The sequence below is a fragment of the Sabethes cyaneus genome, chromosome 2 (genome assembly GCF_943734655.1).
Source record: "Sabethes cyaneus chromosome 2, idSabCyanKW18_F2, whole genome shotgun sequence".
In the NCBI taxonomy this organism is placed as follows: Eukaryota; Metazoa; Arthropoda; class Insecta; order Diptera; family Culicidae; genus Sabethes; species Sabethes cyaneus.
The window spans coordinates 61957455-62189137 of NC_071354.1; the positions used below are offsets into that span (position 1 = coordinate 61957455).

General features: G+C 39.5%; 17 protein-coding genes and 1 long non-coding RNA gene across 23 annotated transcripts; 8 read left to right on the plus strand and 10 right to left on the minus strand.

The window, feature by feature from the left end:
- The first annotated feature begins 1224 nt into the window (after positions 1-1224).
- Positions 1225-16259, plus strand: LOC128736996 (7SK snRNA methylphosphate capping enzyme bin3). Its single transcript, XM_053831531.1, has 5 exons — positions 1225-1655; positions 12612-14792; positions 14864-15082; positions 15145-15291; positions 15350-16259. Exons 2-5 carry the CDS (start codon positions 12762-12764, stop codon positions 15974-15976), a joined length of 3024 nt encoding a protein of 1007 aa, XP_053687506.1. The 5' UTR covers positions 1225-1655; positions 12612-12761; the 3' UTR covers positions 15977-16259.
- Positions 16260-23361: 7102 nt separating this feature from the next.
- Positions 23362-45026, plus strand: LOC128737005 (sprouty-related, EVH1 domain-containing protein 1). 3 transcript variants are annotated; one of them, XM_053831542.1, is made up of 10 exons: positions 23362-23497; positions 37449-37626; positions 37687-37855; positions 38954-39024; positions 39087-39150; positions 39210-39355; positions 39541-39734; positions 39801-40001; positions 40067-40240; positions 42480-45026. In XM_053831542.1, the coding sequence occupies exons 1-9, from the start codon at positions 23478-23480 to the stop codon at positions 40191-40193; spliced, it is 1170 nt and encodes a 389-aa protein (XP_053687517.1). In that variant the 5' UTR covers positions 23362-23477; the 3' UTR covers positions 40194-40240; positions 42480-45026. The 3 variants fall into 3 exon arrangements, with proteins under 3 accessions (XP_053687517.1, XP_053687518.1, XP_053687519.1); XM_053831543.1 differs by having other exon boundaries at positions 39583-39734; XM_053831544.1 differs by having other exon boundaries at positions 39002-39024.
- A 9391-nt stretch (positions 45027-54417) lies between these two features.
- LOC128737012 (trafficking protein particle complex subunit 5) lies at positions 54418-55813 on the plus strand. The gene is made up of 4 exons (XM_053831555.1): positions 54418-54691; positions 54748-54874; positions 55037-55219; positions 55578-55813. Exons 1-4 carry the CDS (start codon positions 54522-54524, stop codon positions 55674-55676), a joined length of 579 nt encoding a protein of 192 aa, XP_053687530.1. The 5' UTR covers positions 54418-54521; the 3' UTR covers positions 55677-55813.
- Positions 55669-56262, minus strand: LOC128737013 (NADH dehydrogenase [ubiquinone] 1 beta subcomplex subunit 4). Its single transcript, XM_053831556.1, has 2 exons — positions 56069-56262; positions 55669-55974 (listed from the first exon to the last, which is right to left on the minus strand). Exons 1-2 carry the CDS (start codon positions 56180-56182, stop codon positions 55762-55764), a joined length of 327 nt encoding a protein of 108 aa, XP_053687531.1. The 5' UTR covers positions 56183-56262; the 3' UTR covers positions 55669-55761.
- A 5075-nt stretch (positions 56263-61337) lies between these two features.
- LOC128737007 (cathepsin L) lies at positions 61338-70368 on the plus strand. Of its 2 annotated transcripts, XM_053831549.1 has the most exons (7): positions 61338-61450; positions 61550-61670; positions 66391-66596; positions 66846-66967; positions 69370-69806; positions 69874-70082; positions 70154-70368. In XM_053831549.1, the coding sequence occupies exons 2-6, from the start codon at positions 61578-61580 to the stop codon at positions 70033-70035; spliced, it is 1020 nt and encodes a 339-aa protein (XP_053687524.1). In that variant the 5' UTR covers positions 61338-61450; positions 61550-61577; the 3' UTR covers positions 70036-70082; positions 70154-70368. The 2 variants fall into 2 exon arrangements, with proteins under 2 accessions (XP_053687524.1, XP_053687523.1); XM_053831548.1 differs by having other exon boundaries at positions 69874-70367.
- An 8775-nt stretch (positions 70369-79143) lies between these two features.
- On the minus strand, positions 79144-87773 carry LOC128736998 (inositol-3-phosphate synthase). Of its 2 annotated transcripts, XR_008412019.1 has the most exons (7): positions 87510-87773; positions 80911-81609; positions 80610-80852; positions 80440-80548; positions 80015-80373; positions 79701-79952; positions 79144-79632 (listed from the first exon to the last, which is right to left on the minus strand). XR_008412019.1 is itself a non-coding variant. In XM_053831533.1 (6 exons), the coding sequence occupies exons 1-6, from the start codon at positions 87624-87626 to the stop codon at positions 79806-79808; spliced, it is 1674 nt and encodes a 557-aa protein (XP_053687508.1). In that variant the 5' UTR covers positions 87627-87773; the 3' UTR covers positions 79144-79805. The 2 variants fall into 2 exon arrangements, 1 of the variants encoding a protein (XP_053687508.1); XM_053831533.1 differs by having other exon boundaries at positions 79144-79952.
- Positions 87774-88647: 874 nt separating this feature from the next.
- LOC128737002 (H/ACA ribonucleoprotein complex non-core subunit NAF1-like) lies at positions 88648-90498 on the minus strand. The gene is made up of 3 exons (XM_053831538.1): positions 90100-90498; positions 89687-90039; positions 88648-89627 (listed from the first exon to the last, which is right to left on the minus strand). The coding sequence occupies exons 1-3, from the start codon at positions 90385-90387 to the stop codon at positions 88859-88861; spliced, it is 1410 nt and encodes a 469-aa protein (XP_053687513.1). The 5' UTR covers positions 90388-90498; the 3' UTR covers positions 88648-88858.
- A 1107-nt stretch (positions 90499-91605) lies between these two features.
- Positions 91606-97585, plus strand: LOC128737008 (mitochondrial 2-oxoglutarate/malate carrier protein-like). The gene is made up of 5 exons (XM_053831550.1): positions 91606-91976; positions 94796-95032; positions 96151-96344; positions 96412-96622; positions 96690-97585. Exons 1-5 carry the CDS (start codon positions 91921-91923, stop codon positions 96919-96921), a joined length of 930 nt encoding a protein of 309 aa, XP_053687525.1. The 5' UTR covers positions 91606-91920; the 3' UTR covers positions 96922-97585.
- A 5985-nt stretch (positions 97586-103570) lies between these two features.
- LOC128737003 (inositol polyphosphate multikinase) lies at positions 103571-111696 on the minus strand. Of its 2 annotated transcripts, XM_053831539.1 has the most exons (5): positions 111198-111696; positions 105254-105454; positions 104746-105189; positions 104299-104690; positions 103571-104141 (listed from the first exon to the last, which is right to left on the minus strand). In XM_053831539.1, exons 2-5 carry the CDS (start codon positions 105450-105452, stop codon positions 103908-103910), a joined length of 1269 nt encoding a protein of 422 aa, XP_053687514.1. In that variant the 5' UTR covers positions 105453-105454; positions 111198-111696; the 3' UTR covers positions 103571-103907. The 2 variants fall into 2 exon arrangements, with proteins under 2 accessions (XP_053687514.1, XP_053687515.1); XM_053831540.1 differs by lacking the exon at positions 111198-111696 and having other exon boundaries at positions 105254-105943.
- On the minus strand, positions 106060-111687 carry LOC128737010 (hydroxyacyl-coenzyme A dehydrogenase, mitochondrial-like). The gene is made up of 4 exons (XM_053831552.1): positions 111582-111687; positions 107398-107526; positions 106879-107154; positions 106060-106821 (listed from the first exon to the last, which is right to left on the minus strand). The coding sequence occupies exons 2-4, from the start codon at positions 107461-107463 to the stop codon at positions 106285-106287; spliced, it is 879 nt and encodes a 292-aa protein (XP_053687527.1). The 5' UTR covers positions 107464-107526; positions 111582-111687; the 3' UTR covers positions 106060-106284.
- On the minus strand, positions 109576-110828 carry LOC128737009 (hydroxyacyl-coenzyme A dehydrogenase, mitochondrial-like). The gene is made up of 2 exons (XM_053831551.1): positions 110596-110828; positions 109576-110446 (listed from the first exon to the last, which is right to left on the minus strand). The coding sequence occupies exons 1-2, from the start codon at positions 110695-110697 to the stop codon at positions 109631-109633; spliced, it is 918 nt and encodes a 305-aa protein (XP_053687526.1). The 5' UTR covers positions 110698-110828; the 3' UTR covers positions 109576-109630.
- Positions 111697-116811: 5115 nt separating the features above from the next.
- LOC128737000 (ATP synthase subunit beta, mitochondrial) lies at positions 116812-118957 on the plus strand. Its single transcript, XM_053831535.1, has 3 exons — positions 116812-116899; positions 117017-117784; positions 117882-118957. Exons 2-3 carry the CDS (start codon positions 117065-117067, stop codon positions 118674-118676), a joined length of 1515 nt encoding a protein of 504 aa, XP_053687510.1. The 5' UTR covers positions 116812-116899; positions 117017-117064; the 3' UTR covers positions 118677-118957.
- Positions 118958-119627: 670 nt separating this feature from the next.
- LOC128737011 (PEST proteolytic signal-containing nuclear protein-like) lies at positions 119628-120854 on the minus strand. Its single transcript, XM_053831554.1, has 3 exons — positions 120716-120854; positions 120318-120521; positions 119628-120238 (listed from the first exon to the last, which is right to left on the minus strand). The coding sequence occupies exons 1-3, from the start codon at positions 120741-120743 to the stop codon at positions 119850-119852; spliced, it is 621 nt and encodes a 206-aa protein (XP_053687529.1). The 5' UTR covers positions 120744-120854; the 3' UTR covers positions 119628-119849.
- Positions 120855-122719: 1865 nt separating this feature from the next.
- Positions 122720-124909, plus strand: LOC128736997 (CDK5RAP1-like protein). The gene is made up of 4 exons (XM_053831532.1): positions 122720-122853; positions 122939-124162; positions 124223-124395; positions 124461-124909. Exons 2-4 carry the CDS (start codon positions 123001-123003, stop codon positions 124869-124871), a joined length of 1746 nt encoding a protein of 581 aa, XP_053687507.1. The 5' UTR covers positions 122720-122853; positions 122939-123000; the 3' UTR covers positions 124872-124909.
- A 4471-nt stretch (positions 124910-129380) lies between these two features.
- LOC128736995 (uncharacterized) lies at positions 129381-215277 on the minus strand. The gene is made up of 8 exons (XM_053831530.1): positions 214051-215277; positions 166267-166371; positions 144493-144600; positions 143842-144168; positions 143571-143771; positions 132463-133019; positions 131711-132403; positions 129381-131632 (listed from the first exon to the last, which is right to left on the minus strand). The coding sequence occupies exons 2-8, from the start codon at positions 166324-166326 to the stop codon at positions 129643-129645; spliced, it is 3936 nt and encodes a 1311-aa protein (XP_053687505.1). The 5' UTR covers positions 166327-166371; positions 214051-215277; the 3' UTR covers positions 129381-129642.
- On the minus strand, positions 137498-138905 carry LOC128737004 (uncharacterized). The gene is made up of 2 exons (XM_053831541.1): positions 138821-138905; positions 137498-138755 (listed from the first exon to the last, which is right to left on the minus strand). Exons 1-2 carry the CDS (start codon positions 138853-138855, stop codon positions 137543-137545), a joined length of 1248 nt encoding a protein of 415 aa, XP_053687516.1. The 5' UTR covers positions 138856-138905; the 3' UTR covers positions 137498-137542.
- LOC128737014 (uncharacterized) lies at positions 201637-202373 on the plus strand. Its single transcript, XR_008412020.1, has 3 exons — positions 201637-201748; positions 201804-201917; positions 202017-202373. It is a non-coding gene; the product is annotated as an uncharacterized LOC128737014 (long non-coding RNA).
- Positions 215278-220728: 5451 nt separating the features above from the next.
- On the minus strand, positions 220729-226735 carry LOC128733615 (uncharacterized). The gene is made up of 4 exons (XM_053827337.1): positions 226544-226735; positions 224228-226471; positions 221811-224169; positions 220729-221749 (listed from the first exon to the last, which is right to left on the minus strand). The coding sequence occupies exons 1-4, from the start codon at positions 226722-226724 to the stop codon at positions 220747-220749; spliced, it is 5787 nt and encodes a 1928-aa protein (XP_053683312.1). The 5' UTR covers positions 226725-226735; the 3' UTR covers positions 220729-220746.
- Between the last annotated feature and the right edge of the window lie 4948 nt (positions 226736-231683).

Sequence of the window (231683 nt, forward strand, 5' to 3'; positions counted from 1 at the left end):
AAACTCTAGCTTTAAATTCGTCAGTGGTTTAAACAAGACTGAACTAATTTCTATCATGAATCGATCCGAATCCAGTTAGTATCGGACACAAAGGTGCACTTACACTAATTTATTGAATGAATTTGGTGAAATATTCAAGAGATACTGCAAAGACATGAGAGAGGATAGTTGTTTGAAAATCGTTGGAACATACTTTCCATTAGAAATTGGTTTTGTGATTGAATTTCAAAGTTTTGAATTTTGATCAGCATAATGAATGTGATCTGATGTGACCATTGCTTTTTTACTTGGTCGTTCAATTGAGATTATTATCACTATTTGCAGTCAATCTAATCGTTCAATATTATGCTTCAAAATAAAAAACTATTACTGGATAAAAAATGCTATCAACTTCATCAATTAATCTGAAGCAAGTGATCAGTCGAGCTGCTGATGAAGCGTTTATAATTCACGTTAATAGTTACACTAAAAGTCTTCAATTTGAAGCGCAGATTAGAACCGCCTTGCATTAGACACATTCCAGCGTTACAGGACACCATCCCTATATTCAAATCAGTTGCTATTTCATGGAATCCCAGGGTTCAAGTGGAAGATAATATGTCCTCATTAATCAACTATTTTACAAGGTATTTGCCAAAAAATTGGTTAAACAGGTAGCAGTTCTTAATATTAATATTAGGTAACTTGGTTTTACCTAATTAAACGTTTATATTATTTCTGCAGAAATTCGGTTTATCAAACGAATTTGAATTACAGGCAAAGAGAAATCTTTCAGTCCTACGTCCTATCGAAATGTATCGGTAGATGTTTTACCACCTTTTAACCGTACTTTTCATCTACTGCAAGGCATCGCCTTCTTAAGACCTCCCTCTAGCAAATTCTTTGCATTCTATTCACAACCACAAAACTTACTTTCTACGACGTCGAGCTAATGACATTTACTAATTCCGTTATTGCTACTGTATGAACTTATCAGATCACGACCATATTTTGTTTTTACTTAGTCAAAATGAGCGTATTTCTGTATTTTTTTCACCATGTGACACAAAGGAAGCCATTTTTCTAAATTTTCAGCGATGCCCAGCGGTCGAGTAGCTGTCAAAATGGGCCGGTGTTGGTGCATTTCGCTTGAAAACTTCACATTTAGCTTCACAGTGTGGTAAAATTTGCTCTCGCTTGCGCCCGATCGCACAGTTCGTGCCAAGAGTCCGTGGTGTACTGTTGTCTGCGCTCGGCAGACTGGCAGATATTGTTGATTTTTTAGTGCTATTATAGTTAAATTTAGTGTTTTACATATAAAGGAGTATTTAAGAGGATTAAATTTTTGAATGAAAAAATAAGTGAATTCAGTTCAGTTTAGTTTAAAGCAGGTGACCATTGTTTCCAAGATTATCGGGAAGATACAGACTGTTGATGAGAAGACCAGCAGCAGGGGTGGAGGAATTGGATGTTTTTGCTTTTGTCCCTAAGAAAGGGAGAGCGGATATTCTATACATCCAATAATAGCAATAATAATTGTGAAGCGCTACGCTAGCGCAAGCACCATCGAGAGAAAGAGCAAACGGCACGCGAACCGAAGAGAGCGCTGCAGATCGCAATTCGCGACATACAGTTTTGTTTTGCTAATCAAACTACCAACGAAGGGAGAGAAACAGGTTTGTGTTGTTTTTGTTTGTTTATATTTTTGGGGATCAAAAGCGGTAGGGAGTCTCAAACTATGTATAGTAGGTATATAAAAAAGCATAAACGAAAGTGGCTAAATAATTTTAAAATTCAATGCAAATGTTGGTTTAATTTTCTATTAATATTCAGAGTAATTGATTGAGTCGAAACTAAACAAATTATTTTAACTAAAATAAAATCCTAACAAAATATTTTTCAAATATTTCTAACTTAATAAATTTAATAACTAAAAAAATTCTTTAATGCTTTTTGATATCCCTCTAAAAACTCGGTTTTTTGGCGTTAGTATATTTAAGAATTAACCTAGTTAAGAAACTAAAAAAATAAAACCAAATAAGTGGTAGCAGATATAAAAATCTAAAACTTTCGGAAAAAAATCTTTCAGATCAACTAAAAAACAACCGCGACATAGTGTAGCACACTCGGCCTCGGCCGTACACATCATGAATGACCGGTATAGTGCCACATGTCATCATGCACCTTGTCTTACGATCGCAGGAAGAATAGCTACACCTATCATAGAGCAGATGCGCAAAAACTCACGCAATCTCCATACTGCGGGTGGAAGCATAACTGACCCATGTTACTTACATTTTGTGTATTTTGATATTTTGTTGCCCTACGTTATAATTCGATGTGTATTTTTAAAATATGAATTGAAAACATTAGGTCGTATGAATAAAAGTGTTAGAGCAAATTCTCCCATAAGATTTACACGGAAAAAGCAAAGACAAACAAACGAAAAAAAAAAACAATTTGTCCCACTGAAGAAATGGACGCACATTTGTCTCACTGCATGTATCATTTCATATAAAATATTTTCAAGGTATACAAAATTGATGAAAGCTTTGGCGTAGGACTATGACGCAAGCGTCACGAAAAAATTTTGAACGCTGATAGCTCTGCCAATTATGAATGGATTTTCATGGTTTAGATATCGATCGACTCATAATAGATGTAGCGATTACGTGGTTTCTATTATAACTTTCTTTTTCAATTCGTGAACATTAATGAAAAGTTTCAGGGTCAAATATCCCCATACATTTTATTCGTGATCACCTTGCTTCACAGACAGGAACGACGGTCAAATCAACTACACAATCTGTTTACGGCGATTTCGATTTTACTTTATTTTTAGAAAAAAAAGCCAAAACCTTCGTCCCAACAAATCGAAAAATCCTTATAACGTTCCAACTTATAGGTACTAATTTGATATCTGTGCTTGGGAAGCACGGCAAAAAAATTATGAGTCCTCTGGTTCTAACAAAATTTCATAGAACGGCTATAACCCTAGACCAATTTAATGTCTGTGTTAGAGAAGTGCGCCAGAAAAAGTGCTGTCTCATCCCAACAAGATTTGTTAGGACTGCGGTAAACCTGGTCCATTATGACGCGTTGAAAGTGAACAGTTACAAAAAAGTTAGCTACCAACCAACGCTTTCTTTCACCCGATTGTATCCACATACTGCAAGAAATAATTCAAAACGGATTTTTTATATGAAAAGGGTTAACGGATTGATCATGCATGTGATGTGATGCAGCGATTTTCAAAGTGAGCATGAATTAGCGACTGTCTGATCAGACAATGGGTTTTGGGCGTTTAATTGGTCGCATTACAATTAGTTGCATGTAATTGTTGACATACTTGCGATTGTACTGCTGTCAAGTGTGAAATAACTGATAAACAGAGTATCAAAAAGAACAATTATGGAGAGGACGTTAGCTAATTGATATTTTAACTGTCATAATTTTAACTTTTTCGTATGTTAGTTGAAAGGCGATTATATTTCAAACCAACCTGGCACAATAACAAGGTGCTACATACAGTAGGATTTCGAATTTGACAACAAATCCGTATCGCCTATGTTGCCAAAATGGAGATCTTTTTTGATATGGAAAAATTTAATAAAAACGAGTCCGAAATTGACAAAATATAAATAAACAATGATTGTACTCCGATTGCAAGCATTTTATACTAAAAGACCGACAAGAGCGTCAGGACGACGCAAGCATGTTTTTGACACCCTGCGGTAAGGCGTGGTTCTACGTCAAATCAAATATTACCTTTTATGCACATACTGGCTTCATTTTGCGTCATTTTGAACATGTATGCGGAAACTGATTGATGCTTAAGCATATTTTTGGAAGCGAAATACTTTGTGTTGTCATAAACGAATGCTTTTGTTGTTGAAATCGAGATCTCACTGTAAAGAAATTCTGCAGAAAAGTGCTAGTGACAAAAAAATTGGCTCCGATTTTCTTTAAACTCGCTATACTTTATTCGGCATAGCTATGAATGATATGAAAAAATTTAATAAAAATGAGTCAGAAATTGACAAAATATAAATAAACAATAATTGTACTCCGATTGCAAGCATTTTATACTAAAAAAACCGACAAGAGCGTCAGGACGACACCCTGCGGTAAGGCGTAGTCCTACGTCAATTGAAATATTACCTTTTATGCACATAATGGCTTCATTTTGCGTCATTTTGAACATGTATGCGGAAACTGATTGATGCTTAAGCATATTTTTAGAAGCGAAATACTTTGTGTTGTCATAAACGAATGCTTTTGTTGTTGAAATCGAGATCTCACTGTACAGAAATTCTGCAGAAAAGTGCTAGTGACAAAAAAATTGTAGTCGATAATATTTCGAAATAAACAAGATCATTATGCGCAGAAGAATTAGACTGAATAACATGCCTACTACATCGTCCTTTACCGTAAGCTTTCTCCTTAATTTTTTTATTTTAATAATTACTGAATAAGTCGAAGTTGAAAACAGGATTTAGCACCATGCATTTCGGTGTGTTGAATCTATACCTATAAAGAAGGATTTCTGTCTGTCTGTCTGTCTGTCTGTCTGTCTGTCTGTCTGTCTGTCTGTCTGTCTGTTTTGTGTTCCTTATAGAATCAAAAACTACTGAACCAATCGGCGTGAAAATTTGCATGTAGAGGTTTTTAGGGCCAGGAAAGGTTTTAGTGATGGTTAGAGACCCCTCCCCCCACTAAGAGGGGGGGCTCCCATACAAATGAAACACAAATTTCTGCATAATTCGAGAACTAATTAAGCAAATAGAACCAAATTTGGCATGTGGGTGTTTTCGGTGACAAGAATTTATTCTAGGGTAATTTGAGACCCCTCCCCTCTTTATAAGGGGAATTATAACTCCTCTCCCCTTTAAGAGGGGGGGTTTCCATACCAATTTCCTCATAACTCGAGAACTAATCAAGCAAATGGAACCAAATTTGGCATGTGAAGGTTTTCGAGGGCAAGAAAATTTTCTATGTTGAATTAGGACCCCTTCTCACTTTAAGAGGGGGGGCTCCTGTACAAATGAAATACCAATTTCCTCATAACTCGAGAACTAATCAAGCAAATGGAACCAAATTTGGCATGTGTGTGTTTTTGAAGACAAAATTTTTTTCTATGATGAATTGGGACCCCTCCCCACTTTAAGAGGGGGGGGCTTCTATACAAACGAAATACAAATTTCCTTATAACTCGAGAGCTAATCCAGCAAATGGAACCAAGTTTGGCATGTAGGTGTTTTTGGAGGCAAGAATGTTTTCTATGATGAATAAGAACCTCTCCCCACTTTAGGAGGGGGGGCTCCTATACAAATGAAATACAAATTTCCTCATAACTCGAGAACTAATTAAGCAAATAGAACCAAATTTGGCATGTGGGTGTTTTCGGTGACAAGAATTTATTCTATGGTAAATTGAGACCCCTCCCTCTTTATAAGAGGAATTGTAACTCCTCGCTCCTTTAAGAGGGGGGGCTGCCATACAAATTTCCTCATAACTCGAGAACTAATCAAGCAAATGGAACCAACTTTGGCATGTGAAGGTTTTCGAGGGCAAGAAAATTTTCTACGGTGAATTAGGACCCCTCCCCACTCTAAGAGGGGGGGCTCCTGTACAAATGAAATACAAATTTCCTCCTAACTCGAGAACTAATCAAGCAAATAGAACAACATTTGGCATGTGGGTGTTTTTTTTGGTGACAAGAATTTATTCTATGGTGAATTGAGACCCCTCCCCTCTTTATAATAGGAATTATAACTCCTCTCCCCTTTAAGAGGGGGGACTTCCATACAAATTTCCTCATAACTCGAGAACTAATCAAGCAAATGCAACCAAATTTGGCATGTGAAGGTTTTCGAGAGCAAGAAAATTTTCTATGGTGAATTAGGACCCCTCCCCACTTTAAGAGGAGGGGCTCCTGTACAAATGAAATACAAATTTCCTCATAACTCGAGAACTAATCAAGCGAATTGAACCAAATTTGGCATGTGTGTGTTTTTGGAGACAATTTATTTTTCAATGATGAATTGGGACCCCTCCCCACTTTAGGAGGGGGGGTCCTGTACAAACGAGATACAAATTTCCTCATAACTCGAGAACTAATCCAGCAAATGGAACCAAATTTGGCATGTAGGTGTTTTTGGAGGCAAGAATTTTTTCTGTGATGAATTAGGACCTCTTCCCACATTAGGAGGGGGGGCTCCAATACAAATGAAATACAAATTTCCCCATAACTCGAGAACTAATCAAGCAAATGGAACCAACTTTGGCATGTGAAGGTTTTCGAGGGCAAGAAAATTTTCTACGGTGAATTAGGACCCCTCCCCACTCTAAGAGGGGGGGCTCCTGTACAAATGAAATACAAATTTCCTCCTAACTCGAGAACTAATCAAGCAAATAGAACAACATTTGGCATGTGGGTGTTTTTGGAGGCAACCATTTTTCCCATGATGAATTAGGACTTCTTACCTTTTTAGGAGGGGGGGGGGCTCCCATTCAAACGAAATACAAATTTGCTCATAACTTTAGAACTAATCAAGTAAATGGAACCAAATTTGGCATGTGGGTGTTTTTGGAGGCAACCATTTTTCCCATGTTGAATTAGGACTTCTTACCTTTTTAGGAGGGGGGGGGCTCCCATTCAAACGAAATACAAATTTGCTCATAACTTTAGAACTAATCAAGCAAATGGAACCAAATTTGGCATGTGAGAGTTTTAGATGGTAGAATTTTTTTTTCTGTGGTGTATTACGACCCCTTTCCCTTTTAAGAGGGTGGGCTCCCATACAAATGAAATACAAATTTCCTTATAATTTGAGTACTAATCAAGCAAATGGAACCAAATTTAGCATGTAGGAGATTTTTGAGTCTTGAATTTATTTTATGATAGTTAGAGACCTCTCACCCCTGTGGTAGGGGGATATGGACTCTCATACAAATAAAACAGAAATTTTTGCGAAACTCAAAAACTAATCCAACTCGAGAAATTCGAGACTCTTCCATAAAACATTAATCAATAACAAGACCACAAAAACTATCTATAGTAACACTAGATCATTCAGGACGAGCCGGTCGCGAGTGTTGCCGGTGACCCGCCGTCGGAAGCGCCGCCCACTGGGGGACTTGCAAAACTCGAGAAGTGATAAAGATCATCCGAGATTCATGATTTATGTACAACACAGGTTAATTTGTGGCAATACGAAGTTTGTCGGGTCAGCTAGTTTCACATAAAAGAAAAGTTCACGTGGACAAACATGGGAGGAGGTGGAGGTTGAGTCAATGTCAACGGTTGTCCATGGAGGGGCACGGGGAGGTTGAAAATTGGTATTTTTATGTCCACGTGGTATCTGGATGGCCCCAAAAGGGTTGACTACGCGACCTTCTGAAAACTAAAGCCAGATATCTTCACATTAAACTATAAATCATCTAGAGTGATAGTGTTATGCTGCAACATAAATTCTCCATGTTTCTGATCACGTGCCGAATCGCACTTTTGACCCACCCAGCGGGGTAAAAGTGCGAATACCGCGGGGCAAAAATGCGAACTTTGAATGCGTGAAATTAGCACAGCAGTAGCTAACAAAACCATATAATATCTTCAATCTGCGATGCGTTTTGGTAAGGAATATTCTTAATTTGCACCTTTCCTATTTTCCGCTGGCGTACTGCAGCCTCCATCAGGTCGAAACTTTCCATTTCTAGTATCTGTAATATAGTACTTAAAACTGTGTATAATGAAGTTTTTAGATTTTACAATTTACGAAGGGAACGGCAGAAGAAAATAATGAAACAAAGAGTCGATAGAATCTAACAGATTGAGACCAGGCGCAGGCGTGAAGATGAATGGGTCATCCTCCCACCAGAACATGTGACTCGCCGGTGGTAATGATCCTTTGAACCACACAGGTGCTGGACAAAAGAGAGTCCGCAACCCCTTTATTAAGCGTGCGACGTATTACAAGCTCTACCAACACTTGGACTTGGCAGGTTAAGTTATTTTTAGACACAAATTGTGCCTTTTCCTCCGTCTACTGTAGAAACCACCGGCCGAGAAGTTTAATCTAACTCTTTTTACTAACGGGACGACGACACTTTGCAGGCCCTCGCGACTTAAAAGGTACTGCGCATGACGCTGTACGTCTGTCAGCGTGGTAGCCGCGATTCATAACGCGAGTGTTCAGGGAAAGGCTCCGTTCCTATGGAATAGACCAACCTCGTTGTTCTTATATCTTGACCTCGAATGAGGTCAGGCATACAATTAACTTTTTATAACGGTAGATTTTACAATTCACGGAGGGAACGGTAGAAGAAAGTAATGAAACAAAGAGTCGATAGGATCTAACAGATCTTTTTTTTTGGTATTTGGAGTGGTTTCATTATGCTTTTGAATTTTAGGATATCCGAAATATGGATATAAGAAAAAAGCTTCCGGAAATCAGTTTACCAACACCGAAGGTTATCTGCTATCAACCTATTTGACCTAGCCGAAATCGCGCGCGAGCAGTTATTAGATACCGATAGACATTTTTTACTACACACGAAAGCCGTCCAGAGACAAACGGGTTTATTTTGGCAATTACATTAAAAACCACAGCCGCGCGAGATACCTTTTGGCATCCTTCGATCATAAAATATACTAAAAACCCTAACCTAATCAGTTTCACGATTGAAATTTTCAATGCGCGAGATACCACGTTTATAACGCTTCAATATAATTCACGGTTTATAAACACGTCAATATTAAGTGAGCCCAAGCTAATTCAAAATGACTGTTAGAAACAACCGCTGCCGGAAAAATGCAACGAGCGAGGCACAAAAGCAAACGATGCGAAGTTGCTATACGAAACGACACTCAGTATGTAAGCTCCAGTTATATGAGACTGACCTTGATATTCGAAAATTTTCTTGTAAAGCCAATAATTACGAAAATAAGATATTTTTTTAAATTTAATATAATGGTAATTATATGCTTTCAATTACCATTATAATAAATTTAAAAAAATATATATATCTTATTTTCGTAATTATTGGTTTTACAAGAAAATTTTCGAATATCAAGGTCAGTCTCATATAATAGGTGCTTACATACTGAGTGTCGTTTCGTATAGCAATTTCGCATCGTTTGCTTTTGTGCAGCCATAATTTGTACACATAATTACAGCGAAGAATATATCACTATGCACATGCGAGATTTATAATGGCTCAAAAACCATGTGAAAACTTCATTTTATTCTACCTGAAAATAAAAATCAGGCATAATGAAACATTGGCTCGTTTAGCTATTAGCAACTCCCTAAGTTGATAAGCATTTCCTTTTACCAACGCTAATATGCAGAGATATAGCGCGCTACACGCTTATTTGTTCGGAACTTTTGTCTTGCACATAAACAGGGCTGAAAGGATATTTATCTATGTGACGTGACGCAACAATTCTCAAAGCGAGGAAAAGCAGCGACTACGTAGAGAATTGCAAGCAACTAACTGATAAATACAAATCAGCAAATGAAACGTTTAAAACTATTCTCGGATAAGATCAGTTAGTTGCTTGCAATTCTCTTCTTCGTAGTTTCAATAGTCAAGCATTACATTTAGATTAATTTCTTTCAAGCCTTACGGCACAGTCGAGCCATTTTAACATAACAATTTTTTGATGTCATCAAAATACATATATATGTAAAATGTAAATAGTGGTTGATGTTGAAGTAAGATTTAAGACGCTATTAACATTCATTTAAAAATACAGTAATGTTCCGATTTTGTCTACCCCCATTTTATCAGCTTTTTATCCCGATTTTGTCAGCCTATAAATTTTGCTTTTGCTTAAGTTTTGTGCTTTTGACCATGATTTATAAAGCTTTTCAGCCAGCTTAATACTATTCTAATTCTGCGAGGAGAGTTTTTGAATAAAATGATATCTTCTTACGAGTAATTCGTGGTCAAAATTAGGGTATTTTTATAGTAAAAGTACTACAGTTCCTAAACAAGCAAAGATAGAGGTACACTATATTCAGCAATGTTGTGTATTTTTACTATTTGTATAACTTTGTAAAACAAGAAAAAGTCATACTAAAACAGCTAAAAATTGATTTTAACGATTTTTTATTTATGAGAAAAAGGAATTTTCTGTCGTTGCTGAAAAGATAGAAGAAACTGAAGAAAAATAAATTTTGTGTTGCTCTTTTAGGGCGATTAATCAAAATTTGAATTCCGCTGGACGATAGAACTTTTAATTTATAGAAACTCTTCCAAAGGTTCCATAAACCTAAAACAAAGTTTTCCTGCTCAATGCTAATGCGCTCCAAATTTCCCGATTTGGTCAGCCCAAAATTCAACATGGGGCAGACAAAATCGGAACACTATTGTAATTGAATTTTCTCAACCTGCAGTTAGTCTAAACAAATGCTGCATGTACATGAAGAATCGTATTATTATTACTACGTCTCATATGCGGTCGTGTCTTGTACACAACTCTTCTGATTTTTTAAGTTTTTAATTTGTCTATAGAACCATATTGCATCTTTACAGATCTTTGGCGTCTGCGTTTTTTAACTGCTAACTGATACTTATTCCATAATTATGCTAAAACAATATGCTGTAACATATTTTGGTGGCACTTTCGACGTTTTCCACATTCCTTAAAATTGTTTGCCAATCAATAACGTTTAATTTAGCTACTTGATAGTTGATAGTGGATCTGGGAAGAGTCAAATTAGTTTATTATTATTAAATCAACAAGCTCTAAATAGCCCCAATGATTATCGATGGTTACATAAAAATACAGTCAAGTGAGTCGGATACAAATACAAAAACAATTCAAACTTAAGTCTACATCACTCGCCTTTTACTGCTTTCGAATAAAAGCTTGCAAATATTCTGCAAAGTTTTCGACGCGACAGATAAAAATCAAATAACGATGACACTTGATTGAATACCTGCTGCAGGCCACCGATAGTGCCATTCATAGAGTAATTAGTGCGATGAACTGGTAGTCTCAGGCTCAGCATAGCACTATTACGCAGTGTCCGTGATTGCACATTTATGTTAATCTGCTCCATAAGCGCAGGGCTATCTGTTATACCCTGCAGGCAGTCCACAATAAACAAAGCTCTAGAGGCAGCTCTACGAACACAGAGGGGTTCTAAATCAATCAGTTGACTGCGGCTTTTATAACTAGGTAAACGGAACGGTTCTCCTCATGGCAACCTTCGCAAAGCGAATCGAAGAAATCGGCGCTGAACTGATTCAATTATCTCTGTACTGTTGTTGTAGTTAGGATTCAAAACGGGCGAATAGTATTCCAGGATGGACCGCACCAGCGAACAATACAGCGTCTTAAGGCAATATATATCAGAGAAATTTTTGCCATCCTGAAAATGAAGCCTAACGACCTAGAGGCTTTAGCGACAATATACGAGATATGCTCCTTGTAGGTTAACTGCGGATGCAAGATAATTTCCAGGTCTTTAATTAGCGAAACACGTCCGATTGGTCGTGCAAAGTGGCAAAGGTCTCAAACTGATTTTAGAGAAAGTGACTACCACCTTCGCCAGTCGAACGGATTTTGAAGATATTTTTAAGGTCATCCGCATAAGAGAGTCGATGGCATTCAATAGCCAAATTAACATCGTTGAAGCAAAGCAGAAAGATCAAAGGTCCTAGGTGGCTTCCTTGAGGAATACCTGAAGAGGCTAGATAGCTATCGGACCTAAAATCTCCAATGGCAACCACCAACTGTCGATTGGTCAGATATGAGCGAAACCAACGCAAAAGGTTATCGCTAACGCCCAGTCTATGCAATTTTGCAATTGCGATGTCATGGTTATCAAATGCATCTGACAAGTCTGTGTATAATGTGAGACACAGCAGATTAGTGGTGGTAGAACGCTGGGAAATCAAGTCATGTTGATCGGAACTTAGATATTGCTTGCAGTGGGGCAGTAGAGGTTCCATGATTACCAGCTCAAATAGCTTTGAAAGTGCACTGCGCGATGTGATTCCTCTATAGTTGTTCACATCTCGTTTGCCACCTTTTTATGCACAGGAAACACATGCGCTAATTTCCAACACGATGGGAATACGCCGCTAGAGATGGACATTCGGAATAGACAGAGCAATGGCGTCAACAAACAGGATATGTGTCTCTTCAGGAATGCAGAAGGTACCCCATCAGGTCCAGGGTTGAAGGACGACGAGCATGGAAGCGGCCTTTGAAATCTTCTCGACGTTGACATCAATGGGACCCAGTGTTTTCAAAAGTTCTGCCATTTCTTCTTATCCTCATTAATTCATTATGATGCAAGTGTTGTACGCATGGACTCTTTCATCATTATCACAAACACCTTCTCTCAGTCTTGGACAGACTTGGCTCTAACTGCCCTACCTCGTGCCGCCAACGGAAACTTAATATTTCAAAAATACATATCAAATTATAACGTTAGACTCCAAAGTATCAAAAATGGCAAAATGTAACATGGAGCAGTTATGCTTTCAACGGCAAATTCATCTCATAAATACTTTTTATAATTTTGAATTGCAAATTTTAGCAACTCAAAAGTTACAGGAATGCATTTTCTAATCCTTTGCAAATCTGATAATGTTTTGGTTTTTCATTTTAGGTAACCTCCTTTCGATACAAACAACAACGTTCTATGCAACAAATATACTCATCATTTGCAGTATAATCACCATCACCTACAATTATTACCCAGAACAAAAGAAGTAGTGAAAATTCAGCTAACGGCGTTAACTTATCATCGGCCTCATCTATGGAAGAACGTGGTATGGTTATGTCACAGGGTGCGGATGAAGGAGGAGGAGAAGGTGGTGGAGGAGGAAACGAAGCTGGATGTAGCGCGGAGCATCGTCCCTTCGCTTCTGTATGCGGCGAAACTGACGAGGCAGCAGCAAAATCGGAAGGAAACAGTAAAAATCCGCCAAAACAATTACGCGCACGGTCACACGGCAATAAGAAAAACCGGCTGCATTTTTCAAGGAACCAGAACAAGAATAAAAAGTGGAAGCTAAACAAGTTTAGAAGGAATCAAAAGGATTGTGGTAGCGGAAAAAAGAAGGATCAGCAGAAAGGACAAGATTGTCCTTTAAGTGGTGGGAAAGGGGAAGACAAGCAACTGCTATCTGGTGGGGCCAATTCAGACCAGAAACAGCAACAAGGTGGTGGGAAAAGCAAACACTCGAACAAAAATTCGAATAGTTTGATGCAAGTACGAACCAAATGCTTACAAGCGGTGTCGAAATTTTTCTTACCGGATAAACGTCCTCGCAAAGATTGCATTATTCCACCGACAAAGTTTCTCTTAGGAGGAAACATTTCAGATCCATTGAATTTGAATAGCTTGCAAAATGAATCGGAAAATGCTATTACCCCGAAATCATCCCCAATTCCCACTCCTCCTCATTACAAAAACAAAATCGAAGTCATCATACCACCTAATATCAATGATCCGTTACATTTGCTGGATCCGGTAGATTCAGTGGAATACGAAATGCAATTGTGTTCCCCTATGAAGAAAAAACAACGTGCTCGAAATAAGCGGAAGCGAAAGTCTAAATCCGATAAAAACAATCAAAGCTTGGAGACTAACAATAGCAACGTGAGTGGTCAGTTAAGTATAAATCTTTCGGACACAGAAGCAACTACAGCGGAGGAAGCCCAGTTGGAAGCCCCGGCTGCGTCTACTAGCAGAGAATTGGATCACGCATTGGAGGGTGGAAATACCGGAGATCGTGATCGAAGTCACAAACATTTGAAATTGGATTTGGAAGTTTGCAGAAAACGTCGTGTTAGCGAAAGCACTTGTGCTAGCAAAAGCAAATTACGCCGAATGGATTCGATGGATAAAATCGTTAGTCCCGTCGTTCCGCAACCCGGCGCTTGGAAACGTGGCCACTGGCCGACATTACCTGTAGGTGGACGAAATCGCACTAGAACGCAGTCATGCACTTCTAACTGTGATGAGCCACAACAAACTCCTAAACAAGGCATGACGGAAATTGAAAGTGGTTCCCAGAATAATGCACAGACCTCTGAGGCAACTGACACGAACAAAAGTAGTGAACAACCCAATACTTCTGCAATTGATGAAGCCGAGACTGCCAAGCCTCAGGAAGAAACGAAGTATCATTATGGTAATTATGATCGGTATTATGGATATCGTAACTTGAACGAATTTATAGATGTTCGACTTAAAGTTTTCTTGCGGAACCCATACTTGTTCCGTGATAAAGATGTGCTCGATATAGGCTGCAATGTGGGCCTAATGACAATTGCTGTAGCAAAAATGCTACATACAAAAAGCATTACAGGTATCGATATCGATAGCAAGTTAATAGCCAAAGCCAGGCGAAACTTGATAACACACGTTCGTATTCCTCCGGAAGAATCATCCAAGTCAGTACTGAAGGGTAGAAAAGATTCCAAATCTCTCCCTCGTATCAAAGAAATTAAGGCTTCTTCCATGGAATCACAGCCGAACACAAAACCAACGGAATCCACCGAAGTTGTTCCGGAGTGTTCCAAAAAGGCAAAACAAAAGGGTAAACATCATCATCGGCGAAAATTTTTCGGCAATAATCACGCACATGGAAAACATCATAACAACTATCATCATCACTACCACCACCGTAATCAACAGAACAGAAAGGATCCTCGAAAGGGGAAAGCAGAGTTTTTCCCGATTTCGTTTCCGTTGTCACTTAGCAATCTAGGGGCCAAGGAATGCCTATTAGATGTCGGGACCCCCGATCGACGTTTCCCGAACAACGTGATTTTTAAAACTGTAAGTAAAATTGTCATAAAATTGAGAATATGCCGTCATTTCATGTTTTTTTTTCTTCCACTTATTTTCAGATGAACTACGTTCTCAAAGATGAGTCTCTAATCAGTTACGATACACAGCAGTATGATTTAATATTATGCTTGTCTGTTACCAAGTGGATACATCTTAATTTCGGGGACAACGGATTAAAACTGGCATTCAAACGGATGTTTAATCATCTGCGTCCTGGTGGAAAGCTAATCCTGGAAGCCCAAAATTGGGCAAGTTATAAAAAGAAGAAAAAACTAACGGTAGAGTACATCGTTATTTTCGGCAATTTGATCATTTATCGAAGTTTATTTTTATTTTGCAGGAAACTATTTTCGAGAATTATAAAAATATTGAGTTTTTTCCCAATCGATTTCATGATTTTTTGTTGAGCCCAGAAGTAGGTTTCAGTCACAGTTACCCACTGGGCATTCCGCGCCATTTAAGCAAAGGATTTCGGCGCCCAATTCAAGTAAGTAACAGTATCAAACAAGTTACGTACAAGAGGATAATTACTATTTTTTCCACAGCTATACGTAAAGGGTGATTTCACACCAAGTCAGGCACAATGGAGCGATACATATCATCCGCAAACGCCGTATGTAAATAATCACAACATATATTCTGATATCGCTACACCGACGAGAAACAATTGCATTTGGGGTTCAACTACACCGTACCAACCTAGCTATAGTACCCGTTGCACTCCGGTCCATGGCTTCATGGCAACATCACCGTATTACAATCCACGTCAAACCGATAGCTATCAGCCCAGTTATGGCGCTAGTAGTCGTCGTGGCAGTTACTGCTTTGCGTCGCCACTTTACTCGACCACCTGGTCGCCACCATCGGATTTGTGCCACCGGCGGTCCGCTTCGAACACGCCTAATTCAGCTAGTATTAGAAGTGCTGAAAACGATGAAAACTTTTGCGCACAACAAAACCGACCTCACGTATATCCGCCTATGGAGGTATTTCCATTGGAAGCATCTGCTTACGCAAGATTGCAAGGTCAGGATTCAAGTAGTATTCGACAGACCGATTCGGATTCTGAACCTTCGTCTAATTCTGCATCGCAAACACCAACCAGGCCCCAGTTCGATTTGGACCAATCATCAAATTCTCCAAGCACTACGCAATCCCAACCGGACAAGTAAACAAACAAACAGTTTGACTTTTTGCACAATACATCGTATTTTATTCTGTGATTGAATTTCATGTTGACATTCAGCAAATTTCGAAATCAATTTAACCCAAGAATCGATGCGAAACTAGTCCGCTGACGTTATGAGTTAGAAAAATGCATTTTCTGGTGTTGAAGATGTGAAGTAGTGAAAAGGGTCCATGGTCCTTGACTTCTCTTTGTTACATTTTGTCTTGTATCTCAGATATCTACTTAGAATAGTACTGTATATAGCTTATAAGTGGATTACAAATCTTATTCATTAATATTTAGGAACTACACACTTATTTCAGATGACCTTGTACAACTCCACACATTTTATTTACACAGAAAAATTATCACTACTTACACAAACACATATAGCTAGGGGAATGGGAGAAGGATCCAGCCAGAACTCACATATTGGCTGCAACTGTGACACGCCAGAGTTAAAACGGCCGAAAAGACTTCACTGTCGTAAGAAATGCCACCATTGGGACCGTGTTAGCTTTGAGAGGCATGATACGAGAAGCTTTTTCAAAACGATCAACGGATCAGAAACCGGACCGTGCTAACTCCTGTTATGTGCAACGACAAGGAGGGGAACTTGATTACCGAAAGATGACTACGGGGGTGACTACGCGTTGGAAACAACATTTCGACGCATTGTTGAATGGTGAACAAGATGGAGCGGTCCACAGAAAAAGGATAATGATTGAAAATGATGGACAAGCTGTAGATTCACCAACTCTGGACGAGGTTAAAAAAGCAGCGAGGGAGCTGAACAACGGCAAAGCAGCTGGAAAGGACGGCATCCCCGCGGATTATTTGAAAGTCGGGAACAAATGGCTGCATTATGCAATCCATCAGTTTATACTAAAGGTATAGACGGAGGAGGAACTACCTACGAACTGGTTGGAAGGTCTCATATGTCCTATTTACAAAAAGGGCCATGCTGCAACTGCCAAGGTATTACTCTCCTCAATTCTGCATACAAAATTCTCTCCCGCATCTTGTTTCTCAGACTGAGGCCGTTGCAGGAAACCTTTATTAGCGGATACCAGTGCGGTTTTCTAAAGGTACTCTCCACGATGGATCAAATGTTCACCATGCGACAAATCCTCGATAAATTCCGGGAATTCAACTTGCAGAGATATAACTTTTTATAGACTTCAAGTCGACGAACAATTGAGTTAAACGAAATGTACTGTGGCGGTTTATGCTTGAACAAGGTTTTTCAACAAAACGGATTAGCCTGATACGTGTTACCCTTGAGGGTTCAAAATCAAGCGTCAGAGTGATGTTAGATGATTTGAAGCAGGAGACAGGCTATCGAATTGTTCAACATTGCATTCGAATGTGCTGTGCTATTCGATTTTTTACCTTGGTACGTTAGTAACATGTGACAAAAATGTGAGCCGTGAAGTAAAAAGGCAGAGAGCAGCTGTTCTAAATATCGGGATCAACTCAGATGGAAAATGAGTGGACTGTATTGTTTAAAAATTACAATAGTTTTCAATTTTAACATTTTATTTTCAAACTATCACTGAGTTACCCTGAATACTTAATTATACTGAATGCTTGCACGCGCAGGTGCCGTCTTAAATAGCAAGCAGAATGTTCAAGATGCTTAGATGGATTGTTCTGGAACATTCTTCTTCTGGGATTTACCGTTGACGCACCATACTTGACGCGGGTCCAAAGTTGACGCACTTTTCAGAAATTTTCTATAATAACTTATCTTGACTATTAATATTTCGCAAAAGTGTACCTTTGACACTTTGTTTACACTTATGAAACGCATTCATGCCATTAAAAGCTTTTGATTGGTCATTTATAATTGTAAATAAAAAATAAACAGAAAGGGTGTTTGTCAAATGCGCCATTTTTTCCTACCTTAGCACAAACGCTAAAGAAACACTCAACTATGTTTTATATTTTTTTACGCGTAAAAGTGCTTTTTTGTTCTTATATCTTCGAAAACTGTTAAAACTTAAGTATTATTAATATATTGTACACGTTATTCGAACTGTAAAAGCGTTTTAGCTTATTTCTGGACAAAAATGTTTTGCGTCAAATTAGGCTCTTTGTGTTCCTTATTATTTACAGAGTAAGATATAAAAAGTATGTCATCTATTCCGACACTAAATATCTCGTAAGTCACCAAGAAAGATATTGGTTCAACAGTTTACCGTCTCATTAGGTGTTACAGAGGCCACAGTTCGTCGGAAAAAGCTGCAGAAAACACTTTCCCAGGGCAAACATATGGTTTTAGCGTTGGAGAGGAGGTCCTATAAACTGTAAATGACTTGTTTTGCTTATGAGTAAAATCAAGTTCCCTAAACGGGAAGGGCAATCAAAAATATTGGTTTAGGTTAAATTAGGACACTTTTTTCGTTTGTCTGACCGATCCAATCCCGCAGTTACTGCAGTTTCCGGTGAGTGGCTAATTTAGTTTTTCCTACGACACCCTGAATCTTGATACTTTCCTAGCTGTCATTCAAAACAATGTACAACTGTTTTAGGAAAGTCATTTCCAGAATTTTCATTGTTAAACACAAATTATGTCAGATTTTTGAATAGCCTGGCTGTGTTTGCAATATAAACATATCGGCTGTGGGCTGTCCCAATTTTCCCAACGTTTTCGCAAAAACTGGGGTGAAATATATCCACACAAATAACGAAAACCTTGTGTAACTATTTAAAATAATGCGCAGTTATCTAAAATACAAAATACATCGTCGTTTTTGTTAAATTATACTAATTTTTCAAGTGCGTCAAATAAGGAACATTTCGCGTCAAATAAGGCACGTTGCAAAATTCATGCGTCAATTTAGGAACCCCGAGAGTCTCACAAAAACTTGACAAAATATAAAGAATTCAATGCATATTTACTGTTTGTTTATTTTTTACATATTCTTTGCTAGTCTAACTATTACTGTGCAAAACCTTGACTTTATTGGCCAAACCGTCATTTTGTAATTAATGTTTAAAATTGAAAATTTCTTAACCGCGTCAAATTTGGTGCTTCCACGGTATTCCGTTTCTGGAATATTCTGCTTCTGGAACATTCTGTTTCTGGAATAGGCGACAATTTTAAACGTACCGCTGAATTTATGCGTATACAGCAGCGGTCAATATGCAACTCAACTCCGTATTAAGCTCGTGCTCAATAAGATGCGGATTCTCCTATCGTCCACGAAGCGTGGACGTTGAACAAAGACCGACCAGTTTGGCGTTTTTGAGCGTAAGATCCTGCGATCAGTTCTTGGCGGCATATTAGAAGAAGGGGGTATGCCTCAGGTGTACGAATCACGAAATATATCAAGTATGCACAGATGCGGATATTGTGAGGTGACTAAAACACGGCTGGCTACAAAATGGACTGGCCACGTACCAAGGATACTGGATGAGAGACCAGTAAAACCAATATTTAGCTGAGAACCCGACAGAGGTTGACATCTTCGAGACAGACTCCGTACCCGTTGGATGAGCACTGTTGACGAGGATGCTAGAGATGCAGCCCAAGACCGAGAAACGTGGGGACGGCTCCTAAACTTGGCACTGACTCGGAAAGCAAACTTACAGAAACTGACAATATGGTTGAGTAAGCCCTAAGGGGTGACTTCCAAATCCATAGCATAGTCTAGGAGAACTGAGCGAGAACGAAGAACTATTAGCAGAATTGAACAATACGGTGATAAGGGATCATTCTTCGTGCGCCGAACAGCACCCTTCGGTTTTCCCAAAATGTATGTGTATATATGTATGTAGAGCAAAGCCACCATAAGTTCAAGGATTTACCTATGGATGCAAGAGGAATGACTGTAGAAACGAAATTGCTCACCGAGCAAGAAGGTCCAAAATAAATTGGGTGAACTCGTAAGCAGAGGCACTTACGCACATTCCACGGGTAGCCAAGAATCACTTCCAACATATATATCCGGTTACTTGATCAACGATTTCGCCGTACAAACTGAACTTGCGTTATGCTTTGTTTGTTCAAAAGGGGGAAAAGTGTGTTAAACTCCTCTCAGGTCTTTAGGGTGGGGGGCTATCCCAGGTGATTCAGGCATGTCACACACGTCCGTCCTCCAGCCCTCCATTCGTTTAACACCCTTGATCTCTTGAACCGTATATATAACAAATTAGATTGATATTTGGTTACTGTAGGGTTCGAGCAGAGAATAAATCACGGAATTTACTGTTTAATTGTAATCTTTTTATTACGCCAATATGATTCTAACTAGAGCACAGTTCTCGTTTAGCTATCCCCTTCCTGTTCACTCGGGTTGCCAGTGGTCTCTACTAGCACGGTTGTTACAAAGTTGTCGTGGTAACCGAAATATGACAAATTTCAGTCGTAATCCGGTTGCTTCAACTAAATGGGCCTAAAGTGTGCTACTTGGGGGTCATTTTTAGCTACAACAATTAGCTGAAACCAGGGGGTCCGATCCTACTATCCAACTTTTACTTTAATTTTAGTATGGAAGATAGACTTGAAACTTCGATGGTTCTTTTCGATTTCGCTTTAAACGCTGTTCGCCACAGCTTGGGAGTTCGCCGTCTGCAGTACTTTCCACATTTGAAGGCAGCTCAGCTTCTGGAGTTTGTTCATGTTCTTCTTCTGGCGAGGAATCTGGGTTTCGCACATTTTCATAAGCAGACGAATCATACAACTTTTTGAGATGAGCTATATTGCGATGACATTCTTTTCCACTTGCCTTTGACCGAAGCGTTATATCTGCACCAGAACGTCGTAAAACAACATGTTCCTCTGGGGAGAATTCTGTGCTTAATTTGTTGTCTTTCCGAAACCGTTTGATCAAAACTTGATCTCCAACTGTAATATCGCTTTGACGTGCCCGACGTTTTCGATCAGCATAAATCCTTCCCTTTTCTTTTTGTTGGCGGTCGCGATCACTCAATCTCCCGAGGTATTTGAGGTAGTTTGCTACGAGTTTTCCTGCCAAACATCAACTCAAAAGGAGAACGTCCAGTGGTCGGATGAGGTGTATAGTATATTAAAATATATTGGTCAAGTACTCTTCTCCAATCTTGTCCTAACTCCTGAGCAATTTTCAGTCTTTTTAAGATCGACCGATTTCCATTCTGTTGTGGCCAGTACGGCATTGTGTTTATCAATCGAATTCCCATGTCGCGACATGTCACAAAAAAATTTGAACTCCTCACAGGCTGGGTTCAGCTGGGGACCATTATCAGCGCGAACAATTATTGGTACACCGTACCGACTAAATATTCTTCATAGTTGCAATATAGTATCTTTTGCCGTAATCTGCGTCATTTTACAGATTTCAACGAAACGGGTATAATAGTCCACAACAACGAAAAGTGTTTTTCCGTCCGGTAGTGGACCCAGGAAGTCCACGGCAAGGTCTTCCCAAGGTCCATAAGGCATCGTTTTGAGAACCATCGGTACTGGTGGCTCTGGGGCAGCGACTAACGTGCACGAGCGACACTTTTTCACAAAATTCTCCACATCTGAATCAATTTTCGGCCACAATACAGCACACATCGAGATTTCAACATACGCATTCCCACATGTACCGCATGGGCAACCCGTAGTACTCGATCTCTTAAAATTATCGGAATCACAATTCTATCGGTTCTCCAAAGGACGTCCCCGCATTGACAAAGCTCATTAGCCACTACGCGGAAGAATAGCATAGCGGTAATTCCTCGACTACTCCATGCAAATATCACTTCTTACTCGTCGCCAATTTTGTAGGGTTCAAACAGAGAATAAATCACGGAATTTACTGTTTAATTGTAATCTTTTTATCACGCCAATATAATTCTAACTGTGTTCTACGCGTTCTCGTTTAGCTATCCGCTTCCCCTTCCTGTTCACTCGGGTTGCCAGTGGTCATTTTTAGCTACAACAATTAGCTGAAACCAGGGGGTCCGATCTTAGTTACGTAAAACAAACAACGATGCAAGTAAAATTATTATAATATGAATATATAAGCACAGACTAACAGAATACTATTGTACGCTAAATTCTATTGGTAAACTAATTCTATTGCAAGAGTCTAAAATCTAAAAAAATTAATTAAATTAAGGAAAACCTGGAAAAGCCTAATGGGATTATGCGAATAATGTGAATCCGGGATCCGAGAAAGGAGAGAGAGTGAAGTTATTTAACCAGAAGTTGTTTCGTCTGTGTGTGTGTTTGTCTCTGTATGTCTGTGTTTTGGCACATATTTAAAAAGCCAGGAGTAAACGTTTCCAGGGTGTTTGTTTAGTAAAGTGGAGTGTCGAAGCGACTGGCTTGCGTTCATCCGCCCGTGTCTTACTGCTGCTAACCAGTAACCGGAAGGGTTCGCGCCGCTGGTGGGTATCAGCCACCTTTTACTGCGGCGCTTTCGAACCCTTCGGTATTGCTACCGGTTGTCCTTTCTGCTACTAGTGGATCTCTGCTCCTGATGCTGCGGCAGTACCTTTCAGTCCGAAAGGCGTCCATCTGCCCAGCTATCGGTTTAGCCACCGATTCTCCTTCCAGCCACTGCTGCTCCATGGTCCAAGGTGGGATGATCCTCCAGGTGTTGCCTCTCCAAAGTTCGTCACAAGAATGACCATTCATATGGATGACGTCCGTTTATAGAGCATCGCTCGGCAGCTGACGCGCCGTTGCCATATTGGACTATAATACGTTGCATTGACAGTGTTGTCAGAGCAGACCGAAGTGAATCGCTTTATTATTATTTTTTGTTCATGATGTTTATTCAGCATTAATTGTTATTATTATTCTTATCTTCCACATGGAGGAGCACCTCTTATAAATCTCTAAGCTTTCCGTTACATCCATCTTCCACGCAGAGCAGTTGTTTACTAGTTTTGCGTTCTCAATATTCTTTTTATTAACTTCCAGGTTTCGTATTCTACTAAAACGCTCCAAAAACTTCAGTCCTAAAAAACTGCAAAACTTAACTTATTTCTAGAGTACACTCTTTTTCCTCAAAAACAGCAGCCCTATCAGTACATCTGAGATTTACAATTTGTAACATTCAGCCCCATTTGTGGTACGAAGCTTGTCGGGTCGCCAAATCTGGTATAATTTGGTGGTATAAGTTTGTGGTACGTAGTTTATTAATAGCAAACAAAAGCAGTTGCTATAAATTTAGCTATAAACGGATTTGACACATCTCTCTCTCTAATCGTGACAGAACCATAAAGCCACGCTTAGCAAGAGTGAGATGTAAATTTAGAATGAATATACCAAAAGGGAGAAAGCATTATTGAATGGAAACTGTGCAAGCGCGAGTAGTACGGAGCACCATCATGAGGTCCGCTCAAACGAGCAAAAGTCAGCATCACCATGTAGTAGCAGAAAGAGTACCATCAAGTAGAGACGGAAAAAACTTCAGCAGTAATCAAGTAACACGAAAATTTTTGATTTGGCCCATGTACAGATACAAAAATGGTGAAAACAGTATTACTACCACAAAATATTAGTATATTTGAGATATCAAATCATGACCGAGGCATATGAAGAGTAAGTGTTGTGTAGAAATAGCTTCGAAAAAGCGAAACGCTTGGTTGGAAAAGTGGCAAGGAAAATTTTTCCCTGATCCTCCTTGTGGGATTTCAGGAGTGTTGGTATGCTAGCGGGTGTATAACAGTAGCAGGTGTAAGGTGCATGGGGTAAGGGTAACAGCGGAGATAGCTAGCGAGAGCAGAGCACAGCACAACACAACGAGGATGAACAGTGAGATGAAGGAAGCTAGTGGAAGGAAATCAATTGTGTGCCTTTGAAAGAGGTTCCAAGGAAAGTGAAAATTACCAAATTCAAAGTGTTGCGTGCCATTGACGGCCTGTGTCTAGAGGCACGGTGAAAAGTGGTCAAGCTGGATGTTTCCAGCGTTTCCAGTGATCGTATCTGTGGTGGGCGGACCAGCGGATCATGTGGAAGCCGTCAAGAAGAGTTAGTGAATTAAATTTTTGATCGGGATGTGGTCTTTCTAGGGAAGATTGAATAGAGGTTTTTTTTTGTTATACACTCACGCGCTCTCATATAATCATTCTTGCTCATCTTTCGATATTCCGGAGGAGCTGGCTGAAATATTTGAATGAAGCCCTTGATGCAATTTTCTATATATTGTCCACATATTTCGGTAAAAAGAACAGGAACAAATAAGGGAAAACCCCGCATATTCCAGTTTCATGTAGGGTTTAGAAGTCAATCATTTCAATAAAAACCCTTATTATCTCTCTTGTTGATTTATGAAGCTGTGAGAAACATGAGTTTTAAGGCTGATTGAAAATGCAATGAAGTTGAAGCTTGAAAATCATTAATATCTTTTAATATCGCAATAAATGTCAGGTTTGATGGAAGATACCTACATTACATCAGTGATTGAAACATAACAGCTTTGAATCGCAGTATGTAGGTAGGTATCTATTAATACTGCGGTTAGTCAGGCAATACCTGTGACATTCAATCTAGAACGATGAATGGCACTATTTCTATTATTTCTGTTCATATAGCGGAGGAAATGTGAATGGCAACACACATCTATCTGAAATGCCAGTCAAATATTTAACGCTATAACACCACTGTATAGTATCTGCTCATCATCAGTGAGCAACTGAGTATAATCTCGCGTTTTGCTATAAGTTAGTAGTGACATTTGAGTTTTTTATGAATGAAAAAATAAGAACTATGGGCTTTCATTGAGAAAATTGGAGCTCATATCTTTAGTACGACTTTTTATAATTCTCTTTCTCGCTATTTCTATTTTTCTCATGAGTAAGGGTACAGTAGCTAGCTATGTCCTGCTCGCACCGCTTTATTCCCGTGTTCAATTTTTCCTGCTGTGGGACTCGTTTTATATTTATAATTTTACAGCTGACATAGCGCTATAAACATGGCTTTATTTTTAAATGCGATATTTTGATAATTTGCCACACGCTGTAAACCTCTATTCCATTTTCCTGACTATTTTGGTACCACCAGGTTTTACTTCGGTTAGTTTACATCATTCGTAATGCAGGAAATTATAACATAAATATGTCAACTGATTCTCATCAGATCCCCTGGTCGATTTCAAGAGAGCATCAAACCCACTGAGAGAACATACATTGGTTTCTGAACGGAAATATAGTGATTGTTATGGAAAATAATTTAAAACTTTCGAGAAGTAATCGGTAATCTGTAGGTTTTAACAGAACATTCTGCAATTAACCACACATTTTTATATAACGCGCTTTGTCATTAATAATCCGATGCTAAAAAGTATTAATGATCTGCAAGATTTTATGAATGAAAGAGAGCTCCGCCAATCAGTCTCCAGTGGTAGTTGAACCGCACAACGCAGTAGCAGTAGCAGAAACCGTGAATTACATTTTTCTTCATTCTCTCCCTGCGATTCACCGTTCACCATGAAACTCGCAAACTCACGTAACATTATATGATGTGTTTTAATGTAATATTTATGCCCCGATGGCTAATGACAGCTTTTTATGATTTTTGTTTAAAAAATCTAATAATTATTCTAGACCGTATTGAATAATTATTGTTTTGTTTTTACAGTATCATTTTTCAAAATGGTTTTCGTATTGAGAACACTTTTTTTAAATGACTAGCTCTATTTTTCTCATGTAGATTGCCTTCAAAAGGTCTTGTTGACACCCTCAAATTGCTCATCAGAATAATCTGATTGAAGTATTTGATAAATAAGCATTAACTGCATTACACACTGTGAGATCTGCTTACTGGAGTGGAATCACCCGACATAGGGAAAGAATGGATATCCCGAGATATCAGCAGCCGCAGATAGCACGACTTACCTTTACATCACTTTGCAATACAATGACGGGCGATAGTGACAGCTGCTTCGGTCGTTTGGCGCCAACGAGGGATAACCCTGCGATACGTCAATAAGCCTTTCCAGCACTGCTGTCAAATGCGAGGGGTATAACCCCTAGCATAAAATGCCAATGTGATATATATATTGGTGGACACCTCACATCCCCCTCCTTCTCTAATAAAACAGCAACTCCCCTTCACGCGTAATACGTGTTACTATCCTAATCTTCATTACTGTAACTAGCAAGAAAAAAAAAAAATCCGCCCAGGAGTATACATGAATACTATACGCGTATTCCGTGCGCACACATAACGGACGTGTGCTTGGCATACAATCATCATTTATTGGGCATATCTTGCAAAAAATCTTTGTGTGATGCAATGCATAGGACACATAGAAACAATATAAAAATTTTCCTCAGTGTATAGTTACATCATTAAAACTTTTTATAGTAATCACTGATTACAACGCCTCGCCGGAAGGAAGAACCCCTTGTAACAATGCGATCGTACTTGGTACTAGCAGCATGGATTTCAGATGTGCGGATTTGTTCGAGATTCGCCTATACTGCCCATGGATGCATATATGCTTAGATGCATTCGACGCATCTGCTGCAGAATGAGGAAAGTAAACAAACATAACAACACGAACATAGACCGCAAATTGCAAACCATGACAGCGACTGGATGAAGCTTAAGGTTACAGGCATTACAGGACGGTAATTAGATTTCATATAAAGTATGCTTTCCAAAATATTAAAATGGTGTTATTTTTACAGTTACTTTAGTTTATAAAATCGCGTTTTGCGAAGCATGCTGCAACAATCAGCACTGCGACGCCGTTTGTCCAAATCTAACAAGAGATGTGTGCCGCGTCCCAGGAGGTCAGCTTGTTGACCTGTACGTAAAGAAACAACATGAAAAAAACAGTCAATCTTCAAATCCCTTGAAGTGTCGCCCGTTTAAAATCGTTACCACTAGCTTTTGTGGAGTTTGTTGCCATCGCTGTCCGCGCGAAAAAGAGGCATCCGTGCATTCCTAATTGACGAACAAGTTTCGGCAAGTTTATGAAACACAGCAACCCAACAAAATTATTAATCAGGCTTCTGCTACCAAAAGCAAGTAAACTGTTGGATCGAAAAGCTTGTACAAAATTGAAGTGTCACCGTGTAAATATTAATTTATAGGAATTTTCAAACAGCTAAGAGCTGTTGCTGGAAAGCTCATTTGAATGGCTGCCAAAGCAATAAATGAAACATCAGTTGAAACTGAGCTTCCTAAATAAATATAGCGAGTTTATCAGTTACTTTAAATTTTTGCTTGTTTCCCACGCTATTTTCTTAAAAAGTAAAGCTCTGATCCTACATCTCTTAACAGAGTTTATAATATTTTGTAACTGCAGGCCGACAGGAAATGCTGGGCATGGAAAGGTTTTTTCCTTAGGTTGACGGACATCAATTAAATTTCGAAAAGCTTCGGTTTTTGAACAAGAAATCCGTTTTAATCTAATTCATTTCCTAAGAATGCAATTTTTTTTCAAAAAAGATACATATCCTACAGTACTGTGAGTAAGCAATATATTTTCCTCTAATTCGTCCACCTGTTTTGTTTCGTCTATATTAGGTAATTTATTTATTGCTAATGACTGTCCTGACAGGTTGGATGCATGATACCATTAGGTTGCTCGATTGCATCTAGGACGACGATACGAGCCTGACTGCTTCGTTCACCGATAGTAAACTCGTTTCGGTTGCCACATTTTACAAACTATGGCGAACTACTCACTTTAATAGATCAAGAGATCGATTGATGAAATCAGCGACTAAGGTCGCTCTTATCTTAGATGCTCTATGAATGCTCTCCTGCCCTTTGGAAGAACCTGACTTTGCCCAAGCAGCTGTATTATAATTAAGCACCTGTGATAGCCACCCATATAACCGCATAACCACACTTGCCTTCAGCCGAATATGGCAGCTCGACTGATACGTTCGCCGCCTGTATCCCATTCGGAAAATCGTTCAAGCTCCGCCGCACCAGCGTGCCTGCCTGCAAAAGCGAAATGATGCTTGATGGCGGCCCAGGTGATCTTGCAATGACAACCCAAACTTGTCACAACTTGGTAGTGATCATATAAACGATCCAGTTTTCTATTTCAGTAAACTCCGGTACTCAAAGACACCTCTCAACATTCTTCACGCCCTTTACCGCCCTCACAATCCTCAGATACGCCACCATTGTCGCGAAACAGTGTGCAAAATATCCTCGATCGCTATCCTAGTCTTTACCTAACCGGTCTCTTTAAATTAGGTGGCTGCCTGGACCTGAGCCTTTTTCAACCTCTAGGTGGCTATCGCGTATCGCCGCTCACGATACTAGGCTAGGCGGATGTCCCGTCTCGCCTTTTTCATAATTCAAACCGGACGGCCCGTCTCGCCTCCTTCACATTTCCAGGCAGATGTTCCGTCTCGCCTCTGTCATATTTCTAGACGGATGTCCCGTCTCGCCTTTTTCATAATTTTAGGCGGATGTTCCGTCTCGCCATTTTTTATTCTAGGCGGATGTCCCGTCTCGCCTCTTTCATAATTCTAGGCGGATGTCCCGTCTCGCCATTTTTCATTCTAGGCGGATATCCCGTCTCGCCTCTTTCATAATTCTAGGCGGATGTCCCGTCTCGCCATTTTTTATTCTAGGCGGATGTCCCGTCTCGCCTCTTTCATAATTCTAGGCGGATGTCCCGTCTCGCCTGTAATTCTAAGCCGGTTGTCCCAACACGCTTGTTTCCTGTACAGGAACAGTCTTACTAAATATATCGTTCTATATACCTACCACATTGTATTCAACACTTTTCCTCCCCCTATATCGAGTGATTCCACATATTCTATAAGTTATTTGATTATGCGAGCAGGTGGGTCCTGTCACGGTCGCCAAATGTGAGATCTGCTTACTGGAGTGGAATCACCCGACATAGGGAAAGAATGGATATCCCGAGATATCAGCAGCCGCAGATAGCACGACTTACCTTTACATCACTTTGCAATACAATGACGGGCGATAGTGACAGCTGCTTCGGTCGTTTGGCGCCAACGAGGGATAACCCTGCGATACGTCAATAAGCCTTTCCAGCACTGCTGTCAAATGCGAGGGGTATAACCCCTAGCATAAAATGCCAATGTGATATATATATTGGTGGACACCTCACACACACATTTATGTCGGATAATACAAATAATTCTCAAGATACAACTACTTTAAAAATTCAAACATATCTACTATTAACTGAACGAAACCATTAACTCCACAAAAAAGGAAAATTCTCTACAATCAAAAACAATAAAGCAAAAATTATATGAAAAACTCTAACCTATTTAATAGATAAGTTTACTCGTGCTTGTGTGTGTGTGGGCTTATATAATAGCCTCCCTTCAATGCTTAACTCTACTTTACCCACCTCCTTCCACATGATAGTGCTGGCCCCAATTATAAGCCATCCCTGGCGCAGCTTAAGGGGGCATAGTATTTTTTACACCATATTTTTTGCCTCATTTCAAATATTTTTTCTCGATAACGCGAAACACCAGTCGATCCGGGTTTTTTGCATTCTAAACATGGTACTTTAGACTAATATAAACTATTTTGATTCCTTATGAAAACCTGCTCCCCGCTCCCCTACGGCTCCTTGAAAATGACCATTCAAAAAAACATCAAATGTGGTACCATGGATTGGCGCTCAAGGGAATATCCGAAATTCCGAAAAATTCCAAAACGACATGAAACGATATTAAATTATCTCGTGTTTGACTCATCCTTTTTTGAAAACTCAAACGCATTACAAAATGGCGGACATTCAGACATAAAAATCAGTTTTTTAGTTCAAAAAAATTGACTTTAAACGTTTCTAAAAAATACAAAAATCGCGATATCCAAAAAAGGATGGGTCAAACATTAGATAATTTTATAAGCTTTTAAACAAAAAAAAAAGAATCAAGAGAATTGCTTGAGCCGTTCTTGCGATATCTATGGTACCGACTTTCAAAACCTGGTTTCGAGAAAAACGGCGTTGAAGTTTTTATTCGCGCTGTAATCGCTCCAGACATGCGCGGTAGAAATAGCTGTATAATTTGGTAAATTTTTGGAATTCATCGAAACGGCTTCAAACACATATGCTCAAAATTTTAATCTTTTAAAATAATCATTTCGTGCATTTAGTTATAAAAAAAGTCATTTTTACACTATCAATAGGCTTCTCTTCGGGAATAATATGTGGAATTCAGCATGAGGGAAAGGTGATGCGAGGGGCCTGAGAGGATAAACCGATGCCAGTCACTTTTAGTCTGACATCGAATGGCCTTGATTCTACTTAGATTCGAACCCACGACCATTCGCTCGTTCGTCAAAGCAGACTCGGTAAGCTTGAGGCTACAGAGCTTTCAAGTTGTTTGATTCCTCCTACAGGAAACAGCCGACTTTATGCTTTGTCTAATCTCAAATCTCACACTAACGCAGCCAATTGAAAGCATCCTGGAAAATGACGATTTCTTGAATCAATCATTTTTCTTGTCAACGGCCAGGCCAATTGCGCAGCATGTACCGCAGAAAGAATTCCAAGGAATCAAGTGGAGACAGAATTAATACCTAATTCCAATGGCAAAGCAAGCAAAACCATGGGTATAAATGTCCTGTTGAGAACTTGACCCTTCTTTATCGACAGACTTCGCAGCCGGCTATTAGAGTGAATAATAATTACGGGGCTAGTGCCATGATCCTAATAGCAACGCATAGTATAGACAACCGTACACACCATGGGTGGCTGACGCGGTATACCCGTAAGTAGACCATACACCTGGCCATGTCCTTAAGATTGTAGAAATGGGTACGTTGGTTGAACACCTACTTTAAGAGGATAAGCATAAGCATAAGCATAGGATACCGCCCGTGTGCTGCTACTCCGTTATTGACCAGGACCGATGAAAATTGCAAAATGATAGCTGGAAAGAGCATACTTGGGACAGCACGCTATTCCTCATTGTGCAACCTTATCAGGTCCCTGCATGCTGATCAATACCGACGCCGGCCACGTCCGAATGCGGGTCCTGGTGGGATGGGAAGGAATGTTAGTCCAATACTTGTTGCTACTAAAGACCAGGGAATCCTCTGCATCTGCACAAGTATTTCGGGAAAGGAATTGTTGTTAGTAGATGGGGGGAGTTATATGAGACTAACCTGACTATTCAAAAATTTTCTGGTAAAGCCAGTAATTACGAAAATTAAGATACCTTTAAAAAATACCTTTTGATAAATTTAGTATAATGCCATTGGTGCTCATATACAACCATAATTTGATAATTTATATCTAAAAATATTATGCACATGCGAGATTTAAAGTGACTCGAAAACCTCATGACAAATTTGAATTTTATACCTGAAAACAAAAATCAGGCATAATGAAACAAGCCAATATAGTTCCTAAGTTGATAAGCATTTCCTCCTATCAACGCTAATATGCAGAGATATAGCGCCCTACACGCTCGTTGAACACCTACTTTAAGAGGATGCACAAAAACTCCCGCAATCTTCATAGGTGTCATGTACCCAGTAATATAAGATATGGATATAATTTGAATATATAAGCGTAAAAATAAAATGAAATTGAGCATTAATGGGCAAAAGTAGAACAATCGCACCAGCAATCCGTCGAATGAAATATAATTGCGTCATTTGGATTACCATCAGTGCATCTAATATGCAATATTAATTTAATTTTTTCTTCTAATATCCATGTGCATTATTTAAACTTTTCACGGTCAAAGTATTCACTGTACAGCAAGAGGGGCTTGATGAGCTAAAACGAAACAAATCATTAGAATAACATATTATGGTTATCTGATAACAAGGCCGTGTGGCTCAGTCGTCCGCCCAAAATTGCCGTTTTGAAATTAGGAAGCTGGGAACCACATAGCATGGCACCTCCTAGCTTAGCTACTCAATAGAGCATTACCGGGTATGGCCGCGTGGAGGCACTAGGTAGGGGCTTGAGATGGCAAGAACTATGTTGGTCGCTTTCTTGTTTGCCTTCCCCATTTCATACTCCGGGGCTAGTACAACGTGCCTAATTCCAATAAACTCCTTGAAATCAAATCAAGGCGAAGGAAGAAAGTGTGGACCTGCCGTACCTACCAAGTGATTCCCATAGATCATGGTTTATTTACAGTCGTTAGTAGTATCTTTGCTTATAAAGTTCAAGTTATACTCCGGACCCTCGGGGATGAACTAACGCATTTAGACCAGAAGTCAGGCTGCAATAGGTCAAGGATATGGCGCCTTATTTCGCCCTGTGAAAATAGCTTAGTCTACCGAATTTAAATATTAGTTTAAATAATATAACACTTTAAAATAAACCACACGACCCCGCGCCTCCTAGCTTGGCTACTCAATTATACAAATTGAGATATTTCCAAGCATGACCACGTGAAGGCACTAGATAGGGGCCTGGCGACTTTATACTTTATGCTCTCGACGTCAAAAATTAGGATGCTTCATTTCCTTTAAATTTTGTTACATTTTTATGTAACTAATCTTAAAAGAATCGAATTAGATTGAGGTTTAATAAACCAATGTATTCGCAATATTTTGTACCGTTTTTGACGGAAATATTTTAAATCGTAGTGGTATTTTTTCGTCATAAAACTAGATAAAATAAAAATAGACACCTGACTGCGTAAAAGTTTCTTTCTCGCACAATAAGAATGACTCTTACACCATCCTTTAGAGTTTTGAAAAACCGATTATCTTTTATTCTGAAAATATGGCAAATATATCAGAATTTTTTAAGACGAGCTTTGGAGTGGCCGTTTGGATGCATTTTGGACCACATTAGACATTCTTTACTATCCGCTATTAGTGTTACCGAGGTTCCAAATCGGTTCTTATATTCCGTAGTGTCCACGTAAAACTTAAAGGTACAGGAGAATCTCTTTTTACATCCATTCTTTTTGCTTGATTTCTTTTCCCGTCTGAAATATGAATTAACGTCCTCTCTTTTTACGTCCAAAATTTGAATTACCGATTTTTCTTCTTCGTCCAAAATTTGAATTAACTTGTTTCTTGAGCTGTATAAGGATTTCCTATAGGCCTACAATTTTTAGTACTCTTCTAAACTTTTCTGGTAAAAATCGATAAATTAGTTTCAGTTGCCAAGCCATTTGAGAGTAGTGCCGTTTCGTGCATGTGTGTTTTACTTGCTCGAAAGCATTTTGCGAGATTATAAGAAAAACCCGAAAGAATCCACCTTGCGGCGTGACCTGGCCTTTCTACAACAACAATAATTAACTGTTTTTCTGCTTTTCTTTTCCGATTGCGAGTAACAGCAAGTCAAGAAAATGGTGAATGAAATTTTTCTCACTTTTCTTGTATTTCAAGCAAGTTGCCAAATTGCAAATATATAAACACATACCCCACCCACTTAGCTCCGGGGTACGATGGTGGCCTAACAAGCCAGTGGTCGTATGTTCGAATTTCGACTGATCGGTGCTGCTACAGAGTTGATAGGATCTTTGTATTAGCCCCGTAATTTTCCTGTACTTTAATGACCGGCTGCGAAGTTTGTCGATGACGAGGGGTCAATTTCTGAAGGACGTTTATACCCATGACTTTGCTCTTTGCTCATACACGCATACATACATACATACATACATCACATATACATAAATACATACATGCATACATACACACGTCAATCATACATACATTGAATACAGTTGATATATTTCGGTTTTACACGTTTTGAACTGTTTAATTTAAGGTACTTAATTGTTTAAGTTTAAATAACTTTCAAATAAATCGTCCGATTTTCAACTATTCGGTTTCGTTTGATAGATCTCAACAGAAATTTTAAAATAATAATGAATTATAAGATGTTTCTCATTGAATCAAGGATTGTATGTAACAAAAATATGTTTTAAAAACTTTTTATCACATTTCTTTATGTTACTTTTAAACCGTAAGCCCATTCATCATGAAGGTTTTGGCCATCTCTGAGAAAAGTGAGTGAGATTGAAAAGCGTTACATACACACACACACACACACACACACACACACACACACACACACACACACACACACACACACACACACACACACACACACACACACACACACACACACACACACACACACACACACACATACACACAGAGAGAGAGAGAGAGAGAGAGAAAATGTTCAGTTTTCGAAACTGAGTCGAATAGTATCTGACATTCGCCCCGCAGGGCCTTCTTTCCATTTCCGGTTTTCTGAGTGATCTCTATACCTTTATACTATATTTTATATAGTAGAAAAGGCAAAACCTACGTACGTAAAAGACATACAACAAAGACATCTTGAAACTAGTTACCAGAAGAAATAGTATCCCAAAAAGTTATCGAAACGTTTTGTATCCTCGATATACAAAGTTGAACACGTTATTTCTGGAGAAGCACGATCTTCCGTCAACCATGTTCCTTGGAAACGACACTGCTACTAATATGGTATGGTTTGCCAACGGTTCTCACGGAAATTCTCTAGTGTCTTTATTAGCGAAAGGTTGTCTGACACAGAAGTATCGACTGTAATAGACAGCGTTCCCAATCTCGGTGACTCTCTCAATAACCTGACTATTGACGATGCTATGATTAGGCTGGCCGCTCTGAAGTTATAAAGCTCTACCTCCGGTAGACCAGACGGCATACCTTCAATCTTTTTGAATAAGTGTATTGAAGCCCCAATCCGTCGTCCATTTAGCTTATCGATTAGCTGAGGTGTATTTCCTTCTGCCTAGAAATCCGCTTATATGTTTCCAGTTTATAAATGCGAAGTGATTACCTTGTCGAGAAAGTTGAATCCGATAATCTTCGAATCCCGACTATCAAGCATACCTTTACGACGTGTAGATTGCGTCAAAAATCTCGGGGTACTACTCAACTCCAAACTAACTTTCAAACAACACGTTTCTTTCGTTGTCCATAAGGCCTGCAAGAATATGGGATTAATGATATATACTGCTTAAAATCGCTCTACTGTGCGTTACTTCGTTCTAATCTCGAATACTGCACAATTTATTCCTACGTATATCACACAGAAGAACTAACTACAGCCTAACTTTTAGCACTATAATTGGCTTACAACGTAATTTTAAATGTTCCAATATTTGAAAACCTCCAGTCAATACTGGCCCCGTTTTAACAGGGAATTAATTGTGTTGCCTCAGCTTTTCAGAAAAAAATAACTTTAGGTCGCTGTACTTCTTCCAGCAAAGATTTTCAATATCTTAGCCATTTTGTAAAAGTTTGGAAGCCCGTATAATGCTTTTGCAAAGTTAAAGTTTCAGTCCAATATTTTAACGTAGAACAACGTTTTTGTTTTCTATTGGGGTGCACTTTAGAAGTACGAGAAATGAGCATATAACGAAAAGTGGTTATGTTTTGCACGCTTATAACTCAACCGTTTTCAATGGATTTTAGAGATATTTGCATCAATCGATCGGAAATTTTTCAAAATTGATAATTATAGTGATAGACTAATCTCAAGTTTTTAGTCTTAACCTTGAAATGCGGTCATGTCGGTTGTGGGTTCGAATCCGGTTATAATCTCAGATTACAGCTTGGTTCGACTCATGCACCTTCCAGCATTGGACAAAAGGTAGGAATCAAAATGACTACTTGTCAAGCATAGCTACCAATACCCCCCCCCTTCCTTTCCGCTCTTTCCCTCCTTCAGCAAAAAAATTTTCATTTCTTTCCCCTACCGTCCCTTCATCAATTGTAGAACCATCGTTTCAAAAAATATTAATTATAGTGAATATAAAAAAATTTGTCAAATCACTATTGAAAAAAGCATACAATTTACTACTAACGTTTGGAATCATAAAAAATCTTCTGTGCTTTTTTTTAAGTGTGTACCTCTTCTCTTCAACCGAATATATCGATATAAAAATATATTCTAAACTGAAGTGTTGTATAAAAATGTGGTAGGTGGTATATTCTGGCATGTGACACGAGGCACAAATTTTCAGTGTTGAAAGACTAGCCATAAAATTCTTTACAAGTTTTTGATTTAATTGTTGTAAAGTATACAAATAACTGAAAAGCAGAGTGCCAAGAAAACCTCCAATGTACTTAGAACGATAATATTAATTGCAAATCTTCCAACCTGCGTAATTTTAACTAGCATACATCAAAACGATAATGTCATAAGAAATGGCGTTTTTAACCATTTTCGAATAAATTAATAAAAGTGAATTGGTTTTGTGAATGACAACCCAGATCAAATGATTATTATTTACTGTTTAGCCAAAATTATTTCGTTTAATGACAAAGACTTGAACAACAAGTTTTGAACAAGTTTTTTAAGCCAATAAAGGTATATAGATTGTCAACTGGTGGGTAGTTTCTAGTCAGTTATCTAAAGTTACCTGGTGCTACAAGCCTCTCCAAAATCTACAAAATGTGGTATCGCCGCCAATCACCAAAGGATGTGTGATTGTAACTTGGTAGTTTAATTCTTTAGAACTATAGAAATAGAAATTAGAAGAAACTGATACACAAGATGCAGGCATTTGGAAAGTAGAATCTCGACCTCATCTAACAAAGTTATAAATATGCGTAACAAACTGTGGAATATTTGAAAAATGTCCAGCGTTATCGAATTGCATCTACGTTCGTAGTTCTACGTTAGCGCAGCGTTCATGCCCTTAGGCACAGGCCTTCATACCTTCTTTTTTATGGAAAGTTTAGGGAAATAGCTTTCATTCGGTATCAAAATTATTATCGGTATTGTTAAATTGGTATTCAAAAGTTATTAATTTAATTTAAAAAAGGTTTCAAGGTACAAAACAGATGATGAATAATGGTATTTCAGTATATATTTCTTCACAACTGTATTTCATTCGGCTACAACAATAGCAAAATAAAGAATTATTTATAGTGTTATCACTTTTTTGCAGTCAAATGCGTATATTCTTTAGAACAGAATGATTTAGTCTGTTTATTATTAACAAACATTAGTAATATTTATTTTATTCATTTAATCTCAAATCAGGCTTTAGTTTTCCAAAGGTCACATAAGCCATACAAAAGGATTGATTATGTGAATTGTTCAAAACTAAAAACAAAAATGTCCTTTTCGAATCCATCCAAGAATCACTAGAGATTTTTTTAAATTATTCATTTCATTTTTTTCAATTTGGGTTGAAACTTTTGTTCTGGGGAAATATTTATCTTGTGGACAGTGTACCTATCTCTTCAAAATAATTATTACGTGATGGTGCTATCAACAATCTTCGTACCTGCTGTCCATAAATTCAAATTTGAAAATTGAATTTCGCCATACAAAACCGTTATTTGAAGGCAAATATATTGTTAATATCAAATATCGATAAATCATCGTTTTCAGTTTCGTCTATTTCGTCGACCTTGGTTCAAATAGCCCAAATTATTTTTCCAGGATAGTATTCTTTTCATAATAGAAATATGAAGCGATCCACGTTTTTAGTCGAAAATCCTGATAAAAAGTAAGAAAATGCACATAATTCCAACCAAGTTAGGCTTAAAAGGCACTTTTTGTTTGTTTGAAAAAAAAATGCTAACTGAATTCTTTCTCTTGCAGTGATTTCTTAGTTAGAGTTCGTGCACAAGTAATGGCCAGAGATGAAAGTACTGAAGGTTGGTTACCACTGCAAGGCGGTGGCCTGGCGAATGTTTCCATACGCAAGCGCGCACGGCTGCCACCGGATGGTGGCGGTCATGAGTACATTATCTATGGACAAAGAATATCTGACCAAACAGTAAGAATGTTTAAGAGCATGACCACGAACCAAAATATCACATTTGTTTCGGTATTTCAGATTATCCTAAGTTGTGTTATTAACAGAGATTTGCAGTACTTTAAAGTTATGCCCACGTTTCACCATTGGCGCGCCGGTAAGCAGCGAAATGGTCTTACCTTTCAGACGGCGGCCGATGCGAGAGCTTTCGACAAAGGAATCATCCGTGCCTATGATGATCTTATTGATGGTAAGTAAATTCGGCTGTGTAAAAAATGTTTCTCTGAACCAAACCGGTTACTGAACGTAGAAAGAGTACCCAAGTTATGACTAGAAGTTCTGTTTTGCAACTAGATTTATCCTTAAATACCGCTGCTTGTCCTATTAGAAAAAGCGATTAGCTACTGTTAGTTTTCTCTTTCTTTTTCTCTTTCATTTTATACCGCTTCTGGTTGTCCGATTGAAATAAACATTAAATTTTTGAAAATCTAATGATCTGTCCCGATCGGTAAAAATGCCATACAAAACCAAAAAATCAAACCTGATATTTACTCGCTACAACCTCTGATATCAAATGGTAAGTTGGTTTTCTGTTTGAAATTATAGGTTTGGTTTCCTATTATTTGCATTGTTGTGTTGTGTTTTTCGTAGGTATTAGTTTACATAAAATACGGGAGTTGGGTATTTCGGCACCAACTTTTCCAAAGGGCCAATCTGCAAAATGTAAACAAACCAAGTGAAGGTTTCTTTTCCTATATGCTAGTCCAGCAAAAAATAAATCTCACTCGGTTTGTTTACATTTTGCAGATTGGCCCTTTTGAAAAGTTGAGACCGATTTTACTTATGAGGCAATGAAGAAGGTTTTTTGTACATTTTAAAGATTCTTTTATGTACATATTTCTGTATTTTAATATTTGTCTAATGGTAAATGCGAGAATGAAGCCATATACTTAACTGGGACACTTTACTTTTGTCAGAACAGAGTAATATTAGGAGACGTTTTCAATCTTCAATGAACATATTTTCCATTTTTCATTATATGAAATGTTCAGTTCAGTTTGGTATTATCCGAAGCAGAAAATTATAATAAAATGCTTATTCCTTACCTCCAGCATTAGGTTGAGATCTCTGGGTAAACTAATAGTGTCTTATATTTTACTCATTTTGGCCTGGGCTCAATTTCTTATATTGTATGGTATATCCGCCCTAATGCTGTAACTTTATTTTAGTTGCTGGGCTTTTTTCGTTCTCGCTATTTTCACATATATATATTTTAAATGGAAATAAAAAAGTACCTTCGAATGTACAAATTTACCTAATTAATTAGTTCGATACGATTTTTCGACAGGCATGGATGGTTACACAACCCACAACAAATACAACGATGCCGATAAAGTTGGCGAAGACGATGTGTTCATGGTAAGTTTTACATGAACATTATCGATAGACACTTCTTTTAAAATATTTACTTTCTCCGTTAGACGTTGGATCTACCTGTGGAACCCTCTGAATCGCGGTCGAATTCCGAAGGCAGCGGAAGCCATCGTAAGATTTCGTTTTCGTGACCTTTGACATCCCTAAAAAAGTATGCAAACTATTTTCAGAAAGCGTCGATAAACAATCACAGCAGCAGCAATCCAGTATTCAATACATATCGGGCGATAAACCATCACCTCTGATAAAGCCTGGAGATGATAAAGTTACTCCAATAGTACCTGGTGACAACTATTCGTATGTTCAGATAACCGATGTGAGTGATTGAAAATATCTTGTTCCACAAGTTACTGTTAATGTAATCGTATTGTTTTGTCCTTTCTTCTTCTCTTCGTTTGAATGACGCGCCATAACACTCGAATATCCTATTACCGTTTATGAATCAACTAACACAATCCGTACCCGTTACTAATCAACTTTGTGCTACTTGTTTGTAAGCAGTCGTGCGACATCAAGTTGAAATATAACTTTTATAACTTGAAGGTGCATGAATTCAGCTATCCGGTCGTCGAGGAACCAGTTGGATCGATCCTCAGCGGACGACGTGACTCAACAGCTAGTTTGAAAAAACGAAATGCCCTCGATGTACCAGCCATGAAAGAGGCTACGCTCATCAAAACCCGATTGCGCTGCAGGTAAGTCCATTGTTTCGTTCTGCGTAAGAAGAAAATAATTTATTAAATCGCCTTATTTCTAATCAGATATTGTCAGGAGTTTTACAACGATGAATGGAATCACAAAGGCTCGTGTGATTATGCTCCAGACTGTTTCAAGACCGCTATTGAAAACATGTCCGGTATGCTGTGTGCCCGGTGCATGCTGTATCACTGTATGAAGGATTCCGAGGGGGAAACGGCTTCCCATCCGTGTTCGTGTACGGCGGAATCTGGCTGCACCAAACGGTACCGAGCGAACTTGCTATTGTCTCTAATAGAGTTTCAAATCAATTTTTGCTTTCGTTTTTCAGTTGGATCGGGTTAGCTCTGCTGTCGTTACTAGTGCCCTGTCTGTGGTGTTATCCGCCTCTACGCGCCTGTCACTGGATCGGCGTTTCGTGTCGGTTGTGTGGCGGCAAGCATAAACCGCAAATTTGACATCCGATCAAGATCATCAACCTGACAAGTATTAATCGGCTTGACTGGTAAGTGAGTTTAACGTTTATTTAAACCTGGAGTTCTTTCATCAAATGCATGTTTTATCAAGTGGGGCGGTATTCATTAATTCATTGAGCATCAATCATATGTTAGGAAAACACATTCAGTGAATTGAAAAAAAACTTTAGTCTTCGCGTATTTTCATTTACTTATGCAGTGAAAGCGATTTCGATGCCATTTGGCTTCAAAATTACGGATGTTTGTTAATCTATAAAATCGAAATATTGTCGGTACATTTTTTATATTTTTCGTTGTCATTTTTTATTGTTCGCATAACCCGTTGAACAGTTTGTTGTTCACAACATTTTCAAGTAGGTTTACAATTCCCAACAGCCAATTTTGAGGGTATTTGTACCAACCTCAGCAAAATTTCAATTTTAATCACACGCCGAGTGGTCCCGAAACGTGGACAGTGAAACATCACATACTTTGCCGTTTCCTCGGTTACGTACATACGGAGCAAAAGGGCGACACTACCCGCCCACGCGTATGTAGATACTTCTTAAAGTATCCATGCCCTGATAAAAATTGAGTCAGGTAGAAGTTTACTTCACCGTGTCTTCTACCGATCCAGCACGAGATGTTCTGGATCAGCCTATAGCCTATAGCCACCTGCCGTGTTCCTCTGCCTATGGCAGTCTATGTCCTCACCTAGAAGTATGCGTATGGGAATCACGCTCCAATGGCCCCGATCGTATCCAGCGATATGGTACGATATTCGCACGCTACGCGTAGCGCCATCAGTCTGAATGCCTGGTTGCGCTTACTACCAAAAGACATGCCGGTGCACCATACCTTAGCACCAATACGGCAACGCTGACCATCAAGCGTCTCTTACTGCTGCTAGGTCTTCGAAACACTTTGCCACCAGCGTCGGCCCTTCTTCAGGCGTTGGCGTTTTGCACTTAGCAAGCGGTGTACGCGTCTGACTTGGCAGGGCCATAGCCTTAGCGGCCATGGTCTGAGCTTCGGCGATTTTGCATCGCTTCAGAAGCTCTTGCCTCTGCACCTCGGCAGCCATGACGGTAGAGCGGAGGCTTACCGCTAGCTGTTTAATGTCGAGGTGAACATTGGACCGCGAGTTGATAATCGAGTACAAGTCGTCCACCAAACTTTTGGCTTCCTCCAGCTTGCTACTGGCTGGAGGTAGCCCTACTCCCGCAACTAGAGGACTTTCCACATCCTTAGTCGACTTTTTTCTACTGCTGTCGGCCACCTTTTCGGTTGAGCTAGAGCAGCGGCAGCTACCTGCGGTCTAACTGGAGTGTTGGACTTTGGTGGAGTCGACTTCTTGGGCAGCGTTCCCGTTTTCGAGGGGCTTGCGCTTTCCTTCTCGGCCTGTGTCCCATATTTCGGTGGGCTTCCCTTCTTGGGTTGTGCCGCCGATTTCGGGGTACTACCTTTCAACCTCTACCTTTGGTAAAACATCATCTTTACCTCCAGTACCGCCCTCGGTCGTGTCCTCATTATGAATAAGATATTTACTCATAATGTCTGTTGGGTCCCACGTCTTGGTCGCTTCGTATTCCGTAGTCACCTTACGATCCCATGGATATCTGTGCAAGCAGGGAGGCCATGGCCAGGGTCACTCCTCCATATCCATCATGGGGAAAGGATGTCAGAGTCTGATCAGCGTTAGTTAGGAATGTATCATTTGAGCCTATACCAACGCACTTTGACGTGAGCAACGAGCTTTGAACGTACCTAGAGACCAGCCACGGTTTTAGTGGGACGGATTGCAGCTGTACCATTAACCTACTCGCCGTTTCGGAAAGGTATCACCCTCCCTTACCGAATCCAGTCATTTAAGCTTTTTTTTGCGAAACTCCAGTCCCGAAATATAGGTTGTTCTATGCGTACAGATTACCTTTTAGCTAGGCTTTAAGGTTCTTTACGCGTTTAACAATCAACTTATTTTCACAAAACATAAGAAAACCTGTTAATTCATAAATAGTTTACGAGGGTCTTCCACTCGACCAATTATCAATTAATCTTCGCAGGCATATTTTTCGGGTTTTAACATGTTGTCGATTAGCACAAACATAGTTTAAAGTAGATATTTAATCAAATCCCAAAGGCTCCACCAGTCAAGTAATTGAAATTGTTACTTGTTTGGAGTTCGGGTAATTGGTTTCGGTTTCCTTCACAAACATTAATTAATTAACAATGAAACATCAAAAAAAGAATTATTATAATAGCAACCTTTATTACTATATATTTTTTCAGATAATCGTTGAGCAAATCTCAATGCTCCTACTGAATAGCAACTAGCATGGACGAAAAAATATAGTGCTGATTGTGCATGAAATACAATAATAAGAGTTCATCATAAACCCACAAGTAACTCAAAAACCTACCAAAGTGATAAGGAAACAAAACAGAAGTAAAGTTGAACGTTTAAATTTAGCTGCAACCCAAAAATGAATAAGCGATGTTCTGTACAACTGAACGATAAAAAAATCAAGAAAAAAACATAATATTGCTATATGTAGGAGAAGTGAATACAGTAAAACATTCGTTGATGTCTAAAACTAGCTGATATTGATTACGTAGAACAAGAAGCTACATCAAAGTAACGGAATCAAAAGCCAAGTACGGGAAAACAACGGAAATTGGGGCGAAACAAACCGTGCAAATAAACAATTGTTAGTAACACAACAGAATAAAAAAAACCGAAATCGGTAAATCCATAGTCACAAGTAAGTAAATTAAAACATGGTATATAATAAAACAGGAAAATAGAAAAACCAACGTAAACAAAACATCAAAAGCAGAAATTTCGTAATTAACTGTCGAATGGACTCAATATTAATGGAAAAAATCATAAAATTTATGATTGAGAACAAAACACTAATATGATAGGTGTTCAATGAAATTGAATAAATACGTTATGTTTTGTTGACGCTACATATAAACGAAAATGTTATGAAGACACGCATTTGTTCTGTTTTTTTACTGGCCTTTGAGGCAGTACTACTTAGTTCAATTGCACAGATTTTTGACGATAATTGGAACCGTTACTCTATGAAATAAGATGAATGCTTTTTATTTTACTTATACGCGATGTAGTACAAGAAAATCATCAATCGTTCAACTCTATAGTACTGTTTTGTAATATTTCGAATGGAAATAAGCTGAATCATAAATTTAACTTTTATAAATATGTTAAATATTTGCTATTTTTCATCATCTTCATTAGGTGAGTGAAATAGGTAAAGGATAAAGAAAATGTATATGCAACAGAAAGGCATATAATAGATATGAATGATGTAGATTATAACGACATTGGGAGTAAATAAACCAGACCGATTAATTGTGACGAAACATACTGTAAGAATCAAAAACATATAAACGTAATCATTACATTAAACGAGTAAAGCCAAACTTGATCTTTCCTTTTCGTCTTTTGCTAAGGAAAGTGAGCTGTGCTCAAGCAAAACAAAAAAAAGCAAGATGATCCAAGCCAAATCAATTGCGATTGTGGAACCTTCGACAAGACTATGCTTTCCAAGGAACTGTTAATATTTGGTTTTGAAATATTTTCCTTACCGCTTTGCAGCTGGTAACAGTAGCTAAAACGGATTTGTGCCATATGAATTCATACTCTTGGCCAAAGGTTCGAACTTAACACTAGACGCAATAATGGTGCGGTATCATCTTGAACATCCAACAGAGAAATAAGTACCGTGCTTAAAAATTATCTCATTTGCCATTTGGTCAAAGCAACTTTGACCGGTTCATCGGATTCAAAGGGGCACGCAAACTCTAAAAGGTCGGCGTGGCTGTCGCTATGGGCTCTGCGATTACCAAGCTTGACCTTTTGAATATCAAACGCGATTGAAACCAGTGGTGGTTAAGGTTTAACCTATAGAACTATATATTCTGTATCAAGCGTCTATGTTTTAGCATAATGTATAGTCTAATTAAGACTTATTAATCATAATCTTGAATAAATAAAAGTATATACTAAATGTAATACAACACAAAACATACGAAAAAACATCTAAAGATGAAAATACACCTACTACCACCAGGGAATATTTATGTGTATATTTCAATGAACACACAACTTGACACAAATTAACATTCATCACACCGAAACTTTTTGATTTGATTACGTCGAAGTAGATCTCATTTGAAGCGATCCCATTATCTCAGTATACTGATCATAATGATAATAAAACTCATTTTACATACATAAAATCTCCAAAAGTAAAAAACAATATTAATATTTTTCCCACAAACAGTTTGGCATAAGTTCAATGTTACTAAGAAGTGAAGGTTGAATTTGTTTTTTTCCTGAGTTTCTCATCGGAACTTATGGAATAGAAAAAAACTGAACATGACAAGCCAATATAATCCCTTACCTGGCATATTAGAAATGCCAAAACATGAGGCAACTTTTCATGAAAGTATAAACTAATAAGAAGAAAAGAGTGAAATACTTTGATCAAGTAACCTAGGCAGCGTAAACCGTTTACGTTAGGATTTACTTCAGAGATTGTTTAAAAAGGTCACTCAAAACTTAAGGTTAAATAAACAGTGTCGGACGTATGCTGGTTTCGCTAATTTTGATTTCAAACAATTATTTTTACTGTGGAGCTATGTACTAAACAAAATAGTATGATTTCGAAGAATTAAAAAAAAATCTTGATAAACAGAGGTGAATGAGCAGTGGGTAAATTAATCATTTTTATATGTTTTAATATATACATATATACATATATATTTAAAAATATTAATAATTATAATGAAGATGAATATTAGTAAAATACAGAGTAAATTAAATGAGAGATCAAAGAAATGATATTTGTAAAAAGCAAATATTTATAATTCTAATACCTTAAAGAAAAGAGAGAAATTAATAATTATGTTCTGTTATAGAGTTCCTTCACGTAGAATTCAAAAGAAACCTCCTAAATGTTACCGAATGAAATTATACAAAACTTGAAAAAGCAAGGATGAAATTATGAACCTTCCAGGTTCCTTGGCTTCGAGGTACGACTGAGTCCGCTGTCCAGCCTACTGTGATTCAAAGTTTCACCAATGTCTGGGATCCACAGGGAGATCCGGGGAGAGCAGTTGGGTAGGAATCCGGTTATAATTGGCTCCCATTATAGTTTGGTTTACTACCATTGTGAACCATTTCTTCCTTACGCAAGACCCAATTACGTATAAGACCCAATTACTGCGAAACCCCGACATACCTGACCCTCAACTAGCGCTAAAAAAGTTTTAGTCGGCACAGCTTCCGCAACTACTTAAACAACGTTGAGCGTAGATTGAAACGCAACCCTAAGTCGTGTTGGAAATTTGTTAGTGATCAACTGAAAGACGACGGTCAGTAGCCATATTCCTTGAGGACGACAGTGCTACAAATTTGGATATGATTTGTCAACTGTTCTCGCGGAAATTCTCTAGTGTCATTCATTGTAGATGAAAGGCTGTCTGAAACAGAAGTATCTACTGCACAAGGCAGCGTTCACAATCTCGGTCATTCTCTCACTAACACGGCCGTTGACGATTCTCTGATCAAGTGGATTACTTTGAAGTTGAAAAACTCAACCTCCGGTGGACCGGATTGTATATATTCAAGAGTTGTATCGATGCCTTGGTTGTTTCAATCCGACGTCTATTTAACTCGCCCATTAGCTCAGGTACATTTCTCTCTGCTATTAAATCCATTTACGTGTTTCGAGTACATAAGAAGGGTAATAAAAGAACTACAGAGGGATACCTTCACCGCTATTCTATATTTCGAAAAGTTTTTTTGAACGAAATTTCCACCAGCAATAGTTAGCAGTTTGATACTAAACCCTCACAAACGCGAAGTGGATTACGTTCTCGAGAAAGCTGAACCTGATAATGTTCGAATACCGACTATCAAGTGTGCCTCTACGTCGTATAGACTGCGTCAAAGATCTTGGGAATTGCTCGACCCCAAAATGACACTTAAACAGGTTGTTTCGTTGTCGTTTCGTTTTGCGTATCGCCAAAAACTTCAACGATATTTATTGCTTGAAATCGCTCTTCTGTGCGTTGGTTCGGTCCAATCTTGAACACTGAGCATCTGTGGAGTCCGTATTGGTGTTATCTAAACGGGCCCTTCGAAGATTACCATGGAACGCCCCGCTCTGGTTACCAAGCTAGGAACAGCGCTGGGGATCAATGAGCCTGGACACCTTGCACACACGTCGGGACGCAATCAGAGCTGCCTTTTTATCAGATGTTTTGGCGTCCCGGATCCTAGAAAGCCTCGGCATCTTAGCTCGGCCTCGCTTAACACGAAACTACTGTATTTGATTCTGGATTCTGGATAACAATATTGATTACTCCGAGTTGCTCAGCCGAGTTCGTTTCAACGTGCCTCCCCAAGGTTTACCCGGCGGACTAATTTCCTGGGGCTTCCCGTGTACCGTACTACATATGGCCAAAACAACCCATTTGATGTATATTGGAGAAATTTTGAAGATGTATTTGAGTGCCATGACTTTAACATAAGTATAACAATTTTTAAACGTAGATTAAGTAATAGGAACAGTCTGTACGAGACTTCGAGACGAAAAAAAAATTAAATTAAATTAAATTACTCCTTACTGCTTGCATATACCGCACTGAAGAACTAATTATACCGCCTTCAGTACTGCAATTGGCTTACAACGCAACTTTAACCACTTCGTGCCATACTTCGACTTTGACGTCAACCGCAACGTGCTGAAAACGCGCTTTATAAAGCTAGTACCGTGGACCTCGTTCGTTTCACCGTTTTTAATCTGAACACTTTTTAATTTGAGCCTCGCTGGTTTGCACGATGTGCAAATTCAAAATGGTTCCAATGTTAGTCTCACCATGAATTTTGCCGTGTCTGTAATGTGCAATGTTAGTACTGGTAACTTGCTTACTGATAAAACGGCGATAGCAGCCAGGTGGAAGGCCACTTCTAGACACTGTTGAATGGAGAGGCAAACGCGGAAATTAGCAGGGACAGGATAAGAATTGTAAGCGATGACCAAGCTGTGGAGCCACCAACACAGGAGGAGGTTAAGAAGGTAGGAAGGACGGTTGAACTTCTAAAAGCGGCGAGTGAGTGCCTGTACGAAGCAATCCACCGGATCATTGTCAGGATCTAGGAGAAAGAACAAATACCAGAGGAGTGGTTTAATGGTCTCATTTGCCCAATTTTTAAAAAGGGGCATCAAATCCAGTGTAAAAACTCTCGAGGAATTACATTGCTCAATTCTGCCTATAAGGTGCTCTCCCGTATCCTGTTATGTGGACTGAGACCGTTAGTGGAGTCCTTCGTCGGCGAGAATCACGCTGGTTTTTATGAGGGTCGGTCCACGACGGATCAAATGTTTACCCTGCGTCAGTTGCTAGACAAGTTCCGGAAGTACAACTTGCAGATACATCCTCTGTTTGTAGAATTTAAGGCGGCGTACGATTCAGTCAAACGAAATGAGCTGTGGCAGATAATGCAAGAACATGGTTTTCCGATGAAACTATTTACGCTCATTCGAGCGACGCTGGGGCTTACCATTAACACCGTCAAACGAAGTACATGGTTGCTGACAGAGAGCGTGGTAGACCAAGTGGTGTTGGTGCCGAAGTGGAGTTTATTTATTTATTTATTTACATATATATATATCAACAGACACAGTTGCCCTAATGATAAAAGCGTCGTCTTAATATTAAAATAATTTTTGTGCGTTGCACGTTACGGGACAAATGATAGTCGAAAACGGCTGACACTTTGTTGAAAACTTTTTGCAAGCCTATAATCGCACTGTTGGCACCATAGTTAGTTCGTCGGAGCGGTAGACGTAGTGTTGGAACCATCCTTAAAGTTCTGGAGGGGGCGTTTATGTTTATCAACTGGAGGATGTCTGGGCAGTCGATATGGGCTGTTAAAACGTCTGCGACAGTCATTGCACGAGAGGTATCGCGGCGAAGCTCGAGTGTGTCGAGTCGAAGAAGTTGACAACGTTCCTCATAAGGAGTGACCTGCATAGGTTGCCTCCAAGGTAGAAGGCGTAGAGCATAGCGAACGAATCTACGTTGGATATTTTCGATCCGTAAAACAGCGTTGTTGTAGTGTGGATTCCACACCGACGAGCAGTATTCGAGAGGAGATCGCACTCATGAGCAATATAAGGCGGTAAGGCATTGTATGTTTCGGAATTCTCTTGTCATGCGAATAATTAGACCCAGCATTCTAGAGGCTCTAGACACAATGAATGTCATGTGCTGTTTATAGGTGAGACGGCAGTCCAGTATTACGCCAAGGTCCTTCACGTGATCGACTCGTGGGATCGGGGTTGAATCAAGGCTGTAATCAAAGTTCAGCGGCTGCAGTTTCCTGGTAAACGTCACTACTAAGCATTTTGATGGGTTGAGTAGCATGCGGTTTAGTTCACACCAATGCGCGAAAATGTCCAATTGTTTCTGGAGGAGATGAGCATCGCCGATGCAGTTGATTTTCGAGAATAACTTCGTCTGCAAACGCCAGTCGCGCGCGATCGAGCAAGGTATGTACATCATTAAAATAGAGCAAGAAGACCAGCGGACCCAGATGGCTGCCTTGTGCAATCCCAGGCGAGGTGGAAAATGGATCCGAGATCTCCTGGCCGATCCTCACACGGAGAGTTCGTCCTGTCAGATAGGATGTAAACCAGTTCAGCAAGCTCCCACAGAATCCGAGGCGGTCCAGCTTGGCGACGGCAATACGATGGTTGACTTTGTCGAAGGCAGCGGAGAGATCAGTATATATTGCGTCAGTTTGCGAACGTTCAGTGAATCTATCAGTCACGTAACTAGTGAAACAAAGCAAATTCGTAGCGCAGGATCGCTTTGGGAGGAAACCATGCTGCTCGTTGGCTAACGTTTGTTGGCAATGGGAGAAGATTGGCTCGATGATTACTAACTCGAACAGCTTCGATACAGCACATAAGGCTGATATTCCCCTGAAGTTGTCGATTTTCGATCTCCCTTTTTGAAAACTGGGAACATATAGGCTTGTTTCCATGCTTCAGGAAAACGTCCGCTGGCCAGAGATAGGCGAAACAGATGTGAGATTGGTGCAAGCAAACCGGTTATACAATGTTTTATAAGTGTTGCAGGGATTCCGTCGGAACCGGGAGAAATCGAATGCTTCATTTTGGCAGTTGCAGAGAGTACGACACGGTCGTCGAAATCAATAGATGAGATTGCGCGACCGGTAGGAATAACATTGTTAGCAGCAGTGTCGATTTGACTTGAAGTGTTTTGTTCCTAGACGTTCCGTGAGATAAGGATTTCTTTTAGCTGGCCACAACGAAACTCGCTTCCGTTGTTTTAGTAGTAGTAGTAGCAGCAGCTTTAGCTGTAGATTTATTTATAATTAGCATTAAGAAGTTTAGCATGTATAGATATAAGTTTAATCACTCACAAAAATCGGTTTGCACGTGTATCTTCGTCTTAGGAACAAATCTAACCTAAACTTTAGTTTTAAGTAGGTTATCTAATTATTTTAGCTGCGTGATTTTAATTAGGTATTTTTTAATAAAAGAGAGAAAATAAATTTACTTTTAATATAGGAAAATAATTCAATTTTTATAAATATTTAACATATTTTTAGCAGCTTTCTCACCTCACACAAAATATAACTGAACTGTTCAACGTTTGCTTTATGTATGAAGCAGGAAGTTGCTAATGCCAACCTCCAGTTGACAATCTCGATGACGGGTCGATGCCCACCGTTACAGTAGCGTGACCAGAAGTGCTGCCAGTATTAACATTCTCTCCCCCGTAAAACTGGCCACCAGGTCCCGTTTTACAGCCTTCGTCAACCTCTAAAACTGCCAACTTTGCTACTGGCCTTCGCATCAACCCCCTCGCAGTTTGTGCGATTGCTTGCCGTATTCTACAGTCTACCCCCTTGACCACTTTCATAATACAACCTCTTGTCCACTCGTTACTCTTGCCTTCTCCGACTACCAGCATTATTGCTGGCATATGTAGTCACTTTACTCACTGATTGCACCACACACGACATAAAGTTTCCGAACGTTTTCAAATTTACTTCAGGAAAGCGCTGAAGATTTGTGCCCCACTCTAATTGAAGATGTGGAGGAAGTTTCGCAACTAGTTCGACGAGGAGGGTGGGATTTGACAGGTGTGCAGTTTGACCGGCAACTTCTAAGTGGTCGCACAGACTCTGAATTGACAACCCAAAATCGATAATGGTTTGAAAATTTTCCAGCTTCGGTGCTGGCACTGACCTTACTTTCCCCAGGAGAGCAGAAATAAGTAGTTCAGGTCTCCCATATAACATATGGAGTGTCTCCATTATGTGAGGTACCGATTCAGGTAGAAGTAATCGGCTATGCACAGCCTCGTATGCAGCGCCTTTGAGGCATCGTTGCAGTCGGCACAAGTTTTCTGTGCTAGAGTACCCACAAGCTAGCGTAGAATTAATAAAGCTGCTGACAAATAGTGGCCAATCGGCGGGGTTGCCAGAGAAGGGGGGTAGATCACGCGGCATTACTTGCCTGGCGGCTAGTTGCGAGGGGGTGAGGACGAAAGTGGCTAAATTTGTGTTAAGCAATGGTGCTTGCGCAGGTGATAAGGCAATACTACCTAATTGTTTTATTAAATGTTGGTGGTTGGCATCGATATGGTTTAAAGGTGTATTTTCTTGTAGAGGATTTACTGGCTTACCTGGTGGCAAGCGGAATACTTCACCAGGGAGTGGCCCAGGCCACGAAGTCGATGTCGATGCAGGCGGTACGGGTACCGGTGCAGATGAACTTACATTCGTCGGTGTGGCTGTTGTCACTCGTTGAAACTGTGATCCCCAATTTACATCAGGAATCGGCACAGATGCCGTCGCAGGCATGGTCGCCGGTAGGACATTTTCAGCTGGTGGTAATGGCCCAACTGGTTGATCCGGAAGTTGCGCTGATGTAGATGGATGTGAAAACAAAGAAGTAAGATGCACCACTGGCGGCACGGTAAACGCTCTCCCAAGATTAGCGTCAGGTGCCGATGAATGGTACGTTGGCGGAGGTGCCAACGCTGGTATCGATGAACGTTCAATCGTGGATGGATGTGCGATCGTAGATACCGACTGTTTTCCAGAAAACCCTATAGGTTCGACGGTAACCACAGACGCTCGTGGCTGTGTATGTTGCGAGAATACACCATTTTGTTGCAGCAACGGTGGTGGCTGCTTCATCACATACGACGGTACTGGCACGGAAACAACTGGTGGTCCGGTTGGCGGTGCAGTGATTAATGCCTGCTCGGATGCTGGTACAGGAATCGTATCTGGTAAGGCCTTTGTCACTGTAGACTGAGATACCGGCGCTGTAAACGCTACTGACGCGGGTATCAAATCCACCAGTGCCACCGTTGGCTTTGGTCGCGCATTTGTAGGCAGTGAAACTGCTGCGGGATGTAGTAAGCACGTTGGCGTTGATTGTGCTAGTGGCATCGCACTGTTGGAAGCGACGTGCTGCGTTAAAACGTCACTTGGTTGAGAAACAGCATTAATAATTCCAGTAACTGGATCCGCACACGTCGTTGTACATGAGTATCGGTGTGTCGGCATGGCGGGATGTTTAAGCGGACTCTGCAGATTGTTACCATCTGGTAACAGCTTCGGTATTGGAATGTGGCTGGTGGTGGTAGTGGCTATCGGTTGCGTCTGGTCGATTCGTACTGGCGGCAAATTTGTCATGCCTTCGTCCTTTGATGTCGGTACGTGGATGATTCCGGTCTGCTCTGCACACGATTTTACCCAGTTCATAACCTTGGCGGTATTGGACCGCTTACTAACTCGACTGCTCTTGCTGTTTACACTCCTGTTATCACCTTCGAGCTGCGACTCAAGCAGCTTATATTTTTCCTCGACGAACGTACGGTGTATTGCTTGGAGCTCGTTCAGCTTCTCAAGCTGCAAATTCAACCTCGAGGATCTCGCCGATTTATCGGTAGTACGGGAGGCACGAGACGAGGAAACGACGCTAAGCACATCATCTGGCTGGCACTTTGGGCATGACCACGAGCGGTTCTCGATCGACTCGGAGACACCCACACACGAAAAGTGCCACCATGCTTGACAGTTATCGCACTGCACCATATTATCCGCTCCGTTTGGGCGCTCGCATTGTACGCAATCTGATCGATTCTCGTCGAGCGTTCCTGCGAGTGGTACTGTGCGATCTTCGGAATGCTCCGGGATGGACTGCATGTCGAAATTTAATCGTTCTGTGGACGATTTTTCTAAAGTTTGTTCCTAGACGTTCCGTGAGATAAGGATTTCTTTTAGCTGGCCACAACGAAACTCGCTTCCGTTGTTTTAGTAGTAGTAGTAGCAGCAGCTTTAGCTGTAGATTTATTTATAATTAGCATTAAGAAGTTTAGCATGTATAGATATAAGTTTAATCACTCACAAAAATCGGTTTGCACGTGTATCTTCGTCTTAGGAACAAATCTAACCTAAACTTTAGTTTTAAGTAGGTTATCTAATTATTTTAGCTGCGTGATTTTAATTAGGTATTTTTTAATAAAAGAGAGAAAATAAATTTACTTTTAATATAGGAAAATAATTCAATTTTTATAAATATTTAACATATTTTTAGCAGCTTTCTCACCTCACACAAAATATAACTGAACTGTTCAACGTTTGCTTTATGTATGAAACAGGAAGTTGCTAATGCCAACCTCCAGTTGACAATCTCGATGACGGGTCGATGCCCACCGTTACAGTAGCGTGACCAGAAGTGCTGCCAGTATTAACATGTTTCATTACAGAAGACGCTAGAGAATTTCGTTGCAAATAGTCTACAGATTGCGGGAGTATTACCTGCCTTCTCCCCGGCAAACTCCAGGGTAGTCGGTAGACTGGATTCTTTACGTTGCTGATTGAATGTGGCAGGCTGCGGTGCGCTGGGCACGTGGCCAGAATGCTCGACGAAATAGTAGCCAAGACTATTGTCAGCAGAGAACCAGGAAGAGGCCGTAGAATCCGAGGCAGACCCCGCACCTAATGGGAGTGCGCCGTCGAAGACGATGCACGTTCAGTTGGTGTTCGTGGGGATTGGAGAACGGCAGCCCAGGACCGACAGTACTGGCGTCATTCGACGCAGGATCGTTAACGGATTGTTGCCATTAAAGTAAAGTAAGTATTAGGGAAAGAAACCCTCGCTCGGTTTGTTTACATATTGTAGATACGCCCTTTTGAAAAGTTGGTGCCAAAATGTTCAAACTAAAGTTCACACGAGCTTATTGTTGATATGCTTACGTTTGTTACAAAAAATTAGAAGAAAAATCTTTATAAATCTTAGTTTTATGCATCTGGAATTTTAACAAATACAGTAAGCGTGTCGCGCACACCGCATTCCGGTCACTTTTCTAGTTCTTGCAAATTGTTAAATTCATTAACACACCGAAATATGAGTGCACGAAGTTATTAATTTGAAAATGTTTCAATTGTTAATTAAAATATGCGGTACGCAGAAATAGGTGCGCTTGCGGTACGTTCAGGTGTTTTAGATAAAATATTTTAAGTCTTCTTTCGTTAACCCGCAGTTAGGTGGCGCAATCGTACGTACTAAAAAAATGAGAATAGAGCAACGTGCATGAAGTAATTTGCGGTTTCGTCACCAACGAGAATGACATTTGCTGAGGATCGCTTATGAAGTAATTTGCGGTTTCGTCACTAACGAGAATGACATTTGCTGAGGATCGCTTATGTAGGAGTGAGAGGGGAGCAAAGAGTGGAGGAGAGGATCCGGGAGTTTGGAATTTGATGTTGTTGATATTACTCCTACTGCAAACAGCCTCAGCGAGGGCCTCAGCTAATGTCAAAAAATCTTTATATGTGTGCGTGGTGGAATACTTCATGTAGGAGTGAGAGGGGAGCAAAGAGTGGAGGAGGGGATCCGGGAGTTTGGAATTTGATGTTGTTGATATTACTCCTACTGCAAACAGCTTCAGCGAGGGCCTCAGCTAATGTCAAAAAATCTTTATATGTGTGCGTGGTGGAATACTTCATTGAAGAATCATTTTGCCACACGCACACGTGCACGCTCAATCGATTTGACAACGAATCGTTTCATTACAGTGCTGCTTTGTTGATCAAGTTTGTTTGTAGTTTGTCTATATCAAAACGGAACACATTACTGTTGATGCAATAATTTGCGTTGATTAATTTTATTATCAGAATTACGCATTTAATACGTAATAATATAGATAACGTAGAAACCCGGAAACAGGCTTGAACTGACGATGGAAAAAATCAACCTTAATCTTTCGAATCGTCCAAAACTCAGCATCCTGGATAAACCGTTAAGCCGTGGAAAAGGTGAAGTTTCACTCAGTTGTTACGCATTGCTTTTCTCGGAAGTGGTACAATATTCACAAAGTCGAGTAAACACGATACCTGATTTGCAAAACAAGTAGGACTTCAATATAGTTATTGTGTTACAGATGGCTAATACCCTTAACTTTCCAGGCTTCATGATTTGGGAAAAGATGTTGGATGCCGGATAATCGATCTATATTTCTTGAGGGAACGGAATTCCAAACGCGAAACAAAGCTTATCAATATGCTTTTATTTATCAAAACCACACTGTGGAAGGTAATTATTGGTTTAGAGTCTTGTTAATCGATGGAATCAAATTTTCTAAAATGATATATCTGTTTAGCCTAAAGTTTATGGTGTTGGCGAATGTTTGTAGCGTGTTTCCAACAAATTTTTATTGATTGTCTCAACATGTGGTTATACTTTTTCTTATTGCAGACCCTTTTTGGAAAAGAAGCGGATAAATTGGAGCATGCCACTGATGACGAATGTACATACTATATAATTGAGAAGGAACCTCTAGTTAACAAATTTATCAGTGTGCCGAAGGATAAAGGATCGCTTAACTGTGCTGTATTCGTTGCCGGAATCATTCAGGCTGTACTGTCGAACTGTGGATTTGTAAGTTTTTATGTTTGCTTATTTAGGTTACAGTGTTATCATCTACAAGACTTATGGCTTCTCTTTTTGTATTGATTAAGTTTATTTCTAGAGTTTTTTCCTTGGGTTCAATTTTTGACGCTCTTTCAAATATTTTTTTAAATATCAGGGTTCAGGGAGATGTTTGAATTTATTTCAAACATGGAAGTTTTTTAGCAGCTGACTCAAAAAAATTATAGAACATTTTGCAATGATTGCAGTCTAAAATTAAGGCCATCTGCAACAACGTTCATTGAATACGTGGACTAACATAAAGTTATCAATAGGTACATTATGTGCTTATTCCTAATATAGTTTTCTTTTTAATCCACAATTACAGACATGTCAAGTATCAGCCCACTGGCATAAAGGTACCACTTATATGGTAAAATTCGAGGATCACGTCATCAGTCGTGATAAACAATTAGAGGAAAAATAAAATACCTATTTATAACACCTCGTTTATTACAAATTGATTTTCTAAACACATTGTGATCTCAAACGTTGGACACTGTTTGCGAAATTTAAATAAACTTGAAATAGCGATCCTTGTATGCTACCTGGCCAGTACGGTACTTCTGTTCTCGACCATCACGCTCCTTTTTTAGCATCCAAGCATAGACTACGATCGGGATTACCACTGTAAACATGCCAGCGCGAAATGTACGGCCGGTGGGCTTAAAATGTTCGAATTGGTTCACTGTCATCGCTTGATAGCGTGCCAAACCAGTATCAAACTGAAAATAATGAAAACAAGGATTATTTGCTGCTTTAAAACAGTACTAAATGATGACATAACCATCGAAGACAGTCAATAGAACTTAAACTTACTACTCCTACTCCTTCCCCACGAGCATGAGGATTGGTCATTGTTCGCCAATACTCATTCCTTAACGCCGCCCGGCGAGCTGCCTTCTCCTGTTGGATTTGATCCGGAGAAGTCATATTCCGACCGTTCTTATTTTGCAGTTTTTTAATTCTAGCGAGTGCAAACGCGAAGTTTAGTATAGTGAATGAAAAACTTCATCAAAATCTGTCATTCTCATTTGTCAAATAATAAATTGGGCACACGCAAATGAAAAGTTTGCGATCAAGGACATCTGATTCGTGGTAGACTGCGAATGACAAGTCTGTGTTTGATAGAAACTTTTGTGCAACCGGTGGTGGTCTTTAGAACTAGCCTACACTCTTAAATGATTCTACCTGTAAATAGGTCGGATTTAGTTGAAGCTAGGTTGAAACTACTCAAAATGCCCTTAAAGTGTACAAACTCAAACTTTGGGTAAAAATTTCAACCAATTTTGGCTACTTGCTACCGATAATTGAATTATTCTCTATGACAAATAACGCAATTTTAAGTTCCTACTACCAATTTTTTGGTTGAAAAACTACTCAAAATCTGAGTTTGTACACTTTAAGGGCATTTTGAGTAGTTTCAACCTAACTTTAACTAAATCCGACCAATTTACAAGTAGAATCATTTAAGAGTGTACGGTGAGAGAGTCGATAGTTTGCTTGAATAATCGTGAAAAAAAGGATTTATTCAAGAAATGGAGAGAATTGGGTCCTAAAGCCCTATGTCGTTTTTAGCTTGAATCGATAAGGTTAGGGTTAGGAACACATATTTTGATATTCAATTTTACATTTTTAGGCTATTGCCGTTAAAAACCTTTTTTTTTTAATTTTGTGAAATTTTGAACAAAAAATAAACATTTGGGCAACCTTATATAGACAAACTATAGTTGTGCATGGTTGTGTCAAGCGGTGTCTAGACAACACGAATTATAAAAAGAAACCATAGTATGTCTTGAAATGTCACGAAAAACTTTTTGCTTACCTTCACGCTCATGTGATAGTGTGTCAAAAAATCAAAAGTTGCAAAGTCAGGAAATGGCTTGGCAATCGCGACCAGAGCTGCCGTAAATACAGATATTTGTGCATGCGTAAATTTGGGACCCTACCGTTTTCTCCGAAGTACCGTGGACCCCCGTTCGTTTGACCATTTTTAATCTGAACACTTTTTAATTTGAACCCCGTTGGTTTGCACGACGTACAAATTAAAAATGGTTCAAACGTCATTCTCAACATGACATCATTTGTTTATGCAGACAGTGCTGACAATGCACATAAACACGATTTGTTTGTACTGACCTAGCGTGTTTAATCGGTTTCACATGTCGTTTTCCTAACGATTAAGATAGAAATCCGATCAGAAAATGCAATATTCGCACTTGCAACTGCCAACTAAAACAAACCACCAAAACAATAACAAAGAGCAGGGCGGCCAGTTCACACAGGTTTCAGCATATTTCGGGTTACCAGTTGTTCAAATTAAAAAGTAACCCCGTTAGTTTGCATGAGGAATCGTTCAAACGAACGGGGGTCCACTGTATTTAATTTTCTCGATCTAATCTTTTAAATAACATAAATAGTTTATGGACTACTTTAAAATTCAGGAACATTAGTAGAGCCAGACATCACAGCAACTGAAATAATTGATGGGTTCCAAATTTATGTATGCACAAATATCTGTATTTGTGGCAGCTCTGATCGCGACCTAAAACATTTTCTGAGTTTACAGCTCATTTTCCGGTTCCGGTCATCTCAGTTTAATTAAGACCTTTGTCAAAATCAGCAATAAGCGTAGTGACTGCACTTGGTCACAGCGTGGATGGCTTCAGTTTTCGGAGGCAACACCAGCCATCGAGATGCGACCGTGTTTGGTTAGAAACGCACAGAAATTTTTGGTCTGCCGTTCGCCCTATTGCTGATTCACATCGGAGTAGCAGAACATACCAATCTGATTGATAATACGGTGCCAGTTTTGGTTGGCGTTTTTTTTTCATACTGTTCTGCGGGGTCGATTGTACCGAGATTATACTGTTGGCCATCAGTTTGACATCGTTTAGTCATTCTTAGCGCAAACTAGATTTGGACAAAGTCTAGCACCGTGAATCGATGGATTGGAATACATTGCCCGAATCAAAACTTTTATCCGATAACTAGTACAAATTTGATGTTCCACTTCCTCACGACCAGCAAAACTCAGACAAGCACAAGAGACAACTGCGAAGCTGTAACTGTCAAAACGATCAGCTGCTCTAATAAACCTTTGCACGGTGCCTAACCTCAACTCTGGTTTGACGTTTTTGTGTGTTTTGTTTTGATTCCCTTTGTAACATAATTTTATTGCTAGTGAGTTTATTACTTGTAATTCGTACCACTTGTTTGTGGAAACCGGAAATGCCCCACTTTTCCGAAGCAGAAAAATGATATCAGTTCTGCACAACATATATTTTTGTCATTTTTGCAGTTTTTTGCTTCTGGGTCTTGCGAATAAGTCTAGATAGAATTAACAAAAGGGCGAATGTCGCAAATGTAAACAAAACGGGTGAGAGTTACTTTTTGCTGGACTAGCATAGGAAAACCAACCCTCACTCGGTTTGTTTACGCTTGCGACATTCGCCCTTTTGTTAATTCTATCTTCAAGTAATCAAAACAAACCCCACAACACTGTCAAATCTGGGACGAAAAAAAAACGCACTGACATCTGCGTGCAATGCTTCATGTCAAATCAGAGTTGCCAGTGAGAAAAAGTAATCATTGTTGCCAAAACGTTTTATTTTCGTTATGTCATGGAAGATCTCTAATGTCAAGGGAAAATAAATTACAATATTTTTGTTTTTTAATTTTTTAGTGCTCTGCATCTTTTTAAAAAAGAAAAAACTATACTCTGGTAGTCATAATGGGAAGCTTTATCGTTCCTTCTAATAAAATCATCTTTTTATCACAAATTTTAGGACCCAATTATTTTCAGTTAAAAATTATTTTGATTAAAATTGAGTGTTCTAGTATAATCAGTCGACGAGGATCGTACAATCAGCCCCGTAAATTTTCTTGTGCTCTAAACAGACATTTCTAGCTTGAAAGTGTGGAAATTTTATTCTTATGACCACCCTAACCCCCTCGCCGCTACCACTCAGGTTGAACTTAGTTATTTCCTAATCCCCTTAGGTTTTACTGCTTCAACACCGCTATTAGTAATTCTAACCCCTATTATGTATTTCGAACGAATCTTTATTTCGTTCGACTTGTTTGGAACGAGATGTTTTGCCCATCTGATTTTGCAGGCGGAAATTTCCTTCGAAACAAACTTTCGTTCGAAATTGACAAATTTGAGTAAAAACTGCCGGCGTGTCGCTACCTGTTGCGATGGTGAGAAAAACGAAAACAAATGTCAGATGCGGTACATTTCATAAAAAAATTTCAGTAAATTTAATTTTTAACTGGTTTTCAATTGAAAACTTTACTAAATTTTTATCAGGTTTTGTAAGAAATTTGCTGTTTTACAAGTTATTTTAGAAACACTTTTAAAATAGTGAATTGAAAGAGCATAAATTTGAAGAATACATGTAATAGTTAGTGTGGCGACTTAACTAATCGAACGCAGCAGTGATCCTAAAGCGGTTTTTGCATATTATTGGAATGTTTTTCTACTTTACAAAATCCTTATGGTTGTTTTGTATCGATTCAAGTCAAAGTTCTAAAGATTCGAATATCTTTTAGTCCTATTGAACCATGTTGCTCCGGCACTACATGAAAATATGAATGTTCTCTTTAGTTATCCTGTATCTTGCTTGCAATAGTCTGGTTTATATTAATTTCACAAAAAACAAGTTTTTTACCACTCAAGCACGTGGATTTTTATAATATAGCGTGATATGTAACCTGTTTGCTGTCGCATAAATGTACAAAAACATTATTTTCTCGTATGTACTGTAAACAAACCACTGACAAAGTATATATCAAAAATAAAGTACTCAATTTTCTTACATTTTGCAATAATAATTTTACTTGTACATTGTTTCACTACATTAAGGAAATTAAAAAAGTGAACTTTTTTCCGATTCTTCAAGCAAACTGTCAACTTTCTCACCGTTCGGCTAGTTCCAAAGACCACCACCGTCAGCGCATAAGTTTCTGTCGAACAGGTCAATACCAATCCGTTCTTCGAAATATAGAATAGCGGTGTCTGACAACCAGAAAACGTTTGTTTATTCCCGCGAACATTTGTTTTTATTCAGAAGTGGTCAAATCGTAACCAAGGTGAAGTTAACATGCAAAAAATGCCTTGCAAAACAGCAAATTTCTTGCCAAATCTGATGAAAATTTAGTTAAGTTTTGAATCGAAAATTAGTTAAAAATTAAATTTACTGAAATGTTTTTAAGAAATTTGCCGCATCTGACGTTTGTTTTCGTTTTTATGACTATCGCAGCAGGTAGCGCCACTGCGGCAGTTTTTACTCCAATAGGTCAACTACAAGGGTAAGTCGCTGAGAACGTTCCGTTCACCTCATTCATAGAAATTTTGTTCAGTCTGTGCCTTACTGTGCCGCTGAGGTGCTGAGGTGCTGATCGTGAGAAACCTGTCAAATTCGCTTGCGCCCAGCCAGATTGTTTTGATCGTTTTGACAATAACAAACATTGGCAGGGCTGCCAATTTCTAACATTTCCAAATTTAAATGTCAAAAAGGTGGGCCACAGTGTGCCATAAACTGTGAAAAGAATGTACCGCAATTGTAATCAATGAGGTAAGCTGTTCCCTAAATTGGGCCTGCAACAATGTTAAGCTACTTACCCTTGGTCAACTACCTCACGGAGCGAAAAAGCTCCAGTTTGTTTCAAACAAAATGATTGTTGATTTAAACCTCAATAAAAGATTTTTATAACAACCTGAAAATATTGTTGTTTCAAAACGAGATTCTGTTTGAATCAAGAAAATAACAGTTTTGAATTAAAAGTAAAGAAATTTCAAATTTGAACTTAACATTGATATAACAATAAATATTTTCATTTCAATCATACATTTCAGTTTGAAACAAAACAAAATTTTTGTTTGTGCGTAAAACAACCATAAATATGGTTGAAACTACATTTTTATTCTCCGTGCTTGGTGTTCATCGGTAGCGCCACGCGCGGCTGTTTGTACTCGAATTTGACAGTTAGAAATAAAGCGAAGAGAGAGCAGCAATTTTCCGCTGAGAGTAAATCGCATTTAAGCTCAAGCATGTTGCGTCAGCGAATTCATTCGTTGTTTTACGTTCGACTGTTCGGGTGGCTTGTAGTAGTTGATTGTGTTTTGTTTTTAGTGTAGTAAGTTTAAGCTAGTTCAATTAAGTGCCACTGTATTCTTATAATTCAATACTCTTAATTGTAAGTCAGAAATGTACCTGCTGCGGTACAATATTGGATGTAACCTGTTATTAAATAATACTAATTTCGTGAATCATCTTGTTTCGTTCATTTCAATAGATAGACGAGAAGGAAGGCGTAACATAAAATGAAGATTCTGATCCTTATTGTGGCCTTTGTGGCGGCAGCTAATGCAGTGTCCATTTTCGAATTAGTCAAAGAGGAATGGCAAGCATTCAAGGTATGTTTCACTTATTTTCCGATTGTTCATAAAATGTTTGGAAAAGCGTCTCAGTTTCAATTTATGATTGCACATTTAAATTTTTCTACTTATAAACATGGAAACCAAAGAGCCAAGTTCAATGACGCAGTTTTCTTTCCTAGGTCACTTGCGTCTGTTTTGACTATGTTCGACGATAGAGGCGAATAACTCACATTGATGAGTTTGAGTTTGTCCTACTCATAAGATAAAAAAAATCCCGAACGAGTGTTATATTTACAAAGCGATATGTTAAACGATCTTCAACTTTCGTTATATACCTATCTCTGCTGTTTCTTTGTTCTTGTCGCTGCTGCCATGTTTTGCTTAATTGTTTCTGAAAATTAGCAAGCAACAAACAACTACAGCGAAATGTTACCTTCATCACGACTGTATGTGATTGTAGCGTGACAGTCAGATACAGCTGATGATAGCAACAAAGGGGAGGCGAAAAGTATAAATCATCCTACCCTGAATGTGTTTTTTTGCTGTTGTGTTTCTTGCTGTGAGACCATTCGAATTAGGTTGTGTGGGTTTGTTTATACCTGCTGCGCAACCAGCCGATAAATGTGAGTTAAATTTGGTTTAGACCAAAACCTCTAAACATTGAATGGTTTTAGAAGCCATTATCGAGAATTTTTTGCCATTTATGTATTTAGTTAAAGACAATATACATCGTTTAACAAAAGAAAGGACAAAAGCAGACAAGTACTTGGTTTGTTTTATTATTGACATAGTACAGATTGTTTATTTTTTTACGAAACAATAAAATATAAAATAAGCTAGTCGACTGCACACTCTTGCTTGGGACCACCTCCTTTTTGTCGTCCGGCAATTTGTACATCTGTTTTCGTTCTGGAAATCCTCATAATGCAAGAAACAAAGCCCTCTCTCTTCATTTAAATCAGCTATCAGCCTGCTCCCACCTCTTTCTTTTGTAACCAGCCATTTCTACATCTAATCCTTATAAGTGAAAAGAAATGAACCCCTCCCCTCCCCATTTCTCCACCCTCATCACCCTTACATTGATTTTTATGTCAACAAAAATGTATGCCAATTCAATAAAGAATATGTAGCTTTAAAAAAGTTAATCTTTGATACAGCGGTTTTACTAAAAATTTCATTAAAATATCTTTCATTTAATATAATAATTATTAAAATCGATTCGATGATGATTGAAAAAAGTAAAGCAAAAATGGTTAAAAATCATAATTTCTTTTCATGTTTTTGAAAACAGCACCATGAAAACAGCCAGCATTTAATTAACATGAACAATGTGCTTAATTTAGAAATAAACGACCAACGCATTCAGATTTTCTCTCAAATTAGTTACACTGTGTTCTTGTATCATGTTCCCATACACCCGTATCCGGACCCTTATCAATAAATCCTCGCCACCATCTTTTTTATTATCCATATTTGTTTATGTGAAACTCGTCGATCAAATTTTTGCTGTCCACCGAAATCAATAATATATACAATCGTTAAGATTGTTCTGTTCTCTTTCTGTTTAGCTGATTTTGAAACCTGACTGACGGAAACATTTTACAGATAGGGAGGGCTGTACTAAGCAAACGCCATGTGCAGTGAGTCAGAACAGAATGAAGCGCAAAAAATGTGCTGTTTATTCAGCAACGGTTTGCTCAGAAGGCTGTGAAAAAAGAGAAGCGTTCTGAAGCTGTATATGGGTCGCATCGTTAGACATTCGTAACGGGTTCGCTGGGTGATAAGGAATTATCTGAGTCGGTTGCGTCACACGTTTTGCATGCCGCCCCGTATAACGACCTATCGACACTTAATAGGGCGTAGCGAACATGTAAAATAGTAGTGTGAAAAATACTGAATCTTGCAAATTAATCCTATAATACTTTCTCGTACTCTATTGCGCATCTAATCAGTCAAAATAGTATTTTGACGTTGGTTTACTATGTAACGCAATTATCAGTAAATGATGCCGTTTGAATGCACGCGACTGAAGTAGTATGGCGAGATTGTTCTAATAATCAAACGGAACGCTTTATCAATGTTTTAGAAAGTGTGTCATCTGCGTAATCTTTTGCCGAGCAAAAACAAGTTACATATTCCGTACACCAAGGGCATTAGGTAGTAAATTTCTAATAACAGCCACATGAATTTACAAAAAAAATTTAATGGCTTTGATTGATAGATGAAAAAAAAACTAAGTTAATGGTTTTATTAATAGTCGAAAAACAAACCAATAATAAATGGAGTCTAAAGTACATAGTGCAGTTGTATGCAATGCGTATGCACCATTTATGGAAACAACAACGTACATTGCAATAACATGACGTACAGACGCAATAATTAATATGTACCACTGCATGATCTATGGGACGATGTCCCTAGAAAATTCGAACCGTTATCAGCTAGGTCAATTCCCCAAATGAGTGACGACACGCCGCCGCTCGTTATCGCCAGCGAGCGGTTGTTGTGCATGGTGTTTATTGTTTTGCAAACCGACAAAAACTCTTTTCCGTAACGGAACGGTTTTATTCACCAATCAAAACGAGTTCATTCTGCAAACAACAAAACGAAACTGAATACGCTTCGTTTGATGCCAAAAGTGGTTTCATTCGTTTTTTAGTATGCAAAACAATCACTTCGATGACCGAACTGCGGAGTTTAATACATATTTAATTCAAAATTGCAATTCTTGCAAGAAATATTCTGAATTGAGCTGTAGAGTTGAGCTAAATAACCGACTGGTTTCTGAATTCTGATCAGAGTCATTTTGGACAAAATATTTATAGAATATAGAAATGAGAAAAATAATTTTAGGTACTTGTCGTCGTGCACAATTAAAAGTTAAGGGGACATAAACGATTAAAATTTTTGAACAAATCAGATTTTTTATTTCAGATTTTGATTTTGCAGTCTTTTCCGCTTATTTTGATACTAATTTTGTCATGATCCGACCACAGGAAATGGTCGAAAAACGATCGAGCACATAAGCATTCCAGTGCGGCGTGGAAGAACTTCGCCGGAATAAAACGCCGTTCCTGTAAAACCACGATTTTCAAACTTTATGTACCTTTTTCTCAGAAACTACACAACGTATCGGAACAAACTTTTTTGTTTTGTTTTATTGGTAGAAGCTTGGCAAAGACTTTTATAACCTTTGAGCTTTGTAAACGAAACACAGAAGGAAAAAGGAAAAAGAAGACAATTTTTTTTCTACTTTTTCTTTTTTCTCAACTGGAATGCTTATGTGTACGATTGTTTTTCGGCCAGTTCCCGTGGTCGGATCATTACAAAATCAGTATCAAAATAAGCGGAAAAGACTGCAGAATCAAAACCTGCAAAAAAAATTTATGACTTTTTCAGAAATTTTAGTCGTTTATGTCCTCTTAATCGCGCTTAGAATTCTCAGACCGCTTGGCTTTTTCCGATTCGCATTTCATTCAAGCAATGGGTCGTACATTTAATCTTGTTCGACATCTCTTTGATGCAATATTTTCAATTGACAAATTTAAAAATATAATATATATATACTGTGATAATATAAAAGTTCACTAAGCTAATGAGCTAGCAGCATTGTAGCATCGTAAATACAAAAAATACAGCAAAACTTTGTTCTACAAAATTGTAGATAATAACTAGTTCTACAATGTCCTATTTATAACCTTGTCAAATTTTGCTCGGCTGAGACGGTACTGTCAAATGCATCAAAATTGAGTCAAAGAGATCGAATGGCGTGATGCCACGCCAGTTACCGCATTCAGTTAGGTCTCGTTTTTAGGGACTTTGACCAATATGCCCTGCGTCCACCAGGCCACCGGAAAATATATCCCATATATTGCTGAAAAGCTTATGCATTATCTGGGATGAAAAAGATGGGTCAGCTAGCTATGAGTATCTCGGCTGAAATACAGCCTATCCCTGGTGCTCTATTGAATTTCATACTCTTGATGGCTGCTTCAATTTTATCCAGCGATGGCGTCTCCGAGTTGACGCGATTAATTCGACGAACTGTTGTAGGCGTCATACACTGCTGGTTTTGTTGGTCTCTGACATTTCAATCTCGGACGAGTTGTTTAAACGCAGATGGTCAGGACAAATCGAAATATTCGCTCGGACAAATACGATTTTGTATAACTTCTTCAAATTATGTTCTAAACTAAAGAACAGTTTTCATACTTACCCGGACTTCTGCAGAAGATTCGTACAGAATGTCTTGCTTATAGAAGAAGGATTCTTGTGTAAAAATCCAAAATTTAAATCCCTGGGATACCTATAACTCGACAACGGAGTCCTCGGATTCTGAAAGCTGAAAGATTGAATCCTAGTTCGTGTTAGTAAAGGTACTGTTTTGTTAAAGTATGCCTGTCCATTAGAATGCAATCAAACAAATAAAAAGTCTCATCTCACTAGACTGGGGGAAATAGAATGCATTATTTTGACTGTTAAACTATTTTGCATGTTGTTTGCGAAAACACGTCTCGCAATTGGCATAATAATTGAAGTACTACAAACAACCTAAATTGGTATAAATAAATAAATAAACACTTTGAAAAGAGAAATTAAAAATATATTTTGCATCGGAATTTTTTTGAAATAGATCAGAAAAAGCCAGGGAGACAACAATTTAATTAAATAGTTTTGTCGAAGATGGTTGTTATAGTTAACAAAAGTGCCTGTTCTAGTTAATCCATACTTGTTTATTTTCTTTTCATTTCTTTAGCTGCAACACCGCAAAAAGTACGACAGTGAAGTCGAGGAACGATTGCGAATGAAGATCTACGTACAAAATAAGCACAAGATTGCCAAGCACAATCAGCGGTACGACCTGGGCCATGAAAGATATCGTCTAAAGATTAACAAATATGCCGATTTGTTACACGAGGAGTTCGTTCAAACCCTGAATGGCTTCAACCGTACCAATCCCAAGTAAGTTTAACAGCCAGTTTTTTGCCACAATGCGACCGACTTTTCTTAGTAATAATGAGTAATGGTTCAAGCGTCAACAAGGTATGAATCATATCAACATAATCTTATTACCCTGAAGAAAAATTAGTCGCTGTCGCGCCTTCGCTTACAGTAGTCTATTCACGAGAAGTCGAATTTTACTGCAACTGGAGACGTGTCACGTAACACCCCATTTACCTCTTTACCTATCGTATCTTTCCATGTACGAAGACAAATGCTGAAGGCAGTCAAAATCGACGAACCTGTTACATTCATCGAACCAGCTAATGTCGAGATTCCAAAAACCGTCGACTGGACAAAGAAAGGCGCTGTCACTCCTGTGAAAGATCAAGGTAAGCATCATGTTGTTGTAGTTCATTTGTAACTGAAAAAAAGTATCACTTCAGTTAGTAGTTTGTGAAAAATGTATGTAAACTAGTGACAACAGAGTCAACTGTTAGTTCATACAATACTGTGAAATCTGGTGTTTCTTACTCCGTAATCGGTCCTCACAGCACGACCAGGTTGTTTGAGCAAACTACCTCTGACATTAAGATGTATAAATCATACAAGCTAGCTGTGTTTTGATACATTCGATGTTTAGTTGGGATCTAACTTGAAAACAAGAAAATTACAGTAACCAAGAATAAAAAATTATCGCGCAGATATACGTTTCAATTGAGTCGATAAAACAAATGTCGATTAAGCAGATGCAATACAAAGCGGAAGTAAAGAAATATCGACGATGCAGAAGCGAGACGAACGTCGATATTATCGCAACGATTATTTTCTAAAAACAAATTACACGCTGTATAACGTCGAATATTCTCTAAGAGGAAAATTTTTCCTTATTTCCTGGAAAAACCTTCATGTTTTTAAAAGCTGGATATATTGATATTAAACACATTACTAGAGCTAAGAGTAAGAGGTACAGAAAGGATTTGGCCCACAGTATTTTTAGCATTAATTTGCTACTAATCGTTTGTCTAAACGAAACAAGATGATTCTACAGTGACTGACGTTGCATAATTCATTTGCTTTTGACGATCTTAAATAGAGGTGCATAAATCATATGCTATTTATATTACAAATTTAATAAAATATCTAAACATTTTGTGTTCGATGTTTCGTGGGATGTCTTTGAAAAGAAGAAAATAACAGAAACCAACAATAAAAAAAACTGCGCCCCCAGATATACGTTCCAGTTGAGTCGATAAAACAGATGTCGATTAAGCAGATGGGATGGAATACAAAATGTCGCTTTAATTGGAGGTAAAAAACTTATCGACGATGCAGAAGCGAGACAAACGTTGATATTATCGTGATGATAAGACTTTCAATTAGAACACAAGACTTACAAGAAATAATTTTTAAAATTTTCTTAAAATAAATTGCGCGCTGCAAAACGTGGAATGTTTCCCAAGAGGAAAAGCTTAATTTTTCAAAATACTCGGTACACCCAATTCTTTTTTTGCACGGATTTTTTTACACGGATTTTTTTTACACGACTTTTTTTGCACGGTTTCTCGAAATAACACGGTTTTACTCAAATTTCGCCAACAGTTGTACACACAATTCTTTTTTTACACGGATTTTTTACGCAGAATTTTTTTTGCACGACTTTTTTTGCACGGTTTCTCGAAATAACACGGATTTTTTTACACGGTTTCTCGAAATAACACGGTTTATTTTTACACGGGACGCATCCCCCGTGTAAAAAAAGAATTTGGTGTATATTAAAATACAACATGTAGAGTAAAGAGGCACAAAAGAGGATTTGCTCCGGGGTGATTTATCTTTAGCAGTAATTTTCCTTGCCGTTTTTCCGCTAAAGTCAGAAGAGTCAATTCTACACCTAGTAACTGACAATCAAGCATAATTAATCGCAGGTTGTTGACTTTCCGCGGAATGTCAGTAGAAAACAGGAAAATTACAGGTACGAAGTACAACCAACGCTACGCAACGCAGACTTAAGGCCCTTTAGGTACATTCTGCATTGAGTTGATAAAACCGATAAAGCAGATAGAAGACAACAGCTGTTGGTTAAGTAGATGCAATATATAAAAAAGACGCTCCAGCAGAGATAAAAGAATATCGATGCAAAAGCGAAACGAACGTCGATAATATCGCGTTGGTAAAGCAGCCTAACTTTTTGACGTCTCATTTCCTATACAGCGCACTACTTCCGACACTAGGTTTAATGTACGGTAAGGAAGAAAAATCGTGTGTCGTTTTTTTTCGGAAGTCTAATTTAGTGCTGGCGACACAATATGTGATAATATTTAAAATTTTCCAAAACCACATTGCGAGGTGCAACATGTTGAACATCATTCTTTAAGAGGAAAAACATAATTTAGCTTTAAATTAGCACTATTCTTTTCTTTTCGTATATGGTGGCAGCAAACACGCTTCACGTAGATTCGCTCAAAACTGGAATGGGGATTTAATTATTGTTCTCACTCTTCTCACTCGTAGTGAAGAGCGATAATGGTTTGTTTTGACAGGTTAAATCTTCGTGGCTAATATAGGTTTCACCCTTAAAATGTTTGTTTTTCAATTTCAATTATTCTTTTAATTACTTTTGAGATAAACCAGCTTTTGCTTGGTTTATCAGTGTTTTGACTGGCTTCGAGGCGGTCGAACAAGTACACTCAAGACTGCAAGAGCAGTTGTTGATGAAAAGAGCCGAGCCTACGATTGATGTGCTTCCAATGCTTTGCCTTTTTCTTTAACATTTATCAATTCACGGTTACAGGTCACTGCGGATCGTGCTGGTCTTTCTCGGCTACCGGAGCGCTTGAGGGTCAACATTTCCGCAAAACTGGAAAACTTGTATCCCTATCCGAGCAAAATCTAATCGATTGCTCCGGTAAATACGGCAACAATGGCTGCAATGGAGGAATGATGGATTTCGCCTTCCAGTACATTAAGGATAACCACGGTATCGATACGGAGAAGTCTTACCCTTACGAGGCTATCGACGATAGTTGCCATTTCAATCCGAAAGCGGTCGGAGCAGTCGATAAGGGATTCGTTGACGTTCCTCAGGGTGATGAGTCAGCCTTGCAAAAGGCTTTGGCAACGGTAGGACCGGTCTCTGTTGCTATCGACGCTTCCCACGAATCGTTCCAGTTTTATTCGGAAGGCGTGTACTATGAGCCACAGTGCGACTCTGAGAACCTAGATCATGGTGTAAGTAACACGCAATCAACACAATCTCAATTTTAACGAAAATAATTCAAATATTTTTTCGTAACAGGTTCTGGCTGTTGGATATGGTACAAGCGACGAAGGCGAAGATTATTGGTTGGTAAAGAACTCGTGGGGAACCACCTGGGGTGACAAGGGTTTTGTCAAAATGGCCCGTAACCGTGATAACCACTGTGGTATTGCTACTGTGGCAAGCTATCCTCTGGTCTAACTGCACCGTGGTCCTATGGTTTTATGTGATCGAGCTGTGGCTTACGAGTAAGAAAAAACGTATTCTTTCTTTTCATTTCGGCATTAGATATTAATGCTACTCACTTACCCGCTTGAAGGTGTTTCATGCATTGTTTTACGATAGGCCGTGCCAAAAAATACTTTCCAATTTATGTGGGATATTGAATAACAGAATAATTTAAATGAACAGTTCGAACAAGTTTCTAAACTTTTATTTCTATATTAGTTTTGTGAGATATTATCTGTGAATATGTTAGCTGAAGTTGAGTAACGTAATGTTTACAAATAAATCTAAATAAGTAAGTACAACTTAAATTTGTTTCGTGATAACGGCTCTGTGAAGAACATCAAAATATGCCGAATTGATTGGATAAACCCGTCATAGCACGAGCTCCAATGAAGCTCGCCTGATATTGGTCCTCGACCTCGGTTTAACGGCTAGACTTCGGTAATAACCTAGTACAGTATTCTCTCAACTGTTTCTCCACCATACTAATCGAGCTTACTGAGGACCAGGGAGGGACCATTAGAGTTCACCATTGAAACGGTGTGCATTGGGAAAAAAAAAGATATCAACTTCTTAGGGTTGTTTGGAGCATATCGTGGACAACAAGGATGCTTCTCTTCCCACATGCGGGGGTCATTCTGCATTAAACGTGTAAGAAATGTTGCTTTCATACAAAAATTGGTGATTTATGAGAAAAAAAAGCTTATTTAAAAGCTATTTACTAGGCTGATTTGCTCAGTAATCCCGGAAAAATATCATTTGGGAAGTCTTTCACAAATTTTTTTGCGATGAAATATTCTCCAGAAAAGTCGAAAAAAGTACCTAGAACATTCTAAACCATGGATTATTTAAATAAAGATTTTTTTTTGCTTTGAATTAAAGAGAGAAGTTTTAATTTTCCAATTAAATTCTACTATTTCTAACAAATACACATTTCGGCAACGACTGGGCAGTTGCAGGGTTTCGTTTAGTGTGTCAGACAGCTGCAAGTCGTACGCGAAATGGTCAGAATGAAATAAGGGTTATAGAAATTTGGAAAAAAGTTTAGTTTATTTTCGAAATGTGTTAAGCACATTTTTTATAGTTCAACGAGAGTACAAAATGGGCACCCTTAAGTGGGGTGAAATGAGCATTTTGTCGCATTAACTAATCTGTCAGTGTCTTTGTTTATCGCGTCAATGCTTGTTTACAGGGAAGGTATGAATATGCCAAGAGAATCCGGAAGAAATAATTGGTCAAAAAAGACCTTGCATTGCAAGCGGCCTTGACCACCATAAGGCGAGACGGAATATCCACAAAACAAGTTGCCAAGTACCACGGCATTCTGCGGTAGACGTTAGCTCGGTATGTGAGGCCATACGTAAGGGCAATCTCGGCGCAGAGGGTGGACCAAATTGATTCCTTCAAAACTGTTTTCGCTCCCGTTGCAGAACAAGAGCTGGTGGTCTCCATATTTTGTATATGGAGGTTCGATGCTACGGTATTACTACCCGTGAAATCAGAACCCTCGTATACCAGCTGGCAGAGGAAAACGGAAAAGCATATGTCTTCAACACTAAAACACAGCTAGCTTAAGCGTAATTCGAAACTTTCCTTGTGTGCTCCAGAGGGAACCTCCGCAACTCAATTGGCTTTAAGCGGCTTGCAGTCAATAGTTTTTTTTTCGATGTTTTGTCACGTTTTATGTTTGTGTATGTATGGGTGTGTATGTATGTGTTATATTGTAATGTTATATCGAAGTTTCCCTGTAGTAGTAGGAGGAAGACACTATCACTTTCAGGACTTGCCAGTGTATGACAGGTAGAATTACAGTAGATCCAAATTTGATTCTTAAATGATTTTCACACTAATGCTGTTACAGAAGGGTCAAAAGGGTTTAGGCGGAACCACAAGCAGAGGCACTTGTGCGCATTCCGGCGTTATAAGTGTCACCTTTCAACAGGCTTGGCATACACTTTTCGCTTAGATTTTGCTCTTTTGATTACTGCTCCTTAGCCAAGCAGAATTTGAAAAATTGGTGTTTGGAGCATTTGTAGAGCTAGTAATTATCTATAATATTGCTGAAGAAAGTGAAGTTTTATCTTTAGTATTAATGACGCTGTAGGGTAGCAATGCCGTTGGTAGCAAAAAGAGCGCTCTTTTTGCTACCAAGAGGGTAGCAGCCTTATAGCGCCATAAATACAAAATGCACAGTAATGCTTACTTCAGCAATATTGTAGATAATAAAAAATTCTACAAACATCCCATACATCACTTTTTCAAATTTTGCTTGGCTGAGATGCAGTAATCAAAAGAGCAAAATCGAAGCGAAAAGTGTATGCCAAGCCTGCTTTCAATAATCAATTTCGCTGTACCAACATACTTACGTGATGATTTATTTGTGAGAATTGAAAAGCGACATGTTTGCTTCAGACCTATTGTAGTTGGCAATCCACTCCATCATCCTGCTTTCCTCATATATGATATCAATCAATAATAATAATAAATAATAATAATGCCATTAATAATATGAGATTAAGATGAAATGTGGTACATAATTACATGGTACATGAAAAAATAATTAAAATAACTTATATTAGGTTCACCTTTTAGCAAGGCCGAGTGGCTCAGCCGTCTGCCTAACACCGCGGTTTTGAGATCAGGCAGCCGGGAACCACCCAGCATCGCACCTCCTATCTTGGCTACTCAATAGAGTATTACTGGATATGGCCACGTGGAGGCGCTACGCGCTAGGTAGGGGCTTGGGATGGCTAGAGTTATGTTGGACGCTCCTCATTTGCCTTCCCCATTATGTAAATTTGCTTGGATTAATTATGGTTTTACTACAGATTATATCTTCAATATACCTACCACGATGGATAAAGCAATTGACTCATAATGATACTTACCTACCGGATTATTTATAAAAATGGTAATAAGAAATTTGACACGTGTAATTTTTTTACGCTCGATCTCGGTCGCAGTTTACTTCAGTCTTTTTAAAAGACTTTAAAATAAATTTAACAACTAGATAATGCAAAAAGACAGCAGTATTGCCCATAATCTAGTAGGCAAACCAGACGTCCCCCGCATTATCCCGAATTGGAACACTCAGAGAAACGCTACAGATGACTTCTAAGAGGTTTCAAAGAAGTTAGAAGAAGTCTATTTACGAATTATTGTTGAAACAAGTGCATTCAACTGAAAATTTTATGTAATTTTGTAATAATTTGCATCTAAATCAATAATAAATATACTACAGAACCTATTTAGCAAATTAGCCATTCAATATGCCCGTTGACGCCGTTGGCGTCGTCAACATGTAGCCAGGATGACTCACGCTGCAAAGTCGTCTCTAGTCGACTCGATCTTGAGCCACCTCCCGTCGCTAATTTATCAGGCGTCTCAGAAGTCGCACGTTACTTTCGATCTCGTCGAGCCATCTTGCACTCTACATTTGTTTTTTAGCCCAATCTTCCTACATTCCGCTTGCAGTCTAGCGTAGCGTAGATTGCCTCCACCGTGCCGCGTTCATCCAGAGAAAATCTGATCACTCGCATATCACAGTTCCATGTGAATTTACACTGCTTTTGTCTTAAAGGTCAAAATCGTTTATTTTCATGCTAGGTATACATTGAGAACATGAAACGATTTCTGATTACATTCGTTCTGAGAAAGTATGAAAAATATGAGCTCTGTTAAATAATCGATTAGCAGATATAAATGTAGCATTTTTGTCGATAATTCTAAATACATTGGAGAAGCATATTGTTAGTAAAAAAACAGAGCACTGGCGAAAACAAAATGTAACTACCCGTATCGACCCAGGGTCCACAAGAGGCTATTATTAGAGAACAGGCTTCCAGGGATAATTGTGGTCGCCTCCAGACACAATTATCCTCTGGTCTCTTTTAACAGGGGCTTCGCAGATCCCAGTGATGCGAATGTACGATTGCCAAAGGGGAAAGCGTCGTCAGCCGCCGTACACCCGAATCTATCTAGGCAGTTGTTTGATGCGAGTATATAATGTATTTTCTATTCATCAAACATCGGAATTATGCCAATAGGAACCAAATGCCAAAAGCATTGTTTTGAGTAATTTAAACTTCTACTTTATCGTTTCACCAACTGATTGTTGCTTACTTAATAAATTATTTTATCGCTCATGTGTCACAAAAAATGATGTTTCCAGTGCCATGAGACAGATTTTTTTTATTGGGATAAATAATCGATTACATAAAATACTTAAGAGTAAATATCCTATATCATATTGTGTGTTCAATCATAAGTGGTGACTTTTCAACACTATTAGAATTGCATTATATACTATTATATTATGATTTCTTATGATTTGTTACGACAATCAAGATTATTTAACAGTAGGGATTAAAACCTACATGTAAGGAAAAAAAATCTAAAAACTTAACCTAATATCTAACCTAGCTAACTTCTGATCTATAAAGAGACCTAATCATCGCAATAGAGGATCGCAACGATTTTTGTCGGAAATTTGAAATAATTTTGTTTGACATAGCTTCTAGGGTTTCAACACCAGTAAGTCTATGTAATTCTAATGTACTAAGCCAAGGAGGACGCTTCAAAATCATTTTTAAAATTTTATTTTGAATCCTCTTCTTCCTCGTAATACAACAACTTGACCAAATCGGAACGGTTTATAACATTGCCGGTCTAAAAATTTGTTTCTTAATCAATAGTTTATTTTTTAGGCAAAGTCTAGAATTTCTGTTAATGAGAAGATATAAACATCTCATATATTTATTACATTTTGCTTGTATACTTTCAATGTGAGAATTCCTCGTAAATAAGAAAGCCTGGTGCTTCTTCCACCGATCTGAATTAGAAACTTTACTTCCATATCAACTCTCGAGGTACGAGTTGATTTGGCGATAAATGATTTCCATTTTTATAGAAAAGACACGTTTTTATCAAATCCTATTTTCTTTTGCCTATATAGCTGAAAATATTAGATTTAGAAAGACAATGAGTAGGGTAACCAACGTATTTTGGACCCCATCAGCATCTGGACACTTACAACAAAATCAATTGGAAGTGTCCAAATTATGTACAGGTGCTGATGGGGTCCAAAATAGGTTGGTTACCCTAATTTTCGTTGAAATGGGGCTACTACTGGACACGATAGGTCTTCAAATAATTGGACTTTTGCACTTTTTGGTTGAAAATGATTAACAAATGAGAATTACACTTTTAATATCTTGAAACAGTGGACCCCTCGTTCGCCAAGAGGTCTAACAGTTTAAAGAAAGCTGAATTTTTAGCAAACTTTGAGATCTATATCATATTTTATGAATTTGAAAGCAAATTGTACACGCAAAATAATCAATACGTCCTTTCCACGTAATTACGGAAATTTCTCTACAGGGAGTTACGTGACTTTCAGTTGAACATTATTGGTAAATACAATAACATCTATCTGTTTTCCACGTAAATGCAGCATACTAATGCAAACTACGTTGAATTCACGTAAATAGTTCGGGAAAAGTTAGATGGAAAAGATTCACATAACTTTTCCCGTAATTTCGACGTGAAAATTATTTTGAGTGTACTCATTGAGAGAAAAATGCAAATTTAATTTTTAAATTTTCCGCTGAAAACTAATATATTTTTTCGGATTCCTTGAGTAATTTCTTTTGGAAACTTAATATGTTGTAACTATTTTCTCAAGACTGTAAGCAATCTACTATTTTTCATTCAAAGAACGTCAAAACCACCTGTTCTTCTACTAGAACTAGGCCATAGGCCGAAAAAATAGATGCCATCGCTTAATGGGCTGAAAATACCCTCCCGAAACCCTATTTCCAGAGATATAAGCAAAAGAAAATTAGAGGATTTGACAAAAACATGTCTTTTCTTTATAAATGGAAGTACTCCCATTTACCTAGGAAACGTCCAATCGGTACCAGACTTAGGGTTTTTTTCTTGCTGACCTGAAACGAATAACCTGACAAAATTTGGTTCAAATCCGAGAAGGTCGATTACAAGTTTGTACTTTTTCTCGGTCACTTGACGTGGAATGACCCATATGTATTTCTTGTTGTTTTGCCACTTACAATATTTACATTTTTAAGTGTTTAGCGTCAAAATATTGCTTCTCATCTTTGTTCTTGCTTTTTCCGTTGAGCTAGACCTAAAAACCGAGCGTTAACCTAATGAATTCAAAACTTGAATTATTTCGTGTACTGAGTGGGAACACCAACCAGCCGATTCGCCAGGCTCAATTTTGGATGAGTATGCTACATTTGTTGGTAAGATTGTTAATATGAGACCTGAAGATCAGCTGCTTGTCTAACGTGAGTCCGAGGTAATCGACATCATCGGACCACTGCATGACGGAGTCAACCATGGACCCTTACGTTCACAGCCGGAATCAGCTTTGGAGACTTCGAGTGCAGGAAAAGGATTGACTGAGTTTTAGCCGCATTGATCACAATTCTCTAGCTCGTAAAATATTCCGTTAGAGCAGGGATCGCATGATCACTTTGACTCAATTCACATTCATTTGACAGTACCGTCTCAGCCAAGCAAAATTTAGCAAAGTTTTATATGGGACATTTGTAGAATTATTTATTATCTACAATTTTGCTGAACAAGGTTTTGCTGTATCTTTTGTAGTTACGGCGCTACAATGCTAGTAACTCGTTAATGACTAAATGAACGTTCACTAAGTCACTAAAGAGGTACTGGCATTGTAGCACCGTAAATACAAAAGATACAGCAATGCCTTGTTCAGAAAAGTTGTAGATACTCACCCGTATTCTGTATTTCGAACGTATTGGTATTTCGAACGAAAGTGGATGGTATTCTTCATTCCGCCAACAAAATCAAAATGAAGACTCGTTCGAAATACAAAATAAGGGTGAATAACTAGTAACTTTTTATTTGAATAACTTTTTCAAATTCTGCATGACTGGGACGGTACTGTAAAATGAATGTGAATTGAGTCAAAGTGATAGTGCCATCCCTGCGTCAGAGTATCCAGACCTCTCTGAAGCTTGCATGTGAGGGCACGTATAACACGACCTTCGTACATGATTGCTGTGTCGTCCGCAAACTGCGACATTGTCGAATGGTGGATCTTCCTTTGCGGAACCCAAACTGCTCCTCCAGGAAGACAGCATTCTCGTCAGCGAACGAAAGAATCCGGCTTTTGATTGACTTCTCAAACGGCTTGGAGAGGGTAGAGAGTAAGCTGATGGGTCGATATCTCTTGGAAACAGCAGGAGCTTTCCCCGGTTTCAGCACTAAAATAGCTTTAGCTAAGTTCCACATTGAAGGGAAGTAGCCAAGCTCCCAGCATTCCGGTTGAACAGGTTTGCTACAAAAGTAAATGAGCCGTAGCTCAAGTGGTTGAGTTCTATGTTAACCGTGCTTTCGAATTCGGAGGCCTTCATGTTTTTAGATCCCTTGACATGACTCATCAGCTCGTCAGCAGTGATTTTTGCTTCCTCCAAGCTGTCTGATCGATCGACCTCGGTTACTTTCTCGGCAACAGAGTACTCGTGTGGGCTGACAATATTCTGTCCCAGATTGTAAGTCATTACAAACTGCTGACGCAACACGTTCACTTTATCACATGGAATGATCAGTAAAATTCCATCGCCTGAGCCACCAGACGAGACAAGAGGATGGATAGGCTTCTTTTTGAGGACCTTAGTCAAAGACCAGCCCAGCCCGGGCAACTACAATCGCTCGCTGGAGGGATTCCAGAAGAAGAAAAATACTTCTAATTTCGTTAAACACACTTCTAATTGACTCAACTGCTCAAGATCGAATCACCAATAATCTTTTCCTCTTGCTCAACACCATTAACGAATCTCACGTTAGCTCTAAGATACTCTAATGAACGTCTCGTATCATCACTTCACTACTGTTTTTAATGAACAGTACTTTGATGGTGGTCTTGTTATATGACATGAGGTCTTTTCTTCCAGTTGATGACACGAATGTCTCCATCGAGCTATTGCGTTCTCCTTTTTTTTGACGTAGGACTACGTCTTACGGCAAGATTTGGCTAAATAGGGTGTCATTCAAAAAAAAAAATCTTTCTCGTAAAGTGGCCAGGGTTTGAATGCTAACCAATAACTTAGCGGTTTCCAGATCGATCTTCAATAATTCTTTGAACCGAGTACTGCTCCGATGAGCGTCTCGTAACACTCCACAGAACCAGCGCAGGTTGCCGACGCGACGTCCAACACAGAAGGCGTTCCATAAACACAAAACTAAATATAAAGAAAACCAAACGTGCTTAATAAAACTCCGTGTATACTTTAATTTCTTCTTAATTTGCAAGATGCATTTTGAAATAAGAGCCACAGAAATCCAACAGGGACCCTGTTGTCACAATCAACCGCACCTCATAAAACAGTCCCCATTTGATTTCTATGGTCACCCAAGTGATCAAGGTAACTTTCAGAACTGTAAAATGTGCTTTCGTCCAAAAAATTTACATGAGGTGCCAGTGAGAACAGGGCCTCAGGATTGCCATGATGCAGCCCCTGCCAGGTTGCACAGGGAGTCTAGTCTACCAAATAAATATACACACCTTACCTTACCTTGTCGGTGGTGCTAGAAAAAGGGGTCCGGGCCGACTCTACTGGCGAATTTCACAGCATGCTTCGATGCTTGAATTGCCAACGCATCCTAAGATCCACAAAATTTCGTGTCATAGTTACTGTTCTGTACTGTATTTTGTACCTACACTCAAAATATTCTGCACATAACTAATGGTAAATTTCCATATGAAATTCTAGATGATTATCATGTGCCGCATATAAACACAATTCGCCTAGAAATACACATAGAAATTATGCGGATATGAATAGTATGTGCGTCTGGTACCAGACGCAGAGGTGCGCATCGTTAGACCAATTGCAAGACCTGGAAAGTGTGAGATAGTCGGGAAATTGGAGACGGACAGCCGTGGACCGAATTTGTTGGCGGAACATTTTTATGCAGGTGAAATCCTAAGGGACATCGTACCAGAGCAAGTAAGTAAAGGGTACTTATAACAAAAACGGTCATTCAATAATCACTAATAAAAAGGAGAATATTCAATTAGGTCAAAATAGCACTAATTTTATTTCGTATAGCACAGCAATTTTCTTCTGACATCTGTTCCAGTAAACATGACTACTTCTGTGGTCTCGCTAAGTGGGTTACAAAGAGTGTTTGTACCTACATTGGTAAACAGCAATAAAATTGTAAAGAATTTGTCTTTCCTTGGTATGATCAATTCGAGTTTGATTAATCTATGTAGAATGAAAGTTCATTTCTCCTGTCATAGTAAATAAGTACATTTCACCGCTGCCAGCAAAAAGACCGTCTAAAAACAAGAAGGTGGTCGAGGATGCAGCTGACTACACACATATATGATTTTAATTGGTATATGAATCCGATTTTGGCAACAATTTTTTTTATAATACAACAATGATGAGTTCTAGGCTACTAGTACTGATGAAAAGTACGGGAAAGCAATTGATTCCGTTGACATGCCTACAAGTAGGCAATAAACTTTTTTCACTTTTTTTACATGTAAATCTCTTACAATCACATCTAGGGAGATTTGAATAATATGTATAAGTATCAAAATATAGTCTGGTATAACATCTAGTCATTCTTACTAAATCAAACAATCAAAAATGCTGAAAGACAATCCAATCCAAACAGTCTAAGTATTGCCAGGAATCCTACCCATTATCGCGAAAATCGGACTCTACTGCAGGTTTTCAGCAGTCGACAGCGCTGTGAACTCCGTTGCCGTTTGTATAAACCTGTCCATTCGATGCTCCGTTAGAGGTGCCGTTAATCACAGCACCGTTCGAAATCTTACTTTTTTTCATTGGTGGTTCAGTGGATGAGACTTCCAGATTAAACTGCCAAGAAAGAAAATATATTACTAAAATATAATAACATGAGAGCATTAACGTTTGCATACCCGATGCTCCAACGACATATGGCTAAGCGGTGGCAATCCTACGCAAGCACGAAGGATATTTTCGATTGCCGTTCGTTGGCGGAAGAGGGAATTTACCACCGGTGTACCTTCCGGGACCAACGGTGCTTTGCACAAGTAGCTAAGTAGCGAGAGAACAGAGCGGAACGATGTGTACCCTTCGTTGGACTCTGCTTTCTTTTTTATTTGAATACGTGAACAAAGTTCTCCCAGTATTGCCAAATCTAGAATAAGTGGAGCCGCCAGCAATGAATCTTCACAGGTATTGTGAATCACCAGCGTATTATGTCCACCGAGCATAATCTGGCTGGTGTACTCATCCATAGCGCGCTTGCTGTCCCCTAAATATTTAAAATTAAGGTTTCCACGTTCTGTCCAAATATTCTATTGTAATGATATGAACTTACCTACGTACGGTACGTATTTGATAACCACACAATGATCTGGATGTTCCTCTGGCTTGTACAGAATATTGTTGGAAGCCACCATGTCATCCACGACATTGCTCTTCGATATCTATCAAAAAAAGAAGTTTGTATTTCTATTTCGCTCTAGAAAAACTAGTTATAAAGCTTACTTCCTTCGACCGAAACTGCTGCGGTGCAGACAGATTTTTTCCGTCATTGTTGCCCAAATGATTGTAGCTTACAATTGAAACCGGCTTAATGCCAGCCGATACAAGAAAATCAACAAGTACAGATTTCAGTTTCGTTTGGCCGGACTTGAAATCATCGCCAGCGATGAATGCTTTCCGGTGCTCTGCAAGTTCAACTACCCCCGGCACAAACGTATTTTGCGGTGATCCGTTAATGTAGATGCACTAATGATGAAACCGAACACGTTATGTCTGTTAAGTACTAAATTATAAATTAACTTACACCTTCATTAATCGCGGCCATTGCAAAGATTGTCGAAGGAGAAATCTCGGTTTTATTATCTTTCAGTGATTTTTCCAACTCGACCATCGTAGTATTCAATCCTGGTTTGACTTCCGCGAAACGCTCGGTATTTGCAGTCCAAAGAATCACCACCTTTTCAACATTGGTGCTTTGCTTAAACTCACGAATATCCTTGACGATTTGTTCGTACTGCTCGTACCGAGTGCCACTAATAACGTTATCAGCGCGATCTGCCTGGTTAGCAGCTATGAAGTCTGGATCATATATCGATGGTCTAGGCTTAAGCTGTGATAATTTCTTGTACACCTGATCCTGCAATTGAACTTCTAGCACTTTGGCGCGAACCATAGCTTCGCCAATGTTCATTGAGCTAATGTCCCATCCATCAACTACAATATTATCTGGACTGACCATTGGGATCAGTTTATTCATCGGAATATGAACGTCTTGGCCACTGGAATCTGTTCCCAGCAGAACCGTAGAGGCTTGCGTTATCGAACCATACCAGTTGGCCTTTTGTGTGCCGGTGCGAGTTCTCCATTCCAAACCGTGCTTATTGGCTTCCAAGGCTGCCGTCAGAGTGGATCCATTGTTTCCACCCCAGCCGACTAGCATCAGTCCCAGGCGAGGCACATGACGACCTGTGCGAATGTTGAGCTCGGTTGTCTCGGGCCGTACCTGCAATCGGAATGCGAGAATTATTTATCATAGAACAGACTTTGAAGATTGATCGACTTAAACTGGACGATTTTCAAAAATTTTGATCGCGTGTTGCGAAAATCCAAGATACTCTCACATTGCCAAATCAATTGACACAACACACAAATTCTAATCAAAATGTTCAGGTATCGTTTGTCGACAGCCAGGAAGCCTAGATCGAGGATAAATCAAAAAAAAGTAGCTACAGCGATGACAAAAAGTTACCAACGATCGCTTTCAGACGAAATCCCAAACGTCTTGTCCCGGACGTCGCAAACAAGTTGAAAGTATCGTCTGCTACTGTGCATCGAGTTAAAAAACCCCTAACTGTCGATTTATAAGAGGCAAACAAAGTGGATGGTGCAGCGGTAAAGAAACTGGTGGCCGGTTCGGCAAATAGGACTCGGACAACCGATTTTTTTTGTATTCTGAAAATTAAATCAATCTACATGCTGTCTTGTTTGATCAAATTTTATTCGTAACACCTTTTAGTATCACAATCGCCAATCTGAATATGTGCACCCAGACAGGTGACAAAACTCGAAACCTAAACTGTACGAAAAGGTCATTGAACGCTTCCGATTGATAAAATATTGGTTCTTTAATAAAACAACTGTTAGATTTCTTTAGCAAGTCTTTTTGATAATACATATTCGGTTGATAGTGTTCGAACCAAAAATATCGCCGAAGTAATTTAGCTCGCACGGTAACAGCGCGTGTCAAAGCTGCCAACAGACACGATAACTGTGCAACGTTCGATCGAACTGTCTTAAGCCTGTTACAGGCTGCTGACCAGCCAATCATTTTCAAACACACCTCTGTTCGTGGATATCGTGCGATGTCTGACCAATGAACAATTTACCTATCAGTTAGTGATTTGCTAATATAGAGCTTGGTATATAGATTATCGCTCGAGACGTAAACAATGATTTGTACAAATCACGCGGCAGGGACTTAACATTTGAAATAATTCGCTTACTAAAAGTGATTGTTTGCGATTATGGAAATATTGCATATTCAATCTTATTTTAAAGATATCATAAGTGCTAGTTTTAGTTTTAAATAAAAATGAGTTGATTAGTCTTATAGTTCCAGCTGCTCGCGATCCGTGAAGAATTATATTTATAAAAATTAAAAATTTCAATATATTTCGCGATAAAGCTAACCGTGCCAACAGTAACGTTAACGGAAATATATCATGAAACCTGTTTGATATTAATTCTAAGCATGCGCCCATATCTGGGAAACGATTTATTTAAATAATAAGATCCAACCACATCCACATACTGAACCTACTGTTGCACGTGTTTCGACCGTTGATAAAAAATGCGAAGCGGTAAGAAACGAAATATAAGACGCTCAACCGTAATCTGACGGACAACATACATTATCAGGTTTTTTTTGTGAACGAAATGGAACTGACCTCGAGTGAATGTTTATGGGGATTTATGAATACAATATTCATCAGTATCAGTACGGCTACCAAACTTTTGCAACGTGCCAAATCTAGACCGAAAAGCGGCACCTAAGTATCACCGTTCTGACACAGCGATTTTTTAGCTGATACCACATCGAAAGCTTTGGTGCTCAAGCACAGTTGGCTATTTAACAGGTAGGTAATCTGAACATGACAAGCTAAATAATGCGGGCAAAGTTCCTGTATTTATTAGGTGGTACCTACACGGTTTTAGTTTTTAGGTTGGCTCGATTCATATGTATTATTCGTAATTTATCGAGCTAATAATTTTTATCTACAAATAGCTGTGAGGGGATTTTTGGGATATACACACATCTTGCCTGTAAAGCTGTTACGGATATGTATGAGTGTCTATATTTTCTGATCGCAAATAATGCGAACGACTTGCAAGTCGCCGATTACAAAAGTTTTCAATGTCCAGGGGAGTATTTAGGTTATAAAGCCGGTCTAAATTATTTTAACAAATTTTTAATAGAAGCTATATTGATACTTTAAGCCTTGTATCCAGCTGAAAAGAAAACAGCTCAAGAAAAAATCTTACTATTTACCGAAGAAATTTTGACAACTGCAAGGCAAGCAATTATCTGTCATTTTTTCTTGTGGTAAAAATTGCGCCGGATATTATTCCGTACACTCTTAAATGATTCTACCTGTAAATAGGTCAGATTTAGTTAAAGCTAGGTTGAAACTACTCAAAATGCCCTTAAAGTGTACAAACTCAAACTTTGGGTAAAAATTTCAACCAATTTTGGCTACTTGCTACCGATAATTGAATTATTCTCTATGACAAATAACGCACTTGTAAGTTCCTACTACCAATTTTTTGGTTAAAAAACTACTCAAAATCTGAGTTTGTACACTTTAAGGGCATTTTGAGTAGTTTCAACCTAGCTTTAACTAAATCCGACCAATTTACAGGTAGAATCATTTAAGAGTGTACGGAAAAGTGACGTTTCAATTCACTTGCATGTAAAACTACGCCATCTGAAAAAGAAACAATATTTCTTGTGAGGTCCATACCGGTATAGAAATTGCAAACGGAAAATCTTTTCTTTAGCATTTCTTGGCCTATCTTTTTGCCCATTTCTTTTCAGGTCGATACCAGGCTTTAAAGTAAGACTTTAAATTATTGTTGAACGGTGCATTAATAAAATTTCGAAAATTAGATCAGCAGGTCAAGAGAGAGTATTTATCGAAATCGAAACCATGGCAGAAAATAACCCAGAGTTCTAAAACTATAAAGAATTTTGTAGGCGGGCATAGTCGGCAGCCCCCTATCTAAATTAAACTACTACGAGTAAACGAATGGATACTCGGTAATTGGAACTGCAGATCGCTAAACTTCGCTGATGGCGACGAACCCTGTAAACTCGGCATCGTAGCTCTACTACAGGAAATCTGTCGCATAGGAGAGAAGATTTAAAAGATTGGCAGCAGTGGCACTATGTTCAGATCGGTATGGAAGAAATAGAACGGTGATAGAACCCCATAGCATGCACACCGAGACGAACGATAACGGCCAACGATGTATAAATTATAAAGGTTCCCGAGGCCTGGTGATCCGAAGCACCTTTTTGCCACGCAAAGATATCCACAAAGTCACCTGAACATGACCGGTTCACCGGTTCTTCTCTAAAGACTCCCATACACGTACGCTTATGTTGGGATGGAAGGAACAGAATGTTGGCCGGTCACTTAGGTCGAGCGCCGAGCCCAACACTTTATTTCGCCAGTTTGGTTCGTGGCACTTATTCACAGACAATACTGTTGGCAAGCATGCATTCACTAACATTTTTGGCCATGTTCGAGCGTGTACGGGGGTCTTAACATCACGAACATACGTTCCCCACGGGGTGCGAATATTGACTCTAACCGTCACCTAGTAGCAGTAAATGTGCGCTCGAAGCTGTCAAGTGTATACCAGACACGTCACAGCCGTCCTCCTCAGCTGAACATCAGGCAGCCTGATAACCCGCAATTTGCCGAGAACTACGCGAGGATACTGGATGAGGCACTGTCTTCTGTCGAGGAGCAAAAAACGCTCGGTCTTTGAAGAGATTGCCACTGCTAAGCAACTAAGTGAACAACCCTGTAGTATACAAAATGATTGGTTTAATGGGGAACGCGGTGAACAGAAAAAAATTACCACTAGTTTCTATTCGTAAACTGTGATACAGCAATTAGCTTTCATTTATCACAAGACAATCTCTAACATTGTCACAGGGACTATTTGAACCCAATGCCCTTCGGGCAAACAAAGCACGGGAAGCGGCATAAGCTTTTATCTTTTATCTCCGCGGCACTATGAGCATGAGGTGCTCTGCTAATCAGTTAATCACCTTTGGCATTAGGTAAAGGAAGACTTGTGGCTTAAAAAATGGTGATATGATATAAACATAATTAATCTAATTACTGAAGATAATTAAAATCTAACGTAATTTTAATATGAATTTCATCAGATTTGCTAATTGAAATTATATAGGTAGGTAGCATACCGTAGCGAACCAAATTATGACCGATGTTTGTTGAATTATGCGCTTGAATCAACATCACCTGCTTAGGACAAAGTACACTCAAGTTAGTAGGAGACTAACCGCAATTAGGGAACGTAAAAAAATCGGTAATAAAAAAGAGGTCTTAGATTCAAATTTTGGACGTTATAAGATGACGTTAATTCAAATTTTGGACGTAAAAAATTATCTAAAATGAATGGAAGTAAAAAAGAGAGTATAATTACAGTATAACTAACTATCAGCGCTCATGTGCCCAAATCTTGCACTTTTTCTCTAGCTATTTAGGGTAGGCTCAAACACTTGTCATTGATATCTTATATTTCTTATAGTTAAAATAAAAGATACGTTAGCGAAAATTTGTGATTGTGTTCTGATAGACGTATAGAATGAAGACTGAGAACAGTTTCATGAACCTAACTATTATTTCGAGCAAAAACTGCTTTTGAAATCCCTGAAATCAATGACCCGTGTTTCAACGGTTTCAACCAATAAGAAGTGACATCCTGGAATGGGGTTTGAAATTCCAATACAGTGGATTCTCGGAAAAGTTAATCGATTGGGGAATGGGTCGATTAACTTTTCCGAACTATTAACTTTTCCGAGTAGTCCTAAAAATCACTGAAAATGATAAATACAAAAGCGAAAAATGCATTCCGGGATATAGGATACACATTTTCATGTATTTGGAAGTTGTAATGGAAAGAAATATGTAGCAAAATTTTTATGAAATAATACCTAGTTCCTTTCAGTAAGTTTAAAATAATCGGTTACACTAGTATTTGCATTTGCATAGTTTTTTGCATTTAAAATTCATCTGAGTTTGCGCTTTTCCAGTAAGTTATCAAAAATCCTGAAGTAACTATGTGCTCTTATTGAACTATTGTTGCGACTGTCCGGTACAAAAGTTTAATTTAATCCCAGTTATGATGCGACTCTGCATAAAACTGTGGAACGGCGACAATAAACTGAAAAATGATAAATAAAGATAGAAGGTAAACTCACGTGTGTGGACGAACGCTTGGACAACCAAAAATTCAAACTCTCAGAAAAGTTAAGGCAAAAATTAACTTTTTAGAGCGTTGCATGAGAGCTGATATTCGCTTAACTTTTCTGAACAATTAACTTTTCAGAGAGTTAACTTTTCCGAGAGTCTACTGTATTGTTCTAACGATACACTTGTTCTTGTAGCAGAGCCGATTTTAATAATTTTTAAACCCCCACGGTCTCCGGACTGTAAAGGTTTATACTACATGCTCACCATCACACCTCATCACCAAGTGCGTTACGTAATTTGTGAATGGTGCATTAACAAATGTTAACATTTTATGTTTAAACAAATAATAATAATGAAAAGTAAAATAAAAAAGGTCAATTTAACGTTTGTGAATACCGAGAAGCGCGTCAATTTTTAGAATCTTTAACAAATCACGTAAAGTTGTAATTGTCCATTTTTCGAATGCCAAATTCTTTGCACAAAATTATTTTCGCGAAATCTACCTCTTACGGACGCGGTGTTTGAAATAATAATATTCAGTAACGCAATTTAATAATAATCCTTCATGTTCTCTATCTGAAATTAGAAGTCTTCAATGGTTTGTGCTTATTCCAACTAAAAATCGATGCATTTCTTATAATACGAGTCATATTTCACTGACTGAGGCACTGATTTTTATATCCATGCAAATACGTATCCGCTAATAAACACTTCCAGATTCCAGAAGCGTAGCTAGCAGGATCGATAATTGAATTCTATTTTTAGAAACACGGTACATCCTGTGTTATGAGCATTTCAGTAACCGCTAGCGAAATGAATTAAAACTATATTGATTTTGCAACTAGCGCGACTGTTTACAGTGACGCCCTTGACAATGAATATCTTCATCACTAACCGTGAATCCAGCTGATCCATTCTTGAGAACTGACGTGGTCTGATACTGGTAATCCACCTCGATGTAATCGTCACTATAATGCACATTTGGCGACAAGACATTCAGTTCGGCAGCCATAGTTAATTATAATGTTACCAAAAATTCACCGCTTGTTCAACTTGATATGTGTTTCCTACTGCAGCTGGCAATGTATTCCAGGTGGTTCCACAAAAGCTCCCTACAGCAGCAACCTTACGGAACGGAAGGAAAACACGACTATTCGGCACACGAGTTCAGTAAGTACTACTCAAAATGGGCAGCAGGCAGCCGCAGCACATTTTTTTCCCATTGGTTGGTTTGCAGCCGGCGTAACGATGTTGTGTCTTGTGTATAAAAATAAACCAATGTGTTAGTAGAATACTCAGGTATTTAGTCCTCAAAGTTCTCAAAACTTTCCCATACACAGAGCTTTTGAGCCTGCTGAAGCGTAAAGTATACGAGATATGTATGCAAGCAGTGATGCCACATTTTCATCCAGATCCGATATTTAAAAAAATCATTTCAATTTGTATATGACTAAAACAAGCAAAAAGCATGCAAATTTTGCTGAAAAAATTGTGCTAGAATCAATTATTTTCAATAATCGATTATTTTTTGACTTAAACCAAGCAAATAATACGATTCGTATTATTAAAGCTAGTGAGGCTGAGGACGATTGAGCTTTCGAAAAGCTTTTATGCTTCGGTGTGAGTGTAGTTTTACACGGCCCCGAACTGAATGAATGAGCGTTGATGTAAATAAATATTAATGTCCGCAAATTATTAATTAATACTTGTTAGGTTTCAACAAGATATCCGTCCTGTTAGCTTCGAGGTACGCGTACGGTACCGGTCTATAAAAACCAGTCGTCGTGTGTTCCCGAATCTTGGCTGGGCGGTGCCGGTGCTAGTATCAGAGTAGAATCGTTGCCTACCCGTAATTGTCGTCCTGAACTGCCTGAACTCTCTAATAATCGGCTGCAACATCTGTCGATAAAGAAGGTTCTTAAAATCGATAGCTTTGTTTAGAGCTAATTGAATTGGAAGTTTGATAGATCACTTTTGGTTACCTTTAGAACGGTTGCTTTCAATATGAATCCATATTTTTATTGTATTCGTAATTGATAAAATATCTAAAGTATGCTTACTTTTATAAAAAAAAGTATGATGTTTATGTTTTTAGGGCTACCCCAAAAACAATTTCGCCATTAATGGCTCAATTTTAATTTGATGTTATGAATTTTAACGTGGTGACTTTGAAAAAAAAACTGAGCTTCATTTTGGGAGACCACTAAACACTGCATTTAACAGAATGACTTAGAGTTAAACTAGTTATTCGGCGGGAGGTGGTGGAGGTGGTGGTGGTGGCGGTAACATTCCGGCTGAGTTGAGAGCGTACGCAAAGGGATTTATAACCCGCTGCGTATAATTTGGTTGGCCAATGTTATGATGCCAGCTATGTCCGCTTTGCCCACCCCGGTTACGGATATACCCGCGACCTCTTCCCCTTCTGTAGTATGGGCGATGTTGTTGTTGCTCTCCGTCGGGGGTTTGTCTACCAGTAGACGATGTGTGACTCTTTCTGCGAGTTCTTGCCCTTCGTTCCTGCTCATCGTCGGAATAATCCAGTGCATAATCAGGAGCTTCAGCATCATCCAGCCAGCTGGCATCTGATCCTTTGTGCTTCATCAACTCAGACAGAATAATGAATTGAGTGTGTTCCGTTTGTGGCGCACAGAACACAGGCGCTCCGACTGTTATTCCCTTATCGATAACCTCTTGGCGAGAATTGAAAAGAACACAATACATTGGGGAAGCAACTTGACCGATTACGTCGAAGATTTTTCCTAGTGATCTTTTACCTTTTTCCAGGAAAAGAACGGTGTCTATATTAAGTAGCTCAACTCCAGCGAGGGATTGAACGATAACAATTTGAGCCACTATTGATTGAACGTACCCAATTGATTTACATTGCGACTCGGGGACAGATATCTGAAGCTCTTCAATCGGTGGAAGCTCGTGAATCAGCGTTTCTCCCTTTCCTTTCACCGGAACAGGCGGAGGAGAATCTTCCTCTGAGGAGAAGAGATCGTCGTCTGATCTGGAATAAAAATAATCGTTTAGATGCGCGCAAAAATACTTAAGACCTATTGAGTTTACTGATTATCTTTTTCACTGGGAACAGTCTCAACATCACTAACAAGAATAGCATCTGGATGGTTGCGATAATTCAACGTATTCTCCACAACTTCGACACTGTCGTCGGAATCTTCAGATTCTAATTCACGTTTTATTGGTTGAGTTGTTGTTTTGGGCAATTCTTCTTCTGAATCCGTAATGTTTGACTCTGAGTCAGAACTAATGTATTGCGACAAAAGCGATAAAGAACTATTAGCTATTTGCAAAACTGCCTGTGATTCTACAGCTTGTTCAACAGCAATTTGCTCTTGGTAGGAAGTCTCTTGTTTAATTTTTTTATTTATAGATGTTTCTGCAGCATTTTTTGTAAAGTCCTGAAAACCCGAAAAAGGGTTATTCTTATATTATATTCAATTAAGCAAATAAAAACTAACCTCAGCTAAATCCATTTCAATATCTGTTGGTTCGTCCTTATATAAAAGTACGTTTTGTGACGATTTCCCTGCTATCTGATCCATTTGCTTTGATTGTTCAAATTTTGAACTTGAAATGTTTTCGTCAGCGCCGGAAACAGTTGAGTTTTTTTCAACTATTGGAAGTATCGGCACTTCCGTTTTTAGATGATGTGGCTCTACAACGGACTGCTCTACACTGTCACGGCTAAAATCGGCGGTGACCACATCTATTGAATTTCCTTCTATTGTTATTTTATTCGTACTCATTGTTTCTTTTGTGTGGAAGATAAACAATATTGTTTTTGTAGTAAGATTAACGAATGTTTATCATTGAACTGCTGTCATCCAGTTAACTTAACAAAACAACTGTGTGTTTAATATATTAAGCGCAGACGTAAAGCAGCAATCAGCATACGAACTCAAAAACAATTTTGTAGAAAGTGTAGGTGTTTTCGAAAATGTAAAACTAGTAAAATATCTTAAGCAAATCCACATGGTAAACCGATGTACGCACGTTTTGGATGCTATTCGAATCGGATAAACAAAACAAAAACAATGCTGCATGCTCAGAGAGGAAAAATGAGATTAAAAAGTGACATAAATGTCATGTTGTACTAAAAATTAAAAATTGTGATTGAGGCTCAATCACATTGAGCTGAAATCACACTGACCGTTACCAAATATCAACGGCAACGTAATGGAACGAAGCGTCAGTGATGGTCTTATGCACCCTATTGGCAGAGAACCATGTTTTGGGTGTCAACATGATAGCGTGAGCAGAAATATGAGAAAGCACTTCGTCGTTACGTTTCACTCGACTGCCTCGACAGTGTCTTGGGCCCGCTGTCAAATTTTGAGCCCGGGTCCGGGACATTCAGTCGCTGTCACTTACTGCACTACCGAAATATTTACCGAATGTTCAGCTGTTTCGATTCCGGTAAATTTTACCGAACTGTTTAAGTGTATAAGACCACCCTATTGCCATCCTGTATATCGAGCTGCATCGGTTAAAGCTGACAGTTCGGTTTGTTTCGGACCTAGTTTCGGACAGTTTTGTTTGCCAGCTTTTCCACAAGGGCATAGTGTGTTGCTATCTCTTTCTCATGTAGGAGTGAAGAGAGTAACTTTCAAATGGTTCTCGGTAAAGGGGAAATCCCAGCAAATTTTTTGGTTCCTGTCAAAATTAACAGTTTGGTACCTATGCGTGAGACATCGGAAAAATGTATGAATTTTGACACTCACTTCACCCCGTAGCTTTTCCAAAGCTAAATGTACTAAAGAGAAATTAAGGAAATTAATCACAACCCTGACAGAAGCAGCAGCAGTGATACCATCACTGCATCTCCCAGATTCTTCATGGCAACGCTGGATGATGTCAGAAACTTATCTTACGTCATTCCATAAATAAATAATAAATTAAATAAAAAATAACGATTTTATTAAATTCCACAACCACATAAACATATGGCCTGTGTTTGCTACCATCAGCTGCGTGTCTGACAAATATCTATCGCGTTTCAGGACGGTATCAGTGGTTTTCCGTTCGGTCTGTCTGCTGTGCTCAGTTCGTTTTCATCATTCTTCATCGTCAATCGTCATACCGGTGCGAATATTGCAATCGTACGGGCACGGCACAAGACATAGCAGAGTGTATCTACCAGTGGTCAAACATTTTGCATACAATAATCTATTGCATTTTGTTAGTGAACTGCCTTATCAACTAGGTTTTTCAAATATCGGAAAAGTTTGCAGAGTAGTTGAGTAACTCGGTTTCAGTGATAACTTGATCAACTCTGTGCAATGGGTGAAAAGAAAAAACCTGCCTACATCCAGTACCTTTTCGGTGGTCTTTCTGGGTAAGTAAATTTGTGATTTACTCAGAATTAGTTAATAAAACAATTAATATTACATAGTCTGATCGCACCGTGTTACGATGAAAGTTAATAGATAAGCTATTTTTACACTTTACAAGAGCATTTATGTACTAGGTACATAGACAAACCATGTGTTAATGTTTAACGCCAACCAATACATTTGAAGGCTAGTGAATGGTCTAAAAGCAAAATTCATACGCTCAATACAATTTCCCGGTGGCCGTGAATGTGAATATTAACGCAAAAAACCGTAAGAGAAACATATTTCGTGTCGGTTATTACTGGGATCATTTAGAGGTCATCATCTGGGTCCTAACATAATTGCAAAAGGTGTTATTTACCTGTTCATTGATGATATTTGATGTAATGTTTCTATTATGGAATAAATCGTTCGTTGGTTATACCAAGCATCTCTATAATACAATTTGACAATACATAACAGTAAATTTAATAACATACAATATTTTAGCATATTACATTATATTAAGATCAGATAAAAGTTAACCAAATTTAACTATAGTAGTGATATTGTACGGTATGACCTTGTAGGCAAATGAATAACAACCAGTTTTGATTTATTATATAGGTACCTACAGCCGTATTCTTCGTAAAAAAATCGTATGTTTTTACAATTATTCGTATGTTTATAACCGTCTGTGACAGTTGTAGTGATATAATGTACAATGAAATAGTAATCTGAGTACCACTATGATGAGAGAGATGACACCAAGCTAAGGCGAATACAAGCCTACGTTTGCGGCCAAATTCAATCAACTAAATAATGTCATCCTCATCAGATTGCCGCAATATAAGGATGCAGAGTATTTACTCCTTCTTTGGATAGTAAAAGCTTTAGCATATTTTAGATAAAACCCTTGGCGAAGTAATTCTGGTAATGCCATATTGAATTTGAACTACTTTGTCTAAGAAACTTTCTTGATAGACATAAATTAGACTGGATGGCATGCCGAGTCCTTACTTTGCAAGTAATTTCTGGTGGCCTATGTTAAAAAACGGAACGTCGCCTATCAAAGGCATAGAGATGATTAAGATTACCGGGTTAGCACACCAACCTATTTTCCTTTTGTTGTAAAAACAGGTTATAAGACTTTATGCATTTAAACCGGACAGTCACAAGCCACAAATAACCTTCAAAATGGCATCAGATATGCACGCCTCAAGAAAAGTTGCATAAACCTCTTAGTACTAAATTCTTGCAGTATGGTACCACCTTCGTTATCGCCGAAATTCAAAGTACCGTGTGCTCGTTATCTGCCACATATGCCGGTACGTATGAGCTTGTACATAATGATTTGTTACTGCTATGCCTATAAACCAAATTGTTTTGCATTTTGACCCCAAGAAATGTGCTGTGCATGTGCTGATAAAACCGTGTTTTGAAAACGTACAGATATCTCTAGATCTCTTAGCTGGCAAGTTGTGCTGGACAGTCTTCTCTTGCGATAGATGGAGATCATTTATTCAAAATTCAAAGAGTACCCAGTTCTGTTATTGGTTGACGATTTATATATAAACGTTAAGCAAACTGGAGATTTTGCAGCGAAGATAGTCGCGCTGAAGGCCATATATTTAATAACAGAAATATATCTCCCACATTTCAAATTTTATACACGTGATAACAATATAGAAATACAAGTTACTTTTTATTTATTCTTCGCAGCTATAACATTTTATTAGGTTCTGGAACCTTAACTTGAAAGCTGATAAGTATGAATTTTGCAATTGAGGCATACCTACGCTCAGTTAACATAAACACATTCGTTGTGTTCAAAACTGCCCAATAATGCATTGGCGCTTCCGTTGGCAACAGACAAGACTAAGAACTGCCGTTGTAGCGATGTGCTAATATGGTGCTTTCAATAGGTTTCAATCAAGTCAATTGATGTGAATTCTTATGTTTATATGCCGATGGCCGCAAATAGCGACGTTTTCTGCTAATGAATTTTGTCAATAAGAGAACCCCTGAATAAAAAACTAGCAGACACCATCGAAGCCTAGAACTTTGGGTGTGCCATGAAATATGTGAATTTCATAGTCACACTATCTACTAAGTAGTACTAACAGTGAAGCAAAACTTTGATGTTTCTATTTACTTTGGGAACTTGGAAACACGGATTATTCTTTTCTAAGACATAGTTGCTTTTGATGAAGTCACATGTATTATTCTACTGAACAACACATGTTATCGAAATTGATGTCGTTGCCGTGAAGGCTAGCCACAGAGCAACGATGGTCCGGGTCTCAGTTTGTAGTAACATCTAAGACTTATTGGATAAATAGAAAAAAAAAATCCTCTTTTTTTAACTAAAGCAAGGGCGTCGCAGAATTCTTATTAAATAACTGCATAAAGTCAGGCTTTCGAATAAATGTTGAAAATGTTTAAAACTTCCTTCACCATATTTTAAAATTTGATTTCGTCGACTACCTATTACACCCGATGCAAATTATATTTGCTGACCGTTGACCATGGAACGGTCAAATGATCCCCAATGAGAGTGATCAGCGCATGTTTACATAACAAAATCTTTATAACGCGCACCCACAATCGCACGAGCCGAGCAGCACGATAAATTTTCTAGAGTTTAATGAACGTTTAATGTTTTGTAAACTTCGAAATAGAAGCATTGCATTGCAATGGAAAATTGCACGTCTCAGACACAAAAAAATGGCAAGGGAAGGGTCGGATAGGTGAAGAAATTTCGCTGAAATTCCAATAATATAGAATATAAAAATTTAACTTTTTCACACACTAAAATATAATGTCTTTCGTTCATTTTTAGAATTGGAGCAACATGTGTGGTGCAACCGTTGGATCTGGTGAAAACGCGCATGCAGATATCCGGTATAGGAGGCGCAGTCAAAGAGTACAACAACACATTCGATGCCATTGCCAAGATCATCAAGCGCGAGGGCACCTTTGCGCTGTATAAAGGTTTGAGCGCCGCAATCATGCGTCAAGCGACATACACTACCACCCGGCTAGGTGTGTATACATCGCTTAATGACGCCTACAAGCAGTAAGTAGTGACTTTTTTTCGCTATTTCAAAACCAGAACAGACAAAATATGAACGACTGACGGGGAACACAAACTACTGACGTATGTTTACGGGAACAAAAGGCATGTGATGTACAAATTTGATCGATTTGATTACCATTGGCAGTGTTCTAGCGTGCTTGGTGCGATTTCAAATCAAAATATAAACATGAAACTTTAGTAAACAACGCATTCTACGAAATATCATTATGTATGTTTGAATGTTATGTATATACCTACTAGGTACTCTGATGGCAAGCAAACTTTTATAATCTTTCATAGAAATTCACAACAGGAGACTTCCACACACTCTAACTAAAAGACAGATGTAATGTATATTTTTGGATAAAGCTCTAAGGGCATTTTCTGCGATGATCTATATTTAGATCACAGTTATACCAAACTGGGACCAGCGAAATAGAAAATAGAACTGGCGAAATAGATCAATGCCGATCGACCTATAGCCATAGATTAGAAACGCCCGGACGGTTCTTCATCAAACTTGTCACATCACACATAGGGTTTGTTGACAAAACGATGAGATGGACTCTAAAAAAAGGGGGAGACATCCAAATGAAGAAAAGAGATTTGTTTGTTTTGCATTACGCGGACCGACAGCAGATGCACTAGTTACTAGTGACTAGTGTTGTTTCTTGCTGGAAGATAAAAAGGAAGTGGCCCGGGCAAGACCGGACACTCAGCTTGTATGACTATATTTTTCAACAACGGCTTGACAGATGGCTTTACCTAGGCTTTGAACATTTCTAAAACATACATTTGGTTTGGATATTTGGACGTTTGGTTTGGACAATGGTTCATACGTAGCAGAAATATCTACATTGTGCCTAAAAATTGCAGTCGTCAATTTAAGGGCTGAATGAGAGATTGATCATTTTCTTGTTAGACCTTTTCGGCAAAATATTGCATGGAAAAATACATTTTTGATGAATTTGCGACTTGGAAAATGAAAAAATTAATTTTGATCTTTAATATTATCAATATCGATTGTACAACTTGTTACAATTATCCTTTTCTAGGCTTAAATCACAAATAACTATCAGGTATTTCTTCTTTTTTAAGTTTCCTTCACTTTATTTTAGAAAAATGAATCGAGCCCCCAACTTGCTGTATTCGATGGCCATGGGCATGACAGCCGGTGCCGTTGGGTCCTTCGTTGGCAATCCCTGTGAACTGATTCTCATACGAATGACAGCGGATGGTCGGCTACCGGTGGCCGAGCGAAGAAATTATACGAATTTCTTCAATGCTTTCTTCCGCATTGCTAGAGAGGAAGGTAACAATTTGTGATTTGCGCACACATAATCAGCAATACTCTATGTTACGTTTATCTCGAATTTTAGGCGTTTTAGCGCTATGGCGTGGATGTATTCCTACCATGGGTAGAGCTATGGTTGTCAATGCAGCGCAGCTTGCTTCCTATTCTCAAGCCAAAGCATATCTCGTTCAGAGCGGGTATCTGAAAGAAGGCATCGGATTGCACTTTACCGCTAGTATGTTTTCTGGTCTAATCACCACCGCGGCTTCGTTACCGGTAGATATTGCGAAAACAAGGTAAAAAATTAATTTCAGCTTTGTCTATAGCAACAGAGTCTATTGTTAAAGCTCTTTTTTGTTACAGAATTCAGAACATGAAAATCAGTGCCGGCGAACAGCCTCCCTATAAAAATACAATCGATGTCATAGTGAAAGTTATCCGACACGAAGGTGTTTTCGCCCTCTGGAAGGGTTTCACCGCGTACTACGCTCGCCTTGGGCCACATACGGTGCTAACATTTATAATTCTCGAGCAACTGAACGGCCTCTATAACACTCACGTGATGGGTGGCAAAGGACCGACCTCCGGATTGTGAGAAGCAGATCAAACACTCAAGATCCCGTCCAGATCAAAAACGAACATACCAATCAAGCAAGATATAATAATATTAGAAGATGCAGTTGCCTTGTTGCATTTCATATACACAACGACGAAATACGAGTACATTTGCATTCATTACATACTTTCCGCCGGAAAACAAAACTTTTATTTTAATAATTGTTTATTTTAAATATATCAAGCGGTTTTGTCTATTTTATTGCCCTCGGAAAATACTGCCAACAGCTAGAGGCATGTGAACCCGCCAAGAAATAGTCGCACAAGTTGAATGCAATTCAAATCATAGTTAGATCCAGTTTCTGGCAGAGAGCCAATAAGCTCAAACAGATGGGTGCATCGTATAGCGCCGTTTACTGTTTACCGTTTACCAAGAATTAGACAATCCCAGAAGCATTGAAATTCTACCGCGATCAGGGCGAATGTAAATTTTACAAACAAGTTATACCGATTATATTGCACGATATGTAGGTATTAGATGAACAGTCGGATGGCTGCACGCGTGCGTATATACTTCGCGGTCGATTTAGTGTGCACTTGAACTCGATGTGAAGCGGTAGAATGTGTGATGCGCAAAGATGACATTGCAGTGAATGGATTAAGTATGGTAGGCAATGTTAACGGACGCTTCTTATAATTTTTGTTGAGTTTAAAAAAAATCAGTTTATGATAAATGATGTTTTATTGCTACGGAGTTTGAGAAAATTTCCCAACTTAAATATTCAAATGAAAGGTAGGTAGGTATAATGAAACACTTAAAAAGCGCTATTTGTGCGCCAACGGGGGTGAACCAGGAGGACGCCGTAAATACTTAATTCGGCAATATTGCAGATAATATTTTACTCTGCAAGTGTCCCATATAACTTTTTTCAAATTTTGTTTGACTGTGTCGGTAAAATCAGTTCACACAGAGTCCTGTTCTGTATGAATAGGGCATTTCTCCAAAATTTCATGGCGTTTTGAATACGGGAGTAGCTGATACGAAAACAATTTGTGGTCTCCCATTTTCCCAGATAAATTTTTTATTTCTCGGACAAAGCTTATTTTGAATTCATAACTTTTCAGCCGAGCGTTTCAACCGACATTTTTTAAAACAACGTAAAACAAATTTATTTTTATGAAAACGCAAGCAAATTTTTTCAGCTATTCTGTAAAAATAGCCGGAAAAATTTATTTACAAAATTTCTCACGGTGATGAACAACTCTAAAGTTTTGTTGTAAAAGTCATGTTTTAATCCTTTTTTCCATGTGTGGACTCATTCACTGCGACCAGTATATATATAGTTGATCTATTGTGATACCACCCGGGTGTTTGCTGTATGACCTGCACTCCATTCGAACCCACGACCACTCGCTTGTCAAAGCAGACTCGATAACCTTGCGGCTACGGAGCCCCCCTGTTTTAATTTAATTTAATCGATGTTGGGTTACCATTCTCCAATTACCTCACCCGCTGTTTTAACAACTTCTTCAACAGCAGTCATCCATCCAATAGCTACGAGTAAAGCGTATACGCCTCTTCCACAGTTCTACGGTTATCACCGATGTTATCGATGTCGTCCACGAACCATAGAAGCATGTGAGATTTCGTAATGATGGTTCTGCTTTTCTGCACGCCTGCCACAGAACAGAAGTGGAAGTAGAAATTCAAACACGTACGTGCTAGTTTCTGCAGATACTAGCGAATCTGGCGGTAGCGAGTCACTTTTTTCCACGAAAACACACGAACGCATACGAATGCACACGAAGGCATGTGAAAGCTGCTATGCGATTGGCAGCGAGCATTCTGTTTATATTGCTGTTATTCGCTTCTATGCGAACGAATGCTTCCTTTCCAACGAAAAATAAAAACAAAAAAGACTGTTACCAGTTTTGATAGCCGAATCGTTCGGACTTCCACTTCTGTTCTGTGCGCCAGCCATTGTTCATCTCCTCGCTTCAAATCTACTAACATCAGAAACGAGTGGGATATTTCGCCTACTATTAATACTTAACTTTGATGACCAGACGCAGAGGTGCGCAGCGTGCTCAATAGACCAAGTGGAGCAGGACCAGGAAAGTGTGACAGGCGAGAATTTAGAGACGCACTAATTATAATTAGTAATTAGTTGCTCTTCGGAGACTTTCGTGGAATAACCTTTTCCAGCTGCCAAGCTACGAACAACGCTGTAGGCTCATCGACCTAGACCACCTTCATGTTCGTCGTGAATTGAATATAGAGCAATAATTTTCTCCGATTTATTGACCTCGCGAGGGGATTGCCCGTATATATTGGAAAACCTTGATATTCACGTTCGGAGCCGTACATTGCGTAATAGCCACTTTCTACAAGTAACTACATCAGCTTCAGCACGATTACCGGTCTACAACGCCACTTTAACCATTTTTACTCCAGCTTCGAATTTGACGTCAGCCGTAACGTGCTGAAAAATCGTTTTTTGTCAATAGCACGTAGTTTTTAGGTATGGTTATCATTTGGGCCACAAGGCCTGTTGATGTACAAATAAACAAATAAACGTTGCAACATTGCAGGTCAAATCCTGAGGGACAGCGAGCCAGGATAAGTAGGTAGGTAAGTAACGACCCTTTTTTAAACAGGGCATATGAGACCTTCCAACCAGTTCGTAGCTAGTTCGCTCGCGGTCTATATTTTTAGAACAGTCTAACGCACGCGTCTTTTAAGTTAATTCCATCGTCCATGCAAAAAACCACTCATCGTTTAAAAATTCATGTCTCGCACCATGACTGCCAAGCACTGCGCTTGAGTATTCCGTATCTCTATATATTGTAAAGGACTTTCTTCTATGTGCCATATCAGTTTATCAGTGCCTTTAATATAACCTGATGGATTCAACCATACAGCTGTTCGCTTCCAACTTTCAAAAGTTTAGCGGACATACCGATCACCTGCTCTTCCGTTTTGTAGCTATCTAGTTGGATCCACAGCTTGTCCATCATCCTCAATCATTATCGCGTCTCTGTCAACAGCGTCATCGGCTAATCAAAATGTTGTTTCCAACGCCTAGCCACCTCCGATCTCTCGGTAATCAGGTTGCCCTCCTCATCACTACACCTAACAGAAGTTGGCACTAACTCCATTACTTAATGGTAAATGACTGGATAATGCGTACCGTTGGTGCCTCGTGTCCTTGTGCTCATAAAATAGATCCAGTTATGGTCTTTATCATTTTATTTAGAAGCTCCTATTTTGGTGCCAGCTGGAATACGAGCAACCTTAGTGGAGATTGGGTAACCAAAGGTGGAAAGTAAGACTATGCTAAAGCTAAGAAGAAACTCGTGCTTCCGCTGAGTGTAAAGTGCCGTGTGAGCACCTTTTCCCAGATCAAGGGCTTATAAGTCATCGATTCACGGATTTTGAAGATGATCTCCAATTGCTGCGATCCGATAAGCTTCAGAAATCGCTGATGAGTGTTAATTAATGTTTCACGTATATCCACGTCCTTTACATTCATCCACTCAAATTCGTCTGATCTAGTTGAAAGAACCAGAACTTCCTGCTGACGTCTTGCAGTAACACGTCTAAGAACTCTTCTGACGTATTTCGTCATTTTGTGTATTTTTTGCAATCATTCAACATTAGCTTAGATGCGAAATTAAATCTGCAAGCAGCCTTTGTAGCCAGGGGGGTGCCCTGGGGGCCTTGGCCCCCCCCCCGAAATGTTTTGGCTTACATTTAAAAAAAAATTTAATGCAGAATAACAATACACCAAGCTAAAACTGTAGCACAAGTATATTTTTGATGAGTGTGCCTTCGAATAACAATATAACCGACATCGTTTTGTATCTCTCATAGTCTGTGAAAAATCTCAATTATGGGCCCTATTCTGTAAGCCACGTCGAGCAACTCGGCTCGACTCAGTCACTGTCGAGTGTCGAGTGCAAGAAGAACGGGCAGCATAGCGGCTCAATGCACGACCAAAACAAAACTAGCTCAGGCGTCACTTGCTAACCGTTTAGTCACTAGCTTTTTGGCGGTGGACTCATTCGAGTTACTCGACAAAATCGGGTCGCGTGTGACTTACATAATACCAAAAGTTGACTAGTCGAGTAAAGTGACACTCGACGTGACTTACAGAATAGGGCCCTATGTAGCTTTCCGTTACTTGGAACATTCGGCATGGACAAAGGCGACGAAATATGGACATGGAATGGAGACTTGGTACCTGGAACTGCAGATCGTTAAATTTCGTTGGTGGCGATAGAGTGCTGCTCGATTAGTTAGGACCCCGAAAGTTTGGCATCTGGCACTGCAGCGGAGATATGTCGCAAAGGCGAGAAGGTGTGGAGGATTCGTGGCAGTAAAGCCGAAATTTTTCAGAGCGGTGGAGCGACCAACGCGCTGGGAACGGGCTTCGTAGTGTTGGGCAAAATGCAGAATCGCATAAAGGACTGGAAAACGATCAACGAGAGGATGTGTGTGTTGAGGATAAAAGGCCGTTTCTTTAATTACACTATCATTAACGAACACGAAGGTATACTCGACGACGAAAAGGAAGCGTTCTATGCGCAGCTGAAGGCAATGTACGACAGCTGCTCATGATAGGACATCGTCATCGGGACTATGAACACCCAGGTCGGCAGGGAAGCAATGTATAGACCTGTGATCGGGTTCCATAGCCTGCACACCGACATAAACGACAACAGCCAGCGATGCATCAACGTTGCAGTTCCCGAGCACTTTCTTTTCCCAAAAAGATTTCCACAAAGCCACCTGGAGATCACCTGACCAACGAACTTCGAACCAAATCGACCATATTCTCATCGAGGGCCGGTTTTTCTCGAACATCACCAACGTATGCTCCCTATCTACTCGGACCATTACCTAGTAGCAGTACATGTGCGTTTAAAATTATCGACGGTTTAGATTTCGCCACAAAGACGCTCTTCTCGGTTAAACATTCGGCAGTTAAACAACCCGCCAGTTGCCGAAAACTACACACGCGTACTGGATGAAGCTCTGCCTTCTTCTCTGGAGCTAGATGCTTCAACCCTCGGCCGTCAACAAGGCAAGGAGTGGATACATTGAGTGCACGAAATGATTGGTTTGACGGGGAATGCCAACAAGCGATAGAATTGCAGATAAAGAAGAGCTTGGGAAAACTATCTAATCATATCCACGAGGGAGAATTTGGCCAAGAATCGATAAGCGCGGAATGAGTTGACCATGATCTTGAAGAGGAAAAAGCGCCAGAAGGAGAACAGAGATCGTGAGGAGCTGGAACAACTATTCTGGGCTAATTACGCGCGCACGTTTTACGAAGAGATGAACCAAACTCGTAAGGGCTACACACCTAAACCTGACATGTGTAGGGACGAGGGAGGGGATCTAATCACAAACGAGCGCGAGGTGTTCGATAGGTGGAAGCAGTATTTCGATGAGCACATCAACGGCGATATAGCAATAGGAGACGCAACGAAAGTTAACCTCGGAGTGTCTACAAACGACAACAGCGTGTCGGCTCCCGATCTCGAAGAGATCCGGCAAGAAATTCGTCTGGTGAAGAATAGGATTATCGGTCTGATTAGCGCTTTGTACATTGTCAGCTTTGTGCGGCGTATGCTCCTTGATCGAAGCGTCTTGCGGAGAGAAAAGTAGGTTCGATGCGAGAGTGCCAGAAGCTATGAAGTTTTTAAAAATCCTGTAAAACATTCTTCTCGCCAGCAAAATAATTAGCAGAAATCATATTGTACGCAAACTTATGAAAACCATTAGAAATTTACTTGTGTTACATGAATACTTAGGTAAACAAATTAATTAATTAACTCGAAAGAACATTCTGTAACATAAGCATTAAATATATTTCTTAAACAAAATGTTTTCTGCATACTAACTTGGCCTCTCTCCAGAGGCGAGTGAACCTCTTAAGTTTAAAACTTCTCTAATAAAAAAATGACTTGCCACCCCCCCCCCCCCCCCCGACCGAAAATCCTATCTACGTCACTGTCTGCAAGTGGCACAAACTTTATTCTGTAGTGAGCTTTTGAGTGAGGGACAGTATAGGTTATACGGAAGAACCTTAAAACCAGCTGTGGAACGTGCTAGATGGCTCAAGCAGCTTGAAGCCGACTTGCGGGTGTCGAAACGCGCAACGAATTGGCGACGATTAGCCCAGGACCGAGTATCAGTGGAGAGAAATTCTTGATACGGCAAGAGCCACCCCGGCTCTATGCTGGTAGAAGCTAGAAGTAAGGCTGTACACCAGATTAGGGGCGGTGTGCAACAGCGACTGATACGGATTGAACTATTGATTTATGAAATGCTGCGTTTCGTCAGTTATACCCAAGATGGCAGAAAAACAAACTCACTGGAGCTACTCGACAATATCGAGCAAAGGGGCATTCGCCTTACATGATAGGGTCCTATAACTCCTTGGCTCTAGCAGCGAGATTGGTATTAAAAAATAGTAACAACATTAAGAAACAAGCACAGATAATACGCAGCGGTTCACTTACTCAACGGCAAAGAACTAACTGCCGAATACATCAAGATGATAACAGAAAAGATTAAAATATGTACATACAAGGAAAACTATGCATATGTTTGAATACAGGCTTTCTTTTTCTTATAATTTTTAATTTAAAGTATGTATCTTTCAGTTCATATAAAAATGGGGCCATGGGTTTATTATTCAACCAGTTCTTTATGTCTAATTAAGAGAACCAATCTAAAGCGTAGCTGTTAACATAACCATAAATATCTTTGTCTTTCATCATGGCTGGTGCTTACTCATATTAAAACTTAAAAAGCAAATGATTAAAGAAAAACAAACATTTTTTAACGTAAAGTACTTCGAATCTGTAAAAAGCATTTGCCAGCTCATATTTCCAACATCCTGTGCTAGGCTTAGACGTTATCGAATGATCTAGGATCATGGCTAGAATAAATACAAAAATTTGAACAATAGATTTTAAATCATGATGCCTCTTTTTTATAAATGTGCATATCTATGGTACACCCAGTTTGGGAGCATTCTCTGCTTCACATTCTCTCAAAAAACATTCAAAAATTTTAACCAAACTGTCGATGCCCTGCAAGTAGTTGTTATCAACAGTATCTTCTTCGGCTGGGAACACATGTGCAAAGTCAATCATACGAGCACTGGCCCATACTTTGTTATCGTACGAACCGACTAGATTATCTCTCATTAGAATATAGTTGTCGCGCATAGCCTTCATTTCCTTTAAAGATGAAAAATAGAAAAAAGTAAATACAAATTACTTTTGAGTTTCTTAGTGGAGAGTCCATACGTATCTGTATGTAAGTTGAGTATATCCTGTCGCTTAATTCTACTGCTCATAACAAACGAAAAAATGAATCATGATTACTTTGTCTTACCTCTTCATAGTTGTGCATAGCCGAATGACTCCTCTGTATTTTGAAGTATTGTTGCAACGGTTCCACCCCGGAGTCCGTACCAGTGGGTGAAGTTTGCAAGGGAGAGCTAGAGCCTGCACGGGGACTATTCGTACAGCTGTTTGCTTCGGTGGGACTACTAGGGCACGAATTGCTAGCGCTTGGTTTGCTATTAATACTATTCAGACTTTTGGATTGATGTTGCAGCATCGGTTTAAGACGACGCGCGTCATATACTAGCAGGACGGAACTGGCGTATAGCCGGAAAGTAGTTTGCATCCGGGCCCATTTCTGAATAGTCCAAAGATCCGACAAAAACTGAATCAATAACTGCCGACATAAGCCACTTTCAGCATTTAGGAACTTACGGAATGCTGGAAAAAGAAATAGATAAATAGGTTACAAAAAATTAGGAGTATTTGTACAAACCATCTTTAACAGTAACTGCCGTCAGTTTTTTCCCATACTCCTTGCCATATCGCATAACGCGACCATTCGCAATTGAATAGACCTGAAAACCAGGTATGCATAGTCCCAAGTGTTTCTTGCAGGCTTGATACTTCGATTCTTCTGACTTTCGCTTCTCTTCATTTGCCAAGGGATCCCAAGTTTGGCTTCCGATTTTAACGTCCATTATGCAAGGTTCCAGCATACCATAGGTCAAATCCGATAGTTTTAGAAATTGCACAGGTTTCCCATCTACAGGGAAATTTAAGTGTCCCATATACTGGGGAATTATTCCTTTCAGTGTAACCAAATCCGTTTCTTTGGTAGCAGCTTGGACTTCCTCGTAGAATTTAATTTCACGAGTTCCACACAGCAATTTTCCAGCTGGTTTCAAAACGGAACCGTCGGATGCATTTTTTAATAGTCCTGAAGAAAAATATAATTATATAGGGACACGTCAATGCGCACGAATTAAAAATGTTCATGTTACCTATATTATCAGTTCCCTGCTGAAAAGCGTGTCCCGCTACTTGATTCTCCAATGGCTGCACCCCTTCGGGCAGATCCGGATATTCCAGGCTGGATGACATTTTCAATGTACGAGCGAACTGACCTTCGAAACAGTGTGCATGGTGATTTTTCTTTTTCTGGTAAGGAGGCAGTTTAAGTTGCCGATGAATGTGGCTCATAACTGTAGTTTAAATATGCGTATTTATTAAATGAGACAATTGAAAATTTTTTTTAATGAAGTGTACTGTGTCTCTAAAAGCGACTGCTATCAGTTTGAACGTGGCACTAACAGAGTTGTAGAAGAGTTCTTGTTCGAAATTTACCAGTTTATCGTTCAATGCTTTATCACCAAATGGCTTTATCCAGTCGGTTAAATCTTACCGGAATTATTGCTATGAATCATGCTGCACATGTGATCGGTACCTTCGATACAAAAGAGCACACCATTCGGATATCAATATCGTGGTGTTCCGAACGATAACAATTACGCTAGACATAGGTGGAATGGTTGCATATCCGCTTAGTCAGAGATAAACTAGCAAGTAAAGAGGTCGATCAATCAGTTTAGATTTTTCGAGTATTGTAAACTTTTGTTTTCAGTAAATAGGAAGACAACCCGACCGCATATTCAATTTACGTTATTGAGTTTAAATTTGAACACTGGTCTAGTTCCGATTATTTTTTCGTTTCATTTTTTGTTAATTTTTTTTCCAATAAAACTACGATATGCTAAGTCGAAGCACCAAAAATTAAAGTTATAATCTGAAAATTTATTTGTTTTCGTGCAAAAAATATTCGCCGCATCCAAAATTGAGTTGCCGGAGAGTTTGTCCACAATCATACCCATCATCTCAGATAAAATTAATAGCCGGCAACGACAGTCAAGCTGCTGACGTTTTTTTTAACTTTAACATTATTTATGTGAAAGTTCTATATCAGAAACATTTACTTTCGTCCAAGAAATCCACCCATTACCAACGATATACATATTAAATTTGGATAAACAGTCATTCATTTATAATTGTAAAACCCTTCTCCACTTTTCACGCCAAGCTTTTGCGATGAAACCATTTTTTCTAGAATAGAGCTAGGCTTAGCATTTGGATCATTAGGGAATCGAGCGTGCCGTTCCTGCATGATGCTCAGCGTGACGTCTAATCCGACCATATCCATAAGCTCAAACGGTCCCATCGGATGTCCCAAGCCTAGCTTTGTGGCCGCATCAATGTCCCTAGCCGTTGCGTCACCGCGCTCCAACATCTGAAGAGCTTCCGAAGTTAGGGTGAAGAGCAGACGATTGACAATGAATCCTGGAGTGTCCTTGCATTTGATGCACGTTTTGCCCAGATTGCCACCAAAAGCCATTAAAGCTGCAAATGTTTCCTCGGAAGTCTTGTCAGTTTTGATTACTTCGATTAGCTTCATTAAAGGCACGGGATTGAAGAAATGCAATCCGGCAAATCGATCTTGGCGCTTAGTAGCTTCACCCATTTCCACTATCGACAGGGAAGATGTGTTGCTTACAAAAATTACGTGCGGTGGAGCAACCTATCAAAAATTTAATACTATAAATCATATTCATTCTTTAGATCACTCTGAACATACATTATCAATCCGCTTAAATAATTGCTGCTTGATTTTCATGTTTTCCACAATGGCCTCAATGACAATGTCTGTGTTTAGAACTGCCTCTTCCAAATCAAGAGTGTAGCGAATCTTCGATAGTGTTTCGGATACAAACGAGTTTGCTGAGTCCAAATCATTTTTGAATGTTTTGCGAGCAAACCGCTCGATATTTTTTGCCACCTGCGTGCGAGCTTTATCTAAAAACGCTTGATCAATGTCTACCAACGTAGTATGGTGACCTGTTGCTGCTGCAACCTACAACAAAACCACAGATTCAACTCAAGCTTAACTTGTGAACCGTATGTATGAAAACCTATTAATTGCTTTAGTGAGTAATTTGGCTTTTTTTTCATATTTACGTACCACCAAAAAGTATTCATACAATATGAATTATGAAAAAACATATTTACGCAGACAATAACGTTTCAGCAATTTATGCGATTTCCAAGCATTTTCAGCGAAAGTTTAAAGATATGAAAGATGTATGTAACAACGTACCATTGCTATTCCTGACCCCATAGTACCGGCTCCAACTATAACAACAGATTTTATCTGTGGCGTCATTTTACAGATGTGCTATAGTGAAGGCACACAGTAGGGAATTATAGATTGCTAAGAAAGCCAACCCTAGAAGTAATGAAATATACCGTTAGATCAAGTGTCAATTTATTATGTAAGATAATCTAGTAAGGACACCGGTATCATGTAAATTCAGTTTTACTTGCTAATTATATTTGGACCGGCGGTAATTAATTTAAAGAACGATATCATCCTTTTTGATGATTTTTTTTATGATTTCTCTATATGTCTCTAAGTTTTATGTTGAATATCTAATAAAAAGGTGGTTTGTAAACGGCTGGGTAATGCGTACCATCGGTGCCTTGCGCACTGGGCATAAAATAGACCCCACAGTGGTCCATACCCTCTTACCCAGCAACTCCTATCCCTATCTCCTCGTGGTACCAGCCGGGATACGAGCAACCTCGGTGGAAACCAAGGTCGAATGCTGACAGGGAAGAAGGGCTCCTTTGAGCTACGTTGGTTCTCCGGCGATACTGTAGTAGGGTTAGTAGGGCTTTGCATGCCTGAACTACTAAAAGACCAAAGTAATGAACTCCTTAAGTAATAATAACTCTAATCGGAGCAATCCGTAAAGATCCAGGCGACGAAAACGGACTAACGATTGGTCTCTAAATTTCCTCAGAAGCACCCACATGCTTTCTAAAGTGAAGAGCCGTAAGCTCGACATCGTAGCGCTGCAGGGGGACCTGTAATGCTCAGGTTGGTCAAGAGGAGAAATTTAAACCGGTGATTGGACGGTTCAGCGCACACCCGCAAACGAACGAAAACGGTCTAAGACTTGTCGACTTCGCCGCTTCCATGAAGCTGACCATACGTAGTGCCTTTTTCCGGCATAACCTCTACCATCGGTACACCTGGAGATCACCCAACCAGACGGAATCACAAATCAACCACTTTTCAGACATTATCGACGTCAGAACCTATCCGGGCGCTAACATTGATTCAGATCATTACCTAGTGATGGTAAGGATACGTCAAAAACTATCTGTTGTGAACAATATACGATGCCGGTGCCTTTCACGGTATAATCTAGCGCGACTGAAGCAACCGGATGTCGCCGAAAGCTACGCGTTATCTTTCGAAACCGCACTGCAACAAATCTCGTAAATGCTTTGTGCCTAAATTTGTTGAGTGAGAGCACAACACCCCATCGACATCTCTATATCGAGCTGCAGTGAACGTCAGCGACAGCATGTCGTGGACTCAAAATTTGACGGGCCCAAATCATGCTGCTGGCAGTCGAGTGAAGCGAAGTGATGAAATGCTATTTCATTTTCTCTCACGCTGAAATGTTGGCTGCAAAAGCATGGTTGCCTGTCGATGGGGTGGAGCACAATTTGCGATTCTGAGAGTTACCTAGGCGACTCTGCTCACCTGGGTGACTGTACAAATCAAATGGGGCCTGTAAGGTAAGGCGAGGGTGACTGTAAGAATAGGTCACGTGAGAGAAGAGAGGTGACTGTGAGAATAGGGCCCCTGGTCTCAAACGAGCGAGAGGTGGCGACAGATGGAAGCAGATCTTCGATAGTCATCACTATAGCAATATAACAGGAGACGAAACGGAAATTAACCTATGAGTGTCTACGGTGCCTACAAACGAAAACAGCCTCCCGGCTCCCGATCTCAAAGAGATTCGACGAGAAATCGGTCTACGGCAATGGCACTTAACTAAATAATTTCAAGGATTTAGAAGATGGGCAAACAATATTTTGTTACGTCGTCTATCCCCAATAACAAGAGAATTCGTAGGCCACCATCAAGCGGGCTTTATAAGGACCCGTGCTACTACGGATCAAATTTTCACTCTCCGACATCCTCTAGTAATGTCGACATTACAACGTGCCCATGCATATTTTCGAGAATTTCGGGGCAGCATATGATACAAGCGACCGTGACCGGTTGTCGAAAAATATGAATTGGGCTCTATTGAATATTTCTGTTGTTGTTCTTCCGTCTTGTTTGGCTATTAGTCTTGTTTGTACCGTTGATATAGATTAATTTTTCATACTAAAACAATTAACATTCCGAGGCTGGAGAAAATGAACATGAAATGTAAAACTTTACAACATAACATATTTTATAAATCAAGTGCAGTGTATTTTTCCAATCTCAAAAAACATTGAATATAAAATAAAATGAAATCAAATGTTCACTTTTTGTACGAATAAAAACCTTCGCCTGTTTTGATACCAAATTTGCCTTCTGCGATCAACTTTTCCAATATTTTTGGCGGAGTAAACAGGGGGTCATTTGGAAATGCTTTATGCCATCCTTGCAAAATGTTATTAGTCGTATCCAGTCCGACGTAGTCGCTCAACTCCAACGGTCCCATCGGATAACCAGCGCCCAACTTCATCGCCGTATCTATATCTCTGGCACTTGCATCCCCACGTTCCAGTAAACGGACCGCTTCTGCCATATATGGAACCAGCAAGCGGTTCACGACGAAACCAGGCGTATCCTTGCAGGTAATGCACGTTTTGCCCATTCGTTTGCCAAACTCCATCAGCTGTTGATATGTATCTTCGGATGTTTTATCAGTACGAATAACCTCTAGAAGTTTCATCATAGGAACAGGGTTGAAAAAGTGGAGTCCTCCGAAACGATCTTCTCGTTTGGTGATGGAGCCAATTTCGCCAATAGACAAAGATGAAGTGTTACTAGCAAAAATAGAACTCGCCGGTGCGACGGCATCAATTTTACCAAACAGCTCGTGCTTAATATTCATTTTTTCAACTATAGCTTCGATGACAAGATCACTGTTCGAAACCGAATCTTCTAGCTTGGAAGATCCCTTTAGTCTACTTAATGTTCCTTCGATATATTCCTGTCCTTTGGAAGCATCTTCTTTGAACTGTTTTTTGGCTACCCGTTCCAAACTTTTCTTGATTCCGACAACAGCTTTGTCAACTAGTTGATCATTAACTTCCACCAAAGTAACATTATGGCCTGTTGCTGCTGCAACCTGAAATAAATCATTTTCAAGATAAGCATTATGAAACCCCTCGGCTGCCGGCAAACAAGATGCTCATTGGACGAGTACTGACCTTTGGACTTGAGGCTGCAAGTCACTTGATTTTTATAAATATTTTGAATAAAATAAGTATAACTTACCTGCGCGATTCCCGAACCCATCAGCCCACCACCAATGACTACCACGTTATTAATCTTAGCTGCAGTGGCCATATTACGTGTGAAAACCCGAATAACAGACATTGTTTAAAGTACCGTTTTTGTATTAACTAATAGCTAATTATATGAACAAATTCTCAAAATTGATAAATCTCAATTAAAGATTATCATAAAATAACACTCAAAAACTCGAAATAATCTAGATTATCAGTAAGGACATACAAAAGCAAATTACGTCTGCTTGCGCTACGATGAAACGAAACACTACTGAGTTGGAACTGACAGTGGAGGCAAGACAGTTACTTACAAAAACGATGAGCTTCGAAAAGCTTTCGAAGCTTGATTCGGCAGCTTACATGTATATATTATACTACAGACTTATCTATAGTCGCTGTATGTAGCCATACCCCTATTTGTCGTACCAAGCGTAATAATCAGTGGTTGGAACATGGTAATTGCTTTTTTTGTCTTTTATCTAGGAACAGCATTTGATAAGAAATATCTTTTAAAGTAATTGATTAATAGCCTAATAAGCAGTCGCTTTCAGAGAAGTATAGATAACATATAATGAAGCAAACACTTACATGAGAGTCATTCCCAAATATGTTCATTCAACTTCATATTAAAATAACTATGTTTCAGCTAGTAACGTTGAATTTACTGTGGCCTAATGTAATGTGTGAAATAATGGCACAACTGATTGCGTCCACAAAAACAGAAATCTCACTAATAATTGTGCGTTGTTTAAACAAAAATAAAGTTTAAGCGAGGTAGCACATAATTCCAGCTATCATTGAGCATAAAACATTTCCCTTTCCACAATTACTGCACCGAAGTACCTGTCTGCAAAATCCGTGGTATTTTAGTCACGGTGTTCGACGATACGAACAAAGCACAATATTACAGAAAATCAAACAATAGTTGCTATTCAATACATTGTTCGTCTATATGTTCAGATTGGCACTTACACGAAATGTCGTATTAATTTGTCAAATATCGTAGCATCCAGCACAGTACAAGCAAAAACTTTTTCTATCATACAAAAGCTAGGAATATAATAGCACTCCAACGATGCGAATTCGCGAATCGCGACGCGACCGCGAATGTTGATAACTGAAAGGCCTGAAAGGCTAAGCTGAAAACCCCAAACGTAAACAGTAAACACAAAACACCAGAAAACAAAAATAGTGAAATATTTCAGAATTGACATTATATTCAATCAATACAGGAAATGGTTTGGTGCACACGAACACGAGTTCATCGATTTATGTTAAGGTCGTTACACATTTTTCTAGTTTGATTTTTAAAGGGGTCCTTTGTGCCAAATATAATTACCGAAAAATCTAAGGAAAAATAAAAAATAGAAACGAAAACAAAAATTGTTGTTTAATAACAAAATGGTGTAACAATTTTCATTTGCAGCAACATTAATTGAATTGTACAGTAACTCTTTTAAAAAAAGTAACAATTTAATTATAATTGCAGTTCGAAATACAGTTATTGCGATGCATGCAAAATGCAGTTATTGCAAAATACAAAAATGCGACTAAAATTTAAGTTTGTAAAACTTTTGTGTCGTGGGAAGGAAAGTTAAGTAAAAATATGAAATATGTATGATATTTAATAAATCTGGAGTAATCAGCCCCGTGGATGTTAAGATACACACATACACCTACGCACAAGTCGGGTTGGAAATAAGCAAACACAGCCGAGCATGTTGGTTAAATCTGAATTTGAATTCACCAACATTTTCAGCCAACATGTTTGTACGTAATCTTAACAATCGATGGCACACAAAGATAATGACGTTGATATTTTCAATTCAAAATAAGATTTAGTTTAAATGAAAATTGATAAGACGTGACGCAAATTATTTTTTTTACGCGGAAAAACCTTTAAGTTTTAACATAATTAGCCGGTAAATCTTCAAATCGAGATATTTACGAGCTGCTTTTTATACGGAATAACAGAGTCATTGTATAGATAATGGCATAAAAATTTATTAAAATCGTTTGAAAAAGTGGTTTAAAAACAGAAATTATGATTTATGGTATACCCGGCTTAATTGATTTTGCTATAATGTTAGACCCCTTGCTGATCGATTGTCCGGAAAGTCGACGATGAACTGTCAATCGCAACGATACTTCGAAGTGTACACCTGGCTTACTCTTTCTCTACTTCCGCGATTCTTTCTGTAAGCTGTCACCAAAATGGTAAGTCGTGTTAAATTTGCGATTTTCTTAGGTTTTAATGAAATATTGTTTGAAAAGTAAGTGAAAACAAGTGCATTTGTGCCTGGGACATGTTATTTTGTTGAAGTCAATTGAATTAGCTTTCCTAACTATTCGATTATTCGTATCAGTTCAATATTATAAGCTTATGTTCCTATGCATGTGTTTAAATATGGCGATCCGGTGTAAATAAATGAATAGAACAGCTTTTGTTCTAATGGTTTTCTTCTTTGATTACAGACTAAAAAAAGGCGTAACGGAGGACGGTGCAAACACAACCGCGGTCATGTAAAGGCTGTGCGTTGCACGAACTGTGCTAGATGCGTTCCGAAGGACAAGGCAATCAAAAAGTTTGTCATCAGGAACATCGTAGAAGCTGCTGCCGTCCGGGATATCTCGGATGCTTCAGTTTATAGCTGTGAGTATGAACAAAAATTACGTATTGTTCCTAAACGGGTCTCAAGCTGGTGGAAATTCCTTTATGAAATATGTTAGACTGAATTGAATTAACAGCAATGGCGGGCATCTCTGTGTGTTTAGTAATATAACTGTAATGGGTTTTTAAAATAGGTCTATACATTTTCATACCGGCTTTTTGACCAGAACAAATTATGATGAGAAATTTGAACTGATTATATGAAATGATATATAATATACATATTTGCTATCTGAAATCGAATCATTTTTCGCACACAGTTGGAATTAAAAATTACATGTTACTAATATGGAATTACCTTTCATTCTAGCATATGTGTTGCCCAAGCTGTATGCTAAGCTCCACTATTGTGTATCCTGCGCCATCCATTCCAAGGTAGTGCGCAATAGGTCGAAGGAAGCACGCAGAATCCGTACGCCGCCACAGAGAGCCTTCCCTAAGGATATGAACCGGCAAGGAAATGCCCAGCGCAAGTAAATCATGATAATCACTATCATGAACTGCTGGGATTCATTTATGTTGTACTTTCTTCGGTAAGCTTGATTATAAATAGATTTGTACTCATAGTACAAACTAATCGAACAATTGTTTACCAGTAAAATGATGACATCCAATATTTTTCATTTTAATTCAGCTGAAGAATAATGTTTCTGTTAATAATTTTGAAGACAAATAATCTTAAATAACAGCAACATTGAAAAGGGTCTCGATTTGTGCCCTGAAAAAAGTCATTCGAACGTTAGTTTTGTTTTTACTTCTCCATGTGGATCGACAACCTGTTAACCGCTTTCTTTGTACATTTAGATCAAATTGGTTTCCGTACACGTTTCTGTATATTTTCATGTATTAATCTATTCTGATTAGAATTCCTCATGCCAGAACACTGCCTATATTCGCATCAGTCTCATTTTCTATGGAGTTTCCTATATAAATGGGACTGTTATACGAATAGCGGCAGAACAGGGGTGACATTGCGATTCTCGTTTCGACTGATTTTGGTTCGAGACGCCCATTTGTTTAACGTAGTCGAAATGTTTGATCGAGAATGTAGATTCGATGCGGACCATGCAAGAATCTACATAAACTTAATTTCAGATGATAAAGCTTGATTATTTTTAAATTACTAGAGAAGACGTCTAGCGGAAATGAAGCGAAAATCACTTTACTATTTAGTAACAACCGTTAGAAATATAGTGACTTTTCAATTTGCGGTACGCAACATATATACTATATAGTCACTCTAGTGGAAACTATAATTTTCTCTTGAATAATCTTCAGCCTTTAGGGATTTCAGGCTTTTGTACATTCAGCCAGACATGTGAAAGCACGCGCCGCTCCGCACGCTGTGCTAAAACCTTCTCCTTCGTTCATACGTCACACGCACCCGGTTTCAGAGCATATTTTCCGATCTGCACCATCTAGCTACTCTCTTTTTTTTCTGGTGCAGAAAAAGTGTAGCAATGGTGTAGTACAAAAATCGAAAACGACTTATGTACAGCCTGAATTCGTTAATTGGGCCACGACTGCACTCCCGCTGATTCGCTAATTGGGCCGACTGACAGTTGTTAGAAATTTCTAAACTCGAAAATTCCATACAATTTTGACATTCAAGTTGTCACACAGCCCAATTAGCGAACACCCAATTAACGAACCGCCCAATTAACGAACCACCAATTAACGAAACTTTGCTGTATCCAGCTTTTTACGCGCTATAATAATGGCCGCTATAAATTGTGTTCGTAATATGCGAACAATCTTTTTGACAACTCTGCATACATCAAATCTGGCACTTTACTCTTGCAACACTACCGTGCTCTTTCTTTCGTTTACGTCAAAGAAGGAGAACAAAAATGTGCGAAATGTAAACAAAACTATTGCTCTCCTTTTTTGCGTAAACGAAAGAAAGAGCAACACTGCCGTACATGAGAAGAGTGCCCAGTTTTGATGGATGCAGAGTTGTCAAAAAGATTGTTCGAATATTACGAACACAATTTATAGCGTCCGCCATTATAGCGCGTAAAAAGCTGGATTAATCTATCCAGCTTTTTACGCGCTATAATGGTGGCCGCTATAAATTGTGTTCGTGATATGCGAACAATCTTTTTGACAACTCTGCATACATCAAATCTGGCACTTTTCTCTTGCAACGCTTGCAACACTACCGTGCTCTTTCTTTCGTTTACGCCAAAGAAGGAGAGCAAAAATGTGTGAAATGTCTAAACAAAACTATTGCTCTCCTTCTTTTGCGTAAACGAAAGAAAGAGCAACACTGCCGTACAGGAGAAGAGTGCCCAGTTTTGATGTATGCAGAGTTGTCAAAAAGATTGTTCGCATATTACGAACACAATTTATAGCGGCCATCATTATAGCGCGTAAAAAGCTGGATATTCGCATCAGTCTAATTTTCTCACCCCATCGACATCTCTATATCGAGCTGCAGTAAACGTCAGCGACAGCATGTCCGGGGCTCAAAATTTGACAGCGGGCTCAAATCAGACTGCTGGCAGTTGAGTGAAACGCAGTGCTGAATTGCTATCTCATTTTCGCACACACGAGATGTTGGCGGCGAGAACATGGTTGTCTGCCATGGGCTTGAATTTTCTATCCAGCTTTTTACGCGCTATAATGGCGGACGCTATAAATTGTGTTCGTAATATTCGAACAATCTTTTTGTCAACTCTGCATCCATCAAAACTGGGCACTCTTCTCATGTACGGCAGTGTTGCTCTTTCTTTCGTTTTCGCAAAAGAAGGAGAGCAATAGTTTTGTTTACATTTCGCACATTTTTGCTCTCCTTCTTTGACGTAAACGAAGGAAAGAGCACGGTAGTGTTGCAAGAGAAAAGTGCCAGATTTGATGTATGCAGAGTTGTCAAAAAGATTATTCGCATATTACGAACACAATTTATAGTGGCCACCATTATAGCGCGTAAAAAGCTGGATATGGAGTTTCCTATATAAATGGGACTGTTATACGAATAGCGGCAGAACAGGTGTGATCGAGAATGTAGATTCGGTGCGGACCATCATGAGTCACCGCGAATGAGGTGACAATTGTCACCTAGGTGGCTCGCTTTGTCATATTTTAATAATTAAATATTTATTGTCAATTGCAAGGAAAATTGTACCATCCAAAGTGCGATATCGCTCATAAAAGTGCTATTTTGCATTAAATCGTTTCGGTATCTTCGGCGCACTTTTTCGTTACCTTCCAAGCAATAAGTACGCCGAAGATACCGAAACGATTTAATGTAAAATAGCACTTTTATGAGCGATACCGCACTTTGGATGGTACAATTTTCCTTGCAATTGACAATAACCTATTTAAAAATATTTTTAACGGGTTTAGGTTTATGTTTTCTTTGTCTGATTGAATAAAAAAAATTTCAGTGCATTTGGTGTTGTCGCTAAGCTGTTGATCGATCCTAGCTTTAGCGATTTTATAGCTGATGTAGTCGATATAGTTCAATTTTGACAGATTGCTCTCTCTCTCTCGTTCCTGTTGGCAGGGCAGACATCTTGCTAGTGTTTCAAGAAGCGACAATCGCATACGAGCAACACACGTCGAGTCGAACGAAGTTTGCAACGAGAGCTTCATTTTTGGACCGAATGTCATAAGGGTAAGTGGTGAGATCAGTAGGCAAGAACGAGATAGGCGAGGGTTTGCGTAATCACCTCCATGTTAGATAATGGTAACTTTTTCTGAGAAAAATCTAATTATTTCAATTGTTTTGCAGACTAACGATCCAGAAAAGTCCAAAGTGTGAACGTAGCAACCGAACAAAATGTTTTCGTCGATGAAAACGCTGATGGGCGTTGCGGCTCGGGCCGAACAGGTTCTAGCCCGCAGCTATGCTGCAAAGGCTGCAACGAAGGCGGCCGCCGGTGCACAGGGAAAGGTTGTGGCCGTAATTGGTGCCGTCGTCGATGTCCAGTTCGATGATAATCTTCCCCCAATTTTGAACGCTTTGGAAGTGCAAGAACGCGGTTCCCGACTGGTTTTGGAAGTTGCGCAACATCTTGGTGAGAATACCGTCCGAACTATTGCTATGGATGGTACCGAAGGTTTGGTGCGAGGCCAGCGAGTCCTCGATACTGGGTCTCCCATTAGGATTCCGGTCGGAGCGGAAACTCTAGGCCGCATTATCAACGTAATTGGCGAACCGATCGATGAGCGCGGTCCGATCGAAACCAATTTGTCCGCTCCCATCCATGCGGAAGCCCCCGAGTTCATCGAGATGAGCGTCGAGCAGGAAATTCTGGTTACTGGAATTAAGGTGGTCGATCTGTTGGCTCCATACGCCAAGGGTGGTAAGATTGGTCTGTTCGGTGGTGCCGGTGTCGGCAAAACTGTACTGATTATGGAGCTTATCAACAATGTTGCCAAGGCCCATGGTGGTTACTCTGTCTTTGCCGGTGTCGGTGAGCGAACCCGCGAGGGTAACGATCTGTACAATGAGATGATTGAAGGTGGTGTTATTTCGCTGAAGGATAAATCATCGAAGGTATGTAAAATGCCTTTGTTTGTTATTTTTGCTTCATCTTTCAACTTGAAGATCAACTTTGATTACTAATCAAACGTATAAAACTTTTCATTTTCAGGTCGCTCTCGTATACGGTCAGATGAATGAACCCCCCGGTGCTCGCGCTCGTGTTGCTTTGACTGGATTGACCGTTGCTGAATATTTCCGCGATCAAGAGGGTCAGGATGTGTTGCTGTTCATTGACAACATTTTCCGTTTCACACAGGCTGGTTCGGAGGTATCTGCCCTGCTGGGTCGTATCCCTTCTGCTGTCGGTTATCAACCAACTCTGGCCACTGACATGGGTAGCATGCAGGAGCGAATTACCACCACCAAGAAGGGATCCATTACATCGGTGCAGGCCATCTATGTCCCTGCTGATGATTTGACTGATCCAGCTCCAGCCACCACTTTTGCTCACTTGGATGCCACCACCGTATTGTCGCGTGCCATCGCTGAATTAGGTATCTACCCGGCAGTAGATCCACTGGATTCAACTTCACGTATCATGGATCCAAATATCATTGGCGCCGAACATTACAACATTGCCCGTGGTGTGCAGAAAATCCTTCAGGATTACAAGTCCCTTCAGGATATTATTGCTATCTTGGGTATGGATGAATTGTCTGAAGAAGATAAGCTTACTGTGGCCCGTGCCCGTAAAATCCAGCGTTTCCTGTCGCAGCCCTTCCAGGTTGCTGAAGTTTTCACCGGTCATGCCGGTAAATTGGTTCCACTGGAAGAAACCATCAAGGGATTTACCAAGATCCTGAACGGTGAGTTGGATCACTTACCCGAAGTAGCATTCTATATGGTTGGCCCGATTGAGGAAGTCGTAGAGAAGGCCGAACGTCTGGCTAAGGAAGCTGCTTAATTTTACTCAGATAGCCTACAGCCAGCAGTAATTAGTAGTAGCGTGAAGGAGCGAAACAGATTAGCCGAATGGGATTCCGAAGAGGTTTCCGATGTCCTCCCACTTTGTTCGGGAGCTTCTTCAAATTTCATTCCTTGTAGTGATGCACGTCTGCTGTTAACGGAAAAGCTCGGTGCTCAAGTGCAACGTAATCGTGTTAATTATTGTCAACATTACGAAAAGAGGGGAACTTTGTAGCAGATTAGGATATGGTTCAAAATACAGACTTCTAGCGTTGATCGTAAAGACGCAATTCATTTTGAGTTGTCGAAAGAAAATTCCATCCCAAACTACTTAATAAATACATAGTTTACATCGTAGATTTTATCGAAACATCGGCACTTTCCATTCAAGGAAATGACTTGCCATTAAAAGCTCTTAAGCAAGGATACATTACGTTCAAATTTCATTTGAATTGTTATCAGTAATGAAATTTAAATAGCCATTGTGCAATTTTTTGCACCAGCAAGAATATGTGCTGCAATTATTCATAGCCGTTCATCAAATATGACCCTCTTGGTGACGACAACATACGCTTATTATTGTATATTTTGCAACAAATCGAATTCATTATCGATCGAATCAGTTAATATAGAAATTTGATAGCATATCATGCCTCCAATAAGCTTTAATATATTATCAACTGACTGAGTCCGATGGAAACTTTTTTTTCGTAATTTGACCTGGATCAACTGTTAGTGAACTAATTTGTTAGACTAGCATCTCAACTATTTGACCCAGTTTCAAGAAACTGGATTGCAGCAATATGCATCTCGATGAATTTGGGTCAAATTTATTTTTAAAAACGTCCCCTCAATCGAGTACAATAGCTAAATAAACTTGGATCTAGATTGATCGGATATGATATTTCAAACATAAACTGTAATTTTCGGCACTTTGCTATACCGCAGCGTTTGTAGTTTATTAATTAGTTTTATTCGAATAGACTGAATGCGTTATTAATGTCAACGTGAACAAAACGGAACAGTAAGTAATAAGTCCGCCGACCAGTACAGGTAGAACACACCTAAAATCGAAAGTCATAGAATAGAATATTGTAGATTGAGCTCCACTTTTGGCGTAAGTGAAGATAATCTCATTGTATGCGCAACAGGAACGGGACAAGTATTTGCATTAATCAGTCATGGTGTTCATTTTCTTTTCGAACATTTTTTTAGAATCGCAAAAGCCGTGCTTGGTTTTCCCGAAAGAATTTGGACCGGAAGAGGTTGGTGTATCTCGACCAATGTTTCTCATTCGCATCCTGCATTCAGCAGGCATTTCCTCCGGCTCATCATCGCTATCGTCTGCAGCAAATGCGTTTGCTATTGGTTTCAACAGCTTTGGAGGTTCTTTAGGAGCTGCCGTTTTTAGCGACATTTGGATTGCTGTTGGTTTAAACTTTTGCATTTTAAGCCCGGGACCGGCCACCGGTTTCGCGACTTCAGCTGATGGTTTTTTAAAGCCAAACCCTAGTTTTGAAACTGTTGCTGGTGCTGGCTGAGTTTCTTCCGAAGAGGACCCTTCAAAGACAAAAAAATCTCCATACGCTTAGCAAAATCATTTCTCGACAACTCTGCTCGCGAATAAAAACATCCTCACCCTCACTGGAATCTCCGCTGGAATTAAAATCATTCCTTTGATGCACTGCTGAGGCCATTCGCAATTGTTTTTCTTTCAATCGTCGTTCTTCGTCCAATTCTAATAGCCTTCGTGCAACTGGCGAAGCAGAACGGCTGCGGGATCTGCTCCTGTTGCGATTCCGATCCACCCTATCCGTTCCATCCCGACGGGAACGCGGAAGCCCTATAGCAAAGTTGGGGGGGCAAATACAACTGGCAAAATTAAATATCTACGTTTCAATGGGATTTATTGATTTTTTATTTAATATCATCAAATTTGCAGATTTTTTTGCACCATTGTGGGGCGGTATGAACAAAGGATATAACGACAAAAATGATCCAAAAATAGAAACTCTTACTGACTTCCAAAACCAGTACCTTCGGTTTTCTGATCCCAACGACTCATAGCACCTCTAATGTGAAATTCTACAACACACTAAGTCACTAGCACACTTTTTAATAACGTTTATCAACAACTACACAATGCTCAATATTTTTTAAGGACGAAAATGACTATCTTGATCTTCGGCAGCCAAAAATGCGAATTATTGAATTTGACAGTTCGATTTGACACAACATCTTCGATTTCGATTAGATTATCGAAAAGGTGGACGTGTTCGTGCAAACCAGTGATGCCAGAAGAACTGAAACAAGTGTAAAACTCGGCACCAACTTTCAAAAGGGCCAATCTGCAAAATGTAAACAACTCTAATAGCTCTATTAGCGAATTTTGTTCAATCGGAAACTGAATGAATTTTATCTGTCAGATTGGAGCAAATAAACACGAAAAATTCATCCATATAGTTTCAATCCAGATTAAATAAACAAATTTGCTATTAAACTGCGCAAATAAATATAGCGCATTGCCTTGCGCACACCTGCGTCAAGTCAAGATAAAAGCACTGACGAACTGACATGACACATAGAAGAAAATTCTTAAAAAACCATCGTCCTACACATTTTGCTTGCACACTACCGTCCTCTGTTATGCATGTTGCGGAGTAGCTAGCATTTGCAGGGTTTTATGCTGTAGGGTTTTGTACATTTGAATGGTTTTATACTGAAAACTCAAAGCAACACTCGCGCGCTGCGGTGAAACCATGTTGCGAAACATGCTTTTTTGAAAAATGAGTGGTTTTTTATTGGACAATGGAATTATCGCGAGTGTCTCGTCTGTGATAAAAATCTATTCGCAGCAGACAGAATTTAATGAGATACAGTGGTATTCCGATTATATCTACACCTGGTTTAATCTACACCCGATTTTAGGTACCCCCGATTTTGTCTACCATTTTGACCCGGTTTTATCTACCTTTTTTTTTAAATTGTCATTTCAACCATGCGGCATGAAAATTTGGAAGATTTCATGAATTTATGAATAACAGGGAATATTTCTCTGTATTTTATAGTTTACTATATGGCATCTGTGGTATGTAATTATACACAGAATGGGTATAATAATGCTGAAGTCAAATGCGCAAAGTAACTTCCATTTATTTTATACGTTTATACATTTATTTTATTCCATTTAAACGCAGATTTTTAACATTTTATAATTATCCTTTGTGATATTTTTCTATACATACATAACATACATAAATACATAATATTGCTGAGTTGACATGCATTATGGCTAATGGTTGATATGAATAAAATGAGCCACATGAACGTTCAGGTGTTTAGATTTCGGTAAATTTTACCGAATCGTTTAAGTGTGTATGAGTGCCTTAATGAAGCTTCAAGAAAGTTATCGATGTAGCGTTGTAATGCTACTATTTCTGTAATACCGTGTACCCCCGTTGGAATGACCTTCCTTAATCTGAATATTTTTAATCTGAACCCCGTTGGTATGAATGAGTTCACATCAAAAATTGATCAAGCGTCATACACAATTGACGGTTAAGTTGACCGGGCAAATTGAAAAAAAAAAGCAAAAAACCTTAATGCTCTGCAGCTTTGGCAATAGAGCACATATGCAACTTATCTCTCTCCAACACTCAAAGTAGACCATTTTAGTTGATACTGTCGAGTAAATTTCCTCTTCTAACATCTGGATGTTCAGAATTCGCGCATATTCGACATGTTTTCAAAACGTTTGTTTTCGTCAAATCAAAACAACAAGGTCATAGGGTGCGCGCCTTGCGCGTATGTGAAAGTTAATAGCGTTACCAAATATTCAGATTAAAAATGAATTCGCCTGATCTGATCGGGGTGTTTTTCATATTAGCGGGGGTTGAGTGTAATTGGTGACCACGAAGCTGCTGAGGTTTGTTTGGTATTTATGCGAGAAGAAACTATTTTTGATTTTGTTTTTATTTCACACAAGTTTTGACAGTTTGGAATTGGAACATGGAATGGAACAAGAACTCGCGTGTATAAATGCGAGCAGCATAGCTGATAGCTGATCTGCAGATTGTCCTCACTCTTAAAAAAGGCACACATAGTTTTAATCAGTGTAGCGGTCCAGCGGTAGTGTAAAAGCCTTTTGTTTGGATAGTGACATTGGCTCATAAAATGTAAACAATGAACATAAATAAAATATCTGTGTAAACATTAAACATACGATAAATTTATTATAACATATTTTTGTTACCCTACAAGGGCTGCTGCTAATCGAGTTCCAAAAACATCCTTTGCCTGAGTGTGGTTGTTATTTTAGTGAGATGATAAATATGCTGAGGCATGGCATATTTAAGGGAATTCTACGGAGAGCAAATCGTACATGTTACTCCGTTGTTTGTCGACCAGCGAGTTCTCAAGGCAATCAAATCAGGCTTCCTGAAGGACCAACGCTTCAGGATTTTATTCAACAGTCGAAGCCCGACACTAAGCAGATTCCCAATGTTAAACAAAACGCGGAATTGCCATATTTACCCAAGGATGCATCACTCGGCGGAGGTAAGAAAGTATTCTTTGAAATTTATGGTTGTCAAATGAATACCAACGATATGGAAATCGTGTGGTCGATTTTGAAAGCTCACAAGTACCAGCGAGTTGGTAACATAAATGATGCCGATATTGTACTGCTGGTTACCTGTGCAATTAGGGATGGAGCAGAAGGTACGGTTTGGAATCGATTGAAGCACTTGAGACAGATGAGGGATAAACGAGAAGAATCAAATAAACCTATGCTGGTAGGCGTTTTGGGTTGCATGGCGGAGCGTTTAAAGAATCAGTTAATCGAAAAAGAGCGAGCGGTTGATGTAGTTGCAGGTCCTGATAGTTATAAAGATCTACCTCGGCTGCTATCTATTGGGCAAACCGGCCAGAAAGCGATAAATGTGATGCTCTCGATGGATGAGACTTATGCAGACATAATTCCTCTCAAACTAGATAAAAAATCCAGAACCTCATTCGTATCTATAATGCGTGGTTGCGATAATATGTGCGCTTTCTGTGTTGTTCCGTTCACACGGGGGAGGGAGCGATCGAGGCCAATAAGCTCGATCAAAGAAGAAGTGCTTTATCTCCAAGCTAAAGGAATTAAGGAAGTTACACTTTTGGGTCAGAACGTAAATAGTTACAGGGATATGAGTGGCAATCAGGAAGGCAGCGAAAAGCAAGCCACCATACTGGCAGACGGGTTTAAAACTGTATACAAAACCAAAATTGGCGGGCTCAGATTTTCGGAGTTGTTGACCGAACTAGCTGAAACTGTGCCCGATATGAGAATTAGGTTTACTTCACCACATCCTAAAGATTTTCCTAAAGAAGTACTGCAGACTATAGCACGATATCCAAATGTGTGCAGCAGTTTACATTTGCCTGCTCAATCGGGTAGCAATACAGTGTTAGAACGCATGCGACGTGGATATACTAGAGAAGGTAATTCTATCGAGCAAATGAACGGTTTTATGTTATGTACACTTATTTTTGATCTTACAGCATATCTTAGCCTAGTCAGTGAAATACGTGCGTTAATTCCCGATGTAACACTATCCAGCGATTTTATTTGTGGTTTTTGTGGAGAAACTAACGAAGATTTCGCAGAAACAATTTCGTTAATTCGACTTGTAAAATATCATAACGCATTTCTGTTCGCCTACAGCATGCGAGAGGTAAAAAGAAAAATACTGCTTAGGTGAAATCATACTTGATATTCATAATGTCTTTTTTTCTGCAGAAAACAACTGCATATCGGCGTTATAAAGATGATGTGCCAGAAGACGTAAAAAAACGTAGGGTTGGTGAAATGATTCAAGCGTTTCGAGCCGGAGCGGGCGAATTAAATGCACAATACGTTGGGCTAGAACAGCTCGTTTTGATTGAAGGATACAGTAGACGGTCGAAAAACGATCTATGCGGTAGGAATGATGGCAATGTAAAGGTAGTAATTCCGGCAGGCGATGTTCCTTATGACGATCTGCATGGTCCGAGTCGGAAGACGATTGTGAGCGGTGATTACGTTGTAGTAAGAATAACAGAATCAAGTTCACAGATTCTGAAGGGAATTCCTCTCTATCACACCAGCATTAGCCAACATGCCCAAAGACTAGCTGCAGATGGCTGTGCACAGCAAGAGCTTCAGTTGTGAACAGACTTAACAGTTCTGTAAATAAAGCAAATTGTAACTTTCGTGTTAACAATTTTGCTCTTGTTCCGCAAAAGAACAAACTGATGTAATTTATTTTGACCTAACAACTGCCTTCGATAGTATTATGTTCATATCTTACTCGTGGGTGTCCGAAAAAAAAGCAAAGCTGTGAGCTTAAACGTCTTTCAAAGACTTGACCCTTCTTTATCGACAGACTTCGCGGCCGGCTATTAGAGTACAGGACAGTTACGGGGCTAGTGCAAAAATCCTACTGACTATCTACTGACGATTGGCTTGTCAGACCAGCATCGTACCTCGAAGCTAACTGGGCGACTAACTGGGGTCTGGCAGTAGAAATTGGTGATATTTTTTCTGATGGATTTTCTGCTCCACCTGGAGCACTCCTCAAGGCAACTGCCTAGAACCGTTGATATTCCTTCTATACATCAATGATGTGAAATTTAAATTGAATGTTCTCCGTTCGCAGACGGTTTGAAAATCTTCAATCGGATCAGCTCTATCGCCGATGCCCGCATTCTTCAACAACAATTAGATAGCTTTGCAGACTGGTGTTGCAGAAACCGTATGAAAAAAAGAACCTATATCTTTCGACTACAAGCTCTTGGAAAAAGTCAAGCTCCTGCCTAGCGCCTCCACGCGCCCATACCCGGTAATACTCTATTGAGTAGCTAAGCTAAGAGGTGCGATGCCGCGTGGTTCCCAGGTGGAGTCGGCTGAGCCACACGGCCTTGGTAGCAGGTAAGTATTATATGTTATTTTAATCGTTTGTTTCGTTTGCGTAAAACAGACCCCGCAGGCGAACTTGGTACCTGGAATTGCGGATCGCTAAATTTCGTTGGTGGCGACAGGGTGCTGCTCGATCAGTTAGAAAGTTAGGCATCGTGGCACTGCAGGAGATCTATCGCAAAAGCGAGAAGGTGCGGAGGACCCGTGGCGACAAAGCCCAATTTTTCCAGAGCGGTGGAGCGACCTTCCTAGTGTTGGGCAAAATGCAGGATCGCGGAATGGACTGGAAAGCGATCAATGAAAGTATGTGCGTGCTGAGGATAAGGGGCCGTTTCTTTAATTACATAATCATAAACGTACATTGTCCACGCGAAGGTAGACCCGACGACGAGAAGGAAGCGTTCTATGCGCAGCTGGAGGCAATGTATGACAGCTGCTCAAAATAGTCATCGGGGGTATGAACGCCCAGGTCGGCAGGGAAGCAATGTATAGACCGGTGATCGCGACCCATGGCATGCACACCGACACGAACGATAACGGCCAGCGAAGTATCGACTTTGCAGCTTCCCGATGCTTGGTGGTGAGAAGCACTTTCTTTCCCCACAAAGCCACCTGGAGATCACCTGACCAACGAACTTCGAACCAAATCGACCATATTCTCATCGAGGGCCGTGCGGATACCGAGACGCGGATATCGACTTGGACCATTACCTAGTAGTAGTACACGTGCGCTCAAAACTATCGACGGTTTATACCTCACGACAAAGTCGCCCTCCTCTGTTAGATATTCGGTAGCTATAAAATCCGCCAGTTGCCGAAAACTACGCGCGTACTGGATGAAGCTCTGGCTTCCTCTGTGGAGCTAGATGCTTCGACCCTCGAAAACGGATGGGGTATGATACGCTCGTCCGTTAACTAGGCCGCAACCGCGGCGCTAGGAGGGGAAACCTCGAGTACATGAAATGATTGGTTTGACGGGGAAAGCCAACAAGCGATAGATTGGAAAAAAGAGCTTGGAAAAATTATCTAGCCATATCCACGAGAGAGAATTTGGTCAAGTACCGACGAGCGCGGAATGTTTTGACCACGATCCTGAGGAAGAAAAAGCGCCAAAAGGACGACAGAGATCGCGAGGAGCTGGAACAACTACCGTGGACCCCCGTTCGTTTGACCATTTTTAATCTGAACACTTTTTAATTTGAACCCCGTTGGTTTGCACGACGTGCAAATTAAAAATGGTTCAAATGTCATTCTCAACATGACATCATTTGTTTATGCAGACAATGCACATAAACACGATTCGTTTGTACTGACCTAGCGTGTTTAATCGGTTTCACATTTCGTTTTCCTAACGATTAAGAGAGAAATCCGATTGGAAAATGCAATATTCGCACTTGCAACTGCCAACTAAAACAAACCACCAAAACAATAACAAATGTGTCTACATTATTTTTCTATAAATCACGTAAATATTATAAAATATTTACAATATATAATATTACGTATATTATATATTGTAAATATTAGGTGTTCATCAAGTAACACAAATGACGCTTACAAGTATTTACGCACCCAAGGAAAGAAAATATAATTATTCTACGCAATACGTTGTGAATTTTACTGGCAAATGAGGATTTTGAGGAATACGGAACGGATATTTAAAAATATAGTCAAGTTAATTATAGATGTACCTGGGAAATTAAATAATGATTATTGCGGCAGTAGAAAGGCTAGGTCACGCCGCTAGGTGGATCAATTCGGGTTTTTACTTTAATATTGAATTTCATTCATTTTATTATTATTTGTTTTACATGGCTATGACTAAATATTAATTTATGTATTCATATGATGTTCAAAAGATCAGGGATGTTAAACGAATGGAGGGCTGGAGAACGGACGTGTGGAGATGGTCCTTTCTAAAGGCCCGATAGGAGTTCAACACGCTTTTTTCCTCTTTCCGCATCACGCAAGTTCAGTTTGTACGGCGAAATCGTTGATCAAGTTACAGGATGTTTATGTTGGAAGGGATTCTTATCTATTCGTGGAATGTGCGTAAGTGCCTCTGCTTACGAGGCCACCCAACCCCTTTTAGTCCTTCATGTAGTAAGAACGTAGTACGTGAAAGCTGCTCGGTGAACAATTTCGATTCTACAGTCATTCTTCCTGCATACATAATCCTTGAAGTGGTATACATACATACCTACAATCGGGAAGGTCTCCAGAAGTCTAGGCTTCATGTTCCGGATCGCTAAGGATTTCACTAACATCTATTGTCTAAAGTCTTTATACCATGCTCGCTGGTGCGTTCATCTCTCGAGGATGTCGCTGCCAAATAATTAATTTGGATGCTTTAGTTGCCCATGCTATTCTCGTGTTTGATTGCTAGAACAAAGTGCCCAGCATTGCATTACAGTATTCGGTTATAGGTACAACCAAGAACTCTGCGAAGTCAAGGATGTCTACAACTTCCCGCATGTACGGCGAGTGCTTCAACCAACGTGGAACTATAGGCATACGGAGTACTACAAGATCGGCCTCGATGACCACATGGCAGCGGGCATGGTCTAACAGAAAGCCGGTGTACGCATCGACTTATCCCAGAAATATCCGGGTAGGTCGACAGGCACCAGTCCAATAGTTATCTAAGAGGGTGCGTTAAGAACAATAGCCCCTCCCTGAAGTAATACCGATAAGGTGGTGCCAGGGAGGATTGAGGCTGGAGACTCGAGTAGGATGTTAGTGGGTCGGCATCCTCACGCCTCATTGGTGGCCACACCACCTGAGTCGTCTTCCCAGGTATCTGATAGCAGATTTCCCTACTGGCTAAAAACGGATTGCGTAGCCAGCTGAGGTACCGTAGTCTACAACTCCGTACAAAACTCGCTCTCTATAAGACGCTAATTACTTCGGTGGTACTCTACGGCCATAAAGCGTGGACGTTGAAAGAGAGCGACCGACGAGCTCTTGGCGCTTTTAGAGCGCAAGATCCTGCGATCAATTTTTGATGGCATATTAGACGAAGGAGGTATGAATCATGAAATATATCAAGTACATATAAAAAGATGCGGATATTGTGGAACGATTAAAAAACGGCAGGCTACAATGCGCTGGCCATGTAGCACGGATGCCGGATGAGAGACCCGACAGAGGCTGAAGACTTCGAGGCAGCCCTCGTACCCGTTGGATGAACGCTGTTGACGAGAAAACTAGCGTGTTAGGGGCGGCTGGAGAGCGGCAGACCAAGACCGGAGACGTCTCCTGAATTCGACATAGATTCGATAAGCGGATTGTAGCCGAAAAAGTAAAATAAGAAAGCAACCTCTACAGTCATTTCCAAATCGACTGATGCTTCAATCGTCGGTTAAATTTGTTGAAATTTCGTTGCGATTTCCTCCTGAGAGATCCCGGTCTGTAAATTTCGGATTGCAAACTGTTGCAGCGTTCAAGGAGCCAACTAAATGATTGAAATGTATGGAACAATGATCAGATATAGCTTTCTCATTTGCAACGTGACGATTTTTTCAGCCTGCAGCTGCAGCAGCATTACGCCAGAAGGTGTTATGTGGCAATTGAGTTGAAGATACATACGCCTGAAACGAAGTGTATGCAGACATCCCTGGTACGTGTAAGCGATGTTGCTTGTCAACCAATTCGCTTTTGGCCTTTTATCCAGGAGCTGGACAATAGGTGGTAGTTACCTACCTACATACGTACATCAAAACTACTTTTTTATCTTTGATAAAAATTTATTTACATCGGTCTTGCACTCTTTGGACTATAAATGCACAGCGAGTGGAACCATGTCATAATAAAATATCCGATAAAACGCAGATTAAAACAGACGATGCGGTCTTTTAAAATAGTATACATTCACTGTGTTAACATAATCCTCCCGTTCATCACTTTAAATTCAATTGTAAATTCTGCTTCAGTTCAATAATTTAAAAATGGTTTTTGTTAAAACATTTCTTAAAACTTTGTACAAATTTAAATAAAACTATTATTACTAACTCGCTAACACATTTCACACTAAACTCGAAGCACCAAGGTTGTAGTGTTGCTGTTCGTCGTAGGTTGATCCGGTGGTCGCGTTGGTATGACCCCCTATAGCACCACCATCCAGTAGACCGGTCGTTCCGTTGCCTATATGGTAAGGTATAAACTGTCGTGGCATCGGGATGACCTCCATCGGCGGGGGATGTTGAAGCATTGGCGAATGGCTGCCACTGTTGGCGGTGTGTGGTATCACTGGCCCGTGAATTTCGCTCACTTTTGCACTGATGTAACCGGAGTCATCGTTCGAGAGGTTGTCCTGCGATTTGCGGAATTGCTGCTGCTGCTGGTGGTGATGATGGTGATGCTGTGGTAGATGGAGCTGCGCAGGATGTTGTGTTTGGCTGGATGCGCTAAGCTGGTATGGGAATTCGGGCGAAGGCGTCCCTGTGCTTCCACCGGAGATAGCAAAGGAAGCCGATGGGTTAATATATTTGCGACTTGAGAGTAGCTTTTCTTGCAATGGCATCTGCGGTACGTAGTGCGACTGGTAGGAGGACATGTAGTCATTTCCGTTTACGAATGGTGGCGACTGGGATGGATAGTATAGGGCTGGAGTAGATTGATGGGAAGGATTCAGTCTGTTGTGGAAACTGTTTATGGTTGGATATTGATTTTGATTGGGATTGAAAATTTCATTCTCATTCAGATAGGAAGGAAGTGGATTTCGGCTTCTGGCATGAGCTGATAGAGACATTTGTTCGGCTGGCAAGCCTGGATGTGATAGCTGCGAGGTCAGGTCTGGTGGTTTTAGAGGAGGTTTTGGTTTGTTTGGCAGTTCATGGAAATATGCATCTTTTGGTATGAAAAACTGCTGTCGTACTGCAGCTACCGGTTGGTTTTCGACCTTGGGTAGTGCTTTTTCGTACATTTCTATCAGACTTTTAGCAGTAACAGGACGTTCGGCTAGTGGTGGCGGCCCATCCACACAGTCTAGATCATCCTCTTCGCTAGTATCTGAGTAATTTTCATCTTGTATGTGGGAATTATGGTCCTTGGGTGGATCTACTTGTTGAAGAGAGCTACTTTGAAGTTTAGAAATAATGTACTTTACACGATTGGTTTCTGCAGTATCAGTTGGATCCTCCTCATTATTTTCTGTTTCTATCGGGTGTATGTCCTGTTCTTCGTCCTTACCTTCAGCAGCTTTTTGAAACAGTTCGTGAACACTTTTTTGCAGCACTTGGCTTCTCCAGTTGGTACCGTTTAGAATTCTGCTCTTCAATTCCTTAAGCTGGGCAAGGTTTGCCATATCCGAAAGGTCACATTGATCGTCTGATTCCCAATCTTCTTCTTGATCACATGCTTCTTCGTCCTTTCTTTCCGCTTCGTTATCGGGTATTTCGTCATCATCGTCATCATCATCTTCGCTATCACTACAACTATCGTTTAAATGCTCCAACTGAGATTGTTGTTTCTTTCTACTGTGATTTGGAGCTGATTTAATGGTGGTGTTGGATGAACTAGGAATGTCCTCAAAGCAATTGTTGGCATAAAACCCATTAACCATCGGAGCATTTACGCTGTCCACATGCATATCATGTTCTGAGTCCTGGTTGCTCGCTAGTTCCGACATTGCTTCAAAAAAGTTTGTAGATGCCATATGAGCATCTGGATGGTTACTGATCAGGTGACTGGGGTGTCTTTTACCTCCCAACAATGACGAGCTTGGTGACATTGTAGAGTGAGGTGTTGATTCAGAGCTTCCAACAATGAGTCCACTCGTAGTAGGTGCGCCGCTACCATTTCTGCAGGTGCGTTCCTTTCGTGTGGTTATATCTTTGGAAATTTCAGGTGAAACTGGCGCTGCCGGTAGCAACGATTGGGTGATCTTCTCCATTTCCTGAGCGATATCATATCCGTGAATCATAGAATCATTTTTCGAAGCAGCCTGTTGATACACCTGAGAACTACTGTCGTAATTGTGAATGTCCTTAAGTCTATCCAGAGCAAGAATATACCTGCAAAAAGAAATGTGCTTTCAGTAACTTCTGCACTCGTGAAAAATGTTAGTACTAGGGTAAAAAATTGAACCTTACTTATTATCACTATGCTTTTTCTTGCTCATTTTCTCCAGCTCGAGAATTTTTTTAGTTTTGCTCAGCAGTTCTTCTAGCCGTTCGGTGACTTTAATTTTCTCATTTTTGTGATCGTAGCTGGACGAATCCGCTGATGAAGCAACGATTCGCTCGTCTTTGGAAGAATTACCACCATACGCGTTGGTTGGTAACCGTTCCTGATAGGGTACGTGAGATTTCTCTTTATCGTTATCTTTGTCCGAGCAATAATAGCTTTCTCGGCCGGAATGACTCACCGAAGACGACCGCTTGCTTCCGTTCATTTGCCGATGTTCTGCGTCAAACTTTTTCAAATGCGTCCTTCGACTGGGTTCGTCTACTTCCGAGTGGTTTTTTATATTGGAATTATTCGAACTCTCAAAGTGGTCCGAGTATTCTGGACGCCTATGATCAGGCAGATGTTCTTGAGCATCTAGATAGTCTATGCTACGCGAAAACTGCGGCGTTGAGGATTTTATTCGATCCCCGAGAATATCATCGGTACCATCCAGTAGCTCTAGACTGCGACAACGCGTCAAAGTGTTGGTGTTGGCCTCGTCTTTTTTGGTTTTGGTGTTGTGCGGACCAGTAGAGCGTTCGGCTATGCCACGTTTCAACCACTGCTCCAAGTGTAATCGTTTGTTCTCGCACTGTACACGGCTGGCGATCATAGTCCTGAAATAGAGTACAGATGTTAAGTAAAGAATACTGACTGGTTAATAGAGCAATTATACTTTGTTAACTCTTCGATTTGATCGTCGGTTTTCATTGCCAGCGCCGTCATTCGACTGTCGAGTTTCTCAGTGGCGCGATGAACATACTTTCGGATACTTTTCCGGTTCTGGTTCATACGTTGTTCCAGATGTTTGAAGAATGGGGCACAGTAGCAGGTGTTACCAACGCCTACCGGTCCCTTTCGTATATTTCCAGCCAAATCGAGAAAGTACTGCTCGCCCTTAGCCAACGGTTCCTTGGGCAATGTTTCCAGCTTTGGCGATGGGAAATTGCGTGGATCTGGAAAGTAGTGACATCCGTACGGAGACCAGTGCTGTGGGTCGACATCGTACCGAGGAGCGTGATCGCCGCTTCGCCCGCGCGATTTTTCTCGAGATTTCCGGTCTTCTTTGCTGTGCGATCTATCACCCGTAACTTTTCCGCTGTGGTCTTTCCGGTGAGAACTGCTGGAGCTACGCTCGCGAGCGTTTCGCGCTGAGATCTGCACTGGCGTATTGAGGATGTTGATGATTTCGACCAGGTTTTTGCGAATGGCGATATCTCTTGGAGTTTCACCCTGTGTTAATAAAAGTATAACCAATGAGACATAATGATTGTCATAGCAAAGAGTTCTATACAGCAAGCTTCACGGTGAATATGAAATGAGGTGATAGAAAACCTATTAGATTATGTCACGTCACGTCACCTTACGTTCATTCGAGTGAATCCATTTTAGCCAGTTCACTGTAGGGGCATAAGGAATAGGCCAATATACTAGAGAGTTCATTTATTGACAATTTCTGTATTAAGCGGCGTCAAATTTCAAATAACAGGGAATAAACTCAAATTACCCATCTAATTCAGTGATCGCCAAACTGCGGCCCTTCGTATCCGTGACCGTGTAGCTCGCGGACCGATTTGGGGGGTGATTTGGTCCTGGCAAAAGGTGAACATGTGCAAATCTATGAAGTTGCCATATTTAGAACACGATTGCTGTAATGAGAAACCTTACAGCAATCTAGTGCTATGCGCCAATAGATTATGCTGACCTGCAGGAGAAAGAGAGCTTTTACAGCCAGCTGAACAGCGTGGTTGAGAAAATTCCGAAGGAGGATATCCAAATCCACTTGGGCGATTTCAACGCGAAGATTGTTTCAAACATTGCGAACCTTGAACGCATCATGGGACGCCATGGCCTAGGAGAGATAAGTGAAAACGGGGAGCTGTTTACATAATTTTGTGGTAATAACAACATAGTCGTTGGTGGATCGTTCTTTCCCCATAGACCAGCACACAGGGCTGTCCTACACTCAGTGCACCTATTTTGCTTATTTAACTGTAACACCTGAACCAAGCAAAATTCTAAAATGCTGTGTATGGGGCTCTTATAGAGTTGATTATTATCCATAAAATTGCTGAACTAAGTATTACTCTATCTTATGTATATACGGCGCACTCCCAGTTCACACTAGGCGGTGCTCCAAGAGTGCTCTCTGCGCACCACCCAGTGTGAACTGGGAGTGCGCCATAAATACTTAAGAAAGAGCAATACTTAATTCTGCAATCTTATGGATAATAATTGACTCTATAAATGTCCCATACATAATATTTTGCTTGGTTGAGGTATTACTGTTAAATAAGCAAAATAGGTGCACTGAGTGCAGGGCAGCCCTGCCTGCACATAATGTCACGTGGGTTTCCCGCGACGACCGAACAGAAAACCAAATCGACCACATTTGCATCAGCCGAAAAAGGCGAAGATTATCGCTCAGATACGTTTGCGCGTCGCACATGCCCAATGACGAGAGGAGAAAGTTGGGTGCCGTCACGACGTCCGCTGATTGGAGAATCCTGAAGTAAAAAGGGCCTTTGTCGAACTCCGAGGCTCGGGACTAGGAGTTGCCACATGGTGGAACCGTCGAAGAGCAATGGACCAGCATCAAGAACGCCTTCATCACGATCAGTGACGAAACCCTCGGCAAAGCGCGCAGCGGGCGGAGGAGGTGGATTTCGGATGAAACTTGGAGGAAGATCGACGAGCGGAGAGAGGCGAAAGCCGGCATTGAGCCAGCGCGAGACAGATCGGCTAAGACAGCTGCCCGTCAACGAAACGCCAAACTGTTAAGCGAGCGGGCGGGACAAGAGAGTCTGGACCTTTCAGCGCCAGGGATATGTATTACAGCCGGGTGGACTGGATGCAGGGCTATTGGTAAAAGTCCCTAAAAAAGAAAACCTTAGTGAATGCGGTTACTGGCGAGGCATCACGTTACTCTTTTTATTTATTACTCTGAAAGTACTGAGTAAGTCAATCCTCACCCGGATCTAGAAGATCGACGGTACTCTCCGGCGGCTGGGTTTCGTGCTGGTCGATCATGTGTAGATCATATCACAACGGTCCGCATTATATTAGAGCAGATCAACGAATTCTAGGACTCTCTTCTGCTGGTGTTCGTGGATGAAAAAGCGTTTGACTGACTCAACATCTGGAACGTACTTAGGCGTAGAGGAGTTCTAGATAAGCTAGTCCACAGAGGTTGGAAAACTCGCAAAATGAATAGATACGCCGAGCATCGGCAAACGGTTTTTATCATGATAAAACAGCTACGCGAGTGGTTCAATTCGCCTATAACAATGAGCATCATACACTCACGCTTCATAGCATCGCTGAATATACGAATATCGTGAGCAACGCAAAAGTGTAAATTATTGCTTTCTGCTGCTTGTAAAGCCACTAACACTACTTTAAACTATTCCCTTTTCGCGGTAATATTATTTTGAATACTTTCCGGCGTCCCCGGACATTCTATATCCGATAAATCGAACACACGCAATGTTCAATATTCAATTTTTGAACGAATTCTGATGTTCACATTGAGGTTCTGTTCGTGATAAAATTCAAAGCTGATGCGTGCATTATCGGCGAGGCAGGCGAATAGTGTGTGTTCATGAGGGATGTTCATGGATTCAAATGATCACTTTTTCGCGAATTCTCCAACCACTGCTAGTCCATCTCATCGAGGCTCAGTACGAGTCGTTCTCGTGCAAAGTTTTGCACAACGGTGTCTTCTCCGATCCTATAAAGGTTGCTGCTGGCGTGAGTCAGGGCTGCATTTTTCTCATCGTTATGGATGCGATATTAGTTGGAGCAATTGAGAGTAGATCAAATTGAGGATTGCCTTGGAACCCTCAAACGATGGAGCAGCTAAACGACCTCGACCTAGCCGACGACATTGTGCAGTTCACACAACGCCGAAACGATAGTTACATGACCTCTCCGAGAGCTCCAAGACAGCAGGTCTCGCAGTGAATGTAGCAAAAACTAAGTCTATGGTAATGAACACTGACATTCCCACCAACTTCACAGTAGAGGGACAACAAGTTGAGTAGGTGGACGCCTTTCAATCTTGGTAGCCAGACAACATCCGATGGTGGTACCAAAGCTGACATAGCCACACGGATCAGGAAGGCTAGGGGTGCCTTTGCAGGTCTGCGAAACATCTGGCGTTCAAATCAGATAACTCTACATGCGTATTTTCAACTCAAACGTTACACCCGTACTGCTGTATGCGATGTCAAAGTTGTTATGTCAAAGATGTTATAGTTAAGTTATGACTTTCAGAAAATTGTACCTTTCATTTCTATTCCCGATCTTGTGCGCGTTGGGAGCCTTCGCTTAGAAGGTTATTGGGATTTCATGTTATAATTCGTTTAAATGTTATGTAAATTATAAATGCAGGAAGTGTTTGTCATCATCGATGGTTTTTCTCTCAGTGTACCACCCAACACCACCCAATAGGTAGCTAACAATAAGGCAATCAACCGCTGGTAGGCAGCCCAGCACCTACCATATCCCACCACCAGAGGAAAACAGACCAATTTGGGGGCCGCGCTGATGACAAGACTAAGATCTTGATGACAGCACTTGTGTGAGATAAAGAGATGTAAACAATCAGGGGGAAGGTTTACCTATGTACTTGGCGCGGGCATTGGCTGCTGGCGTATGGGAATGACCGGTCACCGGTCACCGGACCGGAGGAAGCGCCAAGGGCTGAAAGCCATCACGTGCGACAGCGATTGGTGGAAACCGGAAAAGGTGGTGCAGGCTGTGATTGTGACGAAAAGGGGCCCCGCGGGATGAATAGTTCAAGGTTAGATAGATTAAGAAAGCGGGTGGTAGAAAGACACACAGTGAAGAATAAATTTGTGAAAAGCTAAACATCCAGAGAAGGGGACTCCGTAGGCGCAAGGCTACCGAGTCTATTTTGACAAGCAAGTAGTCGTGGGTTCGAATCTAAGTAGGATCAGGCCATTTGATGTCAAAGTGACTTTAGCATGGGTTTATTTTCAGGCCCCTCATTACCCTTCCTTCATGCTTAATTCTATATGACCCTCAATCTCTTGAAAGTGCAAAAAATCACTCTTATAGTTAAATGTACTGGTCAGCCTCGCCAGGGATGACTGTAATTGGAGACAGTACTGGCATTGAAGAACAATGTGGGTAAAGTAGATCTAGCATTGAAGGAATGGTAAACCTCATTACACACAAGCACGCATAAAAATTAATAAGCATATCGCTCATTCAATAGTGATTATAGCATAAAAATGCAGTGCATGTTATACAGTAAACACCCGGGTGATATCACAATAGATCCACGATACTGGTCGCAGTGATGAGTCCATACAGGAAAAAAAACCTCCCGAGTTTTTCCATCGGCTATTTCGGCATTTCCTTGCTTCCCGCGAAAACCCAGGATAAGCGTGCCAACCCTGGGGCTTGTTAAGGGATTCTCAGCAACGCTCGCGGCTGAGGCTAACCGATAACTTACAATCTTCTGATCACACATTGTAACACAATATTACACAGCAAGCACGGAAGCCAGACTCCTTCTCGTAGTTCTCTCTGATCTTCGAAGGGACACGGGAGTTTATCGACGCCTTGTTGAATCACGTTAGGTTATTCGGAAGTCAGTGTTCTTGCGAACAGAGTGCTTAGAGATGCCATCATGAACTATGGATAAAAAAGCAGTCAGTTCATTTACTAAAAAAACTATCAGATTGTTTATTGAATGTACTACACTTGTGTTTTTTTTATCAAAAATATTAAGAGCTTCTGAAGACTGAAACATCATCACCAATGTTTTTTCTAATTACGTAAGCAAGATCCACGATAAGCTTCTCCGCCAAATCCTTCGGCAGGTTGCCACTACTAGTCGGTAGTTGCGAGGGTCGTTCTTCTAAGGATTTAATTTTACTACTCAAGCTTTCCAAAAAGGTTTGCTGTTCGTGAATTTGTTTTAACAGGTCGGCAATCTGGCTCTGTTGTGCAGAGATGGTTTGTTTTAGAAGTCCAATATCGGCTGAATGGTTCGTGGTGTCCTCTACAACGCTGCGAAGTTGATCTTCCACTTCTTCTAAGCTATCCAATTTAAACTGTTTATCGTGGATAGTTGTCAAATTGAGTTGACGATAAAAGCTAGCGCTAAGCTGAGTAGATTTTGAGCATGTAAGTTGAGAAGGACTCGATGTCCAACTAGCTCGTAGGTGGAAAGATAACGTATTACTCCAGCGGCAATCCCACGCGTTTTTGGAGTGCCGAAAGGTTGATAACAACGGAAAAGTCGTTTCGTCAAAATGTTTAATAAATCTCAAGCTGTTCGATTCAACAGACAACATGTCCAGCGCCGGAAATTTCCAATTGTTGAAGTCCAATTCCATTATGAAGTTGTTCGACAAATCCAATTTAGTCAGACTTTTGAGTCTAATAATGTTGTTAGTCACAATAGCGTACAATTTATTAGAAGATAAATCAATTTCTGTGAGATCGTCTAGTCCAATGAAATCACTAAAATTCATATATTGAATGTCATTATTTTTAAAGTTTAAAGTAGACAAAGCTTTTAATTTGTTTAAGTTTTTTGGAATCGAATTTAGAGAATTAGAGACAATTGTCAAACTGGTTAGACTATGGTTGCTAACGTTGTCATCTATCACTATTTCAACTGTACTGCTTTCTTTAACATCTAATGTTAATAAATCTGGTTTCAGATAGACTTTGGGAATGGAACCCCCATTAATAGAAAGATCACTTATCCACTGCATGCGTTTCATAATTTCCGGCGACATATAGTCTACGATGCAGTTTTTAATTTCGAAATTTGCATACACCGGGAAATTCAAGGTCTCTGCATCGGCAGTTGAAAATGTTAAATCTCGCACGGTGCACTTTTCATAACTATAGTAAGATTCTCTATAATAACCATTACCATTACTGTCGCACGTTATCGTTGAGGCTGACGCAGTCAGAAGCACTGATCTAAAGATACAATACATCATTTAGAAAAAAACTTAAACTAAATGTTATTTTTTACAAAAACTCACAAAAAAACAAATGCTGTCTCACTTGAGTATTTCATTTTCTTGTAATTACTGGTGAACTACTGCACTGCGACTACATTCATTTGTGTAGTATTCATTGGATCTGAGTAGTAATCACACTCCACTTTATCTCTTTTTGTTTTGTGTTTTAGGTTGAAGGTCAATAGCAACATGTTGATGTGCATTCTTGCCTAACTATTAATCCAATTTTACTTTCTTCTTCATGGCTGTAGTTTCGCTTTAGCCTACAGTTGTGAGGGGAACTGTGGGTAAGACGAGCAGGTTAAGAAGAGCATCCAATGTAATACAGGGAACTTATGAGTTGTAAAACCTAAATACAGTTTACTTCAGTTTAATATATTGTCTTCAAAAGTAACCAGTGAAATATTTAACAAAAAAATGTTTTCCAATGTGTATTTTGAGTATCAAAAATGGCCCGAAAAAGTGAACTGGGCCGTAAGACGAAATGTGTCAGGCTCAGAATAAGTACGCCAGTATCTAGAATGTAGTTCATGAGACAACCAAAAGGTGGAAGCAGAAAGAACTTCGTTGGACACCTTTTTATGCTGCCTGGGCGATAAACGTGGAAAAAGTGTCAGTCCCAAAGATAGGTACAGTTATGGGGGGCCATCAGCCAGCTGAAGAACAATAAATCAATTGGGAAGGAAGGCATTGGTGTGTCTACACTTGTCTAAACCGGCAGATTGTAAGACTTATAGAAACCGGAGGCGTGAAAAGATGGTATTATCTACCCAATTTATAAGAAAGGCAACAAACTAGACTGTGAGAATTACAGCTACAAACGGCCCTTTTTATTCAATTTATTTGTTGTATTTTGTGTTCCATACAGAGGTGTTGGGTTGTTGATTGTTCGATACGATCATTTTTCGACGACTCTCACCAATAGTGAACAGATTTGTAGAAATTTATCAAACCAACTTCGCTGAAGGATGATCAGCTGTTCAGACTCAATATTCACGCTGTGGCTGTCCTCCAAAAAGTTCATGAATCAGTGTTAGCACGCACAATTTTTCCATTGATTGTAAAGCTGCGTATGATACCATTGATCGTAAAAAGCTATGAAAAAAAAAACAAGAACGGCTTTTCTATAAAGCTGATCAAACTAATAAGGACTACGATGAATGATAGGCAGTGAGACAGATCTCGGGTGGATCGCCGTGTTTATTCGAATCCCGAAGGGGGCCTTGTCAATCAATGGTCTCTTGTGCATGAGACTCAGCAAAGTGCTACAGGGCGTAATAAACTAAGCGGATATCAAAACTCGAATACAATCTTCGACCGATCAAATCTGTTCATCTGCCGATGACTTGGATATTATCGAAAGAACGTCTGTAGCGCTGGCTGAACAGACTAGAGCGCGAAGCAGAGAAGTTGGGTTAAAAATAAATACGCCCAAAAACAAAATATCTACATGCTGGCCGGCGGAACCAACGTAGACCGACACTTCATTCGCTGTTATGAGAATATTGGAAAATGGGGCCCCAATCTGAAAGGCCCGGTGGGCCCTTCGACGCCCAGTCCGCCCTTGCCCACAGTTCCCCTACAAAATTTCTCAATCCGCACACTCTCATAAAGATGTTGAAGTACTCAGCACAGCAGGAATGGCCCGATCACTTTTACTCAATTTTGATTCATTTGACAGTACCGTCTCAGCTGAGCTTGGCAAGGTTATACCTATATGGGACATTTGTAAAACTAGTTATTATCTACAATTTTGCTGTATCTTTTGTAGGGCTGTGAATTTTTAATTTCAATATCAAAATTCCGATGAAAATGAATGCAACTATTAGTTAAAATCGGCATCATAGCATATCAATCGAAAAAGAAAACAACGCGCTGTACTCGAGTAAAGATTTATTTCAGTTCAATCCGTCAAAATTATTGTGGTAGTGACGAGTTCATTCACTAGGTTCTGTCACGTATAAGGTTTTGCATGGGCGAGCATAACCTAACTTCTTTGACGTCTATCAGTGGTTTGTTTACATGGACTTAGAACATGGGCTAACATGTTGAAACTGAATATTGCTTAAAGGCCTTAACGGCAGTCAGAAAGGCACAAAAACTGCCATTCCGAGTAGTTTGGAGGGCGACACTGCTGGATAATACGCTTTTAAAACGTTTAACTCCAATTTATGCATGTCGCATTCGCCTAACAAATAGTAAACAAACCACGAGTGGATGTCAGATGGGTGAATTGCGTTCATTCCGGTTCATTCGTGACGTCACCTTGCAAAACCTTATTGAATGGTGCATTCAATATCAATATCACTAAGACGCTGATGATATTGAATGCCTAAAATTAAAAAGTGAAAATTTTCATTGATATTACTATCTTACTCAATTATTGAACCATACAATAATTTTTCAGCATTTAATATTAGACATTCATGATATAAATAACATCTAGTACCTCTCTCATTAGTAACTAAATGAACGTTCTCTTAGATTCCAATGAGGTACCATCATCATTAATAGCATCTAGTACCTCCCTCATTAGTAACTAAATGAACGTTCGCTTAGTTTCCAATGAGGTACCAATCATCGTATCTATAAAAGATACAGCAAAACTTTATTCAGCAAAATTGTAGATAATGACAAGTTCTACAAATGTCCCATATATAACCTTGTCCAATTTTGCTCGACAGAGACGGTACTGTCAAATGAATCAAAGTTGAATCGAAGTGATCGGACCATCCCAGACTCGGAACATTCCTAAAGTGTACCAACTAAATCGAATTAATGCCCTTGAGATTTTTCACAGTTATCGTTCTAAATGGGCTTAAGGGTCCGCTTATTTATGATATTTTGTATGCATAATTGCCAGGCCTATGAACGAAAACAATAGCTATTTAAAAAGTCAGGGTGTCCTATTTTTCTAGAAAACTCTAAGGGAAAATTTTTCAATTTTCACCGACATCGCTTAGTTCAAAAATTTATATCTCTTGCATAATGCATCGTAGAACACACATTTTTTAATGGCGATATAAGCAAATTTTCTCAGCAATACAAGAAGATTATGCATATTCCTGAGTTACGGCAGAAAAACTCTTCTTTCTTGAACTTTTACCTGCTTTGTACTTCAGAAATTCATATCAGTAACCAAGCAGCACTCAAGAATATAGGCAATCCGGGAAAAAATCGTTTGGAAAAAGTTTTTTATCACATTTTTTATGATTTAGAACATATTTTTTTCGGTTTTTGTTTGAATTTTTCCGCCGTTCCGTGGAACATTTCGTGAAATTCAGATAATGTTTTCCCTGGATTACACTATAGTCGTAAAACTGGAACCTATTTTCGAATTTGAACTTGAAATTGAAAGTTTTATTTGTTATTGGATTTTAAATTGAACTTTGAATTGATTTAAATTGGACTTAAATATTGGAATTGGTTTGAGGTTGAAGTATACAGTTCGAACGTGAAATCGTACTTAAAATTAAATTTGAATTTTTATTTGTTGAAACTAAGCTCAAAATTAGTTTGAAGTTAGACTTGGACATGAAATTGGACCTGAACTTGACATAGGACCTAAAACTAAATTAGAAAGTTGAGTTGATTAAAGGTGACAAGACTTGAAATTGGACATAAAGCTTGACCAATTTGAAATAAGACTCATTTTTTTTCAATGCGAAATCAGACTAGGAATCGAATTTGAAGTTGAACTTGATATTTTACTTGAAATTGGAGTTTAAATTCTTTTTGATAATTTACTTGAAATTGGACTTGAAAATAGAATTAAATTAGTCATGGAATTGAACTAATATGGACTTGATTTACTTTAAAATGAACTAGAAACATTACTACACGAGTGGTTCTTGAAATTGGATTTGAAATTAAGCTTGGTATGGGGCAAGAAATTGGATTTGAAATTGAGGTTAAACACACTTGAATTTGTGAATTTGGAAATGTAATTTGACTTTATAAGGGACCTGAAATTGAAGTATAAATAGGACTTAAAATGGCCCATGAAATAGGACAAGAAAATGGGCTTGCAATGGATTATTCATTGTAGGCCGCTTAAGATAAAATTATTCGCCAGATGAACGTCAGAATGCCGTCTATCATGTTTGTTGTGAATGGCCTAACTTCTTCCGATTCGAGTCAGCATTAGTGTAGCAGATAATAATCAAGAAACGTCTCAAATTGGACTTGAATTTGACCATTTGCAGGTTAGAATTAGACTTTAAAAGTAACATGGAATAGTTTTCGTCCCAAGGTTTGACAGAGTTGTGTGGTTTGCTTTGATTACTTATTTGAAGACCCAGAAGCAAAAACCTGCAAAAATGACAAACATATATGTTGTGCTGAACTGCTATCATTTTTCTGATTCGGAAAAGTCGGGCATTTCCGGTTTCCACAAACAAGTGTTACGAATTACTAGTAATAAATCCATATCTAGCAATAAATTTAGGTTACAAAGGGAACCACACAAAAACTTCAAACCCGAGGTGAGGTTAGTTATCGTGCAAAGGTTTATGGTGGCTGTCGGTTGCGTCTGTCATATTAAATTATTTATTTGCTTTACTAAACTATTCATTATAATGTTTCTAACATAAAAATTCAGACCAAATCATTAAAAGTTCACCTAACTATATCTTCTGAGAGCCTGCTCTGGCTCTATGGTCTCAGTATTCAGCATCGGAGAAACATGTTTAGTAAGCACATAAATATAAGCTCAGACCGTCTTATAGAGTGTAGTTGTAATGTCGCGTCATGTCGTGAAAAGCAAACATACCTGAGCATTTTTTGTGTCTTGCTTGCAGCCAGCCTCGAGCAGAATCCGGGTCAATTTACGCCTACCCATGGCACAGGCGATGTGCAGAGCCGTGTCGCCGTTGAGGTTGATCCGCTCAAAATCGCATTTGGCCGAGAGAAGAATTCGGATGGCACCGGCGTGTCCGTAGCGGCACGCTGTATGAAGGGGGGTATCGCCGTACTGTATACAGGAGAATGGGTAGAGTCGGTTAGAGATCGAAGCTGCCAGCAGCAGTAAGCAAAATACTTACATTGTTTTGTACATCGGGATCGGCCCCGGCTAGGAGTATTTCCCGACAGCTTTGGTTGTGCCCATTCTGGGCTGCCAGATGAAGCGCCGAAAAACCGCCAGAGTTGCGTGTTCCGAGCAGGGCACTGTGCAACGCACCTTTCGTATCTTGTAGCACGTTTTTGATTTTGCTCGAGTCTTTGATCAGATCGATCGACAGTTTAGCGGTGGCCCCACCGCTGTGGTTGCTGGCAGTATTCGGTTTGTGCACTTTTGGTAAGGAACATAGGATTTTCACGCAGCGGCTGTAGCCCTTCCAGGAGGCCTCGTGCAGTGGTGTGTTGCCATGCTGGAAAATGACGTAAGAGGTGGTTGAAGATAAGGAAACCATATAACTACTACACTATTTTTTGGTTCGTTCTACTAAAATATTAGTGATCTTTCTTTGAAGAAAGATAGTTACACTGAAAATATGTACACAAAACCGAGTACAAGTACCGAGTTTAGTATAGTTATACGGGATATATATGCAAAATAAACCATATGGAAAATTGTGTTATCGTTGATTTGATTTTTTTGAATTCGGTATTAAAACCGGTTGTTAAAAAAAAAACAACGTACACCAAGCTTCTGCAGAAAACTTATAAAATAAGACTTGACTGTCTGAACTCACCAGTGACTCCTTCGCGTTTCGGTCGGCTCCAGTAGCCAGCAGCGCTTCCACCGCCGCCTCGTCGCCATTCGATGCCGCCTCGTGCAGGGGGGACCGATTCGTGTTTTCCTGGGCGGAGGACGTGATTGAGCGAAATTGGAAGAAATGAACGAGAGGCAGAAAAAAACGTATTAAAATAAGGTATAAAATATGAATCACGCGCGTCGCTAAAGTAAGACATCGCTGTCGACTCGACGTCGTGTCAGCTTTGGTTTTAATGTACACATGAAAAATGGTTTTATTGCCCTTCGCGGACTAACAATGGATTTCCACAATGATTGAGACATTAGGCAGACATGATATATTGTGAATTGTTTATACATAAATTTAAATAGAATAATCTATTGTCATACTAAGACTAGACCAAATATTTTTGAAATTGTTATGTATTTAATCACAAATGTTGAATCTTTAGTTTTGTTCTAAACTTACAGACTTAAGCTGGTTCGTTGTAATAAATATAAAAATTCGAAAAATTACTTTTGACAGGTAGGTTTTTTTTTGGGACGATACTGAGAGGTGTACGAACAAATCCATATAAGTATTCATCTAAGAATGGATAAGAAAAGGCTATATAATTCTGATTGCATTGTAATGATATATTTACCAACCTCGTGGGCCTTATTTGCCTATCACGACATAGAAATAAGAGTAGTTGATTAAATGTACTAGAGGTGGGAAGAGAACTATTAATCTTTGTTAAGCATATACCTACTTAGGCAGCGGCGGCATCAATCTTTTTGAACAGAAGAGTTTTTTCATATAAGGTATGAGTCATGAACAAGAGGAATGGAATCATAGTTTTTTGAGTTCGACTGCTGTTTTTAGTCGGCGGATGGTAATTATCCTTGATTCGAATTATGGACAAAAAACTATCTTAATTCTCCCAAGGTCGTCATCATTTTTAGCACTCGAAAATTCACTTATGATAACTTTTTTGCCTTTAACAAATTTGGGAACTCTCCTGATTTTTTGGATAACTTCATGATTCCTGCTGGTTGCGACCGCATATCAATTGGTCCAGGTTCCAGCAGATAGTTCTGTTTGGGGGAACAGGACATGGCAATTTGAAATTTTTGAAATTTGTTGATGTTCTTGTTTTCTTGATCCATGCTCGGAGCGGTCTATACCTGGAACTGGTCACATTACCCCGGGAAGCCCTCAAATGATTACCAATCGCGTGCCGATCGTGTGCTGAGGTTTTTTTGTTGTGCAATGACGTTTATTACTGTTATTAAAATGTCCCTTTATTCGAATCAATCCCGGATTCTTAGTGTCCTCTCGGGTTTGAATGCGGCGTGTTGGTCGTTACTAAAGCAAACTATCTGATTTGACCACAGTCGATGATTTGCTTGGAAAATTAACATGTGTTAAACGAATCTCAAAAATCTCAAAAACAGCTTTGTTTGCTATTTTTTCAATGGTTTTATCTGAACCCACCATCAAGCACTCATAATATCAATAATTCTTATCACAAAACAAAGAAGTTTTTCCCAACAACAGAAAAGTTCATTTATAGTTATTGTATTCTCGAAGAAGTCAAGTTGCACTCAAATAAAACTTGTTTGAATTCACTGGCATGCCCAGAGTTTTACAAATTCATTCGTTTCAAATTGTTCATGCACTTGAGAAAATAGATTTTATGTTTAACAGATTTTTTCTCAATCTTCTGTAGTTTTTGGCGTCATTTTCACAGATTAGTTATTTATGCTAGAATGTTCTTTCTTAAGAGCATAACTTCTTCGATAACATACGCTTTTAATCAGGGGTGAGAAACGAACGTCAAATGCATATAATTGCTGTGTAACCGTTTTTTCTGACGTTTCGGTCCGAGTGACAGCTAACGCTTTTTTCAATGGAAATTCTAATTACCGGCGAACTAGTTGAAGGATGCTCTCTTCACTCCTACATGAGAAAGAGATAGCATGATTACATACCCTTGCTTTTAATAGAGTTTTATGGCAGCATTTGTAAAATAAATCCTCCCTGTGCAAAGTGTCAAAACATTGTCAAAATTATTTTCAGGTTTTAAGAGAGTTGTGAAACATGGTTTTTAAACGGGAGCCAAGTATATTTTACCGCTAGCAACGGTACTTCCTGGATGATTACAAGGATTTGGGTGGAGGAGAAACTACAGAGTGGATGGAAAATGTAGTCAATCCCATCTACCAAAAGAGTGACCGACTAGCTTGCTATACAGAGACTATAAATACTACAGATACCTTGTCGCCTCTGTTGCTGTAACTACCGCGGTATTACGCTGGTAACGCAGCCTACAATGTGGTCTCTCAGATTTTGTTGTGCCGCCTATCCCCAATAGCAAGAGAATTCGTAGGACAGGGGGGGGGGGGGGTGGATTGGGTTCATGGTACTAAGGATCAAATTTTTACTCTCCGACAAATCCTCCAGAAATTTCGAGAGTACAACGTGCCCACGCATCATATTTTCGTGGATTTCAAAGCAGCATGCGATACAGTTGAACGCGACCAGCTATGGCAGATAATGCACTAGTATAGGTTTCCAGAAAAACAGACGCGGCTGATCGACGCTACCCTGGAGTGAGTGATGTGCTACGTGCGCGTTTCGGGCACACTCTCGAGTTCTTTCGAATTGCGCAGAGGGTTGCGGCAAGGAGATGAACTGTCCCGTAGGTTATTCAATATCGCTGTTGAAGGTGTGATTCGGTGAGCGGGCATCGAAACGAGAGGTATGCTTTTCAGTAAGAGTGGTCAACTGCTAGCCTTCGCAGACGACCTCGACATCATTACTAGAAAGCTTGGAACGGCTGAGGCAATCTACGCCAGACTAAAAACGGAGGCTAGGATTACAAATCAATGCGGCGAAAACCTAATATATGGAAGGAAAAGGCTCCAGAGAAAGTAACGTTTGCCTCCCACGGACAGTGACTATTGACGGCGACGAACTGGAAGTGGTTGATGAGTTCGTATATTTGGGATCTCTGGTCTCACCGCCGACATTAATAGGAGTAAGGAGATCCATCGACGTATTCAAGCTGAAAATCGAGCCTACACCAGCGGCGCAGCAGCAGCAGGTATGCTAACCGCTGCGATGCGCATCGTTGTGTTGGTGTGCTGTTCTGCGGTGTTAATAAGAGGTGTTGCGGACTATTTTTGACGGAGTACAAACGAATAGCGGAGAGTGGCATAGGCGTATGAATCATGAGTTGCAGGCACTACTTTGAGAGCTTCCTATCGTACATCTGGTAAAAGTTGGAAGACTACGGACGACTGTGCAGTGAAATCCGTTCTCTTCAAGAACCCCACCGGCACAGGAATAGAGGTGCTCAATGTACTAGATGGCTCGACCAGGTTGAACTCGACTTACGTCTGTTTAGACGTGCAACCCCCGTTCGATTGACCTTTTTTAATCTGAACACTTTTTAATTTGAACCCTGTTGGTTTGCAGGACGTGCAAATTAAAAATGGTTCAAATGTCATTCTCAATATGACATCATTTGCTTATGCAGACAATGCACATAAACACGATTTGTTTGTACTGATCTGGCGTGTTTAATCTATTTCACATTGCGTTTTCCCAACAATTATGGTAGAAATCCAATCGGAGAATGAAATATTCGCTGCTTACAACTGCCAACTGAATCAAACCACCAAAACAATAACAAAGAGCAGGGCAGCCAGTTCATACAAGCTCCAGCATATTTGGGGTTACCAGTTGTTCAAATTAAAAATTAACCCCGTTAGTTTACATGAGGAATCGTTCAAACGAACGGGGGTCCACTGTACAATGAAGAGGAATTCTTGATACGGCAAGCGGCACCCGAGCTAAAAGCAACGCAAAGCCATGGGTATAAAACGTCCTTTAGAACTTGACCCGTCTTTATCGACCGACTTCGCGGCCGGTTGTTAGAGTACACGAAAATTACGGGCAAAGATCCTATTAACTCTGTAGCGGCACCGCTCAGTCGAGATTCGAACATACGACGACTGGCTTGTTAGACCAGCATCGTACCTCAGAGCTAACTGAGCCGGCTACCCGGGCTCCCTGGTTGGTAAAGTAAGTAGTAAATTCTTCTAGTGGATTTCACGACCAATTTCATAAAATCGCCAATAAAACTATGAGCTCCCCTGGTACATTCTGATGACCGCTATAAAACTGCCTTCCGACCAAGTGACCCTCTCTTCAGTAGGTTTTTATGACCTCTTTAAGAATCAGGCTATAAGCTCAAGTAGTCTTATCGCTATCTTCTGAAAGCAACAATAAAATCAATTATGCTTTTTGCCATAATTTAGTTAGGCCTTTTGCTTTGTTCTACAACGCTATGCACAAAGCTTGCTCTTGTGAAAAGCTTAGACAGTCAGCTTTGTTGACTTAAAAATATACATCCGTGAGCAGAAAAGTTAAAGTTTTACTGTCTGATATCCAATAGAATAATTAATAAATTTTCAGCAATTTCTGCAGTTGGGCAGCATATGCGCATTAATTTTTATCGTGCATTTTGAAATGAAGTAGGTCGATAAAATCAACACGCCATTGAAATTTTTCAATTTTTAAAAAATATTTTTTTTTTGTCAAACTAAATACAACCCATCAACCCATCAAAACAATCATCAACGCTTTTCAATACTGAACCTAGTGAAAGTACAGCAACTGCAACCTGCACTGCATTTGTTTTCGTTATAATCACTATTGAGTGAGCGATATGCTTAATGTTATTTTTTATGCTCGCTTGAGTGATTTGGGTTTACCCTTCCTTTAATTCTTATTCTATCGTACCCAGTTTGTTCCTTATGCCAGTGCTGTCTCCAGTTCTAGCTATCACTGGAGCGACTGACCAGGTACATTTAACTATGAGAGTGACATATTGCACTGGCAAGCAGGACCTGAGCATAAAGATTCGAACCGAAAACCACTCGCTTGTCAAAGCAGACTGGGTAAAGTTGCGGCTACATAGCTTTCGAGTTGAACTTTACTTGTGACACTGCTGGATTCATCAATCGACCTCATACTACGGAAGATAAGTAATTTCGAACCACAAAGCGGAGCTCCACAGTAACTACCTGTCGGTTACTAAACCTAGCACATTATAACTGATATCACCCAAGAAAATGCTACTCCATAACCCTAACAGAGCATAATTAATGCAGCTACATTAGCATAATGTCGACAGTCATTTACCGTGCCGGAGCAATGTGTCTGTTTAACCGACATCGTCTAGGACATTTATGAAGAAAAATCACCTGCCGCTATAGTGTGGTTTATCTTCACTTATCTACACTGACACGTACATAGCTGGCTTAATTGCTTTGGTTGTACGGTTTGGTCTTTTAAAAGAAAAGTTCATTTTTTAACCATCTTGCATAAATGAATCTGACTCTTATCTATTTGTGTTGTTACCTGCTACCTGGTGTATGTTGCATGATTTATCGCGTAGCTCCGATTGCAAAGCTTGATCATGGCTGGTAGAAGTTGTAGTTGGATGATCGAGTGAGCTAAGGGAAGACAATAGCAACGAAAAGTTTTTTCTGCTGAACTATTCTGGGAATACTTTTCGGGAATACATAGCACTTAAGACTGTCGAACGTATTATATGGCTTTTCAATAATTGGTACAGTTTAAATGCGAAGTAAATAGAATAGGTAATCTTCGAATTTGTTCTAATAAACAATTTTTGAAAGATCTTTGTAATACAACATTCACTAAAAATGCGCTAACTAACTTATTTACCAGGTTACGTAAAGGAATTAGAAGATGAGAACTTTCTACAGTTGAAATATGTGGGTTGAAAGAGTAAAAAAGAACAATTTAATGGTTGAATTAGTTTATTAACCTTTTCTTTTGTTTCTGTTCTGTGTGGCTGATGCCTAGCGGAAAAAAGCTGAAGTCAAAGTTTGTTCTCATCAGGCTAATTCTTATTGCTATTTTTAAATCCTTCTTCGTATTTTAATTGAGGTTATCTATGCTATGGAGTGAGATGATTGGAAATGACGATTTTTCACGGCACTTCACGGGTAACAGGTACTTAGAGGCGTTGGGTTGGATATGAGATGGATGAAGTTAGTGGTAATAAGTTAAATATAAAATACATGTTTACTTTTTATCGCGTTATGCAATGTCACATTTGAAATCAAATTTTCCAATTTAGGGATTGAAAGTTAGACAGCAACTGTAATTTAAAGCAAAGATGAAAAAAGCTTTGCTGCTATTAAAACATTTCGATTGTGTTGTGGTCAACCGTGGCACCATTGTTGTTTTCACGTTTCCCCGGTTTTGTGGAAGCTTGTTGAGAGTTGATCTCGAGCATATTGCCACTTACGTTGTATTTTTCTCGCCATACAAAGTCCAATAAAAAGTTCAATTCTCACAATAGCACCTACTATTGGAAACATGCTGCAGCTACCTAGTGCTGTTTATTCGGTGGAATACAATAATAATAAATGGGTAAAAGGAAGCGGCACACCGTCGGTGAGAATGAAATTCCAAAGCGTGTATCCACCAACAACGGGAAGCGGTAAAGATAAACCGAAGTATAAACAAACAAACCTGTCCTTCACTCAAAGCCTCCGGATTGGACTGATGGACTGGTTTCCAGTCGGAGAGCAGCTCCTCCGCTGGCTCTTGAGTTATTCCGCCGTCTTGCCTTCTACTTGGATAGTCGGATAATCCTAAGGCATGGTATCGAGTTAAATTCTCCTGCTTCATCAGCTAGGTATCTGGCGGCTGGTCGATGATATGCTACTGTGTTCCATGACACAACGGTAACCAGATCCGTGAGCAAATACTAAGCACACTTTAAAAAATAATGTGAAATACACGGTAGTGACAGTATATGGATAAATTCTGTATTTGTTGATATTTGCCATATTCGGAATACCTACTAGCTATTTCTTGTTACGCCTGTTTTCTCAACGAGGAAGTAAGAGAAAAGTGATCTTATTTACTTCCAGTTAAAACAAATTTTACATTACTTGTACAGTAGTCACAACTATCTGCACTGATGAATATTACAAGTATAGTATCTGTAACAGGAGCCTAGTATTTTGTTAGAAATAAATGGAATATTATCCTCACTTTCTCGTAGGAAAAAAGGTAAGGCTAGGTAAAAGTATTCCAAAAACTACAAGGCATACAGCTCTAAGGGTTGTACAAAAGGGTGACGTAGGACTATATCAGATCATTAGATCAAAGACTGTAAACTGGATTTCTGGCATATGTATGTGTATAAGAATCTGTGAGTGCCATTGTTTAAGTGAATGTTTAAAAGAGAAGAGCACAAAATTCAGATTCAATTCTTCATTTAATGCAATGGTGGCTTTGAAATACGTGGACGGGTTTTCATAAGTACAACGCCAGCAACCAATGAGACATAGAGATTTCTTTTAAAAATCACTTGTGTGCATCATAAAGGTTGAAATGGTAATGAATGACCAATTTCTGTTTTATTTGTATGAGAGTCCTTATCCTCCTACCACAGGGTTGAGGGATCTCAAACCATCATGAAATAAATTCATGCCTTCGAAAACCCCCACATGCCAAATTTGGTTCCATTTGTTTGATTAGTACTCGAGTTATGAGGAAATTTGTATGTTATTTGTATGGGAGCCCCCTCCTAAAGAGGGGAGGGGTCTAAATTTATCATAGAAAAAATTCTTACCTTCTGAAAGCCCTACATTCCAAATTTGGTTCCATTTGCTTGATTTGTTCTAATGTTATGAGGAAATTTGTATTTCATTTGTATGCGAGCCCCCCCTTTCAGAGGAGGAAAAGGTTTCAGTACACCGTAGAAAAAAATCCTACCTACTGAAACCCCCACACGCCAAATTTGGTTCCATTTGCTTGATTAGTTCTCGAGTTTTGAGAAAATTTATGTTTCATTTATCTAGTAGCCCCCCTTCTTACGCCCTCCTTAAAATTGCACTCTTACCCCCCCTATAAAATTGCTGGTCATTTTATCTATCCAATGACATATAAATTGTTCAGTTTCGTTCAGTAGTTTAGTAGTTATTAGCATTTGAAATCTTTCATTCAAACATTACACTTCTATTTTCGTTTTCACAAAGTGCTACCCAGTCCCAGTATAGTAAACAAAGACGTAGTCCTACGTCAAAATAGCAAATAATACGCCTCATCACTACCGTGAGCAGATATCAACAAAAGGAGGGGCACCCGACCCGACTTTCAGAAGAAAGTGTTGGCTTGGAAAATCGATTTATCGTCGCTGACTGGAAGTTATACTTGGAATCAGACATGAAATTGGACTTGCAAGAGAATTTGAGGTTTTTGATTGAAATTAGACTTGAAATTGAAATAAAAATAAAAATTGGACATGAAATTGGATTTGAAATTATGCTCGAAATTGAGCTTAAAATTTGAATTGGACGTAAATTTAGACTGGGAATTACATTTCAAATTAAAGTTAGAAATTACTAGAAATTAGACTTGAAACAAGAGTTTGAATTTGATTCAAAATTGAAATTAAATTGAACTTGAAATTGTGCCTAAATTCTGACATACAATTGGAGTTGAAATTGAACTTGACGTTGGATACTAAATTAGACTCGAATTTGAACATTGGTACTAAATTAGATACGAAGTTTTTTGACATATTTCGCACGTTTTACCTCTTTCTGTTACATTTTTTCTCTTTTCCAGTCCCGTTTTTAAACTTTTTGTACCGTTTTCTCTTCTTTTCTGGACTTTTTCTTGGTTTTTAATCTCACTTTTCAAATTTTTCCTTTTTTGTCGCGTTTTCCGTCTTTTCTCTTTCTTTTTTCCTGTTTTCGTTTCAAGGTTTCGTCTTTCTTTAACTTTCCTCCTACTCGTATTTTGCCTTCGTCTGTTCCATTTTTCCTCATTTAGATGCTTCGTTTTTCTTTTTTTGTCATGTTTATTCTATTTTTGCTTTTCTTTTTTCACGTTGCTCTCCAGTTTTCCTTTTTTATATCTCGCTTTTCGTTTTTTCTTTATAGTTTTACCCTTTTCTTTAGTCCATTTTTCCTGGTTTTTATTTCTTTTTCTGTCTCATTTACCTATTCCATTAGTTTTTTCCCATTTTTCCTTTTATATTCCGTTTATCGTTTTTCCCGTTTTCCTAGTTTCTTCCATCGTCTCTCTCTCTCTGTTTTTATAACTTTATTTATGCCATTTTTCTTCTTTTCGTCTAGTTTGTCATCATTTTGTTTCTCGTTTTCCTCGTTTTACTTATCGTTTTTCCTTCTTTTCTCTCATTTTTCTTCTTCTCTCTTCCGTTATCTCTTTTTTTTCTGACTATTCTACTCTTTTTTGCTTCATTTTCTCTTTTTCCCGGCTTCTTATTTTGTATTTTTCACTCATCTAATGTCTCGTTTTCCCTCTCATTGGATTACAATTTTTATTTCGTTTTTATTTTTTAATGTCAGTTGTTTTTCTTCTCTTTCGTGTTTTTCTTTTTTTTATTCCATTTATCCAACTACCTCAATTCCAATTCCATGAACTGGTGATCCATCTGTAAATTTACTTATATTTTCATAAGAAACTGTTTGCTCATACCAGCGTTTACCGACAATGAAGATTATGTGCTATTCGCTCCGTGCAGATTCACGTGTGAACATTCAATAATATGGTTAACCTGGCTGACGCGGACAAATTTTACGATGCCAAAAATTTTGATATTGTCAAAAAAAAGATGGTGCAAGCAGAAAGAGAAATGGACTGGTTCATTTAACTTCTCCATATTTGAATCGTTTGTTTAAGAAACTTCACAAGCGCCATTTGACATGAGTCAATTTTGCATGAGTTTTTGATAGTTTTGAATCCTGGGCGGTTCCTACACAGGTGGAAGCAGTTCTTCGATGAACACCTCAATGGCGAAGTCGCAGAAGGAGGCGGAACGGAAATTAACCTAGGAGCGCCCATGGAAGATAGTGATGTCCTAGCACCTGATCTCCAAGAAGTCAAACGAGAAATCAGGCTGCTGAAGACCAATAAAGCCGCTGGGAAGGTCCGCCTACCGGCAGAGCTTTATAAACATGGCGGCAAAACGCTAGTAAAGGCTCTACACTGGGTTATTTCTAGGATTTGGGAGGAGGAAAAGCTACCGGAGGAATGGATGGAAGGAGTGGTTTGTCCCATCTACAAAAAGGGTGATCGGCTAGACTGCTCCAACTATCGTGGTATAACGCTGGTAAACGCCGCCTACAAGGTACTCTCCCAGATCCTGTTACGCCGGCTGTCACCGATAGCACAAGGTTTCGTAGGGAATTATCAGGCGGGTTTCATGGGGGCTCGCGCAACTGCGGACCAAATTTTTACTATCCGACAGATCTTGCAGAAATGTCGGGAATACAACGTGCCCACGCATCACATCTTTATTGATTTCAAAGCAGCATACGATACAGTCGATCGAGACAAGCTATGGCAGATAATGCACGAATACGGTTTTCCGGACAAACTGACGCGACCGATCAGAGCAACATTGGATCGAGTGATGCGTTTCGTACGCATCTCTGGGACACTCTCGAGTCCCTTCGAGACGCGACGAGGGTTGAGACAAGGTGACGGTCTATCCTGCATGCTGTTCAACATCGCTCTTGAGGGGGTGATCCGACGAGCGGGCATCGAAACGAGAGGCACGATTTTTACCAAGAGTAGCCAACTTCTAGGCTTTGCAGATGACTTCGATATCATTGCCAGGAACTTTGCGACGGCGGAGGCAATCTACGCCAGACTGAAAGTGGAGTCTAGGAGAATTGGGCTAAAAATAAATGCGTCGAAGACCAAATACATGAAAGGAAGAGGCTCAAAGGAAACAAATGCGTGCCTCCCACGGACGGTAACCGTTGACGGCGACGAACTAGAAGTGGTAGAGGAGTTCGTGTATTTGGGATCGCTGGTGACCGCGGACAACAACACTAGTAAGGAGATCCAGCGGCGCATCCAAGCGGGAAATCGGGCCTACTTTACCCTTCGTAAAACGCTACGATCAGGAAGCATACGCCGCCGCACGAAGCTAACAATGTACAAAACCATTATTAGACCGGTAGTTCTTTATGGACTTGAAGCCGTGACGCTGCTTACGGAGGACATACGCGCCCTTGCCGTGTTTGAGCGGAAAGTGCTGCGGACGATATTTGGCGGAGTACAAACTGAAAGCGGAGAGTGGCGGAGGCGTATGAATCACGAGCTACAGGCACTGCTTGGGGAGACTCCCATCGTACATCTAGCGAAAGTTAGCAGGCTACGGTGGGCCGGACACGTCGTAAGGATGCCGGACGACAGTGCGACGAAAATAGTCCTCTTCAACAACCCCACCGGCGCGACTTCTGAGACGACTAGGAAATTGGCGACGAGTGGCACAATATTGTATGCATATTCTGTTATTCTCCAGAAAACCTGCGTAAGAATAGTGTTTATAGACCTAAAGTATTTCACAGATAAGGCGTTGGGTGCTGTAGTACGCCCACCGCGATTTCTCTGTTGTTCATTAACTAATGAATTTGATTTTTGGTATATGGTTAGTATTCAGTTAAAAGGTAACTGTATAAAATGGTATCTTTTTTAACGAAACATCTATGCAAAGTGAAATCGGAAATGACAAATTAAAAATAATTTTTATTTCGTCATTTAGCCTGGAACGCCCCAAATATAAAATGTGTTCCAATAGGTGTATTACATTTTTTATGTATTTTTGAGTGACATTGCACCAATCAGAACACGAACAACATACATAATATGTTTCGCTCCCAGAGAATGACGCAAAAAATATCCACACTTATGCATTCTTTACTTTTGTGCGCCTCTTCCGAATATATGCTGTGCACACTTCATCGTTTCGCTGACTTTATGTTGCCTGACTCTTGCTATTATTACTGTTAAATGATTTAACAGTAAAAACGAAATGTTCGCCTGCAAGAGGCTTTACGTTGTGATTCAAGTTAGTAGGTACAATGTACGTACGGCGAAGCGAAACTATGTATTCGGCTTAAGAGGCTAGGCAAGAGCTGAAATTAATTCTTTACTTAGTTTTATGAAGGTCAAGGAAGACGGTGAAACTGATCTTTCTTGTTTTAAATTATGCTTAGCTTAATCTTACAATTTGCGAGGAGTCCACGTATACGATTTATCTAATGATTGTAATTGATTTGTGACATTTTCAAGGGTCGTTAGCGACCGACTCCAGCAATCTGCAGATCGACATCAACATGACCACTCAGGGCCGTTATTTAACGAAGTTAGTTTTATCTCTTTTATAAATGCTGCATCTCCAAAAACGCAATTAGCAGTCTGAAACGAAGATTAATTCACCATTGCGTGGCGAACAGTGGAGCGAGCGGTGAAAAGTGGGGTTCATCCCCAACTTGATCGGTTCGTGTTTAATTAACGACATCGTTGTCGGTCGGCGGTGCCACCGACATTGCTTTTTAACTTAAAAAAAAGAAACATCCAACTCGAGCGAACTCGTCCAAAAGATGAAACGGATATGTTCCAACATTCGCCGGTGATTTTAAAAATCAAGATAACTCTGCTAGACGGTATCATTAATTTTTCTAATGATCCGGACAGGTGGTACAGGTCTAACGCGATTTGTCGTGAGGCATGTCATTGCTCGCTGTGGTGGGTGATTAATGTAGCATTTTCATTGATGATGTCTTTAGAATTTTGGCTCCACTCTTTGCTTTGGTTCCGTGAAGTGTATTCAAGTCTAAGATCTAAATAAAGTCACTGAAATTAGGTGTTTTAATGGTTTTAAAATTAACTTACGTAAAACATCTCAATACAGAATAAACTATAAAAGAAAATTTTGCGGATATTCACAACAAATTGTTTGTGGAAAAGTGCCGCCACCAAACAGTCAGCATTCGCAGCATCAATAATGTACACCACCAACGGACTTCGGTGAGAGCGTTTACGATTGGGATCAGCGGCCCCTGCGGTTGTTGAACGACTACTGTCGATGATTTCGAGTTCGTTGTCTGGTGCGGCAATAATGTTTCTGCGGTGTGCATGTGATAATGCGCTCGATTTTGAGTACAATTCACTCAAGTGAGCCTATGAATCTTCAATTCATTATAATTTGGCTCATAGTTATGTGATAATACGTCATAATAAGGTGGTGAAATGTTGCTGCTAACGAACGCGCGAGAAAATTGCTCACTTACCGGGTAAAATTGAAAAAAAAAAAAAGATTTTGCAGATCAGCGAACGCTGATAACAAATGCTAGAAAGGGTGATTGAATTCGAAGCATATTTTGATATTTGAGCTGTTAAATATCGTCAGATTTTGAATGTCAGTTAGAATTTAAAAAGAAGCGCTTTCTCAAACAAAACAACCGAAAATGGAGATCAGCCTTAGAGGAAAATAAAAATATTTTGATTAGACTTCCCAAGATAATCATCAAGATAGCATAAACAGACGCATAACTAATCTTTGCATGTGCTCATAGTTCCACGCCGTAAGAGCTCTCTCCACCGGCAGTTATGGCACCGAAAGCAGAGGTATTCTTTCGTTGTTCGCTTCAAACGCAAGTCTTATTTATTATGTAGATACCCATAAACCTCTTGCCTCACGTTAAGCCGCCATTCATCAAAAAGTAGAGCACTCGAAAGTTCAAGTGGTATAACCCTAAATGAACCTTTCCAAATCTCGCAACAATATCCAAAAACTAACTAGCCAGCGATGATGGATGAGTTCGATGAGAAACGATGGCAGACGGATTGTTACAGAAGGCAGACGAGCCGACGACGAGAGGCAGAGCTCAGTCAAATTGTATGTAGAGGAAGCTTCTTTCATAAATTATTGCGCTCCCTCTGACCAGCTTAGATTTACTTAATACTAACGTGATGAGAAGGCCACGGTTTTCGCGAACGCCAGGTTTCCAGGTCATGGCAAATATTATACCGACGCCTAGCCTTAATTGCTGATCAGTAACGGTCACAGATCGACGATAGTTCACACTGACTCAGTGCGTCACTACTTATTTCGCGGTCTGAGTTCAATATAATTATACAAAAACCAAATAAAGAAATCACGCGAAAAAAGGTTGTGAATGCCAGTAATTCCCAAAAATATCAGACTTGTATTGTAATATTTACTTGTACGCAAACTGTTGTTAAACTTGCTCTAACTTTTGGAGCATCTTAGCCGATGACATGTACGTTGTTGACGAGAATCTTTTCTGTTGACAGTTGAACGTCGTGGCAGAATCAAATCGTAGAAGGCTCAGTTCTTTGGTTAAGTCTCAGGCCCCTTATTACGTAGCACGTATAAAATTTAATTTGGGTGTCGCTCACTTAATATCGATTATAGCAAAAAGAAATGCAGTGAAGAATACAGGAAACACCTGGGAGATATCACCAAAATATGGATATAAGTAGTCCCATAAGAATAAGTATGTCAGTAAGTTGGTTTTTGAAACTTCAAAAACAAAAATAAAAAAATAGTTGTCGCCGAAGTACGATCCATTGGAAAATTAGCTTCCAATTTCACGTCAGTAGAGAAACACGGTAAAATCTTGTATGATTTATAGCAATTATACAGGGTGTTAGGTAACTCGGTGCATATATTTCAGGGGGTGAAAGCGATCCACATTTGACGAAAAAAATCCTTTTACGCAAATGGTGAAGTTTCAATAATTATAGAGTTATTAAACATTGTTAATTTTAGGTTCTTTTTGCCATCAATTAGCTCTAGCACAAAAACTATGTTAGCTAGCTCAATTCTGTTGATTTCATTCGAAAGCTGAGAAGATTTTGTACTGAAAATTATTCTTAAAATTCTTACCTCAAGAAATTTAGTAACTTTTCAGACGTAAAAAGTTTTGAAATACGTGTTTCTCAAGGCGTTTTCATCAAATTTCTCCTAAACAAGCACGATAAAGGTGATAGCTTTTATTTACCAATTTGAAGCTGTGCACAGTGGTTCAAACAGCGAAATACGTGATCGTGTGATATTGCGCCAAAACGTGAAGTTTTTCGCATGTAGTGTCTTTAGGAACATTTCTTGGTATAATAAGCCCCTTCTTGTGAGAGAAATCTTTGGGTGATTGATTCCCTTAAAAGTGAGATACGAAATTTATTTTCTCATATATTCGAGATACAGGCGTGGTACTTTCGGCAAAGTTGTAGTAAATATTAATACAAACAACTTTGTCAAAGACACCATACTTGTATCTCTTCATGGAAATTATCTATGAAGCGTTATTCGTGGACAAACCCTTTAACACAGTTTTTAAACCCTGACTTATTCTGGTCAATTTTGACGTGTTCATAGTGTTCTAAAAAGTTGTTTATCTTGCTAAAATCAACGTTTCTGTAGAACATTATTATACATTATTTTCTAAAGTTTCGGAGATTTTGAGCTTTTTTGGTGAAAAATAGTACTTCTTTGAGCTTAAATATTTCCCAAGGTGGCAAATGGTGGCAGATCAATCAACTCCTACCTAAAAGTACAACAAAAACCATGTAAAAGCAAGTGTCAATTGACAGTATCCGTTTGTATCCTCAAAAGTTATAGTTGTTTTAAAAATCCATCTCAGTCATGTTTACAGAACAATTAAACTGTACTTCGGATGCAATAAACGCCATTTTGTTTACGTTGACAATCGCTTTCTAACAAGTTAAGTTAACAACAATTTTTTCGCCTATTTCTGATTCGAAAATGAATGTAAACTTAAAATGGACGCAATTAATAAGAGAAAAGCTTCCAAATAACTAACTTAAGTCTATTTTGTTCAATTTTGCATTGATCTCTCCTTCCGCATTTTTTCAAAACAATATTTGGTCGTCTCACCTACACCTTTATTTAACATAATTAACTATATATGACGTACTGCTTACTTAGTCATTCCGAGAAAATTCGGTCTTTCATGACTCGGCCTTTTGTGACTGTTGTTGTAATTCGGCCATTTGGATTTCGGCCATTCGTGATTCGACCATTTGTGTTTCGGCCATTCGGTACCAGCCAGAGTGTGTTCTTTTGAAAAGACATCAATTGAAGGAATTGAACAAAATAGGCATAGGTAAGTTATTTGGAAGCTTTTCTCTTATTAATTGCGTCAAATAATTTTAAGTCTACATTCATTTTCGACTCGAAAATAGGCGAAAAAATTGCTGGTTACTTAACTTGTTAGAAAGAGATTGTCAACGTAAACAAAATGGCGCTTATTGCATCCGAAGTACAGTTTAATTGTTCTGTAAACATGACTGAGATGGATTTTTAAAACAAATATAACTTTGGAGGATACAAACGGATACTGTCAATTGACACTTGCTTTTACAGGGTTTTTGTTGTACTTTTAGGTAGGAGTTGTTTGATCTGCCACCATTTGCCACCTTGGGAAATATTTAAGCTCAAAGAAGTACTATTTTGCACCAAAAAAGCTCAAAATCTCCGAAACTTTGAAAAATAACATATAATGATGTTTTACAGAAACGTTGATTTTAGCAAGATAAACAACTTTCTACAACACTATTAACACGTCAAAATTGACCAGAATAAGTCAGGGTATAAAAACTGTTTTAAAGGGTTTGTCTACGAATAATGCTTAATAGATAATTTCCATGAAGAGATACAAGTATGGTGTCTTTGACAAAGTTGTTTGTATTAATATTTACAACAACTTTGTTTAAAGTACCACACCTGTATCTCGAATATAAGAGAAAATAAATTTCGTATCTCACTTCTAAGGGAATCAATCACCCAAAAATTTCTCTCACAAGAAGAGGCTTATTATACCAAGAAATGTTCCTAAAGACACTACATGCGAAAAGCTTCACGTTTCGGCGCAATATCACACGATCACGTATTTCGCTTTTTAAACCACTGTGCTGTGGTACCGTTCTCCAATTCTTTCTTTGACTTAAAACGCCTATTTCTTTTATTTTTTGTCGCTTCTTTTTAAACGTTTTGTGTTGGGTGTTAAATTAGTATTTGAAAACCGCCAAGAATTCATACATCACGCATAGCACACTAGATCACTGCGTGCGACGGGCACGATCTGACGCGTATGGAAAACGACAACGAAACAGGCTTTCTGGGTCTCTCTAGGTCGATCCTGAAAACGATTGCGGCATTAAAATGTATTCTCCGGAGAACTCGCATCACCATTTCTATGGCGTCGCTAATCGTTAGGTAACGACAGTACAGTAGGAGTATGGTCGTAGATTTTCTGACCGTCGACTACCTTATGCAAGTGTGTAAACACAAATCCAGAAGTGTTCGTTTTGTTACACACTGATTTTAATTCAGGTACTTTTACGACAAGGCACCGTTGCTTGCGAGGACGTTGTTTTCAACGAGGTTTCGAGGAGAGCAGCATTAGCAAGTGGTTTCAGCGCCTGACCATGAAATTTTGCGTATTTTGAGTAATGATCCCTAGACAAGCATAAGCCAAAATGTGCCACACCCCCGTATTACACTGGAAGGTGTGAAGCGTGCTGTACCGGATAAAAATGCATATTTTCAAACTACAGAATTAAGAGCTGTTGCCTGCGGATAAACCTAAGTGGCTTAAGTTTTCCAGTATTATGCAAGCAAAAGTGGAGGCGTACCTTCATTTTATGAAAACCATTGTTGTTGCTGTTGTTGTTTTTCATACGTGTCAGACCACGCAGTCGTTGCACGCAATGATATAGTATACTGTGCGTGATGTATGAATTCGTGCAGTTTTCAGATACTAATTCAACATTCAACCCGATAGGTTAATAACTAAATTGTAACAAAACTAAAAGAGATAGACGTTTTACGCCAAGGAACGAATTGTATAACAATATTAGAGCTTCAAATTGGTAGACAAAGCAACTTTATCACACTTTTTAGGAGAAATTTGATGAAAAGGCCTCGATAAACGCGTATTTCGTAGCTTTTTGCTTCTAAAAAGTTACTAAATTTCATGAAATAGAAGGTTTAAGGACAATTTTCAGTACAAAATTTTCTCAGCTTTCGAATAAAAGTAAAAGAATCGATATCTAACTATAACGATTCACTGAAGTTTTTGACGTAGGTCTACGTCTTTGTTTATTATACTGGGACTGGGTAGCACTATGTGAAAACGAAAATAGAAGTGTAACGTTTGAATGAAAGATTTCAAATGCTAATAACTACTAAACTACTGAACGAAACTCAACAATTTATATGTCGTTGGATAGATAAAATGACCAGCAATTTTATAGGGGGTAGGAGAGCAATTTTAAGGGGGGCGTAAGAGGAGGAGGCTCCTATACAAATGAGACACAAATTTCCTCAAAACTCGAGAACTAATCAAGCAAAAAGAACCAAAATTGGCATGCGGGGAGTTTTGGAGGTAAGATGTTTGTCTATGGTGTACTGAGACCCCTTCTTCTTCTAAGCGGTAGGGGGCGGCTGCCATACAAAGGAAATACAAATTTCCTCATAACTCTAGAACTAATCAAGCAAATGGAAACAAATTTGGCATGTGAGGGTTTTAGAAGGCAGGAATTTTTTCTATGGTATAATGAGACCCATCCGTCTTTTAACCAGGGGGGGCGAATCTTTTGTATGGTGGATTAGAACCTTTGCACTCTTGTACAAGGGGAGATCCCATACAAATGAAATACAAATTTCTTCTCGAGAACTAATCAAGCAAATGGCACCAAATTTGGCATGTGGGGGCTTCTGGAGGCATGAATTTATTTATTTTATGATGATTTGAGACCCCTCATAGGGGTCTGAAAAGTTGCAAGCGTTGTACTTATGAACCCCCGTTTACGTATTTTCAAAGCCATGCATTAAATGAAGAATTGAAGCTGAATATTTCGCTCTTCTCTTTTAAACATTCAGTTAAACAATAGCACACACAGATTCTTATAAACATACATATGCCAGAAATGCACTTTACATTAGTCTTTGATCTGATGATCTGATATAATCCTACGTCACCCTTTCGTACAACCCTTAGGGCTGTATACCTTGTAGTGTTTAGATTGTCTTAGTAGAATACGAACCTGAACCTGAATTAAACCTGAAATTAAATAAAAGAAAAATTCCACTACTTTTCGAAGTTCGAAAACAGACACTGATAAAACCTGCAAGTCGGAGGTGAAATGCGTTTCTGTCACGAATAAATAAAAATCGTAGAATTTAATTTGGAAAAAGTTTTCTTTTATTTAATTTCAGGTATAACGATTCAGGTTTTACAATATGCATAGAAGGATTTTTCTCGACAAATGGGGTTCTCTATTACCTCCTGAAATATTTGCAGGTAGCTCGCTAACACCCTGTATTTTATACATTTTTTAATCATTTTGAGGTTTGTTGTTCTTATGAAGAGGATCTCTTCTGATGAAAAAAGATCGATTTGGATAAAAAAAAGTTCGATAAACTTACGAGCTATTGGCGAGATCTACGAAAGGATCCCGAGTACTTCTCTACTGTCAATTTTGGAGGACCCTCTAACGGGCATCATCGTAAAAACAATGCTATCAAGCTAATGACTATTTTTTCATGAAAGTAAATAATAATTTTTTTTCGCGATTTTCCTGCATACTTGTTTTTGAAAGATGATACCTTTTGAACGGATGGTTGGTCGAGGAAACAAATAGTTTGGATTCAAAAGGAATGCAAACATTAATTTTTCCGTGAATTTTCCATCCAATATTAAATAAATTTAAATTTTAAATATAAAGTATAAAGTATAAAAATACTTGACTACGGGTATAGGAAATAGTCACTGATAAATTGTATCACAACAATTCTATCAAACTTATATCTGGTTATAACGAGTTAACCCGGTGATGTGTGTAGAAAAAATCACAGTGTACCATGTATGTTGTTCATAATTTAGTTCCCAGGAAATTTTTTTTATTGCAATCTGGGTTCATACAAAAGTGTCGGAAAAGTAGACAAAACTGTAGCTGCGAAGCATCAAAATCCGAGTCCATCTACAATTTTATTTTGAGAAAAACGGTGAAAAGTTTTCGTGAAAACGATCGTGAGAAGAATGGCAATTTGCTTTTTCATCTCTAAAATCCATACAACGTCATAATAAGCAATGATGATAAACATTTCTATAAAGTTCGTTCAAATTTAAAAGCAGATAGGTATGAAAACGAAATAGAAAGCCAGAATCAGATTATGCAAAAACAAAACACGATTCCAGAAGCCATTTTTTTCACTCATTCCGTATCGCTTGAGTCGAACTATATGAAAGCACAATGATGCTGCTTTACTGCTCGAAAACAGCATTGTTAGTTCATGTAATGAACTTCCCATGTTTCGTTGCATGCTATCGTTCCCAGCGTATATGGATTTCCTGCACGTTATCTTGCATAAATTACACATCACACTTCGCAACAAATTACTTTTCAATGCCGCCCCCAGTGTGTGATTGGATAGAAGCTAAGTACAACCAGATGAACTCCACTGCTGTTGAAATGAACTAAAATGTTTGCATGGTAAGTGAACATTTGTTTCGTTACTTTCAAGAAGACTTCGGTGAGAACTTCGAACTTTGACGTGCGTCTGTACGCGTTCGGTTTCATGTCGGTTAACAGAAAATTTACTTACATTATTGTGAAATGACATTGCATGCATGTAGCGGCATGAACATGTGAACTAACAAAACTATGTGTAAGCTTTTACGGCAGGCAATAGATGATTTTATTCTTCTACTGTTTCAGTTCAGTGTTTGTTTTCAGTCATTATTCACCTGTCGCACCATAATTGGTTTTTCCAAATTCCTTTATGGGATTATAATAGTTTTTGGCACAAAGATGGCGTCTCTAACACAGAAAAAAACGATTTTAGGCATAAATTTAGCGCATAAATTGTCCATAAAATGAAAATTGTTAATCGGAAAACTTTCGATTTATTTCTAGAATAGGTTCTTAAAAAACTTGTGGTAAAATTTGAAGTGAACCGCTGAACCGAGGTTTTCGAGAAATATTACTCATCGACTTCCAAAACACAGTTTGAGAAACACCCGTTCAAAGTTTCGCGTTCCTTCTTCTATTGCTCTACAACGTTGTTGTTACAAATCTGCTGGCATCTTCATTAATATTTGACGGATTGGCATAAAATTTTCTGTGTGCATATCGATTTAAATATCTGTATCACTACGATTATGAAATAAAAAGAAAATTGATGTTTCGATAATTCTACCTGAATATAACTCCTTATAGTTGACAAAGTTTACAATTTCAAGGGCAGAATTTTAGCTAATGTTAAAATTAGTATTTTTGGAATAACATGCTAGTGTGGTGAAAAACTAGATTTTGTTAATTGTAAATAACAAAACCAACTTTTTTAAATTAATAGCGTAATTTGAAAAATTTGTTTGCTTGTGTTCTTGTTTGAATATCAAGTTGATATTATTGATATTATCAACTACTTTCGGGGCTCTGATGAGGGATTTTTGAAGCACTAACAACGACAATTAATGAGACGAACTGTAAACGACATGAAATTAAACTGTAATGAAGGCAGCAGATAACAATCGTTGAATTGGCACATCACAAGTGCGAGCCGCGAACTATAAATTACTGTTAAAGAACCAAGATGACACGGGTTTGCCCGATAGCAATCATCAAGGCAGTCTCGCAGTTTGTTCGCAGCCGCAGCCGTGTTGGCGTGCGTTGTCCGCGCGTCTCTTCAGCTGGAAGATCGCTTGACGATATAATGGCTTTGCAACGTATGCTCTGTGTGAATGTTTGGAATTTACGGTCGGTTGGCAGCGAGCGTTATGGTCGCTTAGTGTAAATTCCACTTTTTACAGGAATGCAACAGAGAAAAAAAACAAAGGTTGTTCGATTTAGGAAACTTACCGGTACACTGTTGGGGAGCTGTTTCTCCCGTGTCGATTGTACTGTAGACTCATTATGCATGTCTGGGGGTATTTGTCCTGTTTCACATGGTCTATTGATTTTGATCTGCAAACAAGAGAATGAGAATAGTAAGCAACAGAGAGGAAGAAAGTAATGGGGAGATGCATTAAAATGGCTCGAATAATAATTACTAGGTGCAAGCAAGTGCATTTCTATGGGAGAAAAAATGCAACCACTTAGCCTACTGCCATCCGCTTACATGGCATTGTCGATTATAATAAAGCGGAAAATATCTCGCCGTGCTGCGCAAGTCCAATGGTAAGGCAGAAGTTTAAATTTATTGCAAGAAAGTGATTATAGAAACATGGATGCAATGTAATCTTTATGTATGATATAACGGCATAAGTGACGAATGATAGCTCAGCGACTGTCCAGGAAAGTTGTAATTGGAAACGTTTTGCCTTTCTACTACATAAATATATAGCATAAAGGTATAGGAATCACTCTAAAAACCGAATTTCGAAAGGCGGTCATACGTGTTAAACCGTGTCCGTCGCACGCGGTAATCTAGTGTGCCATGCGCTATGTATGAATTCGTCCAGTTTTCAAAACCTGATTCAACACTCAGCACGATACGTTTAAAATCAAATTGCAACGAAACTAAAAATGATAAGAGTTTCACGCCAAATAACGAACTGTAAAACAGTACCAGACCTTCAAATTTTGGTTGATAAAAGCTACCAACTTTATTACACTTTTTAGGAGAAATTTTACCAAAACACTTTTTTCAAAGCTTTTTCAAAGTTTCTGAAAAGTAACTAAATTTCATGAAGTAATTTTCTCAGCCTCTGTCATCCCCTGAAATATTTGCACTAAGCTACTTAACACCCTGTACAGTGAGAAATTAAAAAGTAAATATTGTTGTAGTAGAAAATCCAGGTCTCACTGCTAGGGGGATTAATTTTGTTTTTTTTTGTTTTAAGCTTTATTTTTCTTAATGGAGTATCACGTGTTGACTATGTAAGATGATCGCTCTGGTTTGATTTGAAACATGAACAAATCATAAAAATCTACCTAAAAACAGCGAAATGAATACTAGTATAACAGAAAAGGTGAAACTATAATTAGTAACAGTAGGAGAAACTATAACTAGTATAATAGAAAAGGAGAAACTATAATAATTAAAAAAATTAATCCTGCATTAATAGTATATAGAATTGCAGTAAGCATTTGTTGTCAGGACAAGCGCGTCTCGAATTGAGCGTGTAAGTTTGCAGTGAAAATCGCGGACTGTTCGCTCGTTAGTTAACTGAACTGTTGAATCATCCTAAACTCACGATGTGTGAACTTTTGCAACGGGCAAGGCAACGATTACGATCGGACAGAAAGTGTAGAAAGAGTTTGCTTGAGATGTTTCAAGCCACCAGTTGTAGTGAAACTTAACGCGAATCAGTATCCACAGGCAAAGAAACGCTCAAGAAAACTCTAAGAATGTGCTAGCGAATTTCGATTGCGTCGTTATGGATGATGAAACGTGCAAGAATCATTTTTTTAAAACAATTTTCTTAACTAGAACTTTACTGTCCATAATCGCATTTCAATCCCATGAGCATTTGTACTATCTTTGAGTTAAATATCAAGACAGCAGTCACGCCATACCTAATTTTATAAAGTATGGTATATTTTTTGGCCACACTGGCCCCCGTCAAGGGCGCTAGGTCTAGGGGGCACCAAAACGACCTGAACCTCAGTAAGACACTCTCGAGTGTAACGAAGTACTGGATATAGGGAGTTGTACGAATCATGGTATGACAGTCTAATTCTAAAAAATAATACACTTCGAAAGAACACTGACTTAACGAGAGGGTGCCAAATCGGATTTTCGCCAAGGCTGCCACTATGTTACGCTACGACACACTGGTATCAGGTCTAGAATCAGATCCAAAACCTGATAAAAAATGGACTAAAACATGGTCCACAATCTAGTCCAAATCTGTTCCAAAATTTGATAAAAGAATATGGTCCAGGTCTTGAATCTGGTTCAAAATTTGATCCATAATCGTTGCTAGTTTATAATCTGGCTCAGTTTGAGAATCTGAACCAAAATCTGACTAAAAATGTGCTCCAGAATCTGGTCTTGGTATAGTATGCGATGTGGTTCAAAATCTGGCCCCACATCCGATCCTAGATCTGATCAAAAATGTGGTCCAAAATATTATCCAAAACCTGGTCCATATTTGATAAAAATGTGGTTCAAAATCTGACCCAATTTCTGATGGAGATCCAATATCTGGTTCAAGTCTAGAATCTTGTCCAAAATATGGTCAAAATCTAATTAAAAATGTGGTCCACAAACTAGTTCAAACCTGTTCCAAAATCTGAAACAAATTTTGATAAAAAAAATGGCCCGTAATCCAGGTCCAGGTCCAAAATACGGTTCAGGTCCAGAATCTGATCCAAAATCTAGTTGGTGGATTAAATTCTGATCAAAAATGCGGCCCAAAATCTGATACAAAATGAGATCCAAAAAGTAATCAAAAATGTGGTAAAAATATTTGGTCAAAATCTGTACAAATGTGCAAAATTTGATCCAAATCTGGGTCCAAAATTAACCAAAATCTGATCAAAAAAGAGGTTCAATATTTGATCTAAAATCTAGTCCAATTCGGTTCTAAAATCTGAAACAAAAGTTGATAAAGAAAGCTGTTTGCAATCTGATACTGGTCCGGAATCTGGTTCAAAACCTGATTTAAAATCTTGTTGGTGATTTGAAAACTGTTCAAAAGTCTGTGAACCACAATCTGACTCAAAATATGATCAATAATGTGATCTAAAATTGGGTCCAGAATGTAGTCCAAATGTGTTCCAAAATTTGTTACAAAAGATGGAGCAAAATCTGATACAAAATGTGGTTCAGAATTTAGTGCAGGTTCATAGTCTTGTCGGAAAGAAGGCGGATTTCAGAAACGAGGGTTTGCTGAATCAGAAACGAGGGATTGCTGAGGGGTCTTCGCCAGGGGCGCCACAATGTCACGCTACGGCTCTGCATATACGGGAAATAGGGAACGGGAGGGTATTGCCAGCCCATTCAGGAATTACGTTGAAACTATATTTATTGGAGACAAGATTTTTATACCAGTTGATAGAATAATATTTACTGAATATCGATGTGTATTTTGGTCTTAATAAAACGCTACTGAATTTGAATTATAGTCGCGAGAAATGATGAAGTCGCTGCGGCTAAATTGAGCCCATTTTCTATAGTGGTGTCTGTGTTTTTTAAATCCGACAGGCCGAAATAGCTAACACAACGATTAAATGCTTTTCAAAAACAGATCAAAATAGAGACCGAAGGGTAACTTGTCGCTATTGCCTACATTCCGGGCTCATTGAAGATAATTAGTTTTGCAGTGACAACAGCTTGCTGCTGGCGCTAGTGTATCATTGAATCGTTCATATACATTAGCGCCAGTTGTCACTCAAATACCAGCTATGTCAATACGATAGAAGCATTTCAGGCCTCATATATTGGTAGTAGTGTAAATAACGCACCATATGCTGGAATTAAAAACAAAATGCTGCTAATGGCTAGTGAATGAAAATTGATTTATATTTTCATGTCAGAGGAGAATTTTTGTGTTCTACCGTGTGATAAAAAGAAGTAGAATTGTTCTGTGCTAGCATATCCATAGCTGTTTAGCTTCTAGAATAAGTAAACGTGATCATAATTGTGTGTTTTCCAAACCATCATCAAGAGCGGATACGCGTAAGCGATTGCTGTTGTTTTTTTCAGCCTGGTTACGTGCTAGTGGAAAAACAGTGCTTTTGATGTTTATTGAATAAAATTTAGCAAATTACTTACATTTTTATGAAAATAGTTATAACACATTAAAGCCTATGAATGCTACATTCGTTTCAGTATTGTTATATAGCGGCAAAGTTTGGGAAAGTGTAGCCAAAAAAGGTAATGTATGCAGAAATTAGTAGCGTGACGGGAATACCCTCCCGTACCCTATATGTGAGTATTTTGTGTATATTCAATTCAATAAATATCTATCGAGTGCAACCATGATTTAAACAAGTTTCTTAAAATGTTCTGAAATGTAATAGAAGCAATATGACTTTTCTTGGAAAATGTTCATTTTTGATATTTAATTTTTTGTAGCCAATAAGTCTACAATAAATAGTAGTTAAAACCAAAGTTTTAATTGTAGTTTGTACTGGTTACGATCAATGGAAGTTGCTTTGCAGTAAACGTCATATAACTTTTTTGCTGGCTATCATCCTTTACGCTGCAGCTGTAGTGGAATTGATAACGTTCTTTTCCCAACACTGTTTACAAATCCAACCGATGACTCTAAGGTTTTCAATAAAACTGCATTGTTTCTATGAAAAGAAAAGCGTTTAGAAATAAGTGATTTGTTTGTCAAGTTGCTTCCGTTTGCATTGAAAAAGTATGCAAGAAATAAAAGAGTTAAGACTGCTACAAGATGTACATGTACATGTACATTGGAACGATAAGGAATGATTGAGTTCTATTTTAAAGCATCATAGTAAATTGGCGAAATAACAAAGGTAAAAAAATGAAACACACCTACACTGTTTTCTCAACTCACTAATTTTTCATATGGGACTGGTATGATTATAAGCGACGGAGTTCCCCGAGAGATTGCAAAAAAAGAGATCAAAGTTCCTGAAAAGTTTCTCGTTTGGCATGCAATCTTCCCCTGCGCACTGAAAACTGATTCCTTTACAATTTTTGGGACTATCAAGCAGAAAATTTATCAAATAGGGTGCCATCAGAAGGGGTTGCTGCCTTTTCTGGAGCAGCATGAGGTTGATTGCCTTTTCTTGCCCGACAAAGACAAACTGTCACGCTGTTCGATCAAACAGTGGTACAACGCCAATGGCGTCACTGTGGTTCCCCAAGGAGCCAAAGGTCGATTGCAGAATACTGGTAATTTGTGAAGAAAACACTGAGAAGGTGAAGAGGGAAACTGCAAGCGATTAGAGTCCGAGGAAAAATAGAATTTTGTTGCTAAATAAGTGGGAAAACAGCAGGTGCAGAGCATGATGCAAAAGATGTTGGACCTATTCAATCATGTTTAACAGCGATGAACCCACGCTTTGATAGAAATTGAGACACCAAACTTTAGCAAAATACGGCAGTACGATTTTGTGTATTTGTGTGTATAGTACGGGAATAACAGCGTAAGAGACGCCGAGAAAACTGTTGTAAGTTTTGAGTTTTGTAAATAAAATACAGCCTGAGAAGAAGAAGAAAATGGATGAAAAAATTTCAAGACATACAGGTTTATCGTCGTCTATGACAAAGGAAGCAAAAGTGTGCTTGCATGTGATTGTTTGAAAAATGATACACGTGAATAAAAAAGCTCAACATTTATTCTATCCAACGACATATTGATGTTGAAATTACATGTAGAGATAAAAGAGATATTGACGTTTGAAAACTTACATTCAAACGTTACAGTTCCGTTTTCGTTTTTATAAAGTTCTACTCAGCACTCAGCAAAGTTAGGTCCCTTTCCGTATAATGGTGAAGTTTTGCCTCCGTCTTGTTTAACTTTTTTATAAATATTGTAAACTTTTATTTAACCTTACCGTTGCCTCAATTTGGTTGAACTTTGTATCAATATGTCTTTTTCGTTTTGTCAGTTTTGTCTATCATCAAAAATAAACTAATTTTTTGAAGACCCATTCGTTGTATTCACAAATATTTAATCTGCATAAGATTTCGAATGTTGCTTATGCTCTACTTATTCTACATAAGAAAGCATTATGTATCGGTTTATGTGTCGACATGCAGTTCAAACTTACTCCGAGTCCGAACTAAACACTGTCTGATCAGACACCTAAGTAAATATAAACAGCTTTACTGGGTAAATATTTTCCGCGTCCGTCGTCCGACAAAAGTGCTTTCTTGCTGAATTAAGGCACTAAATCAACGAGGAAAAACTTATCATATATGTGCATATTTAGCCACTCCGAATTCCACTCCGAATAGTTCCGCAAAATTACGAAATATATTAACCATTGTTACCAACAAAGAAGTGAAATTGCTGGATTCACATAAATTATCCGTTGCAGCCCGTCTCAAAGCGCCAAACGACTTATCTAATTAATCTGCTCTCCCCGTGTGCTCTTTGGAAAAAAATGGTCCACTTTCGATTCGTGGCTCGTTGGTGTGCACGTTGCCGCGCCGCCAAGCCCATGGCGGCCGCGGCTGCAAAACCGCAGAACAATAAGCCGACTGGCCGACCGACAACGCAACGGGACCAGCCAGCGACGACATTTTATTGCATTTTATGGTGACCATAATTTTTGACATTCAGTCAAAGGTATGCGAGTCGAGTAGGTATACGATCTGCAATTCACGCGCGTGATGTTTTGTTCGATGCGAAAAGCGGTCCCGTCGCGTCGTCGTGAAGATAATGTGGTCTTAATGGCGAAAACGAGAGCAGAGGTTCGCAGTCGGATGCTTTGGTCAGTTTGGCCTGCAGGCGCATGGATCGAAAGTGTCATATTGACAGCCGTTAGTTAGTTGCTCGTATTGTTTGCATTTATTGAGTTTTCTCCGAAATAGATACTGAAATATTTGGTTTTGATTTGTTTGTTTTTTTTTTGACTTTCTCCTGAAGTTTAGTTTCATACCAGTTTTGACAACTGAGTACAATAGAGTTTTACATAATACGGCTAATAGGGGCCGTATTATAGAAACCACAGACGTCGATTACACATCAGAGCCTATGGAGATTGTGTTAATTGAGACCCGAATCGAATTTGGAAAGGTTGTTTTGTTAAGCATAAAATTGCCTATCTGTTGGGTGCATGCAAGTCCCCAAGGTAAAAATTTGATTCTCCGAACTCAGTCCATTGCATTAAAATAGCCTCCGCTATGTAGCGTATTATAACTAATTGGAAAATCCTATTACAGATATGAGTGATCAACTACACTTTGCAAGTCGCAATTTAACAATTCATTATCAGTTGATAAATTTCTGATTGCTTTCTCACTATTCTTTTGTTCGAAAAACATTGCTGATTGCAAGAACAATTCTACTTTTCAAACGTGCACAGTCGCACATTAAATGGCTTTTCAAGATTGAATCGTTTCGGTGCCTTCGGCGCAGTTATTGCTTGGAGTATAACATAAAAGTGCACTGAAGATACCGAAACGATTCATTCTAAAGCAGCCCTTTTATGAGCGACTGTGTGCTTTTGAAAAGAATAATTTTTCTTGCAAACACCAAATCAAGTAGTTATGTATCAACTATTAAAAGCAGCCAGTTTTAATTATTAAATTCCATGATGATAGAACTTTCAGTTTCGAATGCGTATGTGGATATTTTACGTTAGTAATCGTGCATGTTCCTGAGAATAGTTAAATTCTCTAGATGAAAATTTCAATAGAAAATGGTTTTCCTTTTACATTTTGCTGATTGAGAGAGAATTTGTTCGTTTCGCGTTATCGATCGGGGTGATGTCTGAGCAAATTTAGATTAAAATTTAAGATGTTGTTGTAGGTGGGGGACCCCGATTTTTCATATAGTAAAACCGCGCCTTCCATTGATTTCGCACTCTTCGCCAGTAAAGTGAAGATGTTTAGTATTTAAGACCCCCCTGCATACAGCCTCACAAATTAATCTGCATGGAATGCAGCTTGATGAGTTTGGTACAGTGCAGAAAGTTGCCAAACTGCTGCTCTTTTGGCGCACTGAAAAAGGAGAAAGCCGTTTTCGGATCAGATAGTAAAGTGGCCACGCGACTCAGCCTGCATCGAACAAAAAAAAGTGTACCGATACAAAAGTGAACTTATCTTGACCATCCGCCGCTGGGTAGGTTTGCATTGCCAAACCTCGTGTGAGCACTTTCGAGTGTGGATATGCCATTATCAACCAAGAATGAGCCGGATGATTGAATCCGAAACGTAATTTTACCGGTTCGATGAGCTACCGACGAGGCGAAGTAAAAAGTATTCGGAGAAAATTGCAACCCATCACTTTTTGCCGTTTACCGCGAAGAAAAATTACTTAAGATCTTTTTATTTTTCTGTCATTACACATCATCTGCAACGGCATGTTGAATTTTTATGTGATGATGAAAATGTGTAATTATCAATTCGAAACCATTTCCTGTTAAACATGTGAGACAACAGTAAACAGTCACAGGTATGCGAAATGCCTACACAAAGCGTATGAAGTGAAAGTGATATTTTCCGAGGTAGATGAGACTTCATATAATGGTAATTATTTTTGTTTCAGTAAGTAACATCAGCATGCCGGAAAAGACCATGGTTGTTAAAAAAGCAGTAATCTCAAACTAAAATTGTAGCAGATAGTTGGAAGACTCCCTGCTTGTAATTCCTTCTCCATTTGTTTGTTGGTTTTTAACTAAATAATATTAAATAAAACGATCAAGAACAAACATAATTCGAGGCTGTCATTTTCATCACTAATTCAGTTAAGACTGAATTATGACAAGACATAAGAATAAGACAAGATTCGAAAGCATCCGTTCTGACAAAAAACTGCCAGTAGGTAGGCGAACAATCGTTATAGACTGAACTTTTTATGAGCGCCTTAGTGGAATAAAAAATTAAACGAAAGAAAAACTTTTTCTTATCAGATCAAATCAAACTTATCAAATTACGACATACGGAGTGATGCCGACTGCCCGTAGCCAGATAGCCAAACAAGAGTTGTCGTTTCCAGGTTTTGAAATGAGCGTGTCTTAGCTAGATAGCATGCAGAACTCTAGCTATAGCGGTCATCGAAGTTTCCACATTTACTCATGCACTGAAGAGAAAACGAGTTTGAGCGCAACCTTGAATGAGTATTTTTCGATCCAATCGTTGAGAATGTCAGGACCCGGTTCACCTAAGCAACCTGCTTCAAAGAATAAGGAACGGCTGCTGTAAATCTCCCGAAATATGTTTGGCGGAGATCTTCGTAAGCGCATCAACGGGCCTTCGGTACATTAACGCACAAAGAGCTAAAGCTGGCGGGAAACACCTTGTAGATGTTGGTACAAAGATAAGCTTATCCGGATCGAATTCAGATGTTCCGTGACAGAAAACCGAAGACATCACCAAGGAATGATACTTTGCCAAAACACATTCCGTTGTATAGGCTGAACTAGACTATATTTGAGCACGGTGTGCTACGGATCCGAAGGGGTACCAATGCTTGTGAGTGAGTAGACAAAGCTACCAAGAATCCGATTATTCCGGCAGGACTACGTAATCAGTTTAGTGATCGTCATCAAAACCATTACACAGTTTTAAATTATATTCAGTTAAAGTTCCTTGTGTTGCATTGCTTAATTCGACAAGTACTTAACTCGCAAACCTCCGGCGACTTCAGTGTTCAGTGCTAGTAGCCCCTCAGCTGGCCCCAATCTCGACTGGGAGAGAGAGGCTACATGAAGATCGTGGTAGATGCTGTTCACCTGTGTCGGAGCTGGTCACCCCGAAATCGCACATTCGCTGATATCCAACTGCATCTTAACACTGCATACTTTTATTCTCAGATGAGGGTCTCCGTTGGGGATCGTAAGAGCTCAAAGAACGAATTTCGTCACAGTTTCTCGTGAACTCTGAAACTTGTTTATGGGGAATACAAAGGACATTCAATGCTTCATCGGATCGACAATTTGGTAGCTATTGGGAACGCGCAGTACAATCCGTTGAGAAGAGCTAGATCGATTTCGACCTCCGCGCTTGCCAGCGGATGAAATTCGGTGCTTACTGCTACTGAAGATCGAGATGATACTGATGTGAAAACAGCTCGCTGAACATACCCACTGGCGTGTCCAGGCTTAAAAAGAAGGTGGAGACTATGAGACACCCGCCCAGCCTGGGCACATTAGTGGACTTTGCCAATTCCACCATTTAGCAGCCGAGAACCGGAGTGGCTCTTGCCGTATCAAGAATTCCTCTCCATTATAGTCGATCCTGGGCTACTCGTCGCTTATTCGTTGCGCGTCTCGACACACGCAAGTCGGCTACAACCTGGTCGAGCCATCTAGCACGTTGGGCCCCTCTATTCCTGATGCCGGGGGGGTTCTTGAAGATAACGGATTTCACTGCACAGTCGTCCGGCATCCATGCGACGTGGCCGGCCCATCGTAATCTTCCAACTTTCGCCAGGTGTACGATGGGAATCTCTCCAAGCGGTGCCAGTGACTCGTGATTCATATGCCGCCACTCTCCGCTTTCCGTTTGTACTCCGCCAAAAATAGTCCGCAACACCTTCCGTTCAAACACGGTTAGTGCATGTTTGTCCTCCGTAAGCAAAGTTACTGTCTCAAGTCCGTAGAGGACTACCGGTCTGTTTAGCGTTTTGTAGATCGCCAGCTTTGAGCGGCGGCGTAGGCTCCCAGATCGAAGCATCTACCGGAGGGAAATGTAGGCTCCATTTCCAGCTTGAGGGGTCAGTTGCGACGTAGTGGTTAGCATTCACGCCTCTCACACCGAGGACCCGGGTTAAAATCCCAACCTCGCTGAAGTCATGAATGACCCAAGCTGTTAAAGTGACTACAATCTAACAAAAAAAATTCCAGCATGAATGCGTTGTTGTATATCCTTACTCGTATTATTTTCTGCGGTGACCAGAGATCCCAAATATACGAACTCATCAACCACTTTCAGTTCATCGCCGTCAATAGTTACTGTCCGTGGGAGGCAAACGTTGCTTTCTCTGGGGCCTCTTTCTACCATCTATTTGGTTTTAGAAGCAATTGATTTGTAACCCTATCCTCCTAGCCTCCGTTTTTAGTCTGGCGTAGATTGCCTCTGCCGTCCCATGGTTTCTAGTAATGATGTCGAGGTCGTCTGCGAAGGCTAGTAGTTGGGTACTCTTGCTGAAGATCGTTCCTCTCTCTTCGATGACCGCTCGTCGGATCACACCTTCAATAGCGATATTGAATAACATACAGGACAGTCCATCCCCTTGCCGCAACCTTCTGCGAGAGGACTCGAGAGTGTTCCCGAAAGCCGTCCGAAGCACATCACCCGCTCCAGAGTAGCTTTGATCAGCCGCGTCAGTTTGTCCGAAAACCAGTACTCGTGCAGTATCTGCTATAGCTGTTCTCGTTCAACTGTATCGTATGTTGTCCTGTAATCCACGAAAATATGATGCGTAGGCACGTTGTACTCTTGACATTTCTGGAGAATTTGTCGGTGTACAAATTCGATCCGTAGTAGCACGGGCCCCCATAAAGCCCGCCTGATACTGCCCCACGAATTCTCTTGCTATTGGGGATAGACGACGCAACAAAATCTGGGAGAGCACCTTGTAGGCGGCGTTGACCAGCGCGATAATTACAGCAATCTAACCGGTCGCCCTTTTTGTAGATGGGACGGACTACACCTTCCATCCACTCCTCCGGTAGTTTCTCCTCCACCCAAATCCTTGAAGTTTTCCAATGAAGTGCCGTTGCTAGCGGTGCTTGGCCATTTTTATAGAGTTCTGCCGGGAGTCGGTCCTTTCCGCCAGCTCTATTATTCTTCAGCTGACGAATTTCTCGCCGGATCGCTGAGAGATCGGGAACCGACACACTGTTGTCCGTTGTAGGCACTCCGAGGTTAACTTCTATTGCGTTTCCTGCTGCTATACAGCCGTTGAGGTGCTCATCGAAAAAATAGTGCTTCCACCTGTCAACCACCTCGCACTCGTTTGTGATTAGATCCCCTCCCTCGTCCCTACACATGTCAGGTTTTGGTGTGTAGCCCTCAAAACTGTAGACGATAACCTATCCTGGCGATAGGTAAAAGCCATGGAGCCATGGCAGTGGAGATCTCTGATTTCATCTCTTTGTTCTGCCGGAAAAGGCGGGCATAGACCATAAGTATGTAATTCTTTAAAGACGTTTAGGAGGTCCAAGGTTTTGCTTGAATTGAGGTAGTCCCAAAAAGGTAGTCCGCTCTGTGTATCAAAAGTTCGATGTTACGCTTTAGTTAAAGTCTGGCTACGCAATTGCGCGTGCAACTGGCTAGAAAATCCAAATATAAGGAATAATAAGGAAACGTTAAATTGCAATAACTTCGCTTGATCGTGGATAGAACTATCAATTGACCTGATCAATCGTAAAAATAAGGTTGCAGTTTAAATTATCTGACTAAAGGAGAACTTGCGGAGTCTAGATTTAAAACCAGAATTTAAAACGTCATTCCACCTGTACATTCCGAGTGATTTCTGTTGAAATGGTTAAAAACCATTCTAAGAAATATCTTTTTAACCATGAAATGAAATGAAAACGATGCAAGCTTTTCACATTTTCTCATGTGCAATAAAAAGTATAAAATTAAAACATTAAACATTGCGCTAAAAGCGGCGCTGTGATGATATATTTAATGTCGGCGGCAGCGGCAGAAATGTTAAGCCAACTGAAGATAGGAAATTTCATCTCCAACAACTGTTTACATAACGCTGTCATCCGTTTGCCGCGCGCTGGCCGGAAGCTGTGAACGAGAAATGAACAGACTCAACGCACTTCCACGTTTCTCCTCGACACTGATGGCTACACACATCGAATCGATGCGTCGTGCTGTCGTGGAACCAGACGCAGACAGAGCGTAGCGACTAATTCATGTTAATTTTATGTATATAGGGGTGGTCAAAGTTATACAACAAGCAGATGCGAATGCAAAACTCCCATCTCGAAGAAATGTTTACCATCCCCAACATCTAGCCAAAGTGTTAAAAGCCATTTCCGTTGGTCGTATATCATTGCCGTAGGCAGGTAGAGTTGGTGCGTTTGGTTTAATTGAAAAAAAAAAAGAGAAACCAATCGCGACCCACGGAAATGTAGGAAATAGCTTTGTCCCGAAGATAGAAAAAAATAATAATACAAAAACACCTACACGATAAAAACATTACTACATCCATCAGGTTGGCGTCAGATTGATATTCTTTTGTCCTAGTTCATGGGACACAGAAGAAGTTTGATTCAAATGCAAACCAAATTTTAAAACAGACAGATTGAAATTGAACGACACATGTTACGTGGAGTTGTCTATAGTAGCGGATATTAATAGTTTCTGATATTTTAAAATGATAGTTAATTTCACAGTTGTAATATTGTCGGAAACTTAAATTTCTGCCAGGCCAATTTAAATCGGTGAAAAGGTTAATTCCCCCTTGGTCTCAGGTGCTTATTGAGATTCAGTATAATAATAATAATACGCCACCAGCTTTTGATAAAAAAAATCAAAGGCTATCAACTTTCCCCCCTATTTGGAGGTGTTCGTATTCAGATTACACTTCCAGTTCAATAACGTATCATTCAACCGGAATGAAACTGCACACTTAAAGTGCTTCATTATGCATTTTGGGGTATTGAGCCAATTGAATATCGAGCGCTCGGTTGAAATGCCATAGAGAGCTACTGCCTGAAGCGAAACAACTGTCTTGCGTTGAACTGTCTTGCCACGCTCTGTGCAGAGGTTTTCAATGCTAATTATAAGCTGGAATCGAGCACATCTTAAAAGTGATGGTGTGAATCTGCCGATCTGCAGGAGGAGCTCTTATGAAAGGGATTTTGCGCTTGCAAAGCAGCAGTTAATTTGGAAATCAAAATCAACGGCCGGGCATTTCGAAAGGTCATTAAAAATTGATAGGCGCTTGACAATGGATGTGCTAGGTTTCAGTGGATGGACAGTTTTTTTACTTATAAAGGTTACAACAGTTTATACAACTCGAAAACGAATTTTAAATATTTTAATTGTGAATAATTATGGTATTTCTTACGTTAAATTTTTGCAGGTTCCTGCAAAATCAAGTTAGCGGTTCACATCCTCATACCTGCATAAGATTTCTAGGCACATTCCCACACTTCTGGCCGCACGTCATTATCGAACAACGAACGAGAAACGTTGGAACTTTTATGTCGTTATGTCAGTTTTCTACTGACCGGACAAACAAGATGATCGGAAGCGTCATCTCGTCCATAAATTGCTTCCGATCGACGACGATCCGAACATGACCTTCCCGTAGTGTTTTATAGTGCGGATTTCAGGTCTTTCTAGAGTTCGTCTTTTCCAGGTGAGAATCTTTCGTTTGAAAAACTCATCTCCGGCGACAGGATGTGGCTGGCAACGAGCGACCTGCACGCACAGCGAAAGTAGATGATGAAAGATTTTATAGCTGCCAGCGTCGTAAGTTGTACCGGTTTTTTTTGCAAACCATCACAAAAATCGTTACAGAAGGAAATCATGCCATGTTCTGTCGCTCGAAAGTAGTTTGAGAGCAGGAATATAGGTATATCCTTTAAAGGCTAACCGAAGTTCGTAATATGCAAATCGTTAACGAAAGTGCTTCAACCGTTTCGTTCGGTGAAATTGATTTACCGCCGAAAGGGGTATTAAGACGGAACAGATTAAGTTATGCGCGCTATTTTGTGGAGGATAATTACTTAAATGTCTGCAATACGTGCTGTCTATATGCGTCAATTATTATGATCTATTATGTAGGCAGTAATGCCCGACGGGCACTGTGTTTTACAGCAACTTCGGTGAATGGCTGACAAACCCCAACACCATGCGAAATTGTCTTGAGATAACATGCGAACATGGGAAAATTTATGTTATGAACTGTAATTACCTGTTTTATATTTTTACAAACAAAAAACTCAAAAATATGCATAAATAACTTAATACGTTTTAAACACATATCTTTCACGAAAGTATAAAATTGGTTTCCATAACTTGTTTACTACTTTTTTTGTGATAAAGCAAGTGACTATATCACAAGTGAATCAAACGCAAACGCTGTTTGTTAGGATTTCAGATTTCGATTCTATACACTTTTCTATGTACTTATTTTGATATGTACTAATTTTAAATCGATAAATTGGACGGGAAAAAATCAAACACTTATATATTCTAGTGCCTTGTTGAACAAATTCGATGCTATAGACACTGCTGCTGTAAAATCTATCTTACAAATATCATGTACCATTATCTCGTAAACTAAACAACGTGTTGGAACAAACATTTTTTGCTTTGTATACAAACGTTTGGAGAAAAATTTCATGACTTTTATAATGGGTAGACTAGACTACATGTCATGTACATGTACTTTCATAAGTGGCATGAAAAACTTTACTTTTACATTTAACAAAATTGATGTATCATATAAAATTTCGAATGAACACGAAAATATATAGAAAGTTGAACTATAAATTGCCCAAATCTATGAATAACAGCGTAAAAATTTTTGCTTGCCATTGATACCAAAAATACTAAAAACGGTCAGATCAAAATGGGGGCAAAATTTGAGTTGCATAAAAGCCTTGTTCTGTACTACCGATGTTTGGAGAGCCTTGAAAAGAAAACGTCAAGCGAAGGAAAATTACACTAAAAAACGAAAAGAGGATTATAATGACGGCATGGCAGCCCAGCCAGACGATTGCAATTATCTGTGTTGCCTAATACCTACACGCACGTACGTTTGGCAGTGAATTAGATGTTGCCTGTCGATTTGCAGCTCGATTTAATTATGTAGGTTACTGGAAGACACAGTTAAAAAAATTCACACAATGGGCGTCTGACTGCTGGTCCGATAATATACTGCGACTATACATTACAGCCCCAACACATTTGAGGCTCGGAGAAATTGTTGTATTTCAGATACGAGGTTTGTTAAAAAAGTACCGCGAATTTTGAATTTTCGTGGGCTACGTATGTTCGGTTTTCGATCTTTTTGTGGCGTTATGTTGGTACTCATTACCCTCGCTGATGTTGGCCATTTCGGCCATTTTGAATGTTCTGTCAGTTTTTGACAGCTATTGTGCGTGGACGTCTTTTAGCTTGTCTCTGATTTGCATACGGCGAAGTTACTTTGGACAGAAGCAACGTTTATCTACCACCGATATGTTCTCAGAGGACCGAGAAGATGTGACAACAATTGGCTTTTGTACCATGACAACGCCCCCGCTCATGGATCTTTACTTGTGCGCGAATTTTTGGCCAAAAACAACACTTCAATAATGCCTCAACCACCGTATTTCCCAGACCTGGCCCCCTGTGACTTTTACTTTTTCCGTAATGCTATACAATTCTGTGCTGAAAATCGTATGTATGTCAGTTATTATCATTATTATCATTAGTTATTATGTCAGTTATATACGATTGAAAATCTTTGAAAAACTTGGGCGCACGTTATCAAGCTTTAATTTTGATTTCGAATTTGTTCAGAGATAATTTTCGTATATTGATATACGAGTTGGTGCTAGCGGGTTAGTTATGAAATCTCTTGCGATTGGGGATAGACGACGTAACAAGATCTGGAAAAGCACCTTTTAGGTAACCCTGATCAACGTAATATTGAGGTACTTATAGCAATGAAGCCGACCACCCCTTTTATAGATGGCATCTTCCATTCATTTCTCCAGTAATTTCACCTTCTCCCAAATCTTGGAAATTATCCAACGAAGTGCCCTTACTAGTAGTTCCTTTTGTAGATCATTTTTGTAGAATCGATTCTTTTCAGCAGCTCTGTTAGTCCCTGGAGACGCTGCTAGCCCAGTAATAACTTGAGTTTTATTACGCATTTATGATCAAAATTCGTCATGAAAACTGTAATCACGGCGCTCCCCTAGACCGTTATTATAAAAAAATGTTCCATGAAATCGAACCTCACGAGTCGATTCGTGAGGTTGTACTGCATCTCTGGTCAAATTTTCAAAATCCTCCTACGGTGGAAATTTGAGTTACGCCCTTTTAAGTGCCGTCAGTTCATGAAATAACCTTTGAAATATGAGTTACGCCCTTTTAAGTGCCGTCAGTTCATGACCTGTAGAAAATGCTCTACGCATATCAGAAACAACATCACATGATCTTTACAGCTGGGGGTTGCCACATGCACAGATTATTCTGTGTTTAACAGATATTTGAAAGAAATCGCCTGTATAGAATCTGTATGCATAGATTACAGATTTGCGCCAAATTACACAGAAACAGATTTTTGAGTTTTTACATGAGAGTGTAAGAGACGGAAATAGTCAGCAAAATGACTTTCTATTTCTTTCACTCTCATTGTTTTGCATTGGACAGATTTTTGCACAGATATTTTTCTTCGCCGTACAGATTGTCAGATTTTTCCAACAAAAAACACAGAATTATATGTGGTATCTCTCAGCTGCTGGTAACTCTAGTTTGAAAGTTTAAAGGGTGTAAGTGCATTTTATTAAATATCTAATATCTTAAAAATTCGACTGCCATTAATGTTAGTCAGCTCCATATAGAAAAGAACAATACAATTTGTCAAATTTCACCACGGCATTACGGCACTTAAAAGGGCGTAACTCAAATTTCCACCGTAGGAGGATTTTAAAAATTTGACCAGAGATGCAGTACAACCTCACGGATCGACTGGTGAGGTCCGATTTCATGGAGCATTTTTTTATAATAACGGTCTGGGGGAGCGCCGTGTGTAATACGAGCACAAAACTTATATCGTTACTTGAGTATCGTTTATGGGCAATCCTGGACTAACCCTTATTCCGCCTCCTTCATTGAAGAACTACTTCTACGTATCGACCACCTCATGGTTATTTGTGATCAGGTTTCTCTTCTTTTCTACATATGTTAGGGTTTTCGAGACTAATATACCTTCTCATAGAACTTGTATGTGTCAATAGTCCGGAACAGTTGTTCTGGTTCTTCACGATCTTTCTTCTCATTCTGACGCTTTGTGCTCAAGATCGTGTTCCGCGCTAGTTTGCCAAATTGTTCCGCATGGCAATGCTTCGATAGTTTTTAACCTCTTCTCAATCGTTGGTTGCCATTCCCCGCCAAACCTGCCGTTTTGTACAGTCGGGTCTTTTGGTTGCGCCGTGCTTTGGTGGACAGGTGAGAGGGGGTGCTGGAGCTGGTGGAGCTCCGAGATAATGTCTACATTCCGTAGAAATTTAGCGATCTACAGCTTCAGCTTCCAGGCATCGATTCCATGTCCTTATTTTGTCACCTTTGTTCATGTAGAATGTTCCGATTCGAATTTACTTAGGTAGGGAAAGGTATGATGCCGTAGTAGGATCACGCTACTAGCTTTCGAGAGTATGATGAAAGTTTGTCACTATTGCATGAAAGTTAAGACAACAACTGCCGTAGCTGTCGACGGAGACACACTGTTGTATGCAATACGTCTTGTACGCAACTAAAGCAATGCTAATCATATTTTTTGAAACGAGGTTTGGTCAATCCTAATCATGTCACACTGTGTCGGCAGCGGCAGTGTTTGGTAGTTACCAAGCTGACATTGTACGCCAGACTTTGGATCAAAGCAAGCTAGTCATTTTCTTAAGGTTTTTGCTGATTGTCTCTTTTGTTCAAGTTGCTGATAAAGCATTGTCTTTAACCAGTCGACTTGTGACGAAGACATACTGAAGTTTTTGGAGCGTGTTAGTAGAATACGAAACCTGGAATTAAATAAAAAGAAAACTTATCCAATTTAATTCTACTATGTATATTCATTGTTGACAGATACGTATGTCGCCAACGACTTGCAGGTTTCCTCAGTGTCTGTTTTCGAAGTTCGAGGTACATAGAGTGATTTATATGTTCTGGACAGGCGTTACGCGTACTCTATTTTGGACTTTTACGGCAAAATCAAATGGAAAATGTCCAAAATAGACTCGACGTAACGCTTGTCCAAAATAGATAAATCATCCTAGTAGAATTAAATTGGATAAGTTTTCTTTTTTTTGATTCAAGACAAAGACATATTTTATTGCGCATAACCAACAACAAGCGCTTTTAAGAGCGAGTATGTATACACCGAAAATTATCCTTCTCAGTGGTGTGGAGGAACATTTATTTGTCCCATTAGTTTGTTATCGTGATATATTCTGGTTGCTACGTAGGGTATGTTGCTGCTTCGTCGTAATTGCCTATTCCCGTCCTATCCAACAGAAATTATTAAAAATATCAGCGATTTTTATGACACACAATGCAAAATTAGTTATTTTCTAATTGTTGACTATCATACGCGATCAATCAAAGTGAGCTTTTTTCATTAAAGAATTCCTAGCAGCCAAATTTCCTATGTTTTTTCGTGCGACGAAGAAGAAAATGTCGACTAATCGTTTCAATTTCCGTCATTCATAAAATGAAAACAACATACGCAACGCATTGTCGTTATTCTCCAGCCGGGAAAACTTGCATGACCAGTAAAAATGTTGCAGAATAACATTTGTCATGCCGTCCTACACAAATACATGCGCGCTAGCTTCGTAAACATTATTGTGATTTTCAGTTCGAACGATGAAAAATTTTGATGGACGGATTTTAAAACGGTACGACGAATTTAAGTAATAAAGTCAGTTACGTAATTTTAATAAAATGCTTTAACAATCGTTTTTAGCGAATTCAAAGTGGACGGATCGGAAGGTAAGTGCGTTTGAGTCAAATCAGCAGCAGAACTTTTGGAGTATTCATTAAATCTACCTTAGAAATGATGAAAATTAAAGTGGCTTTCCTTACTACGACGGGAATTAGAAATAAACCCTATATTTGTTTTATAGGCAGGTAATAACTGGTTTATCGCTCTTCGCTTTTGTCAGTTATTTCTGCGTATGAACAATGATATTTTGATGCCCTGAACACGGTTTTTTTACGCGCCACGTATCCTCCGTGTAAAAAACGACTTGAGTGTATATTGTCCAAACCTGGAAATTCCGACAAATGCATTCTTGGAAATATTATTGATAGGTATACTTTCAAGTGCTTTTAGTTTTTATGATTCAGTCAATCGTATGTTATAATTATTTTGAAAAGTTTTTCGATTGAAATAATTTTACATATCCTACTTGTACTCTTGCAAATTTGCAGCTTGTCTTAGAATTTACCTTTCTGTCATTTCGAAATGTACGGTACAATCAACTGAGTCGTTGAAGGTCTCTTGGAAAATATATTCTATTTGTCCATGGAATCATTGATTGTCACCGTTAAAAAAATAAATCTCGTTTTTCTAGAACAAAGTGGAATCCAAAGAGACAAAACCATGACTACACAATAATAATATCTTTACTAAATTAGTAGCAAGACAGGAATGCAGTGAGATTGCATTGGTGCACGACCATATTGATGTAAGGTGAAGCGAAAAAATAACAATGTTGGATCGCAAACTGGTCACAATGCCACCTCATCGATATGTACCTATACCTGCAGATGTTTCTGTTCTGCTTATTTTCTTGAGGTAAGATGGTTTATTATGAATAATCATTTTTTCATGTTCGTTTCCCGTGTTTTCTTTAGAACCTATAGGACAGTAAAATAAAACGAAAGGAAGTTTGGTACAAGATGCTTACGTTACTTCGGTGACTATATTAAGGGAAAAATCACTTACAGGGTCAGTATCAATGCCTCGGTGGCACAAAATTAGTATTTTCTCCGGTCACTAATCATCCCGCACGATATTAATTGTAAGAAGCTTAATTTCAACATTTTTTATTTTGCATTTTTTTTTACTGTGTGAAGCAAGTACACATTCTTTGCTTTACGGTGTGAGCAGGCTGCTATGCAATTCTTAAGTTAACCTTTTTATTTCTATACTGATTCAAAGAGTTCAGCGGTATGAAACAGGGCTCATCCCAGGAATTATGACAAAAATGTGTCATATTTTATCGTCATTTTGTAATTTAATTTTTGTCACAGGAAAATTTTAATTTAAAGAGTATTTTAAAACATATAAAGCATAATTATTTGCAACTGTAGGGGGTTCTAATTTTTTTATTGTAAATTTTAGCTCTGAAAGGGTTAAACTGACGGAGCGGATTGGCAATCGGCGAGTTTTCAGTGACTGTCCGATCCCACAGCAAGATTGCGGCATGATGCGCGCATTTTTTCCCTTTTGACTGATGCCCATTATTATCTAAAACAGGTTATTGATATCGGCTCATTGCTTTCATGACGATTCACAATGTTTTCGAAGCATAAAAAACTTCGCGTGAGGGTCAGCGTGAAAAAGCATGTATGTATTTTCCTTCTGAAGGTTCATTTTTTATTAAATAGTTTATCGGATTGCATTCGATTGGAAACAAACTTGAATTTTGAGTGTCCAATTTTTACACAATGGCTTGTGGTAAACAAGATAAGTCTTTAAGAGACACGATTTCAGAAGTATATTGCGATGAAAAATGTACAACATTAGTCAACACATGAAACATTTCTGCGCAAAATGGCAACAAATTGAACCTAGCCCCTAAATGTTGCTGAGCACAACTCGATCCAGCTAAAACACAAACAGGTCGTAAGATTTCCTGACGAGTGCAATAGTAACTGTATTGCCAGCGCCAGGTAGTGAAAAAGCCCGCAATCATAATAATACGAAGCATAATACTGCTCCACAACCTCGCGGCAGACATTGATGGATCGACGATTGGTGCGCCTTTTTCCACGGCGACCGGCGGTGTCGGCCTTCCGACGCCCATCTGATGGAATCGAAAGATTTGTGATTGAAAGCGAGAAGCCCGCTCGTTTTTCTTTTTCGTTGGGCCGTACACTTGTTTGGTCCCACCTTCTGCTAGCTCGCCGGTAGTCCAAGTAAGTTGCTATTATCCGGCAGCAATACACGTTCGTTTGTTGGCGGGCGATTGACCTTCGTAGATGCTGTTACTGCGACTGGTCGACGGCGCGCGGTGGTGGTCGGTTCGACAGCTACCATTTTCCTGTCCGGGCGAGTAGTAGAGCGTGTAATAGAGGTATAACGTGCCCATGTGGCACCAAATTGGATGATTATCCGCCGAGGTGCACAGTAGAAGTGTATTTCAACGTGCGCTATCCGAGTGTAACGTTCGCTTAGATTAATCCTCTGAAAATTTGCCGGGGACTGCTATGCAACGCAGCTTTGAAGGCTAACTTGCGCGGTCACACCGAAAGCGAAGTGATAATTTACTTTAATTTTTTCATTGTGGGATAATTTTTTGTAGGTCATTGACGTTTTATTATGTGTAGCGAGCCGCGCACTAGAACGTTTGTCGGAGTTGTTGAATCGCGTGGGAATAATACTCTCGATTGAGGGTAGTCTCAATGGTTTAAAGCCAATATAAAATTATGAAAGTACATATAAGTTGGGGGCTGCTTGCTAATAATAATTTTGTTTTTATGAAAAGATAACGGGACTAATTTTCTCTCTGCAAGATGCTTCAATCAAGGAGCATACGCCGCCCCACAACGCTGACGATGTAAAAAATGCTAATTAGTCCTTTGCGGACTTGAAACTGTAACTTTGTTAACGGAAGATATAGGTGCATTTGCCGTATTTGAATTGGAACTATTTGGAGAAATTCTCATCGTGCACCTGACGACGGTAGGCCAGTCACTGCGCAAGGATGCCTGACGACTGTGCAGTGCAGTCTGTTCTCTTCAAGAACCTCATCAAGATTAGAGGGGCATAACGTACTAAAGCCCGAGTCATTTAATATCTGGACGCGGATGTAACTCGGAACCTTGTTCCCCACGACGATTCGACTACGGGAAGTGGACGAAAAACGGTCATGTACATAAGTATTTTATTCCGACGCGGAGTAATCTAGATGGAAGGTAGACGCAATATACATTGACATCGCTAAGGCCTTCGATAAGGTTCCACACGCGCTAGCTGTTGAAAAAATGAGTCTAGGTTTGCCTGGTTGTACTCTTACTTGACTGGCCGGACGGCTTCCGTGAATGTTCAAGGAACTAAGTCATATAGCTTTTCCATTCCGTCCGGAGTACTTCAAGGCAGTATCCTAGGACCATTAATCTTTGTACTTTTCGTGAATGATATTTGCGATTGGATCGATTCCGAGAAATTGTTGTTCGCTGACGACCTAAAAATCTTCCGTACTATCACTTCCACTCTCGATCGCGACACTTTGCAAAGTGATATTGACAACCTGCTTCGTTGGTGCCTCGTAAACGGTATGGAAGTGAATGTATCATTATTTCTTACTGCCGACTTAGCAATCCACAACGATTTACATACTGCATACACGCACACGACATAACACGCTGCAGCTCCGTCAAGCATCTGGGGGTTACAATCGACAGCAAGATAGAGTTCACGAGCACTGAGCAAATTAACACGATTTCGTCCAAAGCGTACGTCATTCTTGGTTTTATCCGTTGGGTTGCCTCTGATTTTGAAGATATTTATGCCTTGAAAACGCTGTATTGCACTCTTACACTTGCTCGCAATATTCTGGAGTATGCCGTACCGGTATGGTCACCATATAATATTACTCACGTCAATAAAATTGAAAGCATTCAACGTGCATTCATTCGATATGCTCCGCGCCGTTTGCCATGGCAGAACCCGCTACACCTTCCTGCTTAAGAAAATCGTTGCCGGTTAATAAGACTCAGTACGCTAGCAGAAAGAAGAGTATTGTCGCGAAGATTATTTATTTTCGACTTACTGACGGGGGCCGTCGATAGCAGTTACCTCCTGGAGCAGTTGAACATCCATGCGCCTCGTCGTCGTCGTCTGCGAAATTACACGTTACTTTGGACCCCGATGCATTCAACAACGTATGGCCATAATAACCCGCTTCATCCTTTTTGTAGGCATTTCAATGAAGTAAACCATTTATTTGACTTTAATATTAGCAAAAGTAGGTTTAGAAATGCAATAATTAATTCAGAAAATTAGATCAATATGAATAATACTAGTCTTTACTGCACTAAAATACTGTAAACAACAATAAATAAATAAATGTTGTAAATATTGTAATAAAACGCTGCTCTTGTAAAAACACGATTTTCAAAGCCACAAAACCCATTATCTTATAAACTAGCATTCAACAATATAAACACTTCCAATAATTATCAACCATAATTAACAAAAAAGCACAATTACAAATTTACTAAATAAAACTTGTTGTACTCGAACAGGTGGAAGAACTCGTTGAAGATTGCGCAAATCGATTGAATAGGAGAATTATTCGTGAAATCAGAACGGTTGAAGAGCATCTGTAAAAATCTGCTACATTGACGAAATTTCCTGGGTAGACTATCCACTACTATCCTAACTACATTTACTATCCACTTTAGGGTTGAGAAGTTTAGCTGTCATGATAGCCTTGTACACTTTTCTTCTATTTTGGAGAGTTGCCAGATCCAGCAACTCACAGCGAGTTTCATATGGTGGGAGATTCTGCGGGTTATTCCCGCAGATTATTTTAACCTGTAGCTTCCTGTTTTTCAAATAAGACTTCAACCAACGACAAAGTCGTTGAGAAAACCCAAGCTTTGCGAACTTCTTGAGGGAAATATCATGATCAATCCGATCAAATGCTGACATGAGATCCATGTAGACGGCATCGACTTGTTTGCCCGAGCGAATTGTGCCAATGCAGAATGTAGTGAATTCTAACAAATTTGTAAATTTGTTGTATCGCTGTGGGAAATTGCCAGTATCGAAAAGCTTGCTTCATTTAGAATTGGAACAAACTTTTGCTCATATTTTGGCGCTCTTGGTGGACGGACTTGGAAGTTCTTGGCGCCCACGTGTCGGATTTTTTGTTGGCTTCACCTATGTATTTTTGACATTTTTTCAAAACGACTGTATTTTGTAAACAAACAGCATGGAAGCCGAAAGAAGGGACAGCATTGTGCACAGTTATTTGGAAAATTCATTGCGGTCTGCATCAAGGCTAGCTTAACTGCTGAAATTGCCCAGAAATACCGTAATGGCGCGTTATCAAACGGTATAAGGAAACATTGACGATGATTCGGAAGCCTCAAGCTAATCATCGGAGTGGAACTGTCGACCGGAAACTGCGCGATAAGATTTTGAAGACCATCAAGAGGAATCCTATTCTGTCGGACCGTGATTTGGCCAGAAAATTTGGTGCTGCTCACAGTACCGTGAGGAGAATTCAACTCCGAGAAGCAATCAAGTCGTAACGAGCTAGCAAATAGCCAAACCGAACCATAAAACAGAATAGTGTGGCCGGACGACCGGATGCTAACCAAGTTCGACGGGTATCTTCTGATGAACGATAAAACCTATGTCAAGGCTGACTTCAGGCAAATGCCAGGTCAAAACTTTTACTTGGCAACGACTCGGGGGGATGTTCCAAGTAAATTTAAATTTGTTTTTGCCGACAAATTTGCACGAAAATTTGATATGGCAGGGCATTTGCAGCTGTGGCAGTTCATTTCACACACCAAGTTCCCCAAGAAGGTGCTGCTGTGGCTGACAATCGGCAAGAAGCGGATGTCAAAGCCCCTCTTCTTTCGCTCCGGACTGGCCGTGAACGGGGAAATTTATAGTACGAAGTGCCTGTTGGAAGTTGCGTCGTTCATCAAGAAATACCATAAAGACGAAGACATGGAGTTCTGGCTGGGTCTGGCGTCGGAGCCCTACTCGAAGCTATCGTTGGAGGAGGTGGAACGGCTGAATATCGAAGCCGGCGAACGTCCCCCAGCTGTGTCCCATCGAGATCTAATCCAATTGATGGAATTGATAAATAAAACGAAGAAAGAACACCAAAACATGCCTATGCCATGCCTTCCATGGGAAATTTATCAAACTCAATTACCTTTTTTTGGTCTTAGTTTTTTTGGTGACGAAAAAAGTCCATTTTTTTAATGTATAATACGTTGAGAAGCGCGAAAGTTCAGGAGAGACAGAAGCGTCGGTGAATCAGTATTACCATTGATCAGTTTTGCTAGAACATTTCTTGTTGCAATTTCGACGGCGTTCGAGTGTATCCATTCCGAGTAAACAGCAGCGATTCGGATACGGTGGCAGGTTAACGGGGTTATGCCAAGGAAGCTCACCCAATGCAAGTCGGACAAACCTTTCTGGAATACGCTCAATCCGCAAATTCCAGGTCAACTATGGTTCGAACTATCAACAACAATTTAAGGTCGGCGGCATATACCAATTTGCAGCCAAATTCAAGTAATAAGGTGATATCGTTATAAAACAGCATTCATAACAGGGATCCCATTATGCTTCCTTGCGGAACTCCTGAACAAGAGGTTGGTCTACCCCATAGGAACGGAACCTTCAACTCGAAGATCCGCGTTGAGAATCGCAGCTAACACGCTAACGGACGAACAACGTCACGTGCAGTGCCTTGTAAATCACAAGTACCTGTACAGTTTCGTCGTCCCGATTAGTATAAACGAGTTAGATTAAACTACTCAATTCGGTGGTTCGATTACAGTAGATCAAGGAAGAGGTACAATTTGTGTCTATTAATAACCCAACCCACCAGATGATGGAGTCTAAAGATACGTCACTCGCTTAATAAGAGGGTTGTGCAGGCTCCTTTTATCCAGCGCCTCTATGGTTCAAAGGTACATTAGTACCAGCGAACCACATGCCCTGGCGGGTGTTGTGTATAGCTTGGTTCGACTCATGCACCTTTCAGCGTTGTACAAAAGGTAGGAGTCACACCGACTGCTTGTTAAGCGTAGCTACCAATACTCTCCCCCTCTCACATTTCCGCACTTTCTCCTCCACTCTAAAATTTCATTACTTTCTTGTATCGTCCTTTCATCAATTGTAAAAGAACTACTGATTCAAAAAATATTAATTGGAATATATGTTCGTGGGTGGCTAGGCTACTCCCTGTACCGACAATTAGTATTCGCATTAGTGTCCCCTTTCCTATCCGTATATGACCTTACCTTTAACACACACAGAATTCTTGCTTTTAGAATTCCAAAGATTTTTATTTCATAGTAAACGGGATTCCACAACCGAGTTATAAGAATCCTGAGGATTAGCTTTTTGGATTCTCATGCAAGAATCCTTGTTCTATAAGCACGGAATTCTGTACGAATCTCACGCAGAATTTCACAACATGATTACAATGCAAGGAATCCCAAAGATTCTGTGCGAATCTTTTTGGTACGTCCAGGTAGTTTCCAGCGGGGTTGGTTACTCGATCTCCACTAATGTTGCTCGTATTCGGGCAGCTACTACGAGGAGAAAAGATAGGAGTTGCTAGATAAGAGACTGAGCATCACTATGGGTGGGGTCCATTTTCCGCTGATGCTATTTTTCGTATTTTGAATAAATATCATTTTTCATCATATTTTCTTCGATCCATATTCCTGAAATGATCGCTGTCCTTTGCTAACACTTTAATTACATGCGACTTAGTCTTAGAGTAGAAACTTTAAAATAAGTTTTTGTTGAATTCAATTTCTGTATACATTATTCATATAGGTAATTCCACAAAATTTGGTTCAAATCGGAGGCACTCGATTGCTGCTAGCTTAATCAATTCAGATGGAATAACCCGTTTAGATTGCTGATTTGTCTGTGCAGTAAAAGCAATCTGTTATCGACGACATGAGCTTCCAATCATCGTTTCAGAAATATCTTCATTTCTCTTACCGCTAGTTGTGTGGTTGCACAAAACTAACACCTAAGCAGTGTTATAAACAAAGCGGTTATTAATTGCCATTTTACGATCTTGTCACCAGCAATTTGCGTAAATGCTATTTACACAAGTCGACATGGCCACCCTTTGCAGTTTGGCAAACTTCTTCACCATACCTGGCAAGCTATCATCTTCGAGTTGTTATTAGTGCTTATTAGTCTTCGCTGATGCTTAGGAAAACCACATTTACGCTTTGGAAAGTTGGTTTACTCCACAATTGTTACTACCTCATTTATCAAACCGATTATTATGCTTTCAGCAATATCGCCGTTCCGTCCACCTGAGGCGACTGGTGGCTCTGGGTAACCCACAAACAGAGCCAATGCCGCATCTTCCACATCACGGCAATGAAAGATGCCATAACACTTTAATGAATTAATTAAATTCATCGTTTACTGCCCACTCAACGGTATCGACAGTGCTCGGCTTCAAGCTATGTGAGTCTTCACACGCTAACCAGTCAGCTGTGGCCAAACAAGGTTTACTACAGAGCTGGTGCGTGTTTTTCCAGCTGGCTACCTCGCATGGTTCCCACCTTGTCCAAGGCCACAACATATGCATCAATTGCTCTAACATATGTGATTATCTGTACTCACTCTCTTCAACGATAGTGAGAGTGTCCTGCGGAATAAAGCCTTCCCTTGCGAGTGGCCGCTAAGCTGGCGACCTGAAACACCCACTCGAAATTATAGATTACTAGCATTTACGCTCGTGTGCGTTTCACGAAACATTTCGCACGCCGCCGAGACCCAATTGCTGACATTTAATCCACCCTAATATGCTCACTGAACCGACACACCTGAAACGTTTCAGGTTGCTGTGGTATCCGTATCAACAAACTCAACAGCATCGATTATTTCAACGGAGAGCCGTCAATTTTATTTGATTAGAGGGGCTTCAAGCTTCACAAGCTGGTTGTCGGTTTTTTCGCCCTCGGTGGGTAAACCGATGGATGGCAACCTTTTCATGGGAGCTGGCATCAGAAGCCCAGGCTCGGTGTATCGTAATACCTTTATAAAGTTTTTACTAGGAAGCGTGGATCTTGTAATTATAAAGCAGAAAGAAAGTAAAATTTTATACTGCATGTACCTAGTAGCTGCCTATATTGTAGAAACGAGGCGAAAGATGCATTCCATCGTATTTTCCCGCCCTGTACAATGCTCGCTGTGTATCTCTGTATCTGTTTACATAACCAAGCAATCGACGTAGAAAATTGATGGAAATTATAGGTTTTGATATTTCTGTTTCAGAAGTAAAAATCTTGTCTGACCGAGGATTGTCAGAGTGCTTTAGCTAAAATAATACCAGTCACAACAACTAAGCTTTGAAAGATTTTTAAAGCATATGAAACAATTTTTATTTGAGGTTTTGAAAAAACCATTTAGGTCGCTAACCTCATCAAATAACGTTCATTCGACAAACTAATACATAATATAAATGACCATTCCCTTCGCACTTAGAGTTTCTTGCACTATTTTTGCTTTCCTGTTGTTGATTATTCGCGAAATCTGAACCCGGTTTCGAGCCACACCAGGGTTCACACAGTGGGCTCCAGCAATGTAAACATTACGGGATTCCCACAGAACGGGCACAGACTAATGTCTTTCTGTCTCCGGACAATCTTATTTTTTCTTATTTCAAATTAGGTAGGCAGTTAGCTGAACCACTACCAGACGGACGCAAATGATGTTTTTTTTTATTTTTTAAGGAGACCGTCATTAGATCAAACTAAGATATTTTGCTAACGAGATCACCTCTAACACTCGTGATTATGGTGTCACATGGGGCTAAACCACGTTCATGCACACATACGTACACCGGGTGTCGTTAAACTTTCGATATGTTCGCTCGTCGCCATTGCAAATGTCGCCTATGCCGGCTGGTATGTTTTGCTGCCAGGACAGAGCCCACACCATATTTTTTTATGGGAGCTTATAGAAACACATATTTTATTTGCGATTATGTGTTTTATGCTGCGCTTTAGGGACGTAGCATTCGAATAAGCCCCGTATTTATTATAAGCAATTTTTACTGCCTCATTATGGAACTGATCTATTTTGCTTCGGTAGTGAAACTGTCTGCCTAACGGTCGATCCAATGTCAGTTAGTTGTACTTAAATGGTGCTTGGCTTAGTTGATCTTTTGAATATTAATTTGTTGTAATAATGAGTTTAATAGCTGCAGGAAAAAACAATTATTGCAAATAGCCGATCTCTCATTAATACATTATAAAAGACGATGAAATTATCCAACATCCATTAAATCATGACTCATGATTCATGAGATATGTTTCATTGCACGTAACGATGAAAGAAATCTGCGTTATAGAGCAATTGCAGGTGAAATGAGCAAACAGTTCAACTTGACCCTCTCGCATTTGATTGAAGCTTCCAACAAGTCTCCAGGGAAGGAGATCATTCTTTTTTCACAGGTCATTTTTACCAATACGACTGAAGAGTATAATTTTTAAGAAGGGCATAACTTTTGATTGTTGTGGAATGGTGTCAAAGAAGAAATTGTAGACAATCGATTGGATTTTATGGAAAAATAATCTACGTGGCCGATCTTACTCGGGGCCAGCCACGTAGCCAGAAGGGGGGGGGGGGGGGGCGGGGGCCCAATTTTGATTTTAACTGTTTTATATGCATATTTTTTCGTTTAGAACTACAATACATTAAATGTATAATAATGTATTATATTTATGAGCAGTAAGATATGTATATAATGTATTAGGAGCCAAGATAGGGCTCCTGGCCCCCACCTCTGGCTACGTGGCTGCTCGGGGCCGTTTTGTTTTCCAACTACTTGCACATCTGTTATCGTAACGGAAATGCATAAAAACAAACCCTTTTTTCCTTATTTGGACGTTCCTTCTCCCTTGTTCCTCTTGTTGCCCTCCAGCCACCCGTACTTCTGTTTTCCTTCCGGAAATTCCTATGAGGAAAAATTAGCAAAAAAAGAAACACACCGCTGGTCATCGTATTGTTCGAACTTCGACTTCATTTTCGTGCTAGAAGCGGAAGAAATGAAGTGCGAGGACACCTAAACACCTGTATCGTTCTCATGAAACGCGTAAATTCTACAAGAAACTGAACACATTCCAAAAGGCTTTGTGCCGCGAGCCAAAACATGTCGAGATAAAGACGAAGGGATGGTTGGATGAACGTGAGTTGATCGAAAGGTGGAAGCAGCACTATCAGTGAGCATGAGCACCTGAATGGCGCGGAGACGGAATACCAAGACAGCAGGAAGAGTGACTATATCAGTATGGCGGATGATGGTGATGTACCGACCACCAAAGTGAAGTGATCGAAGCCATCAAGCAGCTCAAGAACAAGGCAGCTAGCAAAGATGGCATTAAAGTGCAGCTTATCAAGATGGGCCCATAAAGGTTGGCTACCTGTCTGCACCGGCTAATAGTCAGGATCTGGGAAATAGATCAGCTACCGAAGTAGTGGAAGGAGGGAGTAATATGTCCCATATACAAGAAGGGCGACTAGTTGGAATGTGAGAACTATCGAGCGAATACGACCACTGTCCAAACATTATATCAAGATCGTCATCGGGAATTTCAATGATCAGGTCGGCCAGGAGGAGGAAGACAAACCGGTGATTGGAGGGTTCAGCGTACACCTGCTGGCCAGTGAAATGGGTCTAATCGATAACTTGTCGATTTTGCCACCTAGTATCTTCTACCAACATAGACTCCTCACAAGTACACCTAGAGGTAACCAAGGCAAATAGAATTACAGATCGACCACGCTTTGATCGACTGTAGGCACTTCTCAGATACCATAGACATCAGATCCTATCGAAGCGCTAACGTTGACTAGGACCGCTACCTAGTGATGGTTACGATGCACCCAACACTTTCCGCTGTGAACAACATTCGGTACCGACGACGGCCTCGGTTAAGTCTCGCGCAGTTGAAGCAGCCAGACGTCTCCGTATACTACGCGCCTTCAATCGAAACCACACTGCCAGATGAGGACGAAACTCTCTCCAGGATTGTTGGAACACTCTCAGAGCTCCATCGGGCACGTGGCACGGTATTAGTGGAACGACTGGTTTGACGACGAAAGCAGGAGGGTGATGGATGAGGAGAACGCTGCGAACTCAAATCTTTCAGGAAAAAGGTGTTGCCTGGAAGTACGCGGAGTTCGAGTGACTGCATTGGAGCACAGCCAATGAAAGTGGGACCAAAAAAGCTGGCCAATTTTCTGCACCTGCTGATTGTTACAATTTGGGATACAGAACAGCGAAAGATGGAGTGGAAATATGGGATTCTCAGATGGATTGTGGACTGTGAGGAGTATCATGCGAGGCCACCCTTCTTATTGTCGCCTACATTTTCCGCGGACTATTACCAATTGTGAATAGATTTGTGAGAATTCAAGCCAGCTTCGTTGAAGGACGGTGAAAAACGGATCAAATATTTACACCGCGGCAGATCCTCCAAAAAGTCTGTAAATATAGAATTCCCCTGCACCATTTGTTCGTTGACTTCCAAGCTGCATATGATTCAATATGATACCATCGACCGAAAAGAGTTATGAAAAATCATGGACGAGCTCGGCTTCCCTGGAAGCTGTCCCAGCTAGCACCAACTCGTATATCAATGTACGAAAACTATCGTAAATATCTCCTAACAAACTCGAAATCGTAACAAAAACTGAATAAAGTGGGATCAAGTTGATTTTCTGTCGTATATAATGATAATAACTGACATACATACGATTTTCAGCACAAAATCGTAGAGTAGTACGGAGCAACTCGCGCTTAATCGGATATTATCGTATATAAATACTTATATAGTCGTAACGCTCAAAATTATTCGTAATCACGTATATCGCTTCCAAAATAGTACGGATATGCCAATTTTGCGCATAAAATACGATTTATTTAGCATGTATATCTGTACGTAATGCTGATTTTTACCTTATTTATACATATGAAAATGCTAGCTGGGTGATAAAACTGATTCAATCTACAATAGAGGGAACATTGTTTAAATTTCGGGTGGATTGTCAAGTTCATTCGAATCAGACATTGAATTCGAATCATCATCGTCAAGATGATCAACCAGTCTAATGACCGTCAGTAACAGTAATAATGCGCCTCCAAATCTCACGGCTGGTGTCATTAGAATGACACCTGAAAATTACAAAGATTCAAGAATCAGATTCTTAATTTTTCAAGAAAAGTTCCATCAAAGATTGTGATTTTGTATTTAATTGCCACTAAATAAATTTGTCATGAACAGACAACCAATTTTTTTTGCCATCCAATATATCTCCCATTGATTCAGAAATAATTCGGTCACTTTAGATGACACAGATTGACTGTTTATGTATTTATAGATTAGAGTGTGATAAAATAGAGTTTAATTAGACTGCCGTAGTGGATAGTCATGTGGCCGAATTTTTGGTGAAAAACTAATATTTAAACTCACAGCAACAGAATTAACCGTAGGCATGAGAACCGGATCAGTTTTACCTTCACACCGACGACCTACTCGGCGACGAGGGTCAGCGGTCTTGGCCTAGCGGACATTCATGGAGATAAATCATATCCCGAAACATCAACAAACACCCGCATGTTACCCGGTAGAAGAATGAGTACAACGAAACAAAGAAAGATAAACAATTATATAGAAGAGAATGAACAATTTCTGGACGAAGATTAATACTGAAGTTAGGTCAGGTGTATAATTAAATTAGATAAAGTTGTGGTGTAATTTTTGTTGCTCGTATGTCAGCCTTTGTATTAATATCATAGATTAGAGATTCTCACTTTGCTACTTGAATAAAATGGATGAAAATTAAGCCAACTCATATTTATCCAAATATCAAACACAATGACGTAAATCCAATTGTAGCAATCCTTCAGAGTCCATTAGACCATCATGGTGCTGAATAGCTTCCATATTGAAACTGTAGTAGACCCCCATCAAAGAGCGTTGATGAAAAACCATAACAGAATCGTCTCGGAAGAAAATTACTTCATACTGCATTTAGTGTACCATGACCACCACAAAAGCAATGATCTCGAAAGTTTAATATTTACTGCCTGTTAGGGTTTGCCCGTGTGTCGGAAGGGGGGAAACCCATTTCTTCATCTTCTCCGATTTTGATCCGGTCAGATCAGATATATTCGTACGGAACATCGGCGGCCGTCAGCATCAACGCGAGCCAACGTGAGTACCCGCTCTCTCTTTTGCTGCAAACGAACAAAAGGCGAACAATTATAAGTATTTCAAACAGCCCCGAGAAGCAGAAAGAGGAAAAATATTGTGAAAATAGGCCGAAATTTTCCGTTATTATACTACTTTCGTGAGCCATGCAAATGAGCCAACGAGCGCCCGGTGAGATGCTGTTGGCAGGCATCGAAGTGCCTTCATCTGCAGGTCTGCGGGTAGCGGCGGGTCTCTCTTCGGGGATGGAATTCACATCGAATCATGCCAATAATAAGTCCAACGCACCATAGCGTTTGGGTACGCGAGCCCAATGAACCGGCGGATCGATTAAAACTGAGTTTCCGCTGGGTCGCGCCAGGTAGAAAACGTACGTGAAAATTGATTTTGACTGGTTGTGCTCGAATGCCATTCAGGACTGATCATCATCAGGCTAATAATACTGTGGACTGCTGCCCGTAATGTATGTATAAGGTACAGCGGGGCAACAGAGAATGTTTTTTTTTTAAATTAAGTATTGATAAAATCGTAGGATTTTGTTTACGAAATATTTCTTAAGTTAGCTGGAAAACTGTTGGACGTCAAACAACCCCTTAATTGTTCATTCAGAAGTATCATCAAAATATATTTTAACTTACTTTGGAAATAATTCGCACATTCAAACATTCTTTTCTAAGCTTTATTCGAAAATGAGAATACCACTTTTCGGTTCTTTCAAATACAGCTATTCGTACGATTATACGATACAACCGTAAATAAGAATAGAGGTCATTATGTGGTAGTTGCTTGGACTTCCGTCTCGTTAGTAGTAATGTGTACATTTTTAATCAGATAAATGACATGAGAGTCATACTTTAAATCAATGAAAGTCAATTGAAGGGATAATGTTGTTAATAGATGCCTTCCGATTAACGGTTGCAAATGCCCATTAGGGTAATATTGGGGTCGTAAAAATTTTACTTTAAGTACTTCCACTTGGTACTCTTTTAGTGAAAGTACCGATAGATCCGGTGAGTGTAGCTTGAAACAAAATGTGGTCATTAAAAACAGATGCATTATTGTGATCTGTTTAAAACTTCTTTTGAAGGAACATCCATTTCCTTATGAATACGTACGTAAAAAATAAAAGCCGTGTGTAGATACATAGGTGTATTTACCAGTAATTTTATATTGCACTTACATAATTTTTTGGACCAAAAGAAATTAGTACTGTAGTCATAGATCTCTAGGTACTACTGATTGCATCAGTGTTAGGTGTTGTAACCAGTGGCTGGAATGTTTTAGTGGTTTTTACAACAAATGAATTAAATACAACAATTTACTTTTACTTAGTGCAATCTATGATCCACAAAATTGTTAAAATTTGCTTTACAATCCAAAGACAAAATATGCTCCGACTCATGGTTCAGATTATCTATAATTCTCTGAGATTCCAACTTTTTTTTCATTTCATATTTTATTATCATATTGATATTAATTATTAGTATCTCTTTTAGTTTCTATTTCGAAGAAATTTTCAAGAAAAGATTTTAAGCTTACGTACAAGCAAAATATTTAATAAAATTTGGCTGTGGGTTTTCACAGCAATCATACAATTTGTTTAGGTTCTCATTAAATTACAAAATATAATAACCACGGAAATTCATTTGAAGTGATAGAGGTTGTGCCTGTGCTATCTTGTCCGCATTGCAACTTGCCCCAATGTACCACATGGTATTGCATTTCTGTTTCGTTTATTCAGTTTGTGTCTGACTGACAAAGAGTCGTGTAGTAAAAAGCTCAAACTCAGTCTTGATGTTTCAAGATTAGTTTGCTTCTTATTAACATTCCATTTTTTTTTTGTATATTTTGCAAATAAAATTTGACAAATCAAATGTACCTTAGGTATTTTAATGTCAACTTTGTTATTTTATCATTCTCTTTTTAATTATTAACGCAGAGGAGCAGCGAGGAACCAGACGCATGCTGGAAGCTTCCATACTGAAGACTCAATCTAATCTAATTAACACAAAAAAATGTTGCAAATGCAGATTTCGCTTTGCAAACGAACTAGGTAAGGTACCCTGGGGCAAGTGGGACCTAAAAATTGCAAAAAATTGTTAGAGTTTATTCGACTGTGTAATCTACAACTATGATAATTGTAAAATTCTAGCGACACAGAAACTCTTCAGTGGTATCACTTGGAAGGTTTAGTTACAAAGAAGGACTATCGATTTACATAAAATGAATCTGAGGAGAATTTTTCAAAATTATGGCGATTCAGTTTGATTAAAACGCTTAATATAGGGGAAGGGCGGTAAAGACGGACACCTTAAGGTAATGATATGACCCTAGAAGAATCGCATATAGGTTTCAAGAAGAAATGTATAGAGCTCTTAAATTGCTAGAAATTGTTTTATTGAGTACGTAGTTTAAATTCAGTGTCGCTTGTTCTATTGTTAAGATCAATGTAACGGAAAAAAGACATTTTGTCTTATGTTACGTGTTATAAATAAATAAACTAAACTAAACTAAGGTAAAGACTCAATATCTACTCAAACATAACTGTATTGATCCCAATTTTCATATAAACTGAACCTTTAAGTCTCTGTCTAATAAAGTTACAACGTGTGCTGGAAAATTTCTTCCAGAATTTATGCTTTTTTTAATATTATAAACATCATGTATAAATCAGAGTTTCAGCGCATGGGCGGGAAAGACGGACACTTGATATGGGAAAGACGCACACTCGCAAAAAGGTGTCACGCGTCGTTGAATTATCAGTATTAAAAAAATCAACATATTTCATCATGTATTTAGGAAAGAATTGGTTTGGGAAAACCCCCTTCCCGATCCCCCCTTTGAGCGAGAAAATAGACTGGTTCCCTTCAATATTTTAATTGGTGACAAATTAATCGTTTCTAAAATTTGGCTCATTCCAACTGTTATATGACTTCAGGTTACTTTTACATATATAATATGTAAGTATTTTTCCTTTTTTTCGGGTTATCCAACTGGTCGCTTAATAGCGTATAAAACTCTGCGCTGGGCCCTTTTGTGTTGTAAACAAAGTGTCAGGGAGACCTCAAACATCAGTTCTACCTGACGAGACAGGCACTGGCGCCCACTAAAACACAGGTAGAGCCCCAAGCATAGCCGTCACGCCTATACCCGCAGGCGGAGGCGTTTCGGCCCTGCGCGGACTCCACGAACTGACTCTAAGATCTCTCTGCCAAAGGCCGGAATGTCATATTTTAAATATAATGATGATGATGACGATGATAATGATAATGATGATGATGACGATGATGATGATAATGATGATGATGAGAAGAAAAATAATAGATCGAATTTGTAAATGTGCTTTGGACTTTTTGTACCACTCGAGTTGCAATACGCGGTATAGTGAAGAAGTGGAGAATTCGTCAGCTCCGCCTGACACTGGTCTTCCCGCGCGCCCGCTTTTAGTTTTCCAACACAAACAACCACAAATGAACCAATAGATAAGACAAATTTCGGAGCAACTCGGATCAACTTATCAGGGCAAATTTAATCTTTCATCCCCTTCACAATGCATTCCCACGATACAAAGTAAATTGAGCGCAGCACAAGCTGGACGTTCGCGGTAGTCGACAGAAGCTTCAAAATATAGAGACTCGCCCGCCGAGACCAAAGTGCTGTAAAGCTCTGGGCTTAAACGTCTCTTTAAGACTCGACCCCTTCCCATAGACAGAGCCCGTGGGCAGCCATCAGAGCTCAGGACAGCCACGGGGCCAGTGCAAAAATCCTACTCTATCTAGCAGCACCGCCTAGCCGAAACTTGAACACGCGACACGAATTGACCTAATTTTCCCATCTGCTACCTAAGAAGTGCTATTACCCGTAATCATTACAGAGTGGTCCCTCGGCATCCAATCGGATCTGGTATCCCGCTTACATCCCCTTACTAACCCTAAGCCCCCGACCAACTGAATCAATCCGACATTTTTCGGAGATATTTGTGACAGTTGCTATAAATAGGGATGAATCCCAGAAAACTTCATCTATTGTCAGAGATCCCCATACTGGCCTTATTCTTAAACGGAATGAAAGCACTTTCTGAACAACGCAACAATCACATTTGGTAAATTTTTACCCCGAGTCCCACTTGAAATCACAAAAGTATTTTGATATATACCCACATTCAGAAGTAAACGTGACCGCTGTTCATTTACTGATTAGTTAAAAAGCCCTACACCACGACAAGGTTCAGTTTTATCGTAGGGACATATATAATATGTAAGTATTTGCAATGTTAAATCGTTGTAGGGCAAAATGGGTTCAAAATCTGTGTGTCCGTCTTTCCCTACCGTTGGGTGTCCGTCTTTCCCGACTTGGATAACATTTTTTCAAACTTCAATAACTGTTTACTGAATATTCAAAAATTCACTAGGTTTCCAATGGATATTCAGTGAAAGATCAAACTAACGCAATGTCGTCGGTTTAGCATGAATATGTTGTTTTTTAACGATTTACCAGCTATTTTCTTCACGCACAAAATTACATCGGTTAGCGTATATACGCATTTTTTCTTTGTTTTGCTTATAAATTTGCCAGCTACGCTGCTAAAAATCGGCAGTTTAGTTCAAAAGTGTTAATTCAATCTATAGAAACATTTCCCATCATTGATTTGCTTCAAAAAATTATTGTTTATGAAATATGACAAGTGTCCGTCTTTCCCGCAGTGTCCGTCTTTACCGCCCTTCCCCTAATAGAAAATTGTGCATGTTAATATACAACAACGTGCAGGTATTGAAAAAAGCAACCATAGACAATGTTTCCACTAATGGCTCATTAAAAAATGCCGTAACAAAATCAGATTACTATCAAAGCACAACGGGACTTTATAATTAATATGAAACACAATTCGTTGCTGGATAGTTGTATTTCTTTTTTCTCTGGCTGTGTTTCGTTTACAAACCTCAAAAGTTATAAAAGTCTTTGCCAAGCTACCACCAACAAAACAAAAAAAAAGTTTGTTCCAATATGTTGTGTAGTTTCTGAGAAAAAGGTACATGAAGTTTGAAAACCATGGTTTCCCAGGAGCGGCGTTTTATTCCGCCGAAGTTGTTCCACGCCGCACTGGAATGCTTATGTGTATGATCGTTTTTCGGCCACTTCCCGTGGTCGGATCATTACAAATTTAGTATCAATATAAGCGGAAAAGACTGCAGAATCAAAATCTGAAATAAAAAAACAATGATTTTTTCAAAAATTTTAGTCGTTTATGTCCCCTTAATGCATATTTTCGTCACCGTAGCATTTTAGATAAAACAATTACGTTCATTATATAAAACAGGTTCTCAGAAGTATTGGTAGTTAGACTACACCTTTTAAAATTAAAGCATTATTTGCTAAAATGCCAATTTTCTAAAATCTAACGCAACTATACGCGCAGCTGGAGCGCACAACTATAGGCGCTCATTTCTATAGTTTTGCTACGATGTTTTTTCACTTAGCAACCTAGCAATGTATATGGAATAACGGGCTGGTACCGAATGGCCGAAACACAAATGGCCGAATCACGAATGGCCGAAATCCAAATGGCCGAATTTCAATAACAGTCACAGAAGGCCGAATCACGAATGGCCGAATCACGAAAGGCCGAATCATGAAAGGCCGAATCACGAATGGCCGAATCACGAAAGGCCGAAATTTTTCGGGATACCAAAATAACTACTCAATAAAAAACCATGGATTGGCAAGTAGTTAACAAATAACTTTAATCAAACAAAAAACAAACTACTACTATTAAACAAACAAAACATGCTTAAGGGGGCATAGTACTTTTTACACCATATGTTTTGCCTTATTTCAAATATTTTTTTTCTCGATAACGCGAAAAGCGAATCGATTCGGATTTATTGCTTGCTAAACATTGCACTTTATACTAATATTTGCAGTTTTGTTTGCACATGTGAACCTCTTCCCTTCTCCCCTACGGCTCCTTGAACATGATCATTCGAAAAAAAAAAATGATTCGCGGTACCATGGATTGGCGCTGGGGGGCTTATCCGAATTGAAAAATTCCAAAACGACATGAAAGAATATTAAATTATCTCGTGTTTGACCCATCCTTTTTTTAAAATTCGAACGCATAACAAAATGGCGGACATTCAAACATAAAAGTAAGGTTTTTAGCCGAAAAAATTGACTTTAAACATTTCTAAAAAATACAAAAATTGTAATATCGAAAAAAGGATGGGTCAAACACTAGATAATTTTGTTAGCTTTGAAACAAAAAAAGAATCATGAGAATTGCTTCAGCCGTTCTTGAGATATTTATGGTACCGACTTTCAAAACCTGGTTTCGAGAAAAACGACGTTGAAGTTTTTATTCGCTGTGTAATCGCTCCAGACATGCGCGGTACAAATAGCTGTAACTTTGCCAATTTTAGGATTTCAACGAAATGACTTGAAACACATATGGCCAAAATGTTAATCTTTCGAAATAATTAATAAAAAAAATTTCGATTTTTTTAAATTGAAAAAGTACTATGCCCCCTTAACGAACGCCTTTGTTTAGCGCTTAATAAAACCGCAACTGCGTCAACAACATTTTTGCTGCTCATTTTGTGAGCATTAACACATTTCGAGTAGATTTTTTCGTCTATTTCTCGGCGTGAATTCGGAACATCCCCTTGAAGAATTCTAAGGATGTTCCTCTCTATCGCCTTTTGTCCACCCGCAGCTCTGTGATGATCCTGGTCATTGACAGGTGATGGGAACCAACAATAGTTGCCTACATTACCTGCTTGTTTTAATTGAATAGTACCCCATCAATGGAAAGCATCGGTTTTCCTCTCTGTGACAACACAATTTTGACGACAGGTGCACTTTCTTCATCGTTGAAACCAGCAACATCGGATGAATCGCCGGATGCACTCATTTTTCACAGGACAACTACCAACTACCGTGCGGAAAGCAAACCGTGTTCAACAACAATGGACACAACTGTTGGCTTTGCTATGTGCGGTCAACAAAGATGGACACGACGGGATATTGAATGAAATATTTCGGCCGCTTTAGTGATAGGGTAATAAGCTTGTTTTTACCTGGTTTGTATCTCATATTTCTTAATTATAAATCCATCGTCATTATAAGGTGCGAGACGTATTTACCGTGTTAGTAGCAAATGTTTCCTAGATGATTCAGGGCGAGACGGCCGTAGGCCGCGAGTGTGCGCCGGTGACCCGCCGTCGGAAGCGCCGGCCACTGCGGGGGGGCAGCCCCCCTGCAGAAACTACTACTATTTAGGTGCATGCATTTTCCTAGGTCTACTGTCTATTAGGGATTATCCCTTAGTTAAGTCCGAACGAGCGGCAGCGAGTAAGGACAGCATGTACCCAACGTTTGCGCAGGTTGAAGGTTATGAATATTTTCGGTCGAATATGACATTCGGCCATTTGTGTTTCGGTAATTTGTGATTCGGCCATTCGTGATTCGGCCTTTTGTGATTCGGCCATTCGTGATTCGGCCATTTGGTATATTATGCCATTCGTTATTTCGGCCATTTGTGTTTCGGCCATTCGTGATTCGGCCATTTGTGTTTCGGCCATTCGTAGGTAATCCGGAATAACACAATTGTCTTGCCTTGCGACAAATATCTAGTATATGATAAATTTATATCCCACAAGCATTAATTGAAGCATAGGCCTCAATAAACAAGAAAAATGAAGTTATATTTTGCTTAGTGGCACGACTAATGGAGCATCTACCCTCGCTAGATTGTATAAAAATAAATCCAATTTTTTAAATTCATGTGTGGGGTGAAATGAACAGTATTTTTGGGGTTAAATGATCAAGTTGATTTTAAACCATTTCTTCGGTTTAAATGATTCTAGTACCATAAGAGTACAAATAATATGTGCATGTGATGTTAAAACAAGAATCCACCGAAAAGATCATTATAGACAATCAAGAATGGATTTTGAGTATTTGACAGTATTTGCAATCCCGCCATTAACGTAAGTCAGGGCTTTTGATAATCGGGTTTCGATGTGTTTGAGAACAAACTGAATGAAATACTTCTCTGGTCATTTCCCCTTATACTCAGATTCACAATAAAATATGTGATTTTTGAGGCACTCGGGGCTGATCGCTGAATGTCTATGGTTTTGCGAAATGCAATGTCAGATGTCACATTCATTTTGTTATCGTAAGTATTTTATCCCAATCGACATGTCGAGCTGTTATTCTATCTTCAGCTTTAGGTTTGATCACCCTCTCTGAGCCACCAGGAACCTCCTGCATTAGTTCTTACACTTGAATGTAACAAATGTGGAATAAGACTTTAAATAAGATCTAGATTCATCGAAGTATGATTTTACTTAATTGCGAAAAAACTTAAGTGATATTGGTATAATTTATGAACTGGCTCTTCCACTCAGATAGACGGAATTGAACGACGGAACACTATTACTAGTTAATATGTGTTCCTAAATTATCTGCTATGAGCCACAATATGTTATTTCGTTTAAAACAACAGTTTTTACACATTGTCCATTTCACCCCAGTGGGTGTCCATATCACCCCAAACAAAATTTTAATGCCAAAAAATCATAATTTTTATTTTAATATATTTTAGCAAAACTAAGCTAGGTACAATTGTTAAACTCCACTGGTAAACAGAAAACAAGTAAATCTCAGTATACGATTCAACTTTTTAAAGTTTCGATGCATAGATTTTGGGATAATAGAAGAAATTAATTTGGAAAAAGTTTTTTCTTTTCTTTAATTTCAGATGTGTAACGTATTTAATCTCACTCACTTTTCTCAGAGATGACTGGAACGATTTAAATAATCCCAGTATCAAATAAAAAGTCTAGTTGTCCCATAGGTCGTTATTGAATTTCACATTGACCGAATTTTTAGTTCAAAAGTTATATATAAAAATGCGAAAAATACATCATTGCAAACGAAAGGGAATCTTTTTAAAACTACAACCTCCAGAATTCATGATGATTCGGCTTGTGGTTGCAAAGTTACATAAAGAAACGTGAAAGAAAAGTATTTAAAACAGATTTTTGTACCATATAAGCATTATTTCAATGAGAAGCATTCTGCAATCTATTATTATTTGAAAATTATCGCTTAGATCTATCAAACAAAACTATGTATGAAACCTTATATGAAATTGTTCAGAAATGGTAAAACCAAAATATGTCAATCAAATGTCGATTGTATTCAATGTATGTGTAATGTATGCGTGTATGTATGTATGTACATATGTATGTATGAATTGTAGTGTCATTTCCCTTCTCAGTAATTAGAGTTAGAGTGCATACATTTCCTTCCGACTATATTTTGTTCAGTGCATGAAAATTCCGTTTCGTCTGTTCCGCAACACTTCCGAACTGACACTTCTGGAACTTCTGTACGAACCACCAACGCAAGCGGACGCAAAAATAAAAAGTTAAACCGTTAAACCGCGTGTTTTTCATTATTACACCTCAGAAGTGGGATTCGACGGTTGCTGCCTTTTGGATTACAGTGGTATTTCGGCGAGACTATGGATACGCGCATGACGAAGGAGGAACTGCTCGAGTGGCTGGAAGCCCACGAAATTAAAGTACCGGCGTCAGCAACAGTCCGGCATCTGCGTGCCATATATAGCAGCCACCCGGAAAACCAAACAGCGAATGATGAAGAGGAGGTGGAAGAGGACGACGTGGGAATCGAGAATATTCAGAGTGGAGCCAACGAAAAGGAGGCTGCGCTGGATGAGGAAATCCGAATCCTACAGAAGAGAAGACAGATTGCCGATTTGCGGCGTGAACTTGCCGGTATCGAGTTGTCTACCCGAACACCAGACTTTCAGGACGTGAAGTGTCTCGTTCCATCGTTTGCTGGCAGCGATTTGTACGTTCCCGAGATGGCTGAACGACTTTGAACGTGCTTGCGATTCTGTTGGAGGAGGCGCAGACTTTCGGCTTAGGTGCATACGGAGATTGATGGAGCCAGGCACAGAGGCTGAATGGTTTTTGCGTGTGGATCGATCCACCACATACGCTGAGTTCCGTGAAAATTTTGTACAAAATTTTGGCCACTCGTTCACGGTGGCAGAAATCATTGACAAGCTGCGGAAGACCACATTCACGGCTTGTAAGACGTCAGTGATGAGTTATATTTTGAAGATGCAGGAAATTGCTTCGCGCGCTGATATTGACGAGGCGCAAACTGTACAAATGATCGTCGATGGCTTCCATGATCGATCCGCTGATATTTCCGTTCTCTATCCGGCTAAAAATATACAGCAATTGAAACAATTGGCTCGGCGGTATGCGCAGCTACGAGAAATACGTTCCGGTTCCGTCCGTTCCGCACCATCCGCTTCAGTTTCAGGAAGCAGCAAAATTAAGAACAAGGATAATTCCGGTTCCGAATTACGATGCTATAATTGTTCCGGTAAAGGGCACATTTCCGCTCGCTGTTCAGAGCCTCGTCGGCAGCCAGGATCGTGTTTCCGCTGTGGTTCCGGTGAACACATCATCAGAAATTGTCCCAAACCCCCACCGCGTAATAAGGATGAGGTGGCGCTGGTCGATGAGTTCCGTCGGGGCAAATCAACTGAAGACCCGAAGGTTCAACCGAGTGCAGCTCTTTCCGAATTGAACATGGTAAGTGTTGCTTTTCTATCTCAAACAAAAGTGCATACAAGAAGTAGTTTTCTCTCTCTTTTTGATACGGGCAGTCCAATTAATCTGATTAAACGGTCAGTTGTTCCCAGCGAGCTCATTTCTGCTGAGGAGAAGTTTTCCGGTTTCCGTAGCATAGGAGGCTTTCCGTTGTGCACCTATGCTGTTATTCCGGTCCGCATAACGTTTGAAGGTCATTCCGAGCGGCTGAAGGTTTATGTCGTCCCAGATCATTTTATGATGCATTCTCTTTTGCTGGGGCGTGATTTTTTAAAGAAATTCGGAATCATTTTATTCAATACGCGATCAAACATATATAAAATTAAAGTGAAAAACATTAATGAAATACAAATCTCAAATAATCTGTTACATTGTGTGTATGATTTGTCACATAAGAGTCGAGTGAATACCTGGGCAAGTTGTTCTGTCTGTTTAAAACATTTCCGTATAGACAGTACCAATAATTTAGCAGGCAATGATACAATTCCGGACATTTATGCAATCGAACTTGACGAAGAGATTTATATCAATCCAAAATTGGGAAAACACGTTCAAAGTGAGATTATGTCAATTATCAAGGAGAATTATCTAGATAAAGAGAACATTCCGGAAAAACAACACTCTTACGAAATGAGGCTTAAACTGACTTCCGATATACCTATCAGTTACGGTCCTCGACGAAGGTTGCTATCTGCTGGGGTGATACGACCTAGTAGTTCACCGTATTCATTTCCGATTGTATTGCGGACGAAGAAATCTGGTGAGCGACGCATGTGCATTGATTATCGGTCTTTAAATAAGATTACTGTTCGTGATAGCTATCCGATTCCCCTTATCGACGATTGTTTGGAGCGAGTCGAAGGGAAGAAATATTTTACGGTCTTAGACTTGAAGAACGGGTTTCATCAAGTAAATGTAGCTCCTGATTCTATCCCGTTTACCGCTTTTGTGACTCCTGGTGGACAATACGAATACGTCAAAATGCCTTTTGGACTACGAAATGCACCAGCAGTATTCCAGCGGTTCATTAATATGATCTTAGAACCATTTATTAAGAAAGGTTCCATTGTAGTGTACATGGATGATGTTACGTTAGCTACCGACACGTTAGACGAACATCTTGATCTTTTGAGACGCGTCCTTCATAGGTTGGCCGAGTTCCGCCTGGAAATTAGAATAAAGAAATGTCAATTCTGTTTCACAGAGATCGAACTTTTGGGATTTACAGTTAGTAGTAAAGGTATTAGGCCAAATAATTCGCATCTGGAAGCCATTAAAAGTATGCCATTTCCGTCAGATGCCAAGCAAATGACCGTTATGTTATTCGGGATATTGAAAATTGTCAAATCTCCCAGCATCCTTATGATGGTATAATAGAGGCTGCTCGTATCAAGAGTTGGGCGGACTGGAGGGTTTCTGGTAAAGAGAGAGATGCACAGATAGACAAAGCAACACTCGTCAGAAGTAATTAGACTTTTAAGTTATGCACTGTGTTTATTATCTAACTTGATGATCGAGACGATCACTGGTCAGGAATGGCCGAGTTGTAGTGTCATTTCCCTTCTCAGTAATTAGAGTTAGAGTGCATACATTTTCTTCCGACTATATTTTGTTCAGTGCATGAAAATTCCGTTTCGTCTGTTCCGCAACACTTCCGAACTGACACTTCTGGAACTTCTGTACGAACCACCAACGCAAGCGGACGCAAAAATAAAAAGTTAAACCGTTAAACCGCGTGTTTTTCATTATTACAGAATTAAGAACAGTGAACAAACATTTCAATTTTCATCTTCTTCACTACTCACAATCGGATAACTAGGATTATCTATTTTGGACAGGTTACGCACACTCTATTTTGGACATTTACGGTGAAACCAAATGGAAATGTCCAAAAGTAGCACGCGCAGCGCCCTATACAAGGAAAAGCAGCAGTATAGGACTGCAAATGCTGATGAGTAGATTTCCCTATATAAATTTAAACAAATAACAAACAAATTAAAACAAATTACAGTTTCGGCGCCTATAGGATCGCCCTTGCCATCTAAAAAGACTAGCACTGGAAAAACGATCATTTTTGCCATTGTCAAGCATGCTTATGGCGCTGCTTTCGCGCTATTTCTTTGATTTCATCTTGTTTCCTTAATTTCTAATTTTCTACATATACATATTCTACAAGTCTGCAAAAATTATCTTTTCGCGTAAATATTGTACAGCTAAATAAGATTTTGATAAAATAAATGAAATTACGCTTTCAATTATGTACGCACCATAAGAAAGAAAATAAAATTACATACTGCACGCAGTATGTTCTTGTAAATTTTACAGTTATATAAGGATTTTGATGACTGATGTTGAAAAATACTGCATTTTAATGACTACATTTTAATTATAATTATCATTTTAATTGATAAAATAATTATTGTTGCAGTAGAAAGATCAGGTCACACCGCTAGGTGAATTAATTCAAGTTTTTATCTTAAGATTACTTGCATTTGTTACTTTACCAACTCCATTGGTGGGACAATATTGACCACCGCTGATTTAAAGAGAAATAGCAAAACTGTCAGCAACTATTTCAAATATACAAAAGCTCTGACAGTAAATTATGACAGTACGCATTTTGTTTTGACGAGAAACAAGAGTTGTTAAACAAAAACCACTGGGTAATTATTCCGGTGAACAGTGCGGCTAAAACTATGTAGGTCTCGAATGGTATTGTATAGAAATGGAACTGAATCGAAAACTAGCATTCTTTGATGCAATAATTCTAAGCGTCCCATTACAAAAGGGGGTTTCTGTAAAGTGTTCGCCCTTCATAAGGCTGCAGATTTTAGCAAATTAAAGCACTTATATCACCATTGTAGTTTATTTCAATGCCATAAAAAATAATGACCTGCCTTCAATTTTCTAGCTTCCCCTCAAATGTTACGTTAATCTCCTTTCTTTTTCTACCTACATCAACACGTTGCTTTTGCAACCTGTAATGCAGATCTTGACTTGGTTAACTGTTTATGATAATAGTCAGTGTAAAATAGTGATTTAACGATTTGTGTTTAAATCAGGATGTGTTTGGTAAAGTTAACGGCTTCGCTAACCAATTATAGCGATTAGCGAATAAGTGCCCACCACTGCTGATAGGGTTTGAATATTGGCTATACTATACCACTTGGCCTGATTCTACATTTAAAAAAATAGATAAGAGCATATTGAGAACCAAATAATAACTTCTAGATTACTCGGCAATAATTTAAATAGGGGAATAATTTAAACGAACGAAAATTAAGCTCAAGACAGTAGCTAGTCACTTTACGAATAAAACTAAAAAACTAATTTTGATTGCGAATTGAGATAAAATAAGTAGTGAGCATAGGTATGATGAACATTAGAACGGATGATTAAGATTTGAGATAGTTGCTGACATTTTAGTAATGATTAACATGATGAACGTAGCACTGTAGCAGTAGTGGTTTGTATGGATATTCAAATAATTACGATTACCCTATTTGACTTATTGTTATTATTATGACCAACCTTCTGCTGGAGGGACTTCCACTGTGCACACTTCCAGAAGGCTGCACGAATGCGTTTTCTTTTCCTTTTCGGATGGCTGTTCGTTGTTCATAGCCCCGTCGAACTCACTTGAGTTTAGTTAAGTTGGCGTTCCACCCGCTTCACCTGGCGCAGCATACGGCCACCGCGCTAGCTGCAACTGGAACGCTTGCCGTCACCGCGATGCACAGAGAAAGAGTGGATTATTTCTTCTGTTGTTGTTTTCTTACTATACACGTTTTCTTTTCTTTGTGATATTTTCAACAACACTTTGGTCGTACTTTTCTTCGTGCGATCCGCTGATGTTTTGCGCAATTGGTATTCTCCTGGAGTAATTCCTCATTGATACACCTTCACGCGCGCACGATCAAACGCACACATACATAAGCGGTCGCGGCGGTTTAAACACTGAAGAACTGATACACGTATAGCTAAAATACGCCAGAAGATCACTGATCACATAGACTGGTTTGAAGGCGAACAGCACAAAAAATATGGTAATTTTTTGCATGTAGAATTAAGCCAACAAGCGGAATTTTTAATACATCTTCCCCCCTCCGAGGTATTAGGCAACGATGCGTGATGTATTGGCTTGCATACTTTTCACCATTACACATAGCAGGATAGCTGCAGTTTGTTGACAGAGTTACGTTGCCCGTTGCAACGGCTAAGTGACATAGAAGTTTAACTGCGTGTAACGCTGTTTATTAAGGTCAAATTATTATTGTTAAAGTTAGAAACTTTTTAATACACGTTTTCAATTAGGTTTTAAAAACACAACTGACTGGTGATTTAATCCACGAAATTAATCTCGCTAGTAAGTCAGCAGGAAACCACTGAATGCAGCTCTTGCACTATCCATCGTATCAGATTATCCTGAAAGTCTACAATTTTTTCGACTAAACAGGTCGACAAGCAGCTCCTTCGGCAAGGTGACGGCCAACAGTGGACGCCATATTTACAAACCACGCTCCAAAGCGACCCGTTCCTCCTTCGTAAACTACGCTCAATGTATGTTGCAAATCAATTGCACATTGGAATGATGGCGCACACGTGAAAAAAACACAATTCGAACCAATTATCCATAGTAAGCGTAAGCAATTACAACTTCAATAAAATGAATAGGCAGCAACTAGGAACGAATAACGAAACACTCCATGGCCGTTGACATTCGCGAATACGTCCGACGAGAGCTGATGAATCGATCAAACTAACGAATGGGTTGCGAGCGCAACCTGCACGGAACTGGTTTTCGGTTGCCAGTTGCCACAACAGTAGTTGTTGGCGCTCTCCATCCACTCACTGCTGAACCGCGCTTGTGGTGCGGCTCTCGCGCTGCATACACAATACAAACGACAAAGCCACAACACGGAGAACGAATCGGCTTAAGTTGAAAAAGCAAAACAAACTAAGACTTATGCGAGACCTTATGTTGAGCATCGCCAGCAACAGGAAGGAAAGGTGTTTGCGCAACCGTGAGAGGATTAATTAAATTACCTGCGTCGGAGTGCGCGGGTAAGTGAGGGCTTGTGTCTAGGCTAAAGCAGTGATGAGACTATTGCAGAACGTAAGGCGTTTACTGCACACGATTTTCATAAAAATAAAAAATAAGAAAACTTATCCAATTTAATTCTACTATGTGTATTTTATTCACGACAGATACGTATTTCGCCTACGATTTGCAGGCTTCCTCAGTGTCTGTTTTCGGTTCGAAAACATGGCGAGACTTACTTAATGTTAGATGGCAACGACTGGCAAAGCACTGGGTACATGATCAAGAAGGTAAGCAATGGCGTCAATCCACACAAAGTTTCCAAAGAAGGTCCTTCTGTAACTGACGATTAGCGAGAATGAAATGTCCATGCTGCTGTTTTTCCTTCGGGGCTTGGTGAATGCAGTATGCAGGGCTTGCTGGAAGTTATTGCCTGGAGGACGTGGTCTTTTGGCCGGCCTGGCCTCGGCCCACTATGCCAAAAGATTACTGGATGAGATGGACCAGCTAAAGACAATCATTGTACTGAATACCGCTAACCCTCCCAACGTCACTCAGCTGCAAACAATAGAGCATTTTCATTGTTTCATCGGCCATGACTAAGGTTTCGGCTTACGGCAGTAAGGCCCACCGGTAGGGTGTCGAAGCATTTGTTGTAGAAGGCCTGATAGAAGTAGCATTTAAGGAAAATTTATTCCATTGAATAATTTTTGTAGTATTTGTCTTGTTCATTATCTTACCCAAACTATGCTATGCTCAGGGTGGCAATTCGATATAAAAAAAAATAAAATTCCCTGATTTTTCCAGGTGTGCTTAATAAAATTGCAGTGTTTATATTGCGATATAATTTTAACTGAAAATGTGTTTTGCTCGTTCATACCTATTAGCATTATTTTTCAATCAACGAGAAAGTGAGAAAAATTATCCAATTACTGCAATTTTCTCGTCCAACTTACTCACTTCCATCTGTGCTTTTACAACACGTATGCTACGAAATTCATTGTCTTCAATGATCATTGAATGTGTGTTTCTTGCTTTCAATACAAGAGACTTGCAAATTTCATACCTGGCGAAGTGACCTCAACTTCTTTTCGAGCTACATTTTCCAGTCATCGATGTTAGTTAAAGCTTTGGAAAAGTGTTTTGCATCTAGAATATTAGGCACAAAATTTTTTGGAGAAATTCATATACTCAATGCGATTTTTACCGATACCTGAGGGTGCTGCCATACGAATATTAAAATGTTGGGTCCCCAAATATGGAAAACGCATTTTCTCCATGTGCCAACCATTGTGCTAGACTTGTCAAGGACAACTCTCGTATATTTTCTCAATACAGCGGGTCTTAATCTAACCTACCGAAACAAGAAATTTGGAAATTCATATGTTTAATTTTTGTTCTCCGAGTCACAATCCATTTAATTTAAACAAGTTGTTTAATTGAACTTGTACTTAATTTCAATTTCACTGGCCGCCCTTGGAGAATTGGTCCATGCCTTCTTAGAACTGTTTTTGTTACTTTATACCAACGTTGGCCGTTCTATTTTCTGACCAACGCGGTTTATTTTACTTTGCATAGGTTGATCGGGATATACTTCTCAGGGTCCAAGCTGGATCCCAAAATTCATAACATGGAAGGTAGGGCAGCTACTCTCGTATTCCGGTTACAACTTGTAACCTTCACTAGTGTGACAAGTTGAAGGACTGCCGTGAGTCAGTATAATTTCTCCAACATTTTCCTCGATTATTCGTGAATTCTACTAAGCCATACGATTTATAATTATTCTACAACACGTTGTTTCGCAGAGATCTTTGATGGGAGGGACGCTCCCGCGAGCATGAGACAAAAATTCAACAGATGAAAACGAAGTGGAGATTCTGGCCCGTCCTTGACGGCCTGCAAACAGGTTCGCGATTCAGCGCAAAAGTACTACGACAGACTATACACGAAACCACCAGTGTACAATAGAAATGCATCAATTTTACAAAGGAAACGAAAATAGCGGCTAATTCTTAACTTTTTTTTTTCATGTTCCCTCCCTCATGGCCACTTGAGTCTACTCTACTTATCTGTTAATGTTGGAGTGTGGGTTTGTGTATTCTGTGTGTCCCCTGGCGCTGGCCTCCGAGCTGCATTCGACGTCCAATCCTTCCGCAAGTACACTCTGGGCACAACAGGCCTACGACGGTACATGGTTGACGTGCCATTTTCAGCATTCGTGCGTATTTGTGGCAAAGAGCAATAGGCCTACATGGCATCGAAAGAGGCTTTTAATATTGCTAACTAACACTTCGGCTGTCTAATGCTTGCTTACCGATCCCACTTGTCTCGGTGGTAAGCTACTCCATGATTATGCTCATCTGCCTGAGCTCAAAATTCTCCCGTGCAGTTTAGCGTTGCTTGATCCAACTAATGAGTATATATACTTTGTGTGTAAAACGGCCATTCGCTGGGAATCACCCAACATGCAGCATCTAGAACACACAACTTACCTTCAAGGAGGTTAACTACACAATTAGGGATAAGATCATCTTACGATGGCAACATCCCCGAACAATGTCCGAACTCACAACGCATACGAAAACCGAAGAACGAACAGCACGACTTCGGGCTGGCGCTGAGGGATATGCTGATGCGCAGTCTGTCGTATATTTCACGATACGTGTTATACACTTATTTATCAGGTGGCTGCATACCACACACTTTGTAATACGATAAACACTGGTCGTCTGCAGGCTAGTACCAACCTTGTTGACGACACTAACACGCACAGGCCAGCGATTCCCAGCCTCACTGCACGGGGTTCGCGTTCGATAGTACACCGTTAACACTATCAAGATAGCGAACTTGTCGCTCAAATGGTCACAAGAATATTAATCCCACAGAAGTCGTCTGTGCTGGGATTAACCTGTCCGGTCGGTTCTGATCTATTGCGATCGGATAACGGCGCTGATAAGAGAGCGAGGGACAGCGTGTGGGTGGCATTGCTACTGATCATCACTGCTGTAATCGGCATGCGATGTTTTCCCCCTTCCGAGAGCCCGTTTTTTAATTACTTTGAGAATGTAGATCAGTCTGGTGCGGCATAAGAGTTCGGTGGCTTATTGTTTGCAGCTTGGATATCGGTTCTATTGTGCTGTTGTTAGTGTACTAAGGTACAGTAGGGCAAAATTACTGTTGCATTTGTTTCTGTCTGGGGGGATAATAACCATTCCAAGGCAGCGGTACTAAACACTGTCGGCACGCTGCCTTTGGAGCGGGTGACAATGTTTCGAGCTCTGTTCTGCGAAACGAGTTACGTGAAAAGCCAAATTTCGCTACGCTTCCACTCGCATTTACTTTGATTTTGATGTTCTGCGAATTGAGTCACATGCCGCAAAAGATCTGTCTCAAAACTCCAATGTCATTTGACTTGACTAGCACCGAACGAAACGCGAGTGGCAGCAATTTGAAATTTGCTTCGCAGAATAAGGCCCTTTGCAAATCGCGGAGCTAATATCGATGACGCAATCTATCGCTTGTGTGTCGTACTTCTTTATCGATATTGAAGTGAAGTACTTCTTTATCGATATACCCTAACTATTCCAGGTCATTGCAAATTTCCTGTCAATTCCAGTTTTTCCACCCTGTTTGGACGCATCTTAACCATCACTAGGTAGTGCTCCGAGTCAACGTTAGCGCTTCGATAGGATCTGACGTCGATAATGTCTGAAAAATGCCGACAGTCGATTAAAACGGGGTCGATCTGTTATTCTGCTGAGCGTTTCATTTCACCAGGGCACGTCACGGCAGACCGTCTGTTCGCGGTAAAAACCTCAATGATTCTATTTTGAAGATCAACTTGTCCAGTTCAACTGGTGTGTGCATATTAATATGACGGAAGTTCCGAGAGTTATCCAAAAGTCGCCAGTTAGTTTTTTGCCGAGTTTCTGTATTGTTCGCTTCTAAGAGAGTTTGCCTCGATATCAAAAATAATATGCCTATGGTCTGATAAACTAGGTTCATCAGATATATGCCTGTCTTTGACCATTTCAGTCATGGAAGTGCTACACAGAGTGAAGCTTAGCACATCATCTCTGAAAGCATTAACAAAAGCGGGAACCTTTCCTACATTGCGTACATTGAGATTGTTCGGAGTTGAGTATTTATTCGAGTAGGTACTCACCCCTATTATTTGCATCCGTGCTGCCCGCCCGAGGTGGGCGTTAGCATCGTAGTCGATTAGGGACGGCACGTTGAATGGCCAGCAGTACAGCACGAGCGCAACAATCTCGGATTGCGGTATATCGTCCTTGTTACCGGAATAGTTCGCGGACGCCACGACCAGGTCCAGTTCCCCGTAGTCGTTAGTTGTATGAATTCTGTAATGGGAGATAATTTTAATACTTTAGTTAACACTTTAACAGAATTGCAATCCTCAGTTTGGACTGCTTCTTTCAGTAACTTAACTTACCGTAGTTACTAAGGCCGATGATTTTCGTGCTGTGAACCCAAGGTTCTTGAATAGAAGCAGCTACTAGCTGCAGCTGCGAAATTCGCTTGCACGCAGTGAAGGCTGCCAGTGCCAGGTATTTTTAAGATTTACCGCGCTTGGTAGTTGTTAGACTCAGAGACTGGCATACGGTGGCCACTAGTGTGAACGCTTTGCCCGCGTTTAACATCAAAGTACTTCAGTGGCTGGCGGCAGAAGACCGAAACATGAGGGGCACTTTTCGGTGGAGTCTGTGATGTGCGACATGTGGTTGTGAGTTGCGTGCGAGCCTTGCCCAACGTATAGTTCAGCATGAAACCACTTGCTACTGATAAGGCTTTGCGCGTAACGTTGTCCGTCCGTCAGGGTGTTATCTGTGATTCTCAACGCGGTTGTTCGGGAAAGACTAACGTCCAGTTATCAGTTTAATTTTGTGTCCAATTTGAAATAATGCGTCAAGTCCAAGTTCAAGTTTGAATTTAACTTCCAATCTAAGTTCTGGTCTAAAGTCCAAGGTATTTTTGCGGTAAGTAAATTATTTGTGGTAAAATAATCTACCATTTTATATCACAGAGCACCATGGGAAAAATTCAAATTAGTTACCGTGTTAATCCAGTCTCGGACTGTTCGAATAAATTAAACTGTTGTAGAAATATAGATTTTTCCAACCTATTTTATATCTATAATTATACTTTCGCTTAGCAAAACCAAACATTTATCTACAACTATTTTGCCATTTAATAACGATTCTCCTCAGTGTAAGTATGATATACATCGTAGTTTCCTCCACACCTTGTGCCATCATTTTCTCACCCAACGATTGGGATCGTTCATTGTTCTCATTACCATTCTGTTTTACGTTTCGAACGTACCAAAATTGCTGATCGAATAATTTCTCAAAGTAATCTAGCATCTCTACCATGACCTCTTCGCTAACCAGCTTAATATTGTCGACATTTTCATCCATTGTTTTCTCCAGTATGTTAAGAAACCTTGTCAACGTTCGGCTTGAGCTTCTCGTCGACAACAGAGGTAAAATTTTTAGCACCATAATCGCAAACGTCCGGCTGAGCTGTTGCATCTTGTAGTGCTGCCGTTGTACCTGAACCGAGTACCACATGTTACTGATCATGCCCAGAAATGCTTCAATGGTGTCAAAGTGGAAGCTTTCGATGGATTCAATTCGTTCGCTCAGCCATGTTAGGAAGCCGATCGTGTTGATCATCACTTCGCATGATTTTGGAATTTTGATGATGCTGTTGAGGATGTTAAGAATCAGGATATTCAAGTCTCGATTCGACAAAGAGCAAGCGTAAAACTGCATCAGTGCCCGAATGACCGGCGAAGCACGCAGTATCATGAAATCGTCATGGGTTTTGATGCCGTTAGCTATGGTTTCCAGTATAAAAATCCGATGGCTGTTGTGTTTTACGTCCGCACTGTGGAACATAACGAGGAAATTCGGAATGGCCTTGAAGTCGAAGGTATCCTTCAGAAGAAAGTAGTGCGTTAGCATCGAGTGCAGCTCGCTGAGAACATCCGGCAGGACGTTGATTGTAGCGCCAACAAACAGGCAGGGGAGAAATGCTGGCTTGAATAGTTTCACTATTGTGGGTTTTGATGGTTTTTCGCCGGCAGACTTGGTGGAGTCTAAAGAAGCCAAGCCGTTTTGAATAGCTGTGAATAAGTGAATCCAAAACATGGAATCAACAAATTTTCTGAAAATATACATGGTACAAAGTTATAAAATAATTTAATTTAGTAGTTAGATTGACTCACTTAGACAGTTCCAGGTAACCTTTGATTCGCATCAGGGCGCAGGCGGCGGCAAGCCGCATTGATTCATCGCTGCTGGCGAGACACGCAAACGGGAGTGCCAGCGCTCCACATTTACCGGCTAGAGGCAACACGTCGTCACTTTCCGGTGCAAACAGGTAACCCATCAGTGGCAGTAGAAAAGCTGGATCGTAAATTGCTGCAAACACTTCGGTTTTAGTCGCACATTTCTCCAACAAGCTTCCGCTAGCCTTCTGCTCGCGATGTTTTGTGTTCTCAACGATTCGTTCAATGTCATTCGTTGGATGGTATTTCCCTATGAAACGTTTGTCTTTCCGAAGGTAATCGAAATTAACTTCGGGTAATTGCTCGACGGCGTCTAACTTTCGCCAGACGGGAAAGTTGTTCAGTGTATTGAGTAGTTTTTCGCGATTAAAGAGTGACAAGACTTCGGTATTATTTATTTGGCATAAATTTCGCTGCTTGGAAGTGTCTTGTCCTAACGAGAAATGCTTAATGGCAGCGTCACCCCACAGAAATGGACGATACTCGTTCAGATGAATACCGCAACGTTCGTAATGCTGAATCAGAGCCAGCACAAACCGGTTACCTTCGGTCAGCGTAGCTCCATAGGCTCCCAACAGTAAAGGGATGTGTTTCTTATCCATTACCGAATGATTTTTGTGAGCAAGCGTAAGTAGCAGATGGACAAGTGAAGCTTTAACCTTAAACTGGAAGGGAATCAACAGGACGTCCAGAAAGCGCGAATGTGACAGAGCAAGATCATAAAACTCAGCCACTTCCGGTGCCGCACTATTGTCTCTGTAGAATAAATCTGTCATAATAGCCGCAATTTTAAGCAGCACATGAAGCCGATCATCGTATCGATTTGGATTGTCTGCAGATTTATGAATTTCGATACCCAGCTTTAAACTATATTTACAAAAATTGGACCAGTTGGCCGTATCGGTCAGTTGATTGTACTCCAATGCTGTTAAATGTTTGCACTTCGAGCTTTGCTGCACCCAGTGATAAGTGGCTAGCGTTAGCGAGTTGAGTTTTTCAATGTCCTTAAACAGATCGGATCCTTTCAGTAGAACATTGAAAAATTGCAGTAAAACGTTGAATCCATTTAGGTACACCGTCTGCACTTGAGCTGCATCATCCTTTGTTGCTACGAAGGCCTTTTTGTAGATTTCCATCAGTAGATTAAGTTGGTAAATTTCCAGGGAATCTATCTTTAGTTTCTTTTTGGCAAAATCAATGCATTCGTTTTTCGGCATGCAATTATAGATCAATTGCTGGTTGGCCGTTGAGTTTTCCTTATAGATAACAGCTGCTTTGGATGGTTTTTCAATAGTTTTGTTGATACCACTTTTGAACTCATTATAAATCGCTGTTAGTAGTTTCTGATGGTTTTCCTTAGTTGGTTCGAATAGTTTTCTACGGAAAGCGACATCGACCAACGGGTAAATCAATTCCTTTTTCTGAATATGAACAGGTATAAGTTGCAGGCATATCGCATCAAAACGCTTGCTTCTGTCAAGCAAGAAAGCCGCTAGTTTGATGAGAGGTTTGCCTATTCTTTTGCTTTCGAAAAAGCATTGAAACATGTCTTCCTCCAAATGGCTAATGCTATGACTAAAGATGTCTAAATAATTCATGAAAGCCGCTTCCAAAGTGTCCAAATTTAATTCGCTGCCATTCTTTCGAATGAAATCGATATAGATCGTCGATAATCCGTTCACAGTGGCTTGCTCCAGACAACAATCCCGGTTGTCAGCTAGTTTCTCTAAGGCTGCTGTCAACAAAGTGAAATGGCTGGTTTTTTCGTTTCGATCGTTTACAAAGTGAAGATGCGATAATTGTGCATAATGTTTCAGCAAACTGATGGAGTTTCGCACGCTGAGGTGGAAAATACTTAGCAGCTTCTCAACCAATGAGGCATTTAGTTGCCCGTTACGAGACGTTTCTGACGACGCTACAGAAATGATTTCACTGACAATTTTATTTGAGTATAGCGTCGTATACTGAGAAAACTTTTCCACAGAATGTAGCTTTCGCATTAGCTCGTATATAAAGTTAGTAGCTAAGCCACTCATATCGTCTTTGCTGCTAACGACGGTGAAATGCTGATACAGAACGGGACGATGACAGAAGATATTTTTCAGCACATCACCCAGTTTTTGATCCTCTTCAGCAAGCTCCGCTTCCTCCGTCAAAAGCCGATCAAAAAATTGATTCAAGTAATATATACATACCGTTGAGTAATCGGAATCAAATTTCTCCATTTCAATTAATTGGGTAACGTAGAAAATGACCTCATGGATTAGGTAAACTAATTCACACCGATTCAAGTGTCCTAAAAAAGTTCGTTTTTTAGAAATCGCAACATGCTGTTTAATAAAATTTAAACTTACCGTTCGGTAGCACTTCTTCCACCGCCTGTTGCTTGTTCAGTAAAAGCCGACTTAACCTTCCAAGCGAGCTTTGCTCGCTAAAACCATCCAAAGGCTTTGCCTTCCTTTCTATGACCCACTTTTTGAAATATTTATGCATCCGCCCGCCGAGGCTTTCCGCACAGTTCTCCACAATCTCCGGATAGGGTAGCGAGTGAAAATATCTCAGTGCGACTGCCTCGAGATAGGGATGAAATTGCTCCGGACGATTGGTACTGGGATGAAACATGTAGATTAGAAAATTATCAGCTACCGGTAGTTCCACCGGTTCCTCTTCCTGATCCAGCTGACCGGCCGTTTCCGCCTCGACACGCTCGAACAGCTCATCTAGATCAGCACGGCGGCTTTTTTCGAAAGCTTTATTCACGAGAGAATGGTCTTTTTCGGTGGAAAGGCTTTGCTGCTTTGCCGCCTGTCGGAATGCGTACGCCAAGAAAGATACCAAACTCGGAACATCTGCGGGGTCTATCCATAGCAAAGTTTGGAACCATATTTCTATCTCGTTCGGGCTGTTTCCGAACAGAGCGGTGTTCCGGAAGAGGGTCATCAGTTGGACTGTAGCTTCACGCTGCATTTCTGCGCTGCCATTAAGATAAACTTTGGTAAGAAGTTTTAGCACCGATGGAAAGAGCTCTGAGTTGAAAGCTATCGATTGTGGTTCGAGAGCAATAATGACCTTGATCGCTTTGAACTCATACGATAGATATTCGTGTTCTATAGCCAAGTTACGATAAACAGGGTCGAGAATTTTTCGATACGTCGTGATGAATGATGAGCTTTCGATGTATGAAGGGAAAGTGCGGATGCATGCCAGCAGTATGTCCATGGTAAACTCCATAGCAATGTACGGCTTAACGGCATTCTTGTCCGTTCTATGATGCATCATTGCACTCATAATGGCGTCTATGGTTGGGAACAACCCTATGATTTGATTTATTACATCAAATTTTATCTTCTTGATATCAAACTGATCGAGATTTTTGAGCTTCGGTACTTCTTGAAGATATTTCTCGCACTGACTCAGCATAACTGCTAAAAATTCCATGCAAAACGAAATCGCAGTTCTCTTGTTTATCGACGTCGTGACAAACTCTAGTATCGTTTTGGGAAGAGTTGATTTCGTGATGAAATTAGACACTTGCTTGGCATCTGCCGTATCGAAATGTTTAACAATTTCCTCTGGCTTTGGTTGACGAAGAATCTCCAGCAACAAATTACGATGTTCGTTTCTTTTGGACTTCAGCAGAGAACCAAAATTTTCTAAAACAGCTGGTAAAGCTTCTGGACAAACATCAAAGATCTTCAGAACCAGTTTCTTCTGCTGCTTGTGCAGTTGTGAATTTTTGAGTGCTAGCAGTATGTGCTTATGCCGGGCAACTGCTCGACCCAAATCAACAACTTTCGGCACCAGATGATATTTTTTCGAAGTCAGCAATGGTAGCACTAACTTTTCGGCTGCATTTAGAACCATACTTTTCGATTCGTCACTTACTACTGCATTGGCTGGTCCAACCCATTCGTAGACATTTACCAGCGCTTTGAGAACATCCGTGTTAAACGTGGTTCTATACATAAATTTATCGATACTTGCGTTCTCCAGAATATACTGCTGGAACGTTTTCATCACCAAAACCACATTCTCTGCTCTGTCGTAAACCAAATTACTAACCAACGGATACACTAAATAGTGGCGACTTAACCACAATCGGACCAGTTCCGAACTTGAATCAATTAAGAAACTCAAATTGAAATCCACAAACACTCCCCTTAACGATTCTTCCTCATCTTCGGATAAAACTTCACGGTAACGTCTCAAATCCAACTGTGGCACGCAGATATCCAGAAGGCTCAAAATTTCTCGGCCATACGTTGGATCAGTCAACAAAATTGCTTTCAGTATGCGAAAGCCAGCTATCAGTTGCTGCTCGGTGGATTGTACATTCAGTAATGACACTACCGAATTTTTGTAATCGGTTAGAATTGTTTTGGCGCATTTGGCAGCATACGCGGCGTGGACTTCATCGTAATTTCCGCACTCAATCATAACGTAGTGAATAACCGTGAACAGATCGGCTACATCCGCCAGCTTTCCCGTATCCATCGTTTTCAATATTTTAAGAAAGTGGGTAAACGTTCCTCCTGCCCGAATATAATCAACAGCATAAGCTGGATTTTTCTGCAAGGTTCGAGCGAAGTGTCGAATAACTGAAAGCAGAACATGTTTTATAGTTACATGAGAGTAGCTAATTAATATACAATTAGGTACAGATTACATACCATCAGCAGCAACAAAGTCCTCCTTCAACTGCAAGTGAATATTCTGAATAATTTTATGAACCGAACTTGTATTGGATGCCAATTTAGGTTTTTTAATATCCCCCTTATCGGAAGGTCTGCCTTTTTTACGTTTATGCAGGCCATTTTCAGTGTTATCACTGTTCTGGTTCGAAATATCCATCGCGATTATATTTTACAAAACACGAGAGCCAAAATCCATGCGGTAAAACGTGGTGAACAAAACAAACGTCGTTATGTTATGAACGCGGTGCGAATGAACTGTCAGTTAATCGACGTCAAGGATGCCAGCTGCTTTTTCAACTTATCTTTAACTGCTCGAAAACCAAAAACTGCACGAAAGCCGAGAAATAGCTTTCCGATGCCAAAATTTGGGAATTTTTTTGAAAGTTTGGATAAAGTTGATACAACAAATTGCATAAAATCCATAAAATCTATCAAAAGCTGAACCATCAGAATTTTAATCATATTTATTTTTGCTCGGTTTATATTTTCAATTTGCAATGATGCTGCATGACTGGTATGTCCACCGGTAATAAAGATCGCGATAAAGACCCACGCAGAATTGGTACGTTATGGTAGCGGTTGCGTTAATCTGATCTGTCAGATTGTATGGGAGAATGAGAAGGAGAAAGCACAGAGAACAGACATTCATCTTAATCTCGTGGGGTGTGTAAAAACCAAACCGCCATCTTGAAAGCATGTGGTAATGCTCCCGTTGCGTGCCGCTCGCATCGCTGACAAAGCGGGCTTTGATTTGTTACCAAAACATTACAACCAACTACGTTGCTACAGTAACTGTAGCAACCAAATTTTTGAATAAACAAAAACTGTCAGCAATCGTATAGGAATTTGTTAGGAGACAACTGCATTAGAGCAGAAAGCTTAATATATTGATAATTTGATTGATTATTTGGAAGATCTAAACCATATCTTATGATAGGGAATTGCTCCATTGTGCTGGCAATGCATACGTGTACGTAGTCATAATTGGATTCATGATATCGTGGTTCGGTGGCAACTAGTTCGCTTGTCAATCAGAGTTACACCGATTTTGAACGACAACCGCAATCTTTTCTGGCAGGTCTAAGAATTTTTCTGTTCGGTTCTAACGGTTGCCATACCGGCAGTTTCAGCTTACGATTTTGCGTAGTACTATGTAAGCCGGATGATTGTTTGTAGACGCAACTTTTAGCTTTTGAACTTTTGCGGACGTTTCATTATTGCTGACCTATTGGAACTTATCACCAATAGAGGCTCACACCTGATAACAAAAGAACGGAATATAGTTTTCTTTTTAATTTTTGACTGTACAGAAAACCTACCTCATCAGTCCGACGTTCCGAATTACATATGACAATCGTACCATACCATACGATGAACACGGTTATTCCTGGCATTTTGACGAATGAAAATGTATAAAGATAAAGACAGAATAATAAATATTGTCCTACCTTTCACCAAACACTCTTTACTATGCAAAAATCGTTGAAAAATAAGTGCATGCATGTACATTTTCACATATTTTACTGAAACATCGCGTGTTCGAAAAATGTTTACAATCAATAAACAAACATGCACACGTTGTTACAGCAACTGGCAGTGGAGTTGCCAGCTATTCAAATAGGAAGAACATAGCAAGAAACTATATTGAATATGGCAACATGATCGAAGAGCAAGTGGTGCACCCTGAGATAGATGTCGCTAGTGTTTTATTAAAAGTTTTACACACCATTTGAATGAAATTTTATATGAACATAAATGTCTGTTCTCTGTGGAGAAAGCGCCAATATTTTATGCTAAAGATACGGAATCCCGGTAAACCACTCGTGAAATTCCTTTGTAGTTCTTTATGTAAAAATAAAGCTTTGTGACAATGAATCTTTGCGTTTAATTTTCAATAATATCGATACGAATATTTGAACACCTTCATAGATCGACACACGCATTTAAAACATTTTCTGTATCAGTTATTTGATAAAAACCTTTAAAGATATCACACTAAATTTCGTTCAGTATTTTGTTAGATTTTACCGATTTTACATTGATTTTATACATTCGTTTCCTCCAGTTATACCTCGCTAAAACAACAGGCAAAAATTGATTTTTATTTTCGAAGATGACGGTTGATATCGATATTTTGGTGACGATCTTTGTTAAAGAAACTTTAATTTTCTATTGAAGTTTATAGAAATTTCTTTTAGAAATGGTAACGATTGATATCGATTCTCTCTATTAGTGTCTTTAAAGACTGATATCGAAAAATAAAGAAATTTGAAGATGCGGTGACCCGGGTTTAACTTAATGTTTGATAATTTATATCCGCTTTTTGCGGCAAAAAGTTGAATTAATGTCCTCTTTTTTACGACTGCAAAGGAGCACTCAACTGGAATCCGTAAGGATAGCGTAGAAGATGCAGATCTAGAGGCCCATGGCGACGCAGCCTAGCCAACGACATCCAGGCTGTAGATGAGAACCTGTCTTAGCGACAGGTTAAAGCTATGGTGGGTAACCGTCAACAGTATAGATCTCTGATTTCATCCCTTTGTTCCGGCGGCGGCGGACATGGACATTTAAGTAAGTTTTTTATGAACGATTGTTTTACGTTTCCCCAATAGACGAGACTCCGCTCAGTTAGCTTCGAGGTACGATGCTGGTCTAACAAGCAAGTCGTCGTATGTTCGAAGCTCGGCTAAGGCGGTGCTTGCTAGATAGAGTCGGTAGGATCGTTGCATTGGCCCCGTAATTTTCGTGTACTCTAACAGCCGGCTACGAAGTCTGTCGATAAAGAAAGGTAATGTCTAAAGACGGTACATATAAAGCCGAGAAGCACCCGACTGAAATTTGTAAAGAAAACGAAGAATGGTGGTAAAAACGGAAAAAGCGGAAACGAACTTAACCTGGGAATGCTCACAAACTAAAGCAGCTGCCCTGCTCCCAAACTTGAGAAAATTCGGCGAGAAACTTTTTACTCTTATATAAATTGTTCAGAATCGTGGGGAGTTCAATGTTAGAATGGATTTCCGGGTAAGTTGACACGGTTACCCATGCGCATTTGGGGGACACTCGAGTCTCTTCTCATCGCATAGAGGGTTAAGACGAAGTCAAAAAGCGTTGGATATAAACGTCTTTAAGGCTATATCAACCGGCTTTCATTAATATTATTAGATTATTATTATTAGGTATTATTAGTGCATTATTACAATGTACCTCAAAGCTAACAGGGCGGTGGGGATAGACTGTCTTGCATGGTATTTAACGTCGTCATAGAGGTCATCGGGCACCGAAACGCAGCAAGAATAGCTAACTGTTAGACTTAGCGGACGACATCGTCGTCTCCCAAGGACAATAACTATTGACGGCGATGAACTTCAAGTTGTTGATAAATTCATATATTAGGATTTTTGATGATGTGCAGAACTGTAATTATAATTGGCTGACCCGGATGGATGATCGGATTGACTGAGGTTTTTTGAGCTTCTTAGTGGAATACGAAGATTGAGAAACCTTTTCGAAGGTAAAAGAAGTGTTCTTTAATTTCAATGTTCGCTTGTTGGAACGCTTAGAGAAAAGCTACAGATGAGTTTTATGAACTATCAAAACAGTTCACTATTTATAAACTGTTGCTGAAGCAAGTGCATTCAGCGGAAAAATTCTTGTGATTTTGAGCCACACGTTTCCAATTTCTCAAGCGCTTTCGACCTGGTGAATTCATCTTGCACTTTCCAAGCAGTGCCTGTGCCTGTGTTGTGATCAGTACGCCTGCGCCTCTCTCCGCTTTCAGTTTGTACTCCGCCAAAATATCGCCCTGATATTCACTACAATCGTCAGCTGTATCTTCCGCTCGAACACGGTAAGGATGCGTATGTCCACAGTGAGCCGCGTCAAAGCTTCAAATCCATAGAGAACTCCCTGTCTAATATAAATTTTGCAGGTTGTCAGCTTTGACGGTCGCGTATGCTTCTTGATCGCAACTTTTTGCTATGGGCAAAGTATAACCAATTTCCCGCTGGATTGCACCGCTGGATTGCGCTGCTGGATCTCCTTATTAATGTTGTTGTCCGCCGTCATAAGCGATCTAAAATACATCTCATCCATCACTTTTAGTGCGTTGCTTTCAATGGTTACCGTCCGTGGGAGGCGCGCGTTTGTCTCCTTTGAGCCTCTTCATCTCATTCATCATCTACATGCATTTGGTGTTCGATGCATTCGTTTTTAACCAAATTCTCCTTCAGCCTTTTGCTCTGCTTTAAATTAGGTAATTAGGATCTTCTACATTGGCGGAACTACGGGGGGCTAAGCCCCCCTCCTAGGAGGCATTTAACCCCCCTCCCCTAGAAAAATGGAGCTGGCCGATTAATAAAATGGTCAAAAAAATGTCGGGAGCTGTAGCCCCCCCCCTAGAAATGAGCACTAATTCCGCCAATGATCTTCTACGGACTTGAGAGTTGAGACTGTAACCCTGTTTACAAAAGACATACGTACACTCGTCGTATTCAAACGAGAGGTATTTAGAACAACTCCAGAAAGCAGATATTGGGGCAATGGATGGAGGAATGGATGGAAGGAGTGGTTTGTCCCATCTACAAAACGGATGATCGGCTAGACTGCTGTAACTATCGCGGTATTACGCTGGTAAACGCCGCCTACAAGGTACTCTCGTAGATCCTGTTACGCCGGTTGTCACCGATAGTACAAGGTTTCGTAGGGAATTATCAGGCGGGTTTCATGGGGGCTCGCGCAACTACGGAACAAAATTTGTATCTATCCGACAGATCTTGCAGAAATGTCGGGAGTACAACGTCCCCTCGCATCTCATCTTTATTGATTTCAAAGCAGCATACGATATAGTCGATCGAGATAAGTGTATATATTCAATTTACTATACTCATTATTTGGGAGCACTACGCCAATGTCGTGTCCGTCGGTTATTTTCAACCGAGTCCTCCGGAACACGGAACAACGTCCGTCAAAGTCTACGTTCGTCCAAAAACTGCCTCTTGTTTAGAGTATGCTATATCTTGCCACAGTATGCGTAACTCTCCTATTGAACGATACATTTCTCTCCTTGTCTCTTATCGTTCGTATGACGGTATTCTTCCTATGCAAGGGGTTTCAGTTG

Excerpts from the sequence above, each read along its gene's own strand:
- LOC128736996 (XM_053831531.1), top strand. The coding sequence starts at position 12,762 with ATGGAAGAACGTGGTATGGTTATGTCACAGGGTGCGGATGAAGGAGGA. Across the intron at positions 14,793-14,863 it reads ACAACGTGATTTTTAAAACT|ATGAACTACGTTCTCAAAGA; the intron begins GTAAGTAAAATT and ends ACTTATTTTCAG. Across the intron at positions 15,083-15,144 it reads AAAAGAAGAAAAAACTAACG|GAAACTATTTTCGAGAATTA; the intron begins GTAGAGTACATC and ends TTTATTTTGCAG.
- LOC128737003 (XM_053831539.1), bottom strand. The coding sequence starts at position 105,452 with ATGAGCCACATTCATCGGCAACTTAAACTGCCTCCTTACCAGAAAAAG. Across the intron at positions 105,190-105,253 it reads GCAGGGAACTGATAATATAG|GACTATTAAAAAATGCATCC; the intron begins GTAACATGAACA and ends ATTTTTCTTCAG. Across the intron at positions 104,691-104,745 it reads GGCAGTTACTGTTAAAGATG|CATTCCGTAAGTTCCTAAAT; the intron begins GTTTGTACAAAT and ends TTCTTTTTCCAG.
- LOC128737009 (XM_053831551.1), bottom strand. The coding sequence starts at position 110,697 with ATGTCTGTTATTCGGGTTTTCACACGTAATATGGCCACTGCAGCTAAG. Across the intron at positions 110,447-110,595 it reads TGGGTTCGGGAATCGCGCAG|GTTGCAGCAGCAACAGGCCA; the intron begins GTAAGTTATACT and ends GATTTATTTCAG.
- LOC128737000 (XM_053831535.1), top strand. The coding sequence starts at position 117,065 with ATGTTTTCGTCGATGAAAACGCTGATGGGCGTTGCGGCTCGGGCCGAA. Across the intron at positions 117,785-117,881 it reads TGAAGGATAAATCATCGAAG|GTCGCTCTCGTATACGGTCA; the intron begins GTATGTAAAATG and ends TTTCATTTTCAG.
- LOC128736998 (XM_053831533.1), bottom strand. The coding sequence starts at position 87,626 with ATGGCTGCCGAACTGAATGTCTTGTCGCCAAATGTGCATTATAGTGAC. Across the intron at positions 80,549-80,609 it reads AGCAGTTTCGGTCGAAGGAA|ATATCGAAGAGCAATGTCGT; the intron begins GTAAGCTTTATA and ends TTTTTTTGATAG. Across the intron at positions 79,953-80,014 it reads ATATGTCGTTGGAGCATCGG|TTTAATCTGGAAGTCTCATC; the intron begins GTATGCAAACGT and ends CTTTCTTGGCAG.
- LOC128737002 (XM_053831538.1), bottom strand. The coding sequence starts at position 90,387 with ATGAGTACGAATAAAATAACAATAGAAGGAAATTCAATAGATGTGGTC. Across the intron at positions 90,040-90,099 it reads TTGAAATGGATTTAGCTGAG|GACTTTACAAAAAATGCTGC; the intron begins GTTAGTTTTTAT and ends TCGGGTTTTCAG. Across the intron at positions 89,628-89,686 it reads CCCAGTGAAAAAGATAATCA|ATCAGACGACGATCTCTTCT; the intron begins GTAAACTCAATA and ends TTTTTATTCCAG.
- LOC128737004 (XM_053831541.1), bottom strand. The coding sequence starts at position 138,855 with ATGAAATACTCAAGTGAGACAGCATTTGTTTTTTT. Across the intron at positions 138,756-138,820 it reads GAGACAGCATTTGTTTTTTT|ATCAGTGCTTCTGACTGCGT; the intron begins GTGAGTTTTTGT and ends TTGTATCTTTAG.
- LOC128737005 (XM_053831542.1), top strand. The coding sequence starts at position 23,478 with ATGACCGAGGCATATGAAGA. Across the intron at positions 39,356-39,540 it reads CGTATGTTCAGATAACCGAT|TCGTGCGACATCAAGTTGAA; the intron begins GTGAGTGATTGA and ends GTTTGTAAGCAG. Across the intron at positions 39,735-39,800 it reads AAAACCCGATTGCGCTGCAG|ATATTGTCAGGAGTTTTACA; the intron begins GTAAGTCCATTG and ends ATTTCTAATCAG.
- LOC128737010 (XM_053831552.1), bottom strand. The coding sequence starts at position 107,463 with ATGACGCCACAGATAAAATCTGTTGTTATAGTTGGAGCCGGTACTATG. Across the intron at positions 107,155-107,397 it reads TGGGGTCAGGAATAGCAATG|GTTGCAGCAGCAACAGGTCA; the intron begins GTACGTTGTTAC and ends GTTTTGTTGTAG. Across the intron at positions 106,822-106,878 it reads TATTTAAGCGGATTGATAAT|GTTGCTCCACCGCACGTAAT; the intron begins GTATGTTCAGAG and ends AATTTTTGATAG.
- LOC128737007 (XM_053831549.1), top strand. The coding sequence starts at position 61,578 with ATGAAGATTCTGATCCTTATTGTGGCCTTTGTGGCGGCAGCTAATGCA. Across the intron at positions 61,671-66,390 it reads AGGAATGGCAAGCATTCAAG|CTGCAACACCGCAAAAAGTA; the intron begins GTATGTTTCACT and ends TCATTTCTTTAG. Across the intron at positions 69,807-69,873 it reads CTGAGAACCTAGATCATGGT|GTTCTGGCTGTTGGATATGG; the intron begins GTAAGTAACACG and ends TTTTCGTAACAG.
- LOC128737012 (XM_053831555.1), top strand. The coding sequence starts at position 54,522 with ATGGAAAAAATCAACCTTAATCTTTCGAATCGTCCAAAACTCAGCATC. Across the intron at positions 54,692-54,747 it reads ATACCTGATTTGCAAAACAA|GCTTCATGATTTGGGAAAAG; the intron begins GTAGGACTTCAA and ends TTAACTTTCCAG. Across the intron at positions 55,220-55,577 it reads TACTGTCGAACTGTGGATTT|ACATGTCAAGTATCAGCCCA; the intron begins GTAAGTTTTTAT and ends CCACAATTACAG.
- LOC128737008 (XM_053831550.1), top strand. The coding sequence starts at position 91,921 with ATGGGTGAAAAGAAAAAACCTGCCTACATCCAGTACCTTTTCGGTGGT. Across the intron at positions 91,977-94,795 it reads CTTTTCGGTGGTCTTTCTGG|AATTGGAGCAACATGTGTGG; the intron begins GTAAGTAAATTT and ends GTTCATTTTTAG. Across the intron at positions 95,033-96,150 it reads CTTAATGACGCCTACAAGCA|AAAAATGAATCGAGCCCCCA; the intron begins GTAAGTAGTGAC and ends ACTTTATTTTAG.
- LOC128737011 (XM_053831554.1), bottom strand. The coding sequence starts at position 120,743 with ATGAGTCGTTGGGATCAGAAAACCGAAG. Across the intron at positions 120,522-120,715 it reads TTGGGATCAGAAAACCGAAG|GGCTTCCGCGTTCCCGTCGG; the intron begins GTACTGGTTTTG and ends ACTTTGCTATAG. Across the intron at positions 120,239-120,317 it reads CAGCGGAGATTCCAGTGAGG|GGTCCTCTTCGGAAGAAACT; the intron begins GTGAGGATGTTT and ends TTGTCTTTGAAG.
- LOC128737013 (XM_053831556.1), bottom strand. The coding sequence starts at position 56,182 with ATGACTTCTCCGGATCAAATCCAACAGGAGAAGGCAGCTCGCCGGGCG. Across the intron at positions 55,975-56,068 it reads GTGGGGAAGGAGTAGGAGTA|TTTGATACTGGTTTGGCACG; the intron begins GTAAGTTTAAGT and ends CATTATTTTCAG.
- LOC128736997 (XM_053831532.1), top strand. The coding sequence starts at position 123,001 with ATGATAAATATGCTGAGGCATGGCATATTTAAGGGAATTCTACGGAGA. Across the intron at positions 124,163-124,222 it reads ACGTGGATATACTAGAGAAG|CATATCTTAGCCTAGTCAGT; the intron begins GTAATTCTATCG and ends TTGATCTTACAG. Across the intron at positions 124,396-124,460 it reads TCGCCTACAGCATGCGAGAG|AAAACAACTGCATATCGGCG; the intron begins GTAAAAAGAAAA and ends TTTTTTCTGCAG.
- LOC128733615 (XM_053827337.1), bottom strand. The coding sequence starts at position 226,724 with ATGGATATTTCGAACCAGAACAGTGATAACACTGAAAATGGCCTGCAT. Across the intron at positions 226,472-226,543 it reads GGACTTTGTTGCTGCTGATG|TTATTCGACACTTCGCTCGA; the intron begins GTATGTAATCTG and ends TTCTGCTTTCAG. Across the intron at positions 221,750-221,810 it reads GGTTACCTGGAACTGTCTAA|AAAATTTGTTGATTCCATGT; the intron begins GTGAGTCAATCT and ends GTATATTTTCAG.
- LOC128736995 (XM_053831530.1), bottom strand. The coding sequence starts at position 166,326 with ATGCATAATGAGTCTACAGTACAATCGACACGGGAGAAACAGCTCCCC. Across the intron at positions 144,169-144,492 it reads GAAACGCGAAGGAGTCACTG|CATGGCAACACACCACTGCA; the intron begins GTGAGTTCAGAC and ends GTCATTTTCCAG. Across the intron at positions 132,404-132,462 it reads CAAATCGAAGAGTTAACAAA|GACTATGATCGCCAGCCGTG; the intron begins GTATAATTGCTC and ends ACTCTATTTCAG.